Source organism: Hemitrygon akajei, chromosome 4 (genome assembly GCF_048418815.1).
Source record: "Hemitrygon akajei chromosome 4, sHemAka1.3, whole genome shotgun sequence".
In the NCBI taxonomy this organism is placed as follows: Eukaryota; Metazoa; Chordata; class Chondrichthyes; order Myliobatiformes; family Dasyatidae; genus Hemitrygon; species Hemitrygon akajei.
Genome location: NC_133127.1, coordinates 48,259,382 through 48,503,174, shown reverse-complemented (window position 1 = coordinate 48,503,174; position 243,793 = coordinate 48,259,382). Strand labels below are relative to the sequence as shown.

The 243,793-nt window shown below is 40.0% G+C and overlaps 3 protein-coding genes across 5 annotated transcripts; 2 read left to right on the top strand and 1 right to left on the bottom strand.

Moving 5' to 3' along the window:
* Positions 1–9,655: 9,655 nt before the first annotated feature.
* wrn (WRN RecQ like helicase) lies at positions 9,656–151,151 on the bottom strand. Of its 3 annotated transcripts, none has more exons than XM_073042519.1 (36): positions 151,032–151,151; positions 144,929–145,031; positions 144,012–144,124; positions 143,020–143,165; positions 141,232–141,380; positions 137,829–137,978; positions 128,443–128,515; positions 127,860–127,971; positions 117,087–117,519; positions 113,141–113,218; positions 107,413–107,548; positions 107,134–107,209; positions 101,430–101,497; positions 93,858–93,966; positions 82,312–82,380; positions 80,175–80,257; positions 73,606–73,712; positions 70,247–70,434; positions 69,964–70,138; positions 67,157–67,338; positions 64,836–64,937; positions 62,205–62,297; positions 59,165–59,306; positions 57,749–57,919; positions 55,216–55,298; positions 55,048–55,108; positions 47,402–47,481; positions 45,745–45,832; positions 38,996–39,108; positions 38,268–38,382; positions 34,785–34,874; positions 33,448–33,604; positions 29,597–29,751; positions 20,072–20,188; positions 17,051–17,212; positions 9,656–10,919 (listed from the first exon to the last, which is right to left on the bottom strand). In XM_073042519.1, exons 2-36 carry the CDS (start codon positions 144,992–144,994, stop codon positions 10,803–10,805), a joined length of 4,359 nt encoding a protein of 1,452 aa, XP_072898620.1. In that variant the 5' UTR covers positions 144,995–145,031; positions 151,032–151,151; the 3' UTR covers positions 9,656–10,802. The 3 variants fall into 3 exon arrangements, with proteins under 3 accessions (XP_072898620.1, XP_072898621.1, XP_072898622.1); XM_073042520.1 differs by having other exon boundaries at positions 117,087–117,516; XM_073042521.1 differs by lacking the exons at positions 9,656–10,919; positions 17,051–17,212; positions 20,072–20,188 and adding an exon at positions 25,211–25,245.
* Positions 151,152–151,537: 386 nt separating this feature from the next.
* On the top strand, positions 151,538–171,063 carry LOC140726314 (transcriptional regulator protein Pur-beta-like). Its single transcript, XM_073042518.1, has 3 exons — positions 151,538–152,742; positions 154,430–154,526; positions 170,273–171,063. The coding sequence occupies exon 1, from the start codon at positions 151,645–151,647 to the stop codon at positions 152,734–152,736; it is 1,092 nt and encodes a 363-aa protein (XP_072898619.1). The 5' UTR covers positions 151,538–151,644; the 3' UTR covers positions 152,737–152,742; positions 154,430–154,526; positions 170,273–171,063.
* Positions 171,064–215,440: 44,377 nt separating this feature from the next.
* Positions 215,441–228,360, top strand: LOC140726313 (protein TASOR-like). The gene is made up of 4 exons (XM_073042517.1): positions 215,441–215,750; positions 216,527–216,692; positions 218,411–218,648; positions 228,295–228,360. The coding sequence occupies exons 1-4, from the start codon at positions 215,654–215,656 to the stop codon at positions 228,349–228,351; spliced, it is 558 nt and encodes a 185-aa protein (XP_072898618.1). The 5' UTR covers positions 215,441–215,653; the 3' UTR covers positions 228,352–228,360.
* The last annotated feature ends 15,433 nt before the right edge of the window (positions 228,361–243,793 follow it).

Below are 243,793 nucleotides of genomic sequence, written 5' to 3'. Positions count from 1 at the left end.
GCACTCCTGTGAAAAGGAAGACTCAATCTCTCAACCTCTCTCCATATCCCATTCCTTTGATTCCCAGCAACACCCTTGTAAATCTCCTCTGCATTCTTCACAGCTTTCTTGAATTGGATTTTTTTTACATTCAGCTCATAGAGCCAACAATTTAGTGTCAAATGCAAAAGGCAGTAACCATAACATCTGCTACTCTGTCTATATTGAGAATGTTCTAGCAGAAGAAAAGAAGAATCAATAGCAGATCCCAGAAACCATTGGATGTCTAATATACAATTGAATGGACAGGGAAAAGGGCCAAAAATGTGGGAAATTGATCTTAATGAACACACTCAGTGAATGAACTCAAGTATTTACCTGGAAAATTTGACAAGGTCTAAAAATATTCTTAAATCAGGAATAAGGTATTGCTTGTAAAATTAAAGTCAGCATCCCACTCATTGCATTATTTTACATGCAGCATGTACTGCTTAACACACACTGTAAAAATATTCGGAACTGTTCAAACGTGCTTTAAAGAGTCATCCATATCTTGGTCCAGAGATGTCACTGAGTCAAAAGGTCATGAGCTCGAGTTCCAGTACCACCTGGAAGCCGAAGTTTCCTTTCAAGCCAGGCACAATTCTATTTTGGATCTTTTTCACCGGTCTTTCATTTTTGGTCGGCAAACACTTTCTGGAACAGTCACTGCATACTCTGATGTGAAAATGATTTCAATACATGACCACAGAGACTCAAAGTCAACGGCTTCACAAGAACAATTAGGGTTGAGTCTTACCAACTGCACCCGTGTCATCCCACAAATCATTATTATTTAATATAGACAGAGTTACTAAGATCTTTTATTCACTGTACATTTAAACTACCAAGAATTTCCTATATGGTAACTTGAATAACATCTCTGATACTTAAGTAAACAATCCTATTTTTCATAACACATGAAACATAAACTGTCTTTCTAAATGAATCTCGATGCTTGCACAATCCACCCAGTTGAAAACCATGCCCTGGAGGATTCATGAAAAAAATCTTTTTGTTTCATTTGATGACACATTCAGGAATATTCTCCTGTTTAACTCCCCACGCCATTCCATGCATGCCGAATGGGATTGAACATGTTCTAGAACTACTGACACACATTCCCTGGGAAGGGCTGGGCTGGCCAGGGCAGGGTCAGCTCCATTTTATGTGCACACTACCCTGCTCCTGAATCCCACAAAGGCATCAATGGTAGGAAGCTGAGTCATTGCTACATCCTGTAGGTGTGTCAGCAGGCATGTCCAGAGGCTGCCTATCATCTAAACTATCAAAAGATATTTAATTAACTAATAGCACTTGAATCAATGTGCAGCAAATAAATCGTGAAAGACTGTGTAGTTTTAGTTTTTATCTGACTTGAGATGGATTTCTGGGTACCAATTGCAAATTTTAAGTAATAACTTTTTAAAGTATTTAAAGCATTTTGTGAACAATGTTTAAAGAGATACACTCACTGGCCACTTTATTAGCCATATCTGTACACCTGCTCATTAATGCAAGTATCTAATCAGCTAATCATGCCGCTGCAGCTCAAAGCATAAAAGCATGCAGACATGGTCAAGAGGTTCAGTTCAAAGATCAGAATGGAGAAGAAATGTGATCTCAGTGACTTTAACCATGGAATGATTGTTGGTGCCAGACAGAGTGGTTTAAGTATCTCAGAAACTTGATCTCCTGGGATTTTCATGCACAGCAGTCTCCGCCTTGTTAATGAGAGAGGTCAGAGGAGAATGGCCAAATTGGTTCAAGATAACAGGAAGGCAACAGTAACTGAAATAACCACGTACTTCAACAATGGTGTGCGGAAGAGCATCTCAGCCCGCACAACACATCAAACCTTGAAGTGCATGGCTAAAGCAGCAGAAGACAAGACCATGAACATACATTGGTGTCCACTTTCAGGAAATACCTAATAAAGTGCCCATTAAGTGTACAGCTCAGAAACAAGATGTCCATGACAATCAAGATGTCTATCTGAGGTAGAGCTATATCCCTCTAGACTTTCTTTCCCGTGCCACTCAGGTCTCTTTAAATCCTTCCCGTTTCATCAACTTCCTGCAGATTCTACCACTTAAGAAGCAATTTACAGTGGCCCGTCGGGATTGAACCTGGTCTGTGGTGCTTTAGGGCAGAATTTCTGCCAGCTGCACCACCATGAGACTCAGTTTCTTCCTATAATATGGAACAATGTGGTTGCTTGTAATTTTTTAAACTTCTTTCTCACTTGCAAAGACAAGTCCAATTACTCAGATAGCAGGTAAACCCTTTATCTCTAATGTCATTTTGTAAAAATAAGGCTTCATTTTTGCAGCCCTTTCAGAATATCGCAAAGCTTTTCACACCAAATTAATTACTTTTTGAAAAGTACTTCATATGGGAGAATAGAAACTCTACCAGCCGATTTGTACACTGCAAGTGACACCAAGAGCAATACTCCAATGATTTGACCATTTGTTATTAGTGAAATTTGCAGAAAGTTAGTTGGAAAACCAGCACCATTCTGTACTGATAACAAACAAGAGAAAATCTGCAGATGTTGGAAATCCAAGCAACACACTCAAAACGCTAAAGGAACTCAACATGCCAGGCAGCATCTATGGAAGAGAGTAAACAGGCAACATTTCAGACCAAGACCCTTCATCAGAACTGATGTTGGTCATCCTTTGATTCTAATAATGTCACAGTCCTCTGACCCACCACAATTGTTTGCAACATTGCATTCCAATTTTTTCAATGTGATGCTTTTCTTAAACTCTTTCATCAGCTGAAGATGGTGCATCTTCTAGTAGGGCCTGTTATCCTGTTTGAAATATACCAAGCAGTAGATTTGTTGGGGTTTATGAAAATCACCATAAAATGTTTGTTACCGTTGATCTACTGTTATATCCATTAATCTATTTTCCCAATCTACTTTAGCCAACTCTATCAACATCCTGTTAAAATTGTTGTTTATTCAAGTTTAGGATATTAGTTTCAGATCTAAGTTTTTCACTCTCAAAATGAATTTGAAATTCTACCATACTATGATCAACTCTTTCTTAGATCTCTAATGTAGGATCATCAGTTAATCTTGTCTCTTTACACAATACCAGATGTAAAATAGTCTGCTTCTTAGAAACTCAAAAAAATCCATTCACACCATCCTGAGTCCTGATGAAGGGTCTCAGCCCGAGATGTCAACTGTTTACTCTTTTCCATAGATGCTGCCTGGCCTGCCAAGCTCCTCCAGCATTTTGTGTGTGTTGCTCGGATTTCCAGCATCTGCAGGTTTTCTCTTGCTTGTGATTGGACATTCACACCATTCTTAGCTTTCTGTTATCGTGCCAATTGCATAATGTTACTATCATACTCCCTTTATTACTGTCAGCTTTGATCATCTTAACACACCTCTTCTTTCCCACTGTATGGAATTCAATCTTGTTAGTCAGATATGAGTTAATTCTGCCAAATCAATGCCAGGTCTTTTAATTAACCTGTGATTTTCCAAATGCTAGCTTGCTTGACCCTGCCAACAAGTTCTCATTAGCAAAGTGGCCTATAATGTCCTTCTTTTATTCCTCCAGCCTTAAAGCAGCAACAAATCTCTTCCTCAAGCAGAGTTCCCACATCTAGTGACAACATAAAGCAGATGACCAATGCCATTGTTACCTTTGCTTCTAGTGGCAATTTTTGGGTATATTCCATACAGACCAAATGACTTGTTGACTATCAGTGATGCTGATCTTATAGATCTTCAATCTATTATTTCCCCCTCCTTAAAATATTTTCTACAATATGAAATTCCATATAACTAAAGTTCCAGGGCTTTTGGGTCTGCCTCTCATGGCAGAGCAGCCAAAAAGAGATTTTGACAAAGAGGTTCAAAAATCAATCTTCCCCATATTGTCAATTACCTCCAATATTTCTACGTTTCTCTTTAAGAGATACACAAGTCTCCACCACAATTATTTCTTGTGGCAAAGTAGTTCAAGTCCACTACCCTTCAGCACAAAATAGTTCTTAAGCTTCCTTCTCCTTCTGTGACGATTTTAAAGCATACAGTGGCCACTTTATTAGGTACACCTGTATACTGTATCTGGTTATTAATGCAAATATCTAATCAGCCAATTAGGTGGTAGGAAGTCAATGCATAACAGAATACAGACATGGTCAAGATTTCAGTTGTTGTTCAGCCCAAACATCAGAATGGGGAAGTAATGTGATCTAAGTGATTTCAACAGTGGAATAATTGGTGGATTCAGAATTTTCACACAAGATACTCTGGAATTAACAGAGAATGCCAAAAAAAAAAGACAAAAAAAAATCCAGTGAACAGCAGTTCTGTGTGTGAAAATGCCTTGTTAATGGGAGAGTTCCGAGGAGATTAGTCAGATTGGTCCTCGCTGATAGGAAGGCGACAGTAACTCAAATAACCAAGTGTTTCAACAATGATGTGCAGAAGAGCATCTTTGAATGCACAACACATCAAACCCTGAACTGGATGGATTACAGCAGCAGAAGGCCACACCGGGGTTCCACTCTTCTACCTTATAAAGTGACCACAGAATGTAGGTCCTTTCACATAAAGTAGTAAACCTTTTATGTAAACATTTCTCATCAATCTGCCAAACTAAATCATCAAGCAGTTATCATGCCAGTAGTGCTTTTCAGTAAGAACTGATGATCCCTTAAGGTAAAGAAATGAAAGAATGTTTGGTGCATGACTCATGATAGAAATCAAAGATGAAACATCTTAAATGCATCCAGCTTTATTGTCTGTCATATTTGAGGTTCATAAGCAGCAAGCAATCTCCTTAATACAAGTAATAACCAGTAAGCATGGAACAGGCTTCAGGTTACAGGGACCAATTGTATAGCTATCTCAAAATGCTAGAATGTCTGCAGCACATCTGTACCATAGGGTCAATATTACATGCATTAGTTAACAAAAGTCAGGGCCTTTCTGTCTGTTATTAATAAATGCTTCAAGCAACCAAATTATATTACCATAACTTATGTGGAGCACAAGGAGATAAAGCAGACTCGCAAGCATTCTGACTGCAGACTGTGCTTTGTGCAGAGTGTCCAACAAGAGTCATGAACAACCAGAGAGCTACTGTACAAGACTGAGTGGCTAGAATTATGTATGGAGCAATTAACAGAGCAATTGGCAGGCATAGTCTGCGTGGTTATCAGAGGACCACTTGTGTAACATCAGCAGCATCATGCAATATTGCAACAAATATACTGCCACTGTGATACATCAGCAGGAATTTTGTTGTTTCCAAAATTCACCAGAATTCCCTTGAACTTCTCCAGCCCAATTGCATTTGGCGTCATTCATCCTGCAGTAAGGCTCAAATATCTGTAGCTGTTTGATATCCTCAATGTTGTACAGATCTCCACCGCGTACACCACTTTTCAGTTAAGTTGTCTTTTTTTTTCTTGTTATGGATGCACCAAATAGGTTTTGCCTTCTAGGCACATGACCCAATATGGACTAACAATTTTCCCCAGTAGAGCAATTTATGAATTGGGTTGGAAACTGTTCAACTTTTGTCCAGAACTCATCTCCAATCTCCGTCATTGAGCTACAGATCATAGGAGGTGCTGGTGTCCATGCATTCCTGGAGGCTGAGCTCCATCTTATGTCTTACTGGTTCACTGAAGAGAACAACAGAATGAAAAATGATAAAATTTAAGTAATTAAGTGAATTACACCATTCCCAAAAATAAAGATCTTCAATGAGACCCCAGAAAAGATGGTCTCTTTCCATTTATCAAGCCCTATGTCCATCAAGGCAAACATCAAAAATGAAATTCATAATCTTTGGAGTGCCAGCAAAGGCTTTGTGAAGAAAACAGTGTTTGAAGATCAAGTTCACAAGCTCAGCAGTAATCCCTTGGTCTAGTACCCTGGACATCTTTAGGGAGCAGCATCTCAGCAAGGTAGTGTCCATTATTAAGGACCTCCAGCACCCAGGGCATGCCCTTTTCTCATTGTTAGCATCAGGTAGGAGATACAGAAGCCTGAAGGCACACATTCAATGATTCAGGAACAGCTTCTTCCCCTCTGCCATCCGATTCCTAAAAGGACATTGAATCCTTGGACACTACCTAACTTCTTAAAAATATACAGTATTTTTATATACTTTTAATCTATTCGGTATACGTATACTGTAATTGATTTACTTGTTTATTTTTTTTAATTTTATTTATTTTTTCTTTTCTAGTTTATGTATTGCATTGAACTGCTGCTGCTAAGTTAACAAATTTCACATCACATGCCAGTGATAATAAACCAGATTCTAATTCTGATAGTGGTAGCAGAGATCTCCAGACACGTTTATTTCCAAGACATGGACTGTCTATCTAAAGCCTCACTACACTGTAAGTCCCACCAACATTATCTCAGCAAGGTCAGAAAGACACTGAACACCTTGACTTTGACTTTACGTGCCAACACCAAATGAAGACCATGGAAGGAGAACAAAACTTGCTCCCCCCTTCAAGCATCTCCAAATGGAACAGTGGGAGAATCTGCAGATACTGCACTGGCCTCATCAACTCCCTCAAAACTGGGCTGGAAACAAATCAACCTCAGTTCTCTTAGCCTGCCTCAGAAGCAGTTGTTTTGATTTAATTGGCTAGTGGCCAGACCCCATGCTTTTATGTGACACATTTCTAAATTTGAAACATGTGGCTGTTTGGCTCAGTGTTTGACATTAAAATTTGTAAAAATCATTTGCAACTAGGTACATCACACCCTAATTGTATTTAACGAAACTTTAGCTAATATCAACATACTTAAGAATTTGGGGTGGGGGTGGAGGGTCTGGGGAAGAGGGCTATAATGCAAGCTCTTAACATTGCTATCACCTATTCCACACTACTGGTTGAGCAGGATCTCTCATAGCCAGAGGGATCAGGTTATACAATGATATAAAACACTAAAGAAATTGGTTTACAAACGGGGGCATATCACAGAAAAAAAGTTAATCTCATATTTGTAATTTTATTTAGGTTTACCAATGATTCCAATATCAATGCAATTGATTCAAAATCACGTGTTTATCGCCATCTTGGAGACAAGTGCAAAATTCTTTCATGCATTTCTAGAAATCCTGTTGTGAATAATTGCATGTCTGGTTATAAATTTAACATTTCCTGATAGACACCACTGATAATCATTACTTGTGTATGTAGACATGATATTTTACTAACAAGTAAAAAGATATGGGCCAAAAATGCAGCATGGACAAGAGTTTTACTTCCTTGGTTTCTGAATGCTGGTCAATGTTTGTATGTGTGAACTATATCTAGTACTCATCATTGCATCCACATTTGCAGCTAGTCAATAACTTCTTCCAGATAACATTGATCTAAGCTCTCAGATCAATTCTGAGAGAGCCCTGCATTGATGAAGGTACTGCCTTTCAGTCAAGATGACACGAGATCTTATCTACTGCCTCAGCAATTGTGGAAATATTTTAATTCTTCCCCCAGCCTATTCGTCAAACCAAAATACTAAGCTTGATTATCCAGCCAATTATTTAATTCATTTATGTGACTCTATTGTGTACCAAGTGACTCTGACTACCTTCTTACAGCCACTACAATTCAAGTACTTCATTGGTTGTGAAAAACTTAGCAAGATGGAATATAAAGCCAGTTCATTCTTTTCCTTTAATAAAAAAACATGGTTTGTCATTCAAAAGTCTCAACAACATTTAACAAAATAGCTATTGTGCTAAAGCAGAATTAAGTTAATTGCATATGAATGCAACATTCTCTAGATGCTTCCTTAAGGACCAGAACAGATATTTTTTGTAATATATTTTAACCAGATGCAATAATGAAAATCTGCTTGAGAGAAATGGTATTTCAATGGCAGAATAATGCAACAGAACAAATTAACTAGATGGGAATCTTGGTCAGCATGGACCAGTTGGGCTATATGACCCTATAACTGAGACAAATAAATTGATTTTTCAAAATCCTCTGAGTTCATCAAACTACCCCAACATCAACACTGTGGCTTATTTATGTTACACTTATTCATTCACATTTAATACCTGCTCATACTGAAAGCATCTGTGCAAAACATACAGTACTGTACAAACATGGTAGGTGTGTGTATAATATATATATATAAAATACTCTTCCAACAGCGGAAGGGAAAATGGATCAGCCATGATGAACTAACAGAGCAGACTATTAAATCTTAAAGCCTGTGGATTCTGTAATAATTGGAGTTCTCAATACTATGGTCAAAACTTAAGTGTTATAAAGACAAGCGTATCAGGAAATAAATATTAAAGTAAACTGAGTTGAGTTGGAATAAAGATTACGCATTATCTGGCTAAATGGGGCAACAGATTTGGAGTATTGAATTACCTACTCTGTTCCTGCCCTTCCACTTCTACATTCGATTCTAGTACTGTGACTGTAACATACAAAACTTATTTGCATTCAATAGCATATATCAGACTTTACAGCATTAGTAATCAGTGCAAACATGCTACTGATTAATTTTGTTTTTCTTGCAAATGTATTAATGTAAATTTTGACATTTTGGAACATTGAACTTGAAGGCAGAGTTCAGGGTTAACGGCTAGCTTCTTAGTAGTGTGGAGGAACAGAGGGACCTTGGAGACCAAGTTCATAGGTACCTCAAAGTTGCCACGCAGTTGATAACAAGGTGTATGGTGTGTTGGCCTTTGCTAATAAAGGGACTAAATTCAAAAGCTGTGACACAATGTTGCAGCTCTATAAAACTCTATAAAGCACTCTTGGAATATTGAGTTCAGTTCTGGTCACTTCATTATAGGAAGGATGTGGAAGCACTTCTTCGGCTGTCCATCGATTTCAATGTTGACTGTGGACAGGGCAAGGCTGTATGGAAGACCAGCAGTTGCCTATGCTGGGAGTCTCCCCTCTCCACGCCACCAATGTTGTCCAATGGAAGGGCACTAGGCCGATACAGCCTGGCACTGGTATCGTCGCAGAGCGATGTGTGGTTAAGTGCCTTGCTCAAGGACACAACACGCTGCCTCAGCTGAGGCTTGAATTAGCGACCTTCAGATCACTAGACCAACGGCTTAGCCACTTGGCCATGCACCAACACTGTGGAAGCACTGGAGGATGGAGAAGAGATTTACCAGGATGCTGCCTGGATTAGAGAACAGTCTTATGAGGAAAGGTTGTGCAAGCTTGGGCTTTTCTCTCTAGAGCAAAGGATGCTGAGAGGTGGCTTGATGAAGGTAGAAAGATGATAAGAGGCATTGATAGAGTAGACAGCTAGTTCCTCTTCCCATGGTGGAATTTGCTAATACAAGAGTAGTGGGAGAGTAGTGAGTTTTTACACAGAGAGTAGTGGGTTCATGGAAAACTCCCTGCCCGGAATGGTGGTAGAGGTAGATACAAGTAGGGTCATTTAAGAGACTCTTAGATAGGCATGTGGATGAAAGAAAGATAGAGGGTAGTTTTAGATTGATCTTGGAAGTAGGTTAGAAAGTCAGCACAAGATCATGGGCTGAAGGACCTGTATTGTGCTGTACTGTATTATTCTATGTAACTGATCATACTGTCCACTGCCTCTTGTAAGGCTACATTTCACAGTTGCAAAATCTGCAAATTCTTTTATTGGTATTTATTTTGGATCAAGATTTTAAAACATAAATACATAGCAAATCTCTCTGGAATTTATTTCTTCAAATACAGTTTAGAAAAATCCTGTCTTTAAAAAGATGAAAAATAAATTCACTTTGTTTCACATTCACATTTAATTAAATTTCCTTTGCCCTTCTTTCCCAAACAGCATGTTATTTTCATCATTAATGGCACCTTTCTATATCCAAACATACCAGCGCAAAGAATGAGCATTCTTACAAGTCTGAACTACCTAGAGAGGTCTTATGACCACCTCCATTTTTCCCCTTTTCATCTATAGAAAAGTACATTGGTGTTGTTCAACATTTGTGATTGTTTGGCAGACTTGGAAACTTTCCACTGGATCGTAAGTTTTTATCTGCACATTTTTAATACATTGTGGCAGATAGTACTGATGCACTAAACCATTGTTTCTAAAAATTTTGTTAAGTTTGCAAAAGAAACATTTTGAAGAATAGCACATTACGTAGGGTAAAATATTATTCCTTCTGTTATAAGACATGCAAAATTATTTCTATCAAGATTACACACCTCTTGGTATTAGTTAGTACATTATAAATTGATTTAGAATTCACAGCATCCTTACTGTACAAAATTAAAGTTTTTGTAGACTTCCCACCATGTCAAGTCCTCTGCTTGTTCTGCAAACATTGTTGCAGAATATCTTACAATGCAGTTTCAAAACAATTGAGAAACAATACTTAGTTAAAATGCCTTATCTGTTACTCATGTTAGTGTAGGAATGATTCCACATTAACACAATTTTGAAAATATATGTACTACAGAATTCAGTAATGATAATAGAGCTAACACCTGCAAGGGGACAGGTGCTGTGTGAACATTTTCACATTGCATAAGAATGTCATTAAAGCTTAACAGTGAATTTGAATACATTCAGGATTCAGTCTTACAACAACAGGACATCATCTTGCCATCTTCAGCTGCTTTCATCCTCCCTCACAGAAGGCTTCTCACCAGGCTGTCCCTGGCAGAAATAATGTGCAATACAATTGAAATGCTGGGCAAGACCCAAATGGCTTATTTTTATTTTGTCACCAGGTGCAGTATAGTGTTGAAGCATTTATCCAAAAACCAATGGCAACAATATAGTTTCAACTGAAGAGTCCTTTTCTCTTTTTTGCCTTCTTTATAGCAGTACAAGAGAGTCCATGTGGTTTTGAAGACCCAAACCACTCTGGGAGTTTTCTCTTTGTTGACTGATTGCAGGTCTGGAAGAAAATAAAATTGTGCAAAGTATTATTAAATGTCAGGTTTCAGCCAGAAGCAACAACTGTACTTTTTTTCTGTAGATGCTGCCTGGTCTGTTGAGTTCCTCCAGCGTTGCGTGTGTTAAATGTCAATGGTACAGCTTAGGTCTCTCACAGCATCCCAATCTGAATGACCCAGCAACAATCTGCAACAGGCCCAATGACACTGTACTCTCCATTCATCACTGTAATCTTATCTAGCATGCTAAATTTTCCAGTTGATAATTCTATCTGCAGGTACAGTAAAAATCAACCATCAAGAACCTCTATGATTATAGAACAGCTTACATCAAGCACAAAAGACATAATCACAGCAGATAGCAACCATGAAATGCCAGTAAGATCCTGGCTGATCTAAATGTAACTTCAGTGTTACATTCCTGCCTATCCCTAATAACCTTGCATTCCATTGCTTAGCAAGTATCTATCCAACTCTACCCTTAAGTTATTCAAAGACTACTTCAGCATTGTTTCTGAGAAACAGAGCTCCAGTGCACAGGTCATGGGATGTTGCAGAGGGTTGTAGGCTAAGCCAGCTGTTTAAGCAAGTTAGAAGTAAGTGCAGAGGAGATGAAGGGCTAGTTTTTTTTTAATACACAGAGTGGTAGGTGCCTGGAACGCATTGTTGGGGTTAATGGTTGAGGCTGGTCCAGCAGAGACATTAAAGAAACTCTTAACCAGGCATATAGATTTAAGGAAAATGTAGGGTTATTACTTGAGTAGGAGGGAAGGAATGGAATGATTGTAGAGTAGGTCTATATACTGTACATTGGCAAATCTTGGGCCGAAGGACCTGTACTGCATTCTACTATTCGATGTTCAAGACACAGTATCTTGAGAAAGTGGAATTCATTACTAAGGACCCTTACCATCCAGGACATACTCTCTGCACATTACTACCAATTGGGAGGAGTTACAGGAGGTAACTAATAATAGATGCACACCCCAACAATTCATGAACAGCTTCTCACCCTCCATCATCAGATTTCTGAACAGTCCATGAATGCATGAACACCACTTCATTATTCATTGTTATTGCACAATTTATTTTTCATGTCTTTGCATTGTACTGCTGCCCCAAAACAAAAAAAAACGTTACATTACATAGGACAGTGATAATAAATCTGAATCCAGAGACCTGAAATCCCAAAGTTTTATTTTCTTTTAAACCAACCACCCTTATTTTTATATCAACCTTGTTCAAGATTCTTCTGTAAAAAGAAACATACTCTCCACATCCAACCCATGAGGAACTCCCTAACAGTTAAAATAATTAACAATTGGCAAGAGCATTCACAATAACTCCAAACAGTAGATAAACTATACAACAAAAAGATCCAATTAACCTGTAAGCATTTTCAAACACTGAATTGCAAATTTTTAGTTATGTTCAATTATTAATCTAGGCAAGACACTGCAGAAATAGCAATAATTAAGATATAAACTTTTATGCTACAAACTGCTAACAATTCGTGAGACCACTATTAACCACACTTTATATACCAACTTTGCAATGACATTTCAAGAACTGGCCTTTTATCATCATGTCTGTGCATTTTCCAATCATCCAGCACCATTGCTAGTTACTGAATATTGATTCATTGTTCCATCTCAGAGTCAAGTTTAATATCACTGGCATACAATATGTCATGAAATTTGATGTTTTGTGACAACAGTATATTGCAATACATAAAAAAATTATAAATTACAGTAAGACATACAGTATATATAGAGAAAGAAAATTGTAGATGCCAGTTGGCTCAGTCAGTGTTTTCTGAATCTTTAAACAGTATAACGGTAAACAAGGAATGCAGAGTGTGCTGAAAAATTATTCTAAAGTATTACCAAGCTGCTTTTCCCCAATCTTATGCATGAACTTAATTAAGATTTACAATGGGCTACAGGATTCAGAATAGCCTTTGCTACTTCAAAGGTCTGGAATTTGGACAACCTCCTTAGGGTTATGGTAGAGATAACAATCATTTTCCTTTCTTCATCCATTCTTCGTTTTTAAGGCAAAACCATTTGTTATTATAGAAACAAGGGCATCTAAACTGTGCCATTAACTGATGGGAAGATAGGCAAAATCATCAGAGCATAAACTATTGTACAATGACTATGATCACTGACCAGCAACCAAAACAAAATGAATACATATACTGTGGCCAGATATGAATTTAAATTTAATTGGTCTGGTCAATTTTTGTGTTGTCAAGATACACAATAACAAACTATAGAGTGCCACAGCAGCATTGTGGTCAGTGCGACGCTATTACAGCTCGTGCTGCTGGAGTTCAGAGTTCAATCCTGTATCTTTCATAAGGAGGTTATACAGTACATCTTTTCCATGGAATGTGTGGGTTCCTCCAGGTACTCTTATTTTCTCCCATATTCCAGAGACGTACCACTTGGTAGGTTAATTGGTCATTGTAAATTGTCCCATGATTAGGCAGGGGTAAGATTTGTAGGGATGGAAGACCTATTCTGTGCTGTATTGCTAAATAAATAAAGTAAATGGTGGATTAAAAGTACAATCAATCGATGAGTATAATTTTGAGAAAGGAGCCTGCAAACCCTAGTTAGCCAGTGACATTCTTAGACATTACTTCTAAAACTAACTAATATCCCTGAAAATTCTGCACAGACATGGAGGACTAAGACCATAAGACATAGGAGCAAAAGTAGGCCATCAGGCTGCTCAGGTATTCCATCATGGCTGCTGTTAGCCTTCTCAACACCATACCTCTGCCTTCTCCCTATATCTTTTGACACCCTGACTAATCAGGAACCTAACAACCTCCACCTTAAATACAGCCAATGACTTGGCCTCCACACCCCTCCACAGATAAACTGCCCCCTAGCTAGAGAAATTCCTCCTCATCTCTGTTCTAAACATCTATTCAGAACTGTATCCTCTGGTCCTAGACTCAGCCACTATTATTCTCTCCACATACACTTTTTCTAGATCTTTCAATATTCGATAGAATGGAGGGGTGGGGCAGAATCTCATTAAAACCTAACTCCAGCAAGTACAGGCCCAGAGCCACTACAAATAAGAGGCCCAAAACTGTTCACAATACTCCAACCATGGTCTGACCAATATCTTATAAAGCCTCTGCATCACATCCTTGCTTTTATATTCTAGTCCTCTAATTGGGTCATGTTTCTGTGCTGTATAAAAGTATGACTATAATATATAATATGATACTGGTTTTACTGTTGTTGGCCTTTTGTATCCTGGATTTCAATTCACGTTTTATTTGTAATATCCAAGAAATGTGATGATACCAAAAATTTACTTTACTGTCACCAAACAATTGATACTAGAGCGTACAATCATCACAGCTCCCTGGAGTACATCAAAGTAAATATAATAAAAATTTAAATTATAAATCATAATTAGAAAATAGAAAAGGGAAAGTAAGGAAGTGCAAGTTAGGTCCGGATATTTGGAAGGTATGGCCCAGATCCAGGTCAGGATCCGTGCAGCAGTCTTATCGCAGTTGGAAAGAAGCTGTTCCCAAATCTGGCTGTACGAATCTTCAAATTCCTGAACCTTCTCCCGGAAGGAAGAGGGACAAAAAATGTGTTGGCTGGGTGGGTTGTGTCCTTGATTATCCTGGCAGCACTGCTCCGACAGCATGCGGTTTAAAGTGAGACCAAGGATGGAAGATTGGTTTGTGTGATGTGCTGGGCTATGTTCACGATCTTCTGCAGCTTCTTCTAGCCTTGGACAGGACAAGTTCCATACCAGGTTGTGATGCACCCTAGAAGAATGCTTTCTACGGTGCATCTATAAAAATTAGTGAGGGTTTTAGGGGACAGGCCAAATTTCTTCAGCTTTATGAGGAAGTAAATGCGCTGGTGGGCCTTCTTGGCAGTGGACTCTACTTGGTTAGACCAAGTCAGGTCATTTGTGATATTCACACCAAGGAACTTAAAGCTTTTGACCTGTTCCACCTGCGCACCACCGATGTAGATGGGGTTGTGTGGTCCGCTACTCCTTCTGAAGTCAATGACCAATTCCTTCGTCTTGCTGACGTTGAGGGATAGGTTATTATCTTCGCACCATGCCACCAGGTTTTTAATTTCCTCTCTGTACTCAGACTCATCATTACCCAAGATACGGCCTACAATTGTGGTGTCATCAGCAAACTTATATATTGAGTTCAATGGAAACTTGGCTATACAATCATGGCTGTACAGTGAGTACAGCAGGGGGCTGAGTACACAGCCTTGTGGGGCACCGGTGCTCAGAGTGATTGTAGAGGAAAGCTTGTCCCCTATTTCTACAGCCTGGGTCCTGTCTGTGAGGAAGTTGAAGATCCAGCTGCAGCTCTGAGTGCTGAGACCCAGGTTCTGGAGCTTAGGAATCAGCTTATTTGGAATGACGGCATTAAAGGCAGAGCTGTAGTCAATGAAAAGGAGCCTTACATATGCGTCTTTATTCTCCAGGTATTCTAAGGAAGAATGTAGTGCCGGAGAGATGGCATCTGCCATTGACCTGTTGCTCCAGTAGGTGAATTGCAAAGCATCAAGGTTGACCGGTAGGCTATGGTTGATGTGTGCCATATCCAATCGCTCGAAGCACTTCATACAATTGATGTCAGAGCCACAGGTTGATAGTCATTCAGGCATGCCACCTTGCTTTTCTTCAGCACTGGGATTATCGTTGTCTTCTTTTTTTTTAAACTTTTTTTATTGTTTTCAAATAGTTACAGAATAAATGTGTATGAAAAAAAAATGTTACCCAGCCCCCCTCCCCTTAACCCCTCCCCCCTCCCCTTAACCCCTCCCCCCTAACATCCCTATTTAAAAAAAATAAGAAAGAAAGAAAAAAAAAAGGAATGCCTGGATATTGGAGGATCCCCACATGCTCCATGGAGTTCGTAATAACTTTAGTATATATATTTCTTTCTTTCCCCAAGTAACCAATTATTTCATCTTCGGAGCACCTATATATTTAATCCTGTCTTTTGTAAATAAGGGCGCCAAATTTTCAAAAATGTTTCATATTTATCTCTTAAACTATAAGTAATTTTTTCAAGTGGAATACAGCCATAAATTTCGTTCTTCCAACGATCTATACTTAGATATGTATCCGATTTCCAAGTCACTGCAATAGCTTTTTTGGCTACTGCCAATGCAATTTTTATAAATTCTTTCTGATATTTATTCAATTTGGATATCGGTTTTATCCCTTCAATATCACCTAGTAAAAGTAATATTGGGTTGTGTGGAAGTTGTATTCCAATAATTTGTTCCAGTAAAGCTCTTAAATTTGTCCAAAAAGGTTGAATTTTAGAGCAAGACCAAGTAAAATGTAAAAAAGTACCAATTTCTTGGTTACATCGGAAACACTGATCAGATAAATTTGGGTTTAATTTATTTATTTTTTGTGGTGTAATATATAGTTGATGTAAAAAATTGTATTGCACTAATCTTAATCGAACGTTTATTGTATTTGTCATACTCTCAAGACATAGTCTTGACCAGTTTTTTTCTTCAATTTTGATATTCAAATCACTTTCCCATTTTTGTCTTGACTTATGGACTCCTTGTTTAATTGCCTGTTTTTGAATCAAATTATACATACAAGAGATAAATTTTTTAATCTTTCCTTTTTGAATTAAAGTTTCTATTTCATTGGGTTTCGGTAATAACATTGTTTGACCTAACTTTTTATCGTTGTCTTCTTAAAACACGAGGGGATCTTAGACTGAAGCAGGGAGCAACTGAAGATGTCAGCAAACACTCCAGCTAGCTTGCTCGCACAGGCCTGGTGAACCCATCCGGGGATGCCATCTGGGCCCGTTGCCTTCCTTGGATTTATCTTCAGAAAGGCTCTTCTAACATCTTCCTCGGTGATGATGAATCTCGATGCCACCAGGTCTGGTTCATCCAGAGGGGGCGGGATGCTCCTCTTCTGTTTGAATCTTGCATAGAATACGTTAAGTACGTCAGGAAGAGAAACACTACAGTTATTGATATTAAGATGCCTAAAGCATAGTGCAGGTTGCAGCACCGGGAATAGGTTAATCTGACTAGTAAAATGTCACTTGAACCAAATCAACAGTCTCATTTGGCCTCACCTCTGATTGTGGATCATCAAATAAATCCCTGACAGAAGTATCAATCAATGGATCATTCCAGGATACAAAACTCACTGAGGATATGCTTTTCTGACCATTTCCAGCAGTTTGATTTTGATGGCAAGGTGTCACTTCTGGTTTTTCTGTGTCCATTTGCTTCTCCTATAGAGAGATAAAAATAATTAGAGAACCACTAGCAATATCTGCTGCGTACAGTATCTTTTAATGATTCATACCATGTTAAGAATCAGCTAATTTAGCACAGATATAGCAGAATGCACTGATTTTTTAATATATCAAAATAAACTTAATTTTAACTCAAAATAATTTTTAAAATTACAAGAATAAACCATGCAATGCCTTTTCATTCTTACATTCATAGTCAATGTTCCATTACATTCCTTAAAACCAATAGGACTGTTGACACTCATGGCCCGCTAGGGTGGTGCTACAACAATTGAGCAAGCTTCTGTGTACTGTGAAATGAACAATACTGATGGCATCCATGTGGCAGATACTTTTCAAGGTACTTCTACCATTTTACCATAACTGAGCACGTTCAATTTATGACTGCATCCTTCACCGTATCCCAAACAAGGGTCAAGGATAGGAAAAACAAATTACTGATTAAACTGAAAAATCCTTGATTGCAAATGGACAGAGCACCCTTCTCCAAATAATTATCTGAGAAAAATCATACAGTTTCTATCTGTGCTGCTGAGTATTTGCATAGAGCTAATCCCTCATTTTAAAAAAATCTTCATTCCAGGAAGGAAGAGAGGAAAAAAAATGTGAAGACAAGTCATCTCAGGCAGTTCTTAAAAGTCTATGCTTGGTTAGTTACATAGCAACATTAGTAGCCAACTCAATTTCAGATCCTCCTGAGATTAATATATGGGATGATAGAAGATAACAAAACATGACCTTGACTACATACATGAGAAATGAATAAATATAAAACAAAAACATGATACACAGCATAAAAATGAGGAAGGCATATAGATAATCATATTCAAATAGGAATACAAATCACTTGATAAACACATACACAAAGTATGATGATGGGGTGAGAAGAGATGGACTGGAAAGATAACATGCTCTCTACCCTGTCCTTTTATTGACTATCATCATCTCACTAATTAGCGCATGAACCCATTAAATGGTGACTGACTTAGAAAATATTATAATCAGAAATCAGAATTATTATTTTTGACATAAGACATGAAATTTGTTTTGTTGCAGCAAAGACATAAAAGTCTATAAATAGCTGGAAGAATAGTGCAAACGAAAAGAATAATAAGATTATGTTCCTGGGCTATTCAGAAACCTAATAGCAGAGGAGAAGAAGCTGTTCCTGAATCACTTTACGTGGGTCTTTAGGCTCGTATTACTCCTCCTTATTGGTAACAAGAAGAATGGCATGCCTCGGATGGTAAAAACACATTTGCTAGAATCTGCTGAATGTATCTATTTTCAGAGATTCCAAACTACAAAAATATTTAGTTTTTATGTTTCCCAGACAACTAAAAGTGTCAAAAATCAAATCCGGTATTAACAGATTTTTAAAAAAAGAGACATAACACAGTAACAGGCTCTCTGGCCCAACGAGCCCACACTGCTCAATTACAACATGTGACTAATTGACCTACTAACCCATACGTCTTTGGAATCTGGGAAGAAAACGGAGCACCCAGAGGAAACCCACCCAGTCACCGGAAGAAAGTACAAATTCTTTACCAGGTGGTGTGGGGTATTGAATCCAAGTTGCTGGTGCTGTGATACTGTTGTGCAAACTGTTATACTACCATGCCACCCATATAGTGTGAAGTCTGAAAAGTATGAACTTAAATAGTAGCAGAGGCGAAAGCAAGATCCAAGCTTTGTCAAAAGCATGGGTTATATAGAGAACTTCAAGGCAAGAGACTGAGACAAAAAGGCTGAGTGGTTTAACCAAGAAAGTTCAGAGCATACAGCTGACTACAGTAGCACAATGAGAGTAAAAATGTAAAGGTCAGAATCAGAAAGTGAAGTCCCAGAGGCAGAAAAGCACTGTATCAATTAAGTAAGCTAAAGATAAGGGGTATGAGAAATTGACTTTTAAATTAGTAAGTAAGAATTTTGCCTAATTAAGTTTAATAAGAACGGAATAAAGTAACACTGAATGAGGTAGCTCAGTAGCTGCAATGGTAGATTTAGCTGGTATTATGTTAATAAGAAATTCTGCAGATATTTAAGCAAATAACTCATAAGTTGTGAAAACTCACCAAGACACAACTATACAGGTTAAATACTGCCATACAGTACAAGTTCTGGATGAAGTTTTGATCAGAAACTCAATGAACATAATACTGCAGGTATTCTTGTTAGTCATCCTTGATACAATAACTACTGTTGACAGTAAATAATGACTAGTGAGTAAAGCTGTAAGGATATGCACGTGGAACTGGATGTGGAATAAAACAAGAACCTGAAGTGGTTTGGTTAGACTTCAAGGATGCCAGCAGTAAAATTCAGCCTAAGATAGCTAGAAAGCAGGCAACAAATCAGAAACAAAGAGATAAGGAATTTATGTTAGGTGCCAAAGGTTTCAGTTCGACAATCGTTCAGTTGAATAAAATTGTAGCTCATCCAAAACTGGTGACAGACAAGCAGTAGTATCATAGCTTGAAAATTGGGGACAGGTATGTAGAATGATCCAAAGCTCTGACAAATTCACAATAAATATACATGGAATCAGCCAGCATAAAATGTATAATTTAAATGGATTTCAAAAATATATGCAAACTGGGCTTAAGATACTTATCAATAATAATTTTTAAATAGAATAACTTATTTCCTGAAAATCTTTGTCAAATCACTTGGGGCAAAAATAAATTATGGTTATAGAAATTATATCATTTCTGCATCTATTGTTTCAAAGAAATAGGTAGGTACTTAAACATAAAATGACCCTATATGCTGACAAATCAAGACCTGGAAGCTCATATTTGGCCAAAAAATAGTTTACTGAAACTTACTCACCTCTGCCTGTGAGTCATCAGGCAATTCTTTTGTGCTTGCATTATGCTGCATCCCTGGTTCTAAACTAAGAGAGAGCTTATCGGTTGGTACTTTTTGTCTGCTTCCTGTGTGCTTTCCCTGAAGATAAAACATGCTCATTATTAGTCAGAATAAATTCAAGATGCTTTGTGCAAAAATAAAGGAATTCAGGGAATGTAATACTATAGGATGAAAGCTGTCAGTAGATATTTCTTTGTTTAAATTTCTGCTGTTCTTTCTCATTGCACAGTTGAAGCAGTGGGGATGCCAAAAATTGCAGGGTCCTTAACAGAAATATTTAAAACATCCTTAGTATCAGGTGAGGTGCCAGAGGACTGGAGAATAGCTGATGCTGTTCCATTGTTTAAGAAAGGCTCTAAGTATAAGAGAAATTATAGGCCTAACATTAATAGTGGGCAACTTATTGGAAGGTATCCTAAAGGACTGGATATACAAGTATTTGGATAGACAGGGATTGATTAGGGATGGTCACCATGGCTTTGTGTGCAGCAAGTCATATCTAGCCAATTTTATAGCATTTCTCGAGCAAGTTACAAGGAAAGTTGAAGGCAAGGCAGTGGATGTTGTCTACATTGACTTTAGCAAGGGCTCTGACAAGGTCCCACATGGGAGGTTGCTCAAGAAAGGTCAGTTGCTCGTCATTCAGGATGAGGCAGTAAATTAGACATCGGCTTCACAGGAAAAATCAAAGACTGGTAGTAGATGGTTCCCTTTCTGACTGTTGACTTGTGACGAGTGGAGTGCCCCAAGGATCAGTGCTGGATCCTTTGTTGACATCGACAATCTGGATGATAATGTAGTAAACTGGATCAGCAAATTTGCAAATGACACCAAGACTGAAGGTATAGTGGACAGTGAGGAAGCTATCAATTCTTGCAGTGGGATCTCCACCAGCTGGAAAAATGGGCTGAAAAATGGCAGCTGGAATTTACTGCAGTCAAGTGTGAGGTGTTGCACTTCGGGAGGACAAATCGGTGGGGGGGGGGTACTTTCACAGTGAACAGTAGGGTACTGAGGAGTGTGGTAGAACAGAAGGATCTAGGAATACAGATCCATAATTCATTTTAAGTTGTGTCACAGGTAGATAGAATCATAAAGAGAGCTTCAGGCACATCAGCCTTCATAAATCAAAGTATTGAGTATAGGAGTTGGGATGTTCTGTGAATTTGTGCAAGCCTTTGGTAAGGCCCATTTTGCAGTATTGCATGCAGTTCTGGTCACCTACATACAGGAAAGATCAATAAGATTGAAAGAGTGCAGAGAAAATTTATAAGGATGCTGCTGGGACTTGACTTGAGTTATAGAAATAATGAATAGGTTAAGACTTTATTCAATAGAGTGTAAGAGAATGAGGAGAGATTTGAAAGAGGCATACAAAATTATGAGAGATATAGATAGGGTAAGTGTAAGCAGACTTTTTCTACTGAGGATGGGTGAGACTAGTACTGAAGGTCATGAATTAAGAGTGAATGATGAAATGTTTAAGGGGAACATGAAGGGGATCTTTTTCATTCAGAGGGTAGTAAGAGTGTGGAGTGAGCGGTCAGTGGATGTAGTAGAAGTGGATTCAATTTCAACATTTAAGAGAAATTTAGATAGGTATATAGATGAGAGGGGCATGAGGGGCTGTGGTCTGCAAGCAGGTTGATGAGACTAGGCAGATTAATAGTTCAGCACAGACTAGATGAGTCTTAGGGCCTGTTTCTCCTCTACACTGTTCCATGACTATGACCTTTTTTTCATTTGCACAATCTTTCAGACTTCATTTGAGCTGATAAATTCCTTTGAAGTATTGTCACCGCGGTAAAGTTGGAGAAGCAAAACACAAATTTGGCATAAAATATTCATTTCATCACAATCATATTTATAAAGAAACAAGCATGCAGAGTTAGACTGAGATGAAAGTAGTTATCCAGAGGATAATTAGTCAACCAATTCTGTCACATTTATTGTTTATAGCTTTTCATTTAAATAAACTCTGTAAATGAATTCTAACATCCAAAAACTATTTTCCAAAAGAATTGGATGTAATACTTTATTATTATTGTAAGAGATACAAGACAGTAACAGCCCATTCTGACCCAATGAGCCCACACTGCCCAATTACACCCACGTGAGCAATTTACCTACTGCCCTGTATGTATTGGAATGTGGGAGGAAACCAAAGCACCCAGAGGAAACCCGCTTGATAACGGGTAGAATGTACTAACTCTTTACAGACAGTGTGGGGAGTTGAATCCAGGTCTCCAGGTGCTATAAAGTGTTGTGCTAACTGCTATGCCGCCATGCTGCGCATATGGTGTCCTTATATTGGGAGGTCTGAAAAGTATGAACTAAAATAAATAGTAGCAGAAGCAAAAGAATGAGAAAACAGGAAGATCAAAGCTTGATCAAAAGCATGGGTTATATAGAGAATGTTAAGGAAAGAGATTGAGACAAAAAGCTGAGCAGTTTAAACAAGGAAGTTCAGAGCATACGGCTGACTAGGGTGATGTAATGGCAGTAAAAATGTGAAGGTCAGAATCAGAAAGTGATGTTTCAGAGGTAAAGAGGAACTGCATCAATGAGGTAAGCTAAAGATAGGGGTATGAGAAAATAGTAAGTTTGCTGTAATAGCATTATGCTACAGTGCCACCTTACCACCTAGCTATTGTGCTTTCTCTTCACAATACAGGATCTTTTCCTCTTTTTGATTCCTGAAGGACAGCTGGGTAAACTTAATAACAGCACAAATCCATATGAACAGAAATCTAAAGGAGCGAGTATAAACCTCCAAGATGAACATGGATACAGGTTAAGTGCATCCTCTGGAGAGTGAAGGGTTTATTTTATTTTTTATTAATTATTTCATTTAGAAGTGCAGCACAGTAACTGTCCCATCCGGCTCAACAAGCCTGTGCTGCCTAATTACACCCATGTGATCAAATAACCTAGTGACCTGCTTTTGGAATGTGGGAGGAAACCAGAGCACCTGGAAGGAACCCACAAGGTCATGGGGAGAATGTACAAACTCCTCACAGACAGTAGCAGAATTGAACCTGGGTCATTGCTACTATGATCATATTATGCTAACCACCACACTACTGTACCGCCCTCGTAAGGGGACGGATCATATGCAGCCTGAATTTACTTACTACTAAAGGACTCCTGCTTTAAAAAAATACTACATCCCTTGTCGCCAAGAACTAGTTTAAAAAGTAAAGTGTCCCCTACATTCAGCAATTCAGGCAATGGAAATTCATCCTTAGGGAATTCTTAAATCACTATGAAAGTTTCATACATGGAATAAAAATTCACTCTTATGGAATTTTTTGTGAAAACAAAAGCTAAATACAGGATGGGATGGAGTGTTAACTTTGTTGAAAGTGATTCACACAGTGAAGAGGCATCACGTGCACATGGATCAAGAAACACAAATTGAAAAAGGAATCAATTTGTGTTGATTTATTTACATATTTTATCCCACACAAATGCTGAGATTGCAGATTTTATTCCAGGTCTCAGTTACTTGAGTAGTGATTTGTGAATTCTGTAATGACAAACTTCTGTTCCCTGAATGTCTGTAATGTTTGAGGGGGGAGGGGTGGGGTAAACTCAAAATGCAAAAGAAACAACTTCTGTCAAGTGCTCACATAGAATAAAGAACAGTAAAGCACAGGAACAGACCCTCTGGCCCATAGTGTTGTGCTGAACCAGGTACATTACTAATCAAACGGCCAGTGAAACTAATCCTTTCTGCCTACATAATGCACACATCCTTCCACTTTCCTCATATTCATGTGCCTACATAAACATCACTTAAAAATCCCTAAAGTATCCACCATCTCAGGCAGTCCAGTCACCCACAACTCTCTGTGTAAAAAATGTGCCCCTCATATCTCCTTTGAAATTACCTTAAATGCATGCCCTCTGGTACTAGACATTTCAACTTTGGGAAAAAGATACTGTCTGTCTACTCTATGCTTCTCATAATCTCATAAGCGCCTATCAGATCTTCCATCAGCCTCTGCCACACCAGAGAAGACAACCCAAGTTTGTCCAACCTCTCGTTATAGTACATGCTCTCCAATCCAGACAGCATCCTGGAAAACCTTTTCTGCACCCTCTCCAAAGCCTCAATATTCTTCTTATAATGGGGCGACCAGACTGTATGTAATACTCCAGATGTGGCCCAACTAGTGTTTTATAAAGCTGCAACATAACTTTCTCACTCTTGAACTCAATACCTCGACTAATAAAGGCAAGCATGCCAAATGTTTTTTCTTAACCACCCTATCAACCTGTGTAGCCACTTTCAGGGAGATATGAACTTGGACCCCAAGGTCCCTCTGCTCATCAACACTGATAAGGGTCTTGTCATAAGCAGAGTATTGTTTCTTTCCATTTGATCTACTAAGGTGCAACATTTCACCTTTGGCCGGATTAAGCTCGATCTGACATTTAACCATCCATATCTGCAATTGATCTATATCCCGCTGTATCCTTTGCCAGTCTTCTACACCATTCACACCACCACCAATCTTCGTATTATCTGCAAACTTACTAACCCACGCATCTACATTTTCTTCCAGGTCACTTATATACATAACAGCAGAGGTCCCAACACTGATCCCTGTGGCACACCAGTAACCACAGATGTCCCACTAGAGTAGGTCTCTTCAACCATTATCCTGTCTAAAATGGGCAAGCCAGCTCTGAATCCAAAATGTCAACTCATGCATCTCAATTTTCTGGATGAGTCTCCCAAATGGGACCTTATCAAATGGCTTACTAAAATATATGGAGACAACATCTACAGCTCTATGTTCATCAATCACCCTCATCACATTGTCAAAAAACTTAACCAAGTTATTAAGACACAGAGATCTATACGGTGTCCTTTGCTGTTTGTTATGTATACAAGTTACCTGGATGAAAATGTACTGTAGATAGGTCAGTTGGTAAATTTACTCACGTTATGTAAATTCATGATACAGACATTTTCTATAATGCAACATCACATAATGTGAAGACGTATTGCAGATACTATACTACAGGCTTTTAAGTTAATCCATCTATATGCCCCAGGAAATATATAAATGATAGAAAACACTAATTTCACCTCTTCAAGCTCAGAAAGACATTTTGAGTCCATTCTATGAAGGTAAAAAGACAAAACAATCCTAATAATATATGTTCCATGGGACAATGTGATATAAATGTATAGAAATATAAAACATTGATGGTATTCTACTGCCACCTATTGGCTTCACAATACCCCAAAACAAATCAGATTCAATAAAGGGGTATAGACTGGATAAATACATGCAGGTATTTTTCACTCAAGTTGGATGAGACTAGAAGTTGACGTCATAGATTTAAAGTAAAAAGTGAAATATTTTAAGGGGAACCTGAAAGAAAACTACTTCCCTCAGAATCTGGTGCGAGTATAGAACAAGCTACAAACAGAAGTGGTAGATGTAGGTTCAAATGTAACATTCAAGAGAAACTTGGATAGGTACATCAATGAAAAGGATATGGAGGGCTTCGGTCCAGGTGTAGGTAAGATGGGATTAGGCAGTAAGGCAGGTTGGCATGCACTAGATGAGCCAATGGGCCTGTTTCTATGTTGTAGTGCTCTACAACAGTCTCAATATCACCAAGACCAAGGAGATGGTGGTGGACTTTAGGAGATCTAGGCCTCATATGGAGCCAGTGATCATTAATGGAGAATGTGTGGAGCAGGTTAAGACCTACAAGTATCTGGGAGTACAGTTAGACGAGAAGCTAGACTGGACTGCCAACACAGATGCCTTGTGCAGGAAGGCACAGAGTCGAATGTACTTCCTAAGAAGGTTGGCGTCATTCAATGTCTGTAGTGAGATGCTGAAGATGTTCTATAGGTCAGTTGTGGAGAGCGCCCTCTTCTTTGTGGTGGCGTGTTGGGGAGGAAGCATTAAGAAGAGGGACGCCTCACGTCTTAATAAGCTGGTAAGGAAGGCGGGCTCTGTCATGGGCAAAGTACTGGAGAGTTTAACATCGGTAGCTGAGCGAAGGGCGCTGAGTAGGCTACGGTCAATTATGGAAAACTCTGAACATCCTCTACATAGCACCATCCAGAGACAGAGAAGCAGTTTCAGCGACAGGTTACTATCGATGCAATGCTCCTCAGACAGGATGAAGAGGTCAATACTCCCCAATGCCATTAGGCTTTACAATTCAACCGCCAGGACTTAAGAACTTTTTAAAAGCTATTATTAATGCTTTTTGAGATAGTGATTTAGATGCATATCATATTTTTTACTGAGTTAAGTATTGTATGTTATTAGTTTTGCTACAACAAGTGTATGGGACATTGGAAAAAAAGTTGAATTTCCCCATGGGGATGAATAAAGTATCTATCTATCTATCTATAACTCTAATGGAATCTCAGAAAATATTAACATGATACCACATCAAAAGCAAGCATACATTTTATATGGCAATGATGTAATTATTATTTCACAATGACGATTTTGGCTTGGGAAATTTGGTACATTTTCTTTAGGTGTGCTGACTACTATTGTCTCCTATGGAAGCCGTGCACTGACACATACAGTACAATAACTTCTCAAACTTTAAAAGTTCTAATTTAGTTTTATATTCCTGTGACCATTCTCTAAAACAAGATCACTGTCAATGGTTATAGCTGAGAACTATCTTCAGTTTAGTTTCTGCTTCCTTTCAAGAATATACTTTTTGCTTTTTTTTGTCAAAATATTGTGTTCCTTTCTGATCGCCTATTTATAGGAAGTATGTGGAAGCTTTAGAGAGGGTGCAGAGGAGATTCACCAGGATACTGGATTAGAGAGCATGCCTTAGGTTGAGTGAGCTAGGACTTTTCTCTTTGGACTGAAGGAGGGTGAGAAGTGATTTTTAATAGGCGTATACTAGATGATAAGAGGCACAGGATTGAGTGGATAGCCCCAGACATTTTCCCAGGGTGCAAATGGCGAACATGAGGCGGCATAATTCTGAGGTGGCTGTAGAAAAGTATAGGAGGAGTGTCAGAGATAAGTTGTTTTTTTTTACTTTTCAACCTTTTCTTCACTCAAGTACTAATGCATGCCGTCAAAGACGTAAACCTGGACGGGTCATTCTTTGACCTATGTCGCCTTGCAGCACACATAAAGACCCTCCGAAAGCTGTTCATAGAAGCGCTCTTTGCAGATGACTGCGCACTCATGGCGCACCAAGAGGACCACCTACAAACAATGGTCAGCAGATTCTCTGCCGCATCTAAATTGTTCGGCTTGACAATCAGCCTCAGTAAAACAGAGGTCCTCCTGCAGCCTGCACCTAACAGCACCCCGCCACAGCCATGCATCACCATCGATGACACACAACTACGGATCGTTGACAACTTCAAATACCTGGGGAGTACCATCTCCAGCGACAGTGCCCTTGATAAAGAAATCAAATCAAAGATCCAGAAAGCAAGCCAAGCACTCAGAAGGCTCCGGGTCAAAGTTCTGCAGCACCAAGACATTCGCTTCTCCACTAAACTGAAGGTTTACAATGCTGTTGTGGTCTCATCACTTCTATATGGCTGTGAAACCTGGACACTGTATCACAGACATGTCAAACAGCTTGAACAATTCCACAATCGCGCTCTGCGATCAATCATGCAAATCCGCTGGCAAGACCGTATCTCCAACCTGACAGTCCTGGACTGAGTCAATTCCACAAGCATTGAAGCCAAGGTTTTGAAGGCTCAGCTCAGATGGACCGGCCATGTGATCCAAATGGATGAGTCCAGAATGCTGCGTCAGTTGTTCTACGGAGAACTGGAGCAGGGCAACCGTGCCCAAGGTCGCCCAAGGAAGAGGTACAAGGACAACCTCAAGTCAAACCTTAAGTGGGCCAAACTCCAGCCCCGTGATCTCAAACACACTGCTGCTGATCGGTCCAAGTGGCACTATCTATGTTCCAATGCAGCAAACAACTTCCAAGCCAACTGGCGCATGCAGCGCCTCAAGGCGAGTCAAGAAAAACACAGGAAGGCGTCTGCTCCTGCCCCAACAGGCGGTGCTCTTTGCCCCATCTGCAACCGTATCTGCGCTTCGGACTTTGGCGTCGAAGTCATATGCATGCCCACAGATGTTGACTGCGCAACACATCCGTCTTCCTTGGACTTCGAGAGACTACTACTACTAGATGATAAGAGGCACAGGATTGAGTGGATAGCCCCAGACATTTTCCCAGGGTGCAAATGGTGAACATGAGGAGGCATAATTCTGAGGTGGCTGTAGAAAAGTATAGGAGGAGTGTCAGAGATAAGTTGTTTTTTCTTAAACACAGAGAGTGATGGAGTGCCCTGCTGGGAGTGGTGGTAGAGGCAGATACATTAGGGATGTTTAATAAACTGTTAGATAGGTACATGAATGATAGAGAAATGGAGGGTTATACAGGATAGAAAGGCTACATTGATCTTACAGTTAGATTAGAAGGCCAGTACAACATTGTGGACCAAAGGGTGTGTGCTATGCTGTAATGTTCCAAATTCTCTAAAATCACATTTGGGTCAATAAAGTACCGTAGATTCCGGATTTTAAGCCGCTACTTTTTTCCCACATTTTGAACAGCTTTGAACTCTGCGGCCTTTAATACAGAGCGGCTAATACATGGTTTTTTTTCATGCCGCCTCGTAAACATTTTGCCTCGTAACAGTAGACCAATAAAATTGATGAGTAGTTCACAGAGGTCCAATGAAATTGTACGATAAATCAAGCGCACTTTCACAATTAAATTATTGTAAATTAGTCATTTGTACTCACCCTCATCAACATGGAAAACACTCGAAGAAAAGCATTGTGCTGCCTTTATGGCAGTTATTTAGTTTATAATATTTTTGCTTAGTAATTCATTTTCTAGTTAAAGTTAGAAGAGTTTTAACTATATTTGTTTTCTGTACTACATCGCGGGATGCTATGACGTCACACCCAGTTTCGCCGCGTCTTGTGGGATACCAGTTTGCGATAAACGGGAAGGAGGGGGTCGAGCGGCGGAGCGAAAACGCTGCTTTTAAGTTAAAGGCGATCAATAACTTTTCCTGGTAGGCTGCAGTATATATATTTTTTACCAGTCGTTAGGAGATATTGGAATGTTGTTCAGTAAAGAAGTATACGCAACGTATATTTAAAAGTAGCCGCGTTACGGGCACGGTTCGAAAAAAAGCATTTGCAATATGTATTTGTTTTTGTTACCATATGGATTTAATTAAAAGTTAAAAAATCCTCACGTGTAATATCTTTCTGTGTAAATATCTCATATTACAACGTGGGACACCTGCGGCCGAAAATCCGGTGCGGCCTAAAATCCGGTGCGGCCTTTACAAGTAAAAAATTGATTTTATTTCTAAAATTAGAGCCAGCGGCTTTTAATCAGGTGCGCTCTGTAGTCCGGAATCTACGGTATTTTGCTCATTTTATTGAAAAGGTACAGAAGGGTCTTCAACAAAATACTCACAGCTGTTTCAATCCAGATTAGTTCTTCTTTGACATGAGATTCAGAACTGGACACTGCTGAATCTACTTGGGGACGATTAGTTTCAACATGGGAACTTTGTGTCTGGCAAGAGTGCTTATCATCATTGTCTGTCTGAACAGGTGCCTTCTTAAAGTCTAGAGATGCAACATAAAAATAAATCATTAATTCCAAGACTTTAATTGGAAAGATCAAGAAACACACTTACTGTTTTGTCTCTTTTCTCTAAATCTTCCCTGGACATTAGAGCAGAAAGTTGTCTTACTGACAAGTCTTTGGTGACTCATTACCATTAAGTACTGCATAGGATTAGTACTGCCCATTTTTTTTTTTGTTACTTCCCTTAGCACCTAACATACTCCATGGGTGTCACATCAGACATCAAGAATTTGGGGAAATGTATCAAAGACTCAGCAATACTGTATTTGGAGTACAAAGTAAGTTTACTCTATCCCATTCTACATGAAATTTTACATTTCTATTATTGCAATACCTTAATACATTTTGATTTGTGGATTTACATTAATTTGTTAATAGTGCTTTGAAAGGATTACATATTATGCACCAGTCTACTGTATGTAATGGCACTTGTTCCACCAACAACTCTGACCAGATAACTTCTGAACAAAAAAATGAAATGTGAAGACATTTGAGAGACTTACATTATTGCAATAATTTCATGATTTCAACTAAAGTTGCATTTAAAAAAAAAACACCTGCACTGACAGTCTGAACTCTAGACCGAAAGAATTAGTGCAGTAGAGCTTGTTGTTGCACTAGTAATCCTTTCTGAACTTTGAACTTCTACTGTTCATGTAGTTTGAATTCCACAAATAAATAGAAATTTTAAAAGGTGGCTTGAGTAGAAGCTGCCATAAAGCTTCAGATTGTCAAATGTTATTAATGTTCTTTTCAGATGGGGAAGGGTATCACTTCCCTGATCTAAATAATGTACAACTATAGCCTCAAACTAACTGCTCTCTGAAGTCTTCTACAACACAATTTGGTCCCTTTAAACTGGGGATGAACACCATACCCTGAAGCTTATAGATGCCAGTTAACAGTAATGAGTGTATAATTTTTATTTCACTTTGGTACCCTAACTCCTTCCCTTTTAAAATGAAAATAGAAAATGTTGGCTCCATAGTTCTTACATTGAGTCTTTGACTTGAAACTAACATTTTTTTTATTTTCACAGATGCAGCCTAATTTGCTTAGTACTTCTCTACTTTCCTTTCAGATTTTCAATTATCTGTAGTTTCTTTTTGATTTTCTCTCTCTTTTAAAATACAGTGCCTATAGGAAAAAGTATTCAACCCCCTTGGAAGTTTCCAAGTTTATAACACTGAATCACAGTGGCTTTGATTTGGCTTTTTTCTTTTCAAATCTTTTTATTCTTATTATTCAAAATACAAGAATACATCGAAGTAAGTAACACTTAAAATATCTCAAAAGAGAAAAAAAACAATATTAAGGATTGAAAAATATGGTGACACAAAAAAAAGAAAAGAAAAAACCCTACTAAAGCAAGAAAAAAGTGAGAAAAAAAAAGGGACCCATTAGGTGTTCAACCCTGGAGCCATGCGTCATACAAAAAGCTTCTAAAGATAAACATCAAACCGCCAGCAAAAAAAAATTATACCAAAATTTACAATTAGATCGAGGAGAAAATCTATCAATTAACTCAAATGGTAATAACGAGCAAATGAACCCCACCTTTTCTCAAAATCAAACACAAGTTTGAAGGTTCGACTTCTAATTTTCTCCAAACTAAGACATAACATCACTTGAGAGGACCATTGTGACAGAGTGGGAGTCGACGTATCCTTCCACTTCAATAAAATGGCCCTACTAGCTATCAATGTAACAAACGCAATAACATGTTGGTCAGACAAAGAAATACTACGAATATTTTGAGGTATTATTCCAAAGAGCACAGTTAATTTGTTAGGTTGTAAACTAATTTTTAAGTGCTTTAGAAATTGTAGAAATTGTCTGATTTGGCTTTTTTTGAAAGTGATCAATAGAAAAGACTCCTTCGTGTCACAATATAAAGAAACTTCTACAAGTTGGTCTAAATTTACTACAATTATTAAACTCAAAATAATTGACTGTATAACTACTCACACGCTTCAAGTCAGTATTTAGTAGATATACCTTTGGCAGCAATTACAGCCGTACAGCCTTGAGTCTGTGCAGATAGGTCTCTAACAGCTTTGCATAGCTGGACACTGCAATTTTTCCCCATTCTTCTTTACAAAACTGCTCAAGCTCTGTCAGATTGCATGGGGATCGTGAGCGAACAGCCCTTTTCAAGTCCAGCCACAAATTCTCAATTAGATTGCGGTCTGGACTCTGACTTCGCCACTCCATGACATTAACTTTGTTGTATTTAAGCAATTTCTGTGTAACTTTGGCTTTATGCTCAGGGTTATTGTCTTGCTGGGAAACAAATCTTCTCCCAAGTTACAGTTATCTTGTAGACTGCATCAGGTTTTCCTTCCAGGATCTCCCTGTATTCATTTCACCCTCTACTTCACCAGCCTTCCTGACTTGTGCTTTTCAATAAACTTTTTGTGGAATTGCTTGGAGTGTTCTTTTGTCTTAGTTGTGTAGTTTTTGCCACGATACTGACTCGCAAGCAATTGGACCTTCCAGATACAGGTGTATTTTTACTACAATTAATTGAAACACCTTGACTGCACACAGGTGGTTGCCATTTCACTAATTATGTGACTTCTAAAACTTATTGGCTGCATCAGTGATGACCTGGTGTGTCATACTGACGAGGGTGATCACTTATGCAATCAATTTCTTTTGTGTTTGAAATCTGTAATTAATTTAGATCACCTTGTAGTGATCTGTTTTCACTTTGACACAAAAGAGTCTTTTTTTGTTGATCGGTGTTAAAAAAAAGACAAATTGAATCCACTGTGATTCAATGTTGTAAAACAATAAAAAATGAAAACTTCCGGGGAGGGGCTGTGTATACCTTTTGAGAGGCACTAGTTGTCTAGTAACTGGATTCAGAATGGGCCTGTCCTCAGAGGGCAGAGGGTGGTAGTAGAAGGTGATATTCTGCCTGGAGGTCAGTGACCACTTATTTTCCGCAGGGATCTGCTACCTGGATTATAAAGCATGTCTTATGAGGATAGGTTGCATGAGCGAGGGTTTTTCTCTTTGGAACGAAGAAGGGTGAGACTTGATAGCGATGTACTGTATAAGATGATAAGAGGCATTGATAATGTGGAGAGGCATTGATAAGGTGACTGGACGAAAGCATAGGGGGAGAATGTCACAGTTTATTTTTTAAACACAGAAGTGGTAGTTGCATGGAAGGAGTGGTGGAGGTAGATACATTAGGGACATTTAAGAGACTCTTAGATAGGCACATGGTTTAAAATGAAAATGGAGAGCTACATGGGAGGGAAGGGTTAGATTAATTTTAGAGTAGGTCAAAGGGTCAGCACAACAGCATGGGCTATTAGCACCTACTGTGCTGTACTGTCCTGCGTTAACAAATGATCATCCATCTTGTGTGTATCTTAGTAATGTTCACAATTTGATAATGATACACATTTTCGGCAACTATAACAGTGTAGTATTTCAGAACAATTCTTTTCTTTAATACTTTACGCTGTGTAGTATCCAAAGGAGAAAGGAGACGGCAATGACGGCAAGTGAATGAAATTGTCACTTTTTGTTTGCAAAAAATGTGTAAGACATATCCATTAAAACACGTTCAATTATAAAGTTCAATTATTACTAAACTGATTTGTTCAGCTTCCACTGAAGACCGGATAATTACCTATGCTAGACTCACTTAATTTTACCTGAAGTAGATGAAGGATTATGCATCGTGCTCACATTCAGCTCCTGAACTGGATGACCAAGTCCAGCTTGATTAACATCCATGTTATCAGATTTTGGTGCAAATGAATGGCGACCAACTGCAGGAATAATCACATTGCTTGAATCCCTGGTGCTGATCTAAAACAAAAAAAACACATGAAATCACTAGAATGATATTCAGAATTTGGTTCATGGTGCCTCATCAGTGATTTTTCAGGAATTTGCATATCTGTTTGAATGCAGAGAAACAGTAATATATTAATTCATAAATGCAACATGAAATACTAAATAGACAATAGGTGCAGGAGTAGGCCATTCACTGTGATCATGGCTGATCATCCACAATCAGTACCCTGTTCCTGCCTTCTCCCCATATCCCTTGACTCCACTATCTTTAAGAGCTCTATCTAACTCTCTCTTGAAAGCATCCAGAGAATTGGCTTCCACTGCCTTTTGAGGCAAAGCATTCCACAGATCCACAACTCTCTGGGTGAAAAAGCCTATCCTGAACTCCATTCTAAATGGCCTACCCCTTATTCTTAAACCGTGGCCTCTGGTTCTGGACTCCCCCAATATCAAGAACATGTTTCCTGCCTCAAGTGTGTCCAATCCCTTAATAATCTTATATGTTTCAATATGTTTAAATGTATTGTGATGTCTTGTCTACTTAGCAATATAAATAATAGTGGAAGGGCTTTGATTTAACAATTTTTCATTGAGAAAGTACTTCATAAGGTTCTCCTGTTTCAAGCATTCAATAATCTTATGATTATTATGCTTTTCTTTATTTTTTATATAACAAAGTAGTAAGAAGACTTGGTGTGAAGGGAAAAGAAGAACAAAGCATCTCGATAAATTACAACAAGGAATTATATGAGATTCTAATATTTGTTTTGGAGGTTAAACACATTATAAAAGGATTGACACAAAGCAAACTCAGATCTTTACTCTGAATATTAAACTACAGAAGAAAAAGATCTAATTGCAATGTTCAAGTTTATCTCTCCGCAAAGATTGGAGCCAGAGGCATGGAATGTGGTGAGAGAGTGGTAGGAATTTATTACCCTTAAGACCTTTATTAGAAGAGAAGAAAAAATGCTTAAACAATTTAACAGTTGTACAAGCACTGCAATAAATAAAAAGTCAAAGTCTAGATATTTTAAAAAGCTAAAGATAAGCATGACACACTTCAGAATTTACAAATGGCAGTAATCACTGTTGTTATATTAAATATCTTAGTAGTAAATACCGAGTAGCCTACAAAAATCCAACAATTACAAGAACTAGGCGAAGTGGGTACTTTTGAATGACTTCTTACCATTGTTAAAGACACAATATTAGACTGGGGGTGAAAGGCAGAGTTTGGATGGACCACTGGATTTTGAGTTGAAACAGGAAACTTGTTCACCTGGTGGGAAAAAAAAACACAAAATAGGTGAGTCATTCAGCTATGCTTACGGCACACAAGAGAATACAGTCGGCCCTCCTTATCCGCAAATTCCTCATCCGTGAATTGTGAAAACCCGGAAGTGCTCTTCCAGCACTTGTTGTTCAAGCATGTACAGACTTTTTTTCTTGTCATTATTCCCTAATCAATGCAGTATAACAACTATTTTACACAGCATTTACATTGTATTAGGTATTGTAAGTAATCTAGAGATAATTTAAAGTACACGGGAGGATGTGCGTGGGTTATCGTGGATCAGGATCGAAAAAATCGGAGGTCCTCTTACTAAGTAAGTCGGAACAGGTACATCTGGTATTAATTAGTGTCAGTTAGTCAAACGTTTGCATTCGTATATAGTATATATTTTACCTTTCTATGCATATAAAACACTTAAGAACGTATGTTTCAGCATCAGGCTCGGGAAGTTCCCAAGTTCGATCTAGTGACAGATCGCTATGGAGTGCACTCTCCACCATGCCGGGTTGATGTGGAGGATCAAAAACCCAAAACCCAATAATTAAACCACTGCGTTGCTTAGTAAAAATTGTAGCTTTCATCGGGCACAGCCTTTCTCACTTTATCCTTTAAAATTGTTCCGATCGTTGACCAATGTAGCCTAACGCTTTTCCAATGACCTATGGCATTTCACCTCTTTCCAATCGCTTTATTATTTCCACTTTATTTTCAATCGTTATCGTGACTATTTTCGTGAACAGAAACACTGCGGATTCATATCTCTACTGCTGGGTCCTAATGTCCACTGCACTGAGACAGGTTAAACAAGGTCTTGGGTTCCGCTGGGTCCTAAGGTCCACCGCATTGATACAGATTTAATAAGGGACTTGAGCATCCGCTAATTTTGGTATCCGCGAGGGTCCCGGAACCAATCCCTTGCAGATAAGGAGGGCCGACTGTACTCTTTCCAATAAAATCATCACTGGTTCATAATACTGAATACTGAATAGTAGCGGCAACTTACTCATTTCTGAAGGCTAACCCACTGCTTCATAGTGCACTTGGCACTATGGAGAGGGACAAATTTTCAGGCAAAGAAAATCCCTTTCCAAACTATGTAAATAAATAAATTACTAACTAAACCCCATAAAATTAAATGCAATTTGCTTCAAGCGAACTTATTTATGGCCAGGTAGTCGTGTTAAATAATCCTGCTTAACTTCACAAAACTTCTGAATATTAACTATGCAATCTTATTTACTTCAAAGATTAGAAAGACATTTTGTAATGAAAAGAAAACCAGAGGTTACTTTTAACTAGTCACAAGCATGTGCCAGTCTACTCAACTCACTAATTAAACATACAATTATTTTTGCAGTATCTTAATAAAAATCAATTATGTTAAACAATGATGAAACACCACTACCCATGCCCATCTTTGAACAGTGTAATATTATTAAATACTGCCTGAAAGGCAGATGATGCATCAGGTCAATATTATATTCAAAGATTAACACCGCCAATTGCCCAGCTCTCCTTTAGGACTAAGAACAAGTTCTAAATGGAACTCTCAGATTCACATCTAGAACCCCAATAATTAATGAATTCAAGTTTCTCTTAATCAGAGTATGGTCAAATACATCTCTAGGCTAATTCTTGACTCCTAGATGATTTGTTTATGAGTCCCTTGTCATTGAAATTTCTTTTCTTCTTCTCTGTTCTTTATCTAAAACTTTTGTTCCTTAACCAATAAGATTACAAACTTTGCTTCAGAATTGATCTTTCCAAAGTTGGATCACCTTGCCTCTTGAAATTTAAAATACTCAAGATAATGGAAAAGCACATCAACCGCCTAGACAGTTTAAATTAATACAGGAGCTTCTACTTACAAAACCCCTAAACCTCTGCAGGATCTCTTTCTTTACAGATTTATACATTGGATTGTTCAACTCTTAGTGAGCACTGATCAGGCAGTGAAGATTCTGGTCCAAGATCATTTGAAGTCACTGACAGGAAAGCTCATATACACTGAAGGAAAGTATCACAGTATTGGCACTAATCTGATGTCTATTGGGTGAAAGCAATCAACTAATTATCCTCCTAATTTTTGTTTTAAGATCCAAAAGGATGTATGTATACATCAATAGATATCAAAAGGATTTAAAGTAGATTTCAAAATAGATATAGAAAGATTTCCAATAAGATGGCAACGCACTCAGATGCAGTGGCCTCTTGGGGGCCAACCAAAGGTGCTTTTTGTCTTTTTTATGATCGCAAGACGAAACTGGACTTTAAGAGCTTCAGGTACTGCAGGTCTACCCCCATCCATGAACTGCTCATTGGTGGGGGAGCTGACTTGGTGTGGACCGAGTTGCTGCCTGCTACAGGAAGGCATTGAAAGCATCATAGTTGATGCTTGAAGGTGGCGTGCAGTGTGACAGCAGGTAATTGTCTTGGATGTTTCTCTTATGACCACAAGACCCGGATAATGTATGATGCCGCAGGCTCATTTCCCTTGTTTGTTGCTGTGATACACATCGGGGGAGTTGCATGGCTTTGGCTGTAACAATAACTAGGCCTCAATCCACGGTCTTGCCTACTGATGCAGTCTAGGAAAGGAGACAGCAGAGGCAGTGTAGCATGGCATCCAGGCTTGGTTTGGGGGCTGGCCTCTCAGAGACCCTCCAGTGACTGGATCTGAGGAATGATTAGCTGGATTGTGTGTTTGTCTGTGCAATGCTGGGAACTGCGTGAACTTGTAGGACAAGCCTCTCAGGGACATATACACATTTTTTTTAAGTGACTGTATGTTTGCTTGCTAACTTGAAGGTGCTGTGTGTTCCTTGTACTGTGTACTGGAAGTGTTTCCCCTTGCCCCCTAAGGAATGCTGTTTCATTCTGCTGTTTTCATGTATGGTTGAATGATAATTAAACTTGAACTAATAGAGTACAGCCATTCCGCAATCCAGTCTCCCTTTCAGTGAGAGTCTAATCGTACATGCTTGCTCATTAACTGATAGCCCCTATACAAGTCATTTGTGGGAGTATGGCAGCATTTTGCCTTACAGCACCAGAGATCTGGTTTCAATTTCCACTGCTCTCTGTCCAGAATTTGCACATTCTCCCCATGACCGTGTGGGTTTTCTCTGGGTGCTCCAGTCTCCTCCCACATTCAAAAGACATATGGGCTCATTAGGGTTAGTAAATTGTGGGCATGCTATGTTGGCACTGGAAGACACTTGCAGGCTGCCCCCAGCACATCCATGGATTGTGTTGATCATTGATGTAAACGATCCCTTTCACTGGATGCTTCGATATACATGTGGCAATTAAAGCTAATCTTCAAAACAATTTTAGCAGATTGAAATCCAATAAAAGTATTTTTTTTGTGCAAAATACCTCCAATTGATTGACTTTACAGAACTCCTTGATAATTTTTAGGAAAGGAGCAAGCACAGCTGACTTAGCTAGAGATACACCGTCAATTCTTTTCAGATTATCCGGAGTTGTTGGCCTGTTGGTGGAAAGGAAAATAATTAAAATGGGCACTTTGAACATACATAAATATCATTCACAAAGAATATTGACATAAAGTAGTTATAAAGGCACTAGAGGGGATAATGAAGACAAATACTGGAAACATCTAACAGGTCAGACAACAATTAACATTTTAATGATATCCTCCCCACTACTTTTCACTAATCCACTTCCTTTCTTTTGCCCTTCCCTCAGAATGCATCCATTATATCACTTGTCCTTCACTTGCTTAAGATGAAAGACTATCTGTACTAAAAGAAGGGATTGACATTGTTTGCCAGTGCCAATACATTTTTAAAGTGCTGCCAATTTTCTATTTCCATTTTACATATCAAAATGTTGCTACAAGACTCTTTATTCGTGTATCTTACAGGTCCAAAACTAAAAAGTGACTTCAAAAAGTACCATAATCATAAGATATGAACTAAAATCCAGATCAAGAAGCATTAATCACTTCTCAAAACAAATAAAATTTCAAATATATACCACCAGATGTTTTTAAGTCAATGAGCTCATTGTCTATTTGCACTAGCGAAGTTATGTGCAATTCTATCATCTAGACTCAAATGTGGTTTCTTTTTCAACAATACCTTATCTTGGCAAACTCTAGTAATATTTTGTTGGTAGCCAAAATAGCTGGAGGAACATCTTTCTCACTGGCAATATTCTGCCTTGCTGTCAGCAATTTACCATATAATTTACCCTGTTGAGAAAATCACAAAATTCATGAATACAATATAATGACAAGAAAGCATACTTTAATCTAAATGCTTTTTATTAGTAAAACAGCCTTGCTCATAAAACAAAGAACCTGTTATTCACAAAGGATAAGGAAAATGCTCAATAATCATGATGCATACAACAAATAAAAGAATGGGAAATTTACAACTAAACCTAACACAGCATGTACTGTTAGCTTTCAAGACATCACAAAACTTCACAGAAAATAAGGAATTAAATATAAAAATAGGATATTGAGGCACAACAGACTTTGATGGTACAGGTGTTCCCCCCACCCCCCTTTACAAAGGTAGAACGTTCCTATGAAACCTTTCTTAAGCTGAAATGGCGTAAAGTGAAGAACCATTAATTTATATGGGAAAAATTTTCATAAAAGCGAAAATACTCTTTGTAATGCAAAAACAGGTTACTAATGTAGGTCTTTTGTAAAAGCGAAGTGGCGTAAAGCAAACATTCGTAAAGCAGGGAACACCTGTATTAGGTGGTAATAGGCTGGACTTATTTGTGGGGAAAGGGTAGGAGAGGGAGTGCTGTAATTGAAGTAGTAGGTTACAAATATAAATATAAAGTCAAAAATTGAGACAGAAGGGTTGCCAAAGGGCCTGTATTGTGCTGTAGGTTTTCCATCTTTCTAATACCTATAGGCAAAGACAGTCAAATCGCATAAATGGAACCCACAGAGGAGAGTAAATCATTAAACCATATCAATAATCTAATCCCAGAACTAATTTGTTTGATTGAGTCTCTGGCTGTATTTCTCCCTCCTAAAACATGGAAACTTGCTGATAATAGTCCAGTTATCTCAGAGGACAGAGGTTATCAATTCCATTGTATATGGGACCAGATACCATTTTAATAGATGGATAAAGGAGGGGAACAGTAAGAAAATAGGAACAAGGAAGACACATCAGATTGGAATTACAGCTAAGGATGGAGGGTGAATGCTATCTCTATATTCTCCTGGCTTCAAGACTCAGGTTAACGCTGCTGTCTACTGCTAGTTCATGTAAGGTTCAGAACTGAGGAAGTAGACTGCCTGTCTCTTTGATTAAAAAGCAAAGAATACAGTCTTTTTTTTCCAACTGGAGAATGCCTGATCCCAGCAATTTTTGCTTAGAGATCCTCAATGTCAAAATTTTATGTCAACCAATTAAAGTTTGATTTTCATTTCAGAAGGGATATTGTTAAAACAGGTTAAAGTGTACCAGTTTTTAAAAACTCTGGAATGTTGTATTTCCTTTATGTTTTTTTACATCCTATCTTTGACTCCAGCAGAAACAGTTCCTTGAAATCCATTATCTTATCCATTTGTCTAAATATGTCACTCTTAGTATTAAGCCCAGAACTAGATGCTGGTTGCAGTCAGAGCGTGTGGGAATTAATTTCCCTAGATTGTAAATCATAGAAACCAATCATTTTGGAGTATATAAACTAAATGACTGAGCATTAAGGGAGGAAGGGGAAGCTTTTCATCTACTATCAGAAGACCAGAAACAACTGAAGAAGTCCACATGGGACTACAGTTGTGGGCAATCCAAAAAAAGATCTGATAAGTTCAGCAGGTCATCATGATGTGCATTTTAAACATGAAATAAAGACATTAAAATATTGAAGTTCTTTCCCAACATACATGACGAACATACCCTTCTTGGGATTCCAGCCAGGTGCAGATGTAATATACAATGATACGGATACAATGTATCAATTTTAACCAATGTATCAATGACAAACTCAGCCACCTTCATCAGGGATAATGCTCAGTCATGCCTAATCCGGTGGTATTTATACTCCTATTGTTCGTCCCTCCTGATTGGTTAGTCCTCATCCAATCAAGTTTCCGCTATCCCACATTGTTTTAAAATCAAATTCCAGTTCTTACTTAGAGCAAGACCTCTGCCTTTGTTTAAAAAAAAATTCCTCTCATTTTATTTCAAAGGCTTCCTTCACCAGGTGGTCTCAAAAACCATTGGCACAGCACAGTAGTTCTGTGCCGTCAAAGTCAATCCCACGGCCATTTTGAATGTAATGTTCTGCTACCACTGATATCTCCAGGTAACCCAAAAGGATATACCTCCTATGCTCCTTGATGCGGGTTTCCACTGTGCGTCCAATATACGCTTCTCCACGTTCACAGGGAATCCTGTAAACACCAGCCATCCTGAGTCCCAGGTCATCTTTGACCTGAAAACGTTGTGCGTAATTGTTTTACTTCCTCACTGAGACTCTCCAAGTCCAAAATAGATTTCGCGCAGTTAATACTTCTTCAGATACATTGATGACACCTCCATAGTGTGTCCTCATGGACTCCAGGCACTTAACAGCTCCATGACCATCTGAACAGCATTCATCCAAACACTGAATTTAGGATGGAGGTGGAGTAGAATGGTTGCCTCTCTTTCGTGGATGTTATAATATAATGGAAACCCGGACGGTAGCCTTGGACGTGGTGCCTATCGTAAACCCACTCACATGGACTTGTATCTCAACAACAACAGCCACTACCATGCCCTAATGTACAGCAGTTCTTTCTACTTTGATTAACCGTGTGAAAACTATTTCAGACTCAGAGTCTCAACGATTATGCAAGATGTTCCTACAGAATGGCTATAAGGTGAAGGAAATCAAACAGGCCCTTAAAACAGCTAACGGAAAACCAAGAAACCTAACAACAAGGAGGAACCTGTCGCTACTACCTATCTTCCCTATATTTCCAAGGTTTCTGGTAAGTTTGCTAGGATCCTGAAGAAATATCAAATTAATACCATACACAAACCCATAAGGAAGTTCAAATCATGGCTTATGCAGGTCAAAGTTGACCTGAGACGCAGGATAGCTGGCATTTACAGGATTCCCTGTGAATGTAGAGCAGCATGTATCAGCCAGATGGGACACACAGTGGAAATCCGCATCAAAGAGAACAGGAGGTGTATCCATTTGGGTTACCTGGAGAAATCAGCGATAGTGGAACATTGCATTCGCAATGGCCACAGGATTGATTTCAACGGCACTAAACTACGGTGCCGTGCCAATGGTTTTTGAGACCACCTGACGAAGGAAGCTATTGAAATAAAACTAGAGAAAAGGAATTTTAACAAGGACAAAGGTCTCGCTCTGAGAACTGGAATTTGATTGTAAACAAGGTGGGACAGTAGAAACCTGATTGGATGACGACAAACTAACCAGGAGCGACGGACAACAGGGGTATAACCACTCGATTAGTCATGCCCAGGCATCAACTCCAATAAAGATGGCAGAGTTGGTCATTGAAACATCGGTTAAAATCAATACCTGTATCCGGCTGGAAGTCCAAGAAGAGTTTATTCGGCATTAAAACATTGTTGACATTAATGCATACCATTAACGTTATCAGTCCTAAATAAATGAAATGACATTGAGGCTTCAAAATTGAAGACTAGATCTGCATCTAAAGGACCTTTCCAATTCACCAAAATAAAAGTGACTCAAAAGACATGCTATTCCTTATCTCATAAAAAATACACTGGTAGCATTTCTACTGTGACAGCACTTTAACTATATTAAGCATGTATTAAACATGTGGGTAATGACCAGAGGAAAAAATGGGTGGAGTCACTCAGCACTTTAGTGCAAAAGTGTTTATTAACTGCATCAAATTAATGAAAATAGTGAAAAGAGAACTGCCAATATTTACAAAAAGATATCTACCAGAAAACACAATAATAGCTTTGTACTATTTTTGTCCAGTGTGAACTTCTGGCAGCCCCTATCTCTCTCTCATACTGAGAATGATGAGCCCCATTTTATTCGGCACTAGGACAAAGTTAACAAGACTACACGTGAATTAGAATATGATGCACTCCACAATGTAGTTACAATCGTATTACAAAATAAGCTGAAGTATTTACCTTACCAATACTAAAGAAATGGAATATACTGCTGTGTATAGTGGGAAAGGCACCATAAAGTCTGCGTGTGTGTGTGTATGCATGCGTATGTGTCAGCGTGAGTGAAAAGTGTATTTACCAAGTGCTCTCTCTCACAGCATGTAACAGGTTGCGAAAAAATATCTATTATTTGATGTACCCTACAGTGGGAGGCTCCAAAGGTAGTCATAGCCGAAGTGTGGTAGTGGGGATGAGCTCCCACTGCTAAACAAATGCTCATGGCGTGCGTCTCAAACAGCCTCTGACAACCAAGTCCAACTCCTGGCCTTCACGTGTGGCATAGTTCTTATGCCCAGCGGAGCTGTTCTCACTGACAGGAGAAGGGGCAAAGGCGGGCCACTGGCGCCTTAAAACCAGTTGCTCCAAGCAGATGGGGCTCGTTAACCACGGATGGTAGCTCATCTGGGAGAGGGAAAACTTCGATTTCAAAGCTCCGCTGCCTTGCGGCTATACCCTCTCACAGGAAAGGCTTTGGGAGTAAACCTCAAGGAAAAATCTGGAGTCAAAGTCCCGAAGGCAGCTGACTGCTGCACCCAGCACCGGCACGGCAACTCCTGTGATGCTGCTGGCACCAAACCGTATTGACTTTCGTTGTTCCTTTGGATCTGCGATCAGCATGGAGAGGGGTCCCACTGCATTATCAACTCTGCCCTGGCTTGCGCCCTGGAGAGGCCACTCCAGCTTCGCTTCAGTGACTACCAGAGGCCCGGTACCCATGGTCAACCACGACCGACGGAGGACACACAAACACACACAGTGTGGGAATGATACATTTCAGGATGAGACCATTGTGTCCATGTCAAGTTACAGGATAATTGTGGCAAGAGAGGAGTGAAAATGGGTTACACATTATCTAAATGTTTAGACATCAAAACCAAGTTCTGGGTTAGAACACAACAAAATGGATTAACATGTAGAATAATACATTCACAACTGTGGATTTATAGGATAAAACCTAAAAGATTCATAAACTGTTACAACACAGAAAAAACATTTTATTTACCTTCATGTAGACAATAAAGGAACCAGTAGTTTGATGGACTTTTCAGTATATCTGTTTTTATAGCTATTAATTTTTTGGGATCTGGGTAACATGGGGATGGCAAGCATTTATTGCCCATTCTACATGAGCCACCAACGTCCTTTATATGATGTTACTATCTGTAACAGAGGACTGGCGATAAACTAAGTCAGGATGGTGTGAGACTTGGAAGAGAACATGCACGTGGTGCCACACAAGCTGCTCTTATCCTTTTTGTGGCAGGAGTTTTGGATTTTGCAGGGGCCACTAAAATAGCCTGCACAAACTGCAGCCACTGTATGCTACTGGTGAAGGGCGTGAATGTTTAGGGTGGTAAATGACATGTCAGACCAAAAGACTGGTTTATTCTGGATGGTGTGCAGCCTTGAGGGTTGTTAGAACTGAATTTATCAAGACAGGTAATGAATATTGCATCAGGTTCTTGATATGCCTTGTAGGTAATGGAAAGTCAATAGGTATCAGGGGTGTGTTGCATTCCAAAAGAATACTCAGCTGAAGTACTCTATTTATTTATGCATCTGGTCTAGTTGAATTTCTGATCAATGATGGTCCCTTCCAGGAACTTGTTTCTAGAAGGCTCATCTATGGAATACTAAAGTCAGTTGTAGGTCATGAGGCTCTCTATGGTCATTGTCCAAACTTACCACCTGACGTCTGAATGTTGTCATAATCTTGGTTCATTCAGACTTCATTTACTTGGAAGTTACAATTAAACTGAACTTTTGCACAATCATCAGCAAACTTCACTATTTTTCACTTATATGCAAGGTTTGTGATGAATCATGAATATGTTTATGCCTAGGACATGCCCTGAGCAACTACAGCAGTAATGTCTTGGGGCTAATGTGCTTAACTTTCAGTAAACAGTTACCTTCCTTTCTAAGAGGTATGGCTCTAATCACCAGGGACTTTACCCCCTGATTTGATGTCAAGACAATTACTCCCATCTCCTCCCTGAACATTATCATTTGCTCTATGTTTGATTAAGGCTGCAATGAAATTAGGAGCTGAGTAGTCCTTGCAAAACCAAAACTGAGCATTGCTGACCATACTATTGATGAAGATATGCTGCTGGGTAGCACTATTCATGACAACTTCCAACACCTTGCTGATGGTTGCAAGTAAACTGACTGTGCCATAAATTAGCTAGATTGGATTTGCTCTCCTTGTTAAGAAAAGGAACAGAGCACACTTGTGCAATATTTCACATTTTTGATAAGTGTCAATGTTGCAATTTTTCTGGAGCAGCTTAGCTTAAGATGTGGTTAGTTCTGAAACACAGATCTTTTGATTCCAGTGCTTAATGTAACCAATGCTCCCAGCCATTTCTCACATGGATTAAATCAAATAGGATGGGAGCTGGTATCAAAAGAGGAAGTCAAGAGAAATCATCCATGTCATACTCAGCCGGCAGAGGTTTTAGTCCCTACTTTAGTACTCACATGCTGGGTCTTTGCATCACTAACAATGGGGATGATCTTGGAATCTCCCTATCAGTCATTTAATTATCCATTAACATTTGAATATGATTGGTAGGATTACAGAGCTTTGATTTAGTCCATTGGATGACATCTCTACCATGAAAATAAAGCACAAAGTGACAAACCATAGCTTGTTGCGTTAAAATGCATACCTGCAACTCCAGTTCCCTGGGTGATGGGGTTGGTTCAGAGGGAACGGTTCTTACTGGAGGTCCAAATGAGAGTGGAGCAAAAAGGTGACTGCAAAGAACATCAAGATATTAATATTTTAATTAACATTTGAAGTCTAAGATTCCTAGTATAACAGTTATAAACATGGATCAAAATACTATACATATTTAAAATCACAGATGGTCTGAAAATTGATGTTCTGGCAACTAGGACTATTCAATGATTTTAAAGAGAAAGAAGAGTGATATAGCGCACTGCCAAATCAGATAAAACACAGAGTCACTGAAATAGATGCAAGATCACAGTAGTCATAAAAGAAGGGGCAGCAGGATAGGGAGCTGTGGGGTAGTTGGGAGAGGATAAAGAGTTGTTTGCCATTGTTGTATGAAAGTGAACCAAATAAAGCCAAAGAACACAAGAAATTTGAGATGAATTAGCAGATGGATGCAGACAAAAGTGAGGCCATTTCCCACAGTGACTGCAGGAAACATGTATATTTGTAGTGAACATAGCTAGAAAATCAGAGCTGTCCCTCTGTGCTCCATATACTGATCTTCCAAAAAGTGTGTGTTAAGACAGCTGTCAGTCCTCTAACACTATAACACGACAATTGATTTACATAATCAAACACTTTTAAAAATAATTTTAAACTTGCTGAAGAACAGTCCTCACAGATCTAAGTTATCTCTACACTATGCTTTAAATCTCACTACTGAGTTGCACTACTCGTTATCAAATTTCACAAACCCTTCACAACACATTATCATTGACGCTATTGACATCTCATATTTAAGGAACAGCTGTTTCTTTTAATACTCAACCAACAAAATGTAAAAAGTCTTAAGATACCAAGACCAAATCAACAATCTCACTGGCACTGATAAATACAAAGATTCACTAGTACACCATTGTTGTTACATTGAGCTACACCTGGAATATTAATTAATGGTCAATGTATAGAAATGTTTTATTCAACTAGGTTCACAAAACAGCCCATTTATCAGAATCAGATTTATTATCGCTGCCTATATGACATGAAATTTGTTGACTTTTGGCAGTGAAAAGACATAACATTACAAAAACTGACAAAATAAATAGTGCAAAAATAAAGAATAATGAGGTACTGTTCATGGGTTCAGGGGCCATTTACAAATCTGATGGCAGAGGGGAAGAAGCTGTTTATTTTTTAAAGCATAAAATTAAAATCTCTTGCTATGGTTTCCACTTCCTAAAGACGGAAAGGTTCTAATCCCCCAAGTTACTTATGAAGCCAACTCTTGTAGAGTAATGCCTGAATTATTCAGCAGTTATGAATTCTGTAATTTTCAGTCTAGTCAAAGATTCTCGTCACAGCTTTCAGATTAGAATGAACAGACTTTCTACTAGCAACATCAGCTATTCATCTCAACCTGTTATCTAAAGCACTAAAGGCCACACTGCCTTCCAGCCACATTTGAATGGAATGTCTACCTTACTGTATGATTTTGACATGAAAAGTGACACTGCTCAGTGTTACCATATGACTATGAATGATGTCTTGAAAACCTGATGTACAAGTCTAGTAATTTTGGAATTCCAAAGGTCATTATTTTTTCTTAGTGGACTTACTGAACATAAGCTTCATTGCAAAATGTTTACCTTTTAATTGCAGATGTGACAAACAGCTTTCCATACTCTTTTCTCTGCTCTCTTACAAATCCATCACGCGATGACACATTCTTAAAAAGAATAAAAATAGTGGAATTGACAATGAACAAAAAAGTGTGAATTCTGACAACAATTTTCAAATGTGGTGTACAAAATACCAAACAAAATAGCATGGGATGTGGACTGCCAAGTTGAATGAGACTTGAATCTTTTGGCTAAATTAGATACATATATGTCAGAAATATTATTCTGACTACATCTGTCATTCTTCATCATGAGAATATTTTCCAGCTTTGGACAATATTCAGTGACTTTTATTCAACTTCTTCCCATTACAGCACATGAAACACAGCTGCGTGAAATAGGGGTACATTTCTTCACTCATTCTGTTTTACACAAGAAAGAACTAATTTACATGGCAAAGATGGGGCAAGGAGGAGTTGCTACAGTCACTGAGGGGTGACCTGAGGGGAAAGAAATACCTCCATGACCAGTGGTTACTGGTGAAAAGAGAATGATTGTAAAAACTAAGGAGCAAGTGAACAGGGAAGAAAAATAGTCCCCGGGAATTGCAAGAGGAAGAAAAATGGAGTAGGTGGATTTTAAGAGATTGGGGTAATGTCCAGAACAATCAGAAAGAACTACCCTTCCACTTCCTTCAAGCAAATTGTGGCATGAATATGATTAGTAACAATAATTACTGCTTTTAACCTGCAGTGTTTTGGAAAATCTCAACATTGCCTGCTATTGGTATCAGAAATTGCACTAGTCTTTTCTGTCAACTATCACTGATGATGCTACAACTCATACATAAACTAACAAACTGTGGAGCGCTAGGCAGATTTTTGCTTGTCAGTGAACTTTCTGTAAAGCTAACTGAATAATCACATGAATACTATGTGCCAAATAGGTCATTAGGCAACTAAAGGGGTTTTTGTTCCAAATAATTGAGGTGAATTTTGCTCAAGTAACTTCTTTTAGAATCAAATAAAGATGCTCTAAAATAAGCTTCCATTGCCCCAATTGTAATTTTGAATTTTTAAACAAGCAAGAAATATTTGTCACCCAAACATTTTAGGGTGAAAAATGCAAATCAATTAATTGCACAAAGAATAATGCGCTTGTTGATCCAATTATGCCTATTTACTCCATAGGTTTCTCTATTTACCAAGGATTATTAAATGGATAAGGAACTGGATCGAGACATCATTGTTTACAAATCCAATTCAAATCAATTTATATGAAGTCTCACACACAGCTATAAATAATTTTTATGTATTTAAATTAAAAAATGATGCTGAAGGACCCTCAAAAAAAACTGAAAATAGCACAGAGCAGTGCTAAAACTAATTTCTCAAACAGAAGCAATTAGCGTGGCCATCTTGAACAGTTGAAGCTAAATGCTTATGTGGCTACATACATTGATGAGCAAAATACAACATTTGCCTCTTGTCAATTAGCTTAAATTGATAATTCAATTAAATTCAAATTGCTTATTGGGTGCTTATGTCACCTCTTGAAACTATCTACTTTAAAAAAAACTGTTTAAAAATGAACCGCAATTTATGAAAGCTGCTTTCTTTCTGCACCTGGATCATGTTATGTCTAATTGCGGATGCATTGGTAATCATTTTCCAATGTTCCTTAGATTCAGGATCAGTTCCTGAGGATTGGAGAATGGCTAATGTTATCCCACTTTTTAAGAAAGGAGGGAGGGAGAAAACAGAGAACTATCGACCTGTGAGCCTGACATCGGTGGTGGGGAAGATGCTAGAGTCCATTATTAAGGATGAAATAGTGGCATATCTAGATAGCAGTGATAGGATTGGGCCGAGCCAGCATGGATTTACCAAGGGTAAATCATGCTTGACTAATCCACTGGAGTTTTTCGAGGATGTAACCAGGAAGTTAGACGGGGGAGATCCAGTGGATGTAGGGTACCTCGATTTTCAGAAGGCATTTGATAAGGTCCCACATAGGAGATTGGTGGGTAAAATCAAAGCTCAGGGCATCGGGGGGAAGACATTGACATGGATAGAAAACTGGTTGGCAGATAGAAAGCAAAGGGTAGTGGTGAATGGGTGTTTCTCGGAATGGCAGGTGGTGACTAGTGGGGTGCCACAGGGCTCGGTATTGGGATCACAGCTGTTTACAATTTACATCAACGATTTAGATGAAGGCATTGAGAATAACATCAGCAAATTTGCTGATGATACTAAGCTGGGTGGCAGTGTGACATGTGATGAGGATGTTAGGAGAATTCAGGGTGACTTGGATAGGCTGGGTGAGTGGGCAGCTACTTGGCAGGTGACGTTTAATGTGAATAAGTGTGAGGTTATCCACTTTGGGAGTAAGAACAGGAAGGCAGATTATTATCTGAACGGTGTAAAGTTAGGTAAGGGAGAAATACAAAGAGATCTTGGAGTCCTTGTTCATCAGTCACTGAAGGTGAATGAGCAAGTGCAGCAGGCAGTGAAGAAGGCTAATGGAATGTTGGCCTTTATTACAAAGGGAATTGAGTACAAGAGCAAGGAAATCCTCTTGCATTTGTACAGAGCCCTGGTGAGACCACACCTGGAGTATTGTGTACAGTTTTGGTCTCCAGGGTTAAGGAAGGACATCCTGGCTGTAGAGGAAGTGCAGCGTAGATTCACGAGGTTAATTCCTGGGATGTCTGGACTGTCTTACGCAGAGAGGTTAGAGAGACTGGGCTTGTACACACTGGAATTAAGGAGATTGAGAGGGGATCTGATTGAAACATATAAGATTATTAAGGGATTGGATGAGATAGAGGCAGGAAATATGTTCCAGATGCTGGGAGAGTCCAGTACCAGAGGGCATGGTTTGAGAATAAGGGGTAGGGCATGGTTTGAGAATAAGGGGTAGGGCATTTAGGACAGAGTTAAGGAAAAACTTCTTCTCCCAGAGAGTTGTGGGGGTCTGGAATGCACTGCCTCGGAAGGTAGTGGAGGCCAATTCTCTGGATGCTTTCAAGAAGGAGCTAGATAGGTATCTTATGGATAGGGGAATCAAGGGATATGGGGACAAAGCAGGAACCGGGTATTGATAGTAGATGATCAGCCATGATCTCAAAATGGCGGTGCAGGCTCGAAGGGCCGAATGGTCTACTTCTGCACCTATTGTCTATTGTCTAATGATCAAAATCAGCACCTCATGGAATAAGTGCTTCAATCTGCAGTACTGATACCCTCATAATTAAAGATGTTTGGCCAAGTTTAAATTACTAATTTAGTTTACTTGTAGATCAAAATGCTTTGTCTCCTTGATACAATAACCAGATCACTGGGATCTGCACCAATATTTTGGTGTCAGAATATTAATGTAGTTTTAATTTAGAATCACAAATGTAAATAATGTTGTCAGTTATTTAGATTTCCATTCATTTGTTCTGTCTGGTAATTAACTTTCTTGGCAAGCAGTTTTGTAAGCACAAGAACACGAAAAGTAAATAAGTAGATGATATTAAGAAATAAGAGGTATTACATTAGAATTAAGTTAGATAACCATAAAATCAGGAACGGGGATATCATGTGTACAGTTGTACGTTGACAATACATGCATTTCAATCTGTCTATTTACTTGAATGATGGCACTAAGTGGCGACTCTTTAGCTTGCATCTTTGGAAACAGCTCTATTTCCAACTTTAATATCTCTATTTTTCCCTTTCAGGGTTCTTTTGAAGACCCTAACCTGGAATTACATGCTGACTTTGGTTCTTTGCAGGAATGGAACCCGTTCTCGGGGTGTCACGACTGGCCGTTATCCGACATGCCAAGGGCGCAGCCTGAGAATTCGGCTCACCTTTGGAGGCCTAGGATCTCGTCTCCACAGACGGATCAAAGGTCATTGTCCCGGACTGGTGTCGCGTGGGAGCTGGAAGATCTTTGGACGTGTGTCCAGTGACCTGAGATCTTCGGGCACAGAGCTTGGAAAAAGTGACGCAATGGACTTTTAACATTGTAAAATAGCGAGTTGTTTATTATGTCTTCACTCTCACTGTGAAGCAGAAACATTTCTTTCTTGCTATTAGGGAGGGAGAGAACCTGTTTTATGTTGAATACTGGGTGAATGAGTAGTCTTTAGAGTACTGCAAGTCTGTGTCTTTGCTTTGCTCACGCTTGAGTGCTCGGTGGCAGGTGCCGATACTTTTTTTTTGCCGGTGGGGGGAAGGGGGATCATTGCTTGTGCAGGAGGAAGGACTTTGGGGTTCTAGCATTTAACAGTCGTTCATTCTTTGGGACACTCCTCTGTTTTTGTGGATGGTTAGGAAGAAAAAGCATTTCAGGATGTATATTGTATACATTTCTCTGACATTAAATGTACCTTTGAAACCTTTGATTTCTGCTTCCAGCGCACACTATCTGTAAGTTCCTTTAGATATATCAACAAAAGGTCAGTATTGTAAGTGACTAGCACAAATTATAACTTCCTGCAACTGTTAAAAATGCAATGCAGAGCAGATGCTGCTAGTTGTGCAAAACTGAAAGTCACTTAGGAAGCCTGAAAGATTGGTAGAATATGGGAGAGGGTGGTCTACCACAACCTTAGATTAAGATGTCCTAGATAATTAACAGTTCCACAAGAAGCAACATAGTCTACAGGCAAATATTTGGAAAAGAGTGGTTGCAAATAGACCAACAAGTCCATCCACCAAAACCAGGATGTATTATTTCAACTTCTTCAAACAAGTAGTTAGAGTAAAATGTCATATCCTATCAAATGCCAGTATTTTTGATGAAGGGCCAAAACCCTCATGGTTTCCCTTTCTAAACATCGTGCCGTTGTTTTTTTTCCGGCATTTCCTGTTCTAGTTCAGATATTCAGTTCTTTTCTTTTGATTTTCATGTCATACCAACTGCAGCATTAGCCTCAGATGCAGTTCATTTTAACACACCCTTATTTCAAAGCTAACAGCAATCTCCATCAATTATGACAGGTTTCAGAAGTTAGTATGCTCAAAGCTAAAATTTTAATATCTGCATCTACATGTTGCAGACACGGGGATGAGATCAGCTTTTAGTAAGAGATTAGCTACCATTGGCTTGTAACTAGAGCACAGGATAGGTCATTCTGCCAACACAGATGCCTTGTGCAGGAAGGCACAGAGTCGACTGTACTTCCTTAGAAGGTTGGCGTCATTCAATGTATGTAGTGAGATGCTGAAGATGTTCTATAGGTCAGTTGTGGAGAGCGCCCTCTTCTTTGTGGTGGCGTGTTGGGGAGGAAGCATTAAGAAGAGGGACGCCTCACGTCTTAATAAGCTGGTAAGGAAGGCGGGCTCTGTCGTGGGCAAAGTACTGGAGAGTTTAACATCGGTAGCTGAGCGAAGGGCGCTGAGTAGGCTACGGTCAATTATGGATAACTCTGAACATCCTCTACATAGCACCATCCAGAGACAGAGAAGCAGTTTCAGCGACAGGTTACTATCGATGCAATGCTCCTCAGACAGGATGAAGAGGTCAATACTCCCCAATGCCATTAGGCTTTACAATTCAACCGCCAGGACTTAAGAACTTTTTAAAAGCTATTATTAATGCTTTTTGAGATAGTGATTTAGATGCATATCATATTTTTTACTGAGTTAAGTACTGTATGTAATTAGTTTTGCTACAACAAGTGTATGGGACATTGGAAAAAAGTTGAATTTCCCCATGGGGATGAATAAAGTATCTATCTATCTATCTATTCTGGTGACTAGTAGCTTTACAAAAGACAGGTGATGAGTATGTACATATTAAAATATTCTGTATATTGAAAGGCCTGATAAAACTCAGTATTCAATGTCAAGGAGTGTGGAGGAGTTACTGTGTATAACCAGAACATCATGGTAGAAAAGTATGTACCATCAATTATATAGGGCAGTTGAGAAAGAAAAAGGAAGAGACAACTTTGGTCCTTTCTGTTTGGGCTGTCTGTGAAGTATACATATGAAAGATGTTATTGTTATCTCCAGCATCAACTTGGACAAATGAACATGAATAAAAGTTCATTTGCACCTCGACAAACCTTGGTAATGCACTCTCTGCGGTGCTCAGTAAAGCAATTATATCTGCAGCTACTGAAAGGTCAATCTTCCTCACATTGATCCTCACTGAAGTTCATTAGACATTTGTTTTCCCTATGAGTACTTGGATGGCTAAAGCTCCTGCTGAAAGCATTTCGTTCCCTCTCTCAAACCTGCTGCCCACCAGCAGCTCTCCTCATTCCCTCAGCATATTGTTTGGAATATATTAGTGTCCAGAAAACAATAGTTAACAGCATGCTACACCATTCCTTATAGACTTTTAAAAATATAAATCATTAATACTTGTAATATAGTCAAAATCTAGTCAGAGATCAAACAGCACCTAATCTTCAAGTAATTGATGACGGCTTTCATTAATGAGTGATGGGCCCTTTCTGTCACTTGAATGTGCTTTGTGAAGTTGAAGACATTGGCTAGTATGTTGCCTTCCAAATTGGCAATGTTACCATCAAGTCAAGAGTGCGTACTGACTGGTGTCATCATCTGTCTAGTTAGCATTTGCTACATGTACTGGCTGCATCACAAATATGGCTTCTGGTATACTGCACCTATAAATAACTGACATCATTTTGGAGCTCCAAAGATGTGAAGCACTCAAAGTTGGTCTGTAAGTTCTAAATATTCCACATAATATGTTATCAAAAGTTTTGTTTAAAGTGAGACATGATGGTGTCTAAGATTAATAAGAATTTTTTTAAAGAAAAAAAATGTTTTGGCTTGTGGAATTTTAAATCTTGGCCAGAGTTTTCTTTGTTGGAAAATAGTATTATGAAATACTTAGTTGTATTCCACTTGAAAAAATTACATACAATCTAAGAAATGAATATGATATATTTTTGAAAATTTGGCTCCCATACTTACAAAAGATAGGATTAAATACATAGGTCCTTTGAAGATAAAATTATAAAGTAATTGGGGAAAGTAAAAATAAATATTAAAATTATTTTGAACTCCATGAAGCATGTGGGGATCCTCCGATATCCAGGCAATCTTTCTCTTCTTTTTTTTCTTTCTTTAGATAAGGGTTAAGGGGGGGAGGGCTAAGGGGAGGGGGGAGGGTTAATATTATTTTTCTCACTATTTTATCATCACATTTATTCTTTGTAATTTTCTAAAATTTAATAAATAATTTTTTTAAAAAATAGTATTAGAACCATAGAACATTACTGGCCCTTCTTGGCTGTGCCAAACCATTTTTCTGCCTAGTCCCACTGACCTGCACCTGGCCCATATCGCTCCATACACCTCTCATCCATCCTTGCCATGTTATGTCCAATAAGCAACATTTTACTTGCATTAACCAACTATTAACTATAACAGTCATGTTTTAGAAAGATGTTTACACAATAATCAAAAACTTAAAACCACACAGAGCTCTAATTTACTCTATTATATAAAAACCCTGAGATTTAAAAAAAGACCTTGAATAAGAAGATTCTTATCACAAGAGGTAAAACATTATCAACTAGAAATACTGCACTTAAAAAAAGTTCAAGTATGCAGATTCTACAGAAGGAAGATAAGACATAGATAATATGCACTGATTATCTTACAAGAAGCAAAATAAGTAAAAAGGTGAATAATAGAAACCTGAAACTCTGACTGAGTGGCCAATGCAGAGGATCGTGATGAAGTTGGAGGCTGAACATGACTGCAAATAAAATACATACTTGTGAAATTATCAAAGAGGATGAAACTGTTTTAAAATTAATTAGTTACTCCAAACTGAAGTCAAACTGAAATATCGTAAACACATACACTTTTGGACTCAGTTCTTCAGTGGATGGAAGTAGAAGAGTACGACAAGACTCATTAGCTGCCTTCTTCAACCATGCTCGCCCCTGTGAAAATGCAAATTTTCATTAGAAGATTTCATAGGATGTGCCAAGTTCTGTCACTCCCTGGATGAAAACCCACACATTTTCTTCTTTAACACATGGTACAAAGACCTATATAACAAAGTTTCCTGCAATAATTTGCATATTTCAAACTGGAAAAAATCATCTAAATAACTGCCATCAATATTCCTTTGGCATGTATAAAGTCATCCATTCCATTTGAACCTTGATTATGATACTTGAGAAGTATTTCCTTAATATATTTATAAAGAACAGAGTGCGTTCATGTGCAAGTATGTATATTTCATTAGACAACTTTACCTCCATGCATTAATTAAAGCAGCTTCACTCGATAACACCTGCATGTTAAAAAAATATAAATACTGTTGCTGATTAATACTAAGTAGTATGCACATGCAACAGGGGCAACATCCTGCAAAGAGTAGGCATTGATTAAAATGGGCTTTTCATTTCCTGGAGGCCTATTGTAATTGCAGGAATTTGCTAACCCTTTCCCAACTTAATGGCCACTATCCAGAATCAACCACTTTAATCCCCCCAAACTTTTTATTGGCCTCTTCCCCCTTCCTTTCCAGTACTGATGTAGGGTCTGGGCCCGAAACGTCGACTGTTTATTCCCTTCCATTGATGCTGCCTCACCTATTGAGTTCGTCTAACATTTCATTTGCATTACTTTAACCTATGTCAGACCAGATGCAGATTTTTTTTAACAGAATTAAGCTCAGTGTCATAAATACTTAGTATTGGCATCCACAATAACGACATTAGGTAACTTGACCAAGAGGTTACTTTCTTTATAATACTGCAGAAGATTAGGCTTTAAATGAATAGCACAGATGGGCAAAGTACTTAGGATAAAGGAACAAAGACTTTAGTCCCTTCAAGCCTTTTATAAAACTTTCATCCACCTACCATGCTCCCATATTCCTTCATATAAAATACTATTTATCTCATTGATAAATATTAACTGAGCTCACATCTGCTATATTTTGTGGGTGAGAATTCTACACTGAGAATTCTTTGAACAATTACTCATTGGAAAGGCAGGCACAGATTTTGTTATGTCCCCTTGCCCTGGATCTCTTCCGTCACCTTTGATATTCCAGGCAATAAAATGTCTTTTCATTTGGCATCTCATTATTTCACCTTGGTAATCTATACAGGTTAACAAAGGTTTTAAGCTTACAAAGGATCCACTAATGGCATTCTCATCAAAACCAGACAGCTAGTCCATTGAATCTCCATTCTGAAGACGTAACACGATACCTATCGGCTAACACCCCAACTGCAGAATTGGTGTACAGGACTTTAGATGATACTGAAAACCAGAGTCCAATGTACTGTCCTGAGAAGCAAAGGATTATAGGGCACTACTTAGAAGCGGAGGAGTTTCCTCTGTTTACCCAGGACAATGATTATCCCTCAATGAATATCATTAAAACAAATTACGTAGAAATAAAAGGACTGCATTTATGAAACACACCAGTGTGAAAATTGATTGCTATATTTCCTATGATAACATGCATATCCTAAGTATTTTACTGAATGTTAAGTGTTTTGGGATAACCTTGGGCAGTAGATGCATAGTGGAAGCATAATATGAACCTTCTGTTTAAATGTTAATGGAATTATTCAGTCAGGAACATTCAATATAAATAAAAATCTATTGAGTACGGAAAAAAGTCAAATGAAAAATCATAAAACATTCATTTGATCAACACCAAAAGTTATCAATATAGTTAAAACTCTGTTATTGTGTGAACCACAAGATGGAATAGCAAGGGTTTGTTCTTTTTGCTCATCTAAGTCCCAGTTCTTGCTTTCCCTTTCCCTCACTGAGGTTCTGGTTCCACACTCCACTTCAAACCTACTTGGTTCACGAACAATTTATATTCATGTTATGTAATATCTAAGAAAAGTCAATTAAAAGGAGAATTGACATCCAATAGTTCATAAAATCTACTAATCCAGTAACAAAGTCCTGCACATGCTGGCTTATTGGAATTTAAGTTTATTGGGCTTAGTATTGTTGAGCTTTAAGTTAAATATTTCCATTTTAATTCTAAGGAGTAGCTTGCATTAAAGAAAGTTAACTCTTTTACATTATCACAAGTGGTAGACCAAATATGAGAATTAAAAATGCCAGCAAAAAATAATGTAATAATACTTTTAGGAAGATACAAATATTCTTGATAGTAATTGGAACCAAGCACAAATTCCAGCTGTTAAACTACCAAATACTTATGATTGAAGCCATTAATTCAACTCTTTGGAATGAGCATGGGTTTGGCTTCAAAATATGCATCAATTCACTTCTTTATGAATTTTACTGAACCCCATTTGCAATCACTTGTAAACTGAATGTATTTTGACAATATATAACCATCTTGTTCTCTTCCTAATTTCCCAATAGAAACATAAATCAAGCTGACCTTTGTGGAAAGAGCTACTGTGACAGCAAATCTCTTGAAGGTAGAGTTTTCCTTCAGGAAGCCCTCGATGGTAAGTTGATGACCTAATGCCTTCCACCAGTTTTCAGGACGGTTCTTGCCACTGCCAAACAGATGGTGATTACGATGCTTTTCTGGCAAACGCTGTGAGTACTGCAAACATAAGGAAAATATGCTCATCATTTATCAAATACATCACAGTTACCATGACATGCACAGCATATTAGTTATATAATTGTCAAGATCCTTGGCTTCGTACATTGTAATAGAGTTTAAGAATCAACAACACTAAACCACACTATTATAGCTGCATACATTACTGGGCACTATATATGAGACAGAAAGCCTAAAATATGGTGCCGAGAAATTCTGAAAACATCTATTCTATGGATTGAGTGGGATTAATCTTTAGTGTACCGCAGGGGGAAAAAATGATCTAAGAGAGTTATTTAAAGTATTTTGATTTAAAGAAGACAACTTGAAAAAGGCACATTTTTTTCTCAAGCAGATTAGTTGGCGACCATAGGATAAAGCTGAGCATAACTGGCAAAAGAACCAGAGTATGCATAAACAGCTTTTTTAATGGATTGGGTTGGGTGATATGGATGGTTTGTTCTGCTGAAAATAGATAGGGGAAAGAAAATTAAAACAATAACTTTTAGAATGGAATTTAATATATACCTGAAACCATTTTCAGGGTTCTAGGGTTAAAGCAGCACAGTGAAACTAATTAGAATGCTCTTCAAACAGCTGACACTTTGCTTCATTTTCCTTTGTCATTTCCACCAAACACCTTCACTATTTCCATTTTATCTGCATCTACCCGTTGCTTGCCAACTATTGTTTCACCCTTTTCCCTCACATTTTTATGATGGCTATCACCCCTCTATCCCTCTCTCCAATTTGAGGGTCTCAGCTCAAAACATCGATTATCTTTTTCCTTCCATTGATGCTGCCTGGTGTGCTAAATTCCTCCAGCATTTTATTACAAACGTGTATGATTTTATTACTTTTCCTTGTCTGAACTCCAATATAGACATGCATATTAGAATACATTATTAAACATTACAGTCTTACTAGTAAAGACACTGCAAAAAAGAGCATGATTCTAATTCCAGCATGTCAAATTTACACAACCAGTTAAATTTCAATTTTAAATGTCTTACACATACACACACTTTATAAGGAACAAAATAAGGACTAAAAATGGCCGGGATCTAAACTTCACCTGCTTACCATCATCTCTTCTCTAACAATGCTCTACTTTTAAGTCTTGATTCCCAAAAGAAATTAGCATCGATATCATGAATCTGGTGCAAACCTCCAGTAAAGACCTAATATCAAAATATACCCAAATTTGACACTTGGTATACTTGACTTAATAAGTGAAATACTTACAGAACCCAGCAAGAATAAAACAGGGACTCCAAGACCAAACTTTTCTCCTAAAATACATATTGCAGTCAGCAGCTGATAAGCTTCCTTTCCAAAATCATCCATCTCATTTTCTTGGTCATCTGCAGGAGTAAAGCTTCCAATTCTACAACAAGTAACAAGGAAAATCATTCAGTTAATGGAATGTTGAAATAAATCACAAACAAAAAAAGCATAAATGTGATTGCATTCCTTGCAGAAAAATAATTAATACTTATATTTGACACATTATGTACTTGTAACATTGTAAAATATTCTGAACTTCTGAGTCACCACTGAAGGACAACTCCAATCATGGCAAGATACAAATCTGAGACATGAAAGCTTATGGTAGTATCAATCAATTCTGATTTGAAGGGTGACAACAGATATTGGACAAGGACATCAAAAATCTTCAAAGATTAAAAAAAACCCTGCAATGCTGGAAATCTAAAATGAAAACAGAAAATGCTAGAAAATATTCAGCATATCAGGTCATATCTATTGGAAGAGTATCATAACTAACATTTCAAGACATAGACCTTTCATCAAAAGTCTAAGACATCTTCAGTTGCTGGTTGATTCAACTGCCAATTGCCCACTGTCACTTAAATGAAGGAAGCCTACAACCAAGCATTCAGCACCCAAACTCAGACTGGGTCACTACCTAAAATTTAGACAACCAACCTCTGAAGATACAATTTTATATTAAGTATATTTTATTAAATATCCTGTATTTTATATTTGTCTTCTTCCACATAACATTTCACAATGTCTTGAACCTAAGCATATTGCAGCTACAGTGGAATATTTATTATGGTAGCAAATTGTTCAACACAGTTATATATGACAACTGAGGTTTTGTCTTTATGATTTTAATGATTCAAAATAGTGTAAAAATTACTGATGTTTATATTTTCAGTTAACCATCTAAATAATGGCACCAGGCTCACAATACAGTGGCATGCAAAAGTTTGGGCACTCCCGTCAAAATTTCTGTTACTGTGAATAGTTATGTGAGTAGAAGATGAACTGATCTCCAAAAGTCATAAGGTTAAAGATGAAACATTCTTTTCAACATTTTAAGCAAGATTAGTGTATTATTTTTGTTTTGTACAATTTTAGAGTGAAAAAAAGGAAAGGAGTACCATGCAAAAGTTTGGGCACCCCAAGAGATTTGAGCTCTCAGATAACTTTTACCAAGATCTCATACCTTAATTAACTTGTTAGGGCTATGGCTTGTTCACAGTCATCGTTAGGAAAGACCAGGTGATGTAAGTTGTAAAGCTTTATAAATACAATCAGCAGCCATAGGCTCCTCTAAGCAGCTGCCTAGCACTTTGAAAATTAAAATAAATGATGCCCACAAAGCAGGAGAAGGCTGTAAGAAAAGAGCAAAGCATTTTCAGGTAGTCGTTTCCACAGTCTGTAATGTAATTAAGAAATGGCAGTTAACAGGAACGGTGGAGGTCAAGTTGAGCTCTGGAAGACCAAGAAAACTTTCCAGGAGAACTGCTCGTAGGATTGCTAGAAAGGCAAATCAAAACCTCCATTTAACTGCAAAAGACCTTCAGGAAGATTTAGCAGACTCTGGAATGGTGGTGCACTGTTCTACTGTGCAGTGACACTGGCACAAATATGACCTTCATGGAAGAGTCATCAGAAGAAAACCTTCCCTGCGTCCTCACCACAAAATTCAGCGTCAGAAGTTTGCAAAGGAACATCTAAACAAGCCTGATGCATCTTGGAAACAAGTCCTGTGAACTGATGAAGTTAAAATAGAACTTTTTGGCTGCAGTGAGCAAAGGTATGTTTGGAGAAAAAAGGGTGAAGAATCTCATGAAAAGAACACCTCTCTGACTGTTAAGTGCGGGGGTGGATCGATCATGCTTTGTGCTTGTGTTGCAGCTAGTGGCACAGGGAACATTTCACTGGTAGAGGGAAGAATGAATTCAATTAAATACCAGCAAATTCTGGAAGCAAACATCACACCATCTGTAAAAAAAGCTGAAGATGAAAAGAGGATCCACAACAGGATAATGATCCTAAACATACCTCAAAATCCACAATGGACAAACTCAAGAAGCGTAAGCTGAAGTTTTTGCCATGGCCCTCACAGTCCCCCGACCTGAACATCATTGAAAATCTGTGGCTAGACCTCAAAAGAGCAGTGCATGCAAGACGGCCCAAGAACCTCACAGAACTAGAAGCCTTTTGCAAAGAAGAATGTGTGAAAATCTTCCAAACTAGATTTGAAAGACTCTTAGCTGGCAACAGGAAGCGTTTACAAGCTGTGATACTTGTCAAAGGTGGTGTTACTAAGTACTGACCATGCAGGGTGCCCAAACTTTTGCTTCGGCCCTTTTCCTTTTTTGTTATTTTGAAACTGTAAAAGATGTAAATAAAAAGTAATCTTGCTTAAAATATTAAAGAAATATGTCATCTTTAACTTACACCACACACAAAATGTTGGTGGAACACAGCAGGCCAGGCAGCATCTATAAGGAGAAACACTGTCGACGTTTCGGGCCGAGACCCTTCGTCAGGACTGACGAAGGGTCTCGGCCCGAAACGTCGACAGTGCTTCTCCTTATAAATGCTGCCTGGCCTGCTGTGTTCCACCAGCATTTTGTGTGTGTTATTTGAATTTCCAGCATCTGCAGATTTCCTCGTGTTTCATCTTTAACTTTATGCCTTTTGGAAATCAGGTCATCTTTTACTCGCTTAGCTATTCACAGTAACAGAAATTTTGACCAGGGGTGCCCAAACTTTTGCATGCCACTGTATATTGAGTATTTTTTGTTAAAATTACAGTAATAAGGGAAATATTAATACTGATTTATAAATACAATCACAAAAACTATTTATCTTCATTGGATAGTAAATAGTTGAATTAATAAACTGAACTACACTGAGAAATAAATTTCTGAGCTCCATGAAGCCTGTGTTGCTCACAGGCTTTATTCCCAAAAGGACACTTTGATCATTAATCTTCTTTGTCTGTATCCCCAGCAGGATCACCTACCTTAATCTACAATTGTCACAACATCTATCAGTTCCAAGGATCCCGAGTGTGGCCTTCCTGAGCTGTTCATCTTCAAAATGAGACAAGATAATACTGCAGGAACAAAATAAATGTAATCACCTACAAATCATCAGGCAAACATACTTGGGATGAAGTCCTATATTGTTACTGAATAGCTGTCAAATATTTTTAGCTCAAGATTACAAATTAATTAAATGGGTTGTGAGGCAGAAATGACAATTTCAGTGTATAAGGAACTGACGAAACTTCAAGAAAACAGTGACATTAATACAACAACTTTCAATTCATGAATAACAAATTACTTTTTTTTAAAAACAAAGTAGTCACATATAACCATTGCACACAAAGCAACTCCCTACATATTACAACCACTTACATTACATATGCACTAAATGTAAGAAAACAACCCTACTGATGTTCAAAAAGAGACAATTAATCAAAGAAGTTGTTCAGAAAGGTGTTTAAGGCTTAGCTCAAGAGGTAAATTTTAAGAACTGCCTTAAAGGTGACAACAGTAGAAGGTCCTGTGATTTAGGAAAAGTTAAGGAGATTAAGATCCAAACGACTGAAGGCAGATTCTTAAAAGCAGGCAAAGTAGTAATGGATAAACAAAAATACAGAATTGAAAAAATTTGGTTGTAAGGAATTATAGGGCTGAAAGAAATTATAGGAACAGGAAAATACAAAGCCATGGAGGACACTAAACATATTAAGAATATTAATAGCAGCATTTATCAACTCTGAACTGGTAGATTTAGTTAGCACAAAGAGGATAACTGAGGAGAATGTAACAGGTTATGGTAAAGGTAACAGGACTTTGAACAATCATAGATTTATAAAGGGGGGGGAGGTATTAAAGAAGTAACATCCCACTTTAAGTCCTAAATCATATCATCCTTCAAAAGGGCCATACTGAGCAACCCACAAGCATTCCCTTAGACCACATCAATCAAAAGCCTGCCTCCTCAGTTGCTCCAAATAGTAAGCTTCCTTCACCTGGTTCCACTCCCCCTTCTCCTGAGAAAGACTGTGCATAGTGCCTGGAGCTGTTGCATGTACTTCTCTTGCAATTGCTGTGCAGTGAAAACCATGTTTACTCTGCCTCTTAATGCACTCAGTTTAGAGTAATTCAAGGAGTAGCTCTTCAGGCACTGGAAGGAAGAGGATCAGGCAATTACTTTCCACGGCAGACCAAAGGGAGATACCTCTCTGAACACTGTCCTTTTCTCAAAGGCCTCTTGGTATATCTTCCTCTTTCCAGGTATGAAAAATGAATAGGGGAATTGTGATTGAAGTTTTTCCACTGCCAAATTCTAAACTTCAGCAAGGATACCATCAACTTCCAAAGCCACCTTGTTTAGTGAGAATGACCAGAAAATAATTATCTGCAAATTAAAGGTGTACCTAGAATGGAAGCTCATTATGTCTCATGGGAAAAGAAACAGATCAGTGGACATCTGACAGCCGAGGCCCATGAACTAAAGAACAAATGGTGAGCACAAAGAGGGCAAGAGACCCAGCAACTTGTGTGGGCTCTTCATTGCTGGCATCACCTGTTCAAAGTAACACTTCAAAGATCTCCTCAACCATGATTCTATACTTGAGTGCATCCTACAGAAACCCATTTTGGTCCAGTCTTGTTATCACTCACAACTGGAAAATAAGTTAAAGAGTTCATACACTAACTAAAAGTGCTCAGTTTAATCTGTGTGGGTTGGCAATAAAGACAGTGGCAGCTGGGAAGGGTATTTGAAAAAGAGAGCTGGCCTTTTCCATGGTGTATTTGCCTTTATTTTGGAAAGATCAAGATGTGAATGAGAAAAGCCAAGGTCAAGAATGAATCATTGTATGAGCTCCAATTTATCATGCAGAGATGAGAAGAGTGGAATTAGGTCAGGTCATTCCACCAGCTGTCAACGATTGGTCATGATAGAAGCTAAGGGATAATCAAGGATGATGAAGTAAAGCCATAATTAATTTCTATATGACAGAGGGATCTGGGAATACAGATCTATAATTCCTTGAAAGTGATGTCACAGGTAGATGGGGTCATAAAGAGAGCTTTTGGCACACTGGCCTTCATAAATCAAAGTACAGGGTACAGGAATTGGGATGTTACATGAAAGTTGTATTAGACGTTGGTGAGACCTAAATTGGAGTATTTGTTCAGTTCTGGTCATCTATCTACAGGAAATATATCAATAAGATTGAAAGAATGCAGAGAAAATTTACAAGGATGTTGCCAGGACTTGAGGATGTGAGTTACAGGGAAAAGTCGAAATGGTTAGGACTTTATTCCCTAGAGCATAGGAGAATGAAGAGATTCAAATCAGGCATTACAGAGGAGATGGGCACAAATAGCAATAAGATTAATGAAGACCTTGAATAAAATTTTAATGTTAGTTCCCTGTTCCTCCTCTAATCATTTCTTAATTAAGCAAACAGACCTGTCCTCAGTAGAATGTTTCATTTAAAGAGCGCATTTTCAACAATACATCCTTCAACCTTGTTTATACATTCAATTCCTTGCACACAGCTCCAGAACACAAGACGCCAACTTAAAAAACAAATGCTATCAAACTGCACTGAAATGGCTGACAGAGGATTTACTTTCTTCTGCACTTGGATGAAGTGAGGTATTTCTTCATTTTTTCCATCATCTTAATTTTGTAGTTACGGAATGTTGAACTCTTAATCTCATTCAGCAGCTGCCTGTGGAAGAAATGATGACCATATCAATTCCAACATGCACGCTCATGTTTCTTCCTTATTCACATAACTTACATAGTAATGTACCATTAATACACTTCAGCTTTTCCTGTGCTGAACCACCATTCACTAAAGGCAAGTTTGCAATGCCAGCACACTGGTGAACTCGCTCTTGACCTAACCACTAAAAGGTACGCAATAATAACGCAGTACGACTTGCTTTCTGAATGCATCCTTCCTTAGTTTTTGCTTGATCATTAGGTCAAAACAGTATATTTAAGAACAGAAAATCAAACCGATAAAATAAATAAGTGGGCTATGCCACCTACTATCCATAGACTGGCAAGAGTTTAGTAAGACATAGCATTTTTTTTTTCTATTGTTTAGTAAGACATAGCATTTTTTTTTACTATTGTTTAGTAAAACATACCTTTATTTTTACTATTGTTTTGTAAATAATACTCAAAATTCAATATAGGGTTACAAAGGTTTCTAATAATTTTTATGAATAGTTTATTGTCATATAAACTATGGTGTCATGAAAGCACTTCTTCACATAAAGCTCTGAGTAAAAGTATTCATGGTAATAAATACAAGAGCACAGAGAACTGGGACATGAACCTAAAGGGTATACAGGGAACAGGGCTCCAGTTATTTTAAGGCATGAACAGGAACAAATGGAGTCCAGTAAGTTTAAGATGTGCATGGAAACAGGGCCCCAGTGAGTTTAAAAGGAGCATGGGAAATGGGACCCCAGTGAGTTGAATGGAAATACTGTGACTTTAAAGAGAGCAATAGGAAGAAGGGCCCGTATTAGGATTTCCAAACAATGGACTGGCCAATTATTGGAGTTTTCCTGTAATTCAAACTTGGGCCCTACAATTCAGCCTTTTTCTCAGATGATCATCCAAGACTCCTAACTGATTCCAAATAATGACCCCTATAGGATAATACATACAGATGGACCTGAGGTGAGATTAAGATCCCTTTCTTGATTCGTTAATGGAAAATAGTCAAATGGTGAAGGACCAGAGGGCAGCTGGTAATTCTGGGGTCTTAAACTAAGTAATAGGCTGTGCCTTAAATAATCACAAATAACTGTTCATACAGTAAACTAACAGAATCAGATTTACAAAACACACAAAATGCTGGCAGAACTCTGCAGGCCAGACAGCATCTATGGGAGGAGGTAGTGATGACGTTTCGGGCCGAAACCCTTCATCAGGAGTGAATCAGATTTACTATCACTGTCTGATATGACATGGAAATCATTGGTTTGTAGCAAAATTACAATGCAACTACATAAAATTAGTATAGACTACAAAATATAATAAATTGAGAAGAAAATGGATTAATAAGGCAGTGCTCACAGACAGTTCAGAAATTTGATGGTGGAGGGTAAGATGCTGTACCTGAATCTTTGGATGTGGGTTTTCAGGCTCCTGTACCTCCTCAAACTCTTAAAGTCAAGCCACTGACATATCTTCTTCAAGATTGCATTTGTGATGGGCCCAGGACAGATACTCCAAGATGCTGACATCCAGGAACTTAAAAAGTGCTCACCTTATTACTTCATACGTTCTTTGCAAACAAGTTCACTTTGGAGGGATTGTTAAAACTGGTCACCACCCTAAGAATGGAGTTGAAAACTCACTAATGTACAGACACAATTATGAAGAGGGAAGGAAGAATGTAACTAATTGGGAGCAAAAACTATTTAATTTCACTGGATGAATTGCCCTCAGTAATAGTGTCTACCCCACTTGCAGTTATCATCAGACAAGAGGTACAGTAACCTGAAGTCCAACACCACCAGTTTCAGGAACAGCTACTCTTTATCAAACATTTGGTTCTTGAACCAAACTGCACAACCCTAATCACTACCTCAGTAAAGCAATAATATATCTACTTTGCACTACAGTGAACTTTGTGTATTTTTGTTCTAATTGTGTTCTCTCTTATATAATTGATGTCTTGTGAATGCTTTGTGCTTGTTTTAAAACAAGTTAATTTTAAAATGCACTTGTACTTGCAAGTACATGTACTTATGCATATGACAATAAAATCAATTTTAAAAACATTAGAAAACTAACTTCTGCCACTGAGAAAAATCGCATTAAGTTAAAAAAAAGAGCATTCCCTTTGACCATGCTGTGCACTTCCCTTTTTCCAGTACCAATGAACACCACCTATTCACCTGAAACAAAAGTAAGCTTTCATACCTGTTTAACATCATGTCAGCAGAACTCCATAAGACGTGACAACCACTGGGCAAACCATCCCGGCCAGCTCTCCCAATTTCTTGATAATATGATTCCATTTCTTTAGGAGCTCCATAATGAATAACTTTACGGATATCAGGCTTGTTAATTCCCAAGCCAAAAGCAATGGTAGCTACAACACACTGGCCGAATAAAAGATGTCTGAATGAAAATATGAACCACGAAATTCGAACTGTTTCAAACATATATAAATAAATGGGGAGAATTTAACAATGACCCATAATTTGCTCTCAAAATAATTGTCAGAACATTCAGCATTCATGTTCAAATGTTAAAGCAAATCCAGCCAAGACTAACTTAAAGTTAAACATGGAGAACAAAAGGATTTTTTTCAGAGATCATTTGTTATCTAGCTTATCAGTTCAATAAAGTTCAATACTTTAAACAGCATAAAGTTGCAATATTTGTATTTTAAATCTAACCTAAATTTGTGGCAGAGAAATTTTATAAGATCTTTTCAATCAAACCAGCTTTTCAACAGGGCTTGAGAGCTAATTACTATCAAGCATTATTTCTTGCACCGTACTTTTACTGTAAGTGAACTCTCATTCCTGCATGTTATAATTGTTGCAGAAAATTACAAAAGCTTGGCTACTTGACCAGAGTCCAAAAGAACAAAACTTCACATGCCCAGGTCATGTGTACATGTTCATGAAACATCTAAGTTTGAAGAAGGTTAAGATATTCCTGTGCTGATGGACTCATATTGCCAGAATAATGTGTTTGTATGAGAAGAGAGAGTAAGGAGGATGATAAGAGAAATGCTGAAGATAGTGAGGTCAGGAAAGGAGGAGATGACGGCAAAGCTGAAATTTTTGGGAATAGTTCAGAAGGTGCAGGGTAGATACATCCACAAAAGAAATTGTTCTCAAATGGCAGAAGTAGGCAACCATGGCTGACAAGGGAAAATAAGGGCTGCATAAAAGCCAGGAAAGGGCATACAAGGTAGCAAAAGTGAGTGGGAAGTTAGATGATTGGGAAGCTTTTAAAACCCAACAAAAGGCAAAAAGGAGGGAAAAGATGAAATATGAGGGCAAACTAGCTAATAGTATAAAGCAGGATACCAGAAGTTTTTTCAGTTATATAAAGAATAAAAGGGAGGTGAGAGTTGATTTTGGACCTTTGGAAAAAGATGCTGGTGAGATAGTAATGGGGACAAGAAATGGCAGATAAACTTAATGGGTACTTTGCATCTTGCTTCACTGTGGAAGACACTATCAGTGTGCCAGAGGTCCACAGGTGTCAGGGAGCAAGAGTAAGTGCCATTGTTATGGCAAAGGAAAACGTTCTAGGCAAACTCAAAGGTCTTAAGGTGGGTAAACCATCTGGACCGGATGGACTACATCCCAGAGTCCTGAGAGAGGTTGCTGAAGAGATAACAGATGCACTGGTCATGATCTTTCAAGAATCACTTCATTCCCGGAGGACTGGAAGATTACAAATGTCACTCCACTATTTAAGAAGGGAAGAAGGCAAAAGAAAGGAAATTATAGGTCAGTTAACCTAACCTCAGTGGTTGGTAAAGTGTTGGAGTCTATTATTAAAAATGAGCTTTCGGTGTACTTGGAAACTAATGATAAAACAAGTCAAAGTCAGCATGGTTTCTGTAAAGGGAAATCTTGCCTGACAAATCTGTTATGGAGTTGAGTGGAATCCAGGATCAGCCATGATGGAATGGCAGACCAGACTTGATGGGCTGAATAGCCTAATTCTGTTTCTATGTCTTAGGGTCTTATGCAGGGGGAGAAATATTGAAAACAGGAAGTCAGGATATATAATTTACCAAGTCTTCAGACTCAAGGCAGATATTAAATTTAAGATTTAAACATTTTTCTGTCCACATCTATTCTCTTGCATTCAATTGTTCTACTCCTCTTTAGTTTCCTTTTTGTATCAAAAAGTAGAGGTGGTTACATGCACCATCAAACAAATTATGGTGCATTATCAAGTCTTAATATTTGGATGACAAGTTATTTCATGTGAGCACTTCAGATTCCTGTTACTGTACATTGGGTTAAATGTCTTCTTCTCACTTCTATGAGACTTTCCAATCAGCCATGCAGCAATAACACAACTAGTGCAATACATATACTACTCTTAGCCCTGAGGTAAAGGAACTTAGTGGTGGAAGATGGATGTTAAAATCAAAGAAACAAGGAAAATAACATTCAACCACTCACCTCCAAATTTTAATTGGGGCAGACTGAATGATGTTCCAGTAGTTTAAGGTACCTTTTAAGTTTTAATGCCTTTTTTCCCCAAATTATTTAGCAATCAAACTATTTTTAAATATCTCAGATGTATCCAATAATAGTTTAAATAAGCATTTGGCATTAGTACCACTATATCAGAGTGTTCAGGAATCAGAATCTTATGATTTGCTGTCTGAAGCTTGTCACTCATAATACAGCGTCCAACCAGATCTCTAAATCAATTGGTCACACAGAGCAGTAAAAGATAAGAACAGTCACAGAAAAGACATGAAGTGTTGTGAGTTGGGGAGTGCAAACCAAATAATTGAATATTATCTGGCTAAATCTGCTTTAAGATCATAGGTGGAATACTATTTCTTCCACCAGTCCATTACTTATGGTAATGCCATTCAGTCTTTTGTTAATTAAACAGTAATGCACAAAACTGAAGTAACATATATTAAAAATATTGACCAATTTCAGTCTAATACTCTACATGTCATTCATTACTCACCCAACCATGGTAATTTAAACAGGGACCAAAATATTTCAGACCTGAATTTCGTCCCTCATGAACTTGTGGTGCACCTCTCTCCTGGCCTTGATGCCCATGCCTGCATGGTACGTGCCACAAATGACATTCAGCTGTGACAATGCTCTAGACACTGATTCTGTAGCTTTCCTGGATGGGCAGTAAATTATAGTGGGTCCTTCAAACTCAAAGGAGAACCTATAATTCAAGAGGAAACATGCTTTCACAAAACTACAAACCACACTGCATTAGATAATAAATTGCAGATGAATGCAATTTTCTGCATGTCCGTTGGTCAATACATACTTGTCCCTTTTGATTAAAAACTGTTTTAAGTCTTGCTTAATATCTGTAGATTTACAACCAACTTCTAAGTACAAGTTTGGCCGATCAAAGGTTGTGCAGACAACCCGAGGATTCTTCAGCTTCAGATTCTCTATGATGTCATTTCTGATTGAAGGACTTGCAGTGGCAGTTAAGGCAACGACTGGAACCTAATGTCATAAATAAAAATAACAAAGTTAAAGTTGCATCAGACATTAGCATTTACTTTTCACTTTTATCTATTTGGCTCAGTAAATATTGTGTGGAGAAAAGGAGGCTGAGGAGTGTTGATGGAAGTAAAAAATCCACTAGTGAAAGAAGAAAAATTTAACAGGTACCTGGATAACCACAAAAACCCACACCTAAAAGACAATGGACGGAGTGCTGTGAAATGGGAATTTTGGACAGCAATGATGACAGTGGATTGAATGGTGCCTGTGGTGTAACTTTATACAAGTAAGTAGATGACCCAATCAAGGCTTTATTATTGGTCATTCTGAATCACTGAGGACATTAAGTAGCAACAACACAGCAAGGTGCAGAAGTCACTTTTAACCCATAGCAGGTAGTGGCGGCAGGTCGTTCTTTTGAAGGACATTAGTGAATCACTTGGAGGTTGTTGATAAAATCCACAAGTCATTTCTATTATGCTACCAGCAAAATTTTATATTTTGCCATAATTGGATTCAAACTTAATCATCTAATAAAAAAATCATGGGCAAGCTGCTTTCAATAATTACAATGGCTATGTTGGTAATATGGAATGAAATTTTTTTTGTTAAAGTGGATAAGGTAAATATACACTACAAAGTTTCCACCAGATTATAAAAACATAGAACAGAACAGCATAGTAGAGGCCAGTCAGCCCATGTTGTGCTGACCTTTAACCTACTTCATGATCAATCAGCTCTCCTACAGAGCTCATAAACCTCAATTTTTCTTTCATCTATGTGCCTAGTCTCTTAAATGTCCCTATTGTAACAGCCTCTACCATCACCCAGGCAGTGCAATTCAGGCACTTGCCACCCTCTATGTAAAAAAAAATTACCTCTGACATTTCGCCTAAACTTTCTTCCATTCACCTTAAAAGGATGTCTTCTGGTATTAGCCATTGCTGCCCTGGAAAAAAGGCACTGGCTGCCCACTATATCTACACCTTCAATAACCTTATACACCTCTCTCAATTTTCTTCACTCCAGTTTGTTCAACCTTTCCTCAGAAGATAAGTTCCTGATCCAATCAGCATCCCTCTAAATCTCCACTGCATCTTCTCTGAAGCCCCCATATCCTTCCTATAATGAGTTTACCAGAACAGAACACAATATTCGAAGAACGGTCTAACCAGAATTTTTTCAAACTGTTTTCTCAAAGAGCTTTTCCAAAACAATCAAAACTTTCCTTCAACTCAACTCTATCATTCAACTCCATCTTCCTCTTCTATAACAGTTATCACTATTAAACTGAAAAACAAAAACTAAAATACACTTTAAGACCCAGTTCTCCTTCCCATTAATGCCATTTTGATGTGAATTATTCTTGGCAAAATTTGAAGCAGAATATCAGTTGAGAACTCTAAGCCCCCATTGGTAAAGTTCTGAGGTGATGTGAGGGTCTCTACACATCACAGACAGTTCTGAGAAGTGACCTCATATTTGTAATGAACAGAATAGAATGAAAAATAGAAAAAGACTGGATAAAGTGAAAATGAAGATCTCAATTGTGTATTGAAAGAATGGATTTGGCAGCGGAGTGAACATGCCTCTTAAAAGTTATTCAGATCATGAAACAAGTTAAGATCTATCATGAAGAATTAAATATTGAAGGTAATTTTGAATATTCAGCAGGCTGGTTGCAGAAGTAAAAGTACTACATTAAATTTTTAAAGATTTAACAAATTTTAAAGATAAAGCATTTGCTGATCACAAAGCAGCAGAAAAAAAAATCATTGATGAGTTTGTGAAGATCATCGCTGACAAAAATATAACACCAGAACAAGTCTATAACGCTGATTGTTCCAGTCAAGATGGTGCATACGTACAATGCTCCTTCGGTCAACATCTTCTGGATAGATCATGAAACCATATATTTCACTTCACTTGTCTTTTACATTTGTTTTTTTTAAAAATGTGATTCTGGAACTGTTGGAGCCTGTGATTTGCAGTTTAGAGATCGTTTAGGTGTTCCAGCGCCCTGCAGTCTCCAAGAGGAGTCTGGGAAATAGAGGCAATATGCGTGAACCTTGAAGTGAGAAGGCTGCGGGGTGCGAGCCAATGTTCAACTCGCCAATTAAAGTGACGAGGGAGACTGACACATCGATGTGAAAGCAGAAAATGAGCACCGACTGCCTGCCTTTTGATAGGTGGTGCAATTGCTCTTCTATAGAGAGAGGATACTGTCTTTTGGTCACTGGGGAATCGATCTGCTACAGAGAGGGGAGATTGCCTTTTGATCGCTGGTGGGGTCGCTTTGCTACAGAGAGGGGAGACTGCCTTTTGATCGTTGGGGGATTGCTCACTGCCAGAGAGGGAAAGGTCAGCTGCTGTGCCTGGAGAATGTTACTCAGATTTGCTGTGTTTGGGATATGGACTTGGTCTACAGACTTTTTTCAGACTTGTAGTTTTTTATATTCTGTGTTTTTCACCAGCCCTTTCTCATTTTTTGTGCATGGGGAGGGGGGATTTGGGAGTGCATGAGCGTGCTCCATTTTGTTTTTTGTGTGGGGAGAAGGGATTTGTGAGTTGATGATTGTGCTGCCATTCTTTTCCTTCATGGTTTCATGGCTATCTGGAGAAGAATAATTTTAGAGTTGTATACTTTGATTATAAATGAACCTTTTATTGTTTTTTATATCTTACATAAAACCTAAAAGAAATATAAAATACAAATACAGTATATTGTAAACTTTTAATCATAGTGTCATAGATGGAGCTGAGAGCCTGCTATTGTTTGTTGCTCAACAGCTAATTCAGGTATTCTCCTGATGCTGCTGAGCTACTTCTGTTATCCTGCATACATTATATTTTCATTATATTAATGGTATGGAATAATTTTTACTGTTAATAACATACAAGTGATGAACAAGTGCAAGACAAAGACTGCTTACCAGTAGCATATAAATTCAGAGTTGGAAATGATGGTAATCCCAAATTATCTCATTATATATTCCAAAATCTGAAAAAATCCAAAAGCCGTAAGATTTCTGGCTCCAAGTATTTCAGAAAAGGGGTACTGAACCTACAGTATTTGTTATACTGCTCCAAATAACTTGTTAGTCAAGACTCATGAGGGTCATTTACAAAAAAGTGCTGCCAACATTTCAGTAAATACATGAACCAATTTACCTGTGGCAGGACTTGTTTTATAGACCCCAACGACCTGTAAGCACTCCTGAAATCATGTCCCCACTCAGATATACAGTGAGCCTCATCCACAGCAACTAGAACGATACCTTAAAGTAAATCAAAAAGAGAATAAATAAACTGAACTACATGCACAAGTGCCTATTTAAACAATAAAATTCACCATTGGAAAAGTCTACAAAAAAAGCACATTATACAAGTTGCAGTGCTATGTGCTTTCCACAAATAAAAGGATGAACAAAGAAATGCTCATTATCATTTAGTAATTCTGCTCTTTAGAAGCCAATCTGGAATTTACAAAATTGTAATGTGTGGCTGGTCCTTTAGACTGCCCTTCATTCCTATTTCAAATGTATTCAATGGCTCTATTATAATAATATTAAAGCTTGGAATTTCTCATAATGGAAATCTCACATGTGAACAATTTTCTGAATATTCTGTAGATTTCCCATCATTCTGTACCTTGTATCAAATAGACATGAACTAAAAAAAAGTTTCTCTGCCATTTATGTCAACAGGGTCTTATGAATCTAAAATGGTCCTGGCTTTTTCCTACATTGACTATTCTCACTCAGTGCCTCCCGATGTGGTAATACTTTTTTATTCTATTACAACTTTAATCAAGTCTACAGGGAGTTTGGCCTCATCATATAGGACATCAATAGAATAGCTCCTTAGCAGCTAGCCAGCTAGTTTAAATAATGTTAGCTATGCTAATGAACGAATGACACCTGTTAAACTCACCTCAACATGTTTTTTAAATTTTAACCTACCACCGGTAATAGAAAAGTCACTGTTGCAAACAGTGCAGCCAGCAACAGTGTCATTATTTTTGAGGTCAACTGTAAAGCCCACCCACAGAGAAAACTGATAGGTCTACTTAGCACGAAGAGAGACCAATGAGGATGCTCCTTCTCACTCTTCCTCTCCCTCTCAAAAAAATCCAGGATATTGTATATAATGTGTGGGTGTCAGGGAGCCGTTATCAATATGCGGGAGACTCCCAGAACTTCCGGGAGAGGTGGGATGTCTCTAATTGCCCCTTGTGTGTAGATGATGATGGAATCTGTGGAGGAAGCAAGGAAATTGTTGACAATATGGGGAGAATAAATGAATCAATGTGGAAGTTAGCATAAACAGATGACTGATGGTCAGTATGGACTCGGTGGTTACAAGGGCCTGTTTCTGTGCTTCATCTCTCTAATAAAAAAGCAGCACTGTAAAGCTGCTTGAAAACACAATTTCATACCAAATTCAGACTGTCCATGAAGTTGTGAAAAAAAACCTGCATTCTTACACTGAATAATGGAGAGTTTATGCGTATGGATTTTTCAAAGGCCTTTGACTGATGTACATAAAGATGCTAATCAAGGAACCCATGGTATTACAGGATAGTAACATTGACAGAAGTCTGCTGAGTGGGAGATTGCAGAGTGATTTAGAGACAAATCCTTGTGGACTTAGCGTGGCAGATTAAAAAAATCACCCGGGGTCCGTAGGTCTTGGCTGCAGAGTGGGATATTACGGAATGAGTTAGAGACAATTTCTAACAGTCTCCCAATGACATCTGCAGGAAGTGCACTCAACTTCAGCTCTTGATTGGCAAGAGGTCAAGGAATTGGAGCTGGAGCTGGATGTACTGAGGATCATCTGGGAGGCTGAAAAACTCATAGAGGAGACATTTACTGAAATGGGCACATCCAGAGAGCAGGTGAGTGACCACCAGGAGAAGCAAGGGGAGTCAGCCGTTAGAGCAGGGTTCCCCTCTGGCCGTACCCCTCAGCAACAAGTAAAAACCAGTTTGGATACTGCTAGGAGGGATAACTTATCAGGGCACAGCAACAACAGTCAGGCGAGTGGCGCTATGGGCAACTTTGAAGCTCAGCAGGGTAAGGTGGCTGCCAGTGACAAGTGGTGTTCCACAGGGATCTGTGTTGGGACCGATTCTTTTTACATTATATGTCAATTTAGATGATGGAATTGGTGGCTTTGTTGCAAAGTTTGCGGACAATATGAAGGCAGGTGGAGGGCCAGTAGCTTTGACAACATAGAGAGACTACAGAAAGACTTCGATAGATTAGAAGAATGGACAAAGAAGTGGCAGATGGAATACAGTGTTGGGAAGAGTATAGTCATGCACTCTGGTAGAAGAAATGAAAGGGCTGACTATTTTATAGAGAGAAAATACTAAACACTGAGGCACTAAGGGACTTGGGAGTCCTTGAGCAGGATTCCCTAAAGGTTAACTTGCAGACTGAGTCTATGGTGAGGAAGGCAAATGCGATTTTAGCATTTATTTTAAGAGGGCTAGAATATAAAAGCAAGGATGTAATGTTAAGACGTTATAAAGCACTGCTAAGGCCTCACTTAGAGCATGATGAGCTGTTTTTGGCCCCTTATCTTGGAAAGGATATGCCGAACCTGCAGAGTGTTCAAAGGAGGTTCATGAAAATGATTCCAGGATTAAATGGTTTGTCATATGAAGAGCATTTGATGGCTCTGTGCCTGTATTCAATAGACAATAGATGCAGGAGTAGGCCATTCAGCCCTTCAAGCTAGCACCGCCATTCAATGTGATCATGGCTGATCATCCACAATCAGTACCCCATTCCTGCCCTCTCCACATATCCCTTGACTCCGCTATCTTTAAGAGCTCTATCTAACTCTTCCTTGAAAGCATCCAGAGAATTGGCCTCCACTGCCTTCTGAGGCAGAGCATTCCATAGATCCACAACTCTCCGGGTAAATTCACTGGAATTCAGAAGAATGAGGGGTGACCTAATTGAAACCTATTGAATTGTGAAAGGCTTTGATAGAGTGGATATGGAAAGGATGTTTCCAATGATGCATGAGTCTAAGACCGGAGGACACAGCCTCAGAATAGAGTGTGCCCTTTTAGAACTGACATGAGGAGGAATTTCTTTAGCCAGAGTGCTGAATCTGTGGAACTTCTTGCCACTGGCAGCTGTGGAGGCCAAGTCTTCATGTGTATTTAAGGCAGAGGTTGATAGATTCTTGATTGATCAGAGTATGAGGGGATATGGGGAAAAGGCAGGAGATTGAGGCCAAGAGGACAATTGGATCAGCCATGATGAAATGGCGAAGCACACTTAATGGACCAAATGGCCTAATTCTGCTCCTATATCTTACGGTCTTATAAAAGAAAAAGAGTAGGCATACAACATAGCAATATTAGTAGGAAGTTTGAGGATTGGGAAGCTTTTAAAAACCAACAAAAGGCAACTAAAAAGCATTAAGGAAAGAAAAGATGAAATATGAAGGTAGGTTAGTCAATAATAAAACAGAGGATGCCAACTTTTTTTTCCAGATATACAGTACACAGAGTAAAGGAAAGGTGACAGCTGATATCAGACCACTAGAAAATGACACCAGAGAGGTAGTAATTGGGAACAAAGAAATAGTGGATGAACAAATAGTAATTTATGCAGCCTTCACTATAGAATACGCTAGCAGTATTTCAGAAATTTGAGCGTGCCATGGGCAGAAGTGAATGCAGCTGCTATTACAGAGGAGATGATGCTTGGGAAGCTGCAAGGTCTGAAGGTAAATTAAGTCACCTGAACCAAATGGACTATACTCCAGGGTTCTGAAAGAGGAAGCTGAAGAGATTATGGAGATACTAGTAATGATCTTTCAAGAAACACTAGATTCTAGAGGACTAGAAAAATAAAAATGTTACTCCACTCTTTAAAAAGGGAGGAAGGCAAAAGAAAATTTTTGGCCAGTTAGCCTGACTTCAGTGGTTGGGAAGATATAGGAGTTCATTATTAAGGATGAGGATGGTAACTTGGAGGCATATGATAAAATAGGTCAAAGTCAGCATGATCCTTAAGGGAAAATCTGTTGGAGTTCTGTGAGGAAGTAACAAGCAAGCCAGACAAAGGAGAGTCAGTACATGTTGTTTACTTGGATTTTCAGAAGGCCTTTGACAAGGTGATGCACATAAACAGTCTATAGTATTACGGGAAATATACTAGTATGGATAGAAGATTGGCTAAACACAAAGTACACTGCAGATGCTGTGGTCAAAGCAACATGTACAACATGCTGGAGGAACTCAGCAGGTCAGGCAGCATCTGTGGAAACAAGCAGTCAATGTTTCAGGCTGAGACCCTTCATCAGGACTGAAGAGGGAGGGGGCAGGGGCCCTATAAAGAAGATGGGGGAGGGTGGGAAGAAGGCTGGTAGGTGCCAGATGAAAAACTATTAAGAGAAAAGATCAAGGGGTGGGGGAGGGAAAGCAGGGAGGGGATAGGCAGGAGAGGTGAAGAAGGAATGTAAGGGGAAAGCACTATGTGTAGAAGAAGGCAGAATCATGAGAGGTGATAGGCAGCTGGAGGAGGAGGCAGAGTGAAACTGGGATGGGGGAAGGGAGAGGGAGGGAATTACCGGAAATTGGAGAATTCAATGTTCATGCCAAAGGGGCTGGAGACTACCCAGATGGTATATGAGGAGTTGCTCCTCCAACCTGAGTTTGGCCTCATCATGGCAGTAGAGGAGGCCATGTATGGACATATCTGAATGGGAATATGAAAGCAGAGTTGAAGTGGGTGGCAACCGGGAGATCCTGTCTGTTGTGGTGGGCAGAGCGGAGGTGCTCGACGAAGCAGTCCCCCAATCTGTGTCAGGTCTCGCCAATGTAGAGGAGGCCGCACCGGGAGCACTGGATGCAACAGATGACCCCAACAGACCCACAAGTGAAGTGTTGCCTCACCTGGAAGGACTGTTTTGGGCCCTGAATGGTGGTAAGAGAGGAGGTGTAGGGACAGGTGTAGCACTTATGCTTGCAGGGATAAGTACCAGGTGGGAGATTGGAGGGGAGGGACGAGTGGACCAGGCAGTCGTGGAGGGAATGATCCCTGCGGAAAGCGGAGAGGGATAGAGAAGGAAAGATGTGCTTAGTGGTGGGGTCCTGTTGAAGGTGGTGGAAGTTGTGGAGGATAATATGCTGGATCCGGAGGCTGGTGGGATGGTAGGTGAGGACAAGGGGAACTCGGTCCCTGTTCTGATGACGGGAGGATGGTGTGAAGGCCGACGTATGGGAAATGGAGGAGATGCGGGTGAAGGCATCATTAATGACAGCAAAAGGGAAACCACGATCCTTAAAGGAAGAGGACATATGAGATGTCCTGGAACGGAATGCCTCATCCTGGGAGCAGATGCGACGGAGACGGAGAAACTGAGAAAAGGGAATAGCATTTGGCAGGGTGGGAAGAGGTATCGTCGAGGTAGTTATAAGAGTCAGTGGGTTTATAGAAGATATCAGTGGACAGTCTGTCTCCAGAGATGGAGACCGAGAGATCGAGAAAGGGGAGAGAAGTGTCTGAGATGGAATTTGAGGGCTGGGTGGAAGTTAGAGGCAAAGTCGATGAAACTGACGAGCTCAGCATGGGTGCAGGAAGCAGCACCAATGTAGTCGTAAATGTAGTGAAAGAAAAGTTGGGGAGCAGTACCAGTATAGATTTGGAGCATAGATTGTTCCACATAACCAACGAAAGGCAGGCATAGCTGGGGCCCATGCGAGCTTGGCTAACTGGCAAGAGGCTAAGTTTGGAAATAAAGGGGGCCTTTTCTGGTTGGCTGCCAGTGACTAATGATGCTCCACAGTGGTCATCTCGGGAACATTTCTTTTCACATTATATGTCAATAATTTGGATGACAGAATTGATGGCTTTGTGACCAAGCTTGTGGATGATATGAAGATAGGTGGCGAGGCAAGTAGTGTTGAGCAAGCACAGGGTCTGCAGAAGGACTTAGACAAATTGAGACAATGGGCAAAGAAATGACAGATGGAATATAGCATAGAAAAGTGTACAGTCATGCACTTTGGTAGAAGGAATAAAAAGTTTTGCACATGAATTAGAAGCAAGCAGTGTTGAAGAAACATTAGGACCAAGCAGTGTTGAGAAAACAGGTTGTCTATAGGACATAGACTGATTAGGAGAATGGACAAAGTAATAGATAGAGTACAATATAAGTAAGTGTATAGTCATGTAGAAGAAATAAAGGCATAGACTATTTTCTAAAAGGGAGTGAACACAGAAACTGGAGGTGCAAAGGGACTTGCAGGATTCCCTGAAGGTTAAAAAAAGAAACAATTTACTATTCTTACCCAAGGGTAAAAAGTAGAAGCTTTTTGTTGCTTTTAAGCAGGTTTGCAATGCTGAAGAAGCTCGCTCAGAACAATATTCTTAGAAAGATGGTTACAATAAAAATGGTGTTCTCAGCCCATTGAAAGTTATCTGCACCTCACTATTTATACTGTTGCCCTTAAAACAACAAGCTTATAGAAAGAAAACAACTGAAGTCAAAATTTTAAATTTAACCTGGGTTTGATGTGGACAGAAGGAGTCAATCCTAACAGATAGCATTAAGAACAAGGGAAGCCAAGTCACAACAGTTTTTAATATGAACAGCATACGTAAAGCACAACATATTTGATGAAATAACAGCAGATCCCTTAAAAATTAGATTTCTGTGTTTTTGTTATGTGTATTGAAAACCCATTTAAGGATTAAGGTTGAACATACCAATGCTATCATCAAGTTTCTTGAGTAACGACATCGATCCTGAACAGTATTCAGGTGTCATGTAAACAACTCTGAAATGACCCCTAGAAATTAAAATAATACATAAAATCACACTAAATCAATCTTTATACACAATATGTAATATCCCACTACTGTTGCTAACCACTTGGACAATTTCAACCAAACCATGAACCCTTTCTGTAATTTTGATTGCTGGTTCACAATTTGTTGATAAAAAGATCGTCTTTCAGCATGATGAAGTGCTCTCCCACGGTATTTTTGGATTATGTAGTTCATTTGATCCTAGAGTTTTATAATGTTTATTTTATATCCCGTTTTGGTTCTGTTGTTCCATCTTATTCACTTCATTATTTCACTGAAATGCTAACACCAAATTAAAGCACAGAGTAACCTAGTATTCTCTTTTCTATCAAGGAAGAGAATAACACATGTTTTTTCTTAGAACTGAAAGAGTGATGGAACCAAATTCAGCCGTAGCACTTAGAATTTGATGCGGAAAATATTTCAGTGCTGTGAAGAAATAACAGTTGAATGGGAATAATTAGAGTCCTCATTCAAAAAGGAAACAAGCTGAATGGAACAAATGGACTCCTCCTGTGCTGTAGAATTTAATTCCATAGAAAAAGCTAGAATAACCCTCTTATAAATATACAAAGCTCAGCTCACTGCCTGGAATATTACTTAACTAGCAAAACAATGGAAATGATAAGCATTAAATCCATACATTAAATGTGCCAGGGAGATTTTATTACTCAATTAATACTATAGTTATGGTAGTTTTATTTCTCTATTACAGAGAATAAGCTACAGTGCATTCCAGCTAATTGGACACATCAGGACCAGTACATTTTGGCCCAATTAAGCAGCCACCCCAATTCATCAAAGTTTCATTGAAATAGTTAAAAAGAGAAAAAAAAAAACTACTGCTTTATTGAGTAACAAATTATGTATTTAAATGAAATACAGAACAAATTAAAACACTACCAATACCACCATGTAATATACAACTGTGTATTAGTACCCAACAGTTATTGGATGAGTTTTATCCAGTGTACAATGCCATGTTTTTTTGACTGTAAATGAATAAAATCAGCGTAGATACCTAGTGCAAATAATAGACAGCCTTCACATAATGCCTTTGACAACTGCATCCTTCAAATCTTCATTTTCACTGTAGCATTCAAAGATGATTGCCAATACTTTCGCAGTTCTTAACTTGCTGAAAAAGTGAAACAGTTTTAGTTTCACTTCCAGCCATTTCTGATAACTCTAAATGCTTGAAACCACAGTGAGCAAAACAGTTCCAAATTGTCTTGTTGCTTATTTCTTGCGAACTATCAGTGACAAAAATCACTGCTTTTTGACACAAACATATGCAACTGGTGCTATTTTAAAACTGTTTGCTTAAAGCAATGTGCAATGTCTAATGGCGACATAAGTGCACACGGCTGAGGCTAGCTAGAAACTGTTCAGCAACAGTCTCCTGTCCAGATTAAACTGCATAGTGTCCCAAATAAACAAAGGGAATCCTGGCTATTTTCTTGATTAGTTCTTGTTCTTTAAGAATTAACTGGAATCCACTGTACCTTATAATCTATGTACTGATACCAATGTTAGAACAAAGTGTTACGATAATTATGACACCTATCAATACCATATATTAAATAAAAATGGACCACACTTCCCATGTTAAATTAGGGAATATTGATAAAGAACTAATTTTTAAAGGACAGTATTTAAAGGGACATCCATCCAATGAAACAGAAAACAAGCCACAACAACAAAAAGAGTTCAATCCTGCAATAGTTCATTGTTCCTTTGATACGGTGATTATTTCCAAAATAATGTAAAAATCATAAATTTAGATATACTGTAGATTTAAAAATAAATCTCTGAAAAACAAATACTAAATTTTCCAAATATAAGATTAGCTACTGCAATAATTTTAGTTTTTCAGTGCAGGACTCTTGTACAAATTCTACTTTCCTAAAAAACTAAAAATTATAAAATTTTGTTTCAAACTCTCATATCATAGAGCAATGAAAGAATAGCTGGTTTTGTTCTCAACCCAAGTTCACAAGGAGACCACATAAGAATCCACTGGCAGTATACTCACTTCATTAGTTCATGGGAAAATTTCTGTGCCTGGGCAGAGCCAAGGAAACAAGCTGTTATGTTGGACATGCTACAAAAGAACATAAGATACAGGAATAGTGAGCCATTTTGTTGCATTGATACCATTCATTTAATTAGCTACATTGTCAAGCCGAATTAATAACTGTCAATGACAAATGCTAACAACTGGTATAGTTAATGTCTTCAATTTATTCTGATAACAATCCTTCACTTAAACAACCCAACATACTAGTCTTGCATGATAAAACTACCCTGAAAATAACATCATTGCTGTGTTTCCTTGTCTTTCTTTGAAACATCCATTTAAAGACACATAAGCTGCTGTTGCTTTGAACCAAAACTAGCCACAGTGACGATATACATTATTATTCCAATTTTTGCACTTTTTAATTTGTAATTTATAGTAATTTTATGTATGTTTTTGAACTGTACTGTTGCTGCGAAACAACAAATTTCACATCTCATAGGTCAGTTATAAATCTGGTTTTGATAAACAGTCAGAGTGCATTTTAAATACACAAAACATCATTGTATGAAATGCACTCATATGATTGTACAGATGTACATTAATTACAAAACTTCACTTGCAAGGTAGTAAAACGACCCAAGATACTTAATAGGAGAATTTATAAATGGATCCATGGAGTTGTACAGCATGAACCTCTTGTCCATACATAGAGACTTGATGAAACAACTTTAAAAAAATATTGTTTTAATTTCCACATATCATTTAACAATGAAAGAAAAGTAGCTAGTTTTACTATGTTCACTAGAAGACTTCATATGAGTTCTGGCTTAAGCAGCTGAAGAGATGGCTTTCAGCTAAAAAGCTTTTGTATCACTCCCTCTATCACAAATATATTGTTCCTTAGTTAGGGTGATCAAGCAGCTGCAGATGGTATAAATCTGTAACAAACCCCTAATACTTTTTCTATATGAAGCTATAGTTGATTTACATCTTTTCCAACTCAATGTACTGCATTCCACTCTCACAAAGTTGACTCTCTACACTGTAGAACCCAAACACAGATTGAGTAGCTACTTTAAAGAAAACCTCTGATCACAAAAGTGACTCTGAACTTTTCACTTGAATCCTCCATGCCACTCACACTCTGTCTTCAGTCTCTTTTGCCTTAATGAAGTCCAACAGGAAGTCAAGGTACAACAACTCATCTTCTGTCAAGGCATACTTTGGCCCTGGGACTTAACACTGAATTCAACATTGTTTTTAAATCAAACTTTCTAGTTTATATTAGAGATGGCTGGTTGCAGTTGTAGGGAACACGAGATACTCAGCAGATTGGGCTGCATCTATAAGAAGAGGTTCAGAATTGGTGTTCTGAGTTGATGCTCTTTTATTGAAGGAAAAATAGAGTGGGCTGTCAAGCTAGGGCAATAGCTCTGCTCCCCTTTCTACAGTCAAGTTCAAGTTTGTTGTCATTTCAACCATATACATGTACTGTATACCACCAATCAAAACAACGTTCTTCTGAACCAAGGTGCAAACCGCAATATATATAACTTACACAGAACGCATGAAGTAATAGTACCACAAATAAATTAACTAATAATAAGATGCATTTATGGCACAAGTTTAAAAAGTAAATAGTATAATGCTAAGGGCCCTACATAAGCAGCCTCCTAGTAAATATCTCAGAAGGTGGAAGAGAGACACCTTTCAATTCTTACTGAGGTCTTGCGATCGGATGCCTTGCAATTCCCATACCAACAGTGATGCAGGTGATTAGGTGCCCTGTAAACATCGGTTCGAATGGGATGGGGGTGGCAGAACCTCACTGGCCTCAACCTCCTTAAGTGAAGATGCTGCTGTGCTTTCTTGACTAAAGAGCTGGTGTTGAGGGACCAGGTCAGGAACTTAGCACTCTTAACTCTCTCCACAGGAGTCATTTATTTGCAGTGAAGAATGGTCAGTCTGCGCCTTTCTAAAGTCCACAACCATCTCTTTAGTCTTGTCTATATTGAGACTCATTCTACCAGTCATTCCACCTCCTCTCTGTACGCCATCTTGAAGCTGTTGTTGAGGCCAACCACTGTTGCGTCAGCAGCGTAAACAGCACTGGGCCCTAAGTGGCTCAGCTGCCAACACAGACTAACTGTGGTCTTTCTGTCAACAAGTCCAAAATCTAGTTACAGAGAGTTATGTTGAGACCCAATGAGGACAGTTTACCCACCAGCTTCTGAGGGATGTTTGTATTAAACACTCAGCTGAAGTCAGTAAGCAGGATCCTAGCATATAAACCACCATTTTCCAAGAGCAGAGGGCAGAGGGTATGGCATCATCACTGGACTGATTTGAGCAATAAGCAAACTAGAAATGGTCCAATGTAGCAGTTAAATGGGATTTAATGCGACCCTCAACCAGCCGCTCAAAATACTTCATTACTTTTGAAGTCAGTACCACAGGATAGTAATCATTAAGGCAGATTAATGTTGCCCTGGGATGATTGTGGCTGCAAGGAAGTCTACAGGGGCAGTGGATTCTACCAGAGAGATGTTGAAGATGTCTGTTAGAACCTTTGTTAACTAGCTGCACAGTTACATTATCAGCACCACAGCTTGACATGGGTTTTCCTCACATCAGCTGCAGCCAAACAGAGTGCCTGCTCCTTGGGAGTGGGAGTGGGGGTGCTTTCTTGCCAGCACATCATTCCATACATCAAACTAAGTGTAAAATACATTCAGCCTATCAGGAAGATAGGCAACACTTCTGTTGATGTGCAAGTGAAGTTGTAGTCTGTTGTGGTCTGAATGCCCTGCCTCATGTTTTTGGTGTATGGTTGTAAATACACCAACCAGAAATGGCTGGATATTCTCTGTGAATAATCTCCCTTTGCTAATCTGATAGAGATCTTATCCATCCAACTGAAGGCAGTATCCCAATGCCTCAGCAGCACCTGGACTTCTGCTGTCAAGCATGGCTTCTGATATGCCTGCAAAGAGATGTGTTAAATATTGGTGATATCCTCAATGCACATCTCTACATAGCCTGTCACAGATCCCACAAATTCATCGATATTGATGTGATAGCCACTGCCCTGAGCACGTTCCAGTCCTGCAATGCCGAGGTTGCTCCTTCTGGCCAGATCTTTATCTCCCTTGGAACTGGTGTAATCAGTGGTCTGTACACAGGAATTAACATAACACATAAGTGGTCAGTGTATCCAAGGTGGGGGCAGCTTTATAAGCACCATGGATGTTGGTGTAAAACAGGTCTAATGTGCTCCTGCCTCTGGTAGCAAACTCATTGTACTGACAGAATTTAGGCAGAACTGTTTTTAAGTCATCAGTAACAATAAAGATAACGATGTGTGTGGCAGCTTTACCCAACATTAGCCTGGGGGAGATGGCGGGAATGTATACAACCACAATCAGAATGGCAGTGAATTCCCTCGGTAAAAAGAGGGGCCTGCATTTCAACATTAACAACTCTACCAGAGGCAACCAGTGGGACATCACTACTGAAGAGTACACACACACCAGTTCTTATTAACATAAATATACAATCCTCCTCCATAGGTCTTACCAGAGGTCACAGTAATTCTGTCAGTGTAAAAAGAGATAAAACCCTCTAGATGGATGACCACTTCAGAGCTGCTATTCTGCAGTCATGCTGCCATCAGGATGAGTGCTCAGCAGTTTTTCATCTCATGCTGATTCAGCCGGTAATTTAGTTTATTTCCTAGCGATTGAACATTTGAAAGCAGAATCAACAGAAATGGCCACAAATACTAGTGCGCTTACCACGCTTCTGTTTTGTCATGCACACTTCTGACACCGTCTTGCTGAGTTACTGTAGCAGGCGACAACATGGTATACAATAAGCATACTTTGTGACATGCAGCCTTCTTGATGCCATTTGCCTAATTAGTGGGGCTTCAGCTTCAGTACAGTTTAATTTTCTATTACTTATATCTCTATACATTTCTTCTATCAGACAATTTGGTTGCCATAACAAGCTACCTTTTCTTCCCATCTCCAGCCTTCACAGGTTTTGTCTTCACATGCCTACCTTTTCTGCCAGTTAGAACATAAATGCTTTTTAAATTTTTTTCCAATTCAGACAAAAGTCTGAATAGTCGGAGTCCACTAGAGGCTGAGGCTGAAGACAGTCTGGAGGACTGTATAAGTTTGTGGGTGGAAGGGAGGAAAGGGGCTTGTTTTGCTGTTGTTGTTTTGTTGCTTGCTGTGTGCAGTGTCGTTCTGTTGAGCATCCTGGGATAAGACCATAAGACATAGGAGCAGAAGTAGGCCATTAAGTCTGCTCCCCCATTCCATCATGGTTAATCCCAAATCCCACTCAATCCCATACACCTGCCTTCTTACCATATCCTTTGATGCCCTTACCAATCAGGAAACCATCAACTTCTGCCTTAAGTATACCCACAAACTTGGCCTCTACCACAATCTATAGCAGAGCATTCCATACCACAATCTATAGCAGAGCATTCCAGATTCACTACTCTCTGGCTAAAAAAATTCCTCCTTACCTCTGTTCTAAAAGGTCATCCCTTAATTTTGGTGTTGTGCCTTCTAGTTCTGGATACCCCCACCACAGGAAACATCCTCGCCACATCCACCCTATCTAGCCCTTTCAACATTCGGTAGGTTTCAATCACAACCCCACACATTCTTCTGAATTCCAGTGAGTACAGGTCCAAAGCTGCCAAATGCTCCTCATATGTTAACTCCGTCATTCACGGAATCATCCTCGTGAACCTCCTCTGGAATCTCTCCAATGACAACACATCCTTTCTGACATATGGGGCCCAAAACTGTTGACAATACAGGCAGTCCCCAGGTTACATAAGAGTTCCATTCCTGAGTTCGTCTTTAAATCGGATTTATACGTAAGTTGGAACAAGTACACCCAGTATTATTTAGCGTCAAAGGAAGATAGCCTCAAGGGGTTTCAGTACGTGCCTCTCGAGGTATCGGGTGGGGGAGACAGGCTTTAAAGCAAGACTGTGAATTTGAAATAAACTTATTCTTTGGCTGCAGTTTATCGACTCCGTGTCATTATTTCAGCGCTGCGTGTAGCACACCGCTACAATTGGTGACTGGGCCAGAACGTGCATGCACTGCCAGACGGCCAAGGTGCAGCGACACACCAAGGCCCCGCCGCAGCAGTTCCACCCCACCCACCGGCGTTTCGACTATATTCATGTGGATATCGTGGGCCCCCTGCCAGTGTCGCGCGGGGCACGGCACCTCCTCACTATCGTGGACCGGTTCACAAGATGGCCAGAGGCGGTCCCACTCACCGACACCACCTCTGAATCTTGCGCCCGGGCACTGATCGCCACCTGGATGTCCCGCTTTGGTGTACCGGCCCACATTACCTCCGACAGAGGTGCCCAGTTCACCTCCAGCCTGTGGTCAGCGATGGCCAGCCTGTTGGGGACTCAGCTGCACCACACCACTGTCTACCACCCACAGTCGAACAGCCTGGTGGAGCGTTTCCACCGTCACCTGAAGTCGGCTCTCATGGCACGCCTGCGAGGAGCTAACTGGGCGGACGAGCTTCCCTGGGTCCTACTCGGCATCCGCACGGCGCCCAAAGACGATCTGCACGCTTCGTCGGCCGAGTTGGTGTACGGCGCACCCCTGGGCGTTCCCGGGGAGTTCATACCAGCCCCAAGGGGGCGAGAGGAAGAACCCGCAGCAGTCCTGGGCAGACTACGTGAGAGGCTCAGTGCCCTGGCCCCCATACCCACTTCGCAGCATGGGCAGCACCCGACCTGCGTACCCAAAGACCTGCAGAACTGTAAGTTTGTGTTTGTACGACGGGGCGGGCATCGGCCACAGCTGCAACGGCCCTACGAGGGGCCGTTTACGGTGATCAGAAACGACGGGTCCACGTTCGTGCTGGACGTTGGGGGGAGAGAGGAGATTTTCACGGTGGACCGACTCAAACCGGCCCATGTGGACTTGGCGCAACCGGTCGAGTTTCCGGCACCACGGCACAGAGGCCGACCTCCCAAACAGGGCCCGGCCCAGACTGTGGACATTGGGGGGTGTACCGCCGGTTCTGGGGGGGGGGTTATGTGGTGACCCAATTACCAGCACACTCGAACCGGCTGAAAATTAGCCAGAGCGCAGGCACAAAGGAAGATAGCCTCAAGGGGTTTCAGTACTTGCCTCTCGAGGTATCGGGTGGGGGAGACAGGCTTTAAAGCAAGACTGTGAATTTGAAATAAACTTATTCTTTGGCTGCAGTTTATCGACTCCGTGTTGTTATTTCAGCGCTGCGTGTAGCACACCGCTACAATATATTTTACCTTTCTATGCATATAAAACACTTAAGAAACGTATGCATTCCAATAATTAAATCACTGCATTGCTTAGTAATAATTGTAGCTTTCATCGGGGCAGGGCCTTTCACATGCTCCGTTATTCTCACTTTAAAATTGTTCCGATCGTTGACCAGTGTAGCCTAATGCTTTTCCAATGACCGATGGTGTTTCACCTCTTTCCAAACGGTTTATTATTTCCACTTTATTTTCAATCGGTATTGCTTCCCGTCAACGGAACAGAAACACTGCGGGCGGCGGGTCCCAATCTAAGCAGGCTCCCGAGGTCCACTGGGTCCTAAGGACCACAGCACTGATTTCCCCCGGTGCTAAACTGCACCCCACTAAGACAGGCTAAATGGGACAAGTGGGGGCTGTGCTGGGTTTGGGTATTTGATCATCCACAATATTCTGCGTGGGAATTTAAACTGGAGGAGGCAGTGTTTTTTTTTTTACGAGGTCGAGTAGTGAGCTCGACATCAACCAGGCACGGATGGTACGGGAGTCACTGGATCGACATCAACCCGGCACAGGAGCGGTCTGTCACTAAATCAAACTCGAGAACTTCCATTCTCCAGCCAGGCGCTGATCTCACTGCGCCACCAGCCAACCGGAATGGGGGGGGGGGGGGGGGGGAGAGGTCAGGGTGAATCTTGCTAAGAAAATTTAAGCCAACTACAAAGTTAAACACTCAACACAGTGTCAACGGCAACGACTTAAAATGGCAGACGGCATCACAATCCAACTTAAAATGGCGGACGGGTTTGCAATCCGACTTAAAATAGCGGACGGTGTTCTCCTCCCTTGGTTCATAAGTACAAGTTGTCCGTAAGTCGGACGTTCATAACTCGGGGACTACCTGTACTCCAAGTGTGGGCTGACTATTATCTTATAAAGGCTCAGCATCATCTCCTTGCTTTTGTATCCTATTTTGCTTGAAATAAGTGTCAACATTGCCCTTGCCTCCTTTACCACAGACTCAACCTGTAGATTAACCTTCTGGGAGTCTTGCACAAGGACTCCCAAGTCCCTCTGTAACTCTGATGTTTGAACCTTCACCCCATTTAGATAATAGTCCACACTATTGTTATCTTGCGATCTGACACCAAACTGATTTTCCTAATCCCCTTGCATATTGAAGTCCCCCATTACAATTGTGTCATTACCCTTATTACATGCCTTTTCCAGCTCCCTTTGTAATCTCAACCCCACATCTTGGCTACTACTTGGAGGCCTATATATGATTGCCATAATGTTTTTTTTTACCCTTGCAGTTTCTTACTCCACCAACAATGATTCAACATTCTCTGACCCTATGCTACCTCTTTCTAAAGGTGCAATTCCATCTCTTACCAACAGAACCACAACACCGCCTAGGCCTTCCTGCCTGTCCTTTCAATACAAAGTATATCCTTTGATGGTAAGCCCCCAGCTATGGCCTTCTTGCAGCCACATCTCAGTGATGATGATGGATGCTATGTTGGTGCCAGAATGTGTCGCAACACTTGCGGGCCGCCCCAGCACACCCTCAAGTGTGTTGGTTGTTAATGAAAATGACGTATTTCACTGTATGTTTCAATGTAAACTTGATAACTTCAACTTTAATCTTGAGAAGTCATAAAGTTGAAACTTTAACAGTTGTTCTCTCTCCATAGATGCCTGATTAGCTAAGCAATTTCCATTTATTTCACCACATTCCAGATGTCATCTCACCATGTCTCTTTTAATTGGAGTATTTATTCTCTAACCTTACATCCAAGTTCCCTTGATATAAACATTTGCTTCTTAATTAGTTTATGAACTTTCAGTGATTATGTTTAGGGACATAGCAATACTTCCCAGTCATTTTTCATTTAAAAAATAATCCACTTTGTAATTTTACTACTGAAGTGGGTGACCTCAAATTTATGATCCTTAATTATTTAGTTAGCTTGTGACCATCTCCATTAAGTCTCTCTGCAACCCCTACACAGCCGACACTGCCACATAGTTTTCAGCAAATCTTGCTACATTACACTTCATATCTTCAACCAAATTATTGATAAAGATTGTGAACAGATGGGTCCCCAACATCAGACAGACAGGCATACTTTATTGATCCCGAGGGAAATTGGGTTTCATTACAGTTGTACCAACCAAGAATAGAGTAGAAATATAACAAAATAAAACCAGAAATAATTAAATAATAATAAGTAAATTATGCCAAGTGGAAATAAGTCCAGGACCAGCCTATTGGCTCAGAGTGTCTGACACTCCGAGGGAGGAGTTGTAAAGTTTGATGGCCACAGGCAGGAATGACTTCCTATGACGCTCAGTGTTGCATCTTGGTGGAATGAGTCTCTGGCTGAATGTACTCCTGTGCCTAACCAGTACATTATGGAGTGGATGGGAGTCATTGTCCAAGATGGTGTGCAACTTGGACAGCATCCTCTTTTCAGACACCACCGTCAGAGAGTCCAGTTCCACCCCCACAACATCACTGGCCTTGCGAATGAGTTTGTTGATTCTGTTGGTGTCTGCTACCCTCAGCCTGCTGCCCCAGCACACAACAGCAAACATGATAGCACTGGCTACCACAGACTCGTAGAACATCCTCAGCATCGTCCGGCTGATGTCAAAGGACCTCAGTCTCCTCAGGAAGTAGAGACAGCTCTGACCCTTCTTGTAGACAGCCTCAGTGTTCTTTGACCAGTCCAGTTTTTTGTCAATTCGTATCCCCAGATACTTGTAATCCTCCACCATGTCCACACTGACCTTTTGGATGGAAAAAGGGGTCACCGGTGCCTTGGCCCTCCTCAGGTCCACCACCAGCTCCTTAGTCTTTTTCACATTAAGCTGCAGTTGATTCTGCTCACACCATATGACAAAATTACCCACCGTAGCCCTGTACTCAGCCTCATCTCCCTTCCTGATGCATCCAACTATGGCAGAGTCATCAGAAAACTTCTGAAGATGGCAAGACTCCGTGCAGTAGTTGAAGTCTGAGGTGTAGATGGTGAAGAGAAAGGGAGACAGGACAGTCCCCTGTGGAGCCCTAGTGCTCCTGACCACTCTGTCTGACACACAGTGTTGCAACCGCACATACTGTGGTCTGCCAGTCAGGTAATCAATAATTCATGACACCAGGGAAGCATCCACCTGCATCACTGTCAGCTTCTCACCCAGCAGGGCAGGGCGGATCGTGTTGAATGCACTGGAGAAGTCAAAAAACATGACCCTCACAGTGTTCACCAGCAGTTCTCAGTTCTACAGCACTGAAAATTACTTATTTATTCGCATTCTGTTTTCTCTACATCAACTAATACAGAGACTGCGCCAGTTTATTATCCGCAATACAACATACTCTTACTTTATAATCTTGCGCAGCACCTTATCACAGGACTGGAAATTCCTAATACATTCATTCAACTGATTCATCTATTCTTAACCTTCACTTCTATCAAAGCACCGTTTCTCATAATCCAAAAAAGTAAGAAAGTACAGTTTGCAAAATCAATACAGGCAACTAAATCATAAATCGAGTCATTAGAAAATCAATATAGTTACACAATATCTTCAAGTCCCTTCAAACAGTCAGCAATCTGGTGAACGCAGAAAAGCATGAGAGGAGTGCCACAGCAATAATTCCAAACTTAAAGAACCTTGGTTATTCAGAACAGAACTGGCCCATTCACTTGAGCAGCAAATAAAGGCATAAAAAAGATACTATGGCATAGTGTAGACCAAAAGACCAAGGGAATATACACTTAAACTATTCAAAGATAGGAACAGACTGACTACTGACTGCCTTTTCTTTGTCCAGAACAGATTGCCATTGGAATATACTGCCAGCTGCTAGGGTATTCATCAACTCTCCTCAAACTTTCAAAAGAGACTTTGGCTAATTCTTGGCTGAGGAAAAAATAGCGTCATTTAGAATTTGCATCTCTAAAAAATGCACATATTCCATGTGATCTTCTGACAGGTGTGAACTTTAAAGGGGGTTGGAGGAAGAATTTACTGCATATTGGCCTTGGTTTTATCCCTTTTATCATTACCTTTCTCAGGAGACATTGGGGTAACACCCACTGAACTTTCCATTCCTGTCAATATAACAGACCTTTATTTGAAAAATCTTTTGCTCTACCTCCATTCAATACCATTAGGCTCACTGAAGTAGAAGTAGCTAAATTTGGCAAAATGGCACCAGAGACCAACAGCAACATCTTGCAAGATGGCTTAAAAATCTATTGAATACACTTCTTCTAAATATACTTCTGAACTGCGACTGATTGCAGTCTAATTTCCTCAAGAATATATTCATTGGCTGTCTGAACTATCTACGTTTTCTGCGATCTCCTGGTGCATTTGGCATGGATGAGATTTTGTGTCAAATCCTAATCCCATGGTCTGCTCTGTTACTCTGTGCCAATTAAAGTGTCAAGCAAGATTAAAATGGTTGAGAACAAGAGCAGGAAACAAACAGGTGTTCAGTGCCATTTGCCTGTGCTTGACCAGTCTCTTTCTGCTGTCAGCAGGTGGAAGGTGCAGGAGACTTGGGTCCCATGCTGCTGGATTTGGGAGCAGCTGGATGAGCTTGCTGCAGCACTGAATGCACTCCACGATTGTGGACTCACTTTAGGGACTCTACAGTTCACGTTCCTCGTGTTTTTTGTTTTTTTTTACTATTTGCGCGATTTGAACAGGGCACTTCACCACTGAGGACTCACTTTTGGAGACTCTGAGGTTAATGCTATTTGTTTACTTTTTATTGTTTGCACAATTTGTCCTTTTTTTACACTTCGGGTATTTAATGGTCTTGTGTGGAGTTTTTCTTTGAACGAATTCTATTGTGTTCCTTTGTTTTGTGGCTGACTGCAAGAAGACAAATCTTAAAGTTGTATACTATACACATACTTGGATAATAAATGTACTTTGAACTTTGAATTTCACTAGAATGGCAGTTTCCTGCATTAGGAAAGAAAAAAATAGTGAAAGTCTTACCAACTGTCATCAATGATGACATTAGCTGGCAATATTCACATTTGAAAATAAAGTGAAGAAGTGATAAGGAAATGCCTGTGGTAGGTAAATAATTTGCTGAAAATCAGTTCTTGGTCTCAGACATAAATAATTCAGCCAAATGCATCCAGTAATCAAGAACTTCAACCCAGCAAAAATTCCAACAATAGAGCAAGGGACAATAAAGAAAAAGAATGAAATTAAATAAACTTACTTTAATTGTAATACTTGATCCTCCATCAAAGATATCAAGGGTGAAATGACTATTGTAACACCTCCTGTGTAGACAGCTGGGAATTGGTAGCATAAGCTCTTACCATAACCTGTTCAATTTTAAAAAAAGTAATTGGTTTCTCAAACTACACAGTAAATGAAAATTTCCAAATGAACTGTAAAATTACATTCCCTTAATCTCCTAAAGGTGCTAACTTATGCTGCGATGGAGTTCTACAGACAACAGATGTCTGGCACCTGCCCCATTTGTCCTTTATTCATGAGTAGTGGGTGTCAAAAATATGTTAGAAATACTTAACTATGAAGGAAGAGGATAAAAAATGTCAAATCAGAAAACCCTGGAACATTAACTGCTAGTAGGACACAGAAAAAGTCTACAAAAGGAAGTAAAAAGATTAAGCCAATGGGCAAGAGTGGCAAGTGGAGAATTATGTGATGAATGGTGAGGTTATGAACTCTGGAATGAAGAAATACAGAATATTTTTAAAAAGGAAAAACTTGCTGGGGTGTACAGAGGATCATGGTATGTCAGTATGTTGGTCCACAATATGGAGTAAGCATGTTGGTCCAGTAGGTAATTAGGAAGGGTAATTGGAGCACAAAAAAAATAACTATTAAGATTATACAGGACCTTGGTGAGAAATACAATCAGCCCTCCTTATCCATGGCTTTCGCATGCGCGGATTCAACCAACCGCGTCTCGGGAACGGAAAAAACGTAAGTTCTCTCTCCAGCACTCGTTGTTTGAGCGTGTACAGATTTTTTTTTCTTGTCATTATTCCCTAAATAATACAGTGTAACAACTGTTTACATAGCATTTACTTTGTATTAGATATTATAAGTCAGAACAGGTACATACGGTATTATTTAGCATCAGTTAGTCAAATGTTTGTCGTAGTATACAGTATATATTTTACCTTTCTATGCATATAAAACACTTAAGAAGCATATGTATTTCAATAATTAAACCACTGTGTTGCTTAGTAATAATTGTAGCTTTCATCGGGGCAGGGTCTTTCACATGTTGCATCATTCTCACTTTATCCATTAAAATTGTTCCAATTGTTGACTGACTGTAGCCTGACGCTTTTCAAATGACTGATGGTGTTTCACCTCTTTCCAATCGCTTTATTATTTCCACTTTATTTTCAATCGGGATCGTTTTCCGTCAACGGAACAGAAACACTGTGGGTGGCGGGTCCTGAGCCCGGCCAGGTCCTAAAGTCCACCGCACTGAGACAGGTTAAATAAGGGACCTGAGCATCTGTGTTTTTTGGTATTCATGGGGGGTCCTGGAACCAATCCCCTGTGGATAAGGAGGGCCAACTGTAAATGTTTGCTCTATATCTCAAGAATACTTCTGCCCTCTAGTCAGTGCAGCATACTATACAGGTAGTCCCCGAGTTACGAACGTCCGACTTACGGACAACTCGTACTTACGAAACGAGGAAGGAGAACACCGTCCGCCACTTTAAGTCGGATCCCGACGCCATCAGCCATTTTAAGTCATTGCCGTTGACACTGTGTTGAGTGTTTAACTTTGTATTTGGCTTAAAATTTTCTTAGTAAGATTCACCCTGACCCCGTACCCCCCCCCTCCCCCCCCCCCCACTGTTCCAGTCAGCTGGTAGCACAGTGAGATCAGCGCCGGGCTGGAGAATGGAGGTTTCCAAGTTCGATCCAGTGACAGACCACTCCCGTGCCAGGTTGATGTCGATCCAGTGACTCCCGTACCATCCGTGCCTGGTTGATGTCAAGCTCGCAACTCGACCTCGTAAAAAAAAACACTGCCACCTCCAGTTTAAATTCCCACGCAGAATATTGTGGATGATCAAATACGCAAACCCAGCACAGCCCCCACTTGTCCCATTCAGCCTGTCTCAGTGCGATGGTCGTTAGGACCCAACGGACCTCAGGACCCGCTGCCCACAGTGTTTCTGTTCCGTTGACGGTGTGCGGTGGTCCTTAAGACCCAGCAGACCTTGGGAGCCGGCGGAGGTCGGGAGCCAGCGGAGGTCGGGACCCGACACCCGCAGTGTTTCTGTTCCACTGACAGGAAGCGATCGCGATTGAAAATAAAGTGGAAATAATAAAGCGTTTGGAAAGAGGTGAAACGCGATTGGTCATTAGAAAAGCCTTAGGCTACAGTCAGTCAACGATTGGAACAATTTTAAAGGATAACAGATAGTGTGAGAATAATGGAACATGTGAAAAGCCCTGCCCCGATGAAAGCTACAATTATTACTAAGCAATGCAGTGGTTTAATTATTGGAATACATATGTTTCTTAAGTGTTTTGTATGCATAGAAAGATAAAATATATACTATATACTAAGACAAACGTTTGACTAACTGACGCTAAATAACACCGGATGTACTTGTTCCAATTTACATACAAATCCGACTTAAATACGGACTCAGGAATGGAACTCATGCGTAACTCAGGGACTGCCTGTAGACCTGCCAAGTAAATTCTTGGGATGTAGGGAGTTTACCAAAGACAAGAGACAAAACATCACTGGCCCATCTGAAGTTGTTATTGAGATATACAAGATTCTTCAAGGGATTGGCAAGAAAACCTAGATCTATAGGGTATTGTTTCAGAATATGGAATCGCCACTTTGGAACAGAGATAGGAAAAAGCCTTTAAAGTTGTATATCTTTGGAATTCGACAATGAACCAGATTTGATCAGGGACCTCGAGGTAAAGGAGCCATTAGGAGGTAGTGACCATAATATGATATGTTTTAACCTACAATTTGAGAAGGAGAAGGGAAAATCGGATGTGTCAGTATTACAGTTGAACAAAGGGAACTATGGAGCTATGAGGGAGGAACTGGCCAAAGTTCAATGGAACAATATCCTAGCAGGGAAGACAGTGGAACAACAATGGCAGGTATTTCTGGGAATAATACAGAAGATGCAGGATCGGTTCATTCCAAAGAGGAAGAAAGATCCTAAGGGGAGTAAGGGGCGGCCGTGGCTGATGAGGGAAGTAAAGGACAGTATAAAAATAAAAGAGAAGTATAACATAGCAAAGATGAGTGAGAAGCCGGAGGACTGGGAAGCTTTTAAAGAGCAACAGAAGATAACAAAAAAGGCAATACACGGAGAAAAAATGAGGTACGAAGGTAAACTAGCCAAGAATATAAAGGAGGATAGTAAAAGCTTCTTTAGGTATGTGAAAAGCAAAAAAAATAGTTAAGACCAAAATTGGGCCATTGAAGACAGAAACGGGTGAATTTATTATGGGGAACAAGGAAATGGCAGATGAGTTGAACAGGTACTTTGGATCTGTCTTCACTAGCAAAGACATAAACAATCTCCCAGATGTAACAGTGGCCAAAGGAACTAGGGTAATGGATGAACCGAATGAAATTTATATTAGGCAAGAAACGGTGTTGGATAGACTGTTGGGTCTGAAAGCTGATAAGTCCCCGGGACCAGATGGTCTGCATCCCAGGGTACTTAAGGAGGTGGCTCTAGAAATCGTGGACGCATTGGTAATCATTTTCCAATGTTCTATAGATTCAGGATCAGTTCCTGCAGATTGAAGGATTGCTAATGTTGTCCCGCTTTTCAAGAAAGGAGGGAGAGAGAAAACGGAATTATAGACTGGTTAGCCTGACGTCAGTAGTGGGAAAGATGCTGGAGTCAATTATAAAAGAGGAAATTACGACACATTTGGATAGCAGTAGAAGGATCAGTCCGAGTCAGCATGGATTTAAGAAGGGAAAATCATGCTTGACTAATCTTTTGGAGTTTTTTTGAGGATGTATCTATGAAAATGGACAAGGGAGAGCCAGTGGATGTAGTGTACCTGGATTTACAGAAAGCTTTTGATAAAGTCCCATATAGGAGATTAGTGGGCAAAATTAGGGCATATGGTTTTGGGGGCAGAGTACTGACATGGATTGAAAATTGGCTGGCTGACAGGAAACAAAAAGTAGCGACTAACGGGTCCCTTTCGGAATGGCAGGCTGTGACCATTGGGGTACCACAAGGTTCGGTACTGGGACGGCAGCTGTTTACAATATACATTAATGATTTAGATGAAGGGATTAAAAGTAACATTAGCAAATTTGCCAATGACACAAAGCTGGGGGGCAATGTGAAATGTCAGGAGGATGTTATGAGAATGCAGGGTTGTGGATAAATGTGAGGTTATCCACTTTGGTGGCAAGAACAGGAAGGCAGATTACTATCTAAAAGGAGTCAAGTTAGGAAAAGGGGAAGTACAACGAGATCTAGCTGTTCTTGTACATCAGTCAATGCAAGCAAGCATGCAGGTACAGCAGGCAGTGAAGAAAGCTAATGGCATGTTGGCCTTTATAACAAGAGGAATTGAGTATAGGAGTAAAGAGGTCCTTCTGCAGCTGTACAGGGCCCTGGTGAGACGCCATCTGGAGTACTGTGTGCAGTTTTGGTCTCCAAATTTGAGGAAGGACATTCTTGCTATTGAGGGAGTGCAGCGTAGGTTCACAAGGTTAATTCCCGGAATGGTGGGACTGTCATATGCTGAAAGATTGGAGCGACTGGGCTTGTATACACTGGAATTTAGAAGGATGAGAGGGGATCTGATTGAAGCATATAAGATTATTAAGGGATTGGACACGCTGGAGGCAGGAAGCATGTTCCCGCTGATGGGTGAGTCCAGAACTAGAGGCCACAGTTTAAGAATAAGGGGTAGGCCATTTAGAACAGAGAGTGGAGGATATGAGGATATGTGGAATGCTCTGCCCCAGAAGGCAGTGGAGGGCAAGTCTCTGGATGTTTTCAAGAGAGAGTTAGATAGAGCTCTTATAGATAGCGGGGTCAAGGGATATGGGGAGAGGGCAGGAACGGGGTACTGATTGTATATGATCAACCATGATCACAGTGAATGGCGGTGCTGGCTAGAAGGGCCAAATGGCCTACTCCTGCACCTACTGTCTATTGTCTATTGAATTCTCTATCAGACAGCTTTGGATGTTCAGCTCTTCAAGCATTCCAGGTCTAAGTCAAAAAATCTTACACACATTAGGAACCAGAGATCATGGGGATCAGGTTGAAGCACAGATTCATCATAACACTAATACGTAGCAAAGCAGGATATACAGTTAATCCTCACCCTTTGTTTTAACTTTCTTGTATCCCTTTGTCCTATTCAAAAGTATTTTATGCCACCTATCCAACAAAATAAAGTATGCAACATAATGGTCCCTATCGCTTAGGATGGAGGACTAAATTCATGAAGAATTGCAAATGAACATCACATCATGAATACCCTAGAGTGGCTGGTCCTAGCTCATCTCAGACCTCTGATCAGATCAGCTCTTGATCACCTGCATTTTGCCCACCAGGAGCACACTGGAGTTGATGATACTGATGAATAGAGCCTACTCCCATTTAAATAAGCAGGGCAGCACTGTGAGGATCATGTCAGACATGGCTAAAAGCAGCACTTTTAGGGGACTGTATTGGCCCCCTTCCTGACTACCCTGTATACGTCAGACTTTAGATACAGTCATATCAACTGCAGAAATTCTCTGATCACTTAGCAATAGTTGGGTGTATAAAGGGACGGTGAGAGGATGAATATAGGGCTCTGGTAGAGGACTTTATCAAATGGTACAAGCTGAATCATCTGCAGCTCAACATTAGTACGACAAAGGAGATGGTAATGGACTTTAGGAAGACTAAGCCTACACTGCTCATGTTACTATTGAGGGTGAGGACATGGATGTGGCAAGGACCTACAAGTATCTGGCAGTGCACCTGGATGACAGGTTTGAGTGGAGTACCAACACAAAGGCTGTGTACAAAAAGTGCCAGAGTTGCCTCCACTTTCTGAGAAGACTGAGGTCCTTGGGAGTATGCAGGTCTCTCCTACATGTTCTGCCAGTATAATCTTCTATGTGGTGGTGAGCTAGGAAAATGGCATCAACATGGATGATACCAACAGGTTCAATAAACTGACTCTATTATAGAAGTCAAACTGGACACAGTGGAGGGTCTGGTAGAACAAAGGACCCTATGGAAAATCCTGGCAATTCTGGACAATGTTTCTCACCCTCTGTATGCCACCATGGCTGAACAGAGGAGCACTTTTAGTAACAGGCTAAGACAACTGCACTGCTCCAAAGAGCTCTATATGAGATCATTCTTACCTATGGCCATTAGGCTTTACAATGAGTCAACCTATAGTTGAGGAAGTGATAACCCCCTCCTGTTAGACTGTTTGTGGTAACTTACTTTTTTATTTTTTCTACCTCTTCTAATATTTATATCAGTGCACTTGTAATGCTACTGTGACACTGTAATTTCCTTTGAGATCAATGAAGTATCTACCTATCTATATCCTCATCCTTATCTTCAGTCTGAATGTTCAAATATTGCTCAAAGGACCACCTTAGGGCTTTTAAATTTTGAGAAGTTAATCTCTACCATCTCCAGTTCTACTACGTTTTATTAATACAACTTGAGCTGTAAAATGACAGAGGGGAATGAAGAAAATTAAACCTCTCGTGGATTCAGCCATCACATTATCCAAAACAAGCTATCCAGCAAAAAAAACTCCGTAGCTGGGAAGCTATTATCCTTGCACTTTACTACACTCTTGGTTGCTGGATTTAATCTTCCATAGACACAGTGTGGTGCATGTAAGCAGCAAGTGATTGACCTTATGAGTTTCAGAAGCCTATTTAACACTTAAAAATGCATAAATATGAATGGAATACCACCCATTTTGTGAAAATGTATAGTTACAACATGGTTAAGTAGTTTGAAACGGTTTAAATGTAATGTGCTTGATTGACTCATTATTCACTGGCTTGATCATACCACATCAACAGAGTACATGGTCTACAAGATGCAAAGTTGTTAAGACTTCTCCTGGAGCACCTGTCAAACCGATAACCTTCACAATCAATTAGTATAAGAAAGCTAAGTGCACATGAAAATCATGGTAGTTAAGAGTCCATTTAATTTGCTTAACATTACTTAAATGCAATTTCCTCATTGCTGTTGGATCAAAGTCATCCTCAGAGTAACTTTACCCATAGGTACTTGGACAATTCAAGAAAGCAACCCCACCACTACTTTAAGAACATAGAAAACCTACAGCACAATACAGGCTCTTCGGCCCACAATGCTGCGCCGAACATGTAATTACTTTAGAAATTACTTTGGGTTATCCATAGCCCTCTATTTTTCTAAGCTCCATGTACCTATCCAGGAGTCGCTTAAGAGACCCTATTGCATCCAACTCCATCGCCGTCACTGGCAGCCCATTCCACGCACTCACCACTCTCTGCATAAAAATCTTACCCCTGACACCTCCCCTGTACCTAATTCCAAGCACCTTAAAACTGCGCCCTCTCACGTTAGCCATTTCAGCCCTGGGACAAAGCCTCTGACTATCCACACGATCAATGCCTCTCATCATCTTATACTTTCTCAAAGAAAATTCTGGATGATTAGTTAACATTACCCTTGCGAGTAAACATCACATTTTTTGACATTAAAAAAAGAAAATCTGTTCATTGGAACACACACATTCTTCTAATACTCACCAGTTGCCATAACAACTAGATTATCTCTTCTTTCTTGAAGCACTGAATGGATAACATTCCACTGAACCCTGTAAATTAAAACATAACAGTTCAATTGACCATGTACATTTCAAATTTTTAATTCAACAACCACAAAAAGTCATATAACATGTTCAAAGTCCCACAAAGCACTTCAAAAAGAACAATCATAAGAAAACAGAAGACAAGCTAAAGCATCTATAGCAGGGGTGACCAGAAGCTCAAACTAATGTTTTTTAAGACTTCTAAAAGAGAAAAGAATCAGGAAACAGAGAAAGTCAAGATGATAATTTCAGAACAGACTCTTGGCAGAGCTGGGCAAATACCTAAGGGGGCACTCACAAGTCTGCCAGGGAGTTTTAGGGTTGGAAGAGAGCACCAATGAAAAACAGGCAAAGCTTAGAGATGTGTAAGTTTGTCCAAAATTACATAAAATATAGATCACAATAAAAGTAGAGAGTCAATTCTTTTAGTTGGTTTGCAGCTTGCAGTTTCTGAAACCAGGGTGGATTGGTGCAGTTCATACATATATTGGGTACACAGATGGCAGGAATATCAGGTACATGTCAGGGATATGTCGGATTGGGTCCACAGTATTCTAAAGAGGGAGGGTGAGAAGCCAGCGGTTTTGGTACATATTGGCACCAACACAGGTAGGGAAAGGATGGAGGTTCTGAAGACAGAAATTTCGGAGTTAGGTAGAAAGATGAAAATCAGGACTTCAAAGTTGGTAAACCCTGATTGTTGCCTGTGCCACGTGGCAATGAGGGCAGGGAAAGGAAAATTTGGCAGATGAATACGTGGCTCAGGAACTGGTGCAGGGGGCAGGGCTTCAGATTTCTGAATCATTGGGATGCTTCTGGGGAAGGTATGTCAAAAGGAATGGGTTACATTTGAATGTGAGGGGGAAACAATATCCTTACAGGTAGGTTTGCTAGAGCTGTTGGGGAGTGGGAACCAGAGTGATAGGGCTGAAGATGGGGCAGTTAGTATATAACTGGAGGCAATGTATAGTGAGACTGTCAGGAAGGACAGGCAGTAATAGGGCAAAAATTGACATCAGTAGGATATGTTGCAATGTAACATGGGGACAAATGGGAATTTATAGAATGCCTATGAGAAGGCTTTTTAGAGCAGTATGTGGTTGAGCCCACGAGGGGAAAGACTATTCTGGATTGGCTGTTGTGCAATGAACTGAATTTGATTAAGGAGATTAAGGTAAAGAAATCCTTAGTAGGCAGTGATCATAATATGATGGACCACCCTGGAATTTCAGATCGAGAAGCTAAAGTCAGATGTATCAGTATTACAGTGGAGTAATGGGAATTACAGAGGCATGAGAGATGAGATATCCAAAGTTATTTTGAAGGGGACACTAGCAGGGATGACGGCAGAACAGCAATAGCTGGAGCTTCTGGGAAAAATTCAGAAGATGCAAGATACATACATTCCAAAGAAGAAACAACATTTTTAGAATAGAATAACATAACCATGGCTAACAAAGGAAATCGAAAATACGATAAAAGTAAAATAGATCAAAAATTAAAGGGAAATTAGAGGATAGGGAAGCTTTCAAAAACCAACAGAAGGCAACTAAAAAAGACATAAGGAGTGAAAAATGAAGGTAAGCTATGTAATGACATCAAAGAGACTGCCAAAAGTTTCTTTCAGATCTATAAAGAGTAAAAGAGAGGCACGAGGAAATATCAGACTGCAGAAAAATGACACTGGAGAGGCTGTAATGGGGGGAAATGGCAATGTATCTGTCCTCACTGTGGAAGACACCAGCAGTACAGGTGGCCCCTGCTTTTCCAACATTCACTTTACAACAACTCGCTGTTACGAAAGACCTACACTAGTACCTGTTTTCGCTAACCAAAGAGGATTTTCGCTTTTACGAAAAAAAGACACCTGCTTTATCCGTGTGTTTACCCCGAGAAAGACTACAATGACCGTGAAGCCTTGTGCGGGCAGTTGTTTGCGCATGTGTGTACGTGCGTTAGCATGTACATGTGTACATGCCGATTTTTTTTCTCCAAATCGATTTAGGCTCGCTGTCTTCCTGAGTTTGATAAGTGAAACTACAGCGTACCTACAATATTTCTACTTTATATAGAGTGTATATTTATCATATCATTCCTGCATATACTATATGTTAGTGTTATTTTAGGTTTTATGTGTTATTTGCTTTAATTTGGTAGGTTATGTTTTTGGGTCTGGGAACGCTTAGTAATTTTTCCTATATAAATTAATGGTAATTGCTTCTTCGACTTACGACATTTTGGATTACAAACTGTTTCATTGGAACGCTCTACCTTCGGATGGTGGGGGAAACCTGTATGCCAGAAATTCAAGAGTGTCAGGAAGCAGAAATGAGTGTAATTGCTATTACTAATGAGAAGGTGCTTGGGAAGCTGAAAGGTCTGAAGTTGGACAAGTTACTTGGACCAGATGCACCACACCCCAGGGTTCTGAAATTGGTGGCTGGGGAGATTGTGGAGACATTGGTAATGATCTTTGAAGAATCAACAGATTCTGGCATGGTTCCAGAGGACTGGAAAATTGCAAATATCACTCTACTCTTCAAGAAGGCAGGAAGGCAAAGGAAAGGAAATTATTGGCTTGTTAGTTTGACCTCAGTGGTTGGGAAGATGTTGGAGTTCATTGTTAAGATTGAGGTCTCAGGGTACTTGGAGGCACATGATAAAATAGGCCAAAGTCAGAATGGTTTACTTAAGGGAAAATCACACCTGACAAATCTGTTGGAATTCTTTAACGATAAGACAAAGGAGAACTGATGCATGTTCTGTACTTGGATTTTCAGAAGGCCTTTGACAAGGTGCCCCATGAGGATGATTAACAAGAGCCCATGGTATTAAAGGAAAGATACTAGCATGGATAGAGGATTGGCTCATTGGTAGGAGGCAAACAGTAGGAATAAAGGGAGCTTTTTCCAGTTGAATGCCGGAGACGAGTAGTGTTCTGCAGGGATCAGTATTGGGACCACTTCTTTTTATATCATAGGTCAATGATTTGAATGACAGAATTGATGGCTTTATGGCCATGTTTGCAGACAATATGAAGACAGGTGGAGAGGCAGGTAGTGTTGAGGAAGTAGAGAGACTGCAGAAGGACTTTGACAGATTAAGAGAATGGGCAAAGAAGTAGCAGATGGAACATAGTGTCAGGAAGTGTATGATCATGCATTTTAGGAAAAGGAACAAAGATATCGATGAATTTCTAAACAGATAGAAAATTCAGGGGTCCGAGGTCCAAAGTGACTTAGAAGTCCTCGTATCAGGATTCCCTAAACGTTAACTTGCAGGTTGAGTCCGTGGTGAGGACGGTAAATGTAATGTTAGCATTAATTTCGAGAGAACTAAAGCAAGTATGTAATGCTGAAACTTTATAAAGTATTGGTCAGACTGCACTTGGGAGTATTGTGAGCAGTTTTAGGCCCCTTATCTAAAAAGGATGTGCTTACATCGGAGAAGATTCAGAGGAGGTTCACAAGATTGATTCCAGCAATGAAAGAGTTATCGTATGAGAAGTGTTTGATAGCTCTGGGCCTAAACTCACTGAAATTTAAATAAATGAGGGGGGAGATATCATTGAAACCTTTTGAATGTTGAAGGGCCTAGATAGAATTGATGTGGAAAAGATGTTACCTACAGTGAAGGAGTCTAGGACCAGAGGGAAGAGCCTCAGAAAAGAGGGGTGTCATTTTAGTACAGAGATGAGGAGCAACTTCTTAAGCCAGGGGGTGGTGAATCTGTGGAAATCGTCGCCACAAGTGGCTGCGGAGGCCAGGTCATTAGGTGTGTATTTAAGGCAGAGGTTGATAGGTTCTTATTTAGTAAGGGTGTGTAATGTTACAGGGAGAAGGCAAAATAGGGTTAAGAGGGAATAGCTCCGCCACAATAAAATAACAGAACACTCAATGGGCCAAATAGCTTAATACTGCTCCTATCTCATATAGTCTTCATGATACCACATTCAGGACCATGATCCAAGTATATTAAATCTGGTTAGAAGTGCATTTTCATCGATTAATATGATAAGGGGTGGAAATTGGAAAAACAAAAGGTGACTGTTACCTTAATATGTAGTTGAACAGACTGCCAATGTAAAGAGCCCAATCACAAGCAAGAGAAAATCTGCAGCTGCTGGAAATGAAGCAACACATACAAAATGCTGGAGGAACTCAGCAGGCCAGGCAGATCTATGGAAAAGAGTATAGTCGACGTGTATTCATTTCCATAGATGCTGCATGATCTAATGAGTTCCTCCAGCATTTTGTGTGTGTTGCCAATGTAAAGATACATGTTTATCGCAGAGAGGAGCAATTCTGGAACATTTGATTGAAAAAAAATACAGAAATACCACCCTAAATCACACTAAAATATTCCCCAGACTGTAAAATAACCTGATGCAGATCCAAAGGACTTCCATTTATGTTGTCTTTCAATCACAATTTGCTCCTCTAAAAGCATTTGGTTTGACCGAAGACTAAACAAGAAGCATAGAATTTAAATTAATTGAACTTATCTTGGTGGAATATTTTATTCATTATCTCTCTGCCATAGTTGGATGCATCAGCAAGGGAGATCAGGCGGAGTACAGGGCTAAGGTGGGAAACTTTGTCACATGGTGTGAGCAAAATCATCTGCAGCTTAATGTGAAAAAGACTAAGGAGCTGGTGGTGGACCTGAGGAGGGCCAAGGCACCGGTGACCCCTGTTTCTATCCAAGAGGTCAGTGTGGACATGGTGGAGGATTACAAATACCTGGGAATACAAATTGACAATCAACTGGACTGGTCAAAGAACACTGAGGCTGTCTACAAGAAGGGTCAGAGCTGTCTCTACTTCCTGGGGAGACTGAGGTCCTTTAACATCTGCCGGATGATGCTGAGGATGTTCTACGAGTCTGTGGTGGCCAGTGCTATCATGTTTGCTGTTGTGTGCTGGGGCAGCAGGCTGAGGGTAGCAGACACCAACAGAATCAATAAACTCATTCGTAAGGCCAGTGATGTTGTGGGGGTGGAACTGGACTCTCTGACGGTGGTGTCTGAAAAAGAGGATGCTGTCCAAGTTGCATGCCATCTTGGACAATGTCTCCCATCCACTCCATAATGTACTGGTTAGGCACAGGAGTACGTTCAGCCAGAGACTCATTCCACCAAGATGCAAAACTGAGCGTCATAGGAAGTCATTCCTGCCTGTGGCCATCCAACTTTACAACTCCTCCCTCAGAGTGTCAGACACCCTGAGCCAATAGGCTGGTCCTGGACTTATTTCCACTTGGAATAATTTACTTATTATTATTTAATTATTTATGGTTTTATATTGCTATATTTCTACACTATTCTTGGTTGGTGCGACTGTAACAAAACCCAATTTCCCTCGGGATCAATAAAATATGTCTGTCTGCCTTTGCCAAGACTGAAATAAATTTATGTGTACATTTTACCAAAATAAAAAAAAGTTCTAATGTTACAAATCTGAAAAATAGAAAATCCTGGAAATACTCAGCAGGGCAAATAAGGCACATGACAAGAGTAACAAAGTTAACCTTTCAGGCAATGTAAACTCTGCTCATCACAGATATTTCTATTCATACGTGCAAACTTCACAAAACTACAATATTGGCTCTGATGTCAAAAGTCTTGTAAATTTAAGACTTACGGTTTAAAATTAGAATGTCCAAAGTAAGTTTTCAGACATTTAATCTGTTTTGCATTTGGCTCTGGTATTGCAGCATCTAAATTGAACAAAAAGAGGTCAGTCATATAAATGCAATACTTCCCAAACCTACTTTGATTGTAGAAGACTGCAAGTTGTACGGTATATTTACTATAAGCCCTTATCTAAAAATATATTTAAATAGTTTCATGTTTTGAAAGAAGTTGAAATATTGTTGGGAAATGCATTATGGAAAGAACTAGCCTTTGTAACCAAATTTACCCCATTTCTCCTCTTCTTCCTTGATCTTTTCATCTTCCTCATCATTCGCTCTAAAAGACTGCTCTGGTGTAGACTTGTTAAGTAAACTGAAGGATTCTTCAGAATCCATTTCAGAGCTGTCCAGATCGTGCAGTATCTATTAGATGACCATAAGATGCAAACAATTCAATTTAATATTTTTTTCCAAGTAATGATAAGTTCTGGTAAGTTAATCTTCCTACAAATAGTCAGCATCAAAGCAGTAAATTGTAATTTAGCTCATTGTTACTTTCAATGATATTAAAACATTTGTTAGTTTCGTAGCGTTTTCTGCAAGCATTAACACGATATGACAGCTCAAAATAGAACAGTGAAACTGAATAACGTAGACAATTCCTTTGCAAAACAGAATGAGCTGCTGAACAAACTCGGTAAGTCAGCCATCATCTTTGGAGGGAAATGAACAGTGAATGTTTGGATTTTTCTATTGGACTTTTCCACTTTCTAAATAGGACTAAAATAATTTAACACATATGTACTATCAGTTTATATTCTTGTTCAACAGATTTGTTTTAAGCTAGGGAGAGACTCAGACCTGATATTAAACAGGATTATAATCCCACCAACATACAAGATGGCTGCAAGGGTTCAATCTAAATTTCTTTTGTGTGCAGTTATAGCTAAACACTTGAAAAAGGGGCTATTGGAACAGGGTTGATTAATAGGGAATATGAAATCGGACAACAGTCTTCCTGTGGTTCTTTACAAAAGCAACACTGCTCTCAAAACAGATAAAAGCTTCAGTTTAATGCCTTACCAAAGACACAAATAATAAGTTCCTGTAAAATATTAGCACCATTGTGACAAATTCCATAATGGGCGATACCATTAATTATGGCATCACCATTTAGGTAAATTGAACTATATTAAAGGTCTAATAAAAATATGTAGCAGGGAGCTAGGGTATTTTCCTCCTCTAAAAACCACAGGATATTTCTAATGATGTGTGCCATCACGTGATATATGTCTACATAGCCAAATGTGCAACCCTGCCACGACCTGTAACACTGTTACTGACTTTGCCTTTACACCAAAACATGACTGTAATTTGAACATCTGAAAAAGAAATTTTTGTTTTTCTTAAACAAAATCTTAAGTATCCACACCTTTATGGAACAACATTTACATTACTTGGGCATTAGCATATAACTTCCGTAACCTTTAAAACACTTAAAAATGTCACCAACTTTTAAAGCTTTCAAATAATAAAACTATCATGGAAACACCAATTCAGGAAAAGAATACATTTGGATTTCTATAAAGCAATATCTCATAAACATTGATAAAATAAACTGCAGTCAATGAAACATGTGGAAAATATTAGTTTCGGATCTCCATTTTTTGAAAGAACAATAAATTGTTTAGTATATGTTCACCAGAGAGAACAGGTTACAGATGTGAAGGCAGCTTTAAGATTCTGTGACTGTTTCAACAAGATCAAGATGGAATTTTTAAAAAATACAGTACTGTGGATACTGTGGATCTTGTATCATCTCAGCTTAATTGTTTAACCTTTGAAGATTTCAGTTTAGCTGACTGTCAAAGAGTAGGACAAAGGACATGGATTTTGACAAATTCCATCTCGCCTAGACAGCTGAAGACAAGATAACAGAAAAGGCATACTTTGAAAAACTAAATAGCACAAGATTCAGTTCTACAATTTGTGAAACAAAATGGCATGACAATCTGCTACTACATCTAGAGTGCAATTTTCAGACTACTTTCAAGGCAAGAGGCATATATATGATATCAAATGCTAACAGCCGTGCCATGCATTCAGTATTGGAATCATCACACCTGACAAGGACTTGATTTTAAAATCCTCATTTTAAATGTATTGATACACTGACCTTCCCAATCACTGTGCTATCTTACCTTTGAGCAACAACACTCTGAAGAGAGCACTCCTTGATGCTAGTCTCATGTGCATATGTAATTAATCCTACATTTTTGATGGTCATGCCTTAAATTGCCTTGTCCCTGAGCTCAGAAAAGGCTTAACTGTTTGGTCGTGCTGCTATCCTCTTATTCACAGTATCATCAACTTTGTACATTATACCCATTCTTGGCTTGCACCATACTCTGGATCTACCTTTTTTCCACTCTCTTCCTACCTCTTCTTCCCAAAGTGGGTGCTTGTTTAAAAGGTTGTTAAATCCATTTTGTTTTTCCAGCTCTGACTTGAAATATTTAGTACAGGTTGACCACCAATTTTCCAGAAATTTAACAATGGCTTCTAAGATAAGTGCAAGTACCAGTTGTGATGTCAAACATAAACAACAGTCCATACCAAAGATTGAAATGTTGGAAAAAAACTGGACCAAGGTGTTATGGCATTGGTTCATCAACTGTGCACGATATAAAGCACCAAAAGGGAAAAAAATTGCAATTCTATGCAAACAATGACTCGCTAAAGCAAAAGAGCATTAGAAAATCTCTGAGTGTTGGTAAGAGCACTGAGCATGATCAAGTGATGATTGCTTTTGCCAGCATTGGAGTGATGGAGTTGACTTTTCTGGCAGTATGATAATGAACCAAGCTAAGTTGTTCTATAAAGAACTTAAATTAGCACATGCATGTGACTATAGTGAAGGATGGCTTCAAAAGGTTTAAGAAGCACCGTGGAATTTCCATGCATAAAATGTGTCGAGAAGAATGGTCTGCAAATCATGAAGGAGCTACCGAGTATGTGGATGAATTTGCAAAGCTCATAGCTGACAAAAACCTCAGTCCTGAGCAGGTATATAATCCAGATGAAACTGTGATATATAGAAGATGAAGATCCCACAGGAATCAGAATCAGGTTTATTATCACTGGCATGTGACATAAAATTTGTTAAATTAGCAACAGCAGTTCAATGCAATACATAATCTAGCAGAGAGAGAAAAATAATAAATAAAACATAATAATAAACAAGTAAATCAATTACATATATTGAATAGATTTTAAAAATCGTGCAAAAACAGAAATACTGTATATTTTTTAAAAAGTGAGGTAGTGTCCAAACTTTCAATGTCCATTTAGGAATCAGATGGCAGAGGGGACGAAGCTGTTCCTGAATCGCTGTGTGTGCGTTCAGGCCTCTGCACCTCCTAGCTGATGGTAACAGTGATTAATAATCCTTTTTAAGCTTCTACAATCCATTTTTGCCATTATTATTGCATGGCCTCTTCTAATTCAGCAAAAGCATTAATCTGGCAAAGCTCAGGAACCAAGGTGTCGGAAAATCGGTGGTCAACTTGTATCCCCGAAAATTGAATCTGAGTTTTTATTAATTAAATAATACTCAATTTTAATTAAGTCTGGTATTAATATTTACAGTCATACAGCACAGAAAAAGGCTCTTTGTTGTACCAGGTCCATGCCGACTGTCAAACACTGACTAGTGATGGTTAAACTATGGGATGATCATAAAAATCTATCTGGTTCATTGATGTCATTTAGGAAATAAATTATCTATCCTTAATTGCCCTGCACGTAGCTCTACATTCACGTCATTTTGATTGTTTAACTATTCAGATATCTAGCAAAACCACTTGATTAAAAGGATAGGCATCATATGTAGGATTTGCCAGTGACTGCATCGTTTTTCAGTCATCTGATCTTTCTTAAAAGAAAAAAACAGGAAATAGGAGTGTAAATAAACCAATCTGCACCATTGAGTCTCCTTTACCATTCAGAAAGATCATGATCTTTAACCAAAATTCCATTCATCTGTAAATATTGATTTTATTAATACCCAAAAATCTATCCCATCTCGGTTTTGAACGAAATCAATAACTGATTCCTCAGAGATCTGTCAAGAAGAATACTGAAGATTTTCTCATTATTTTGAGGGAAGATGCCACAGTAAATCCAAACTACACTAATGGGTTTACCTGGCTACCTGTTCAGCCAAAAAACAACTGCAAAAACGCCCAGGGAAAATTACTTCTGCATTGCAGTTACAGTTTGAGCATAGCTATTATTGGGGAGCCATCTAGTGGGCACTTTAAATGAAACATTTTGTACTAAGCTCTGGATTGTAATTTCTATCAAAAACATTTTTCTGTCAGCATACTTAAATAGCTTACTGTCGAGATAAATTACCAATTACTGAGATCTAAGAGTCAAAAGATTTTGGTTGTATAAGCTAACTATTAGTATTGTGTAAAAGCAGGCAGGGAGCAGGTTTACAAATTTTACCAATACTGACAAATGGGACAATGCAACAAAACAGTGCCACACTGAGATTAAGCTTAGTTCACTTTCTCTGACATCAATAATAATACAACAACTTTTAATATACTAATGCAAGCAGAGAATACACACAATAAGACATAATGCTCCTATGGACATCAATATTATTGACGTTAAGAGGGTTGAGAACTTCAAGTTCCCGGTAGTGAACATCGCCAATAGCCTCTCCTGGTCCAACCACAATTCCCCTACTTCCTCGAGGCTAAAGAAATCTGGCATGTCCCTGTCAACCCTTACCAATTTTTGTTGATACACCATAAAAAACATCCTATCTGGATGCATCGCACCTTGATATGGCAACTGCCCTGCACATCATGGCAAGAAACAGCAGAGTTGTGCACAAAGCTTAGTACATTTCAGAAACAAACCTCCAAACTACAGACTCTTTCTATACTTTTCGCTGCCTCAGTAATATAGCTAGCATCATCAAACACTCCACCCACCCTGGACATTCTCATTTTTTCCCCTCTATAATTGGGTAGAGCTGCAAGCCTGAAAGCACATACCACCAGGTTCAAGGGAAGCTTTCATCCCACTGTTCTAAGACTATTAAATCATTCTCTAGTATGATAACATGGATTCTTTATCTCGCAATCTACCTTTAGTTATTATTTTGTTGCTTATTGTTTATCTGCACTGTACTTTTTCGACAGCTGGTACACTTTATTCTGCATTGTTAGTGTTTTCTCTTGTTCTATCTCAATACACTATGTTATGTTTTAAACATTATGCAAGCCAGGCTTTCCACTGTATCTCAGTACATGTGACAATAATAAACCAAAGTCTAATTCATTGAAATTATAATGCATAAGAATGTAGGAGCAAACGGTAAGTACAACATTTTGCTTGGACATTGTCTGTTTGGTACTACCTAAAAAGGTCACTTCCCCTGCGTGGAGCTTGCCATTCTCTCCAAGACCTTGTCAGTTTCTTCCAGAAACTCTGGTTTCCTCCCATATCACAAAGATGGTAGATAAATTGCCATAGTGTAGGTGGATTGTAAGAGAATCAAGGGTGAGTTCATGAACTTGAGAGGGAATAGGTTAGTGTGAAATAATTGAGCAAATGGATTGCTCTGACAATCATGAATGCTGTTTTATCCTGAATGATACCAGATTTCTTAGGCACCACTGAAGCTGCAATCATCCAAGCAGAATATTTTCCCACTTCCAGAAAGAGGCCTTGTCCAGTTATTTCGGATTTGCTGCATGCAACCAAAGCATATGTAATGTTTATTTCCAACATCTTCACTTTTAAACCTATAGTGAAAGGTCTAGGTAGCAACAAAGATGACTTGATGCAAGGCATTACCCCCTATTAACTCTTGCCACAATATTCAGATTCTATGAAAATACTGTCAAAATTGAATCAAACCAGGATCTAAATCGTTGAATTTGGCCAAACAAACTGAAGCTTGTCATTAAATTTAATAAGCTAAATCAGCCTTACTTTGACCATCTCATTCTCCAGCTCCTCGTCACTTTCAATCACACAAGAAAGATCTGCTTCTTCATCCACTTTAGGAGCCTAAAATAGTACAGAAAAAATGTTATCATTATTACCTGAAAACAAAGTGCAACCATCCACATGAAGAAAAAGATCACAGAAAAATGGACAAACAAAGCCATGGAGCTATCCAAAAATAAAACTGAGAACTTTGCTTAACAAAAGTCAGTTTGGGATAGTAATTAAGAGTAAAGGAACAACTAAAATTTGATGCAGAGTTAGACACAAAGAGCAAATTTTGAATTACAAAAAGCATAAGGATGGTGAACACAGGAGTTCATGTAGGAGTACTAGAACAATCAGGTCTAGGAGCATGGTGCAGGCATCGACAGCAGATCAACAGAGGCATAAATGAAGTCAAGTAATAACAGAAGTGGAAATGGATAATGGTGTAGAATGTGGCTGCAGCGCCATCTTATGGTCACATACGACAATAACCCAGTAAAGTCAAGTTCAGCCCCAGTCAGTTGACGCAAATCAAGAAGAAAACAGATGCTTTGTTGCTGCTGTGCACAAAAAAATAAGCAGGTGGGCAAAAGCAAAGTACCTGGAAAATAATATTGACAAGTAATACATCAGCCTTTATGACAAAGGGCTTGGGAATCAGAAGAAATTAGTGCAGTGTATACATTTTGTTTTCTTAGCCACAGTAGGATAAACATGCCTTAGAGGAAGGCAATGGAGGCTCACTGAACCCTAAAATGAAGTGCTAACAATAAGACGTCAGATTATGAGTTCCCAGGATGCGGTTTTCCTTTCCAGGACATCAGAGATGTCCTCCTCCTTTAAAGAATGGGGTTTCCCTTACTCCACCATTGATGCTGCCTTTACCCCCATCTCCTCCATTTCCTGAAGGTTTCCCTTACTCTACCATTGATGCTGCCTTTACCCCCATCTCCTCCATTTCCTGAACACCTATGCTCACCACATCTTTCCACTGCATTAACAGTGATAGGATTTCTCCAGTCGTTACCTACCACCCATGAGCTTCTGCATCCAACACATCACCCACCGCAACTTCTGCCATCTCCGAAGAGAGATTTCTGCTTCTGGTTTAAAATCCCTCCTCCTCCCCCCCCCCCCCCCCCAACCCCCTTCAATTCCCCACTCTGGCCTCTTATCTCTTCTCACCTGCCTAGCGCTTCCCCCTGGGTCCCTTTCTCCTATGGTCCACTCTCCTCTCCTATCAGATTCCTTCCTCTTCAGCCCTTTACCTTTCCTACCTGCCTGGCTTCACTTACACCTTCCAGCTATCCTGCTTCCCCTCCCCCCCACCTGTTTATTCTGCCGTCTGCCCCCGTAATTTACTGAAGAAGGGTCTCAGCCCAAAATGTTGACTCTTTATTTATTTCCATAGATGCTGCCTAACTTGCTGAGTTCCTCCAGAATTTTGTTCGTGTTACTTCAGATTAGGAGTTATTCAAGCTTGAAAGAATGTCATTGAAAGATGTAAAATTAGAAAATGCCTGAGTTTTTTCCCCTCTATATTTGCAGAATTTGTCTCCTTTTGCACATTGGTTGTTTGCCAGTCTTTGCAGTTTTTCACTGAATCTATTGTATTTCTTTGTTCAACTGTAAATACCTGCAGGAAAATGAATCTAAGGGTAGTATCCACGAGGATATCTGCAGATGCTGGAAATTCAAAGAACACCCACAAAATGCTGGTGGAACACAGCAGGCCAGGTCACATCTATAGGGAGAAGCACTGTCGACGTTTCGGGCTGAGACCCTTCGTCAGGACTAACTGAAAGGAAAGATAGTAAGACATTTGAAAGTAGTGGGGGGGAGGGGGAAATGCAAAATGATAGGAGAAGACCGGAGGGGGTGGGATGAAGCTAAGAGCTGGAAAGGTGATTGGCAAAAGTGATACAGAGCTGGAGAAGAGAAAGGATCATGGGACGGGAGGCCTAGGGAGAAAGAAGGGGGGAGGGGAGCACCAGAGGGAGATGGAGAACAGGTAGAGGGATGGGCAGAGGGAGAGAGAGAAAAAAACAAACAACTAAATATGTCAGGGATGGGGTAAGAAGGGGAGGAGGGGCATTAATGGAAGTTAGAGAAGTCGATGTTCATGCCATCAGGTTGGAGGCTACCCAGCCGGTATATAAGGTGTTGTTCCTCCAACCTGAGTTTGGATTCATTTGGACAATAGAGGAGGCCATGGATAGACATATCAGAATGGGAATGGGACGTGGAATTAAAATGTGTGATATGTGATGATACACATGAACTTTGATAATAAATTTACTTTGAACTTTGATTTTTTAAAAAGTACAAAACTTATGGTGATAGCCTTAACACAAGGTTTGGAAAAGGAGAAATATCTTCACTAAATTCTCTTCACCAGAGGTTGGTAATGATCAGTTCTTGAGGAAGATAAACTGGGACTGAAATGTTTTTGGACATTAAAGGATGTGGAAATAAGTTTGAAAATTAGACATGATATTCAATACTGGAGTATTCTTGAATGACACTTATTACACACTGCTCATCCTTTCAATCATGCCATATTCTATACTCTATAGGAAGGGCTTACTACTGACTCTATGGAAGTACAGGTACTCTAGTGATTTTCTGCAAATGTCAGAAAAATATTTATCAGCATTTCCCAATCCGTCTTTGTATACTTGAAGCTTAAAACTCATAGAATGCATCAAACATTTTGAGGACAGCACGCCTAAATTAACCAATTAAATGACAGTGGAAAATAGACCCTTTAAGGGTCCATGATAAGCACTGTTCCTGCCGAACGTATTATCAAAACTGAATCCTAATGGATCATAGGATCATTCATAGCAAGGCTATGAAAGAAGAATTAAGACTGAAAGGAATGGAAAATGATAAATGGCTGGTATTTGGAATGGATGACTACAGAGGGAAGGGGAATTGATGTGAATGCAAGAAGAATAAAAAATGGGATTAATATAGCATTCACATAAATGGGGGCTGATGGTTGATGCATGCAAGAGGCCTGTTTCTGTACTGTATTTCTTTATGACTCTAACTATACAAAAGAAAACACAAAGGAACATTTGAAAGCTATTAAATGTAGAGCTGTAAGAAATGCCCAGGAGATCAAGCAATATTTATTTCCACAGAGAGAAATTGGAGTTAATATTACAGGAGGATTAACCTGCAGTGAAATAGACTAGTTGCAAACAAAAAAAGCTAGTTACCAAGAAATTGTTGAGCTTGATTGAACCTGAAAAGCTGCAATATAACCATGAGGTGATGTTCCTCAAGCTTATGGTGGGCTTTGTTATAATGGTGCAAGAGGGCACATTATAAGGCAAGTAGAATGGACGTGGGTTAGAGATTTACAGCATCTGCAATTTTTAATATTCACCACCAAAGCCAACTTGTGTGCTCCCACCCACATGGCTTTTTCCATATGTGCATTTTCTTGTCATTCCAGCTGTTTGAACACCTCATATCTTACAATAGTTGTATTACTTCTTCACCCACTAATATGTTAAAGCCATAACATTTGGAATTAACTCGGTTTAATTCAATCTCCTAACTAAAGTACCCAATTAATATTGGATGGTGATACTAGCATATATGGCAGTAACATCAAATGATGTAATAAAACTTTAAAGCTTCAATTGCACACTGGCAATTTGTGTTTTAATCCTGCAGACCCATTACCGATCCTCTACTTAACATTTAATCTCTTCTCACCATATGTCCATTTTTGACAACATTGCTCTTTCCATCTTGCTCAGTTATCACTTCACTCAACAATGTACTCTTAGCTTAAGCCAGCATTTACTACATTGAAAATTTTTTAATAATTTACTGTATTTTGATTTTAGATAATAAATTGTATAGCATTGTATTGCATCAGAACAGAAGAAATTGTAAGAGAAGATAATCAAATATTATATTTTACCTTATTTGGCAAAGAAGAAATATTATTCAGTGCATCTCCCTCTTGTGCTTGACGTTCTAACATCTGAAGCTCATATTCTGTTATGTCCAAAGACATCAGATAATCCTCACATTTATTTTGATTGCTTTCTGCATCATTTTGGTCAGTTGTTTGGTTCTTCATGTTTTGTATGTGGTCTACACTGCTGTTATACAGATCTAATGGCACGTCAGTCAAGTGACTCTCTGGGTCTGGTTCTTGACAACTCCGGTTTGTCATTTCAGCCGCTTCCAAACTATTTTCTGCAAAATTATTTTCTCCTTCATTGCCCCTAAGCAATTTAATTTCTGCTTCATTCCCTGGTCGTACACCAATTCCAGATGTTGCTTCAGTCAAAATCTTCCGCAAATCAGAAACATTTTCAGAAATGACGTTCAAGATATTTGTAGCTCTACTAAAGAAATCCAAGAATGAAGCATGTAGTAGACTGATCTCAAAAGAACAAGTAAATACTAATAAAACTGTAACCTATATGCTGTCAAACAACATACATCCGCATACACGTATTCCTTATTGGATTATTTTATCAGAGAAGTGTCTCTTCCTTCTAATAAACAGAGGACAATGCTTACTCGAAATGACTGCTCCTTGGGTAATCTTAAATGGATTGAATATCCTGAGATAAGTAATTTCCTGCAAACTCAAAATAAGTTTAAAAATGCAAAATGCAAATACATTGTTTACAAGCTGTAACCAGACCTCTGAATTCTGACCACAGGCTTCCCACTGAATGATATGATCATTCATGTGTGGTTACAGTTAATATGGGAACGGAACAAGGCTACTGAAATATTTAACTGGACATTGATGGATTTCAAAGCAGCAGCTTTAAAAACAGTTCCTCTAAATAAAGGTTTTTGCCTGCTTTAATTTCCCTTGAACTATATAGAACATAGAACATAGAACAGTACAGCACATTACAGGCCCTTCAGCCCACAATGTTGTGCTGACCCTCAAACCCTGCCTCCCATATAACCCCCCACCTTAAATTCCTCCATATACCTGTCTAATAGTCTCTTAAACTTCACTACTGTATCTGCCTCCACCACTGACTCAGGCAGTGCATTCCATGCACCAACCACTCTTGAGTGAAAAACCTTCCTCTAATATCCCCCTTGAACTTCCCTCCCCTTACCTTAAAGGCATGTCCTTTTGTACTGAGCAGTGGTGCCCTGGGGAGGAGGCGCTGGCTGTCCACTCTGTTTATTCCTCTTAATATCTTGTACACCTCTATCATGTCTCCTCTCATCCTCCTTCTCTCCAAAGAGTAAAGCCCTAGCTCCCTTAATCTCTGATCATAATCCACACTCTCTAAACCAGGCAGCACCCTGGCAAATCTCCTCTGTACCCTTTCCAATGCTTCCACATCCTTCTTATAGTGAGGCGACCAGAACTGGACACAGTACTCCAAGTGTGGCCTAACTAGAGTTTTATAGAGCTGCATCATTACATCGCGTCTCTTAAACTCTATCCCTCAACTTATGAAAGCTAACACCCCATAAGCTTTCTTAACTACTCTATCTACCTGTGAGGCAACTTTCAGGGACCTGTGGACATGTATCCCCAGATCCCTCTGCTCCTCCACACTACCAAGTATCCTGCCATTTACTTTGTACTCTGCCTTGGAGTTTGTCCTTCCAAAGTGTACCACCTCACACTTCTCCGGGTTGAACTGTATCTGCCACTTCTCAGCCCACTTCTGCATCTTATCAATGTCTCTCTGCAATCTTCGACAATCCTCTACATCATCTACAACACCACCAACCTTTGTGTCGTCTGCAAACTTGCCAACCCACCCTTTTACCCCCACATTCAGGTCGTTAATAAAAATCACAAAAAGTAGAGTTCCCAGAACAGATCCTTGTGGGACACCACTAGTCACAACCCTCCAATCTGAATGTACTCCCTCCACCATGACCCTCTGCCTTCTGCAGGCAAGCCAATTCTGAATCCACCTAGCCAAACTTCCCTGGATCCCATGCCTTCTGACTTTCTGAACAAGCCTACCGTGTGGAACCTTGTCAAATGCCTTACTAAAATCCATGTAGATCACATCCACTGCACTACCCTCATCTATATGCCTGGTCACCTCCTCAAAGAACTCTTTCAGGCTTGTTAGGCACGATCTGCCTTTCACAAAGCCATGCTGACTGTCCGTGTTCAGACCATGATTCTCTAAATGCCCATAGATCCTATCTCTAAGAATCTTTTCAAACAGCTTTCCCACCACAGACATAAGGCTCACTGGTCCATAATTACCCGGACTATCCCTACCACCTTTTTTGAACAAGGGGACAACATTCACCTCCCTCCAATCCTCTGGTACCACTCCCGTGGACAACGAGGACATAAAGATCCTAGCCAGAGGTTCAGCAATCTCTTCCCTCACCTCGTGGAGCAACCTGGGGAATATTCCGTCAGGCCCCGGGGACTTATCTGTCCTAATGTATTTTAACAACTCCAACACCTCCTCTCCCTTAATATCAACATGCACCAGAACATCAACCACACTCGTATTGTCCTCACCGTCATCAAGTTCTCTCTCAGTGGTGAATACCAAAGAGAAGTATTCATTGAGGACCTCGCTCACTTCCACAGCCTCCAGGCACATCTTCCCACTCTTATCTCTAATCGGTCTTACCTTCACTCCTGTCATCCTTTTGTTCTTCACATAATAGAAGAATGCCTTGGGGATTTTCTTTACCCTACCCGCCAAGGCCTTCTCATGCCCCCTTCTTGCTCTTCTCAGCCCCTTCTTAAGCTCCTTTCTTGCTACCCTATATTCCTCAATAGACCCATCTGATCCTTGCTTCCTAAACCTCATGTATTCTGCCTTCTTCCACCTGACTAGATTTTCCACTTCACTTGTCACCCATGGTTCCTTCACCCTACCATTCTTTATTTTCCTCACTGGGACAAATTTATGTCTAACATCCTGCAAGAGATCCTTAAACATCGTCCACATGTCCATAGTACATTTCCCTGCAAAAACATCAACCCAATTCACACCCACAAGTTCTAGCCTTATAGCCTCATAATTTGCCCTTCCCCAATTAAAAATTTTCCTGTCCTCTCTGATTCTATCCTTTTCCATGATAATGCTAAAGGCCAGGGAGCAGTGATCACTGTCCCCCAGATGCTCACCCACTGACAGATCTGTGACCTGACCCGGTTCGTTACCTAATACTAGATCTAGTATGGCATTCCCCCTAGTTGGCCTGTCAACATACTGTGAAAGGAATCCATCCTGGACACACTTAACAAACTCTGCCCCATCTAAACCCTTGGAGCTAATCAAGTGCCAATCAATATTAGGGAAGTTAAAGTCACCCATGATAACAACCCTGTTATTTTTGTACCTTTCCAAAATCTGCCTCCCAATCTGCTCCTCGGTATCTCTGCTGCTACCAGGGGGCCTATAGAATACCCCCAGTAGAGTAACTGCTCCCTTCCTGTTCCTGATTTCCACCCATACTGACTCAAAAGAGGATCCTGCTACATTACCCACCCTTTCTGCACCTGTAATAGTATCCTTGACCAGTAATGCCACCCTCCTCCCCTTTCCCCCCCCTCTCTATCCCTTTTAAAGCACTGAAATCCAGGAATATTGAGAATCCACTCCTGCCCTGGTGTCAGCTAAGTCTCCGTAATGGCCACTACATCATAATTCCATGTATGTATCCAAGCTCTCAGTTCATCACCTTTGTTCCTGATGCTTCTTGCATTGAAGTACACACACTTCTTACCTTCTACCTTACTACCTATATGCCCTTTATTCTGCTGCTCTTTCCTCAAAGCCTCTCTATATGTTAGATCTGGCTTTACTCCATGCACTTCTTTCACTGCTCTATTGCTCCGGGTCACCTCGGCCCGAAATGTCAGCTGTGCTTCTTCCTATAGATGCTGCCTGGCCCGCTGCGTTCCACCGCATTTTGTGTGTGTTAAATGAATTCAAATAATCTGCTTTTTCACTGTATTTACTATGCGTTGTATTTTCAATGTTACTATGTTGCATATTGTTTGCTTCTATAAATGTTGACATACCTTTACGTAATTGTCATAAAATCCATACATCAATTTAAATATTAGATAATCAAACTACAAACCAAACCACTATTTGCTAAAAAAAAACAGCCTGAAACTTAGAAAAATAACAAGCACAATTGGAAAGGCAAATTAAGTCAGGCAAAAACATTGCTACACTCAGCAGGTCAAGCAGTATCTGAAAGAAATCTGACCCTTCATCCTAACCAGAGAAGTGAAAACATGTTTAAGTTCAGAATCAGAATCAACTTTAATATCTCTGCACATATGTCAGGAACTTGAAGCTACTCACCCTTTCCACTGCTGATCCCTCCATAAGAACTAGTGTGTGTTCCCTCGACTTCCCCTTCCTGAAGCCAACAATCAATCCCTTGGACTTACTGATGATGAGTGCAAGGTTTTTGTCGCCACACCATTCAACCAACTGAAAAAAATCTCACATCTGTATACCTCTTTATCACCACCTGAAATTCTGCCAGCAATAGTTGTGTCATCAGCAAATATATAGATGCTGCCCGAGTTGTGCCTAGCCACGTAGACACGGGTGTACAGAGAGTAGAGCTGTGGGCTAATCATGTATTCTTGAGGTGCGACAGTGTTGATTGGCTGCGAAGAGGATATTGTGGCGACCCACTTCCTAGCGCACTCGAACCGGCTCACAAATAGCCAGCGCACCGGCATAAAGGCCAGTCCCAAAAGGGCGCCAAGTCTGCTTCACCAGCAGGGGAAAAGCCCGCACGCGGGACAGGACTGTGAATACGTGCCCCCGACAGCATCCGCGCCCGGGGAGGGCGGGATCAGGAAGGCTTTAAAGCGAGGCCGCGAAGTTCGAATAAAATCTTTTTGTAACTGCAGTTCATTGACTCCGTGTCGTTATTTCAGCGCTGCGTGTAGCACACCGCTACAATTGGTGACCCCGACGGCCCAAACGATATTTGGGCTGAAGATGATCGACGCCGCATCTGTTCATGCAGTTTCGTTGAAACTGCCAAGCTTCTGGACGCTGCGACCTCACCTATGGTTCCAGCAAGCAGAAGCCCAATTCCACATTTGGCAGATATCCTCGGAGGACACACGTTACTACTACGTGGTGAGCTCCCTCGACCAGGACACAGCGGCCCAGGTTGAGGAGTTCATACAGTCTCCCCCAGCGGACGGCAAATACACGGAATTCAAAGCCCTGCTCATAAGGACTTTCGGACTCTCACGGCGTGAGCGGGCTGCCCGCTTACTGCACCTGGATGGTTTGGGGGACAGACCGCCATCGGCTTTGATGAATGAGATGTTGTCTCTGGCCGGAGGACACAAGCCCTGCCTCAAGTTTCAGCAGGCATTCCTGGAGCAGCTGCCCGAGGACATCTGCCTTCTGCAGTCCGACGCGGATTTCAGCAACCCCCGGAAGGTGGCAGCCCGGGCGGACTTGCTGTGGAAAGCCAAGAAGGAGAGTGGGGCGTCCATCGCACAGATCACCAGGCCACGCTCCCAGCAGCAAACCAGACCAGGCCCGGCAGCAGAGCCCACTAGCCCCAGAGGGAGGAGTGAGGAGACCAACGAACAATGGTGCTTCTACCACCAGCGGTGGGGCGCAGAAGCCCGCTGCTGTCGCCCGCCCTGCAAGTTCCCGGGAAACGCCAGGGCCAGCCGCCGCTGATGGCTACGGCGGCTGGCTATCGGGATAGCCTCCTGTATGCGTGGGACAAGCGGTCGGGACGCCGTTTTTTGGTCGACACTGGTGCCGAGATCAGCGTCTTACCTCCGACGAGTTACAACACCCGCAACAGGGCACCGGGTCCCACCCTGAGGGCCGCGAACGGCAGCACAATAAGGACCTACGGCACCCGTACGGTGCAGCTACAGTTTGGCTCCAGCCGGTTCACGTGGGACTTCACACTGGCCGCTGTAGCCCAACTGCTCCTAGGCGCAGATTTTTTGCGGTCTCACAGCCTACTGGTCGACCTGCCGAGGCAGAGGCTGGTCCACGCCGAGACCTTTCAGACATTCTCCCTGGGTGAAGCCCAGTTGCCAGCCCCACACCTCGACTCTATCACGCTGTCCGACAACGACTTCACCAGAGTCCTGGCGGATTTCCCATCGGTTCTGGCACTGCAGTTCACGGCAGCCATGCCCAGACACGGCGTAGAGCACCACATCCCGACACAGGGACCACCCCTCCACGCCCGTGCTCGAAGGCTTCCTCCGGACAAGCTCCGACTGGCGAAGGAGGAGTTCAAGAGGATGGAGGAATTGGGGATCATACGGCGGTCCGACAGCCCATGGGCCTCCCCCCTGCACATGGTGCCCAAAGCATCAGGGGGCTGGAGACCATGCGGCGACTACCGCAGGATGAACGAGGCTACAACACTGGACCGCTACCCTGTGCCACACATTCAGGACTTTGCAGCAAACCTGCACGGCGCACGGATCTTCTCCAAGGTAGACCTCGTCCGGGGATACCATCAAATCTCGATGCATCCTGACGACGTCCCCAAAACGGCACTCATCACCCCTTTCGGCCTTTTCGAGTTCCTCCGCATGCCATTCGGCCTGAAGAATGCCGCACAGATGTTTCAGCGGTTAATGGACGCGGTGGGACGCGACCTGGACTTCGCTTTCATCTATTTGGATGACATCCTCATAGCCAGCAGCAGTCGTCAGGAGCATCTGTCCCACCTCCGTCAACTCTATGCCCGACTGAGTGAATACGGCCTAACAATCAACCCGGCCAAATGCCAGTTTGGGCTCGACACCATCAACTTCCTGGGCCACAGGATCACTAGACGGGGCAAGCCCTCTGCCCGCTAAGGTAGCCGCAGTCTGCCATTTCCCCCAACCCACCACAATCAAAGGCCTTCAGGAATTCGTGGGTATTCCTAGCGCACTTGAACCGGCTCACAAATAGCCAGCGCGCCGGCATGAAGGCCAGTCCCAAAAGGGCGCCAAGTCTGCTTCACCAGCAAGGGGAAAAGCCCGCACGCGGGACAGGACTGTGAATATGTGCCCCCTACAGCATCCGCGCCCGGGGAGGGCGGGATCAGGAAGGCTTTAAAGCGAGGCCGTGAAGATCGAATAAAATCTTTTTGTAACTGCAGTTCATTGACTCCGTGTCATTATTTCAGCGCTGCGTGTAGCACACCGCTACAATATGTTATTTCCAATCCACACTGGTATCAGGGTGGTACAGAGGACCAGAGCTTGGAGCTTGCAAATTAGTACTGAAGGTATGATTGTCTTGAATGCTGAGGTGTAATCAATAAACAGCAACCTGACATAGGCATTGCTATTGTCTAGGTGATCCAAAGCAGAGTGGAGATCCAGTGAGATTGCATCTGCTGGAGACCTATTGTGGCGAAAGGCAAACTGCAGCAGGTCCAGGTATTAGCTAGGCAGGAATTGATTCTGGCCATGACAAACCTCTCAAAACACTTCATTACAGTAAACATGAGTGCAATTCGGTGATAGTCATTTAAGAAGCTCACCCTATTCTTCTTGAGCACTGGTATGATCGTCACCCTTTTGAAACAGGTGGGAACCTCTAACTGCAGCGGTGTTGTCCTTGAAGATGTCCTTGAACACTCCCGCCAGTTGGTTGGCACAGGTTTTCAGTACCCTATCAAGCAGGCCATCAGTACCTGACGCTCTTGCAAGAGCTCACACTCTTCAGAGACGTCCTGACATCAGCCTCTGAGACAAAGATCACAGGGTCACCCGATTCTGCAGGGATTTCCACAGGTATAGTTTTAGTCTCCCTTTCAAAAGATGCATAAAAGGGGTGAGCTCATCTGGGGTGAAGCATCACAGCCATTCATGATACTAGGTTTTACCTTCTAGGAAGTAATGGCCTACAAACCCTTCCAGAGCTGATGTGCATCTAACTTCAACCAGAATTGTTTTTTTAACTTTTAAAATGCCTTCTGTAGGTCATACCTGGACTTCCTGTATAGTTCTGGATCACCGGTCTTTAAAGCTGCAGATCTAGCCCTCAGCAAACTACGAATTTCCTGGTTCATCAATGTCTTTTAATTTGGATATGTCCAGTATGTTCTTGTAGGTACACTCATCCACACAGGTCCTGATGAAGTCTGTGACAACAGTGGTGTATTTATTCTGATTCAAAGATGAATCCCTGAATATTGCCTAGTCCACAAACTCAAAGCTCCTTTACCTTCTTTGACTATACCTTCTTGGTCCTCACCACTGGTGCTGCGGTCTTTAGTCTCTGCTGATATAGCAGGAGTAGAATTACAACCAAGTGATCAGACATCCCAAAATGTGGATATAGGATGCAACAGCAAGTCTTCTTGAAGGTGGTTATAAGTGTTGGCTCTTCTGGTTCTACAGGAGATATAGTTCAGAGACTTCTTCAAACTGGTCCAGTTGAAGTACACGGCAATGATAGGGAAGGCATTAGGATGTCCTGTTTCATGACTGCTGATCACAGTGCTCAGCTCCTCCAGTGCTGCCTGATGTTGACTTGAAGTGGAATGTACAGTTGGCCCTCCTTATCCGGGAGTTCCGCAAGCGCGAATTCAACCAACTGCGAATCGGGAAAACCGGAAGTGCTCTTCCAGCACTTGTTGTTCGAGCATTGTTGGCCTCACATCTCGTTCATTTGCTACTTTGTTCCTGTGAAAAAATGGCTCCTAAAAAGCAGTTAGGTGGTCAAAGCAATTCCTCAAAGGCTAAGAGGGAGCATAAAGTGCTATCTCTCACCGAGAAAGTAGAAATATTAGAAGCCTATCACAGAAGCATATCCCTATCCATGGCCAAATTATACGTGAAAAAGTTCTTCGTCTCTATAAGCACTACTGTGACGGGGTTGATGAGAGCGAGAGAAAAGAGTTTAAGGCTAGTAAGGGATGGCTGGCTGGCTATGTAAAGCGCTACAGCCTCAAGAACGTAAAGATCATGAGAGAATCAGCATCAGCTAATGCCAAGGCTGCAGCAGCGTTCCCAGAGGAGCTCAAGAAACTCACAGATGAGAAAGGCTACCTTCCAGAGCAAGTCTTCAATTGTGATGAAACTGGCTTGTTCTGGAAGAAGATGTTTTTCAACAGGCGCAGGTTTTAAAAGGATATGATCCTCGACTACCATCCTTCGATGAAACAAAGCCTCCATGTAACCTGAGGGATAACAAATGCCTACAACCACTGCAAGATCTGTTTGATGATGCAAGGAAAAAGAGACAGCTTCCTATAACAATGTTTCTAATTAAAGCATCTGCAATTCTGAAGTCCAGATGTTCAACGCTTGAAGATCCTCAGCCCTCAACCTCCACAGTTGAGCCTCCTCCAAAGTGTCCTTATTCCCCAAACAAGACAGTGTAACAACTACTGTACAGGTAATACAAGTTTTACTTGTTGTTTGATCATTGTTCGCCTCACGTCTCATTTGTTTGCTGCTTGTGTTGTGAGTGAGAGGAACATGTAGTTTTTTTTTCTTGTCAATATTCCCTAAACAAGACAGTGTAACAATTATTTACATAGCATTTCCATTGTATTAGATGTTATAAGTTCTGTAATCTAGAGATGATTAAAAGTTTTACTAGTCGTTTGATCATTGTTCGCCTCGCGTCTTGTTCGTTCACTGCTTGTGTTGTGAGCGAGAGGAATATGTACAGCTTTTTTTTGTCAATATTCCCTAAACATTCCGGTATAACAACTATTTTACATAGCATTTACATTGTATTAGGTATTATAAGTAATCTAGAGATGATGCAAAGTATACGGGAGGATGTGCGTAGGTTATATGCAAATACATTGCATATAACCTACATAATAAAATATAAATATATATGCATTTTATATAAGGGACTTGAGCATCCACGTTTTTTGGTATCCCCGGGAGGTCCCAGAACCAATCCCTCACGGATAAGGAGGGCCGACTGTACAGCACTACCAGGAAGACGGCAGAAAATTCCCTTGGCAGAAAAAATGAATGACATTTGACCGTGAGATTTTCCAAGTCAGATGAGCAGGATTGAGACTGCCAACTGCCACTTTGTCCACCACGATGAGTTAATAACAAAGCATACTCCACCACCTCTTTCTTTAAAAGACTGAGCTGCCCTGTCTTTGCGGAGAACGGTGAAGCCATCGGACTACAGCGCCACATCTGAAATGGCAGAGCATGAAGCAAAGTATACAGCAATCTCTGATGTCCCACTGGTATTGCAGTTGGGAAAACATGGAGAGAAAAAGGTCATTCTTGTGGTATGATGGAGCCTAAGGTTGTCCATGTAACAGCCTGGACAACCTTACTTTTGATGTCAGAATTAGATAGTAATGAGCAAGGGAAGTTGCTGTAACTGAAGTTCAGAACTGTTATAAAAATTCTGAAACAGAAGTGCTAGAACAATGCAGCAGCTCAAAAAGTTAAATCAATGTTACAGGTAACCTTAACCAGATCTGGCCAACCTTGGTCTCTACTTCTCTGCAGAGATTCCCTTTCTTCTCTCCATATACGAACATTCCTGAAATGTGCAGCTTGTTTTCTCACTTTTAAAATTCTGGTAAAAGGTCTTTGGCCTGAAGTGTTGACCCTGTTTCTTACTCTGCACTGATGCAGCTTGAACTGCTGAGTGGTTCTTGCAGGGATTTTTTTCCCTTTCAGATGTCCAGCATATTTTGGTTTAAATTTTATACAAAAAATTGACACTAACATATCATTATTCAGTAGCTATACATCACTAACCTTTCCATGCCACTAATGTGGGAATAAGGAACCATCTGTGCTAAATGTTGCATCTCATGGGCAATAGAGATCAGATTAGATCTTATAAAAAGAGTTGGGAGCAGCTTCTGGTCTGGAAAATAGAAAAGAAAGAAATTATCACCTGGCAAAAATATTGCAGAAAGTTTATTTATTTATCAAATAACAGCCACATCAGGTACAGAGTTCATCCTAATCTAACACTAAACACATGGTCTCACAACTGCTCAAGCAAATGTTGTGTGACATCACAGTTAACTATGAAAAAGATAAATATAAATCATAATAAATTCATGAAACAGGATCATGAAAGAGAACTTGTATCAATAAAGAGAGAAAAAAATAATAAATTAATATTCATCAAGCTCAATATTTACACTATTCTAATCAAAATTCAGTGAACTGTGCAACACACAACTACTAATAATGGTAATCTCAAAGGAGTAAAAAAAAGAAGCCTGATTGAAGGCGAAACCATAGAGTCTTCCCAGGAGTAAAAGAACTCAGCAAGCTTCAGAAAGCGCAGCTACCAATTGGACAATATATCCACTCATATTCAACTTACCATCTTTATTATGAAGCTGCTTTCCTCTGCCAACATCCAAACTATTTAATTTTTGATAAATTATAAGACCAGCCTAGTAAAATAAAGACAAATTAATGTAGTTTTTGCTATCTATAAAATATCACCATAGAAGACCAAAAGACAACAAATATAACCCTTTGTTATCTTCAGTAATATGATAAACATCAGCAAATCAAAGTATTGAAATGGTGCATGGGCTCAAATGGCAAAGCACAAAAAAGACAATAGCTTAGCAAAGGAGCCAAACATAATCTGCTCCTTTCATCCGGTGACACATAGACCAGGGGACAAAGATTTAAGATACTGGATATTGCACAGGAAGGGAATGTCAAGGAGATTTCTTAGCAAATAGTAATTATCTCAAATTACCTGCTTGTAAGGTTTGTGGGAAAATATAAAACTATAATGGGAAGGGACTTGAGGGGGTAAATAGTCTTACAGAACTATAGGGTAGAACAAAGTAATGGATTGACTGGAATTCTCTCAGACAGCCAGCATGAACTTATTGGGCTATGGTGCTAAAGGTTCTATAAAAACCGACATTAAAAAATGTATGACAATTCATAACTTATCTATTCAGTGCTTATTAAAAGGGTCACCCTCCTAAAAAAAACTCAGTTCTCTAAATCCAGGTTTCATTCTTGACATGTTTAACCTAAATACTGTAAACTAGCTTACCATGGAAAGCTTGGACTAACTAATATCCCACCCTTCCAACAATACCACTCTGAAACCAGGTACATGAAGCTTTGCAAGGCCAAAATAGTTCACTTCACTGTTCCCTTTACATAACTTCCTTTTGACCTGGTGAAATGTTATATGGGTTCTCTACACCCACATTGAATTGACATGAAAATCAAGTACATGGATAATTTGGGCCACAACTCCCTACTAGTTGAAGTGGTAATACAGTTAAGCCATTGGCTACAACTTTTGGATAACCTCTTAGCTCTATCCAAATCACAACTGATTTCTCAAAATTTCACCTTACACAACAAGCACTGCATTGGAAGCAAGATACTCAGATAAACAAGCCATCGTGCAAATAGCATTCTATACCACATCCTGAGGTGTTCAGAAACAAAAAATGGTTACTTCCTCAATCAGAAATGTGCCTAGCCTTTCCACATAGCTTCCTGTCAATGTGTCGGAAATTAGAATCAAGTGCTACGAATGTGGAGCAACTCTGAGGGGCCGAAGGGTGCAAACTCGCCCCCTCCTTTTTGAGAATCACAAGATCGCTAGTATTTCGGGTATGAGACCCAGGAAATGAGAGAGATACACAGCATGTCAGGAAATGAGAGAGAGAGACGCAGAATACACAACCAGGTGGAATGTCTCCTGACATAAGCGGAACGGAACCACTGATTACTGCTATTGTCTCTTGGAGAAGGAATTGTGTAATGAGTACTGTACTATTCATTGAAACCCCTCAGGGGACAACCAGAGTGGTCTGGTTGAGGGATTGCATCATCCCAACCTGATTGACATCTGAGACCCCGTGAATGAGGATAAAAGAGGGGTCTGGGGAACACCCCTTAGACACACCAGGAGAAACGCTAGAAATCCAGTGACAGCGTTTTATAGCGAAGCCGGTGAGAGCTCGTGTGTGTCCTCCCTTGCCTGGGTGGCGGGCTCATCATGGAAGAACGGTTTAGCTAAAGGAGAGGTCACACTTGAACGGCCACAACAACGAGACACCGACGGATCAAAATCATAAAGGAAGGTTGGCAAAACATTTAGCGGTAACTGTTCCCATTCTTCTATCTCTCTCTCTCTCCAACAATTGCAACACAGCGACAAACAAACGACGGCAGCCTGTGTGAACTGAAACGAACTTTATATTTCCATCGGACAATTCATTATCCCCTAGACAACGATAGAGCTTATTTCTTATTGATTATTATTATACCCGCACTTTTAGGTTTAGTATTGACGACGTATATTATCTGTATATTTGCATTGATATTGTTTTTGTGTATTTTTACTAATAAATACTGTTAAAAATAGTATCACCAGACTCCAATGGATGCCTCTATCTTTGCTGGTAAGTAACCCAGTTACAGGGTTCGTAACACAAGCAAACAAATTAAAGTTATACAAATCAGAAACTCTTCACCAGGTACTCAGGTTCAATTCTGATGACGGTGTAGAATTTGCACATTCTCCTGGTTTCCTTCCACAACTCAAAGATGATCTGATAGTTAAATAGAAACTGTATAAGTACCCCTTAGAGAAGTAAGTAGTAAAAGAATCAAAAGGAAATTTGATGGGCATATGAGAAAGAATAAGTTATAGGTCTGCCTGAAATAAGAGAGGGAATTGATTGCTATGTTGAGAATCAGCAAACCTGAAGGGCTAAATGCCACCTCCTTCTGTCATTATTTTTTTAAAGCACAAGGTTATGGACCAAAACAGGTTGATAGAGATGGGACAGGTCAACTATAACCTAAATCAGGGGTTCCCAACCTTTTTTTATACCATGGACCCTACCACTAACCCCATGGACACAGCTTGGGAATCCCTGATCTAAATGAACAGCAATTAGACTCAGGAGCTAAATCTCTTCCTATTTCTCTTTTCCACTGAAGAATGTAGAACTGCTTTATCCCATAATTTGTTGCTAGACGTAATTTGATGTTTTAGTTCATGTAGGAGCCAACTATCTACTTTGTCTTTATTGTATTTGATGTTGCGCATTTTTATTATGGGTTACGGTAATTTGTCACAGGGGTTTGGGTGTGGCAGAAGCAATTGAGTATAGTCACATTTCACCCTTTGCTTTTGTATAGTCAGAGTGGGGAATGAATATGTTTTGTCGACTGCTAATCTCATTATCGCTACTTCAGTTATGAATTGCTAATTTTGATTGTCTTTGTCCCTCATCTTTGCTGATTTTGTAATAAAGGATTGAGTGTACTTTCTTTAACTTGGAACAGTAATTTGGAAGTACGTCACCTAGTGTTAATTCCCTCACTCAGTCTCTCAGTGTCTTTAGTCTTGTTTTCAAATAGCTGTTACATTTTGGCAACAAAAAGTAGTTATACCAAACAAACACCAGTTTACAGCAAAGGATTGCCTCAGACCTGATGGCAAAATTGGAATTGCAATACCGAGAAGCTGGCAACAGGAGCAGCTTGCGGTCGGATTATCTATGACCTTTTGTTGATTCATGCTGTGCATTTGTGGCTTGAACAGTTCTGAATGGTCATCACCGTCTCTCCATCAGAGATCAGTGCTTGATCATGTGGTATTTGCCTGAGAGTTTGTCGCCTTGTTTTAATGAAGTGGTGAAATATTGCCACGGTTGCTGAGATTGGGCAGGTTCAAGCACTGTGGATGTCGGGGCAGTTTGCTTGTTGCCTATGTTTATTGAAAGGAATATCACCAATGCACTTTGTGAAAGTAATATGACTGAATCAAAGCATGGAACTGATGTCAATGACCCTGAAGTCAGAGCTGGCAAAAGAGGAATTAAACCCCTTACTGCCAAAGCTAAGTCAAAAGAATTGCAAATCTTCAAAAGGAGCATAAAATAACTATGAACAAAATTAAAGTTTTAATACTATCATTTATGGATCTTATGAAAAATAATGAAAATATGCTACAAGTGCAATCCCATTTGAATAATTTGCCTAATCTCTGTGAAACTGTTGCTAAGCAACATCAAATACTGATTTCTTTACTTTCCAAGGGCAAACAAGAAAAATAGAATGAAGGTTTCTTAAGCATTGATAGCTATAGTCATGCATTCAGAAGTTGTGAAATAATGGTTGACCCAAGCATTTTACATTGAAGATCATGTTGCTGCCATAAGTGAATATGTCTTACTTTCCAACAGACAATGTTTCTCAATTCCAAGGTATGTTTTAACTACACATATAGTAGAGGATTCACAAGATGACGTGAAACTGAGCAACAGTGTGGCAAATGCCAGCACTCAAAGCTCGGTTGCAAGAAGAAAATCTTTTGTGTCAACTATCTCCTGGGCACGATTTAAAACAGAGGCTGATTTAGCTGCATTAAATGCACGATAACAATTATTGAAGGACAAGCATGCTGAAAGAGCAAGAGGAACAGCTCCAGAAAAGGACGTGTGAAGCTAAATTTGCAGGAAGAAATTGCCACACAAGTAGCCAAAGTTAATGCACTAAGGGATTTAAGTGTGACAAATGTTAAAAGTGCTCTAGCAAAATAGTCCTGTGTGAGTTTCTACATTGAAAAGGCACAAAAAAAACCACTTAATATCAACCCTCAAGAGGTAGTTCAAGGTGTTTACTCTCAGCCTGCACTAGCGAGGCATTCTGAACTTATGCTACATCCGACAGCTCAAAGTGCTCATGTGGACATTCACTTGCACTTACAGCATGGAAACACTCTCGGTTCAAACAAGAGGGCAAAACAATATAATTGATATTATGAGAAATCAAAATAAAATATCAACCTTATTAGCACAACAACAATGCCTTTCATCTTTGCCTAAAAGAGAGATTCAAATCCACAATGGTGATCCATTGCAGTATTATGCATTCATGAGGGCCTTTGAGAATAATGTTGAAAGCAAGAATGACAGCCATATAGAGCTTGTCAAAAGTTGCCAATATGTGGACCCTTGGATGTTAAGGCTAGGGATTAACTACAGGAATATTTTGGTAAAATTGCATCTGCCTACATGCAAAATGTTCTTTCTTGGGTACCTAACAAATCTGAAAACGAGAAAGCTCTTCAACACTACAGTCTTTTTCTTAGAGGCTGTTGCAATGGCATTGAAGAAGTGTAGTACATGTTTGAGCTGGACATACCTGCCAGTATGACAATTGTAATAAAGAAACTGCCCTATGAGCTCAGGGTTAAATGGCGAACTGTAGTCTGTGACTTCAAGAAAGGCAAAACCATAAGACTACTTTTGCTGACATTGTTGATTTTATTGAAAGGCAAGTAAAGATTGTTACAGATCCAGTGTTTGGAAAATACAGGATGCTCCATCATAATCAATAAGCAAAGGTGTGAACAAAACTAAGTCACAATTTTGTTCTAAGGTTACAGGAAGCAGGGTTGCCACTACTGTGACCACTGTGAGAAGTAAAGCTAAAACTGAACCTGGAACTAATGGAAGGGTTTATTTGATCTACAAGGGTGAACACACAGTAGATTTGTGCCCTTAGCTGGAGAAGAGGGCTCACAGTGAGAAGATTGCCTTCCTAAAGGAAAATGGTGTCTGCTTTGGCAGTTTGTGTAAAGGACACATCAGCAAAGATTGCAGTTTTAATCATCCCAGCATACTTCATATTTGCTCTAACAACAAAGGGGCAGAATCAAAACAAACCGTGGAAGAACCAGGCACAGGGTAATTAGGATAGTGCCCTGGTATTCAATGGCCTCACAGGGGTTGGCGATCAGGATTGTAAACTTCCCACTGTTCCAGTACAAGTGAAGTCTAAGAAGGGTAATAAGACAATGGTTCGTTATGCTTCCCTAGATCAAGGGAATACAACAGTTTTTTGCACAGTGGGCCTCATGATCAAGCTCAACCTTACAGGAAAAAGGACACACATTCTCTTACACACCATGGGTCAAGAGAAGATCATGAATAGCTACATTGTTTCAGGATTGGAACTGGCTGCCTTAGATGGTGAAAACTATTGTGAACTACCTAACATCTATACACAAGAACGAATGCCTGTCCACAAGGGAACATTCCACGACATAGGGATCTCCAGGGATGGTCTCCCCTGAAACAAGTACATTTGCTAGAGACCGATTAGGAAATAAGCTGCTGAAAAGGATAATTGTGCCTAAAGTATTAGCGCCTTTGCAAGTGATTTGCAATGGTAATAATGGACCTTATGTGATTAGAACAATGTTGGGTTCAACAGTGAATGGACCACTGAAAGCAGACAATAGTGATCGGAGAAACTGTGCAGAGCCAGAGCTGACAGTTAACAGGATCTCAGTTTTGAACTTGGATGAACTTTGGCAGCAACAGTTTAAGGAAGACACTTGAATGCAGTCAGGATGAACAACCTGGTTTGTCAAGAGACTACCACAAATTCATGGAGCTGGCTGCAACTTCTGCAAAGCTGGCGGATTGCCACTACCAGGTAAGTTTAGCTTTGAGAAAGAAAGAGGTTAACATGCCAAATAACAGGACGAATGTAGAACAGTGTACTCTAGATCTAAGGAAGAAGTTTAAGAGGGATTTGTCAATTCATAGTGACTACACAGCTTTCATGAAGGGTGTCATCTGCAAAGATTATGCCAAAAGAGTGACAGTAGAGGAACTGGAACTCAGCAATGGGCAAGTCTAGTATATTCCATATCATGAAAAATTTGGATTTGGATCAAGGTATACCTTTGGTGGAGAGAGCACTGAGTGTGCAATGGTGCATCCAGTCTGATAACTTCAAGCTTAAGATCATGGTCCAAGATAGACCACTCAGCAGAAAGGGGAATATTCTCCATAGTTAGTTCCATCTATAAGCCTTTTAGGACTCATGAGTCCAATGGTACTAACCGCTAAGAAGATCCTACAAATCTATGTAAGAAAGAGCTTAGCTGGCATGACACTACACCAATATCAGTTGCTCATGTGTGGACAAACTAGCTGGAAGAACTTCGTCAGCTGGAAGACTTTAACATTGTTAGATGTTTGAAGCCCCTGGATTTTGGAGAAGTTACTGCTCTGCAGTTACACCACTTTACAGATGCAAGCAAAGTTGGCTACGGAGCAGTAACTTATCTGTTGTTGCACAACAAACGTTCTCAGGTGTACAATGCTTTTATTGTGGAAAAATCTAGAGTAGCTCCATTGAGGTCAGTTTTCATCCCTTATATGGAGCTCACTGTTGCTAAGATGGCAAGCCACATGGACACATCATGGAGGAAAAGCTGCACATGCAGCTTCATAACTCAGTGTATTGGACTAATTGTACTTCTGTACTGAAGTATAGCAAGACTTAAACTTCCAATTTCCGAACCTTTGGTACAAACAGTTTCATAAATTCTTAAGGTCTCACAGGCATCTCAGTGAAGGTATGTAAACACTTCAAACAAGTTGGCCACATCTCTAGAAGCCAGATGTGGCCACTAGAGGTTTGAAGGTGGAAGCATTCCTGAAGAAGGAAGGGATTAGCTTGAGAATCCCGATTGTTCTGAAGAATTCCTGCTAGATGATCTGGAATTCAAGAGGAGTATTACAATGAATGCTGCGCAGACTAAGAAGAAGGTGGATGCACTAACATGTATAATTCATCACTTCTTGTCTTGGACCTGTTTGAGGAAGACATTGGCCTGTATCCTCAAGATTTAAGAACCTGCACTTGTTTCTTATACAGAAGAGGAAGCAATTGAGCATGGCTCTTGCTCAGTCTGACTTGGATTAAGAACTACAAGGACTTTTTTTAGAGAGAGAGATGGGAAGGGGTAAAGGTCAGATGGGCCAAGATTGTCTATCATGGAGGAGTTCAGAAAGACTGAAATAGAGATCATTGGGTTTTTCCAAAGAAAGATTTCCAGATGATTTCTCAAGTTTGCAAAGAGGAGAAAGTGTAAAATGAAAAAGCCATTAGTTTCAAACTCAATCCAGTACTTGAAGATGGTGTCTTGAGATTTGGTGAATGACTTAGTAAGGCATCTATCATTGAATAATCTAAACATCCTGTTATACTGGCAAAGAATCTCCATATCTCAGTCATCCTTCTGAGGCATATTCATCAAGAAATGGGACATGTTGTCCATGTTGCGCCAAAAATACTAGATTCATGGCAGTAATAATGCTAAAAGAAGAATCCTGTCTAAGTGTGTTGTTAGTCGATGACTGCACACAGCTCCAGGATGCCAGCACACTACAGATCTACCTCAGCACAGGTTCTCTCCAGATGAACCTATGTTTATACATGTAGAGGTGGACTACTTTGGACCTTTTGAGATGAAGAGCAGAAGGAGCACTAACCACAATTACGGGGATGTCAGAAATAGTCAAGTATAAAATTATTTCATCCAAGGAGACATTGTGCTTATAGTTGATGACACAGCACCTCGCAACTCATGGATCAATGGGAAGAGTCATTCAATTCTTTCCAGACAGAGGAGGATTTGTGCAGCAGGTGTGCATCAAGACGAAGACCAGCTGTCTGGACTAACCCATGAACAAGATCTGTCTTTTACAGAAGGCAGAGGGTTGAGGAGCTACAGCTCTAGAAGCTTCACTTACTTTGGTTGCTTGACTTCATGACTTTGACTTGTCTTACTGACTTGACAGATCACTCTATACTGGGCTCAGTGATAATAACCTCTGGCCCAGATGACTGTTACATGACTTGTCTTGAAGAAGAAAGAAGAAAGTGGACATTTACATAAACATTAAGATGTTTACACTTGAAGATTTAACGTCGCCCATTTTTGTAGTATTGTAGTTGTAATTATTACATCGTAATAATTAGTAGCTGGGATGTAGGAGCCATCAATCTATTTTCTGTCTAACTGTATTGTATTTCGTATTGCGTATTTTTATTATGCATTATAGTAGGTTGTTGGGGAGTTTTGGCCATGGTAGAGGTAAATGAGTATAGTCACATATTCATTCTTTGCGTTAGTTTAGTCAGAGTGGGGAATGGATATTTTTTGTAGACCGCTAACTTTGCCTTCGCTACGTCAGTTTTGTTAGTTTTTAATCGTTATTTTTCACCATTTGCCTTTACTGGTTTTGTAATATGTACTTTTCTCGACTTGGAACTCAGTTATTTGGAAGCGCTTCACAGTGTGAATCCCCTCACCCAGTCTCTCAGAGGTTTTGGTTTAATTTTCATATGAGGAGTATTTGATAGCTCTGGGCATGTACTCGCAGGAGTTTAGAAGAAGGAGAGAGGATCTCATTGGAATATTGAATGTTGAAAGGCCTAGATAGAATGGACATGGACAGGATGTTTCCTATTTGGACCAGAGAGCACAGCCTCAGAATACAAGGAGATCCCTTTAGAACAGAGATAAGGCAGAATTTCTTTAGCCAGAAGGTGGTGAATCTGTGGAATTCATTGTCAGGGACAGCTGTGGAGGAGAAGTCAGTGGGTATATTTAAAGCAGACATTGATAGGTTCTTGCTTGGTAAAGAGATCAAAGACGATATGAAGGAGGCAGGAGAACGGGCTTGAAGAGGATAATAAAACAGCCATGAAAGAATGGCAGAGCACATTCAATGGGCTGAATGGCCTAATTGTGCTCCTATGTCTTATGGTTTAAAAAGACATAATTGCTCAATTTCCAATTGCTGTAAACTAAATAAAAGTATTTGAAATAAAGCTATTTTCATGAAATACAAGTACAAAATATTATGTTGCAGGGTATTTATTACTGAAACATATACATACGTAGGCATCGACTGCTGCATACTGCTGCTGCTCATTGCTGAGTGGAAATGTATCCCAGTTGCTACAGCGGACAGCTGTATCCTTCCACAGCTGTTTACCATACAGGTGCTTCACCAAACCATTCAGACTCCACGTCTCTGCACAATTTAACTGGATTACATTACAGAAAACATGTTTCAGGTCCAAAGCAGAGACCTCACAAACTGTTTCAAAGTAATTTCTACCCAGCTTAGTAACAATAAAAACAGAAAAATAAAATTCAGGCACTTCTCAAAAATAAGACAACCACGAGTTTCTTTAAATGAACTGCCTCTGACATTAATAAACAAGGCAACTGTAGACAATCACATTTCAAGTAACTCAGAAACAATGAGAAGTTAACCGAGAAGGGAACTAGATGTATTAAATTTGGCCATCATTGGCTACTCAACACTGAACAAGATCCCTTTTAACTTCACACCCTGTAAATAGAAGGTGTAACAATGGGAACATTTGTATCCAAGTTATAAGGTATTATATCAGTCATACACAGGCTCCTTCCCTCAGCTTTTTTCCCTCACTTCTCCCTCCCTCTTGGCAATACAGTGGACTCCAGTTTATTGGGACACATCAATACAAGTACATTTTGCCCCAATTAAATCTCTGCTCAACTGAATAACAAATTATATATTTCAATGAAATAAAAAACAAATTAGAGCACATTCAATACTACTACAGTACTATAAAGCTATATATTAGTTTTCTGTAGTTAATGACAGAAGAATTCATCTAGTGTGCCTGTTCTTTTGATTTCTGTAAATGAACAAAGTAAGTCCAGACACCTAGTGTAGATAATGGACTGTCTTCATGCAATGCTATCAGTGATTGCATCATACAAATCTTCACTTTCATTGTAACATTAAGGTGACTGCTAATACCTTCAAATTCTTCATAGTTCCTAATTTGTTGAAGTAATGTTTTCTTTTCACTTCCAGCATCTCCAAACCTGAATGCTTGAAACCAGTGAATTAAACAGTTGTTACTGAATTAAGCAGCGTCTTACTGCATATTTCTCACCAACTATCAGTAACAAAAATTATTGCTTTTGAACACAAGTACAAATAACTGATGCTATATAAAAACTGTTTGCTGTATGCACGGTGCAGCGCCTAACAGCCATGCAAGTGCACACATCAGACGTTAGAAACTGTTTTGCAACCCCAAATAAGTGGCATTGTGTGTCAAATAAACAAAGGGAATCCCTCCTATTTTCTTGATTAGTTTTTGCTCTTTAAGACTCACCCCAAAGAAGCAGCTGCCCCAATTGACAAATGGTCCCATTAATTGAAATCTACCGTATTGATGACTGCATCCAACCATCATGTGAATTTATCGTACAGATGTTTCTTCACTTCGGAATATCACTGTAATTTCCTCATTTATACCAGGTCTTACCTTATTACTACCAAAGACCTACAAACAGCCCCAGTGTTTTCTGCCTCTACGTACTTGCCTTCCACTCATCAGTCTCCACATTCAAAAGATTATCATACGTTATTTACAATACCTCAAATATAATGCTACCACTAGACACATCACTCCTCTCACCCTTCAGCATTCCAAACAATATCCCCTGCGATGTTGTTTTAGATTTTATCCACTGACCTTTTAATCTCCATCAGTCTTCCACTGCAACCTCAGAGGTGCACCACCTGGCTATCTAAATCCTCTCCATCATCCAGAAACCCAAACAATCCTTCCCAGTAAAAAGCAAACTTACCAGCACTACTTCCAGTATACCACCTTCAGTGTCCAAGCTGTAGTCTCCTCTAATAATGAGGACACCAAATGTAAGCTCTATGACCTCTGACCTGAGCTTTGCAATGTTTGTTTCAGGTTTAGGCCGGTGAAAGTTGAAGTAAGACTATACCTAATCCTAATTGTGCCAATCATAAAAACAATGTTTTAACACAAATTATAAGCAACTATCAGAGGAAAATAAGACAGATGAAGATCCATTGATTTAATATTGTCCTATACTGTTCATTAATTAAATTAGCACACTTGTGTTTTGTGAACACTTTGGAACTTACAAAACTTAATCATAATAGAAGACTGTTAACAATTTTGAAGGTTTCCCCAAATCCAGGTTTTGTTATAAGTTGCTAGAACAGCAATTCCTTTCAATCAGAAAATTAAACATTTCCTTTCTTTGGGTAGATAGGAAAACAAATATTATCATATTTGAAATATTATGCTTCTTGTCATTTTAGTTCACCAATGCAACAGGATGCTGTTCACGTGATTACACAGTTGATTCTGGTTAATTGAGGAAGCTGCTCTTTGGGATGACTCTTAAAGAACAAAAACAAATCAAGAAAATAGCTGGGATTTCCTTTGTCTATTTGGGACAATATGCCACTTAATTGGGGCAAGAGACTGTTGCCAAACATTTTCTGACACCAGTGTGGCCATTAGACATTACACCATGCTTACAGCGAAGAGTTTTTAAAATGGTGTCAGTTGCATGTGCTTGTGTTCAAAAAGATGTGATTTTTGTCACTGATAGTTGGCAAGAAATAAGCAGTAAGATAATTCAGAAATGTTTTGCTCACTGCGGTTTTAAGCATTCAGACTTGGAAATGCCAGAAATGGATGAGAGTGAAAATGAAACCATTTCATTACTTCAACAAATTAGAAACTAGAAAAATTTGAAGGTATCGACAATCATCTTGAATGTTACCTTTGGTCCCGGACACTCAGCTCTCATCTGTGGTTCCAAGTAGCTGTTTGTATACAACTGCGGACACATCCCGCCCGGTACACTGCTTCTACAGACAGGCTAAACCAGGTAAGGGTAGCCAGCTAGTCTCATAGTCTCATACCCTGGTGAGACAGGGAAACTTCTGTCCTAGTTTTCCAAGACAGCTCCAGCAGACTGGGCAGGGGAGAGCTAGGAGTGAGATCCAACAGCCTGAAAGGCGATTCTACACCACTATGTGGAAAGCAAAGGGCAGGACGAAGTGCAGTAGAAGTCATGGCTGGATTCAGACTTCTGATGTTGAGAGAGTGGAACAGCCCCAGTGCAATGGCTTTTCCACTTTAAAAACTTTCTGCACAGGTTTCTTGTCATCATCGGATACAACAGACTACCACCAGTAGTTCTAATTTGTTCTGCATTCCATTTAAACACAATTTGTTGCTCAGTTAAATGGTAGTTTGTCCTTTTTTAATATCTTTTTAACTATTTCCATGAATCTTCGGATAATTGGGACAGCCACTTAATTGAGCCAAGATGTACTGGTCCTGATGTGTCCCAATTATCTGGAATCCACTGTGTATTCTGAAAATGCTTCAGCTCAATATCTCTCTCACACTCAAAACAATTTATGAATGGAAATGCAAAATAAAGATGTGGTTTTACCCTTTTGTTAGCTATCTCCGACAATTCCACAAGGCCTTTCATTGTAATGTCATAGTCTTTCATTAGTTTCCAATAATCTCCATGAACTCCAACACCCACTTTTTTAATTGCTTCATCTTCCAGTAATCTTTTGAGTCCACTTGGAAATCCTAAAATACAATTCACTTTACTAGAAAATTAATTCTTTTTGGCATTGTCCATTTTTAACCGAGGAAATGTTTCACTTTTCACTTGTCATTATCCATTCTGACACTTAGCTTCAAAGATGCACATTTAAAAATCCTTCCAAATTCCTTAAACCTATATGTATCTACCTACTGTTGATGTGCAATAGCATTACCATCATTGAATCCCCATCCTTAACATTCAGTAGATCATCACTGACCAAAATCTCAATTGGACCAGCCTTATAAATACTCTGGCTGCAAGAACAGGTCAGTGGTCAGATATCCTGTGGAGAGTGACTCATCTTCTGATATCCCAAATCCTTTCCATTTTCTACAAATCAATTCAGATAAGTGATGCATGCTCTCCATTTGGCTGGATGTCTGCAGTTCTAACAACTCTTAAGCAGCTTGATGCCACTCAGGACAAACCAGCTTATTCAACTGGTAGACCATCCAAAAAACTAAACATTCATTCCCACAATGGCTCAAGTGTGCACCATCTAAAAAATGAATTATAGTTATTCACCCCGGCTACTCTGACTGCAGTTCCAAAACCTACCACTCAAGGACAAGAACTCTGGGTGTAAGGGATCACCATTGCCTGCAGGTTCACTCCTCAGTTCAGGCCAGCCTGACTCAGAAATACTTCACACTTCATAACTTGTCACTAGTTATAAATCCTAGAACTCCTTATGAATAGCACTGAGTCAATAAGGAGACTCAAAATCTCCTTCTCATGGACAATTACAAATTAGTTAAAAAAAATGCTGGCTTTACTAGCAACATTCAAATTCTCAAAAATAAATGAAAATTAGATTGCTGCAAACCTTTTATAATGTTGCATTTGGCTTCACATGTACAAGTAAGTTGTTTAGAGTAAACTCACCAAAAAATTAATACCACAATCAACACAACAAATTCAGCATTGGAAAAAAAACATGTGCCTTCAATATTGAAAAAGTTTTAAGTTAATAGTATAAAATTCTTACCAAGAAATTTTAAGTTTAAAAAGTGTTCCAGACTAGAACTTGTCCACTTAGTCCTCTTTGACATTAAAAGTACAAATTAATGATTAATATCATGGACTTTCATTGCCTACTACACAAGATGTACTACCCTTCGTCAGGACAAAGGGTCTCGGCCCAAAACGTCGACAGTGCTTCTCCTTATAGATGCTGCCTGGCCTGCTGTGTTCCACCAGCATTTTGTGTGTGTTATTTGTATATATTGATGGTTAAAGAAATTGAAGAATGAAAGAAAAGAGAGTAAGACTGCTAAGATGTATCAGTATAAATTAATATCAGTGACTTGATCAACAGGCAGAGAACTTATCTTCACCAGGCATCCATGCACTTACAAATTCTAGTACACAGTAGTTCCATGAAGGAAAGAAGGTGATAGTTTAAGTTCTCTGCCTGTCAACTATTCAATACGCAAAAAGCTAGAGGAACTCAGTAGGTCAAGCAATATCCATGGAGGGAAATGGAGAATTGTGACCTTTCATCTGCACTTAGGTGTTGCCTAACATATTGAGTTCCTCCAGCATTTTGTTGCTCCAGATCACAGCAGCTGCAGTCTTTTGTGTCTTTAGAAGGAAAAACTAAAGTCATCAAGTTCTTACCTGACATGGAAGATATGTGGAACAGGTAGCATTTGTTTTCAGAGGCACACAGTTGAACAAGTGCCACTTTTCTCACCTTCCCCTTCACGTAAGTTGGAGGCCACTCTATGTCAAACCCAATGGCTGATTCACTTTGAACAGAATACCTGAATCAAAAATAACAACACATCATTCAAAAAGATTGGTTACCACTTACTATCAATACAAAGTAAAACCTGAGAGTTCGTACAACCGGAAAGAATATTACCCTACAACCTTTTTAAAATAAAAAAAATTACTAAGCATGATAAATATTGATCTGTGCTCCTCTATATTTAATTGCTATTTAGAGAAATGGGAGAGGGGTGAGAGGGCAGAAAAATGAACTGGATTGAGATGTACAAATCAGTGTGGGAATCTGATCAGAAACAAATGGAAGAAGATACTGATAGTGAGATCACGGTGCATCTTGTGGAAAGGACGAAGAATAATGTGTTGGATGTGAAGGCTGGTAGAATGAAAAGTGAGAACTAGAACTTTCTCTATTTTGTATGATGAGAGCTGAATTGACAGAAGTCTGAGAAGTAAAGGCACTGTAAGGGAGGGCTCCAAAAATCACAGGAGGAAAGCTATTTCACTTGATAAAGGAGGACACATTCAATGTACTGGAATAGAAACTCATCTTGAAAGAAGACATAGTGAAGATGGAGAAATTTGCGACAAACATACTGAGAAATGCTGTAGTTGAGGTAATTGTGAGAGTCAATAGAGTTATAGTAAATGTCTATGAATAATTTGCCTCCTGACATGGAGACAGGAATCTGTAAAAATGTCACTATTTTGCTTGACCAGTGAAAGATACATAGCTCAGGCCAGTGAACAATTCTTGGTCAACCCTGCCGAAGAATCAACAAAGACACAATCGAGGCATCAACGTGTTTTATTGAACAGTATATCCAATTAACACAACGTTCAATTTGATTTGTATTTCAACTCATAATTAGAAAACTTACCTTAAATCTTCTGATAGAAATGAACAATCACTTCCTTCATAACTGTAAATAATAGACCCAGGAAATTTCAAGAAGGGAAGTTTGTCCTCCAAAACATTTTTGATACAAGGAGCCTATAAAATAGCAAAACATGTGTTTCAAATTGCTACTGATCAAAACTTGCCTGCCACATCCTCCAAAGAAACAATGTTTCAATCCATTATCCTTATGGGAAGCCTCCCTAGTGTGATCCTCTAAACTATGTTCTATTTCAAGCTTCTGAGTAAGTAAATTGCCAAAAGAGAGAGCAAATTAATTTAGAGTGCAAAGTTTTCTTTTTCACATGACCAGCAGGTGCAATAGCATGCATCAGAGAAAAGGACGTATGGTTCTTCCATTCATTGGATATATTTCTCAACTTTAATTAAGCTACATTTATAATATTGTACAGTTTCCAATGATCCCATCAAACAATACAAAACGTAAGAATTAGTTTTTAATAAATTCATTGGAATAATTAGTTTTGGGTAAATGCTTGAGAAGGGAGCTTTTGGACATGAACAATTTTAGAAACTATTAGCATCTTGCAAGTGAACGCTTAATTCTTTTGTTTAGGTTACATGTGTGTTGCAGCAGAACTCTTTTGATATGTTATTCCAATGAAATTAACACAGGGATGAACAAAACTATTACCAGCAGCAGAATTCAGATCTTATTAACTGTATCACTACATGTTCTCCACAGATAAACATAATATTACTTCAAAATCCACTTCTGTCTGTTATGGTCAGGAGTTTTGTTTCAATAGGAGTACATTTTCATGAAAAATATTGCATATTGATGATTGTGTTCACAAAAGCAAATAATTGATAAGATCTTTCCAAAAAACATGTCATAACCAAAAACAAGGAAATAAATCGTCAGTAATTCCTGTGTACCTTTAGTTGCTTACAAGTTTCTTCTGATGCCATCCATTCAGGTAACAAACGCTCCTGATCAGTCATCCTTTCACAATCTTGTGCATTTTTTCAAGAACTTCTCCTAAGAATAAATATAAAAACAGTAAGTTTTCTAAAATAAAATACAGTCAGCCTTTATCCGCGAGAGATTGGTTCCGGGACCCCTCGTGGATACCAAAATTCGCGGATGCTCAAGTCCCTTATTTAACCTGTCTCAGTGCGGTGGACATTAGGACCCAGCAGCAGAGATCTGAATCCGCAGTGTTTCTGTTCACGAAAATGAATCACAATAACAATTGAAAATTAAGTGGAAATAATAAAGCGATCGGAAAGAGGTGAAACACCATCGGTCATTGGAAAAGCATTAGACTACGTTGGTCAACTATTGGAACAATTTTAAAGGATAAAGTGAGAAATGCCCGATGAAAGCTACAATTATTACTAAGCAACGCAGTGGTTTAATTATTGGGTTTTGGGTTTTTGATCCTCCACATCGACCCGGCACAGTGGGGAGCACGATCGGGAACAATCTGTCACTGGATCAAACTCGGGAACTTCTATTCCCGAGCCCGGCGCTGAAACATACGTTCTTGTGATTTATATGCATAGAAAGGTAAAATATATCCTATATACGAATGCAAACATTTGACTAACTGATGCTAAATAATACCGGATGTACCTGTTCCAACTTACTTAGTAAGAGAACTTCCGATTTTTTCGATCCTGACCCACAATAACCCACGCACATCCTCCTGTATACTTTAAATCACCTCTAGATTACTTACACCTAATACAATGTAAATGCTGTGTAAAATAGTTGTTACACTGCATTGTTTAGGGAATAATGACAAGAAAAAAAGTCTATACATGCTCAAACAACAAGTGCTGGAAGAGCACTTCCGGGTTTTCGCGATTTGCAGTTGGTTGAATTCGCACATGCGGAATTCGTGGATAAGGAAGGCCGACTGTATGGAAATCTAAGAATTACAGATGCTGGAAATCTAAGAATTACAGATGCTGAAAATCTGAAAATACAGCAGATAATGCAAATAATCAAAAAGGTTCAAAGATTTATTTATTATCAAAGTATACAACTTGAAATTCTTATTCTCCAGGTAGCCATGAAACCAAGAAAGAAAAGAAAAGCAGCACAATCATCAAACCACCAAAAATTCACCCCTCCCCACACGAAAAAATGAGAAATAGAACAGACACATTGACCTCCAATTCCCTCCTCCCACATAAAAAAAGTGAATAAAACGGAACAGGCACATCAACCCCAAATCTATGTAGCCATAGAGTACTACAGCACAGAAACAGGCCCCTCGCCTCATCGAGTCCATGCCAACCTAATCTCCTGTTCTGTTCCATCTACCTATACCCAGGCCATCTTCCTTCAAAATGCTCCCATTATCATTCAAACTTCGCCTAATTATTACAATTGAACCCTTGTCTACCACTCCTACCGGCACCTTAATCCACACTTGCACCACCCTGAGTGACAAGGTTTGCTCTTAAACCTTTCACTTTAAACCTGTCATCGATTTTTTTCTTATTTTTAATTTAGAGAGACAGTGCAGAACAGGCCCTTCCGGCCCGATGAGCCAACTCTGCCCAATAACCCACCAAATTAACACAAGCCCAATCACAGGACAGTTTACAACGATCAATTAACTTACTAACCAGTACGTCTTTGGATTATGGGAGGAAATCTATGAAGTCACACTGGAAAAACATAAGAACTTCTTTCAGATGCTGCTGGAATTGAACTCCCAACTCCAGATGATCTGAATTCTATTAACATCACACTAGTTCTAGTCCCATCCAACCCGAGGGGAAAATGTCTGCCTGCATTCATGCTATCAATAGCTCTCATCATTTTGTATACCTCAATAAGATTTCTCCTCATTCTCCTGTGCTCCAGAGAATATGTAGGCTCTCCATTGATCAGGGCTGTCCAGGGATATTGCGTCCTAGCCGTCTACGCAAGCCTGGGCAGTAATAATATGGTAAGTAAGCTGTTGCACATGCAGCTGGCTCCACCTCTCCATGCAGCTGATGAATCCAAAGGAACAGCAGAGACCAATACAGCTTGGCACCAGTGGTGGGGAAGGAGTTGCTGTCAACACTGAACTCAACATAGGATTACCTTATGGACGTCAGCTCTGGATTTTTCCTCAGGGTTTACTCCCAAAGCCTTCCTCGTGAGTGGATATAGCTGCAAGGCAGCAATTTCAGATCAGAGCTCCCTCCTCTTCGATGAGCTGCCATCCACAGCTGAAAAGCCCCATTTGCCTCATCAGACACAAATAAAAGCCAGGAGCTGGACTTGGTTTTATTCCAGGGAATAAAGTCCTAGCATATTCAACCTATCCCTATAACATTTTTCTGCATTCTTTAAAGCCTACTTATACCTTTCCTATAGGTAGATGACAAGAACGGTACAACAATACTCTAAAGTTAGCCTCACCAGATGTTTGTGCAACTTCAACGTAACATTCCAATCCTTTGCCCAATACCCTAATTTATGAAGGCCCATGTGCCAAAAACTCAAACCCACTCTTAATTCATAATCACCCAGTCAAGTAAACTAATGGAAAGATCTTGCCTACCAGATATTTATTAACCTCTTCTCCTCTTCTGTCTTCACAGATGAAAAAATCCACAATAGACTCCTGTGTGTGCTGTTATGAGTGATGAACAGACCTGATGGACAATGGGGTGCAGAGTTAACCATTCCCCCCCCCCCCCGAGAACTACGAACTATTGCTGTTGCTATGCTGCTCATGAGAGAGATAAAGCCCAGGCAAGAACATTTGCTACAGATAAGAGGGGGAGAGAGACTGTTGATTTACTGTATTATGACTCTTCCTGGATTATTTACCTTCTACTACAAGGACTTTACTTTGCTCGTTAACATTCCTCAGGAGATAGCAGGAGTGGCCTGATTTTGATGGACACGGTCATTCAGAGTTGATGGATAGCTGAGACCCCGTGAGTGGGGATAAAAAGACAGGTCTGGAGAGACACCCTTCAGACACACCAGTGGACACTGACTGAGTGTTGGGAACCCACAGAAAGGTGGGTCGGTCGGTAAAGCTCACAGTGTTACAGCAGAGCAGGTGGGGACTTGTGTGTGTGTCCACTCATGCCAGAGTGACGAGTCCACCACAGAAGAACGGTCTAGCTGAAGACCAGAGGGGTCATAACTGAATGACCACAATGATACGACGGATTAAGAAAGCCACAAAAAGGTTTGCCTGTCGCAACTGTTGCTGTTACATCTCGCTCGCTCTCTCTCTCTCCAACAATTTCAATACAACCATAACTGTTTCAGCATTTATGAACTGAACTCTATACTTTCCTATGACAATTCATTTACCCCTAGACATTGATAGAGCTTGTTCATTATTGATTATTATTATTCCTACACTTTTAGGTTTATTACTGCTAACTTGTTTTATATGTATATTTGCATTTTTGATATTGTATTGTGTAGTTTACTAATAAACACCTTTAGTTTGGTACCACCAGACTCCAACGGATTCTTCTTTCTCTGCTGGTCAGACACCCAGTTACGGGGTACGTAACAGTACAAAGATTAAATGCTCAAAAACTCTTAATAAAACAGGCAGTTTTGGAAAATAGTTTCAAACTATGTCTCATAATAGGTGGACACTGGAAACACTTTCTCCAATACTTTTATGTACACATGAAAAAGTGGTTATTTCAACATATAATTCTCCGTAACTTCCGCCACCTCTAACGGGATCCCACCACCAAGCACATCTTTCCCTCCCTGCCCTTTCTGCTTTTCGCAGGGATCACTCCCTATGCAACTCCCTTGTCCATTCGTCTCCCCCATCCCTTCCCACCGATCTCCCTCTCGGCACTACTTATCCTTGTAAACGGAACAAGTGCTACACCTGCCCTTACACTTCCTCCCTCACCACCATTCAGGGCCCCAGATAGTCCTTCCAGGTGAGGCGACACTTCACCTGTGAGTCGGCTGGTGTGGTATACTGCGTCCGGTGTTCCTGGTGTGGCCTTTTATATATTGGCGAGACCTGACGCAGACTGGGAGACCATTTCTCTGAACACCTACGCTCTGTCCACCAGAGAAAGCAGGATCTCCTAGTGGGCACACATTTTAATTCCACGTCCCATTCCCATTCTGATATGTCAATCCATGGCCTCCTCTACTGTCAAGATGAAGCCACACTCAAGTTGGAGGAACAACACCTTATATTCTGTCTAGGTAGCTTCCAACCTGATGACATGAACATTGATTTCTCTAACTTCCATTAATGCACCTCCTCCCCTTCTTACCCCATCCCTTATTTATCTATTTATGTATTTATTTATTATTTTTTCCCTTTTTTCCCCTCTCTTTCTGTCCCTCTCACAATCACTCCTTGCCAGCTCTCCATCTCCCTCTGGTGCTCCCCTCCCCCTTTCTTTCTCCCTAAGCCTCCCGTCCCATGATCCTTTCCCTTCTCCAGCTCTGTATGCCTTTTGCCAATCACCTTTCCTGCTCTTAGCTTCATCCCTCCCCCTCCTGTCTTCTCCTATCATTTCGGATTTCCCCCTCCCACTTTCAAATCTCTTAATTTTTTCTTCCTTCAGTTAGTCCTGACAAAGGGTCTCAGCCCGAAATGTCAACTGTACTTCTTCCTATAGATCAGACAATCCCAATAGATGGACCACGGGCCAGGTCCAGACCGCGAGAACCAGATGTCTGGACCACACTGACCCATTGGCACTTACGTGAACGCACCTGTCATAACATGTAAATTAAGCACACGCTGCTCTAATTTATTTTAACCTCATCCTACACCGTACACTTGACCTACGCCCCCGTAGAGGTGACTAACTTTTGAATCAACGTGGTTCCCCAAGCTCAATTCAAAAACACAAGAGCTATTGCAATGCTTCTACTCACACTGTTCCCTTCCACGTACACATGTGAGTCATCGTTTTCTTCAATGAACTCTATCAAGAACCAGGACAGAAACAGACTCTCCAATGCACATCTTGGCCAGTGCCTCAGGATTGCCACAACAGAATACAGGCCCGACATCAGAAGGATTGCCTCATCCCATCACTGTCACTTCTCTCACTGATTGGTGAATGAATCCATTTATTTTTGCCCATTTGTCAATCTTATTGTGGTATAATAATATTACAACAACAATAATACTGGTAATTTCATTTATAGCTACACTTCATACTTCAAATGCTACATAGCTTAATTAAAAAACAAATAGATTAAATGAGAGAACAGAAACAGTGGAAAAGGCAATACTACTAAAACAGTTAGTGCGGAAATGCTCTTTGTGAGGAAGAGAAGTGGTGAAGACTACCATGTTTACAGTGTGTGTGTGTGCGTGTGTGTGTGTATTTTCAGTCCCAGATGAGTTCTCAACGTGACAGCTGACAGTTGTGATAGCTAGAGTCATAATTACCGGTAAATGGTTGGTTTTGGACTTTCAAGAGTGCATTTTTTTTTCTTTTTTTTTAAGCCACAACACAGGCTTTGAGAATCCCAGGCCTAAATTATTACTAAGAATAATGGTAATGGTAGCAACAACAACATCTGCCCATAAAACAAAGGCAATTAAATAAATGTAAAAAATATGTACACTGTATATTCCAAATTAGAATTGAGGCTTAAGGCATTTATCCCTTAATAGTGTACTGAATGCCATTTATTCACGCGAGTGGAGGTGATGAGCCTCAGTTCTGACCCAGGTCATTCACTCCGTCAGTGTTCCAGCATTACCTTTCTCCCCCCTCGGTGCAGTGTCACGTACGAAAGAATATATGACTTTTGATTGATTAAAATCTGGTGCACACTGTCATCCTGATGAAGTTGTTGCAACCTCCACTGTTGAAGGAAAACAATACCAACACAGCAATTATTTCTGCCGACTAAAACGTTCTTAAATAAAATGACGGTTGTCTAAAGCGACCGGTCAACAGGTCAGTAGATATTAACTGTACGGTTTAAAGGCAGTAGGAAAAAAAGTCATGGATTTTTTAAATTAGGTACAGAAATGAATTGTACTACATCGCAAATTACCAGAAAACTGAAAGCACCACCTCCCCTCTCACAGCTCGAGAGCTCTACTCGATTTCCCGCCAGCAAGGGCCTCCAAACACGAACCCGTCCTTGATGTCCAACGCCTTCCGGATGCGCTCCACCAACCGGACCGAGTGGTCAACCACGTGACCAAACCACGCACGCGTGCCATCCGGGACACGTTCGATCTCTCTGTGCTCGATTGGTAAAGTCGCATCACATCGCCTTATCAACAAAACTGCAGCGTTTTCGGTGGCTTACGCTGTGTACATTAGCAGGAAAAATTCGGTGTTAATTTTAAGTGTCTTAGAATACACAGAGTAATGTATTTCACCGATTGATTTGAATTTCCATATCGCCCTCTTGAGTGCTCGATTGAGTGGGCTACTTCGCAGGGTTTCGATCGGAAGGCCAGACGCCGCTTGTCGTCATGGTGACGGGGGCGGGATCGTTCTCCGTCCGCCTGGGGCTCTCACGCCGCGTGCGAGCATACGTAGAGGCGCGAGCGGCGGCGGTTGGCAGGTGGCGGCGCGAGCGGGTCGGCGCAGAGAGTTTACCCGATTTCGAGAGGGCCGACAGCCTTCTGAAGGCCGGGAATTCTCGCCAGCCCTTCATGGCGGACAGAGACAGCGAGGGTGAGAGTGGGGCGCCGGCCGAGGCCGCGGTGCTCCAGGACTCTCCGTTACCGCCTCCAGACCCGCTCCCCGAAGGGGAAGAAGAGAGCACAGCAGCGGCCGTGGAGGATGAGGAGGCGGCGGATGAGGCCTCGCCTACTGCCGGACCCCCACCGCCGCCGCCGTTGCTACTGCAGACCCAGGAGTTGGCCTCGAAGCGGGTGGATATCCAAAACAAGCGCTTCTACCTGGATGTCAAGCAGAACGCCAAAGGCCGCTTCCTGAAGATTGCCGAGGTGGGCACAGCGGGCCGAAAGAGTCGGCTCACCGTCTCCATGCCGCTGGCGGCCGAGATGCGCGACCGGCTGGGCGACTTCATCGAACACTACGCGCAACTCGGGCCCGGCGGAGGAGGAATTGGCGACGCCAGTTCCCGCAGGCCTCCGCCGCCGCACCACCACCTCCACCCGCCGATCCAAGCCCAGCCACAAGCTCGGGCCCCGCTGGCTCCAGGGGAGGTGCCGCCGCAGCGGGTTCTGAAAAGCGAGTACCTAGTGCGGGAAAACCGCAAGTATTACCTGGACTTGAAGGAAAACCAGCGCGGCCGGTTCTTGCGCATCCGCCAGACCATGAGCCGAGGCCCGGGTTGGGGCTACTCGGGACAGGGACAGACCATCGCCCTCCCTGCCCAAGGCCTCATCGAGTTTAGGGACGCTTTGGCTCGGTTGATCGAGGATTTTGGCGTTGGCGGCGGGCCAGGCCCGGGAGGCGGAAGCGGCGATCTGGGCGACGGCACATTAGCTCTTGTGCCGCCAGAGCTGCCCGAAGGGACCTCTGTGCCCGTCGACAACAAGAGGTTCTTTTTCGACGTCGGCTCCAATCGCTACGGGGTGTTTCTGAGAGTGAGCGAAGTCAAGCCGGCTTACCGCCACTCCATCACCGTCCCCAGCAAAGCCTGGGCCCGTTTCGGCGATAACTTCATCCGGTACGCCGAGGAGATGAGGGCAATCCAGGAGAAACGCAGGGACAGGAGAGCCGAGCTGTCAAGGGAGACAGTGGCGAACAGTGAAGAGGAAGAAGAGGAAGACTGACATCCAGTACTTAAACTTTTGCTATCATTTCTACTTTAACTCTGAAATCACTTCCAGTGTCCCTATCCTGCTACTTTTGTTCCTTGCCCAATTGCCATCCCAGTCATTTTCCCCTCCCATAATTGCAATCCTGCTATCTTCACTAGCTGGATCACCGTGTTACCCCTCCTGCCAAATGCTGTCCTTTTCATCTTTTCTGTAGTATTTATTCCAATTAGCACTGTCATGTCATCATCCTGGCTGCCACTCTATTTGCCTTTTGCTCCTGTTGCTAATTCCTACTCATCACCACCTCTCCTGGGTTGCTGTTTGTCCTCCCATCACCATTTCTCATTCCCCTTTTACCACCTTCCCCCTTCCATTCCATAGCAGTCACCATCTCTTCTCTATTTGCCTGTCTTTTCACCCCCAGTCATCTCTCAGAGCCGTGTATGGTCATTGCCCTCCACACGTTTTTAGCCCTGGGTACTTAGACCTAACACCCATAAACTCCACTCACACTCCTCACCAATATTTTCTTTAACCCACTGTAACTTTTTTTATCCATACAGTTAGTTTCAGCTTTGTCATTAGTTTGCCTGTCGACCATCTCCAACTCCCATTCAGTCAGTTACCTTGCAGCTTAAGTTTTGTATTCAGATTATTCCCCTTTCCCAGTTCTCATTCACTTTAACTGTTTATTGTTGGCTGTATTAGCCATGCCTTGACTTTCACTAATGCTTGCTTCTCAATTTCCAATCCCAGTCATCATCAAACCCTTCTTCCCATCGATTACCATCCAACCACATCAATCCATTACTTAATTGCTGCCTTTCATCCTCCATCATTATCCAATCACATTTTCATCTCTGACTCCTTGGTCTCATACCCCAACCACCTGACCTATCCCAAAGTCAATATCTTCACAGTGGCATCACCTAAACTGCAGAATGTCATACCTCCCCTGCTATTCCTTTTGTAATTCCCCATTGGCTTTCCTATTGATGGTCATCACCATTCTCACCCTCAACACCATTCAGCTTACTCCTTCCTCCTATGTGTCGGTTCAGTATATTCTCATTCCTACTTCTCCATTCTCTTCCTTCTCAGGACACCCTCTTTCTCCCCTGCCCCCCTAAAAATTTTGGTATGGAACCTTTTCCCCAAAGTCATACTTCACCCAGTCTGGCACTCTTCCTCCTTATCTGTTCACTATCTCCTATCCATGTCCTCTTGTGTTACCTTCAACCTCACTACTTTATTTCCATGCATCCTCATCTGCTTCAGCATCCTTATCTCTTACCCAGCTGCTCCATCCTTACCTATTCCACCTTCCCTCTCCCTGTCCTACGTTATAAAAACAACCTTGCAACACTCATCTCTACTTTTCATCTCACCACACATCTTCTTTCTTCCCTTCTTTCTCTGTCAATAATCTCCCTCAAGTCCTTGACTCCTGTCTTCATCCTCTTATCATACCTCTCCTTTATTCTTCCTCTGTTGAAATGCTTGTGCAATGTAAAAGAAATATTTTTACCAATTTTATTTTATTAGTCTGTCCCTCGAAGAAACAAAATACTTTAAATGGACTCAGTTTAGGTTTTCATAAAGGAGTTCATTTTCTCTGGTTGTCATTTGCATTTTGAAAACGCCATCTGAATTTTTGGAAAAATTAATTTTACAAATGAGCATTGAGTTACTTTGTCTTTTTCAGTACAACCTACCAACAGAAATAAGACTGACTTCTCGTTAAAACCTTCACGGAAAAATGTGCATCTACTCTCTACGTGAACAGTTACAGCCTGCCTGCTGTAAGTAAAGTTGTACCAACTTATTTCACTTGATTCACAGCAAATGAGCCTCAGGCCCATTGTCTTACTGAAAGAATCAAGCTTTTGTACAGCTTTTAAGCTATCAAAATCTGTGGTTGTCATATAATATGGCAACATAATACTCACATCAGCACAAAATGTGATCTACATTTTGCATGTCTATCTATGTTTGTGATCTTCAGTTTACAAAATTTGAACAGTAGTTTCTGAAATATTTAATACTGGTTAGTACAATGTGCACAGAATCCAGTACACATCTTTTGCCACCTCACCTTAAACCCCTCCTCCCCAGAACCTTTCCCCTATTGGTAAAGTAATAGGGTTTTTAAGTAGGCAATAATTCCCTAATAGCTCAGTTTGGTTTATTTATTGCACATTGACTAATTTATAACCAACAAAAAGTGCATTATAAATACTTTATTCCATACATACTGATTTAACCATGGAAATAACCACAGACTGGTGTGCCAAAGGCTTGCCCCAGAGTTGTCTGGAATATAAGAATGCATACAATTCTTCCTCCTTTTTATTAGGACACGGTTATGGGTAGAGAGAGTCATCGCTGACACATATAACTGTGATAGGTATTTGGTAGCCTTTAATATTTTTGCACTTTAAAAGAATAGCTATTGGGTGCTATGCTATTTTCCCTATATCAACTGGAGATGACCATTGATTAGTAGTTTAGATTTGCGCCTAGGCAGCCACTTCAGTGCAGTGCTGTCATTTATTGAAACAAAATGACAAATTGTACTAATTGCATCACAAGGGCACATAAATGAAGAACCAAAAGCATTCAATACCACCAATGGATTTGTCATAAGTATGGAATTGCTATGCTGCTACCTTTTTAACGATGTGAGTCATGAATACCGGGTGCGCAAGATTAATCCTTGGCATTAACAAGTAGAAGTTACCAACATATCTAGAAATTTTTGATTAATGGATACACATTAATACCCCATACAAGGTATTCAATAGTGTTATGACAGCTTTTTTGCACTGTGACCTATTAACAAAGGCACATTATGTAACTTTATAACATCAGTTGGAATTATTTGCAGCCTAATATATTTGCACTATTCCATTGCTGTCTTTAAATAACTAAATGTATTATAAGAGATTATTAGTCAGTACAGATTATTAACCTGCAAATATGCCCTCATATTGCAGCCAAAGCCCTTAAGTTCTTGCAACTCAACCTTTGCATATGACAATCGCAAGGTAACACAGTAAAATGTGACTATTCTAAATTGTCACTTAAATGCATAAAATGACAATCCAAATAATTTTATTTTAAAAGTTACAGCTATATTCTACATTTTCTATAGCAGTGGAAGTAAAGTTAGTTTGCATAGAATGTCACCCTTTGATTTCTTTTGCAAAGTGGTCATTTAACTGGTGTTATAAAGTTATACAGGGTTTTTTTGTTCTGGGAACAGTGGAGGAACTCTCCTTGAGGGAAGTATTTGGCACTTCTCTCTCCTGGTGTAGTACTTAATCTGTTAGTGTTTTGAGAAATTTCCTATAGTTTTCTCAAAACGAATTGCTTGGGAATGTGTGATATATTCATTATCATGTCACTTGAATTTAATGTGTCTTGGTGTAAAGAAATTGTAACTACAACCCTATAGTAATGCCACAGTGTAGCACTGATTGAAATACAAAGTGCTATCATTGTGTGTTTGTCAGATAGTATATTGCAGATGGGCACTGAACCTAGCAGAGAATTACGGTACATGTTTGAGCCTTTAATTGTCCTGTTTCTGCTGCAGTCAAATCAGAGCTATCTAAATGAAAAGATTTGTTTTATAGTGTACTTAGTTTATATAAAGGTTCCTTTATAATGGAAGTAATTCTAATGGTTGCAATACAATCTTAAGTGTAAGAATAGACAAGAAATTCCTATGAACCATTTTTACTGCAGATAATTAATATAAGTAAAAGTTCCTTTGGGGAATTAAGTTGCTATTTAATAGTAATAATTAGCTGGAGTACAATAGGTCATAAATAAAAAAATTTTTGATAGAACTTGCCAAGCATCATCAGACAATATATTACCACCAACAGTGCAGTAGTTATATTATTTGTGGTAGCAGCTATGTAACAAAATAACATTTTCATTATTTTACACATCTTTTTGTAACTTTTTACCTTTCTTATTTATGCTCAGTGTGATAAGCATACTGATGATCATTCTTTAATATATCATTCCTTGGTTTTATTTTTCTCTGGTGTACTGTTTTTTTAATGTGATAGGAATTTATAGGCTGTGGATTGTTTCATATCTTTCAATATTACTCAAATTAAGTATTCTCTTTTTTTGTCTCATTGTTTGCTTTTAATTTAGGCCATGTAGCACGAATTGGGCTATTTCACAATATAAGGCAGTTAAAGTTTGAAAGAATCCCAGTATCAACTAAATCACACAGGAAGTTAGGATACACTTGGTTTCCTGGCCTGTGTGTGAAGTTATCTGAAACTGGTAAAATGAAGGTTCCTTTTGCATTCAATTAATTTGAGTGGTACAGTTACCTAGTTGTAATTTAGAAATGTAGAACTGGAAGTTTTTGTTCAAAGATAAATGTGTTTGCTATCAGATATTTACCTGTAACACTAATTCATTTTTTTTTCCTGCGGATGCTACTTGGTGATAAGAGTATTCCCAGCATTCTCATTTAATTCTGATTTCTTGAAATTACTCTGTTCTGCCATGCAAAGTTCCAATATCTTGTTACTTGTTTGTTCTAAGCTATAACTTTTAAGCATTCATTTTCCATTCTTCAACACCAGTAAAATCAACTGAGTTACTTGGGCAGTGGTCTCCACAGATAATTTGCTTTGCTCTCTCCAGTCTTCCCCATCTCTGCAGTTTAAAATATGCCAGTTTTCTCAGCTCTCCAGTTGATTTTTTAAAAAACATTAATCTCCTTTAGATACTTCAGGAGCTAATAAGTATTTTCTGGATTTTTTTAAAATTTCGTTTTTCCAGCATCTGCAGTTTCTTACTTTACTAATCTGAAGCAGTTAAGTTCAGAAAATGAAACATTAATGCTTTCTTTCTTCCCACAGACACTGCTTGACCTGCTGAGCATTCCCAGCGCTTTCTATTTCTGCTTCTAATTTGATTTGGTTCTAAACATTCCTTACTTATTGGCCCAATCTGAGTAGAATTTGTTGCAGTTTCTTCCATTGCCTCCCCTCTGCACCCCACCAATTTATTATTCTATTAGATTTTATAATTGGATTTGACATGTAGTCACCTTTTTAAATGGAAGTGAAATAAGCACATTTTTGCCTGTTAGTTTGCACTGCTCACCGCATATGGATTGATAGTGCAGTTGTATGTGTTAAGCAGTGCAGATTAAGGTGAAAAATGTAGATCCAAATGATATGTATCGGAAAGTTGCTGCTCTGAATTTCATGTACAATTATGTACCAATTGTATGCATCCTAACATTGTCATTCTACAACTGTGGCAGTTCCTTACATTTTGTACTGCTCTAAATGAGATATTTGCTCATCTGACATTCAAAGCTATGGTGAATTAGGTATAGGGTTTGATTTGTGACGACACTATAATGCCTTATGCAGGCATGCTCTGTGGTATATATGTTTAGTCAACAATTGTGTGAAAGGCAATAGAATTTGGGTATTCTTTGCAATCTAGACACTTTTTCCTTTTTTGAAAAGCGTTTTAGAAATCTTTTAGAACTTTATTCCTGTTCATTCATTTATTGAATGTACAATTAAATATGTCCATTGTGATGGAGTTGTTTTTAGGGGAGGGAAATCAGTTAATCTATTGATACAAATATTTAGTTTACTGATGTTTCAGGACATTTAATCAGGTCAAACCCATTGGTGAAATTATGGTGTTATTATTTCATTGTTTGGCATGTCATTGGTGATTTCAATTTGACTTTTGTCTGAAGATGTACAAATCAAGATGCTAATATTTCAGTCTTTTGAAATAGCTTTTGTTTTTATTTGCTTTGAGCTATATGTTGTATTTTCACAAGGTTATTAATCTGCTTATATATGAAACACTTGCATGATGTCAATTTCATCATTTGAAGTTTACAATAGATAAGAGTACCTTTTTGTTCAATCACATTTTTCTACAATAGTGTGCATTATATACATTTTAAATTGATTATGTTTATCCATTAGGTTTAAAGGTCTATGTCTCTTAGTGCTGCACTATAAAAGAGTCAACATTGAAAAATATTGGGAAGCAATTTCTTGCAGCAATCAATGCTGATACTACTTCTGGGTGGACTTTTTTTGTTTTTTGGTTGATTGGATTACCAGGGCACTTTAAACATTATATTCAAGAATAGCATTTTGTGTAGATAGTGATTGAGTTGATGTGGAGTGGGAGAGATTTGAATTAATCATTGGGCTGGCTTATGCACCAGCATTTGGGCATTGAAACTAAAGTACTGAAACTTGTACAATGAAATGTGAAAGATGGGAACATAAAGATTTGAAGGACCAAATCCCTCAAGTTATTACAATATTGGACTTCCATAGAGGTTAGTGACAGTACTTGGTGCAGGATTAAAGTCTTCATTGATTTGAGCAATGGGGCCTAGAGACTTGAAGGAAAGGGGCATTGTTGTTACTCCTTTTCAGTTTTTTTATAATTTAGTGTTTTAATTTTACTTTCAATTTTAATATTTTTAAATGCCTCAATGTGAGAGTTTAAAAACAATTAAAATTGATAGCTTTTACACCTAGCAATACCTGCTCCCAATTTTGTAGCTGTCAGAGGCTTTAGAGCTCTTAGGGTGTGGTGTCTTTACTCTGCTGCAAATGACCCCTTTGCAGTCCACACCTTGCTCCCTGGGTCAGAAAGGGGAGCAGTGAGATAGATAGGCCTTCCTCATCCCAATAGGTGCTGGCATGGGGCTTGGCCAACACTGGTTTTACAGCGCTCTCTATAGAACATGCCTGTATTTGGGTTATGTATATTTCATTTTTAATAAGATATTGGGAATAAAAATATTGCCTGCTATTTACAGTGATAGTCATGCCACCTTGTAATGCAAATCATTTTGTCTACATATGTACTTGCTGGAATGCCATGCTGCATTTGTGCTTGAGAGGGAAATCTAGATCTTAATCTTCTATTGACCTTAGATTTTATTGCAGAGTTCTAAGAAGAGTAAAATTATGCATTTTATTTTGTGAATATAAAAATCTATAATTTGTAGTTTAAAAGGGGATTTCACAAACAATTAAAATTAGGTGGCTTCCCTTCTGTGTTTGCTTAGCACTTCCAAAAAAAACTGGCATGTGATACAAGGCATTTAATACAAAGCAAATATTTTCCATTATGGTATATGATATCTTGATCACAATTTTAATGAGTGGAGCTCAAGGAACATCTGTCATATGCTGCCACAAAATTCCCTGAGATTAATAATCCATCTCTGGGGTAGATTTTTCATCCATCCATTAACTTGGCATGTGGATCAGCCACTCATTTTGGAAACCATCTGATCTTCAGTTGTGGTAATGAAACAGGTTCTATCAGCAACACAACCCAAGTGCCATCAGTAAATTAAATCTAGCCTTTTTTAAACATTTCCAACATTTAATGCTGGCTTTACAGTTCGTTGGCAATTTTACTTGCTGTGTGTACTTGCCATACTAGGAGATAAACTAAATATTTGATACTTGCTAATATCTTTCCCTGTCTCCATCTATATCGCTTACTAGACCCTCTTATTTTTGAGATCCAGAAAATATCCTTTGTAGATTAGAAGTGTAAATCTACCTCTTGCACTTCCATACTGTTATGCTGCCAAATGAGCATATTTCATACATAAATTTTCTGAATTAAGCCCAGAAAACTGAAGGGATCCTCTTTCCCATTCTTATTTGAGAATTTGAATCTCATAAATGTGTACTTTGTCAAAATACAGCCAAAGATGCAAAAATAAACTCCATAATTTCTAGATGCATGTATGTGTGTGTGTCCTTTCAAATCATAAATAACTGCCAGTTGTGCTTGTATTGAACCTAAACAGGAGTATCTGTCCATTTAATATGCAAACTTTTACTGATATATATGTTTCAAAGTAAAGTGTGTAAGTTATGTGTTGTGGTCCCATCTGTGGTTTGCAAAGTGGTTTGCAAATTATTGCTCATGGTTTACAAAAAAAATCTTAAGTTTGAAAGATGATCTGTCTGGTTACTGTTCGTACACTTTAACAAGACAGCAAGAAAGAATAGTGGGAGTCCTGAGCTGTTAAGTCTGTGGGCAGCTTGGTAGGGATAAGTTGGAACTTGGAACAGTTTGGAACATCATACATAGGCAGCAGCTGCAGTCTATGACAAGTTTAATATATTTGGATCTTAAACAAGATGAAGTAATCAGTTAAAATATTCAAAGAAACTTAAATAGATTTAATTGTATAACCTTTCATAGAATCAAACAAACTTGCACACGGATGGTGTCTCGCAGTTGTCAGGTTGGAGTTGGTGTATAGCTTGGCAGTCTTGGGTAATCGTATCTCAGTCAGTGTTGTCACCTTGAGAAACACTGGGTCAAAAGTAGCAAGCTATGGACTAAACTTTCATTCTTGAGACATCTACAATTAAAAAAAATTAACTGCACATCATTCCAGAAGACAGTCCGATCCCTTCGCTTGAGTACCTGTGTGATTAGTGTTTAGGAAAAGGGTATGATGATCAAAGTGGTAAGTTAACCCCTGTGCAGTGCTAAAATAGCTGTTTTTTTTTAAAACTATGGTATTTGGAGAACATAGTTTAAAGAGGAAATGACCACAGTGACACTGACACTATGGCCACTTTGGATAAATGAATGCAGTTCTAAGAAAGTTTGACTTAGCATCTCAATTAGATCACTAGGTAGTTGTCTGAAGCTTATAGAAATAAGATACAAATTGATCAATAGTTTGAATGCATAGCTGAGGAATTGCCCTGGGAGGGGAAGGGGAGAACATTTGATTAGTAGGATACTGCACATTTTTTTTTTAAAAAAAGCTGTTCTGTTGAGACTGGCTCCACTTACACTGAACCAGGTCCCAATGAACCAAATAACTAGAGTAATAGATGAGGGTTTAAATTTTCAGCAGGTTGATTAGAAGGGTTGGAGCGTGGTAAATTTAAGTGGTGAAATACATGGCAAAGTTGTAATTTCAGTGAAAATAACTAAATTGGTAAAATGTTAATTCGCAGTGGTAATAGGGTTCACATCAGCATAATATTGTAAGCAGTTTGTAAATGAAGTAATAGTGAAAATAAGTAAGTTCCCCACAATGCATTCTGAATATATGGCTGTGCATAGTGACTGAGTGACAGAAAAGTACAGGTAGTAGATATTCTAGAGTACTTAACTTTTAAGAAGCATGTACAAAAGGTGAAGGAATAACATCTTCAGTAAAGATGTTGGTAACAAAAGAAGAAAAATATGGCTTGAAACGTCAACATGTAAAAGTGGTTTGAGAAGAATCTTGGGAATAAAGTAGAAAGCGCATGTCCCCGGCAATATTTATAGTTCAAAACATAAGAAACACAATCATAAGCTATGCTTCAATTTCACATAGTACCCCTTGGTTTGCAGCATAATTGTTCAACAGAATTGTTTATAAAAATGAAGTATATGTATATCTTTCAATGTTTAGGATTTGTAGGTTGTGTCATCTTCTAATAATGAACTGTTTTTGTCCCAACACTGTCATGACCTCACTCCCATCTGTAACTCTTTTGCTTCTGCTACAATGTCTGGGACCACAAGATGCAAGTCAGTGATCATACTGCTTAATGAAGCAGTGATGTTTAGAAAGACTGAAAGGAATCTGGGATATTACCTGTTCTTTTACAAGAGGGTGCTGGAGCAGTAGGAATTTCAGGTTTAATATCTCTGGCATATTGTGTGAAATTTGTTAACTTTGCAGCAGCAGTGCAGTGCAATGCAATACATGCACATATAAAAAAACACAATTACAAGAAGTATATATGTATATAAAATAGTTAATGTAAAGTAGTGCAAAAACAAATAATTTTTTTAAATTAGTAAAGTTGTGTTCATGGGTTCAATGTCCTCTTTGAAATGGGATGGCAGAGAAGAGGCTGTTCCTGAACACTGAGTATGTGCCTTCAAGCTTCTGTACCTCCTTCCTGATGGTAGCAATGAGAAGAGAGCATGTCCCAGGTGGTGGGGTCCTTACTGATGGACGCCACCTTCCTGAGGCACCGCTCGTTGAAGATGTCTTGGATACTACAGAGGCTAGTACCCATAATGGAGCAGACTGATTTTACAACTTTCAGCAACTTTGATCCTGTGCAGTAGTCCCCCCCGTCCCCGTCCCCCCCCCCCAATACAAGTGGAGGTTATACCTAAAAATAAACTTCAGATGCTGGAATCTGAAACAAAAAAAATGCCGTAAGAGCTTGAATCAATGTAGCATACTGAATGAAAAACCAGTTTAACATTTCAGTCCAGGGATTCTTCCTCAGAGCTGCCACATTTGTATCTATCAGAACATCAAAAAAAGTGTTGGTGTTTCATTCTGTGTACTTCCAAGCAGCATTTACTCATCTATAAACTCCATGTCAAAACCCACTCAGTTAAAACACGATGAATTGCAGAGATGAGTTGAATGGCTGCCTTTGACAGCAAGGTAGTATTTGACAATGTGGCATCAAGGAACCCTAGTAAAACTAAAGAATCAGCAAGAGGAACAGCATTTGAAGTTGTACTTGATACAAAGGACGATGGTTGTGATGAATTCAGTCATTTCCAAGCACACAATATCACTAAGATTTCTCGAGGCGATTTTCTATACATCTACCTTCAGATGCACAAGTGACTTACTAAGTAGAATATTATACAGCTGGAGGCTGCAGGATCTAGATAACATTCAGGCACAGATTGATCTGTGGCAAGTAATGTTGATGCCTCAAAAGAGCCCAACGATAAATGCATTACCATGTCCGCATCTTCCTTCATTGATATCCAGGGGGTCACTGTTGACTAGAAACTAACTATAGAGCCATCTATATAATATAATTACTACAAGAGCATATCAAAGGATTGATTCACTGTAAGAAGTAATTGGCCATCTATTCAAAGTTTTTGCATCATCAAGGCTTGTAAGAAGAGTGATGGAATATTTTCCCTGTGCCTACGTAAGGAAAAACTCCAATGAAACTCCAACTCAACCACTACCTTTAACATTAATTGCACTTAGCTTCAGAACACAAAGTACTATCTATATAATAGTGCAGTTACTCACCCAGGTATTTCAAGCAGCGCCCTCTCGCAGCTTGATGATCAAGAAATACAAGGAAAGTAGATATCTGGGAGTACCATCAGCTCCAGTTTCCTATCCAATTCACACCACCTGGCTCATGCATTTAATTTTTTCATTCCTCAGTCTAAATCCAGCAAGTAAAAACTAGGATTGTCGGTAATGCCAAAACCTGGAAAGTAAACAGCTCAAACCTTTTTCAACCTCCCAGTGCCCTTCTCTCCTTAGCATTCCACTCCACCCCCAAATCCTCTGAAATGACAACCATTTTCCTTTCATAAACACAAAGTACACTGCAGATGCTGTGGTCAAATCAAGACATACAAAAAAGCTGAATGAACTCAGCAGGTCGGGCAGCATCCGTTGAAAGAAGCAGTCAACGTTTTGGGTCGAGACTGCTTCTTTCAACGGATGCTGCCCGACCTGCTGAGTTCATCCAGCTTTTTTGTACATCTTGATTTTCCTTTCGTGTCATTTAAAAATACTGATATTTAATTATCATTGGTGAATAAATCCATGATTAAGTCAATTAGTGCAGGTATTCCTTGAACTAGAGTTACAGTGCTGTGCAGAAGTCTTACACACATATATATTAGCTAGGGTCCCTCAGGCACTTGCACAGTATTGCAGTAATTCTATGTATTGCACTGTACTGCTGCGGCAAGAAAACAACAAATTTCATGGCACATGTAAGTGATGATAAACCTGATTCTGATATGGGTCTCTGGTGGGCTGAGAGTAGGAAAGGGGCAGGGAGGAGGACTCGTGCTTAGGAAAAGGGATAGGCGGGGGGAATGACTAAGAGGCACCAAAGAGACTTCTCCATGTTTGATTTGTCAATAAACTAATTGTTTGGAATCAACTTACTTTGCCTGCTGTCTCATGGCTGGGTGTGTTTGCACCTGTGCCACACCCCTCCCTGGCATTCTTCTGCCAATTGTCCCACGTCACTCCTGCAGCACTCCATCCTCACCATTCCCAACATACAAACTCGCTCTTCATTCCAAGTTGACAGTACTGTGCAAAAGTCTTAGGCACCCTAGCTCTATATATGTGCCTAAGAATTTTACAGAGTACTGTATGCATTCTGGTATAATGTTTAATGCAAAAAATTGAAAAAATTTTCCAATTAATTTCAATGTAAAAGTTCTGGCTCTATTTCAGAGCTCAGAAATCTTATTCAAAGGAGCCTAAAGATGCATCAAAAGAAGTATCTGAAATTGCTGTAGTTACATTAGCAGTTAATACACAAGGGACCATTTCAGTGTTATCATCAAATAAAAATACAAGTCCATGAAAGATCTTGACAGAGTGAGCGTGTACTCTTGTAAAGGGGTTGCTATTTCTCCTATTTAAGACTAAGCTGAGGAAACTATTGTTCTCAGTGAATTCTCAAAGACTAATGGATATAGAATCACCTTTGAGATGTTTTCTTCATTAACAAAGGGGAGAAAGGTTACAATGATTAGGTGGAATGCAAAGCTGAGGCTGCATATGTCCAAGAATATTGAAGAGGAAAGCTCTATTGTGATTGTCTTGCAAACTGTCATTCAAAAAATATAGACAATGTACATAATATTGTAATCCTGGAAATGCTGTGCTATCATGTTTAATCATTGCACCCTGGGAAGATTTATACTTAAGTACTCATTCAAGGCCCAGAGGTATACTGCTTGATATATTCCCAAAACACTAAGAAATGTTCAAAACAGCTATGGGTGGCCTTGAATACATTGACACTAAGCAGATCCAGCAGCCACCTTGCTTTCTTTCATGCTTTACCACAGTGTTTTCTTGGCTTATCATCAAACTGGGCATATTCTGTTGAATTTAATTTTCTAACCATATACTTAATCCTTTGTGCATTTTCCATTGCAATATAATTTCCCTTTCTAACAAGCAGTGGACTATCAGCGTAACATTTTAAGCACTAGCTTCATTCACATTGTTCAGAGTTATTGCTTTGTCACCACAAAGATTAATGAGCTACTAAAGTCCACCAAACACCTATCTTTTTCACTTTTATTAATTACATCCAGTGTAGTGTTATAACTAGTATAACTAGCCTTGATTATTCCAGAGTTTCTGTCCACAACTGGTGAGGAACTTTAAAGCTGTCTTGAAGGATACGAAGTAAAATTCTAATGACTTGAAATGTCAAACTGGGAGGAAGAATTCACTATTTTGCTATTAGTGAATTAGATAAATTGACTCCACAGTGTACTTGGGTACTTGTCCTCAACTGTATTAGAGTAATACTTTGTAAGTTGAAATATTCATAATCAAGGAATACAAAAGGTCAAAATTTTCTACAAAATTTGAAAGCACTTTTTACAGTAGTATTTTTATTCTAGCAGTGTATAGAATATAAATTGGGAAGTTAAAGATTCATGCAATGAAGGAATCAGTAAATTATCAAACTTTTTGGAGAACCTAATTTTTAATAATGATAGTATGGAAGATGGTTTTGTGGAATGCACTGAAGGTTTTTCTAAGCTATAGACTACAAGATCACAAATCAGTTTACAAAGGCTTAATGTTCTATTAAGTGATCCTCTGGAGAAGAATGATTAAAATAGGGAATTTTAAGTACAAGAGTGATATATAGAAAGTAAACTGTAGTCTTGATGGAAAAGTTGTGTACAATGCTTTGGAGAATGACATTAAAATATATGTATCAATAACAAATGCATAATGAAATCATAATTTATATTCAAATTCACACTTAATAAAAGGAATACACTGCTAATCCTCCAACCTGCACACAGAGGAATAAGTGATACACTGTGGCAAAGGCATGCTGAAAGTAGATCAATGTAGAGAAAACAAGCTTAAAAGAGTAAATTGGTCAATTTCACAATTTAGCAAGACCTGGTTTAGACAAAATAGAGACAATCATAAGATCAAACTAGCAATATGCATCAAAATATAAAAAACTTTGTAGGAAGGCAGATATCAATGATAGTAATGTTGAAATGCTGTGGTCCGTTAGATCAGAGGTAGAGGACTATAATGGTGAATAAGGATATTGCAGTGATATAAAGCATACTTTGTGTCTCTACAGAAAAAACCCAAAATATAGGAAATGAATAGGACTAGAGAAACTAATGAGACTAAATCCTAAAACATATTGGAACCATTATGTACATCTTGACATTTTCTAAAGGGATCATAGTTGCAATGGTTTAATCATTTCTGAATTATTTATTTTCCATGCATTAGTAGAAGTTATCAAATTTAACAATATGGGGGGGGGAGAGGGGAGGGCGAAAGAAATGGGACCAATAGACAATTTATCTTGAAGCTAAAGCATGTCTGGGCAGAATTAAGAGATCAAAAGGAATTTTTTTGAGAAATAGTTCATGAGTTCTTGAAATTATGAGGGGTGGTCAGTATTTAGAATTGCACAGAAAAGAGTTTATGTTCACAGGTAGAAATTGGAAATAAGTAGGTCATTTTTCTTTAAATGACTGAAGCCCTTTGTGTTTCCTCTGTAGTTCCATAAAAGATTTTGTAGAATCAGGTACGGGCATAAGGAGCCAAAGGCTTATTCTTGTTTCTTGAAAATATTTTTATCTGTAAGTGTTCTGAATCTTTGGAATTATCTACCTTGGTACCCATAGAATTTGTTTGAATATATCAAATCATTCAAATTTTAGATGATAAGGTGTTTGGAATTATGCATGAAGGTGGGTCGGACGTATACAATGCGATCAGTCATTATATTGAATGGCACAGGAAACAAAGCAAAGGAGATCTGAGTGATTTTTTGTTTGTTTTCTGATTGTACAGTGCACAGAATGAATTCTTCAGGATATAACAGTCAGCTGTTTTGCACACAGGTGAAAACTATTGTGAGGTCTCAATGAATATTACACTTGGTAGAGAGGTAAAACAACCGACGTGGTTGTACAGATCTGTTACTCACTTAAAGGGGTGAAAGAAACCCTCCTCACTTTTAAAAAGACTTCAATGTGTACTTAAGGAGCTGTGACATTTAGAATTATAAAGTCAGTGCTGATAGATGAGATTAGGTGAGTATAGATCCAATGACTAAAAGTTTTACTGTGTCATTAATTTTTCTGGGATTCTATGAAAGAATCTGTTAAGACCTAGCAGTCAGCCATTCATGAATATCCAGGGTGATAGTTTTATAGCATTTCAATTAGCAAGAATCATATTTGTGCTATCGTTTGGTAATAAAAGACAAATTTTGAATGAAATTAGTTGTAAGAGTTTTAAATGCTGCATCCTGTTTTTTGCAATCTCTTGAATAGAATATGGTACTTAATCGCAGTTAAAGCCTATTGTGGTGGGTACATAAGGAATCACATTTTGTTCTAATTTTTTTTCAAATTATTGAATTGTACAAAGCATGAGAAAATGACGTTTATGTCCAATAACTACTCCCTTTAAGTATTTTACCTTCATATCTAGAATTTGCATATATTGTGAGGTATGACAGCATTTATCCTGATTCTGCTCTGATTAGTTGGCAGTAAGTTCACTGTTCAAACTGTTGCACTACTCTGCTGTTACAGAATCTCTTGGTGCTTAAACAGCCAAAATTCTGCAACTTTGCACACATTTTAATTTCATTCTTGAAGGTTTGCACTGACTTATTTTTAAATGCCTAAATAAAGCAATGTAACTTTTTAGTAGTCCATGCAAGATTATTTTATTCTATGAAATTTTAGTTTATGTGGCTGATATTTGTACAATTTTTAGATTTTATGGACATTTAACTGATCAAAAGTAATTGTACAATATGCAATTTTATGAAATTCTGCAGTTGCTACACAATAATTTAGTTTGTAGTCATGTTATATATAAATTCTTACTCTTCATCTGCATTATCATTAGGCTTACTGATACCAAAACATACCTTTTAAAAATTCACAGCTGAAGTCCAGAATTTAATGTTGTGCTGATATGCAACATTTTGCTTCTTTTATTTCAGCATCTCAAATTACTAAATTATCCTGGTCAGCAACAGGTCTGAAACCAAAATCTCATCCTGATTTTATACTTCTCAAAATACTCTCCCCTTGACACAATGTTTGAGTCATTACCGGAATTCTTTACTGTTAGCAAATACTAAAAAATTAATTTACTAAATTTAGCATTTTCATCAAACCATTCTTGTACTTAAAATACTGAAATCTAATTGATAAGTTTAGGATTTATAATTTGAATGTTACTCTCAAAAGCCCCTTTAAAGTGTATTTGTGAAATTAAAACTGGAGTTGTAAAAACATTTAAATATTTAAATTGCCAAGTAAATCATGCTGTGGGAAAGTGGGTAGATTTTTTTTATAGTTGATAGCCTGTACAAGTACTAGTTTTACAATCAATTTCCATATTAAATTCCTTCTCAAATTCTTGGCTAATTTTCTGTTCTGTTTTCAACAATTTGGAATCCTATTTGTTACTGCCTAGTTGCCAGTATTATTAATACATAGCATTTAATGCAGTAACATGTTATCAATGAGACTTGCATTTCAGATCTTATGCACTAATTAAATTGCACTATTTGTGTATCATTTGTGTGTGTGTTTGTGTGTAAAATGTGTATACTTGAAAAAGCTCTTGCTGGTCACTGTGCAAATAAGTTTATATTTCAGCGGAAACACCTGCACAGTAAATTGATAGAGGCATAAGTTAGTCACGTGAAGTCCCAAGCACTTTATATTGTCTCCTCGATACTTTTAAAACCTTGCTTTGGTAAACTTAAAACATTTGGCTTTGATATTATCTTAATCTATTCAAAATTTTTAAAGTTCTCAGGTAAAATTTTTGTTTCATTTACTTTTAAAAATCATCCTATTAATTACAATATGTAGATCAAAATTATATAAAACACAAGGTTTAATCATCTACCTATTTAATTAACTTTCCCTGTCTTTTCGTTGCCCTTTCATTCATAACTAATAGTGCACATCAGTTTGCCTATTATGTGAAACCGTCAGTAACGTCTGCATCCATACAGAAAGTATTTTTCCATGTACTAATATTAAAATTATTACTTATGTGGGGTTCCTTGCAACATAAAGATGCAGTTGCATTCTGTTTGTATTTCATTTGTACCAATCTTCTACTATTGTATGTCCCTAAATACATAATATATTTAAAAAAGTGCAAGTGTGCTTTTTAGCAAAATTTACTGTTGTATTTAAGAATTTTTAGGCAGTTTGTTTTATGCTTAAACATATGGTGCATTGAAACACAGAAAATCAGCTTTTTATTTGATGTCTTGATAGCATGATATGTCAGAGACAAACAGGTGGGGCTTGATGCTGATTCCTTCCTCTGAAACTTGTGGGAGCAATTTAAATCCATATGTACGACTGTAAGTTGCTAATTCTGCGGAAAAAACCGGAGATTAGACCATTGCTGTGTATCTTGAAGCCTTGACTGTATGTGTTTCTTTTACTGCAGGATGTTAGCCTACATTGGTTGAGCATCAAGCCCTTATGAAGGAAGAGATCATTTTTCGAGGAGAAACAAATGCTATTTGAAGTGATAGTCAGGTATGGGGTTAATGGTTATTGATAAGTTTTAGGCCTATAAACACACATATATAGATATATACAATTTGGTTCTACTTTTAAGCATAATGCAATTTTAGTTAGGCCCATAGTTTGGGGTATTTTCTGTCTCTGGTTTACGATTGCTGAAGTGCACACACATTTCCTCCTAGTAGTGCTACTATAGATCCTAACTGTATACATGTTAATAAATCTTGAGTTTAAAATCTGTGGTATTTGTATCATAACCTACTCAAAAATTGCACACCTTTTTGAAAATGATCCTTGCCATATGTTCATTTCTAGCAGTCAGGCAATCCATGAAGCAAAATTATTTTATTAAATTTTAAGAGAATATTTTTATATGAAAAATGATCTCTTCCCCTGAAGTCTTCAAAATCAAATGTTATATCACTATGAAGTGTGTATTTATTATATATGTAAGAAATTGCTTAACTGTATTTATAATTTGAGGTCTAGTGCAGCTGATATGTTTGTAATGCATTTGATACTGTATGTAAAATAAATAAATATAGTAGTCTTGTGAAACAAGTGGCCAATTATGTTTGATTCTTATGATTGGATTAAAATGCCTTTATTGGCCTGGATGCATCAATGACTTTAGTCCCAATTTACACATTTTAATGCTTATCAAATGAATAGATTATGAAATCTATGGACAATTGATTTACTGTGGCTAATTAATATTGTCTGTAAGTTTGGTGGAGCGTATTCAACATTCTTATAGATTTCAAAAGTAAACATAATGTCGTTTGGTCAATACATTCAATGGTGTTAAATCCTGTTTTCAAACTATAGCAGAATCACCACTTATGTGGTGCCCTGGAGTAACACGCTCTTTCATTGTTTGAGGGCCTTCGCACAGTACCTTTTAATTGGAATTGGTTGCAACAAGCTTTGGTGCATCCTTCATCACATACTCCTGCAACCTTGAATGTGCCACACATTTTGCATTAAGAATAATTTTAATAAAATGGTAATATTTTCTGTTATTGTTTCAAATGTCCACACCAATGACATTTTGGTCAGAATTACAATGACTAACTTCCATTCCTGAAAAGGATTTTTTTTATTGCTTATTCTTGATTCAACTGCTCCTTGCCACACCACATGATCCCAATGCAGTCTTTCTAATAGGTTTTTGGTTCAACGCTTTGGTAATGTTCATGAAGTCCACATAATTAGTCTGAGGTTACAAAAGTTTAATCAATATCATTTTAGATATAAATCCACATTCCTCAGGGGGTAAAAAAAAATAACTGAAGCTAATCTATTCAAATATATGTATATAAATGCAATTTGTATCACTTTAGTACTGCTTTCTGAATTATGGAATGGTAAAATGTGGATATGCATTATTCTCAATTAATGCAATTGATATGTTGGCCTTTCTGTTTAATGCACCAAGTAGAACTTGGTGCCTAGCAAATCACAAGAATTTTTGTTTACTCCCATTGTGATCAGAATGAGGTTGGTAAGGACATATCCACAGACCACTCAGCTGATAAATCATTAAGAAAAGACTTAAAAGACCATTGTCAAGGATTCAGAAGATTAATAATTAATAATAATTCTAATGGCTAATCCAGGAGAATTATGTCCAGAAAGGATGGCACTTGAGACATCATGATATGTAAGAGCAAATTCATATTCAAATGACTAAATGTTGTTGAAATTCCAACTCTCAACCATTTTGACTTTTAGGAAGCTGGAGTGCAGTTTTGCCTGTTTCTGGATTTCTCTGTTACATTGTAGTCCTCTACTGGGAACCTTATGCCCTGATGTGACTGCTGCCTCTTCATTTTCACTTCTGCTGGTATTCAACTACTAATGTTTGGATGTATTTTGCCTAAAACTGTCCTGTAATTCAAATTTCTTATTCCTCTTCCCACTGCCCAAGGATAAGGATTGCACAGAGAACCAGCCCAATTTATCTTTTTAATTCATTCAAGAGATGTGGACTTTGCAGGCTGAGCCAGCAACTAATTGCTCTCGAGAAGGTGAGCTGCATTCTTGAGACACTGCAGTGCTTGATGTATGAGTGTATCCTCAGTGTCTTGTGTTCTTCTCAAATGTGATTAGCTTATTCTGCCTATAGCATATACATAATAACTAAGAAACTGGAAGTGGGTTGCAAAATTCTTGAATTTAAAAGAATCCAATTATTTTGTCAATAGCACAGTTAGTACTGTGAAGAATGTTTGAATGTCATGTGTCCTTGGAATTGGGCAATGTATGTATGCACAAAATTACTTAGAGCAATTTGGATGAAGCTGTTTTATATAAGTGAAAATTTAACACCTACAGTAATGCTAGAAAGTTTGTGAACCCTGTAGAATTTTCTTTATTTCTGCATAAATATGACCTAAAACGTGATCAGTTTCACATTAGTCCTAAAATTAGATAAAGAGTACCCAATTAAATAAATAACACAAAAGCATTATACTTGTTGATTTATTTATTAAGAAAAATGATTCAATATTACATGTATTTGTTGGAACCTCTGGGATAATGCCTTCTATAAAAGCTATTTGGAGTTAAGTGCCAATGAATGGGATGAGATTGGAGGTGAGAGTTGTAGAAGTGCCCTGTCCTATAAAAATAGGACACACAAAGACCGATTACTGACAGACCCTGCTCTTCTCAAGAAAAATCTGTTTATGTGCTCCATGCTTCAATCAAAACAACTTCAGAGGATCTTAGAAGAAGAATTGTAGAGATGAATGAAGCTGGAAAAGGCTACAAAGGCATTTCTAAAGACCTGACTGTTCATCAGTCTACAGTTTAAGAGACATTGCCTACAAATGGAGGAAACTCAGTACTGATGCTACTCTCCCTAGGAGTGGTCATCCTGCAAAGATCACACCAACAGCACAATGTGCAGTGCTGAAGGGGGTGAAAAAGAACCAAGAGTAACAACAAAAGACCAGCAGAAATCTCTAGAACTTGCTAAAGTCTCTGTTCATGTGTCCACCATAAGAAAAACACTGAACAAGAATGGTGTTCTTTGAAGGACACCACGGAGGAAACCACTGCTCTCCAAAAACAAATATTGCTGCACATTTCAAGTTTGCAAAAGACCACCTGGATGTTCTACAATGCTTTTGGAACAATGTTCTGTGGACAGATAAGACAAAAGTTGAACTTTTTGGCAGAAATGCACATTGCTATATTTGGAGGGAAAAGAACACTCTACATCAACACCAAAACCTTATCCCAACTGTGAAGCATGGTGGAAGGAGCATCATGGTTTGGGGCTGCTTTGCTGCCTCAGGGCGTGGACAGCTTGCAATCAATCATTGGAACAATTAGTTCTAAATTGTATCAAGATATTTTACAGGAGAATGTCAGGGTAGCAGTCCGTCACCTGAAACATAATAGAAGCTGGATAATGCAACAAGAGTGATCGAAAGACAAGAGTAAATCAGCTTAAGAATGGTTTAATAAGAAGAAAATTGGTATTTTGGAATGGCCGAGTAGAAGTCCTGACTTTATTCTATAGAAATGTTCCGTAAGGACCTGAAGCAAGCAGTTCATGCAAGGAAGCCCACCTACATCCCAGAGTTGCAGTAGTTTTTAAGGAGGAATGGCCTAAAATTCATCCAAGCCAAGGCACAGGACTGATCAACAGTTACTGGAAACATTTGATTGAGGTTACCGCTGTATGGGGGTGGGGTCCACACCAGTTACTGAAAGCAAATGTTCACATATTTTTCCAACAAATACATGTAATATTGGATTATTTTCTGATCACACTTTAGGTCATATTTATGCAGAAATAAAGATAATTCTACCAGGTTTTTACTAGCACCACTGTATACTGTAATAGAAAAAAAACTTCAATAAGCACAAAATTGAACTAATACTATGTAGTGCCATTCATAGTTCCCCTTAGTGTTGTCTCAGCTCAGGTTGCAACATCTGTCTCTGAATCAAATTATGGGTTCAATTCCCACTCTGAAGACTTGAACACAAAAATATGGATTGATATTGGAGTATAAGAAAGAAGGTTTCTACAATAATGGTGTACTGTCTCTCAAATAAGCATTAAAAAAAAGACCAGGTCTGATCTCTCAGATGAAAATGAAGGATCCTATTTTATCCATTTTGAAAAGCAGAGGGGTTGTTCCCAGTGTCCTCGATATTATTTATCCATCAACACTTAAATTGACATTTGTAGGGCCCTGCTGAGTACAAACTGACCTGCATTACTGAAGCAATTGAACTTTAATATTGCATAATTGACCATACAGTCTTTTGTGACATTGGGGGACCACATTCATGCATGTCTTATTAAATATAAAATTGAGTACTTAAAACAACTTTTTCCTCAATTAGTCATTGTCCTCATGATATCACATTTGGGCTTTGTCCATAACGCCTCATATGCTCTGAATATGTTATAGCTGATTATAAGCTGTCAGGCATGGTTCATTGAATTCACTAGATGTCACTGTTTTGCAGCAGAAATCCAATAAACTGAACAACGTTTGAGCCATTGCATTTGTAACAAATGGATTGTAACTACCTCTTATCATTCAGTGTTTTAATCCAGTTGACTACGGTTATAAGATTTAACAAAAAGTTTTGCCTGATTCTTATTGGAGATCCAAAACACTCCTGGGAATGTAAAATGCTATTGTTATTAAACCATCTCTTTGTTTCCTCCAAATTGAAGTGTACTCTGGACAGGGACTATTTGCTGATTTGAAACTCTTATTTAATAAGTCAGCTGATCTGGGCCAAAGCCTCAGTACTGAAGCAGTACAACAGAAGTGTTATCTTCCAAATAAAATGTTATATCTGTTCTGCTGAAGACTGTAGGTCCTGTGACTATGTCTATTTAGAGAAAAGCACTGGAGTCCAGCATGAATGAAAATGATTTACACTAAACGCAGCAATCCACCTATCTACAGAGGGTCCAACAGATGAAACACATTGTAGGAAAATTAAATAATGAAAATGAAATGCCTTTCAGGTAAACAGAATATTTTTGTAAGACATCAGGCTTTGGTCTGTGTTACTGCCTCAGAGTAAGATTGTTGGATGTTCTAAGTCTTAGCTAAAGAATTAAGAAACATTTCAATAATGTGCATAATAATAGTGTAGTAATAATGTGTGTGGCTGAAGAATTTGCATTTCTAACAAAATGTTAAGACTCACCCGTGACTGCATCCTTGGAAGATATGTGTGATCCAATGGAATTCTCATAAGAGTCATAAAGTAAAACACTGTTAAGAGGAATTAAATTCTTTCTAGCACCTAAACTTTGTTTCATAACCAACCACATTAAGAGCAGATTAATGGATCATATTTCTCACTGTAACAGGTTCACAAATTACTCCTCACCTCATTTTGAAATACACGACCTTTATATCAGTGATTTATAAACCACTGGTGAGCCCTCAACTTGCGTATTATGAACAGTTTTGGGCACCTCTCTAAGAAAAGAAATGCTGGCATTGAAGAGGGTTCAGAATGAAAGGGTTATACAAGGAATATTTGTTGGCTCTGGGTCTGTACTTGCTGCAATTGAAAAGGATTGGGGGGGGGGGGGTTCTCATTGAAACGTTTTGAATTTTGAAAGTCCTAGACAAAGTAGATGTGGAAAGGATGTTGCCCATGGTGGGTGAGTCTAGGACAAGATGGCATAGCCTCAGAATGGAGGGGCATCCATTTAAAACGGATGCAGAGAAATTTCTTTAGCCAGTTGGTGGCGAATTTGTGGAATTTATTAACGCAGGCAGCTGGATGATTTTTTTTATTGGACATGGCATCAAAGGTTACAGGGAGAAGGCTGAGGAGGGGGAAAAAGGATCAGCCGTGATTGAATGGCCTAATTCTGCTCTTAATTCAGTCTTATGGTCTGGATGTATGTAGAGAGTACCGTGAGGAAAGATAGCTGATAGTGCAAATTTGCTGGCAGTTGGATTGTGTGAATTGTGTATTTTAATTCAAGTATCAGGAACAAGGGAGATGAACTTAGATCATGGTTACTGAGATGGAGCTATGACTTTATGGCCTTTACAGAGACTTGGCTGTCACAAGAGCAGGAATGGCTGCTGGATTTTCCTGGATTTAGATGTTTCTGAAGGGACGGGGGGGAAGCAAAGATGTGGGAGAGCAGCATTACTAACAGGGATAGCATCACAGTTGCAGTAAAGGAAGATGTCATGGAGGGATCTTCTACTGAATTAGTAGTGGAAGTCAGTAAAAGAAAGTAGCAATCACTCTATTGGAGATTTTCTATAGACCCCCCCCCCCCCCCCATAGCAACAGAAACATTGAGGAAGAAATCGGGAGGTTGATTTCGGAAAGGTGCAAAAATAACGGTTGTCATGGGTGACCAAATTCCTTAGTATTGATTGGCACCTCTTTAATGCAAAAGGTTTAGATGGGGTGGAACTTGTTTGATATGTTCATAAGACCCAGAAAAGATTCTTGACACAATATATCAGACTAGAGGAGGAGCCTACTGGATTTGGTACTAGGCATTTAACCTGGTCAGGTAACAGTTCTTTTCGTGGGTGAGCATTTCTGAAACAGAGATCACAATTTCATGACCTTCACCTTACCCTTAGACAGAGATAGGAGCAAACAGTATGGGGAAGTATTTAACTGAGACAGAGGAGGAAATAGTTATGATGCTATTAGGCAGGAACTTGGGAACAGATGTAGTCCGGGAAATGTACAACAGAAATGTGGTTTAGTGAGTGATTGCATGGGATTCAGGATATGTTCATTGAAGCAGGGAAAAGATGCTAGAGTGAATAAAGCATGGTTGATAAGAGTGAAACATCTAGTCAAGTGAAAGAAAGAAGCTTACTTAAGGTTTAGGAAGGAAGCATCAGACAGGGCTCCAAAAAGTTATGTTAGCCAGGAAAAAGCATAAGAATGGAATTAGGAGAACTAGAAGGAGCCATGAGAAGGCTGAAGCAAGTAGGATTAAGGAAAACCTCAAGGTGTTCTAAGATTACTAGAATGAGGGTAGGACCAATCCAGGATAGAGGAGGAAACATTTGCCTGGAATTAGAGGAGATAGGGGAGGTTCTTAATGAATATTTTGCTTCAGTGTTCACCAATGAACAGGGCATTGATGTTTGTGAGGGCAGCATAAAACAAGCTGATATGCTATAACATTTCAGCACTGAGAAAGGGTATGCTGGAAGTTTTGAAAAACATTAGGATAGGTAAGTCCCTGGGCTGGATAGGATATGCCCTAGGTTACCACAGAAAGTGAGAGAAGAGATTGCTGTGCGTTTGGTGATGATCTTTGCATACTCACTGGCCAAAGGAGTAGTAACAGCTGATTGAAGGTTTGCAAATGTCATTCCTTTAATCAACAAAGGGTGTAGGGATAACACTAGGAATTGTAGAGCAGTGAATCTTACTCCAATGGTAGGGAAATTACTGCAGAAGATTCCTAAAGACAGGATTTATGAGCATTTGAAGAAACATAAGTCTGGTGAAGGATAGCATGGTTTTGTGGGGGGCAAGTCATGCCTCACAAGACTGATAGACTTCTTTGAAGATGTGATAAAATACATTGATGAGGGTAGAGCAGTGTTTGAGGTGTATATGGATTTTTAGTGAGGCATTTGATAACATACCCATTGTAGGCTCATTTAGAAAGTCAAGACATTGGAAATTTGGCTATGTGGATTCAGAATTAGCTTGCCCATAGGAGACAGAAGGTGGTTGTAAATGGAGTGTATTCTGCCTGCAGGTTAGTGACCTGTGGTGTTCCACAGAGATCTGTTCTGGATCCCTGTTCTTTGAGATTTTTATAGATGACTTAAATGAGTAAGGGAAAGGGTGAGTTAGTAAGTTTGCAGATGACTTAAAGGTTGATGGTATTGTGAATATCGTAGAAGGTTGTCATGAGACATTGATAGGGTTCAGAGCTGGGCTGAGAAGTGGTTGATGGAATTGAACCTGGAAAAGTGTAGAGTGGTTCACTTTGAAAGGTTGAATTTGAAGGCAGAATACAGAGTTAATAGCAGGATTATTAACAGTGGGATCTTGGAGTCCACATCCATAGATTCCTCAAAGGTGTCATGCAAATTGGTAGGGTTGTTAAGGCATCTGATGCGTTGGCCTTCAATAGTCAGGGGACTGGGTTGAAGAGCAATGAGGTAATGTAGCTCTATAAAACCTGGTTAGACTACTTTTGTAATATTGTGTAAAGATGTAGTTGCCTCATTATAGGGAGGATGTGGAAGCTTTAGAGAGGGTGCAGAGGAGATTTACCAGAATGTTGCCTGGATTACAGAGCATGTCTTGAAGATAATTGATAAGCTAGGGCTTTTCCCTTTGGAGTGAAGGATAATGAGAGGAGACTTGATAGAGATACACAAGATAAGAGGCATTGATTGAGTGCTTCAACCAAAGAATTTTTCCCAGGGTGAAAGTGATTAATACGAGGGGAGAGGAATAATTTTAAGCTGATAGGAGGAAAATATAGGGGAGATGTCGGGGAAGTTTTTTTTTAACGCAGAGTGGTAGGTGCATGGGAAATGCACCTAGGGTGGTGCTAGAGACACAACCCTAGGAGCACATTAAAAATATTTAGTAGACTGATTGGCACATGGATGATAGAAAAATAGAAGGCTATCTGGGAGGGAAGAGTTAGATTAATGGGAGAGTAGATTAAAAGGTTAGCAAAACATTATGGGCCAAAGTGCCTATACTGCACTGTAATGTTCTTTCTTCTATGTTCTATCTGAAAAAAACTCGTCAGGTTTGTGAGACAAGATCTCTGTTAAAAAAAAATGCAGTCAACTAATTAGTTCCTGTCTTTTCAAATACACATAAATCCAACCCATCAAAATCTTCAAGTAACACACATAAAATGCTGGAGGAATTCAACAGGCCAGGCAACATCTATGGAAGTGAATAAACATACAGCATTTCGGGCTGAGACCCTTCTGCAGGGCTGGAAAGGAAGACACCAGAATAAAAAGGTGGAGGGAGGGGAAGGAGAGTAGCAAGAAGGTAATAGGTGGATAGGAAAGGTAAAGGGCTGGAGAGAAGGAATCTGTCAGGAAAAGAGAGTAGATCTTGGAAGAAAGGGAAGGAGGAGGGGACCCAGCAGGAGGTGAGAAGCGATAACAGGCCAATGGGGGGGGGGGGGGGATTTTTTTTAACTGGAATAAGAAATCAATATTCTTGCCATCAGGGTGGAGGCTATCCAGATGGAATATAATGTGTTGCTCCTCCACCCTGAGGTTGGACTCATCTTGACACAAGAGGAGGCCATGGACCAACATGTCAGAACATGAATGGGATTCGGAATTAAAATGTTTGTCCTCCATTGAGTTCCACTTTTGATGGATGGAGCTTTACTGTGCTGTGATTTTCTTTCTTCTATGTTCTATCTGAAAAAAACTCGTGCTTTACGAAGCAGTCCTCCAATTTACGATGGGTCTCACCAATATAGAGGAGGATGCTGCATTGGGGGCACCGGTTCAATAGATGACCCCAGGAGATTCGAGGGTGAAGTGTTGCCTCACTTGGAAGGACTGTTTGGGGCCCTGAGTGGGAGGGAGGTGAATGGGCAGGTGTACCACTTTGGCAGCTTGCAGAGATAAGTTTTGGTAAGGAGATCAGTTGGGAAAGATGAATGCACATGAGAATCGTGGAGGGGGTGATGCTTGGGTAAAGGGGAGGGGGGAGTAAAGGTCTATTTGGTGGTAGAATCTCTTTGGAGATGGTAGAAGTTGTGGAGGTTGATGTGTTGATTGTGGAGGCTCATGGAGTGGTAGGTAAGGACAAGAGCTCTATCCCTGGTTAGGTGGCAGGAAGATGAGGTGAGTACAGATGTTCAGGAAATGGAGGAGATATGGGTAAAGGCAGCATTAATGGTGGAGGAAGGGAAAGCCCATTCTTTGAAAAAGGAGATGGAAAGGAAAGCCACATCCTGGGAGCAGATGTGGCAGTGATGGAAGGAACTGAGAAAAAGGAATAGCATTTTTTCAGGAGACAGGATGGAAACGGGTATAGGCAAGATAACTTTGGGTATTGGTAGTTTTCTAAAAGATAATTGTCCTCTGCAAGATTTTTTTTAAATCGTGTAAAAATATAGCCTCATTTCTATGTTTGTTAACATCTATTAATTAACAGGCGGTTCTACTGTATTTTTGAAACTGTTTATTTTTATGCACCCTGGCATCACTGGCAAGCCTATTTTTTTTGTTGCCAATTCTTGGCTGACCCTGTCAAAATGATGTTGACAGTAAAGTTCAAAGTAAATTTATTATCAAAACATATATGTCACCATATACATTCCTGAGAGTCATTTTCTTGCAGCATTCACAGAATTTTTATTTTATTGAGATACAATGCAGAGTAGGCCCTTCCAGCCTTTCGAGCTGTGCTACCCAGCAGCTCCTGACTTAACATTAGCCGAATCATGGGATAATTTACGATGACCAATTAACCTACCAACCAGTAAAAGGCAAGTGTGGTTCATGACAGTGTAATAGAGCTTTGACCAGTGATGAATCAGTGTTTGGGATTAATTAGTAAGAGCAAATTAAAGGAAGACAGGGACAAGCACAGTGGCCGTTGTCTGAGTGGTGATCTTAAGGCTTTAGCTCTTCAAGGGTTCAGCAAAGAGAGGTTTCACTCAGAGGTATCTGGTTAGCTAGGTAGAGATGACAGGCAGAATAGTGCAATGCTCCTCTTGCTGGATGTGGGAAGGCAGGGAGACCTTTCAGTGTTCTGGAACACTACAACTGCGAAAAGTACCTCAGCTGCGGCTTCTAACAAACCACGTTAAGGAGTTGGTGCTGGAACTGGATGAACTCCAGATCATTTGGGAGGCTGAGGGGGTGTTAGATCAGACATCCGGGATATCTCAGATTGACTGCTCAGCATTCTTAAGTGGGAGGTTGAACAGTCAGAAGTTTTGGTCCAAGTAGGTACCAATGACATGGGTACGACAAGTGATGAGGGTCTGCTTAGGGAGTAAAGGGCAGGACCTCCAGGGTTGTGATCTCAGGATTGGTACCTGTGCACATGCTAGTAAGGCTAGAACTAGGAAGATTGTACAGTTTAATACATGGCTAAGGAATTGGTGTACAAGGGAGGGCATAAGATTTTTGAATTATTGGGCTCTCTTCCAGGGAAGGTGGGACCTGAACTGGAGGGGGACTAATATCCTAATATCCTAGCAGCAAGGTTTGCTAACGCTGCAGAGGGACTTTATCTAGAGTTGCTGAGGGATGGGATCCAGAGTGCCAGAGCAGTTAGTGGAAAAGTTGTGGAGGCAGATGTTGCTAAGACTTAAGACAACGTTAAGAATCAAAAGATTGAGCATGGTGTGACAAAATTGAAAAGGTGGAGGTGTACAGGACTGAAGGTGGTGTATCTGAATGCACACAGTATATGGAATAAGGTGAACAAATTTGCAGCACAGTTATGGATTGGCAGGTATGATGTTAGCATTTATTTCAAGGGGAATAGTAATAATAAAAGCAGGGAGATAATGTTGAGCCTTTATAAGACACTAGTCAGGACGCATTAGGAGTGCTGTCAACGGTTTTTTAGCCCCATAAATCAAAAAGGATGTGTTGTCATTGGAGAGGGCCCAGAGGGAGATTCACATGGATGATTCCAGGAATGAAGGGAGTTAACATATGAGGAGCGTTTGGCAACTTTGGGCCTGTACTCACTGGAATTTAGAAAAACGTGTGGGGATCTCATTGAAACCTACTGAATGTTGAAAGGACTAGATAGGGTGGATGTGGAGAGGATGTTTCCTATGGTGGGCGTATCCAGAACTAGAGGGCACATCCTCAAAATTGAGAGGTGACCCTTTAGAAAGGAGGAAATGAGGAATTATTTTAGACTGAGAATAGTAAATCTGGAATGCTCTGCCACAGACTGTGGTGGAGGCCAAGTCTGTGTGTATATTTAAGGCGGAAGTTGATAATTTCCTGAGTCAGGGCATCAAAGAATATGGCAAGAAGGCACGTGTATGGGGTTCAGTCGGATCCAGGATCAGCGATGATAGAGCAGACTTGATGGGCTGAATGGCCTATTTCTGGTCCTATATCTTATGGTCTTATGTTGTAGGCATCACAGAATCATGGCTGAAGGATTATAGCTGGAATCTTAATGTCCAAGGATACTCATTGTATTGAAAGTATAAGTAGGAAGGCAAAGGGGGTCACTTTGCTCTGTTGATAAATGAAATCAAATCATTAGAAAGAGGTGGCATAGGGTCAGAAGGTGTTGAATCATTGTGGGTGGAGCTAAGGAACTGCAAAGGTAAAAAGAATCTGAGGGGACCCCAAAAAGTAGTAAGGATGTGGCTACAAATTACAATGGGAGATAGAAAATGTGTACGAAAAGGGCAATGTTACAATAGTCATGGGGATTTTCAATATGCAGGTAGATAGGGAAAACGAGGTTGGTGCTGGATTACAGGAAGGAATTTCTAAAGTGGCTATGAGATGGTGTTTTAGAGCAGCTTAGGGTTGAGCCCACATTGGGTTCAGCTATTCTGGTTGGATGTTATGCAATGAACCAGAGTTAATTAGAGAGCTTAAGATTAAAGAACCCTTAGGAGAAAATGAGCATATGATTGAATTCACCCTGAAATCTGAGGAGAAGCTAAAGTCAGAAGTATCTGTATTCCAGTGAAGTAAAAGGGATTACAGAGGCATGAGAGAGGAGTTGGCCAGAATTGATTGGAAAAGAACACTCAATTCAGAAGTCACAGGATATATACATCCCAACAAGGAAGAAGTGACACAACCATGACTAACAAGAGAAATCAAAGTCAACATAAAACCAAAGAGAAGGTGTAGAATAGAGCAAAGATTAGTGAGAAGTTGGAGCATGGGGAAGGGAAGTTTTTAAAAACCAACAGAGGCAATTAAAAAGACATTATTTTATTATATGGCTTTTCATACCATCCACAGATCATTTCAGCACATCAGAGCATTGAGGTAGTACAAGGGAAAACAATGTCAGGATGTAGAATAAAATATTACAGATTACAGAGAAGAAGCAGTGCAGGTAGACAATAAGGTGCAAGGTGATAACATGGTAGATTGTGAGGTCAAAAGTCCATTTTATCATCCTAGTGGACCATTCAATAGGTTTTTAAAGTGGGATTGAAGTTATCCTTGGGCCTGGTAGTATGTGCTTTCAGGCTTCTGTACCTTCTGCCCAATGGGTGGGGGTGAGAGGAGAGAATGTCTGGGTTGGAAGGAATCATTGATTATGTTGGCTGCTTACTTAGGCAGTGTAGACAGAGTCTGTTTGTCTCCTGGTTTTGAATTGAATTGACTTTATTTCTTACATCTTTCACGTACATGAGGAGTAAAAATCTTTACGTTACGTTTCTGTCTAAATGCAATGTGCAATCATTGTAATTTGTAATAATTTATATTGAATAGAACAGTCAACGTAACATAGAATACACTCAAATCAGCGTGCGTTGATCAGTCTGGTGGCCTGGTTGAAGAAGCTCTCCCAGAGCCTGTTGGTTCTGGCTTTTATGCTGCAGTACTGTTTCCCAGATGGTAGCAGCTGGAAGAGATTGTGATTGGGGTGACTTGGGTCCCCAATGATCCTACGGGCCCTTTTTACACACCTGTCTTTGTAAATGTCCAGAATCATGGGTAGTTCACAACTACAGATGCGCTGGGCTGTCCACACCACTCTCTACATAGTCCTGCGATTAAGGGAGGTACAGTTCCCATACCAGGCAGTGATACAGCCAGTCAGGATGCTCTCAGCTGTGCCCCTGTAGAAAGTCCTTAGAATTTGAGGGCCCATACCAAACTTACTCAACTGTCTGAGCTGAAAGAGGCGCTGTTGTGCTTTTTTCACACACAGCCGGTATGTACAGACCACGTGAGATCCTTTGGTGATGTAGATGCCGAGGAACTTGAAGCTGTTTACTCTCTCAACCCCAGATCCATTGATGTCAATAAGGGTTATACCATCTCCATTCCTCCTGTAATCCACAACTAGCTCTTTTGTTTTTGTGACATGGAGGGAGAGGTTGTTTTCTTGACACCACTGTGTCAGAGAGATGACTTCTCCCTGTAGGCTACCTCATTATTGTTTGAGGTAAAACCAATCAATGTAGTGTCGTAGGCAAATTGAATGAGCAGATTAGAGTTGTGGGTGGTGATACAGTCATGGGTATACAGGGAGTAAAGGAGGGGACTTAGTACACAACCCTGAGGGGCTCCTGTATAGAGTGTCAGTGGGATAGAGGTTAGGGAGCCCACTCTTAACCATCTTCCGGCGATCTGACAGGAAGTCCAGGATCCAGCTGCACAAGGCAGTGTTAAGGCCAAGATCTCTGAGCTTCTTGTTGAGCCTGGATGGAACTATGGTGTTGAATGCTGAACTGTAGAACAAGAACAGCATTTTCACATCAGCATCGTTCTTCTCCAGATGTATAAGGACAGTATGTAGAGCAGTGGCTATTGCGTTGTTTGTCGATTGGTTCTGTCAGTAGGCGAATTGTAGGGGTCCAGTTTGGGTGGTAGCAAACTGCAGATATAATCCTTGACCAGCCTCTCAAAGTATTTGCTTATTATTGAGGTGAGTGCAACAGGACATCGGTCATTCAGGCATACTACCTTAGTCTTATTTGGTACAGGGACAATGGTGGATAACTTCAAGCAGGAGAGCACTCTACACTGGTAGAGGGAGAGATTAAAAATGTCAGTAAACACACCTGCCAGTTGTGCTGTGCAAAGTACACTAAAGTATTCAGTTTTTTCAGTAATGCCAGTGGTGAAGACCATTAAGGTATGGTCAAGAGAGGTGAAGGTGTGCTGATAAGAATGCTTTGAATCGGTGGACTGGACAATATTCAGGGACTCCTCTTCGAATCTGAATGAGTATGCCATATTTGCCATTGACTTCATCAAGACCTGTGTGGATGAGTGTGTGCCTTTGAGAACATTTCAGACTTAACGCAAACAAAAAGCTGAGCGTGAACCAGGAGATTTTTAGTCTGCTGAGGGCTAGATCTGCATCATTCAAGACTAGTGATCCAGAACTATACAAGAAGTCCAAGTATGACTTATGGAAGGCTATTTTAAAAGCAAAATAAAAGCAATTCAGATTGAAGTTAGAGACAGAATCGGGTGCATGTCAAAGTTTGCAGGCCATTACTTTCTACAAGGCAAAAATTAACATTGCGAGTTGCTGTGATGCTTCTGTCACAGATGAGCTCAACACCTTGTATACATGCTTTGAAAGGGAGAATAAAACTTTACCCATGCAAATCCTTGCAGTATCTTGTGACCTTGTGATTTCTGTCTTGGAGGCTAACATCAGAACATCTTTCAAGAGGGTGACCCCTTGCAAGACATCAGGCCCTGATGGTGAATCTAGTAGGAAACTGAAAACCTGTGCCAACTAGCTGATGGGAGTGTTCAAGGACATCTTCAATCTCTCTCTGCTCCAGTTGGAGGTTCCCACCTACTTCAGAAGGGTGCCAATCATACCCAGTGCTTGACTACAGAAGCTTTGTGACTGGTTATCAAATCTATCCATACTATTCTTTGGCCTGAATAGTCACATACTTACAGATACTGATTGCAACCTTTCAATGGTAAACCCAATCATCTTCCTCAGGCACATGTTAGTCAAATGACATCCCCCTAGAGGCACCTAGGAGATCTCCTCTATCTCCTGTATTATGCAAATTAGTCATGGCTAGCCTTGAAACAAAAGCCCTGGCTACAACTAAACAGCCATGGCTGCACTATCTGCATGGTACATTTATCCCGTGGAAGCATGGTCAGGAAGTATTAGAAGCATTTCTAACACAGCTAAACAATCAGAACAAGGCCATAGAGGTAGAAAGTGAGGGTACTTTGCCATTGTTAGATGTTATGGTAAAACGGATGGTAGACATGCTGGAGTTGAGTGTTTTGAGGAAGAAGACTCACACAGACCAGTACCTGAAATTCCAGTCAAATCATCCAGAGAAGACGATGCTTGGCACTGTTGGAAGCTTGACACTAAGAGCTTATGTGCAATTAGAGCTGCAAAGGAGGAAGAGTGCAAGATCAGAGAAGCATTCAAGAAAAATGGTTACCCTATGCATGTAATTGAGAAAGGAATGGAGTGCAACATGATACCATGACAGCCTTCAGATAGCATGGTTATTGTGCTATAGAGTGGCAGCTTCACTGAAAAACTAAGACAAATTTGCCAAAAATATGGTGTCCAGTTAATAGCAAAAGGTGAGGACACAATCAGGAAAAGGCAAGGCAAAGTGGCACCTAGAAGACCTAAAGAACTGTGTTTGGGAGTTGTATACTCCATACTTCTATCACTGTGCCTAGAAGTATATATTGGGGAAACTGGAAGGCCATTGAAGACCAGGATAGCGGAACATAAGAGTACCTTAAAAAACTTGAGAGAACATAGTGGGATAGCTGAACACTGCCTATTATGTTCATGTAGACCAAGGTTTGATGAGGCCAACATACTTGTCAAGGAAGATAATGCCTACAAGAGAAAGATTTGGGAATTGCTAGAGATGGAGTATGTGGGGGACCTAAATGTAGGTTCTAAGATTGTAGAGATAACTCCATTATGGGACCACACATTCCTAAAGAGGGTTCAGCCTGAAAACTCAACCAGTCAGAACAAGGCCAATTCAAACTAACCAATCAGGAATAGGCAATTCAGATCCAGCCAATTAGGATCGAGCACTAAGCCCTGCCCATGCCCTGCTCACTCCAGAGGGTATATAAGGAAGTGTCTCTAGCAGGAGTTGTCATTTGACTAACTCGTGCCTGAGAAAGAAGGTTGGGTTTATTGTTGAAACATTGGAATCAGTATGCGACAAGGCCAAAGAATAGTATGGACAAATCATACCAGAGCCCAAGAAAAGCAAGGTGAACTGCCTCAACAACTATCATCCAGATGCACTCACATCTACTGTGATGAAGTGCTCTATGAGGTTGGTCACAGTTAGAGTCAACTCCTGCCTAAGGAAGGACTTGGACCCCTGCAATTTGTGTATTGCCACAATAGGTCTACAGCGGGTGCAACCTCACTGGCTTTCCACTCGGTCTTGGACCTGTTGAACAATACCAACACCTATGTCAGCCTCTTTGATTTATTGATTTTTATTCTACATCCTGTCACTGTTTTCCCCTGTGCTACCTCAATGCACTGATGTGCTTAAATGATCTGTGTGGATGGCATGCATATCAGTATTTGTGACAATAATAGGGTGATTTAGTAACCAATTTGCCAATTCAAATGGACAATTTCAAAGGGAAGAGGAGAAAATAACATACACATTCAAGAGAAAATGTAAAATAACATGTAAGATCTTATGGGAAATTAAAAATGTTAATAGCCGGAATGAGTTTGAGTCTCATCATGCATGAGGCACTAGTAGTGATATATTTATTTGTGCCACAAATACACCTTTATTATATGGTAGTTTACTAGTGATGATATTACTCTGTGTTATGTGAGTGAGTTTTCTGTATTCAGAAAGGCAGCATCCATTATTAAAGACCTCCAGCACCCAGGATATGCCCTTTTCTCACTGTTACCATCAGGTAGGAGATACAGAAGCCTGAAGGCACACACTCAGCAATTCAGGAACAGCTTCTTCCCCTCTGCCATCCAATTCCTAAATGGACATTGAAGCTTTGGGCACTACCTCACTTTTTTAGTATACAGTATTTCTGTTTTTGCACATTTTAAAAAATCTATTCAATATACATAATTGATTTATTATGTTTCATTTATTATTATTTTTCTCTCTCCCTGCTAGATTATGTATTGCATTGAACTGTGGCTGCTAAGTTAACAAATTTCACATCACATGCTGGTGATAATAAGCCTGATTCTGATTCTGATACTGTTATGCACCTTGGTCTGGAAGAGCTTTGTTTCTTTTGGTGGTATATTTGTATGCTTGAATAAGAATAAACTTGAACTTGATTCAAGGTTTTTTAATGTTCAGTACACAAGTGTAAAGGAAAACAAAATAATTGTTACTGCAGCTTTGATGCAGCATAAAAAGACAATAAATATAAATGCATACTGTAGTATATATATATGTAAATTTATTGTATGTCCATAAATTGGTGCTAGGCACAGGAGTATCTGAAGTTATTGAGGTTGTTGGTGTGGGAACAGTAACCATTCAGTCTCAGAACACAGCAGGGGTAGGTTATCTACTCAGCAACTTATTAATCTGATGAACAATTCCAAATTGCTGGGTCTACAGAAATAAGTGAACTAATTTGCAATTGTTGTGAAACCCTTATGCTGAAAAGAAATTCAAAAATAGGTATATTTGACAAAAACTTTTCCAAACATCTATTCAGACTTAAATCTAGCTGAAATGTACCATAGCTTTCATTTGCATATGTAAGCATCACAACTTTTTCTAACTAAAATCTCTGGGGGGAAATTTAGAGGTATTCCATCCATTGAGTTGTACTAATATATAGAATAAACCAATCTATTTGCATGATAATCTAGGATTGAACTGATATTTAATGCATAATTAACTGAAAGTTGCACAGAAAATTGCAGAAGGATGATTGCAAGTCCACAACAGTATTATTTTAATTTCAATTTATAGAAATTTATCATTACTTTTTGGAAACTTTAGTTATTTAATGGTATTATGGATTAACAAAAGAGTGAGGCAATAAAACAATGTTTATAGTTGAAATGTTTGATAAAAATTAGTCTTAAATGAAGAATGTATCTATCTTTTCCATTTTTAAAAATTCAGCAGAGTGAAGATTAATCAGAGTTTAATCAGAAAATTACCTTCAACATTGTAAACCTTTTACTACTATTAATCATAAATAATCATTACTATACTGAGGTCATTTGTCTTCAGTGCATAAACATTTGCATTTTTCTTGCACACTATCTGTCACAGGATCCGAACTAAAAGATACTTAAACCTGCTTGATAAACTATTTTGTTCTGATGTAGCGAAATTCACATCAGAACTTTTACTGATTCCATGTGGTATTTGTGTGAGCTGGTTTTACACAAATGTCATTTGAACAGGACCAGTCAGAAACACAATCCTCTATCTTTCTCTCAACTGCTCAAAGCATTTACATTACAATACATGAGATAGTGCCGTTGCTTTATGATGGCTTATTGTGTCTTCAAAATGTCTGTGCCTGAAGTTTGAACAAAATCAGAATATTTGCTGTTAGATATTGTTGAGTGATGTTCAAGCCATGAATTAACAAATGCATTTATTTCTATTTGGAAAGCTTCCTTGAATGACAAGCATCATTACCATGATCAAAAGAATTTACAGTATTTAATGATTCGACTTAGAAGAAGAATAGCATAAACTATTTTCTACCAGTATCATTCCTCTTTCAAATATTTATCCAAATAATATTTTAGTTGAGGTGTGATTTACTTGAGAAAGGTTGCAAAGTTTGAATGGCTAGATGAAATTGTTTACTATCTTCTCCTCCAATTTTACTACACACTGTATGTTTTCTCCCAAAAGAAAGTCTGGGAGAAATTTTTTTGATATTATTGAGAGTGGTTACAGGGAGTACCACCAATGTGACTGACAAAGATCGCCAACCTGAAATGTTATTTCTCATCCCACAATGTTGCCTGTCTGCTGAATGGTTCCAGAACTTTCTGTTTTTCTGTTGCCACCTGTGACCCTTCATTGCCATTTTAAACTAATCAATGCAAACTTAATTACTGACGTTCAGCTACTTGGAGTATCAATTTGACACAGAAAAGTGAAAATGATAAAAATCTACAAGAGAATTTCTAGCAATAGCCACCAGAGTATCAGCATTTGAAACCATGTTAACTCGCACATTGCCCAGAGCTTGTCACCAGAATCCAATGATTCTCTCACTACCATGAATATTCCATCTGATACAACCTATTATTCTAAAATGGGTGGCTCATGTCTATATGATATCTTCATAATTCCTCTTTAAATATATAAAGTTTGAACTTTGCTTGCAATGTGAACAAATGACCAATTGTTTATACAATCATTCAGCATTGATGGTGAGCATTTGTCCCACTCTTCCTATGCCAGACTTCTGCAAGTCTAGTCCATTAATCATACACCCTTGGTCTTTTGCCAGAGATTTGTAATTTATTTTTCTTTTCCAATCTAATCTTCAATTCTATTTTGAAAACTTTCTATTGAATCCTCTTTTGTTGACCTCTTCAAGTAATGCATGCTAATTCATAACAGCCCACTAATTTAAATAGAAACTTATTAGAATACTCTACCTAATAAGCCAGTGCCATCCAAGGATTTTATCCATCTATCTCACAATGAATTTAATAATTACAGGGATTGTAAAGTACAACAACCCTCCTGTTCTACCCCCTCTTCCTCACCCCCCCAACACACAAAACACAATGCACAGTCATATATGGAAACCAAAATGATTAAAGAAATCCATTGGAAAGATCAAAGATCAATCTGTTTCCCATTCTCACCAATCTCCCAAGTGCAGACTAACTAGATTTCTGCAAAATCATTGCTATGAGAAGATAATTAAATGTCAATCTCCATGCATCAACTTTCCAAGTTCCACATAGGAGCTTGGAAAGTTGATGCATGAAGGAAGAGAAGCTTAAAAGGCATAACAGACAGAAAATGCACACACACATCAGCAAAACTTCATTAATGGCCACAAACTATTATCAAGTCATAAACATTTGATTAAAATGATAGCTTATAAGGAGTATCTCTGAGAAGGAAAGAGAGAGAACAGCTTGGGGACAGATTTTAGTACTCTGTATCATTCAAAAGAATGACCACAGTATTAGTGTGATGGTGACAAGAGGACACTACTGAAGTTTCACAGCTATGTAGCTGGAGGAATTTATGGAGACATGAAGATGGAAATTTGTAGTCTTAGTAATTGTGCCGTTATTTTGTCTATAGTTTATTCAAGGTCAAATGTTCAAAGCAAGCCTTTGGAGACAAGATTTTGGTGCAAAAAACAATAAATTGTTAGAGAAACAGCGGGTTATGCAGCATCTGTTGGGCAGAGGGATGATTGAAATTTCAGAATGAGACCTCTTGCAATGTTTCACATTGAGATCTGTTTTCATAACTGCTGTGGATCAGTCACCACTAGAAATATGACAGATGTAGCAAGTTTTTATTCAGTCATTATGAACATACATGGGGGAAAAACCATTGAGCATCCTTGATTACCAAAATACACTGGCTGCTAGACACACTTGAGACAATGATTATCAGCTTTAAGTTATGTTGTACTTTGCTTTTCCCAGTCGAACAATATTCAGATAATAATCTGCCTTTCTGTTTTTAGAATGAAAGTGGATGATCTCACTTTAATCTAGAATAAACAGCATCTGCCACATATTTAACTATTTATTCCATATGTATAAATCACATTGAAGCTTCTTTTCATTCCTCTCAGCTCGCATTCCTTCCTAGCTTTGTGTTGTTAAATTAACTCCTCAGGTTCTTTGGCTTGTCAGTTCTTTTTCTTCTCTATGTCACCAGAGCTTTTTCAGACTGCATGAGTGTTAATAGAATAACAGAATTTCCAACAGCTTTAAGAATTTAAGAATGCCTGTAAGCTCAAATAAAATAGTGTGAAAATAATTTACATTTAAGATTTTACTTTCAGAATCTTGGTCTTATTTCATCCAAAGTTGTTTATCTTCCCATCTTATGAAGGAGAGATACAGGAATGTTTTTCAGAAATTTGAATTTTCAGAAGTACTAATTGTATTCATTTTTAATCCATTTTGCCAGTGTAACATTATTTTTTCATGAATTTCAAATTGTTAAAAGCAAATTGATAGAAGTTGCTGCTTTCAATACTCAAAGAAAAGCTTCCCCAATAATTTGCTGTAAATGGGTAGTAATTTTATCACAAAAAAAAGCAGGAGGCAGTCCAGCAGACCTGTGGCTTATCAAGAGGAAGAAAAATGTCATGTAAGCAAATTTATTTATCCATGAGAACAGCTCTTTGGATTTGGAATAAATCTGGCATGGTAAAAATAGCCATTCACACTCCATAGCACAAAATAAAAGGTCTTCTAAAATAAACCATATTTGATCATTGAGACAGAATGGGAAATTTTGATCAGTAGCATTTGTTTTGCTTTGATTGAGTTTTTTTTGGGATGTGGGCATCATTGATGAGACCATCAGTTATTGTTGGTTACCAATTGCACTTGAATTTCTGGTGGAGGTACTCCCACAATGATGTAGGGTAGGGAGTTCCAGGATTTGTATCTAGTGATATACACTCAGTGGCCACTTTATTAGGTATACCTGTACATCAGTTCATTAAAGGAAATATCTAAATCAGCCAATCATGTGCCACAACTCAATGCATAAAAGCATACAGACATGGTCAAGAGTTTCAAATGTTGTTCAGACCAAATATCAGAAGGGGGAAGAAATGCGATCTAAGTGATTTTGACCGTGGAATGATCATCAGTGCTGAATAGGGTGGTTTGAGTATCTCAGAAACTGCTGTTTCCTCACAGTCTCTAGTGTTTACAGAGAAGGGTGCAAAGAAAAACAAACATCCAGTGAGTGTCAGTTCTACTGATGAAAACACTCAGAGGAGAGTGGCCAGACTGGTTCAAGCTGACAGGAGGAAGGCGACAGTAGCTCAAATAACCATGCGTTACAACAGTGGTGTCCAGAAAAGCATCTCTGAATGCACAACATGTTGGATCTTGAAGCAGATAGGCTACAGCAGCAAAAGACCACAAACATACATTCAGTGACCATTTTATTAGGTGTTACCTAGTCAATATAGTGTCAGGTTTGGAGAGCTGTTCCTCTGTACACTGCCCTCATCCATCTTGGTGGTAAAGGCCAGAAAGTGCGTGCTGCTGTCAGAGAGTCCCGACAACTAATTGTAGTGCATTTTCTAGGTGATACAAATTGAAGCATCTATGCACCAGTGATAGAGGGAGTAAAATAAAGTTTAAAGTGACAGATGGGATGGCAATCTGCAGGAGTGTTTTGTCCTCCATATTTTTGAACATTGTTATAGGTGCATTCTAAGTGCAAAGTACATTTATTATTAAAATATGTATATTATATACAACCTTGAGATTCTTCTCCTTACAGACAGCCACAAAACAAAGAAACCCAAGAGAACCCATTAAAAAGAGAAAACTGCCGAACACCCACTGTGCAGGAAAAAATTGCGCAAACAGTAAAAGAAAGCAAATAACATTCAGAACTGAAGCTAATGAAAGTGAATCCACAGTCACAAAGCCTATCATCAGTGCAGCCAATCCAGGAGCCCATTATTTGCAGGTCACAGTCTCAGTTCAGCACAGAGACGAGTAAACCTCATGGGGCAGCAAGCTGAATTATCCCATCCCTTGCTTCTGACCTCGACACCCTGACCTTCTCAATCTCCATGGTTCTTAAACTGTCTAAACTTCGGGTTGTTCCTCACTCTCAGACCTGGGTCCTACCGCTTCAATATGCTTTCATAGCATAACACCATAAGATATAGAAGCAGAATTAGGCCATTTGGCCCATCGAGTCTGCACTGCCATTTCATCATGATTGACCCAATATTCTTCTCAGCTCCAGTCTCCTGCCTTCTCCCCATATCCCTTCACGCCCTGGCCAATCAACAATATATATCAGCCTCTGCCTGAAATGTACATAAAGACTTACTCTCCACAGCTGCCTGTGGCAAAGGATTCCACAGATTTACCACTCTCTGACTAAAGAAATTCCTCCTCATCTCTGTTCTAAAAGAATGCCCTTCTATTCTGAGGCTGTGTCCTCTGGTCTTAAACTCTCCCATTGTAGAAAACATCCTCTTCACATCCATTCTACCAAGGCCTTTCAACATTCTATAGATTTCAATGAGGTCACCCTCATTCTTCTGAGTTTCAGTGAATACAGGCCCGGAGCCATCAAACTCTCTTCATATGACAAGCCATTCAATTCTGGAATCAATGAGGTCTGGTGTAAGTGATCCTACCAATACCCAAAATGGGTATTAGATTACCAAACCATTATCATTTACCTAAAATGCACTTGATATGCTCAGCAAGATATTTAATTCAAGTTCAAGTTCAGTTCAGTTGGTTGTCATTTAACTGTACACATGTCTCCTGCTGAGTGAAACAACATTCCTCCGGACCAAGGTGCACAGCAAAGTATGTACATATAACTCACACATACAAAGCACATAAAGTAATATTACCAAACTTAAATTAACAAATAATAAGTTGCATTTACGATACAAGTTCAAAGATAAGCAGTAAAACCCCACTGGTACTTCATACGTGATGAGACCTGGGTGTTGGAAGGGAGTTCAGTAGACTTACTGCCTGTGGGAAGAAACTGACTCTCATCCTAGCAGTTCTTGTCCTAATGCAACACCACCTCCTGCATGATGGTAGGGGGTTTAAGAGATTTCTGAATGGATAGGATAGCAATTGGGATGACTCCAGTGTTTTCCATGGGCAGTGAAAAAGTAGGAATTCATGCGGGGAGAAGGCTGAGGGTAGACTGATGGGATGCCATTAATAGCAGAGAAAATACAAAGCCAAATTAGGAGTATTAAATCAATATTCTTAGTGAACTAAAGAAATACAGTATGTGCACATTCACCAATATAATCCAATAGAAGTCAAAATATGTGGTGAAGATAGGGACATTGACAGATTCCTTTTGATAATAATTGTATCCTTCCATATGATCAATAAAGACAGTTATTTGGATTCTTGCTACTACCCAGGACAAATCCACCAAGAGGTGTGGATCAGCGGGTAATTGGGAGAAGCGTGAAGCAGGCCTACTGTGAGTTTGGTGGGAGTGGCGCTGGGAGTCTCAGTCCAAACAGGATGGAGTTGGGGGTACAGGATGAGACATTAGCTTGGTGGGTGCAAGTCCAGTAAGAATGCGTTTGGGAGTGTAAATTTGGTGGGGAACTGTTTCGGCATGTGTGTTTGGGAAGTGTGGGAATCCGGTAGGGTTAGGGGTAGAGTGTGTATTTATTGGCTAGGGCAGTTAGATGGGGTAGGGAATTATTTAGTAAGTGTTTGAATTGAATACAGAATGTGGGTTTGAGAGGATGAGGTTGTGAGTTTAATGGGAGTAGGTGAATGAATTTATTGGGAGAGGTGAGGCTGTGAATTTGGTGGAATAGGGTAGTGAGTTGTGGGTTGATGGAGAATGAAGGAGTTTGGTGGGGCATGTTTGTGGGTTTGGGGGTTTGTTGAGCTTGGTGGGAGTGGTGAGATTTGGTGGGTGTTGACTGTCAACCACCTATTTACACTAATCCTACACTCAGTTGATTTGATTCTCCCAGATTTCCATCAGCTCCCAGCAGATTCTACCAGTCAGCTATGCAGTGGAGCCAAATTGCAGTGACAGTGAGACTTTTTTATTATTTGACCCTTCCATGATTGATTTGTTAATTGTTAGAATCTCTAATACCAGAGGGCATGCACTTAAGATGGAAGTGGGTAGTTTCAAAGGAGGTGTGAGGAGCAAATTGATTGTGGACTTCAGGAAGGGTAAGACAAAGGAACACATACCAATCCTCATAGAGGGATCAGAAGTGGAGAGAGTGAGCAGCTTCAAGTTCCTGGGTGTCTACATCTCTGAAGATCTAACCTGATCCCAGCACACTGATGTAACTATAAAGAAGGCAAGACAATTTGTTAACTTAGCAGCAGCAGTTCAATGCAATACATAATTATACCGGATTCCCACACTTCCCAGACACACAGTTCCCCACCAAATTCACACTCCCAAACGCATTCTTACTGGACTTGCACCCACCAAGCTAATGTCTCATCCTGTACCCCCAACTCCTAATTTATTAGGAGTTTGAAGGGATTTGGCATGCCAGCAAATACACTCAATAACTTCTATAGTTGTACCGTGGAGAGCATTCTGACAGGCTGCATCACTGTCTGGTATGGGGGAGCAACTGCACAGACCGAAAGAAGCTGCAGAAGGTTGTAAATCTAGTCAGCTCCATCTTGGGCACTAGCCTACAAAGTACCCAAGACATCTTTAGGGAGCGGTGTCTCAGAAAGGCAGCGTCCATTATTAAAGACCTCCAGCACCCAGGGCATGCCCTTTTCTCCCTGTTACCATCAGGTAGGAGATACAGAAGCCTAAAGGCACATACTCAGTGATTCAGGAACAGCTTCTTCCCATCTGCCATCCAATTCCTAAATGGACACTCACTTTTCTTAATATACAGTACTTGTTTTTGCATATTTTTAAATCTATTCAATATACGTTATTGATTTACTTGTTTATTTATTATGTTTTATTTTATTTATTTTTCTTCTCTCTGCTAGATTATGTATTGCATTGAACTGCTGCTGCTAAGTTAACAAATCTCACATCACATGCCAGTGCTAATAAACTTAATTCTGATTCTGATTCTGAAGTTTTTTTTACACAGAGAGTGGTGAGTGCCCGGAATGCACTGCCTGGAGTGATAGTAGAGGCAGATACTTTTAAGAGACACTTAGATAGGCACATACATGTGAGGAAAATGGAAGGATATAGACATTATGTAGGTAGAAGGGATTGGTTAGATTGCTCATTTGATTACCAATTTAATTGGATTGAGAGAACATTGTGGGCCGAACAGCCAGATCCTGTGGAGTACTCTTGCATGTTCTATGTTCTGACTAGACCATTTAAGAACTTTATTCCATCTGTATTATTGCATTCTTAATACCTTTTCCATAATTGTGTTAATAACTTGCTGGATTGTCAAACCATTATATAAAAATAGAGAGCATTTTTTACATAAAAACATTGGCCGTCCAGCCTTTTCAACCTCTTCCACCATTTATTATTTATTTATTCTTCACTGTTTCCACCAGCTCCAATAAGATTCCAACAGACACACATTATCCGCCACTCCCATTTTGAAGGGTTTGCTCCTTTCACGGCTCCCTGGTGTGCTGTTCCACACCTGCCTAATTCAGCTCTTCCCCACAAATGCAGGAGGTACAACACATGTCCTTTCACCTCTTCCCTTCCCATCATCCAGTGATGCAAATGGTCTTTACAAATGAAACAGCAATCTCAGTCTCATTGCAATTTTTCAACTCTGACTTCATAACCCTTAATTCCTTTTTAAAGCCTGTAAATATAACAATCTCTGCTTTGATTGAATGCATCAACTGACTCTCCTCAGCATTTTTGACGTAGATAGATAGATAGATAGATAGATAGATAGATAGATAGATAGATAGATAGATAGATACTTTATTCATCCCCATGGGGAAATTCAACATTTTTTCCAATGTCCCCTACACTTATTGTAGCAAAACTAATTACATACAATACTTAACTCAGTAAAAATATGATATGCATCTAAAATCACTCTCTCAAAAAGCATTAATAATAGCTTTTAAAAAGTTCTTAAGTAGTTTACTTAAATACATTGAGTCCTAACCCCAGCACTTTAACATATCTTACTCCTGGCGGTTGAATTGTAAAGCCAAATGGCATTGGGGAGTATTGATCTCTTCATCCTGTCTGAGGAGCATTGCATCAATAGCAACCTGTCGCTGAAACTGCTTCTCTGTCTCTGGATGGTGCTATGTAGAGGATGTTCAGGGTTTTCCATAATTGACCGTAGCCTACTCAGCACCCCTCGCTCTGCTACCATGTTATACTCTCCAGTACTTTGCCCACGACAGAGCCCGCCTTCCTTACCAGCTTATTAAGACGTGAGGCATCCCTCTTCTTAATGCTGCCTCCCCAACACGCCACCACAAAGAAGAGGGCGCTCTCCACAACTGACCTATAGAACATCTTCAGCATCTCACTACAAACATTGAATGACGCCAACCTTCTAAGGAAGTACAGTCGACTCTGTGCCTTCCTGCACAAGGCATCTGTGTTGGCAGTCCAGTCTAGCTTCTCGTCTAACTGTACTCCCAGATACTTGTAGGTCTTAACCTGCTCCACACATTCTCCATTAATGATCACTGGCTCCATATAAGGCCTAGATCTCCTAAAGTCCACCACCATCTCCTTGGTCTTGGTGATATTGAGACGCAGGTAGTTTGAGTTGCACCATATCACAAAGTCCTGTATCAGTTTCCTATACTCTTCCTCCTGACCATTCCTGACACACCCCACTATGGCCGTGTCATCAGCGAACTTCTGCACATGGCAGGACTCCGAGTTATATTGGAAGTCTGATGTGTACAGGGTGAACAGGACCGGAGAGAGCACGGTCCCCTGTGGCGCTCCTGTGCTGCTGACCACCGTGTCAGACCTACAGTCTCCCAACCGCACATACTGAGGTCTATCTGTCAAGTAGTCCACTATCCAATCCACCATGTGAGAGTCTACTCCCATCTCCGTTAGTTTGTGCCTTAAGATCTTGGGCTGGATGGTGTTAAAGGCACTAGAGAAGTCCAGGAATGTTCCAAGGGCCACCACTCCCTAAAGGAAGAAACTTTCACCTTAGTTCTAATTGGCTCATCTATTATTCTTAGTCCGGGCTCTGGTCCTAGACTTTTCCACGAGGGAAAACACATTCTCTGCATCTAGATTGTAAAGCCTTTTGAGATTTGATTAAGACTTCCTCTTATTTTTCTAAGCCTAAGATAAAACAGTCCTTTTCTACTCATTCTCTTTGAATTTGACAAACCTGCCATCCCTGTAGCCAATTTCTAGCAAATTACCGTAGATTGAGGTGGGAAGGCCAAGATGAAGAGATACTATACTCAGGGACGCCTGAACTAATTAGTACAATGTGTCTGCATCATTGGGGCAGCCTGCAAGGGAGATATTTGGAAAAATAAAGGAGTTGATGCAGATAAATGAGGGAAAAACTAACGGAGATAGTACAGGCAGAAACCCACGGCTAACTCACAGAGAGATGTTTCTGGCTCTGTTGAAGGCAAGAGTTGACAAAATCAAGAGTTGATGGCATTTACACTGGAACCATGTATGTTTTATGGAAGCATCACTGTAACAAGAAGAAAGTGGAGCATAGTGCCCTGCCATGACCCAGACTGAAGTGAGAAGAATAGTGAAAAGAATGATTAATAGCAGGGGCATGGGGAAGGATCCAAAGTGGCACAATTCTCCTCAGCCTGTCAACTGGAGATCCAATCAGAATAAAGACTCTCTACCAGGAGAATCCGAGGCCTTAAATAGTTATCACCCTGTATTAGAAGATGGGGAAACAAGGGGTTTAATGCTCTGTTAGACATGGGTGCTGAATATTCAGTTATAAATGGAAATCTTGACTGGCACCAAGGGCTGCTGGGGTGGGTAGAGTGTTTAGGGGGATCTGTAACAAAGGCACGAGAAACAATGGTCCTATTGGCTACAGGGGAGGGACCAGGGAGTACTGACAGCAGCGTTACCTGAAAACATAACTGGGATAAATATGCTGCAGGGCCAAACAGTGCAAACTAAACTGAAAAAAAATTATATTTGGTAGTCTAAAGGTAACTGCTTTGGGAGATTAGAGAAGTGAGAGCCTCTTATAACACTGCTACCCAGTGTCGTGGTCTGCGTGAAGTAGTATTAGATACCAGGAGGACACTCCACTCTATGTCACACGTTGATGCTGATAGTGTGAGACATCAATGCATGTACTTATTTGCCTGATCTACAGGTAGCCCACTATATCAATGACATCTTACAAAGAGGATCTACCAAAGAATGGTAGCCAATTTCATGGATATACTGGTAGGCCACATGAGGGCAGAGGCTGCGTCGTTGACCCACAGAAAATACAGGGGCCAAGCCAGATGGTCCATTTTTTTGGGTGTCCAGTGAGTCGCAAGACATCAAGTGATCCCAGATAAAGTATGAAATAAGATAACTGGAATGGATACCAATAAGCAAGAGACACAAAAGATTTGTGGACCCATTGGGCTACTGGAGACGGCACATACCACATTTAGCTCTCCTGCTACATCCTCTATACAAAGAAACTATGAAAAAAGGCTACTTTGAATGGGGTTCAGAGCAACAACAGACATTTGCAACAGCTATTGAGGCAGTGGCTCAGGCTACTATTTCCGTTTGCCTGGACTGCCATTTGAGTTACAGGTATCTGTACATTAGAACACCACTGTATAGAGTTTATGACAGAAACAAAATGGAGTGAACACTCCCCTCGGATTCTGGTCCTGCACCCTGCCTGATTTAGTTGAATGTTACATGCTATTTGAAGGACAATGTTACTGGGCATTACTGGAGATGGAAGCCTCCACAGAGGTTACCATGTTCCACCAACACAGTGGGTAGGCCACAGCAAACCTCTATGGTGAAATGGAAGTTGTACCTTGCAGAACGGGCAAATAAAGGTGCAGAGGGTGTCAGGAAATTACATGAGCATGTAGTTGATGCGTCTGAATAAGAGCACAAGGTGCATCAAACTTCCTATCCCAGTGCCTCACTACCCCGTTACATGGGTCGTGCCATATGAACAGCTGCCTGAGCCACACAAACACCATGTCTTGTTTACGGACAGCTCCAGTCACTGGAAAGCCAGTGTATGAGGGTGGAGAGCTGCCGCGCCAAACCCAGTGACAGGAACAGATCTGCACCAGCAGAGAAAGGGCAGTTTCAGCCAGCTAGCTGAACTGGTGGCAATCACCTTGCCACTGCAGGCTGCTCTTATGCACAGACTACTGGGCATTGGCAAATGGAATGGCTGTCTGGATGACAGAAAAGGAACCTGCAAAGACAGGAAAATCTCCCGTGGGGGCAGGCACTCTGGGAACAGATTTGGGAGGTGCCCAACGAACGATGATCATTGTTTTCCATGTCTACCAGAAAGACACCTCTCTATCTATCATCTTAATAATAAAGTGGCCCAGTTAGTCCAGGTACACCAGATGAACACCCCCGAATCCTGTACAATGAAACAATGTGCACATAATATGGCTGGGCATCTGGGCATGCATGGTGCAGTTGAATGGGCTAAGCAATGGTTACCAGTGGATATGACTAAGGATGTTGTCACCGCAAGTGTTGTTAGTCAGTAAGCAAAAAAGGACCAGCTACCCACATTAAAAGCGGAATGGGCCCAGCCCAGATAGGGAAGATCAATTACACCAGACTCTTGCCACCGCAGCAATGATTTAAATACTTGCTCACCATGATTGGCACCTATTCAGGTCTTTAATGACAATTTTCTGTAGAGCTATACACGCAATGCATACGAAATGCAGGAGGAACTCAGCCAGCCAGACAGCATCTATGGAAAAAAGTACAGTCAATGTTCCAGGCCGCGACTCTTCAGCAGAATTGGAGAAAAAGAAAGACTATACACAAAGTATTGCAAAAGTTATGGGGACCTGTGAGCAATACATTCAGATAATAGGTCTCATTCTTCAAGACAAGCTGTGAAAGTCTGGGCTGCCAGCAAAGGCATTCATTGGGTGTATAACATACCCTACCATCAGGGCTTTTTGAACAGATGAACAAACTTTTGAAACAACAGACTTGCCTGTGAACATCAACCCACACGTTACAGGGTTGCCTGACTGTACTAAATCAGTACAGCCTTACTCTGAGGATCACCTATGACCAGAATGATCAAGTGTTCCCTGGAACCTGAGGAAGAAAGGGGCACTGAAGAAAAGGCTTCCCTTGTGGGTGGTAAGGTAAGAATGCACATTCAATGTTCTCCAACAGTTTGCAAGAGAGAGAATGCAGGGACCAGAGGTGGTAACACTGGATACCAGTACAAAGGAAAGGCTGTCTGGTGTGTTCAAACAGGGAGAAATTGACAAAATGGGAATGATTTTTAAACTTTGAAGAACTGATAATAGCAGATGCTTGGGTTCATTTTAGATGATGAGAATGCTAGAATTATTCCTGTTAGCAACATGAGGATGCAGGAAGGACATGCCTAAAAGGAAGAAGATTCTATATCCCAGTGTTTAATATTTCTGCTTAATTTGTAATTAATGTAGTGTTTTGATGTAGTGTTTTACTTTTTGTTGTGGTGTACTAATGAGGAATCAAGGGGTGAAGTGTAAGGAAAGAGTTAAGTTTGTTTCCTCTCTGGTATGTGCTGAAATGTGTAAGACAAAATAATGTCAGATTAGAATGTGGTAATGGCCTGCTTTCCCCTTATTAACCAATGTTTTATCTCAACTTTGATTGCACAACATTAAAATTAGAAACTGGTAAAGAATGTTTCCTTCTTTATACACCTGATGTCTCTATTTTTAAGACTGAATGTTGCAAGAGATAAAAAAGGGTTTTGAAAAGTATAAAAAGGGGCAATCTCTTTGTCCAAGTGAGGTATCTTCTCTTAGGCTCTGTCGTGACTCATACTAAGAGATGGAGATAGAAGAAAGGACATTGAGAGAAAGAGAGACTAGAAAGGCTTTCAGTTCCTTCAGTTACCTGCAGTTCCTTTCGGAAGTATATTGTATGGTGTGATAAGTATTACTTTGTCTCTTGTAGCATATAACTTTATTCAAGTACCTTTAATACATGTACAGTGCTTCTTTTGTTATCGAATATCTCTAGCTGGTGAATCAGAAAAGAACTAGGAATGAATCTTTTAAAATATTTTTGATCTCACCCCATAACCCAGGATTCCCTTTAATGTCTAGGAGTCAAACAATTTTTGCTTTAAATGAACACAATGACAGAGTCTCCTCAACTTCTAGGGTAGAGAGTGTCAAGGGTCACCACTTCTCACCTCAGTTCTAAATGTCCCATCTGTTATCCTGAGACTGTGTCTCTGTTCCTAGCCTCTTCCACATTCCCTGATCTAGACTGTCAAGCCTTTTGGGATTTTTAAAAGTTTTCTTCTGATTCTTCTGAACCCCAGAGAAAACAGACCATTTCTGCTCAATCTCTTCCCATTTGACAATCTTGTCATCTCTGTAACCAATTTCTGACAATTTTACAAACCTCTTCCTTTGCTATTGAGCTTTTCTTATCCATTGGCCAGCCAAATTATTTATTACCTCCATGTTGTCATGCAATACAACATTTATAAATTCACAAAGCTTTGAGGAGAAATTTGAGTGTGAATCCAGTAATGGAGCAATGGTACATAACTTCAGGCATCACTCAGACTCTGTCTCCAATGTTCCAATTTACAAAATAAATCAAGATTCCAAACTGTTTAAAAGACAACATATTCTACCTCACAATCGCAGACCTGTTTCTAACTGTTGTTTCCCCAGGTTCCGCATTCTGTAAGATTTTGGCAAAAGCACAAAGACTGTTTCTGTCAGTTCAAGGCAAAGTCTACTTTCTCCAGTTACACCCTTCATCAACTAGATGATTATTCATTTCTTCCTTTTAGAAGTCAGGTCAAGGTATTGATTATAATTTGAATGAGTTTTCGTTCTCCAAAATTTGCTCTTAATCTGTTTGAACACCTATTTATTTATTCCACATTGCCCAATTTATACCTTAATCTTTCAGCGCTGTTTATCTTAATAGTAGACTTCTGCAGCACTTTACATGGTGTGTCACAGGATAATCAATAAGATGTGATGAGGTGGTGCCAGAAGAATTCATTACAGTTATCTTAACTCTGGCAGTTGGATATACTTCATTTGAGAGGCTTTTGATTTATCAGAAATTTATGAAAATATTCTGAGTGATATGGATATAATAGACTAAATCTTCCTAGCCAAAAGGTGGTGAATCTTTGGTATTCAATGCCACAAATGACTGTGGAGGCCAAGTCTTTGGGTATATTTAAAGTAGAGTTGATAGGTTCTTGATTAGTAAGGGTATTAAAAGTTAGGGTAAGAAGGGAAGAGAATGGGGTTGAGAGGGATAATAAATCAGACACGATAGAATGGCAGAGCATACTCGATGAGCTCCTATATCTTGTGCTCTTATGGACTTAATTGTGCTTGTTAGGATTGACATTTCCAACTGTAAACTTCTCCACTTCTCCTTTGTAACTAAGACTTACTGAAGATTCCCGACATCATACTGGGCAGTAAGCCTCTCTGATCCCATACTGCCAAGACCTGCTGTAGAGAGTCCTTTCCTTTCCCAGCCCAGAGACAAGAAGGAAAGTTTCTTATTGACATTTTAATGTGTTTTAATTCATTTTGTTCTTTGATTTGTAAAAGTTTAATTTTTAGTTACATCTATTCTAATTATTTCTAAATATCTTTTAATGTCAAGATACTTCAAAATTTTAGATTGTAAGTTGGCTCTTTTAGAAGGCAAAGCTGCCTAGCTCTGCCATTTTTAAAGGCTGTCAGGGCTTTCCAAAGACCTAACCTCAGCAGTAGACTGTCTGGGGCTTATTAGTACCTGAGGTCTCAGTTGAACCCACTGGACACACTCCTGATGCATAGGCCATGTCTCAGAAATATTGGGATGATTGGGAAGTTTTTAAGGAACAACGGAACTTAACTAAAAAGACAATACGGGGAGAAAAAATGAGGTATGAACGCAAGCTAGCCAGGAATATAAAGGAAGATAGCAAAAGCTTTTTTAGGTATGTGAAGAGAAAGAAGATAGTTAAGAACAATGTTGGGCCCTTGAAGAATGAATTGGGTGAAATTGTTATGGGAAACAGAGAAATGGCAGAAGAATTTAAAAAGTACTTTAGATCTTTCTTCACTAGGGAAGACACAAGCAATCTCCCAGATGTATGGATGGGCCAAGGACATAGGGTAACAGAGGAAATGAAACAGATTGACATTAGGAAGGAAACAGTGATGAGTAGACTGATGGGACTGAAGGCTAACAAATCCCCAGGTCCAGATGGTCTGCATCCTAGGGTACTAAAGGAGGTGGCTCTGGAAATTGAGGATGCATTGGTAATCATTTTCCAATGTTCCTTAGATTCAGGATCAGTTCCTGAGGATTGGAGAATGGCTAATGTTATCCCACTTTTTAAGAAAGGAGGGAGGGAGAAAACAGAGAACTATCGACCTGTGGGAAAGATGGTGGTGGGAAAGATGCTAGAGTCCATTATTAAGGATGAAATAGTGGCATATCTAGATAGCAGTGATAGGATTGGGCCGAGCCAGCATGGATTTACCAAGGGTAAATCATGCTTGACTAATCTGTTGGAGTTTTTCGAGGATGTAACCAGGAAGTTAGACGGGGGAGATCCAGTGGATGTAGTGTACCTCGATTTTCAGAAGGCATTTGATAAGGTCCCACATAGAAGATTGGTGGGTAAAATCAAAGCTCAGGGCATCGGGGGGAAGGCATTGACATGGATAGAAAACTGGTTGGCAGGTAGAAAGCAAAGGGTAGCAGTGAATGGGTGTTTCTCGGAATGGCAGGTGGTGACTAGTGGGGTGCCACAGGGCTCGGTATTGGGACCACAGCTGTTTACCATTTACGTTAACGATTTGGATGAAGGCATAGAAAATAACATCAGCAAATTTGCTGATGATACTAAGCTGGGTGGCAGTGTGACATGTGATGAGGATGTTAGGAGAATTCAGGGTGACTTGGATAGGCTGGGTGAGTGGACAGATACTTGGCAGATGGCGTTTAATATGAATAAGTGTGAGGTTGTCCACTTTGGGAGTAAGAACAGGAAGGCAGATTATTATCTGAACAGTATAGAGTTGGGTAAGGGAGTAATACAAAGAGATCTCGGAGTCCTTGTTCATCAGTCACTGAAGGTGAATGAGCAAGTGCAGCAGGCAGTGAAGAAGGCTAATGGAATGTTGGCCTTTATTACAAAGGGAATTGAGTACAAGAGCAAGGAAATCCTCTTGCATTTGTACAGAGCCCTGGTGAGACCACACCTGGAGTATTGTGTACAGTTTTGGTCTCCAGGGTTAAGGAAGGACATCCTGGCTGTAGAGGAAGTGCAGCGTAGATTCACGAGGTTAATTCCTGGGATGTCTGGACTGTCTTACGCAGAGAGGTTAGAGAGACTGGGCTTGTACATGCTGGAATTAAGGAGATTGAGAGGGGATCTGATTGAAACATATAAGATTATTAAGGGATTGGACAAGATAGAGGCAGGAAATATGTTCCAGATGCTGGGAGAGTCCAGTACCAGAGGGCATGGTTTGAGAATAAGGGGTAGGTCATTTAGGACAGAGTTAAGGAAAAACTTCTTCTCCCAGAGAGTTGTGGGGGTCTGGAATGCACTGCCTCAGAAGGTAGTGGAGGCCAATTCTCTGGATGCTTTCAAGAAGGAGCTAGATAAGTATCTTATGGATAGGGGAATCAAGGGATATGGGGACAAGACAGGAACTGGGTATTGATAGGAATTGATCAGCCATGATCTCAAAATGGCGGTGCAGGCTCGAAGGGCCGAATGGTCTACTTCTGCATCTATTGTCTATTGTCTATAAATATACAAGAGATGGAAATCAGTTCAGTTGACCCAGGGTAGACCAATGGTCTTGATTTCCCACCCTAAATCTCTTCACTTCTCACTCCTTCCAGATAAATCTTAACATCTATCACCTCAGATAAATTTTAGAGGCATGCCCCTATTTGTATCCTACTAAACTTCATTTGGCATGTTGTGAATATTTTTGTCAGCCCTGGCAATGATGGAGCTCACAGTAGAGTGTCTGTTTGAAGGGACTGGAAATCTGGTGACCTGCATCATCAGAGTGGAATCTGAGGTTTACTCATGGAGATATTGACCTGGGGAGTTCACTGATGTTAATTTACATGATACTGCAGGGGGAGGTCATTCCTGGGGAATTCTACAGCACAGCATATGTGACTTCTCGCCAATGCTTTTAAATGTCTGTTGTAAATAGTCTATATTTCAGTGGCATACAAGAGATGAGCTTTGTTTAATGTTTTCATTTTCAGTTTTTCCCTCAGATGGCTAAAGGCTGCTCACATACACAGAAGGTGCTGGTGAATTATCAAAAAAGGGCTCGGCAGGGGATATACTTCATGCAGCAGTTGGTAAAACTCCAATCTTCCCCAAAACATACTGGTGTAATTCTACACTGTTATCATAGAGAACATTCTCATATTAGCCATTATTGTCTGGTTTGCTGCAGCATTCCACAATTTACAAAACTACGGTGAAATGTCAGCTCAGTAGAAAAAGTCCCTGGCTGCAGTTTACTATCATTGCAAGACTTGAATGTGCCCAGGACTAAGAAGCGAGCAGCACAATACCCACCCTGCAAACTGCCTTTCCCAGAAGCTCCCTTGTGGAAAGCTGTACAGGGCTATTAAAACAAAAACTTCACACCATCTTAAAAGTTTATTCCCAGAGGCAGTTAATCTGATCAACCAATCTATTTAGCCCCCTCACCCCCTCTATCTAATAACCTCTTCACTGCGCTGCTTTGTAAACACTTTAAACCACTTTTTATAATGCTGTTTATAATGTAAATACATGCTGGTATTTATCTAGTTATTCCATATCTGTACTTTGATATCTAACTTTATTTTTTATATAAATTTCTGTTCTTTATAATTGTTAAATGTTTTTCTAGTGCATGTCACGCCCTGACCAGCAAACCACAGCAAATTTCTATATGATGAATAAAGGATCGTCAATCCTTGAAATTAATCAGCAATGTGTTGAGATTATCAAAACTGCCACGTTCTCAGATCCTTAATTCAACCTCTTCCATTTTTGTTACTTCAGCATTTCTTTTAGCACTACTTGTTTGCTGTGCTCCACTTTGCACCATTCTGTGTTTTTTACTCATTGTATTTAATATCACCTTGTATACTCTCTACTCTGTGAGTTTCAAATGAACAAGGAATTTTACTGCACCCCGGAGAAGTTCTATGAACAAAGAAATTGACAAAAATAACAAAAAATTTTGTTAGTATTACATATTGGGGCTGGGTGTTTGCTGCCGTTAAGTATAAGCCCAAATTTTCTCATGGCTTCAGTGAACAAGTTGACAATGACTTGGAGCTCATCCTCTGACCACCTTGTATGCACACTGCAACTTGATGACTGAGGTTCTGGAGAGGACAGAGTTTGAGCATTTTCCTGTAGGTTAGTCAAACAGAAGGCTTGTTGGAGATGAGATGCAGTGCTATGGCAATAACAATTGAGAAAACTACATGGGCTATAGTGTTTGCTGCCAGTCTACACTGAGATTGTGCATTTTGGACCTGTTAGTTAAGTTAAGTTTGCATGCCATCACATAGAGAGGTAAGATGTAAACAAAATTTTTGCAGACATCCAAATAAAAGAAGCATGCTTCACTTTCCCTTTGATTGCCAGTGTCGTCACGTTCATGCTTAGGCTAAACACCCATAGTGACAGCTTTAATAAAGGCCACACCCAGTAGCTGATGCAGGTTCATGGATTTCTCAACATAATCAGCAGCCACAAACTGCGTACCCTGATGCCTTCACTATTACGGCAGGGGATTTCAACCAGGATAGCTTGAAGAAGTCTCTGAACAACTACTACCCGAGGAACCAGAGGAACCAACGCACCTGACCACTATTATACCACTATCAAGAACCCTTACCATGTCATCCCACGCCCACACTTCAGAAAGCCCAATTATCTAGCTGTACTTCTATTCCCAGTGTATAGATCACTACACCAATGGAAAGGACAAAGAAGGTTTGTTCAATGGAGGTGGAGGAGCATCTAGAGGACTATTTTCTGTCAGTGGAATGGACAATATTCAGGGATACATCAACAAATCTGAATGAATATGCCACAGTTATTACTGACTTCAAAAAAACCTGTTTGGAAGAGTGTGTGCCTTCAAGAACATACTGGACATAATCAACCCTAAAGCCATGGATGAACCAGGGGATTGATAGTCTGCTGAGGACTAGTTAAGTCAAGTCAAGTCACTTTTTATTGTCATTTCAACCATAACTGCTGGTACAGTACATAGTAAAAATGATACAACGTTTTTCAGGACCATGGTGTTACATGACACAGTACAAAAACTAGAATGAACTACGTAAAAAAAATCAACACAGAAAAAAACTACACTAGACTACAGACCTACCCAGGACTGCATAAAGTGCACAAAACAGTGCAGGCATTACAATAAATAATAAACAAGACAATAGGACAGTAAGGTGTCAGTTCAGACTCTGTGTATTGAGGAGTCTGATAGCTTGGGGGAAGAAACTGTTACATAGTCTCGTCGTGAGAGCCCAAATGCTTCGGACCCTTTTCCCAGACGGCAGGAGGGAGAAGAGATTATATGAGGGGTGCATGGGGTCCTTCATAATGTTGTTTCCTTTGCGGATGCAGCGTGTAGTGTAAATGTTCGTGATGGTGGGAAGAGAGACCCCGATGATCTTCTCAGCTGACCTCACTATCCACTGCAGAGTCTTGCGATCTGAGATGGTGCAATTTCCAAACCAGACAGTGATGCAGCTGCTCAGGATGCTCTCAAACAACCCCTGTAGAATGCGATGAGGATGGAGGGTGGGAGGTGGAATTCCCTCAGCCTTCGCAGAAAGTAGAAACACTGCTGGGCTTTCTTTGCTATGGAGCTGGTGTTGAGGGACCAGGTGAGATTCTCCACCAGGTGAACACCAAGAAATTTGGTGTTTTTAACGATCTCTACCGAGGAGCCGTCAATGTTCAGCAGGTCGCTCCATGCCCTCCTGAAGTCAACAACCATCTCTTTTGTTTTGTTCACATTCAGAGACAGGTTGTTGGCTCTGCACCAGTCCGTTAGCCGCTGCACCTCCTCTCTGTAAGCTGACTTGTCGTTCTTGCTGATGAGACCCACCGCAGTAGTGTCATCGGCGAACTTGATGATGTGGTTCGAGCTTTGTGTTGCAGCACAGTCATGGGTCAGCAGACTGAACAGCAGTGGACTGAGCACACAGCCCTGGGGGGGCCCCCGTGCTCAGTGTGATGGCGTTGGAGATGCTGCCTCCGATCCAGACTGACTGAGATCTCCCAGTCAGGAAGTCTAGAATCCAGTTGCAGAGGAAGGTGTTCAGGCCCAGTAGGCTCAGCTTTCCAATCAGTTTCTGAGGGATGATTGTGTTAAATGCTGAACTGAAGTCTATGAACAGCATTCAGCATATGAACAACAACACTATATCTGTGGCATTCAAGGCCTGTGGTCCAGAACTATACAGGAAGTCTAGGAAGACTATTTTAAGAGTGAAGAAACAATTCCATTTGAGGTTAGAATCGATTGCTCATCAGCTTTGGCAGGGTTTGCAGACCTTAGACTTGTAAAGTGAAACCTAACATCATGAATGGCTGTGATGCTTCACTCCCAGATGGGCTCAACACCTTTAATTCACACTTTGAAAGGGAGAATAAAACTACACCTGTGTGAATCCCTGCAGCATCTGGTGACCATGTGTTTTTTGTCTCTGAGGCCAACATCAGAACATCTTTCAAGAGGGCGAACCCTTGCAAGGCATCAGGCCCTGATGGTGTACCTGGTGGGGCCCTGAAGGCTTGTGCTAACCAACTGGTGAGAGCGTTCAAGGACATCTTCAAACTCTCACTGGAGGTTCCATCCTGCTTCAAAAGCAAGCAAGCAAGAATGGACAAAATTTCCAATTGCAAATCTACTACAATTAGTATCCTCAGTTCCAAAATGGTTAAAAAGTGTTATTGAAAGGAAAGGTGACGTAACACAATGGTAAACATGCCTCTGTCCCAACTTTTGTTGAGTGTGTTGCAGCCATCAAATTCTGAATTTGTGTATATTTACAAAATACAATTAAGTTGGTCAGTAAAACTATTGAAAATCTTTTCTTTGTACTTTTGTCAGTTAAATAAAGGTTCACTTGAATTAACATATCACAGATCTTTGTTTTTATTGCATTTTGGAAAATATCCCAACTTTTCTGGAAATGGGGTTTGTAGCTTTCCATTCTAAAGGAACCAGATGGAATTTATGACAGTTCATTAATGTCAGGTTGTATAAACTGATACCAGTTTTTTAATTCCATATTATATATAATTGTTTAAATTGAACTCTCCAGTGGAGAAAGGAAACAATGATGTCTTTCATGTAATGTTGGCAACCCTCGGGAGCTTGTTGACTACATGAGCAGCACAGTGGTGCAGCTAACAGAGCTGCTTCCTCACTGCTCCAACAGCCTGGGATCAATTCTGATCTCTAGTGCTGTTTCCATAAGAATGAGCACATTCTCCCTTTGGCTTCCTATATTTTCCTAAGGGTACCAGCTCTTTCACAGATCCCAAATATTGCTAGTTTAATTGGCCAGTTAGAACATAGAATATTATAGCGCAGTACAGGCCCTTCGGCCCACAATGCTGTGTCAACCTTCTAACCTACTCTAAGATAAGTCTAACCCTTCCCTCCTACATAGCTCACCATTTTTCTATGATCCATGTGCCTATCGAAAAGTTTCTTAAATGTCCCTAATGCATCTGCCTCTACCACTACGGCTGACAGGGCATTCCTTGTGCCGTTTAATTTGCCGTCAGTGTCCAGGTGAGTAAGGGGGAGTAGATTAGAATGTAGGGAGAATAAAACAGGATTACTGTAATTTGGGTTTGATGGTGGTATCATCTCAGTGGACCAAAGGTCCTGTTCCCTCACTCAACATAGAATATATACCACATGTATAACACAGGAACAGGACTAGTCCCACATATTATACTGAACATTAAGATAATTAATCAGTGTGGGCGGTGAGGTGGAGATACTGTATGTCTCTACCAAAGGAGGTGTAAGGCACTCCTTCCTTCCACTGGCCTGCAGGTCACCCTTGGGCAAGGTGTAGCACTCACGTAGACACCCAATCAGGGTCAAGTGAAGCCTTGGGAGCAGGTAGTGGGTGGTTGTATGAGCAACTGGTGTAAATCACAAGTCCTGGTTATGCGACCACTGACACCAAGCAGACAGTCTCAGTAGAGTATTGATAATGGCTGGTGTTGTCTGTCTTGTAAAGACAATGTCTGCCCAGAAGAAGGCAATGGCAAACCACTTCTGTAGAAAAATCTGCCAACAACAACCATGGTCATGGAAAGACCATGATCGCTCAGGTCATACGACACAGCACAGAATGAACAAATATTCAATCACTTCTGTCTGTACATGGTCCATTTCCCACCATTCTCTACATATTCATGTGCCCACCCAAGAGCCTTTTAAATGCCTTTATTATATGTGTTTCCACCACCACTTTTGGTAGCACTGGTCTGTTGGGGGAGTTTGTTGGAGTTCCCTGGCTTTCAAAATTAGATATTACCAGCCAGTGAAGATGGCCCTGCTAGAGTACCATAACTTCATGATAGAATGCAAGATCACTTTCTGACAGATAATTTCAGCTCCTATGCAAATACATAGAACAGTTTGGACAATAACTTTTTCCACTTCTTTCACACATGTGACTGTTGTGTAAATGCAAATCGTTGCTTCCAGGTTTGAACTCAGACACAGATGTGGAAAATGCTGATTTGTTGAGCAGCCTGCAATCTGATACCCTGCCTCCCTTATCAAGAAATGATATGGTTTTGCAGTCTGTTTAGGCTAACAGAAATTAAAGCAACAGGCCACTTGTATTTGTGCACTTAAAGAGCTCGTACAATTTAGTACAGGTTTGTACAGCGCCTCTTCGCTGATTGCTTATCAGATGTTGTTGAAACTCAGAGTTCATACAGTTTAACAAGTCCATTTCTGTGGTAAGTGATCAGTTACCTTTGAGTAGAGGGCATTGCATTGTTCAAATTTCAAAGCATTTAAGAGAGAAGGTACTTAACTCAGAAACAACAGTGGTACATTTTTAAAGTGCCCTACTGTACTTTGTAGGTTCTCGGAACAGTTGGCTTATGTAAGAAGACTCAAGGTGAGAAACAAAATATGTTAAAGAAATACTGAAGGCTCAGAAACAAAGAGAGGAGAAAACAGGATACTTAGGCATTAAAAACAAGGCTTGCGTGATATTTGGAATAGATAGTATAGAGGAGTTGAAACACTGCTTTCTATATTCAGCTGTGTCAAAGAAGATAAGAGGCTGTAATGTTAGGCTTAAATATAAAGACCAGGAGGAGATAAGTAGTGATTCATAATTTAAATTTTAGTTTATTATAGATAATGTATCAATTGTTTTTAAAAATGTGACTAATATATAATATGATAGAATTGTATTTTAAAGGAGGTTGCTTTGTAGTTGTTAGTCTTTTTATACAGCCCACATAGAACTAGGTTTTGGTAAGACATGCATTAAGCACTACTTGAATATGATACTTGAATTGTCAAAGTTAATGTCTTCTAGCTTTTGAAAATTTGATTCTTTAAGTTTTGTGATAGATATCACTTGTCAGAATTTTTCTAATTTGTCTTGATGTGTTTGAACTTCTCAGTATACTGCTGAGTCCCTCTTCAGAACTTGTTTGTGTAGAGCATGTCAGCAGTTTTACATGAGTAATGACTGGTGTGGAACAGCCTAATTGGATAGACAGCAATGTGTAACTGTCTGATAGATTGGCTCTCTTTCATACTCTGTTTTTACTCCATTTTAAATTTTACTGATTATCTGAAGGAAAATATTTCAATATTATAGATAAATCTTGATAATTACACCAACAAAGTAGGATTTCAAAATATGAATTTAACCATTTCAGTGCTGGAAATGGCAGGTCAGATAATGCTTTCTTGGAGCTCAAATGCATAACATGGGAAATCCTCCTTCCATTGATTCAGTATGGGCATTGAATCAATGTTTGGTGGAGCCTGTAGGGAAGGTGCTGTTATCTAGAGTAAAAGATTCTATTGATTTTCCCCCAGGTGAAACCTTCAAATGATCATTGTAGTCTTTCTGGATATTGTGGGTCTGGATGCTTTCTGAAATGCACTGTAGATTTTAACCAGTGGAAGTCAGTCCCCTAAATTGTATATTCCTGCATTAACTTAACTCTCTGAATCCCAATTAGATTGTGGACTATATCTCTAAAATGTTGACTAACAATCAGAAAGCAAAGTGCGACTATTTCTAAGATAATTACAATCATACTCAAAAGATTTCAATATGAATTACAGCTGAGTTATATTGAGCAATAATGATTCTGTTAATTTTCTTCATACATAGAGTACGTTGGAAAAGGGAGTTGCCAGCAGAACCAGAAATTCATGACCATCTCTAGTTTCCCTGAGAAGGTAGTGGGAAATTGTCTTCTTGAACCATTGGAGTCCTTTCTGAAGAAGTATTCCTTCAGTGTTATTGGTAGGGAGTTCTAGGAATTAAACCAATGTTGGGATGTCACAATATTTCCATCTTCAGGCTTGAGAGAATTGGAGAGGAACCTGCTAGTAGGGCAATTCACATGCACCTACCTCAATTATCTTTAAAAGAAGACAAGTTTGAAAAAGACTGCCAGAAACAACTAACTGTACTTCACTTTGGAAATCTTATCCAGGTTAAAGGCACTAAAGAAGGTTCATATTTTCTAGTTGCTGCTGTGACTTTCACTTGAAAAAAATTATATAAGTGAGCTGAGAAATCTGACTGTAATACAATGGTTTCAGTTGGGCTTTTTGGGTTTTCATTCATGCTTTCTGTTTTATAGTTTATCTGTGGTACAGGTACAGTGCTGACAAGTTATCTTGTGATTCATCATGTTAAGTGTCAAGTCCATGTACGGAAACAAGTAGTTTAATGTATTTGTTACTTTTCACTCTTATTGAGAACCTATTAACTTATTTTTTAAATTAGGTACCACAATCATCTAGGTTTTTTACATCAATATTTATTGAACCAAAAAATCGATGATGCAATCAAAAGTTAGGGGCTTTGGGGATAAGAAGAAAAGCTAGGTCTGACTGGGGTGAGATATTACAGGCAACAACAGGCCTGTGAAAACCGACAGTCAATCATAATCTGAAAGTCGGGCTGCAGTCTTGAATGGTGGATCAATCAAACTGTGGTTGATATCATTTCCTCAGTTACCTGAATAAGCTGGATGAACAAATTAAATAAATTGTCATTTGCTTGGAAAGTCTTTTTTGGGTCTTTACTAACATGAGAAACAAAAACTTTAAAGTGTCAAAATTAAGAGATAGCTTTAGACAGAAAACAATTTGCCTACACTGAAACATACTCATTTGCGGTGATTGACAAGAAGACAGAAAGCTGTCCCAAGCCAAAGGCAGGGATACTGAAAGAGGTCAATAGAAGCATGTTGAAAAAAAATTATAGATTCAGTATTTTACCTTCAAGGGGGAAAAAAGTATATGGGCATTTGAAGGAGCATAAGCTGCAATTGCCCTGCAAAGGCAAATGAAAGGGAAAATGCACAGAAGGCAATCGCTCTAGTTTTGAGGAGAATGATTACAAAAAGTGCATTGATCACCATTCACAATCAGTTACCTTTATTGAGTTTTTATTTTAGTGTTGATGCACAAACGGTGAGGAATGGAAGCAAAAAGCAAGAATAAAATCCATAATATCAACACAAACTCTGACAGTTTGAAAAAGTTCACGATACCTAGGAAAAGGACCAGTGACTCAGGTAATTTACCAAAAGCTCAATTGCAAAGGTGTGACCTTCTACTTATTTTATTGATCTCGTGATGTGTATGATACAACTTCATTGCCCATTCATTCCATGCCTAGCGTATGTTAAAGCAATCCTTGGATCCCCACAATTTTTTCAATTCTGCTGTGTTTTGACTTCTTCAAGTACTTACCTAATTCTTCGGAAGCTTGAGATTAAATCTGCCTCCACCACTCATTCACGCAATGAATTACTGATCATGACACATGCTGTTTCCTTGTGCCAAACTTTGAATCTTCTTAAATATATATCTGCTCTTTTCTCTACCCTTTGGCCAACAGATGCTTTGTCTGGATCCTCCAGAACGTTGATCACCTCTATCTCTTTAAGTAGTTTGTTTCACTCCATTCCCTAGTCAGGATACACAGCAACTTTACTGCATATTTGAAGCAGTGTGTGGTTAGCTAAATTTTAGCTGCAACTGTAAAATTAAACCTTGCTGTAACTCCAAAAACTAATTGAAAGAAAAATACAGGAGCTGAGAATAACATGTGTACTCTTAGTTTTACCTTAGTGAGGTGTGCTCTAATGACATGATAATGTAATAATGTACAGTATGACATTCACATACTACTTGATTATAACCTGTAATGCATTATGTAAACAAACAAAGAATGCCTAATCAATTAATATATTGACAACATTATTCAGGTATTTTGAAAAATTAAATACACAACTGTAGCAAGTGAATCTTACTAAAGCTTTAATTTCAATTATATCTTCTTCCAAAGCCTATTTAGAAATCTGTCGTACAGATTGGCGTGAATATAGTTTCATTCAATCGACTTTAGAGGGATCAAAGCTTGACAGCAGCTACCAATTGAACCTCCTCTGGAACTTTGGTGATGTTAAACTCGTACACAATGTGAAAATTGAGCAGCGATTTGCAGCAAAGAGGTATGAAAATAATGGTCTAATTATGGAATATACTGTACAAGCACCCAGATTTCTCAGATACTGGGGCAAGGACTGAAGTGGCCTGATAGGATATGGTTTGGATCAAAGTGGAGTTTGTAGCCTCTAACCTTGTACACAAAATGGTTGCTTTATTCCCTGTATTACACTTTAAGCATTGTTCATTGGCTGCAAGGTACTTTGGCATATCCCGAATAAGATGTAAAAGGTGCTATTTAAATGCAAGTCTTTATTTCAAATGTTATTGTGGGGCCTGTGTGCGTGGAAACGAGGGAAACCACTGGTACATATTCTGCCCAGTAGTATTACATCTGTCTGGCTCTCTCATTTGGCTCTTTTCAACCCAGTTAGAACCACATACATCAAGAATTAGTGCAGAAGACACAAGAGACTGCAGATGCTAAATCTGGAGCAAAAAATAAACTGCTGGAGGAATGAAGCTGCCAGGCAGTGTCTGTGGAGGGAAATGGACAGTCAACAATTCAGGATGAGATTCTATATCTGAGAGATAGAAGTGAGGTAGTCAGTATAAAGAAGTGCAGGGACTGGGTTTTGGAAGTTTGGAAGAATGAGGGGAGATCACATTGAAACCTATCAAACAGGCCTAGACACAGTGAACATAGAGAGGATGTTTCCAATAATGGGAGATCTAGATTGAACTAGAGGGCACAGCCTCAAAATAGAAGGACGTCACTTTAGAACAGAGGTGAAATTCCTTTAGCCTGAGGGTGATGAATCTGTAGAATTCCACAGCTGTGGAGGCCAACTCATTGGGCATATTGAAGTTCTGGATTGGTAAGTGTGCCAGGGGTTATCAGGTAAAGACAGGAGAATGAGGTTGAGTGGGAAAATAAATCCAAAACGATTGAATGGCAAAATAGTCTCAATAGGCCAAATAGCATAATCCTGCTCCTATGTTTTATGTGCTGGGGAACAACCAGGGATAGAGAGTATTAATGATAATCCCACAAATGACAGGTGTCTGCCCCAAATACTGGAGTAACATCATGTATACAGAGTCATGCACCAGGGTGGATGCAGAGAGCAAATGCTCCTGTCCCATAATAATGATTCAGCACACTTGTGTACACTTGTATATACAGTATGTACAATACAAACATTTGAAATACAACGGCAAGAGCAGTCAGATTAAAATTGTTCCAAAGTTTCCCCCTCCCCTTTGCTCTGGAATTTGGGACGATGTCAGCAGCCAGACGGAGCAGCAGGAGGAAATTTGTGGGGTAAAATAGTTTCAACTACGAGCCATTACCTATTGAAAAGTTTGCAGAAATGTCACGTAGAGTTCCAGATACAAAAGCCTGCCTTATTATACAATGTCAGGTGAGCAGTTCAGTGGCAGTTTTAAACTGTGGACCAGCATGTAAAATAAATTATGCAGAAAATTTCAATGAAGAGCAAATGTATAATTTAGTGTTAATATGAGATTAGACTTGCATGGGATATTGACCAGCCTGCAAGCACTTCCTGGCCAATATATGAGGAAGGCTACTGGAGATAGCGTTATGCTACCACCAATATCCGTATTGGCTGTACAGAGACAGAATTTGGAATAGGTGGAGTGTTGTGAAGATGTTCTTCACCATTTTGTATTTGAAGCCTTTAATGCTATCTCTAAATATCTAAATATCAATATCTTACTGTTCAAAATAGATTTTAACAGTAGCCATTTCTCACACCAGATCAGAGATGCGACAGGAAGGAAGACGAAGGAAAGAAATGGAAGAAATTACATTCTTCTTCGTGACATCCCATAAGACAGCTTTAAAATTGTATCAGGATGGACTGAGCATTAATTCTTCTGACATAAATGCACTGGGAAATCCAGCTTATGGTGTGTATCTTCATCGACACATTGACGTTCTCCTGAACTACCATAAGCTAAACAACCTGGCTGCAGAAACTGTTCTGTTCTTTAAGGTATGTTCATTTGATTTTAACAGAAGTGTTATGTTCAACTCTTGGCCATGACCTTCCTCACTGCCATTCAGCCCTGGGCTCCCCCTCTCCCGCTGCAACCATTCAACCCCAAATCTCTAAATCCCCCATCACCTTTTTTCATCCTCAGAGCCTCCATGTTCCTTCCACTCTACCCTCCTTGACCACTCCAAACCTCCCCTCTTCTCTCACACCTACAGCTCCAGACCTAGAATTCCACCATCACCAACTCCAGTTACAAATACCACAGATACCTTCAGACCATGAATTACTTGGCCTCCAGCCCCAACCTCAACTGTATCCACCTTTCTCTCTGTCACTGGGACCCCAGGCTCCCCTTCCCCCACCACTGCTCCGTAATCTGTGTTCTCTCAGATTCCCCCATCACCTCTTGCATCCTCAGAGCCTCCATCTTCTTCCCACCCTATCTTCCTTAAACACCCCAACCCTCCCCTCTTCTCAGATGCCTCCAGCTCTCTTCCTCCCTCTCATCCATAAGACCATTAGACCATTAGATATAGGAGAAGAATAGGCTATTTGGCCCATCGAGGCTGCTTCACCATTTCATTATGGCTGATCCATTTCCCTCTCAACATCAATCTCCTGCTTTTTCTTCATACCCCTTTATGCCCTGACTATTCAAGAAATGATCAATCACTGCCTTAACTTTACCCAATGACTTGGCCTCCACAGCCACCTGTGGCAATGAATTCCACAGATTCACCACTCTCAGCCCGAAGAAATTTCTCCTCATCTCCTTTCTAAATGGATGCCCCTCTATTTTGAGACTGTATCCTCTGATCTTAGACTTTCCCACCATAGGAAACATCCTCTCCACATCCACTCTATTGAGGCCTTTCAACATTCAATAGGTTTCAATGAGATCCTCATTCTTCTGAATTCCAATGAGTAGAGACCCAGAGCCATCAAACGCTCTTCATATGACAAGCTGTTCAAACCTGGAATCATTCTCGTGAACCTCCTTTGAACCCTCTCCATTTTCAGCACATCCTTTCTAAGGTAAGGGGCCCAAAACTGCTCACAATATTCCAAGTGAGGCCTCGCCAGTGCTTTATGAAGCCTCAACATTACGTTCGTTTATATTCAAATCCTCTCAAAATGAATGCTAATATCATATTTGCTTTCCTCACCACCAACTCAATATGCAAATTAAACTTTAGGGAACCCTGTACAAAGACTTCCAAGTCTATTTGCATCTCAGATTTTTAAAAATTCTCTCCATTTAGAAGACAATCTATGTTTTTAATTCTTCTACCAAAATGCATGACCATACACTTCTTGACACAGTATTCCATCTGCCACTTCTTTGCCCATTCTCCTATTTTGTCTAAGTCCTTTTGTAGTCTCCCTGCTTCCTTAAAACTACCAGCCCCTTCCCTATCTTTGTATCATTTGCAAATCTTGCCACACAGTAATTAAATCCATTTTCCAAATCATTGACATATAACGTAAAAAGAGTGGACCTAACATAGACCTCTGTAGAACACTGCTAGTCATCAACAGCCAACCAGAAAAAGCTCCCTTAATTCCATTCTTCTTCTCCTGCCAATCAGCCAATTCTATATCCACACTAGTATCTTTCCTGTAATACCATGGGATCTTAACTCATTAAGCTGTATCACGTGGGGCACCTTGTCAAAGGCCTTTTGAAAATCCAAGTGCACAACATCCACTAATTTTACTTGTTATTTCTTCAAAGAATTCCTTCAGATTTGTCAGATTTCCTTCAAGGAAACCATGCTGACTACTGCCTATTTTATCATGTGTCTCCAAGTATCCCAAAACTACATCCTTAACAATCAACTCCAACATCTTTACAACCACTGAGGTCAGTCTAACTGCCCAATAATTTCCTTTCTTGTGACTCCCTCCCTCCTTGAAGAGTGGAGTGAAATTTGCCATTTTCAAGCTCTCCGAAACCATGCCAAAATCCATTGATTATTGAAAGATCATTACTAATGCCTCCACAATCACTTCAGCCAACTCTTTCAGAATTCCAGGGTGTACCCCATCTGGTCCAAGTGACTTATCAACCTCCAGACCTTTCAGTTTCCCAAGCACCTTCTCACTAGTAATGGAAACTTCACACACTTCTGCCCCCTGACACTCTTAAACTTCCAACATACTGCTAGTGTCTTCCACAGTGAAGACTGATGCAAAACACATACAATTTTTCTAAAATTTCTTTGTCCCCCATTACCACCTCAAACAGCATTTTTCAGCAGTCCAATATCTAGTCTTGCCTCTCTTTTATGCTTTAAATATCTGAGGAAACTTTTTGTATTCTCTTTAATATTAATGGCTAGCTTACTCATTGTACTCATTCTTTTGCTTCTTAATGACTTTTTAGTTGCCTTCTGTTGGTTTTTAAAAGCCTCTGAGTTCTCTAACTTCCCACTAATTTTTGGTCTATTAAATGCTCTCTCATTGGTTTTTCTGTAGGCTTTGACTTCTCTTGTCAGCTACGGTTGTGTCATCCAATCTTTAGAATACTTCCTCTTCTATTTATCCTGCACCTTCCGAATTGCTTCCAGAAATTCCAGCCACTGCTGCTCTGCTATCATCCCTGCTGGTATTTCCTTCCAATCAATTTTGGCCAGCTCCTCTCTCATGGCTCTGTAATTCCCTTTACTCCAATGTAATACTGATATATTTGATTTTAGTTTTTCCTTCTCAAATTGCATAGTGAATTCTATTATATTATGAACACTGACTCTTGGGAGTCCATTTACTTTAAGCTCTCTAATCAATTCTGGTTTATTACAGAACATCCAATCCAGAATACCTGATCACCATAAAACATAGGAACAGAATTAGGCCATTTGGTCCATTGAATCTGCTCCACAATTCAATCATGGCTGATCCTTTTCCCCCTCTTAAGTCCCACTCCCCAGCGTTCTCTCCATAACCTTTGATGCCATGACCAATTTTTGCCTTTAAATACACCCAACAACCTGGCCTCCAGAGCAGCCTGTGGTAACAAATTCCACAAATTCACCACCCTCTGGCTAAAGAAATTTTTCCACATCTCCGTTTTAAATGGATGCCCCTCTGTCCTGAGGCTGTGCGCTCTTGTCCTAGACTCCCCCACCATGGGAAACATCCTTTCCATATCTATTCCATCTGGTCTTTCAACATTGAAAAGGTTTCATTGAGATCGCTTTCATCTTTTAAATTCCAGCGAGTACAGGCTCAGAGCCGTCAAATGGTCCTCATATGTTAACGCTTTCATTCCCTGAATCATGCTTGTTAACCTCCTTGGAACCCTGTCCTATGCCAGAGCATTTTTTCTTAGATATGGAGCCGAAAACTGTTCACAATACTCAAGGTATGGCCTCAGCATCACATCCCTACTCTTATGGTCCAGGCCTCTTGAAATAAATGCTAACATTGCATTTGTCTCCCTCACCACCGACTCAACCTGCAAGTTAACCTTTAGGCTGTTCTGCGGAAGGACTCCAAAGTCCCTTTGCATCTCAGATTTTTGGATTTTCTCCTCATAGAAAATAGTCTGCACATTTATTTCTTCTACCAAAGTACACGATCATGCATTTTCCAATATTGTGTTTCATTTGCTACTTTCTTGCCCATTCTCCTGATCTGTCCAAGTCATTCTGCAGCTTTCCTGTTTCCTCAATACTACCCATCCCTCCACAATCTTTGCATCATCTGCAAACTTGGCAACAAAGCCATCTATTCCATCATCTAAATCATTGATATACAGAACACTACTAGTCACTGGCAGCCAACCAGAAAAGGATCCTTAATGTTCTAACCAATGCTACTAACTTTCCTGTAATTCCATGAGCTCTTAACTTGGTAAGCAGCGTCATGTGTGGCACCTTGTCAAAGTACAAATATACAACATCCACTGCATCCTCTTTCTCTATCCTACTTGTAATCTCCTCAAAGAATTCCAACAGGTTTGTCAGGTAAGATTTTGCCTTGCTATCTTGTCCTGTGTCACCAAGTATTCCATAACCTCATCCTTAACAATTGACTGAATATTCTTCCCAACCACTGAGGTCAGGCTAACTGGTCTATAATTTCCTTTCTGCTGCCTTCCTCCTTTCTTAAAGAGTGGAGTGACATTTGCAATTTTCCAGTCCTCTGGAACCATGCCAGGGTCTAATGATTTTTGAAATATCACTACGAATGCCTCCACAATCTCTACTGCTATCTCTTTCAGAATCCTAGGATGCAGTTCATCTGGCCTGTGTGACTTGTGTACCTTTAGGACTTCCAGCTTTTCGAGCACCTTCTCCATTGTAATAGTAACTGCACTCACTTCTCTTCCCTCACACCCTTCAACACCTGGCACACTGCTAGTGTCTTCCACAGTGAAGACTGATGCAAAATATTCATTTAGCTCCTTGGCCGTGATCTCCTCATTTTTATCATGGATATCCAGTCCCCATACACTTCTGTCCATATCAAGAAGCCTTTAGGACTCTCTGCTTCTTTCTCGACAATAGATCCAACCAGTACTCCTCCACCACCACCCTCCTCCGTCTGTAGGAACTGGTCCTCCTAATCAATAATTTCTCTTTATCTCCTCCCACTTTCACAAAACTCAAGGTGTTGCCATGATAGATATTTGCTTCCTGAGCCAGGGGGCTTCTTCTTTTTTCCAAGCTCAGCTTTCTAAATATAGCAGCTGACACTTCTAGATATCAACTCATTGTATTTGAAGAAGATAAACTTCCAACCAATATTCTTCTTTAGGTTCTTTTCATAAACGGAAGCCAATCTTCAGTTTTGAATGTATGATTCAAAAGGCCACTAATCATAGGAGCAGAATTAAGGTTAGTTAGCCTGTCAGGTCAGTTCCACCATCCATCATAACTGATGTATTATCTCTCAATGCCATTCTCCTGCCTTCTCCCTGTAACCTTTGGCACCCTAACTAATCAAGAACCTATCAACTTTCACTTTAAATATTCTCAATGACTTGGCCTCCACAACAGTCCATGGCAATGAATTCCACTCTACTGCTAAAGAAATTACTCCTCATCTCTGTTCTAAATGTACATCCCTCTATTCTGAGGCTGCACCTTCTGGTCCTCGACTCACCCACTATTTTCTCCACATCCACTCTATCTAGCCTTTCGATGTTCAATATGTTTCATTGGGATTTCCACTATTTTGGATGGCTCTAAGTGTGTACAGGCGCAGAGTCATCCATTCACTCTTCATATGTTAATCCTTTCATTCACAAAATCATTCTTGTGAACCTCCTCTGGGCCTTCTCCAATGCCAACACATCTTTTCTTAGATTATGGGCCCCAAAACTGCTCACAATACTCCAAATGCAGTCTGACCAATGCCCTATAAAGCCTCAGAATTACATACTTGCTCTTGCATTCTAATTATTTTAAAAAGAATGCTAACATTGTATTTGCCTTCCTTACCACTGACTCAGTCTGCAAGTTAACCTTGGGGGGTGAACCCACAGGTCAAATAGTGGTATTGGCAGATACATTTCCCATGGTGGATAAACAGTGAAGTGAACAAGTTTTGAAGAGTAGGTGGCTACAGTATAATTTCCCTTTCATGAAAGTGCCCATAGCTATCTATCTTGGATAGGGCTTAAGATCTTTGCTTAAGTTTAGAACTTCACTGCAGCAAACCAGATATCATCACACCACATGGGCCCCAGTTATGCTTTTTTTTGTTGACTATGGGGAACAGTTCATGTTCCAAGCCATTCCTGTGCCACATTAACAACTGCATTAGTGCTGATTCATTCACTCATGCTAAGCTTGTCATTTTCATTAACTTTACCTTCAACTTCCACCCTGCCCTTAAATTCACATTTCTGATCCCTTTCTCCTTCTCAATCTCTCTGTCTCTATCTCTGGGGACAAGCTGTCTACCAATATCTTATATAAACCTAACATCTCCTACAGCTATCTTGACTATATCTCTTCCCACTCTGTCTCCTGTATAAATGCCATTTCCTTTTCTCAGTTCCTTCATCTCCACTGCATCTGTTCCCAGGATGAGGCTTTCCTTTCCAGAACATTAGAGTGTCATAAGGTGGGCATTGATGGTGCACGCAAAAGCAGACACAGACACTGAAGTACTAGGAACAGGACAAGGTTTATCAAGAAAGCAAGGGGAGTCAGGAAGAAACGACGCTGGACATTGCCACCCAGGCCCTGGACGAGACCAGGATTCAGGACCAGGGCTAGGACTAAGACTAGGAAAGTGGGACCAGGACAAGGAACTTGGAACTAGGAGCCTGGACTAGGACTCCGAGCCAGAGACTGGACAGGGACCCGGAACCTGGGTCTTGACTTGGGCTCAGACCCTGGATCTAGGCGAGAACGAGACGTGGCTACAGGACTGGACGTGGCTAGGCTACAGGATTGACGTGGAATTCCTGCACAGGGCGAGGCACATGGACAGGACGAGATAACAAAAGCCATGACTTGGACAGGACAAGGTTCTTGGACAGGATGAGGTTCTTGGATGTGGCTTGGACAGGACGAGAGACTCCTGGACACAATGAGGGAACTCCAGCGCTGGATTAGGCTCTTGGACTAGTTTTGGCTCGGCTCTTGGCTACGGGGCCGGGACTCCTCCTTGGTGCGCAGGGCCGGGATGACTGCTGAGGATACTTGCCAAGGTAAACTGCTGAGGATTCGGTTGGGGACGATCCAGCACAGGACGAGGAATCTCCAGCACCGGGCTGGGCAGGGCACACAGACTGGAAGACGCCCCAGAACTGGATGAGGACACGAAGCTCAGACTTGGACAGGGAACACAGTACTCCAGGACAGAGCTTGGACAAGGTCTTGGTTGGAACTAGAAACCTGGGTCTTGACTCGGAACCAGAACCCGGGTCTAGGCTAGGACAAGATGTGTCTACGGGACAGGACGAGACACATGGACAGGATGAGAACGCAAAGCCTTGACTAGGTCTTGGGGGAACTGGAAATACAGAGCCTTGGCTTGGGCAAGACGCAGAACTGTAGGTGTAGGTTGCAGGCAAGGCTTCAGGCGTAGATGGCAGTTGAAGGTTTCAGGCAGGAAGGGAACAGTCCAACAGAGAATCTTTGGTTTGCAGAGGTATTTATGTGCCAGCCCAAAACGAGAATCATGTGCCCCAATTAAGGCACCCAATGGAATAAGGGAAAACAGGAAAATCCAGAATAAGGATCGATGAACCTGACCGTGAACCAGCATGCAGATTTCACAGACTGGACCAAGACATAGAGGTATTCTCATCCCATCTTCCCACCACCTTAACAGGACAGAGTTCCTCTTGTTCTCAGCTACCACTCCATGAGCCTTCACATCCAGCACATCATTCTTTTCAGCTTCAGCCACCTTCAATGGGATCCCACCACCAAACACATCTTTGCCTCCCACCCCCCAACTCTCCGCTTTCTGCAGGGATCACTTCCTCCGTGATCTCCTTGTCCACGTCCCTCCCTACGAATCTCTTTCCTGGCACTTATCCCTGCAAGTGGAAGAAGTACTACACTTGCCCATTCACCTACTCTCTCACCTCCATTCAGGGCTTCGGTCCTTCTAAGCGAGGGAAAACGTCACCTGTGAACCTGTTGGGGTCACCTATTGTATCCGGTGCTCCTGATGCAGGCTCCTCTACATTGGTGAGAACCAATGTAGATTGGAGACCGCTTTGTCAAATGCCTTCACCCCATCCACAAAAAGCAGGTTTTCTCCATGGCCAACCATTTTAATTGCAATTCCCATTCCAACGCATCGGTCCATAATCTCCTCCATCACAACCTGCTAAACATAAGAGAGTACGGATCTAGTCTACACAATCTCCTCTAGGGCAAAACTGCCAGCCCTGAAATCAGTTTTCACTGAACTCCCTTTATTACAGGTATATCTATTTATAGATAAGGATACCAAAATTGTATATAATACCTCATGTGTAGTTTTACCAATGCACTATAGATTTTCAGTAAGTCATCTTTAATCCTATACTCAAATCCTGTTTTGGTATGGACCAGCATACTATTTGCCTTCACAGAGGGTTTCAAGTGGTTGTTTTGCCCACTCAGGCTCAGTGATCTTTTTTTGTTGACTTCTTTTGTTTGATTTTAATAGAGCAGCTGACTTTTACAATCACATAGTGCCAATTTATTTATAAATGTATTGGTACATTTTGTAGGTGTTAACACAAGCTGATGGGTGTTTGAGTGTTGGAAAAGTGGTTTCATTCATTACAATAGAGAGAAATAGCTACAGAGAGCTAAGGAAATATTAAGTATTTTAGATTTCTATTTACTTTGTATTTCTAATTAATTGACTTTATTTCAACCAAAAGCTAACACATGTCAATGCTGGAAATCTGAAATAAAACCAGAAAATGCTGGAAATACTCAATTGGACAAGCAGCATTTTTGGAGAGAGAAACTTGATGTTTCAGGTCAATTACTTACCATCATTTCTACCTAAGGAGCTGAAGCAGGAGTAGGTCATTTGGTCCCTGGTTCAGTGCTTAGTAAAATCATGACTGATCTGATTGCTTTCCAGCACAAAGCCCGTATCCCTTGATGTCATAACTATCTATATATCTGTTTTGTATATACTCAACTACTGATCTTTCGCAGCACTCTTGGAGCTTATTAAGAATTCCAGAGATGCTCCACTCACTAGGTGATAGAAGTTTTTTATAATGCTACCCTGAATGAGAAGCCCCTTACTTTGAGAATATGACCCCTGATTATTGAACCATAAACTCTGCATAAATTTCCTATCAAGCTCTCAAGACCCTTAATAATTCTGTATGTTTAGGTACAGTTCTTTTAAACTCTGGAGTGTATAGACCCAGTCCTCTTATTTCTTCTTCATATGACAAATTCACCAGGCAGAGTAATTTATCTGATGACCATTTGCTACACTCCTGTTGCAAAAATATCCCTCCTTAGGGACTCCAGTTTGAACATGATTTTCTCGTGCAGTCTTGCCAGGGCTGTATGCACACAGCTCATGAACTCCCTTCCATGCACTCTAGCTGCCCTTCCCACTGTCTCAGTAAAGCATCCAACATAATCAAAGACCCCTTCTACCACACATATTTTCTCTTCTGCCCAGCCCTACCATTGAGCAGTAAATACAGAAGCCTGAAAGCTCATACCACCAGGCTCAAGGGCAGTTTCTATCCCACAATTATAAGGCTATTGAATGGATCTCTTGGAGATAAGATAGACTCTTGACCTCACAATCTATCTCATCGTGACTTTGTATCTTATTGTCTGCCTACATTGTACTTCGTAATTGTAACACTTTATCCTGCATTCCGTTATTGCTTTTCCCTTGTATTACCTCAATGTACTGATGTTATTAAATGATTTGTATGATGGGATGCAAAACAAAGTTTTTCACAGTATTTGGGTATGTGTGACAATAATAAACTAACTTACAATGTAATTGGGACAATACCACTCTACTCTTATACTCAGATCCTCTTGCAGTAAAGGCCAATGTACCATTTTCCATTTGCTGAACTTTCATGCTTCCTTACTACCTTACTAGAAGGGGACTATACCACCAACTGTCTATGCTCTCTCATAGAACAATCCCATTGCTCATTCTTTTTCTTTGTAACCCATTCTCTTCACAGCTCCATCAACTTCCCCAGGTTATACCTCTCACTCACACCAGTGATGGGTTAGACTGACCAATTACCCTACTAATTTGGACATCTTTAAGATCTGTGAGAAAACCAGAGCACCCAGAGGAAACATATGCAGTCAGAGGGAGCATGTGCAAACTCCACAAGACAGCGACCCAGTATTCCACTTGGATTTAGAACTATGATGCAACATCTTTGCTAGTTGTGTCACTCTGCTGCCTTTCATGTGATCTGTGTACAATACCACCCATTGCTCTCTGAACAATAATATATTTCATACCATACTTTTAAAAAATATCTTTGTATTTTTTTTCAGGCAAGGTGATAGCCACACATTTATAACAGGGCACTTGAAAAACATTGTAAACATTTTCTCATTTATTGATGTCAGTCTAACTGGTCTGTTGTTTCCTGTTTTCTCTCTCCTCTCTGAAATAATGGGGTTACATTTGCTAATATTCTATCAATGGAACTGCTCCAGAATCTTTGGAAGGTTGGGAGATAGTAACAAATGTGTACACTAACTCTGTAGCTACCACCTTCAAAACAGAAGGTCCAGATGTAGGTAATCATCTGATGCAGTTCATTAGATCCTGTGGATTTATTACCTTACGTTCCATTAACGTCTCCAGCTCTATTTTTTTTTTGCAAATGATTATTTGTTCCAGCTCCTCACTTTCTCCAGTACATTAATTTATCATTTCTGGAAGGCTTACTGTATTTTCTTCCATAAAGACAGGGGCTAAATAGTTCCTTCATTTATTTGGCTTTTCTTTCTTTTATATAATCTCTCTTGTATCAGTCAGTAAAGAGTACATGTTAACTGTAGTGATAGTTATAGCATTATTCCTAGGCCACACAGTTAGCCACTCCCACACAGGAGGAATTCACATCCTGTTCAAGCAGGGTTATCAAAGTTCAGTTGAATATCCTGCATGCAAGTGTCCTAGTATGCTCTGCACTGTCTCTCAATACAAACACAACATGATGTCAGAAGTGATTTATTGTCGATGAATTGGTGTTACAGACCAAGTGAGATATTCAACAAGAATGAATTTACAGTAAGACTGTTCTTGTTCGCATTTATCAATGAAAAATATCCAGTGACGTACCAACTTAGACTGCCTATGCTAGATTGCTAACGATATGCACCATGAGGCATGAGCTGAGAAAATGCCAGGGTTGCTAGGCAATGCCTTCACGCTTCACCGAAAAGTAGATACATTGTATCTCTGGGCCACTAGCCGGCGGAATGAGACAGAGACATAGACACAGCAAAAAGGTTAGTCAAATTCTCAGGGAGAGAAAAGAAGACTTCTGTAGTCCAAACAAATAAAATAAGAAATAAACAAGCAAACAGGAAAATGGAGCAAATGCCTGCAATACCTACATCTATTTACCTAATAAAGCCCCTTCCCCGAGACATTTGATTTCTTTAAACCAGGAGACTTTGAGAGATAGTTCAGACACTATGAGATATTCAGGGTTGTGAGCAATCTCACTCAGACTTCAGAAGAGCATCAAGTAAGTACACTGATATACTGCATAGGTGACAAAACAGATGTCATCTCCGGTGGATTAGGACTGACAGATGCTCAGAAAGAGGATTACAAAACTGTGCAGACAAATTCAGGGAATATTTCAAAGGAAAGAAAAATGTAATATATGAGCGGGCAAAGTTCAACAGCAGAAAACAGGAACCAGATAAAAATGTAAATGACTTTATAACAGCCTTGTATGCCCTGTCAGGCAGCAGTACATATGGAAATCTGAGAGATGAGCTCAGTAGAGACAGGATTGTTGTGGGGCTACTAGACACCAAATTGTCAGAGAGACTTCAGTTGCAGGCAAATCTCACACTAAAAAAAACTACTACTATGGTCAGATGGAATGAAAATGTTTGTCAGCAACAAACAGAACACAGGCACGAAAAGTATGCAGAGGTAAAGCTAGAAACTACAAAAAAAAGGGTACAAACAAGGTGCAGTCAGGAGCGGGAGAAGTTTATTCTGTCCTCTGTTGAGCAGGCATACGGTATGCTGAGTGGAGCAAAGTTCTTCACCAAACTAGATGCAAACTTAGGGTTCTGGCAGATCTGTTTAGCTCACAACCTTTATAACTGTCATGGTCCCTTCTGGCACCTACCTATCTTCCTCAGGAAACACAAAGTACACTGCAGATGCTGTGGTCAAATCAAGACGTATAAAAAAGCTGGATGAACTCAGCAGGTTGGGCAGCATCCGTTGAAAGAAGCAGTCAATGTTTCGGGTCGAGACCCTTCGTCAGGACTCAATACAATACAGAGTCCTGATGAAGGGTCTCAACCCGAAACATTGACTGCTTCTTTCAACGGATGCTGCCCAACCTGCTGAGTTCAGACGAAGGGTCTCGACCCGAAACGTTGACTGCTTCTTTCAATGGATGCTGCCCGACCTGCTGAGTTCAGACAAAGGGTCTCGACCCGAAACGTTGACTGCTTCTTTCAATGGATGCTGCCCGACCTGTTGAGTTCATCCAGCTTTTTTGTACTAACTTCCTCAGGAATTGGGCCTTAACCACCTCATTTAGTTCCCAATCATTCCCCAGCTCCAACAACTACAAACACCTGCATCCCATCAACCAAGGCAGTATAAGAATCCGGTGACCACAACTAGAAGATGCCAGTTCGTTGGTCGACTTGTGTATGAGTAACCTCATTCCATGGAACTAAGGACTATCAGTTCTAAGTCTAACCTTGTTCCTGAATTATCTACTAGAACCAAGACTCCGGGCAAAGACCCCCTTGGAACCCTTCCCACGCTCGCTATGATGGCAACGCCTCCCGACTCGGCCTCCGCACCCGTGTTCAGCACTTGGGTTTGTTCCACTGCCACATCCTTGCAACATTCACACCACATTGATGCTATCCCTTTTGGCATCTCATCAGCCCCTGAACTCTTTCAGATGAGAGTGAACCATATTTTGGAGGGGCTGAAAGGAGTAGCCTGCCACATGGATGATGATATACTCATCATTGGAGGCTCAAGTGAACTACATGACAAAAGAGTGGAAACTGAAACAGGCTGGAATCACCATGAACAGAAAGAAAGGTGAATTTGCAAAGTTGGAGGTGAGGTTCTTAGTCCACCAACTGTCCTCAAAAGGAGTGTAACCAAATTCAGACAAACTGGCAGGAGTTTGGAACATGGAACAACCTACAAGTGTATCAGAGATCCATAGTTTCCTTGGCAAGGTAAACCGGCTGGGGAAGTTCATTCCAGAGCTGGCAGAGAAAACAAAGCCAATCCGTAACCTCCTCTCTCTGAGAAAATTTTGGACCTGGGTGGCACCATGGGAGAAGTCTTTCTTATTACTTAAAACAGAGCTTATCTCTCTGTCAACATTGGCATTTTTTGATCTGAACAAAGCAACCAAGGTCTCAGCAGACGTCTCTTCCTTTGGCCTAGGGGGAGTGCTCACGCAATTCTGCAGTGGTGTATGGAGACCGGTGGCATATGCATCAAGATCAGTGACTCCTAGTGAACAACGTTACACACGAATCAAAAAGGAGACACTGGCTCTTGTGTCAGGTTGTGAAAACTTCTGCCACAACTTTATAGGCACTTATATCCTAGTTAAAACAGACCACAAGCCACTTGCCAGCCTCCTCAGCTCGAAACTCTTGGATGACTTACCTCCACATCTGCAAAGATTCAGAATGAGGTTTATATGAAACTGTTATGACACTGAACATGGCCCTGGCAAGTCTCTGTTGAGGATGGCATGCAAAAGTGAATGGACAGAAGCTGATTCTGCCCTCATGGAAAATACCAACATATACTTAGCTCAGGTACATGAAAGCTTTCCTGCATCACAGAGTAAACTGGATGATATTCACACTGAGTTGAAAAATGACCAAATCTACAGCAAGGTCATGCAATACTGTGAGCATGGATGGCCAGCTGTTCCAAAAGAAGCTCACAAACTCAGATCTTACTGGCTTCAAAGTAACACACTCATCATTCTTGGTGGTTTTCTAAAGGGACCCAGACTCATCATTCCTGCTTCTATGCTCACTAAAATTGTCAGTCAAATCCGCCAAGGACAACAAGCCATTGAAAAATGTTGCCTAAGAGCAAGGCAATCCGTGTAGTGACTTGGTCTGAGCACACAGCTGGGAGATTATGTAAAGCGTGCAGAGAACTGCACAAAAATCATGCTGAACCTTTGTCCCACCAAATTCCCAGACTTTCCATGGCAAATTGCAGGCACAGGCGCTTTCCAACTGAAAAAAGACAAATATCTTCTCATTGTGGATTACTACTCATGGAAAGTTGAGCTGTCCAAGCTGTTCACTACATCCTCAGCAGCAGTTATACAGCATCTGAAAGCTGTATTCACTTACCATGAAATACCAGAGACACTTGTGTCATACAACGGTTCACAATTACTGCTCAAAATTCAAAGCCTTTGCTAGGTACTATGAGTTTAAACACCAGTCAAGCAGCCACAGTATCCACAGGCAAATGGAGAAGTGGAAAGAGCAGTACAAACTATTAAGAGTCTTCTACTGAAGACAAAGGACCCCTACAGGGCACTTATCACTCCACACCTCTTGCGAATGTCCATCAGAGCTGTCAATAGGCCAGAGACTGAGAACAAGCCTGCTCATTCTCTTTTCTTCAACATCACTGACCAGATTTAGACAAAGTGGGAAATTGTGAGACAACACAGCGTGAGAAAATGCATGATCTCAGACACAGAGCAAAAGTCAGCCACTCAGGAGTAGTGAAGTGTGTTTGGGTATCAGACCAATTCACCAAAGGAACAATACAAAGACAGTGTGCACCATGATCGTTTAGTGATCAGAACATCACAAGGTGAAATCAGACAGAACAGGTGTGCACTCGTGCGCCTTCAAAGTCCCCAAAAGGTAGAGGAAGAAATAGAGTGGCCTGATACCTATGACAAGGGCTACTTATCCGAGGTGGACACCCCTGTTCGAGAATCTCCATCCACTCCAACACTTCCAGGAACCTATACCAGATCAGATAGTTTATCTGTCCCACCACAGAGATATACTCCATAGCCTAATATCTGAGGGCAAATGACTAAAGAGGCAGAATAATCCTCTCACTTTGCCAGAACGTTAATGTAGTCTACACTGAACTTCATTAGATTTAGTGTTTTTAAAAAGAGTTCCCTCTTGTCCTTACCTACCACCCCTTCAGCCTCTGTATCCAACATATTAACCTCCGCAACTTCCATCATTTCCAAAGGGACCCTACCACTAAGCATTTTTATATCTCCCTCCCCCTCTCTGCTTGCCGCAAGGATTGTTTCCTTTGCAATTCCCTTGTCCATTCAACCCTCCCCACCAATCTCCCTGCAAGTAGCCTATGTACTACACCTGCCCATACACCTCCTCCCTTGCCTCCTTTCAGGGCCCCAAACAGTCCTTCCAGGTGAGGCAACACTTCACCTAAAAATCTGCTGGGGTCATCTATTGTGTCCGGTCCTCCCAATGTGGCCTCCTCTACACTGGTGAGACCTATCATAAATTGGGGGACGGCTTTGTCAAGCACCTCTGCACCATCTGCCACAAGCAGGATTTCCCAGTGGTCATACATTTTAATTTCCATTCCCGCTCCAACATGTCAATCCATGGCCTCCCTCTTGTGGCAAGATGAGGCCATTCCAAGGGTGCAGAAGCAACACCTTATATTCCCTCCAACCTGATAGTATGAATATTGATTTCTCCTTCTGGTGAAGAAAAATTACCTCCCATCCTCACCCCACCTTCCTCTGTTCCTCATACAGAGCTTTTACTTCCTCTCACCTGCCTGTTACTTCCCCTCCTCCTTCTTTCTCCTATTGTCCACTCCCTCTCCTATCAAATTATTTTTTTTCTCCAGCCCTTGACCTTTCCCACCCACCTGGCTTCACCTATCACCTTCAAGCCAGCCTCTTGCCCTTCACCCACCTTTTAATTCAGGCATATCCCCCCCCCTCCCTCCCAGTGCTAAAGAAGGGTCTTGGCCCGAAATGTCAACTCTTTACTCTTTTCCATAGATACTGCCTGACCTATTGAGTTCCTCCAACATTTTGTGTGTGTTAACTTTGTATTTATTTGTATGTATTTGTCCCTCAATAATGAACACAATATTAACTACATCTCATCTTTTACGTAGCTATCTTACTTTTCCTTAACATACTCTTGACTCTATTTTCTCTTTCAATGATAATACCTGCATCTTCTCTCATGGATTTCTTTGAAAGTCATGAATCTGAAACATTAATTCTGACCTCTGTTGCTGGATCGGCTAAGTTACTTTTGGCATTTTCTAGTTTTGTTGCTTTTTAAGTGTGGCACTGTGAACAAGCATGTCAATTATAATGTAACTTAATGGCGATGGCTGATGAAATCCCTTGCTTGTCTTCAAGTGGTATCATGAGGAAATTTACAAGGATGTTGCCGGGTCTGGAGGACCTGAATTCTAAGGAAAGATTAATATATTGACAGATAAATACACAGTAAAATACATTTCTTTTAATGTCAATGGGCTATTAAATCCAATCAAACTTAGTAGAATTCCATCCAAAATGAAAAAAGAACAAGCCCATGTAGTATATTTACAGGAAATTCACTTAAGTGATAATGAGCATAGAAAACTAAAGAGAATTGGCTTCACTAATTTGTTTTTCTCCTCATATAAATCAGGACATAGGAGAGGAGTTGCTATTTTATCTCAAGCAAGCTAAATTTTGAAAATGTATTCGAAATGGGAGATAAGGAGGGCAGATATATTCTGGTAAGGGGGAATATAGACGGAAATTCAGTTACTCTATTGAATATATATGCACCGCCAGGAAGTGATATTAGTTTCTTTCAGAAAATTATTAATATTATGGTAACAGAAACAGAAGGTCTCCTGATATGTGGGGGAGACTTAAATTTACAATTACAACCAAAGTTAGACTCTTCCAATAGAAAAACCTATGAAACAAAATCCTTACATAAGAAAGTTAATACACTTTTTGAGGATGTTGGTCTAATTGATATATGGAGGGACCTTTTCCCCAACAGCAGGGATTACATTCATTGTTCTGCCCCCCATTCTATATATACAAGAATAGACTATTTCTTAACATTTAGAAAAGACAAAGACAAAATAAGCACCTGTGGAATTGGGACAATAGATGTAAGTGACCATGCACCTATATATTTATCTTGTGGCAACCCACTTCCTAGCGCACTCGAACCGGCTCACAAATAGCCAGCGCGCCGGCATAAAGGCCAGTCCCAAAAGGGCACCAAGTCTGCTTCACCAGCAAAGGGAAAAGCCCATGCGCGGGACAGGACTGTGAATACATGCCCCCTACAGCATCCGCGCCCGGGGAGGGCGGGATCAGTAAGGCTTTAAAGCGAGGCCGCGAAGTTCGAATAAAATCTTTTTGTAACTGCAGTTCATTGACTCCGTGTCGTTATTTCAGCGCTGCGTGTAGCACACCGCTACAATTGGTGACCCCGATGTCCCAAACGATATTTGGGCCGAAGATGACCGATGCCGCATCTGTTCATGTAGTTTCGTTGAAACTGCCAAGCTTCTGGATGCTGCGACCTCACCTATAGTTCCAGCAAGCAGAAGCCCAATTCCACGTTCGGCAGATAACCTCGGAGGACACACGTTACTACTACGTGGTGAGCTCCCTCGACCAGGACACAGCGGCCCAGGTTGAGGAGTTCATACAGTCTCCCCCAGCAGACGGCAAATACACGGAATTCAAAGCCCTGCTCATAAGGACTTTCGGACTCTCACGGCGCGAGCGGGCTACCCGCTTACTGCACCTGGATGGTTTGGGGGGCAGACTGCCATCGGCTTTGATGTATGAGATGTTGTCTCTGGCCGGAGGACACAAGCCCTGCCTCATGTTTAAGCAGGCATTCCTGGAGCAGCTGCCTGAGGACATACGCCTGCTGCTGTCTGACGCAGATTTCAGCGACCCCCGGAAGGTGGCAGCCCGGGCGGACTTGCTGTGGAAAGCCAAGAAGGAGAGCGGGGTGTCCGTCGCACAGATCACCAGGCCATGCTCCCAGCAGCAGACCAGACCAGCCCTGGCAGCAGAGCCCACTAGCCCCAAAGGGAGGGGTGAGGAGACCAATGAACAATGGTGCTTCTACCAGCAGCGGTGGAGCGCAGAAGCCCGCCGCTGTTGCCCGCCCTGCAAGTTCCCGGGAAACGCCAGGGCCATCTAAGGTAGATGCAGTCCGCCATTTCCCCCGACCCACCACAATCAAAGGCCTTCAGGAATTTGTGGGTATGGTAAATTTCTACCACCTTCAGCTGCCCGAAACATGCGCCCCCATTCGCCCTGATGTCGGGTCCGGGCAAGGACATTACCTGGGACGAGGAGTCCGCTGCCGCTTTCATTAAAATGAAAGAAGCCTTGGCAAACGCCGAGATGCTAGTGCACCCCAGAATGGACGTTCCGACCGCCCTCACAGTGGACACATCTAACACAGCAGTCGGTGGGGTACTGGAGCAACTCATCAAGGGTCGCTGGCAACCCCTGGCGCTTTTCAGCAAACACCTGCGACCACCCGAGCTCAAATACAGTGCTTTCGACCGGGAGCTGTTGGCGCTATACCTGGCAATCCGGCATTTCAGGTACTTCTTAGAAGGTAGGCCCTTCACCGCGTTCACGGACCACAAACCGCTTACCTTTGCGCTCACAAAGGTGTCCGGTCCCTGGTCGTCCCGTCAGCAGCGCCATCTGTCCTACATCTCTGAATACACAACGGACATCCAGCATGTCTCGGGAAAGGACAATGTCGTGGCGGATGCACTCTCTCGCCCTAACATTCATGCCCTTTCCCAAGGGGTAGACTTTGAGGCACTGGTGGAGGCGCAGCAGGCAGACGAGGAGATCCCTAGTTACAGAACCGCAGTCTCCGGTTTGCAGCTCCAGGACCTCCCAGTAGGCCCAGGTGAGAGGACCCTACTCTGTGACATCACCACCGGCCAACCCCGTCCCGTCGTCCCGGCAGCCTGGCGGCGGCACATTTACAACTCCATTCATAACTTAGCGCACCCCTCCATCAGGACAACCATCCGGATGGTCTCCAACAGGTTTGTTTGGCACGGACTCTGCAAGCCAGTCAGTGAATGGGCCAAAACGTGCATGCACTGCCAGACAGCCAAGGTGCAGCGGCACACCAAAGCTCTGCCGCAGCAGTTCCACCCCACCCACCGGCGTTTCGACCACATTCATGTGGATATCGTGGGCCCCTTGCCAGTGTCACCTCCTCACTATTGTGGACCGATTCACCTGATGGCCAGAGGTGATCCCGCTCACCGACACCACCTCCGAATCTTGCACCCGGGCACTGATCGCCACCTGGGTATCCCGCTTTGGTGTACCGGCCCACATTACCTCCGACAGAGGTGCCCAGTTCACCTCCAGCCTGTGGTCAGCTATGGCCAGCCTTTTGGGGACACAGCTGCACCATACAACTGCCTACCACCCACAGTTGAACGACCTGGTGGAGCGTTTCCACTGTCACCTAAAGTCGACTCTCATGGCCCGCCTGAGAGGATCTAACTGGGTGGACGAGCTTCCCTGGGTCCTGCTCGGCATCCGCACGGCGCCCAAAGACGATCTGCACACCTCGTCGGCTGAGTTGGTGTACGGCGCACCCCGGTCGTCCCCGGGGAGTTCATACCAGCCCCAAGGGGGCACGAGGAAGAACCCGCAGCAGTCCTGGGCAGACTACGCGAGAGGCTTGGCAACCTGGCCCCCATACCCACTTCGCAGCATGGGCAGAACCCGACCTGCGTACCCGAAGACCTGCTGAACTGTAAGTTTGTGTTTGTATGAAGGGGCGGGCATTGGGCACCGCTACAGCGGCCCTACAAGGGGCCGTTTACGGTGATCAGAAACAACGGGTCCACGTTCGTGCTGGACGTTGGGGGGAGAGAGGAGGTTTTCATGGTGGACCGACTCAAACCGGCCCATGTGGACTTGGCGCAACCGGTCGAGTTTCCGGCACCACGGCACAGAGGCCGACCTTCCAAACAGGGTCCGGCCCAGACTGTGGACATTGGGGGGTGTATCGCCGGTTCTGGGGGGGGGGGGGTTATGTGGCGACCCACTTCCTAGCACACTCGAACCGGCTCACAAATAGCCAGCGCGCCGGCATAAAGGCCAGTCCCAAAAGGGCGCCAAGTCTGCTTCACCAGCAAAGGGAAAAGCCCGAGCGCGGGACAGGACTGTGAATACGTGCCCCCTACAGCATCCGCGCCCAGGGAGGGCGGGATCAGGAAGGCTTTAAAGCGAGGCCGCGAAGTTCGAATAAAATCTTTTTGTAACTGCAGTTCATTGACTCCGTGTCGTTATTTCAGCGCTGCGTGTAGCACACCGCTACAATCTGTTGATTTTGACCTACAACCAAAGAATACTGTTTGGCAACTAAATTCAAGTCTACTCAATGATCCCTACTTTAAGGAACAAATTAAAAAAGAAATTGGTCTTTACTTAGAATTCAATGATAATGGAGAGGTTTCACCTCCCATTCTATGGGATACTCTGAAAGCTGTTTTAAGAGGGAAAATTATAGCGATATCTTCATATAAGAAAAAAATAAGGAATAAAACATTAGAGGAATTACAAAATAGGCTGAAGGAACTAGAAAAAATACAAGTTGAATTTGGCACAGGATACATTAGAGGAAATTTTAAAAATTAGGAATGAAATTAATAGTTTGGCTACGCAAGAAATCAGGAAAAAAAATTCTGAAACAAACACATTATGAAAGTGGATCTAAGTCTATGAAAATACTGGCATGGAAACTGAAAAAAAAGATAGCAGAAAATACAATTCATTGCATTAGGAATCCAAGAACAAAAATGATTTAAAAAAAATATGCTAAGTGAAATTCAAGAAGCTTTTGAAGTGTTTTACAAAACTCTATATTCCAAAGTTCCAGGGGGAAGCATAACCCAAATTGACACCTTCCTGAATTCTCTAGAGTTACCCACTTTAAGTGAAGAACAAAATAGAACGATGACTGCTGACATAACTGAAGTTGAACTAAAAGCTGCAATTAGTAGGCTTAAATGAAGCAAGTCACCAGGATCAGATGGGTATATGGCAGAGTGGTACAAAGAATTTAAAAATGAGTTAATTCCTTACTCCCCACACTGAACTGGGCTCTAAAAAAGGCACAAATGCCACCCAGCTGGAAGGAAGCGATTATCTCAGCTATACCGAAAGAAGGCAAGGATAAAATGGAATGTGGGTCATTTAGACCAATATCCGTTCTTAACAGAGATTATAGATTATTAACCTCCATCATAGCCAAATGATTAGAAAAGTTTCTACCCATAATGATACATAACGATCATACAGGTTTTATATAACAATGCCAAACACAAGACAATATATGAAGCACACTTCACATTATGGATTATATACAATCGAAGCAATAGTGATAAGCGTGGACACAGAAAAGGCATTTGATTCGGTTAATTGGAGCTTTCTTTACAGAGTTTTACATAGATTTAGTTTCCATGATACAATTATTAAAGCTATACAGGCACTATATGACAACCCTACTACTAGGATTAGAATCAATGGATATTTATCAAATAGTCTTACCCTAGAAAGGGGCACGAGACAGGGTTGTGCATGGTCATCGCTACTCTTCGCATTATATCTGGAACAATTAGCTCAATACATCGGACAAAATGAAGATATCAGGGGAATTACTATTAAAGGTACAGAACATAAATCGGCTTTTTATGCAGAAGACAATTTGATCGATCTAGGGCAACCAACATACTCTTTACCTAAATTGATGCAATCCTTTGAACAACATGGTCAATTATCAGGATACAAAATCAACATAGGTAAAACCCGATTACTTTCATATAACTATAGCCCATCAAGAGAAATTGAAAGTAGATATTCCTGGGCATGGCAAACAGAGTCTTTCAAATATTTGGGCATCATTATGCCAAAAGATTTGGCAAAATTATCAGAATGCAATTATCAGCCTATATATAAAAAATTAAGGAAGATATAACAAAGTGGAACCTAATTCATTTTTTTAGTCTCAGGTCAAGGATTGAATCTGTTAAAATGAATATACTGCCCAGGCTATTATATCTCTTTCAGACCCTACCAACAGAGATTAATCAAAATCAATTCAATGAATGGAACAAAATGTTATCAAGATATATTTGGCAAGGTAAAAGGCCTAGAGTTCATCTCAAAACTTTGCAATTAGCCAAGGAAAAGGGGGGATGGGGCCTACCTTCTCTTAGAGATTATTATTTTGCAGCACATTTGAGAGCTGTGATATGCTGGTGCAACCATTCATATGACGCTCAATGGAAAAACATTGAGGAGCAGGTACTTCCCATCCCCATACAGGCAATCTTGGCTGATAACAACCTACAAAAGTGCATAAATACTATTGATAACCCATGGGTGAAATGGACTCTTAAAATATGGAAAACTATTATAAAAGAATATAAACTCGAGGGAGATATTGCAATTCTTAAATGGTGTGCATATGACTCGGATTTTACGCCGAATAAACTGGATGCTAGATTTAAGGACTGGACAGTGTTACGTTCCCAGTAACCGGGTGACTTACCAGCAAAGATAGAGAGGTCCGCTGAAGTCTGATGGTACTATTTTCAAACATTTTTTATTTATAAAGGGGCACAAACGTATGGTTAATACAAAACATTCAGATCATATACGTCATCAAAACTCAATCCAAAGCACAGGTATAGTAATAATCAATCAGAAATAAGCTCTATCGTTGTCTAGGGGATAATACTGAGTCCAATGGAATATAAGAGTCACTCAAAATCTGCAGGCTTTCCTGTTTTGGGAACCGCTGGCATTTCACGTGTTGGAGAGAGAGATTGGTGAGAAAGAAGGAACACTTGCCCGTCGTCTTTGCGAAGCAAATCCCTGTTGTTAGTTAAAACGGTTTTCCTTTGGTTTCAGCCACAGACTCCCGATCCGGAATCTAACGCACGTGGCTTCCTTCAAAATGGCTTCCCGCTCCGACGGGAAGCGCTATCATGTCTTCCTAGTGTCTCCTTGGTGCGTCTGAGGCCCCGCCTCGGCAGCCCACCTTTTATCTGGACTGGCAGGGTTGTAGATGTCAATCAGGGTGGGGGTGAGGCAATCTTTCCCCCATCACCCAGCCCACGTTGCCCTGAGGGTTTGCACGTAGTCCAGTCCCTTATTCCACAAAGGTGTCTCCCAAGACAATGGCCATGTCCGTGGCTTTTGTCTGGCTGAGAGGCCAGACCACATTCCAAACCGTAAGGCTGCTCTCTCTCTCTTGTGATTCTCACAAAGGATGGGGCTGGGGTCATAACAACAGCTAAAGGAATAACAGTTCTTTGCAATATAATGAAAGAAGGAACATTGTTCAATTTTGAAATGCTTAAAGAGAAACACTTATTAGAAAAACAAGACTTTTATCGGTGTTTACAGATGCGACAATATGTTAATAGGACGATTAAAAATGTAACCAAGGCAAGTACGTGTTTGATAGAGCTATTTAGAAAAGCATATAATTCAGATAATGGTAGTAGAATCATTTCAAGCGTGTATAAGGGTTTGTCAAATATTAAAACACATTCGACTTCATACATTAAAACAAAATGGGAGAAGGAAGGAGGGATAATTATATCTGAGGAAGAATGGACAATAATTTGGAGCTATCAATGGAAGTGTACCAGTTCACAGAAATGGAGGGAGTTCGGATGGTAAAACTTGATAAGATATTTTATTACACCCTCTCAGAAATCCGATTATGATAGTAATCTCCCTGTTTGCTGGAGAAATTGTGGAGATCAAAATGCAAACCATTATCATATTTTCTGGGAATGCCCCATTATCAAAGACTATTGGAGTGGGATACACAATGCCCTACAAGACATCTTTAAATATGAAATACCCTTAGAAAGTAAGACCATATATTTTGGATATATACCTCAAGAATGGTTGAAAAGAGATAAATATTTAATGAATATACTGTTGGTGGCTGGTAAAAAGACTCTTACTAGGAAATGGTTATCACAGGAGAGCCCAACCTTAAATTCATGGATGGAAATTACAATGGACATTTACAAAATGGAGAAGTTGGAACAATTTGATTCATACTGGGAAAAATGGTTTCACTACATAACACCTCATATGCCTGATTTTATTCTCACAAATCAATGAATATGTTGTAGAACAAAGATCACTCCCTACTTGAACATAGTTTTCTCCTTTTGCTTGTTCTTTTTTTCCTCTCTTTTCTATAAGTGTATACCTCTGATAAATATTATGTGGAGATTTGTAGCATATATGACTATATGATATATATGTACAATATCTGAAATACATCTTATGGAAATGTTAGTTTGATGATGAACTTCAATATAAAATAAATTACAAAAAAAAGAAAGATTAAATAGGTTACGACTTTATTCCTTAGAATGTAGAAGATTGAGAGGACATTCGATAGAGGTATTCAAAATTATGAGGGGTTTAGATGGGGTAAATGCAAGCAGTCTTTTTTCATGAGGTTGGGTGGGACAACAATCAGAGGTCATGAGTTAAGGGTGAAAGGTTTAAGGGGAACATGAGGGGAACTTCTTCACTCAGAGGGTTGAGAGAGTGTGAAAAGAGCTGCCAGCATGAGTGGTGCATGTGAGCTCGATATCAATGTTTAAGAGAAGTTTGGATAGGTACATGGAAGTAGGGGTATTAAGGGCTATGGTCTTGGTGCAGGTCGATGGGAGTAGGCAGATTAAATGGTTTTTGCATGGACTAGATGGGCAAAAAGGCCTGTTTCTGTGCTGTACTTCTCTATGAGACATTTTATGTTCACCAGAGAGGGGATATGGTTGCTTGTTTAACGTCTCTATTGGATCAGTGGCGAAAGAGGAATGACATTTTGTAGAAGCATTTAAAAATAATGAGAGACATGGAAGAGGTAGATTGTAACTGCCTTTTTCTCAGGGTAAGGAAGTCCTAAGCTAGGGGTTTAAGGTGAGAGGGAAAACATTTAAAAGGGAACTGAGAGGCAACTTTTTCATACAGAGAGTGGTGAGTATATGGAATCAGATACCAGAGGAAGTGGTTGAGGCCGGTGCATTAGTATCATTTAAGAAACGCTTGGATAGATACGTGCAGGGGCAGGGCTCAGAGGGATATAGGCCAAAAACAGGAAATTAGGACTATCTAGAAGGCACCATAATCAGCAAGGACTGGTTGGACTGAAGGGCTTGTATCTGTGCTGTATTGCTCTATGGTTCTGTGACTCAATGTAAACGGGCTTCTCCACAACAATCAGCACAGTACCCAGGTGCCAACCTGCCTTATGTGCTCAAGTCCCTAGAGGTGAGCTCCATTGAAAACTTTCTGACTCAGAGACAAATGAGCTACTACTGAGCCAATAACGACACTGCTGAAAGGGCAGGGCAATCAG

Bases quoted from the DNA above. Each gene is read 5' to 3' on its own strand.
- wrn (XM_073042519.1), bottom strand. From the start codon at position 144,994: ATGACTGATCAGGAGCGTTTGTTACCTGAATGGATGGCATCAGAAGAA. The intron at 70,435-73,605 runs GTAAATTGGTTC...TTATGACATTAG, and splicing joins TAAAACAAGTCCTGCCACAG to GTTCCAGTCGTTGCCTTAAC. The intron at 47,482-55,047 runs GTTTCTATTATT...ATTCTTTTTAAG, and splicing joins CCACTCAGTCAGAGTTTCAG to AATGTGTCATCGCGTGATGG.
- LOC140726314 (XM_073042518.1), top strand. From the start codon at position 151,645: ATGGCGGACAGAGACAGCGAGGGTGAGAGTGGGGCGCCGGCCGAGGCC.
- LOC140726313 (XM_073042517.1), top strand. From the start codon at position 215,654: ATGGAAGCAAAAAGCAAGAATAAAATCCATAATATCAACACAAACTCT. The intron at 215,751-216,526 runs GTAATTTACCAA...CTTCTTCCAAAG, and splicing joins GAAAAGGACCAGTGACTCAG to CCTATTTAGAAATCTGTCGT. The intron at 218,649-228,294 runs GTATGTTCATTT...TTCTCTTCACAG, and splicing joins AAACTGTTCTGTTCTTTAAG to CTCCATCAACTTCCCCAGGT.